Source organism: Silurus meridionalis, chromosome 3, assembly GCF_014805685.1.
Source record: "Silurus meridionalis isolate SWU-2019-XX chromosome 3, ASM1480568v1, whole genome shotgun sequence".
Classification (NCBI taxonomy): Eukaryota; Metazoa; Chordata; class Actinopteri; order Siluriformes; family Siluridae; genus Silurus; species Silurus meridionalis.
The window spans coordinates 24502204-24790561 of NC_060886.1; the positions used below are offsets into that span (position 1 = coordinate 24502204).

Genomic DNA, 288358 nt, shown 5'->3' on the forward strand with positions numbered 1-288358 from the left:
AACTGTGTGAATGAAAAGGCTCTACAATCGCACACGCATTCACACTATAGTATACACTATAAACCCTCAGTCACTCTTACCTCTTTGCAAGGTTGTGCATTGCATGTGAAAACATGGAAGAGGAGGTGATAAATGGAGGGATCAACATCTGGGCCGGATGACCCAAATATCATAGAGCGTCTCTGTGACATCTGTACCGGAGCTCTAATTCTAGATCTGACGCCGCTGTTTTCTTTAACCGAAAACAAGTCAAGAATGTTTACTGTTTCTAGTTGGTTCGCATGCTCTGAAATCGGAATGTCCTTGCGCCTCAAATTCTCTTCAGATGACTGACGAGATGATTTTAAAGCAAAGTTTTAAGGCAGGACTTAATGTTTGAGGTAACCGTGCAGTTTTGAGGGACAAAAGAAGAAAAGCTGTTCCAAAGAGGAGCCAGCAGAATGATGGAAAGGTAGAAAATGGCGTAGGTCATGATTGAATGGATGTCCCCTACATGACCTTTCTACATAAATCCCCTCTATCCTAGGTAAATGGGACAATTCCTCACCTTCTACTTTTATGTCTCTTGCACTTTTTTCTTTATGCAGTGCCTTTCTGCATACCAGCTGCTCTTCTGTCTTTTGTTTTATTGAATCACTTACAACTAATAGACAATCTGGCATCAAGATGACATGACATAAGCCATTTGATGATAGTTTTAAAAAACGGGTATTTCAGTGAAACCACAGAATTCAAAGCTGCAAGGAAACCAGGAACTATGAATAGCAAGAATTAGCTAGGTAATAAATCCAGCACACAATTTAGCTAGTCAACTAGCACCATGTTAAGGTATAGTGACACAGTGAATTGGGCCACCAATGAAACTCGATTTGTTCTTTATTGGCTTGTGGTGCTGTGCTTGACAAGAGTGAGAGAGTATGCCGACACATCCGACATTGAAAACACAGCCCGTTATGTTCCCTAGGCTTTAGCTACAGATAATTGTGGCATTGTTAGACATGATAGAGCACTATCACTATCATACATGTTTTAATCCAGGTAAAATAGATCTGTGTTGGTGTGAACACATTGGACGAAAGCACGGCTTGACCACACACATCTGCGCTTGAGTTGAACTCACCAGGTTGTTGTCTGTCTGCCCTCATAATTTGCTTTGCTTTAGTTTTGTGTGCTCTAACAAAAAAGCCTTTGTGTCTGTTAGCCTTTTATTACCGCTTTAAAAATGCCCTTCCAAGTGCATTGTTAAAATGCACCCCGGACATCTGAGAACTTGGAGGAGAAGTAAGGGACTGGCTGTAGCCAGCAGCCACTGATTTGTTAGAGCATGAAGTGATGTATGCTGATTCTGCTAGAGTTATGTTTCTGTTTTGTTTGCCTTCTCAGCACACATATTTTTTTGCTTTCTGGGATAAAATTGCATGCTTCTAGTCTTGCTAGAAACTGAAAATAGTAAACCTATGACTTCACAAATAATGCCTTTATAAATAAAAGAGCATGTCCTTTTTTTGCAAATCTGCAGTTATTAAACATGAAATCGTAGAGAAAAACAACGATAAAAAAACATGCTTGTTTTTACATCACTGAAAACTGTCCTCACGTGTCAAAGGACATTTCTGTCATGATAGTGTGTAGTTATGATAGATTACTTATTCATTGTACCATATATACACATTATAACATTGAGGGATTAGAATGATTTACATGGGTTAGGAAATACAAAAACGCACAGAAGAAAACCAGACAGGAAATAGCCCTTTAGCAAAATAAAACAGAATGAAACAGTTTAAGAAACTATATCAAAAGGCCTGCACTATCTCGAAGGCATCAGACTCTGAGTCAGTAAAGAAGACATGAGTCACAATTGAGACACATTGTTGTGTTCTTACTATACATGGGAAACTCCCAAATATATTGTGTGCTTAAATACTAATTATTGGCCCACGGATGCGTTTGTGTGGCAGATCTGCCGCACAAACTTTGATACCAGAGAGAGGAGTTTACACACAAGTACACCCAAACTTGCAACATGCAGCAATACAGAAAAATAAATCCTTAATATCTTCTGTTTTTGGACTCAACAACCTGCTTATAAGAAAAGTATGAGTGCATAGTTGTCTTATATATGCCACTCTGCATAATAGTTAAGAATAAAGGTGATAATTTTGTCAAATTTTGAGTCGTCGCCTATCAGGGGTTCAGTTTGTACTGCAAATGTGCCAGAATTGATCATGTACCTCAAATATGTGGTGAAATGTATTGAATTTAATAATGTTGCATCATTTATATATGTAATATTATGGATTCACCTATACCATCATCAGCCAAATATATAATACCATATTTGGCTTTGGGTGTATGTCCCTCGATTACATAGCAACCATTAAAACACAGGCATATTCAAGCCCATTGACTATTACAGTAGACTTATTTTATACATTTAAACAAGATGATTTTAAATGACATACACTGGCAAGCTGCATTAGTTACCTTAGCCCAATATACACTACAGACAGTGAATCATTTCCACAATGAATAAGAAAAGGTTGTTCAGTTTTTACATAAGTTGCTTCGCTTTCATAAACATTCAAATGACCTTGCTGTTTAAAATCATTCAAAAGGTACTATAGGCATGTTTAAATGCCATGGCCACTCTGGGATGGTCACTTTACTTTAACCCAGGACTCTATTCTTGAGAATATTTTTAAAGAAAACACCTGGGATAGCGTTGCACACACACACACACACACACACACACACACACACACACACACACAAACACACACACATATGCATCCTTTAACTTAGGAACAAGCCTCAGCAGTTAGTAGGCCCCTTAAAAAAACTTCCATGAGCTAGACGCTATGCAGCATTCTTCTGCCCTCCTGCCAGTCATCTCCAGCTTTTTCAGATGATAAAATGCCCAAGTTAGTCTGTCAGACAGGTTGAAACTTGGTCTGTTTTTTTTTCCCTTCATACTAAAAGCACAGCTATTCTGAGCAAAGGCCGATGAGTTTAACTCCCTCATTTGAGCACTGGCAAATGATGAAATGATCCTTCTTCTGGGATTTCATCACCTTACTTAATTGAAAGTGCATGAGGGTGCTGTAATATAGCATAAAAAACATTAGGTGTCTTAGCTGTGGGCTTTTCCGTAGGCCTGCTTTCCTGTTAGCTCTAGCGTTAAGCTGTAATGAAATAGAGGACACAAACAGTTCAGAGATCCAAACACCTTCAGTGGAGAAGTTTTAGCCAAAGCGATTAACCCACCTGGCAGAGTTTGATTTTCATTTGTCTGCCACCCTATCGTCTGACTCACATTTCCTGGAAAAACAAGCCCAGATGCATAAACATCCACTACAGCTAAAGCATTTAGTCCTTCATATCTTCCCCCTAGGAAATATATTTAAAGTGTTTTCCCAGATCCAATGGGTTTAGCGTTTTAAGATGACTAAGCAATGCAGAACAAAGAACTAAAGTGAAGGGGAAAAAAATTAGGTTTTGGCATTTATTGACTGCTTATTACCATAGATATCCAGACATGCACAAACTGTTAGCCAGGGTTTGGACAATGATGGTGTCAGGGGGTTCCCGATGAGTCAGTGGAGAACAGTATAGGAAAAAAACAGTGAAGGCAAATGACCGGATGTAAGACACAGACACTTGTGTATGCTTGAAGAAGCCAAAGAGGGAGCAGAAAGGACTTGAGCGAAAGAGAGAGCTTGTTGGTGGGCGAAAAGAGAAAGGGAGCAAAAAAGCAGCTAGACACACACAGAGTGTACAGAAGAACAGATAGAGAAGGAAAGACCTTTATTCCTTCCCTTTTTTAGTACTCTTTTCCACTCATTCAAACCAAATGCCCCCCTGCAGGGAATGAATTCCAGCCTAATTATCCTCCTTGAACAAAAGATCTGTACTAAAGAGAGAGAGAGAGAGAGAGAGAGAGAGAGAGAGAGAGAGAGAGAGAGAGAGAGAGAGAGAGAAAGAAAGAGAAAAAATTCCTATCATGTTCATTCAGGCCAGGCAGTCCACACATATGAAAGTCCACTCTTGAAAGAAATTATGAGTCCATTCCAAAGCCCCATCTTTCTCCTGTGAGGAAAACAAGCGGTGGCATTATTAGACTATGGGAAAAATATTAGATGTCTAGATAAAGTGTTCCGAAGACAGCAACCCACAGAAAAAGTCTATAATTAGATGTAATCCCTTGTTAAAACATCATGCTGCTGAGCATAAATAATCTATGGGTTTCAAAGCTGAGCCGACATTACTGGCAGTACCATGCCAGAGAAAATAAAGTCAGACAGATGTGTCTAAAGTCTGTTTAAACTATAAAGTTTAAATAAAGGCATACAGAGAAATAACTAGAAAGATTAATTAAAAAAACTGTGCCTCTTTTTTCTGCATTTTATTCCAACAGGAAATCGGTTTCAGAATGTCATCAACTCTAAAGCCCCAAATAACAACTATGGACCAGTTTGCCATATTGCACACGTCGTAAACGCACCCGTAATAGCCATAAACATCCATATAAATTAGCGCACCCCAATCTGTTGCCTATGCTTTTCAGTACTCTGCCTCCCCCTTTGTGACTCCTTTCATCCTCTGCTTCAATGTGTTAAGATGGTGCAGAGGTGAAGCAGTGCACCATTATGTGCCTCACATTCCTGACAGAGCTTGTGCTTCACTTAGGAGATGTGATGGATAGGGACCTCGTCCTCCAACCAAACAGTTTCTAAGCTTAAGAGAAGATCGCAGATGAATCAGCAGGCTGAGAGAACGACTTCAGTCTTGCTAAAAAGCAGATCTGCACAAAACAAACCTCCATTACATGACTGAGGACAAGTCCTGTAACTTGTTTTGAAGGGGCTTTTTGAACAGCAAAGAGCTTCAGGGGTAGGACATGGCAAAAAGCCTACGTTTATTTTTACTGTCTCCATGTCTAAAGTCTGACAATGAACTATTCATAATATGGTTTGAACAAACAAGCAGAATCAAAAACAGCCAGAACATAAGATGTTTTGTTAAAAAGACTTGAAAGCATGAAATCTAATTGGGGCACAACACACCCGGAAAATGCATTAAGGTATTTTGCATGTTTTTCTGCTCCATAGCCAAATGTTTAATTGGAGGAATAATGCCAGAATGCACTGCTAGATTAAGCTGGCAAACAGGCTAATGGTTCACAATAAAAGATTTGTTGAGGTTCATGTCAGGCCTCATCAAAGGGAGGATGAAAACTGACAGCTTTGGCAACCCCAATGAATCTCCAAAGGATGCTGTCAATGTTCCTATATGGATACCTATGGATACAAACTAACAGATATTTGTATGTCCAAGTCTCACCTTCAGTGAACTGCATCAGTCTGATTTTCAAGACTTGTACATAAAAACTTCAGCTGTAATTATAATGATTCTCAAAATGAACATAATTTCACCACACTGAGTATGATCTTTTTTTTCAGATTAATAATTAATTGAAAAAATAAAAAGTTTGTTAAGACTCTTTGTGAGAACATGGAAAGTGCTAAACAAATAAAACTGAATAAAATCAAATGACAGTTATATAGACGATAAAGCATTTTTGTTATTTAGTGCTTCCAGGTCAAATTAATCCTTGCAAAAAGTTTCCAATGTTTTACTGGCATCCCATCCATGTTGTATTCCTTAGGTGCCCTTTGTTTAAACAATGAGCTTTGTTGTCCATTGCAAGCATTTTGAGAATAAAGTGGCTGCTGAAGATGAATAAATGCTTTTAGAGATGTTTTACTTGTTAAAAATTCATGTTATATGCAAGTTTAGGCTTTCCCTTCCCCTCTTCCTTTTTTTTAATGAGTTTTGGCTGTCCAGCACTTCTTTCTCTATAACCAAGAAGAACGTGTAGGGGGGAAAAAAAAAAAAAGATATTTAATACTTTGGTTGAGCAAAGCCATGCATACTTTGAAATTTTACCCTTGGACTAATACTTCAAAGGCTGTCACGGCTGATTTGCATCTGATAACTGCATTACAAGCAACACTCTGTGCTTTCCCTTAAGTATAACCGAGACTACTATCTGATATCGAGAGGCATGCACAACTTTACCTGTTCTCTCTGAATTGCAGATTTTTATCAACAAAGTGTCTTTTTGAGAATTGAGAAACAGCAATGTTGGTCACAAGCATGCACCTTGTTCATTTGCATCTTCTATTACAAACATTTGTTCTTAGCGTCCTGCAAGGTGAAGCCTTCCACTGATAAAACTCCAAAAAAAACCCCAAACAAACCTTGAAGTAATATGTGAATAAATTCTCCATTTCTTCTGTTTGTTATTATAATATGATTATTTCTACAGCTCATGACGTTCACTTGCACCTCAATGATCTGTATTTGTTTCCCAATATGCCATTACAGTGTTTCTTTCTTGGATTTCTACTACATACAAGATAAAGTGTCCAGAAAAACACTTTGGAAACTTTACACATTACAGCAAACTTTTTGAAGTAAAAAAAAAAAAGCTGCTAAAAAAACTACTGCTTTTTATAGATTATACTGTTAGACTAATATGAAGGTAGATCCTATTAGCTAGAACTAGCTTACCTGAGGACATTCCACCAAAGTTTCTAGAGTAATTTTTAGAGTAATTTCATTTACATCATTTGGCAGACACCCTTATCCAGAGTGACTTACATTTAACTCATTCATACATCTGAGCAGGTTTTGGTATACAAGACTTGCACAGGGGCCCAGGAGTGGCAGCTTGATATAGCTCAGATTTAAATTTACGACCTTCGGATCCAAAGTCCAATGCCTTAAACACTAATCCACCACCTCATAAGGTGTAGAAACACAAGGAGCCTGTAATATTTTATTACTTTGTTATATACTTTATTTATTATATTATATTGGGAATATAAAATTTATGAACATAAAATAAAATACATTTAAAGAAATAAAAAAATTATTGACATCTGTTCAGTTTTATTTGCCTAAAAGTACTGACTCTTTACCAGCTAAATCAAGTTTAGTACTTATTAGTCTCTAAAAAGTACCAAAATAATTGAATATGACTAAATCTCTTGTATTTCAATTTAAAAAACTTCAGCAAAATTTAAATTGGCTGGACAAAATGACACCGCTGCAACATGAGTGTTGGTAATAATTGTACTGCCTCCAAAGTATCCTTCAAATAGTTCACAAGAAATACAATATTAACCTTATAAGCTTTGCTCACATGTGTATATACCAAAGAAAAGCAGATGATTTCCACTGGCGAAAGTCTCTCTGCAGAAACCTACAGTAAAAGGGTTTCCATTTCAAACTGTCCAAGTATAACGGCTTGGACTCCTGAAGGAAACTCTTGTGTGTGGCCTTTCCCACAGACTTTAATTTTAGCTTTGATACACAATACAGCCTTGATTGCTTACACAATAGTGTGGGAGAGATAAACAGAGATTTAGCTCTAAAAAAACCCATCCTGTCCCTTTAAATCAATATAGTATGAGCTAATGGACAGATGGCACATCTAGAAAGTGACTTCATGGTTATTAATGGTCATTTGGCTAGCCCCGAGACATGCCTGAGAACTCGGCTAAATAAGTAACCTCAGTAAATGTCCGCCTCGCTGTTTAGCACGGATCAGGTGTACTGAATGACATTCTGTAACCGGATAGCACTGTCTGTGGGTGCAGACTGGCAGGAGGAATGCATGGCAGGAATGTGGAAGACCACCAGCTACAATTGAACAGAATGGGGAAAACTTTGCAAGGAGCAACATCAGACAGGACATGACAGCAGAGACCTGACTGCTTCTTCCCCAGGGCTAGGGCCGAGAATCAGCACTCGGCATTCCCACAATAAAACTCCCGAACTCAATGCAGCTCTCACATTTTTGCTGAGCCGGTGAAGTGTTAAGTTACAAATTAGGCTGAAAAATGGCCTGTCTAAACGTTTCACCAAAATGGTAAAAACGTACTTTTTCTCTAACAGAAATATTTTTAAATACTACTCATACGTATAATACATTTATCATTACTTTGACACAAGAATAACCAGGTAGTTTTGAAGATAAATGGAAATGAAATGAGATTGGAAAACATAATAACCCCACATCACCCTAGGATATCCAAGAATAAACAAGTAAATCAGTTTTGTGCGTACACCCTCAATAGTATAATCTAAATTGCTAATACTTCACAATAAAACAAGCTATAATAGCAGTTTTAAAATTGATTTTACAATCATATTCCCCTCAATAAAAAGACATGACATGGCTGAATGTGACATCTAGGTAACAGAGCATGAGGATTAAGAAACCATTTATTATCAGTTTGCTTTTAACCTTGTATTGAACTGCCGGTGACGCATAAAAATCCTGGAAACATTCCAGCACTTCATGTCATCCACAGCCTTCAGGCTCATCCTGTGATGGCAGTTGGCAGCCTGAATGTTGTCTTTAGGCCATGCATTCTACAAGCAGAACTGGAGATGTTAAGGAAAAAACTATATCAGATCGGATTTCGAAGTTGGTTTATCTTTCCAAAAGTGCAAAAAATAAATACACAAAGAAAACAGAAATGTACAGGTACAGTGATGCTGTCAGTGTTCTGAACAGGTAATGGAATGTTCTTTTGTTTGGAAATCACAGGAAATGGGGTAAAGTTTTTTTGAGGGGGAAACAAATATGTATTCTTTTAATAAAGTCATTTAGGGAGCATCCGTTGCTCGTTGGGGCAAAAAATCTATTCTAGACTGCTGCACAATATTCTTATTCGTGCCACCTACCAGTAATGCCACCTGTACTAAATACATTAAAGTCTTCATGAAAACCTGAAATCCATAAAATGTAGAAGTAAGCAGTTTGATCAAGCAAAACGTGCTTTACATAAAACTCTTCAGTATTCTACACATCCTTATGTAAAAGTAAAGCATGTCTTTGTCTGCCAGGATCTTTTTTAAGCAGATTAAATGTTAAATCCTGGCAATTAAATGTGCATTAAAGATTAAATCACAGAAACCAGAAAAGAACAAAAGACTTGTTATTGTCCCTGCCTTGAGCAAAGAATAAAACATGATAGAGCATGTTGTTATAGGGGAAAATATCAATGGAATAGTAACACATGATGCCCTAAAGTAATTTATTTCAATGATACAATACCAAATAGCACTTAAATGTTTTTATTTATGAATGACACATGTACATACATCTACATCTAACACTTTTCTGTTAGTACTAATAACAGAAACATAATTTCTGTCATATTTTCTGCCAATGTAGGATTTTGTGTGGTGAAAGGTCTGCTTGGAAAGAAATGCTTCTTATGTGCTTATCATTAAATTAGTAAATGCTATTTAGCGGAAAAGGAGAACAATAAACAACAAGGGTGCACATTCACGGTTTGGTACATACCTTGGTTTTTAAGTCACGGTTCGTTTAATTTCGGTACAATTAGGGGCATGAAATGTAAAACATAAACTTGCTTGTCGTTTTTTTTTTTTATGAACCCAGTTTATTATTATTAATGTTTGTGAGCATCAACAGTTTACATTTTAAAAACAATTTAAAATAAAATGCCTGCTTGGTTAAATAATATATGAAATAATATTTGTATTTTATTCAAATAAAAATAAATGAATCAAATGAATGCAATATACTTTATTATATTGATTAAATTGAGTAATTAGTTAAATTGGCACAAATTTATTTTATTAAATAAAATATAATAAATAGAAAAAAAAAATATTTTATTAAATAGTTTACATACTGTATATGTTAGACCCACTTGGGTAATACAGATATATGTGTTCGTGTGTGTGTGTGTGTGTGTGTGTGTGTGTGTGTGTGTGTGTTTGTTTTACATTAAATAATTCATTTTCTTAAGATATGATCCACTTAACTGTTTTACTTATTTCAGCATACTTTAACAAATATCTTAATTCCTTTCATCCTTCAAGAAGAAATCCTTCAAGCAAACACTAAAGAATCCGCACATAAAAAAGGGTTGCATTCGGTACACGTGTGCGCCAAACAGAAAGCCCTGTACTGAATAATTTTAGCACAAACACGTACGAATACACACCTAATAAACAATAAATTTCAACATTTACAGACAATCTGCCTTATCAAATAAAAGAAAACCTCAAAAAGGACAACATATTATTAGCTAGAGCTTGTTTTCCGGTTTGACAAATGCATTTTTAAAAATCATCTAAGCTAAGCAAAATGCCAGACTGGCAATAGATTTTCATTCTAACTACAGATGCTTATTTGCAGGGAAGACTGGACAACCCTGGCCAAAGCAATCATTGCCAGGAACAAACCCTGCCATTGTCACTTTCGGAGGTTGTACTAATTACACCTAATCCCTGGCACCTGACAAGGTGGACTTGCAGAGTGGCCCCAAGAATTCCATTGCCAACTGCCAGAAACAGTTTGGACTTTTAGCTTCACTGCTGCTGCTGGCTAATGGCTTAAAGTGGATGAAGTACAAATCTAGAATGAACCTATTTACCTCATGCAAACAACTGTGATAAAGACTAAAGCAAGCAAATGCACAAAGTACCACTACAGTTTCATCCATAACATCATTATAAACATTTATGAATCTGACTGTAAACATGTATAACTGCTTCTTTTGCAAAGGGCAAATTATTTAATTTAGTCACCTTTGACAAAGACCTGAGCGAACAAATAATTGTTTACCAGAAGTTTAAATGCTATTAAGTCTATAGACAGTTAGGATTAGTTGTATACCATGCAAACAGAGTAGTCCTTTTTAAGATGCAGAAAACATTCCTGAGTGCAGTTACATCTTTTGAAATGGGAGCCCTGAATCTTACCATTCCTTACACACTCATGGACAATATGGACAGGCAGCCAGCATTCTTAGCATTCTCTTGTCAATCATCAAGTCTCCAAAAAGAAAATCTGATTTGGGGTCTATAACAAATAAAATTAAGTTCTTCTATTCAGAAAAATGTATGTAGTTACCTATAGCTAAGTATATAAACCTATTGGAGATATATTTTGATATTTATATACATTTTGTCTGGATTTCTGTCTTTGTCAACACTAAAGAGTGGGTTTGCTTTTTCAGAATAAAAGATTGAATCCAGACCAAAAATGTGATTATAAAATTGCATGATTTGCACTGAATTTCATGAACAGTCCTGCGTTACCAAAAGTCATGTCCTTTAGTCAAAGTTGTTTAAGTGGTAAGTTATGTGGTCGGGCCATTGAGTACAGCCTTTAAACCTCATTTTGTTAGTGCAAATGTAAGTAATTTATAAAAAACTGTTGAGAGAATGTAAATGTACAGAACAATAAGGTCAGTGTACAAAGGATGAAAAAGCTATGTACTTAAAAAAAAAAAATTACTAGTTACTGTGGCAAGAATGAGATTTAAATGCTGAATTACCAGTTTTAACAATATCAGTCTACTGTGATAAATTAAATGTATCTTAGTCTTGGATATAAAAAAAATACTAACTATTAAAATAATGAAATATTTACTTGTGGGAATTGGCAATGATCTATCTTCCTTGTTAATTTTATTCAGCAGTAATGCTGAGATTTTGCAAGTTCTAGTCTTAAAATGCACTGAAAAACATGAACAGCAGGTATTTAGACCTACGCTCTCTGTAATTTTGACCTCCAGTAATTATGTTCACAGATTAGAGCTATGTTTCCTGGTAAGCATAAGTCTTTTTACTTTCCCCACATCTTAAAAGGCCTAAGCTCGTACATGCATACATGCATTTCTCTTACATAGATTTGTCAGTACATATATATATATATATATATATATATATATATATATATATATATATATATATATATATATATATATATATATATAAATAAAGAGCCAAAGAGTGGGAGGCTGAAAGAGAGAGAGAGAGAGAGAGAGAGAGAGAGAGAGAGAGAGAGAGAGAAAAGAGAGAGAGAGCCCATTGAAAACCCATTGAAATGTCCAGAATGTGTGCTGTCTTTACACAGTTTAGAAAATGCAGTGAGTTCTATTAAGAGCTGTTATGCCACATGTCTGTGCAGGTACAGCAGATCTCTTACTAACTTTATGGACTCACTGTTCAAGCACTTCAATTTCCCAAAGCCACATCCCAATGTTTCCTTCTGCTTAATGCTTTCTGTTTATATCCCTAGTCTATGAATCATCACAAAAGACAAACAGACTTCTGCAAGGTCTCATGGGGTAGATAATTTAAACTCAAATGAAAGAACAGCAAGTGCTTTAGCATTTAACTTTATTTATACAGCTAGCTGGCTTTGGATAATGCTGAATGTAAGTCGAAATGCATTGCGAGTGAAAAGTGTGGTTTTGCCTTCTGTAATCTGGGTTATAAAGAATGAATAGAAGCTCGAGGAAAGTGACCAAAATCAATCATAATGCGAGGCAAGTGCTAACCAGGTCAGTGACAGGCAATACAAATATTTGTGTTATATAAATTTATGTTTAAAAAGTGACCACTGACAAATTACATCTTTGTGAGGTCACATGCAGCAAATTTGCTACTTATGTAAATGTAGACACAATGCCATTTTAAATCCCAGTTAATGAAAGAGTAGTATTCTACGTTTTATAGCTTTGGTCAACAATATTTATTGTAAATATTTTTACTGTATGTATTTAATTACAATATGTTATACAAAAAAAGTTGTGTCCATTAATTACAAAAAAAAGTAAATAGAGCTTGAGGAAAAATATACATTACATACAAGTGCGGCTAAAAAAAGCAGATAAAAAAGGTTTGTGCTGACATACATCCAGTTAGCATGCAAGGTCGTTGAGACTTAGATTGCGCATGTCATGCAAAGGTATGTGTGCTATCGCCGACATAACTGATTTAACACAGAGACTGTTGTTTAAGCACAAGTGCTCTTTTTTACAGTTGGCATCAAATTCCAAAGCACAGCCAATTTTGTGGAATTAATCCCTTCTTTGACCGTTCCAAAGATCATAATGCAGACGTTGGCATTTTCAGAGAAAAATAAATAAATAAATAAATAAATAAATAAATAAATAAATAAATAAATGTTCAAAAACACGTGAAGAAAAATGACAATGTACAGTATATAAAACCTCAAGCACATGCATGTAGCCCAGCCACTTTTCTAAATAAAATTTTTTATCTGTAATGTACAAAAGTTGTTGCATGGAGCAACAACCAAGAGTCTAATATTGGTTAGGACCATATGGACAAAGAAAGATTCCTTTCATCCAAAAAAAACAAAAAACAAAAAACAGAACCTTAATGAGTAAGCGCTAGGCTTCCCAAATAATGGGCTGTCACATTTTGTTAGAAAAAGCAGCCTAAATAAATGTGACCAAGAAACATGTGCTCTCCATCAACCGCAATGACAAGCATGATCTTATCACTAAGATTAGTCAGTAGCCCGAGCTCACAGAGTATCCAGTACAACATATCAGTCCAGCACACCTTCACATGAATACATGTTAAGAACTGTTGAAAAAGTGCAATAATGTGATTATGTGTAATTAGATTAAATACCACAAGCACTAGAAATGTTAAATGTCAATCAGTTTATAAGAAACACACATATATCCTCTTGAAAGATAGAATAAGGTGGCAACCTGCTGTTAAAAGCACTGTAACACAAAGCCAGTGTAACACAAGCAGGGCTTAGAGTGCAAATACCAAGCCAGCACTTGACTTTTTGGTATATGTGTTGGTAACTGGGAAACAAATGCATTTCAATTAGGAATTTGAATCAGGGTCCTCAATCTGTTTTTGTTCCTCTTTACCAGAAAATAAATTCCACAGACCTTGGCATGACCATTATTTAAATGTGTGCAGAGCTATGCTGTCTGTTAGCACGTTGTATTCATAGAGTTTCTACAGACAGAACAAAGTAGTTCACATTATTATTAGGCAGCCTTGGTTTTAAGGTACTGAGCTTTGGATTTAGATTATTTACAAAAACAGGATAAACCAGTTAATACCTTAAAAAACGATAAAATAATAATAACTTTGATAAATACAAAAATATATAAAGGTCTTCCTGAGAGGTCCACATTAAGAACTGCTTTATAAAACACAAATTGGTTGTAGAGCTTTACTTTAATGTTTGTCCAATTATGAATAAGTTTAAATGACTTGAGTTTTTAGTCATCATGCAATAGTTTTTCTTGTTCTGAAAGTGTGTTGTTTAAAAAATAATAATTAATAATAAAACTAAATCCCTCTTGTTTGTGTAGGTGTGTGCCAATACTTTGGCTTCAAGGCTATTTTAAAATCCTAAAACTGATCACTTCTAAGGATATAGCACGAATGTTTATTCATTCGTGTCTCGCAGGTGCGCTTTTTTATTTTTTCCTTAGTTGAGGAGATAAGCTCTTGCCTTTCTTCGGCATGTCTAAGTGTGTGGCACAGTTTCTCTGGACTTGCATCAGCAAAGTAAATAGAAGGCTCCATTCTTTGTATGCACCCTAGTTCATGGCCAAGACTTTTGCTGGTGCTGAGTTTACCCTATCTATTGTGTGGTAAATGACAAAACACACCATTCTACCAGAACACATCTGGGAGCACTACTATACAGCCAGACTCAAAGCAGGAACTGGCAAAAAATCACCTGCTGGTGTTAATGTTTGCCAAGATTCCTAATGTCATCTGAACACAGTGTAATTTGGCATCTTTCCTGCAACCAGAAAGGATCACTGGTGGACAACCGATTGTATCACTTACTATTTGTTTCATTGCCACATGCAAAAACCTGTATCTGGTCAATGCACTTTTGCATTTTGCAAGAGATAAGCTAAAAAATGTCCCCCTGGATATAAAAACCACTATGGAGACATAGGTTTACAGGCAGTCTTCCAGCTACAACCACATGCTCAAAGTGTACTTTCTGTCATGTCCAATTCTCGGCCCCAATGCCAATACTCTCAAGAGACTTGCTGCTATTGATGCTAATCTCCCTTGAGTGAGGTGGGACACCTTTTATGCCCCTGTGGTGTGCGATTTGTGAGGACATGAAACAAGAGAACTGTCTATGAAAGCCTGCTGTTGGTGAAAGGAAGATGAATGACAAGAATGTAAAGATCCTTTGAAATGACAATGCATCTTGAAGGCTCATAAGGAAACAGGATATGTCAAAATGATACATCATGTTAGTGTACAGTACAACCTACAAAAGTCCTCATTAACTAGAATCAACTGAGTTTCAACTTTGGAAACCACGACTTAAGGAATCAATGGAATATATAGTAGATACTGTATGACTTTGCCCAGTGCATGTTTGGAATGACTGCCATTTGCCCTTCCAGCTTTGTGTTATAGAAGGGCGTAATTCAAATCCCATTTTCATTCATGAGAATAAAGCAGCTGGTATAGATTTCATGGCTATGGTTGCATCCAGGCCTGCGTTCACCAGACTGTCACTTAGGCCTTTAAACGCCTCCTAAACTGGTTCAGGGGAAAAGGTGCCAGAGGGATCTAATTTCTCACATAGGGTCCAGAAACAATGCTTTGTGTTAGGCAAATCTGCACCTGGTGACCAGGGAAACCACTTTTTAGACTCCTTATACCCTTGACAAGGCTTCAGCATTTCCTGACTACTGAATGTAGAAATGGCCTGAATGCTCAAGTCCAAAAGCAAAGATAATCCTGGCACATGTCAATGTTTTCAAATAAAATAAAAGTGTCCACATTAAACATTCTGAAACAATCTGTACATACATATTGTGCTGTACATTTTAGCCTTCTGTTCACACTGAGACACTCTCTGAAATGGATATTCAAAATGGCATATTTTTATGTGACCCATTCAACCAGTGTGCCTGATATTCAGTTGGTAACTCAGTTAAAAATTAATGTCACTTGTACAACATACAGATCACAATCTTTTAAAGGGAATGGAATGTTCACTCACATTTGCTATTTGTGCATCAATTCAAAGGCCCAGAAAGGTAAATAACCCAAAGACAGGAATGACGCAGGACAAATTTTCTTTGTTTTTACACACCTCTAAAATTAAGATGGTATTTTTAATCAAAGGTTCAGAAATCATTTCATTAATTTTTTATATACATGTCAATTGGATTTAAATAAATGAAGACCCAATTAAAATGACTTTGGTACATAGAAAAAAAAAAGGAAAAGCCAAGATTTAAAATTTTTGCTTTCCAGGTGTGGAATATTTTTTTAATTTCCATAATAATCAAAGTTCATGCTGTGACTATAAAAAAACACATAGCACAGACAGCTGCGGCCCCCTACATTAACACAAGCCCCCATATGAACTTGAATTGTTTCCGCCAGCTGGGAAAACAACACGCTATGATATCTATGTAGCCATTAAGAGATTATCTTCTTTTTTAAAACCTTGTCATTATTTAGAAGGAAAGGCACACTGTCCAGCAAATGTCGCAGTACACACAAAAATTCCACAATGTCTAAGCACGCCTATTTGTGTTTGGTGCCTTTTATCTTACAGTGCATTTCCACGACACGTTATGAGTGTGCATAGTCTGGTGGCCTGTCATTTGTCAAAGTGCACTATACAGGTAAAGTGTTGGTGAGATTATAGCTAACGGGAGTAAATAAGTGAGGGTTTCTTGGTAGACAGGAAGGGCTTCAGCACAAGTGAGAGGGCCTGCTATACCCTATTAGCCTCAGTGATGGCTAGGTGCGCTCTACAGGCTATTACAAATCCCCCTTTCATGCCACTAGGGCGGTAATTATAGTTTTCCTATTGGTTTTTCAGCACTAAGCTCAAATGCTGGTCTAAGTGTATGAGAGGTGTGCATCAGATAGCGAAGAGAGACAACACAAGAGAAACACAAACAGCAGCAGTACAAGCCTTATACATGCCCTCAAATGGTAGATGACCTAAAAGAAAAATGGTGATGAAAGTACATTAACTTGTTGATATATGAACAGGTCTGAAAGTTAGCTAGGGGTCTCTAAATAATATATAGTGAGGTAATGGATACAACTGTGGACTTTATAGTAAAAACAATAAATACTGTAATACTAATTCTAATACTAATACATACATAAATACTTTGTGAGGAAAGATAGTATGCTTTTGGGTGGAGACATTTTTATAACTCTAAGTAAAAAAAAGGCTCACTATGAGTGAAAGGAAAACTCTGCTACAAAGTGCATAAGTTGAAATTTGCTGATTAGCTATTTTACTGTTAAATCCCATAATGGAAAATTACCAGTGCAAGTTCCAATTGTATTAAATAAGAGAAAAAGAATTACTGATGAAAAACATAAATAACATAGATTTTGCTATGAGCTTTTAAAAATAAAAGAAACAAGAGCTTCTTCTCTCATTTTACATGTCATACTAATAAGAAATCTGATGTAGAAGCTGAAGAAGATGGCAATAGTACAACTCAAAATACAAGTATACACATTCACAGCAGATTTGCAATGCAGTTGTGACTTGAAACTACAGGATGAGTGGTCGTCTTGAAATAGTAAGCATAAATGTTGATGCATTGGAACTTAATCTCTTCATTAGCTAACCATCCAAAAGGGGGTGATGTAGCTAGCCAAAGTGAAAATAGATCAACATGATGAAAATATTACCTCAGAATTGCATTACAATTTAAATCTTTAAGACACTAAAATAACAGCTGCATGTATTTCCAATCTCATAAACACCCAAGCAAACACTGATCTACCGGAGGTTTTACTATTCAGTTTAGGAAAGCCATTATCGCTCAGCTCAGCTTGGCCATGCCCTACACTTAACCTATTCATGTATATACCATGGTATTTATGAGTGTGGGTGTGTGAACTAGAATGTTATATGGCTGGCTTAAGTCAAAGCTGCTGCAATCTTTTTTTGAATGGTAAATATGTAAATGATATCAGAGTCGTAAATTTACACCATGAACAGGTGAGGGGAATTTAGCTCCAGGGCTAAGCTTCTGTTTCTTGACAGAGCAGAGACAAAAATCTAAATCTACACTCTACAGCTAATCGGCAACACTGTAAACAGTGTTTATCATTGATGTAAACATAATGGCAGCAATAGTGGCAGCAATATCGATAAAAAGATTGGTGATCCTTTATAATGGAAAACATGGCAAGGCTCAAAGCACAACATATATCTTCAAGCCTGACATTGAAGATTTGTAAGGCTTCTGCCCTTACTGAAGCTGTAGAAATCTTATAGACCAAGAGAGCAGCTCTGTGATCAAGTGTGCTGTTAAACACAGCTCTGTTTTATGTCCATCTCTATGTCTGCATTCCTCTCTTGGTGGTGAGGAAAGCAAGGTCACGTTTCACATCTGAGCGCATGTTCAGACGGCACCCAGCATCCATCCCTTGCCTTCAATTTCTCATTCTGTTGCATTATGTTTTCAAGTCGCTAGCAGAGCTCAATAAGATTTAACCTGCAAACAACAAGTTTAGATATATGGGAGATACAAATTGTGTCCTTTCTAATAGGGCAAATCTCTTGAAATGGAATGTCCCAAAACCACTACAATCTTATAAAAGCACATAAGTGGGTTTTGATTGAAAAATCTAAATCGTTCAAGGCTCTATCTCTAGACTAAGACCTGTCCAGTAAAGTGGCTTATCTCATTTTACTCTGAAGAGATATTGTTGTTGAAAAAAATGGACAAGGTAAAAAGAAATGCATTATGCATTCTACGTTGTAAATTCAGCAGTTCATGGCCTTGACAGAAGCCATAGATGCTACAACAAACTCACTAATATCAATATAAAATACATTGTGATAGAATAAGTAGTTCTTAGCCATGTGACAAACAAATGTGGAGAAACACTGGTGATACCAGCCGTAAGACTTCTATACAGAGAGCAAAGTCTTATTCTAAATTACTTTTAATCCGACTATCTGTATGGCACAATTGCGAGTGTGGGATAAATTTAAGCAGTGTTAAATGACATCCATCAATGTCAGAAGAACTAAAACTCACAAGGGGATTTTAATCCAAGTTAAAGCGGTGACGGGGAAAAAAGGACACACAAATCAGATTAAGATATTGTGGGATCATGATACATTTCTAGTATGTGCTATCAAATATCTACAAAGGCATTAGTTCTGCTTTACTGAACTGCTCTTAGAAACATGGACCAGGCTGTCTCCCTGACAGCAATGTAAATCCAGAACTATATCATGTCTAAGAAGCCCTAGAATCATCATTGACTGAAGCGCACACATACTCAAACACACACACACACACACACACACACACACACACACACACTTTTGCATTTAAACACAAATACAAAGGCTTTGTGCAGAGTCTTCTCCATACTGAGGCCTCTCTAATAAAGTGGCATAAATCTTGCTCATTCACCATTCAAAACGATGCCATCTTCACACCCACATAGCATCTCGACCAGTAAAAACTGTCTAAATCTCAGTCTGAAAGCAAAAGATAAACTAAAATCCACAGGTTACTGAGGGCACTGGACCTGCTAAGGCAAAATAGCTGATAAGCGTGACCCTCTTCAAGTTTTTTATGCAAGTCAACTCGGCCAATGACCTCAAGGAACTTAAAAACTTAGCCACAGGCATAAAGGCCTTGCCTTTAAACAAAGAGCGTGCCTAGACTTCTCTTGAGAGAGGGACTGGTGGTATTTCAATGTTAAAGACTTCAATATAGCATGCAGTCTTATTTACTAAAACTTTAAACCTTCAGCAGAGCGAGTTGAGACAGTCAGCAGAATTCTGGCATGTGTACTAGTCTTCAAAAGCGGGTTATCAAGTCACATCACGTTCAATACACACCCTTAAACATTTCTCCTTCAATTAATTCCCAACAGTAACTCATTTCAAAATGTGAATTCAGCATACACTAGTGGGAGAGTACTTCTCATCAAATAAAGCTGCTTAAAAACTAGAGATTCGGCCAGATTCAAAGTTGCAAAATATCCAACTGTCCTGAATATGAACAATTAGCCAGCGAGCTAACAACTGTTGAAAGTGCTCAACAGTAAGACAAAGGGAATGTGTTGTCAGGTGTTACAATGACAGGAAAATACACTACTTTACTCAGGAGGCAGATGTCTAAACAGTACCTCCTGATCCATTTGTCTCAACTTCATGTTCACAATTTACTATTAATAGCTGCTACTGAGAGGAGTTTCAGTTGACTTACATTTAGTTTGTATACATTATTTCAACAACATTTCTAGTTTTAGCTGTTCAAAAACAATCGATTCATTTTAAAGGAAAAACTACGTACAAAGATTTTTTTTTAAAGACAAAAAAATAAACTAGAAGAAACTGTGGAGATTAAAGCCCTGGACAAACCAAATGTTCTAGAAGCACTTTAATAAAATACGGTTGAAAGTATTTTTTTGGTAAATGTGAAGCTCTCAACAGGACCTTCCTGTCCTTCCGTGTTCAGGCATCCACATGGGCCAGGCAGGGGTCCTTGTTTGCTGTGATTCCTAATGCATCGTTTCATTTGTCTATTAAACGTGCCAGCAGGGTGTCCCCTTACAGCTGTTCCCCCCGGGTCTGCTCCGCTGCTTCAGGCTACACACACTCAAAAGAAAAGGGGAACTGAGTACATAACAAAAGGAATTGTCCACGAGGCCAGGGAGAATGCTGAGTTTTGGACCCTAGTGGACACGGGATAATGCTATTCTCTCACGCTGCTTTAGATCAACTGTGACAGGTTACCCTGCCCATCATTTGAAGGACCTTAAGCCTCTGAAATGTGCCTTAAGCATCCAGTTCTTTTCAAAAACTAATGAAGCAAAATAGCACCACTCTAATATTTCATGCACATTCTTAAACACCTCAAATGTATTACAGACGCCGCTGCATTTTCTCTATATTCTCTATATCTTCTTTTTTTCAGGAAAAGTCTTATGGATTTTTTTTTTTTTTTTGGTTTTGTAAATCGATGATGACCACAGAGATCACTTACAATAAAATATTTACAAAAGCGTCTCAGTTTCTGTCTTATAAATGACAGCTGTACACCTGACAGACATGCAATCTTCTAAATTAAATGCAGCTAGGCAGCTAGAGTAGTGGCTTTATAATTCACATAAAATACAACAATCCTTTTCCACTTCCCACAGTAATGAATGCTGCAATAGATATACAAACATCCAAAGTTGTACAAAACACTTTAAGATTTTAGCGACTCTTTAAGCTGATCTTAAGGAACATATCATTTGATTTCACATCATTTGATCGTTTTTTGTTTTGTTTTGTTTTTTTATACGCCGACTGACTTTTGATTACACTGAAACATGCAGCACGACATGTGGCAAGTAGAGAAATGGTTTATCGAAAATTTCTATGATGCTTTTTTGAGTTTTCAAAACGATGGGTAATAAAATGCTCCAATATATAATTAAAATAGGTTATAAGTAAAAGTAAACCCATTTTAGATCTGAATTTAGAGAGACAATTAAGAACTTCCTATCACAAGCTCTCAGTCTCTTACACAACCTTTGATTCATAGAGCTGATCGTATGGACTAATTCCATTGCAGTGAAACATTGTAGATAAACTATGTATTCTTTACACATTGGTTTCCAGGTGCATTTACAGAAAGAATCTAAACCTTGCAGCATGACATGTTTAAGGTAGAAAACAGCTAAATAAACTTTTGTATGCAATGAGTGAGGATGGAATTTAAGGGATCTATTGCACTGTTTTCACCATGATGAAAAAAAAAATCCAATGCTCAAATACATCATTCAAAAAATAAAAGTTAATGTAAGACCATTTCAGCACAAAGGAAATCCGTTAGATTTTCAATTCAGGAGAGACTATTTACAATTTCCACCATAGACTTATTTTAAGGGTGTATGCAATTAAAATGTTTCACCGTCTCCTGCATATGCACTATCATAAAAACTATCAAGATGTGCAGAAAGCGTCCACGGACAGCGCCACAGGTCCACAGCGTATTTTCTCAAAGTGGAAACCAGTGCAACAAGTGTTCTGCGAGCACCGCCTAGCGCGTGCGAGTGCCTGATGCTCGCGCTTACCTGGCCTCTGCGCCGCGGCTCGCCACACCAGCACGCACAGGAGAAGTGGCTCCAGCCACCGGATCCACCTGCAAACAAGGGTCACATATACAGCCACTGTTAGATTGCTTGATTGACCCATAAAACCCGCTATAACGAAATAATAATAAAAAAATATATATGCAACGGAATCCGACGCATACCTGTGAGCCATCCCGGGTTCAAAACGCGCACACGGAAATCCGCTTCGGTTCGTCTGCGCTCTGCGCGGCACTGTCTCCGTGTGCCGCGGATCAGCAGCTGATGCGAGCGCGTTGATGTAAAAAAAAAAAAGCAGCCACACAGAGAGAGAGAGAGAGAGAGAGAGAGAGAGAGAGAGAGGAGGAGGAGATGGTGGAGAAGGAGGTGGAGGAAAAGCACCAACGCGCAGGACCCCCTACCCACCACCGGGTCCTAAAGGGCGCGTGAGTGACAAGTCTGTACTGACCAGAACTTCAACAACCAACATTGTTTCCTGTGGGGTCTACTGATATTACTGGAACGATCTTAACACCTAGAAATACCATCGAAATAGTCCTTTTATAAAACTAAATGCAAGAATGAAACAAATAGATAACAAAGATATATTTTCCCTTTGATTGCATGAAATGCTTAAACTTTGTGGTTAAACTTTAGCAAACAGCTAAAGTAAAGTTTATACTTTCAGTAGTGATGGTTGAAGACAGTTAATAAGAAGTAAAAAAATGTTGTGAAAGCAGATACTTTAAATCTTACATCGAACATTTTGAATTATGATTTTACCTTGGTGTACAAGACCAATTTTTTTTTTAACAATATAAGATGGACATTTTTTGCTGCAACCTGCATATGTGAACGTTGATGACATGAATCTTTTATGAATCCAAGGATCCTTTATACTGAAACCTTCTCCAGGGTGTATATTGACCAGTATTAATTGGGATTGTAACATTGAACATATCTTCATACATTAATGTGTACAGTACATTTACCTTCACTTTTTAAATTTCATTATGTTACAGACTGATACTAAAATTGTTCCAATAGTTTTGTTCCTTCTCATTAACCTTACATCCAGGGTGTTTTTTATTTTTTTTTACTTTCATCTTGAACTTCTTGGAAACCCCCATCCTTCTTGGGAACTATGAAGTACCAGCTGTAGAACCCGGACTCTCTGTTGAACGAGGGACCACCTCAATGACCTGCTTGTTCAAGAGAGTTTCTACTTCTTGTTCCATAACCAAAACCTGCTCAGGCCCCATCAGACACCCCAATGAACCGGGGCAGATGAGACCCGAACTGAATTGTATAGCCTCTCTCTACAGTGCGCAGGAAACACTGAGAAACGTCCAGAAGGCATTTCCATTGTGCCTTGAAGCACTATATGTGGCAGTGTTAACAAGCCGATCCCCTGAGGGTGCTGAGGAGGGGCAGGCACAGTGTACTGAGGTGTACGTCACCCCTTCCCGGTGGAGACCCCAAAATCTTCTGACTCGTCAGGATCACTTGGCCGAAGCCATCTCATTAAAGATGACAGTCCTTAGATTCATCAGTTCCTTGGGCCTTGTCTGGAGCGTCGCTCAGGGTCACTAGTTTATAGAGCAGTGCGAGTGGCAACACTCCGTTTCTGAAACTCATGGTGCCTGGCACTCGTGCTGGGCTGGGGCTGGGGTTAGGGCTGTGCCCACCGAGCAGCCCGATAAAAGTGGCGAGGGAGGAACCGCTGGAACACTGCCGACTGTTTTTCTCCTGGAATTTTGCGACAACTGTATTTACGACACTTTACGATATTTACCACAGGGCATCCACCAGAAAGGCTCTATTCCTGTCAGACAAATCTGACAGGGTGAGCCAAAGGTGTCTCTCTGTTGAGACCAGAGCGGATATAGACTGACTGTAGGCCCTAGCATTTTTGTTTGTGGCCCTGAAAGCTAGGTATGTTGCACAACACAGCTCTCGGACCCCGTCACTGCCCGTAGGCACTCCCTCATTCAGCTTTTGCAGCCGGTTGGCCTGATAAGCCTGCAACACGGCCATGGTGTTGACCCGCTGCCGTGTAAGCCTTGCCAACCAGAGCCGAGGTAGTCGGCAGTGGCTTGGTGTTCGGTACTGTGGCCTTAAGGGGTAATGCAACACCCAGGGAGAGATAGCCAGGCAGCGTCTCTTCAACCCAGGGCATCATCCTTCAGCCCTACTACATAAGCATAGAAAGCGACGTTGGGGCTGGGAAAAAAGGCAGACCCTGGCGTGGAGGTAGTGACATGGAGGTTGCATGAAACGTACATCCAGCTTGCTCAGTGGACCTAGTTTCTCTGTCGGCTGGCCAGGCGATATAAAGCTTGGCAACAGCACAAGTCACTACCTCCAGCAGCTCCTTGAAATTAACAGGCTGTGGGGGCGTGTCCTCACTAGCGTCCATCTCCTCCCCCCTCCTAGGAAAAAGATAGGTTGAGCACAGTGCTCTTTTCACAGATGGAAAGAAACCGACGAGAGCCAACCGAGCATTCTGTGTGTATCCCAGACAAGCTACACATGGGCTGTGTGTATCACCCCATGATAAAGCAGGGGCAAGGAGAAACACAAAGCCTGAAAGTCTGCTTGCCTTTATATTTTTGCTTTTCCATTTCCTTTCTGATTTTAAACACCTTTTTATATATTTTTACCGACTTACCAATACTTACCGTGGCAAAAACAGACACACAGATTGCTTTCTGAACAAACAGAAGCTAACCTGTTGTGATAGCCATGTGCTTTTATTGCTTCCTGGTTCAATGCCGTTTTTTCCGTTGGACTGATTACACATTACACTACATGTAGACACGTGGGGGTGTTCCCAAAGCTTTCTTGACACTGCTTGAGTTCCTGAATGGGAACTCTTTATTGATGCAAAATCTGATTAGAGACTATATAGATAGTGACATAATATAGACTTTATATTTTGCTTTGGCAGAACCAGAAACTATATTGAGAAAGGACACACTTGCTCATGACTGTCTTTACTGTCTATTGTATGGGTTTACATCTACTTTACACATCAATCACCAATTAGGTCACAGAGTCCCATTTGTGGGCCCCAACAAAACCAGTATCCACATTGTGCTGGGGTTTCTTACAATCTCTCAATAGCAGCCCATGCCAAACATATTGCTAAAATAAAACTTGATTCTCAATTTATTATTATAATTTTTTTTACCATTTACCTGCAGAATAAGACATCTAGGCCAAATGTATCTGTTGTTCACAGAATCTGTAGATAAACACCAGGTAAACTTAACTATAGTATAGTACAGTATAGTATAAGCTATAGCATCTAAATAGTGTTGAAATGTTCTAATTTCCCACAGAAAGCCTTTGTGATGCATTGCATCAGTGACAAAAAACAAAACAAAAACTTGTCAACATTGTACAATCTCAAAATCTTCTAGCTCAAAAAGATTTAGTCAGCTCTAGAAACAGGACAAAGGCTTTTAAGACCAGTAGTGGACAAAGTACACAAACTATGTACTTAAGTAAAACTTTCATTTCAGTAAAAGTACAAATGTTTTTGCCTTCCAATGTACATCAGCATCGAAAGTAGTATGATTTATTATGGCTATAATGTTCTGATTATCACTTTTGTCACAAGACTCTTACTTAATCAACTCAATTTATGGGAAAAGACTCTGTTACTCTTAGCACAACAATCTATCAATAGAATAATATTAATGACTGATATTGATTTAAACTGATTGATATCTATTTAAATGATCATGAGCTCAAAACATTAATTTCATCTACATAAAAAAAGAAAAATTCACACAAATAAGGTGCTGTAGCTTGTTAGAGTCAGGAGTTTCTTCCACTTCATTTTATAATAAACACAAATCTCATAGTCTATTAAATTATGTATTAGATATCATATTTGTGCCTATGTAATATTTTATTCAAACAAGCTTACAAGAGCCATAATTGTTGATCTATGATGGCTTAGGTGAAGATCATTGTACCTAAAGATTAGAGGTGTTAAAACACTCTCACCCAGACTGTGGCTCTCATGGTTATGTCTATAAAATTAGGCTTCAATCACTGAGGAATGAAAATTATAGATAAGACCCAAGGGAGTGTGAGCCATGGTTACTCTTCAATTTTACACATATTGTTTAAATACTTACCTTTAGGCGAATGTTTTCTCACAAATGGTACACAGAAATACTTTTGGAACTTAATCCTGATGGGTATCCATTGCATTTAAGTTAATATAAAATATCTACAGTATCTCGTGGAACACAAATATCTCAAGGAACATACATATATTACATACATAATAGACGAGGTAATTACTGATTAGTTATAGTTTAGGTATATAGTAAAAATCTGAGAATACACAGGAAACCTTTTTTCTTAAATACACAGAATTATTTAGAATATTGAAAATATTAAAATGGAAAAAAAAATTATAAAAAATTGGCAACACCCTGAATAATTCAATTCAGTATTTAAGATGTTGCACAATAAATAGGTTATTATTGAAATTGAAGTCTGAGAGTTGGAGTAATTGTAATTGAAGTAAAAAGGGGATGTACCCCATTGGATAAGTAAGAATTCATGGTTTTACATGTCTCTATCTTTATTAAATATCTCTTTCTCACTGTTAGTGTATACAGGTGAACTCATAGGGAAGAGACTTTTTTAGCTAACTGCGTTTACACCGTCTTCTGCCACCATCAGGTAAAAAGGACAAATTGCATTTTCTTGGCCAAGTGGCACATACAAAGGTTCTAACAGAGAAACCACTGGCTAATTACATCTTTCTGTTGGACAGAAATTTGGCCCTGGAGCTGGACTATAAACATCTCTGATGTAAGTTGATGACAGGTGAGTACATTTTTTTACTTGTCCACTCTGAGTGCACTTTTTGCACTGCACTTTACTTTGGTTTATTCCAAGCACCTACAACTGTAAAACAGTCTGCAAATACAGATCTGTCTGAGATTATTACAAAGTTTAGGTGTTACTCCAGTAAACTAAGCATTAAAAATGTGAGAGGCATCCTCTGGCTGTTGTTGAAACATGTCGGCATCCCAAGCCGGGCACACTCTGAATACATTCCTTTGTCAAAGCAGGGGGTACATTTAGGAAGACTAAGTTCCAACTGGATTTTGGCGAATATATTTTGTCATTATGAGCTGACTATGGAACATTCTGTCAGGCAAACAAAATACACAAGCTGTCAAAGTTGCTCTTCTAAAAAAGGCGTACTGTACAGTAGGTGCCCTGGATTTATGATTACAGTTTGTCAAGTCAAGTCAAGTCAAGAGGCTTTTATTGTCATTTCTACTATACACAGTGGTACACAGTACACAGTTGAAATGAGACAATGTTCCTCCAGAACCCTGGTGCTACACTAAACAATATAGAGCTACAATAAACAACATAGAGCTACATACAAAACAGTACAGACAGACAACACAAGACAGTGTGGGACAATACACATAACACAAAATAGCACCGACCAGTAAACCTACTGTATACTCCAAATATTCAGTACTGGGAAAAGAGGACTATAAAAGACTATGAACAAGAGTATATGTAAACAAACACAATGCAGTGCAAAAACAGCAGTAGCAGCAGTCGAAAGGTACAAAAAAAACAGCATGTAAACGATATAATATGGTTAAGTATAAATAATAAATAAATGGTGGTGGAATGTATTCAGATAAGTAACAAGTGTGTGTTGAGTTCAGGTTGTACAGTTCAGTAACACTCCGGTGAGTAAGTGTGTGTGTGTGTGTGTGTGTGTGTGTGTGTGGCTTTCACTTTAGTTCTGTGTTTTGACCACTTTCCTGATGGCAGGAGGGTGAAGAGAGTGTGTGTGACGTGTGTGAGGTCGTCCACAGTGCTTTTGGCTTTGCGGCTGCAGTGTTTATTGTAAATGTCCGTGATAGAGGGGAGAGAGACTCCGAGGATGGGGGGAGAGAAATGAGCTTTCCGCAGCCTTCTCAGGAAGTAGAGATGCTGCTGGGCTTTCTTGGTGATGGAACTGGTGTTGAGTGACCAGGTGAGGTTATCCACCAGATGAACACCAAAGGAATTTGGTGCTCTTGACGATCTCCACTGAGGATCCATCGATGATCAGTGGGGAATGGCCGCTTTGTGCTCTCCCACAGTCCACAACATCTGTTTGGTTTTGTCAATGTTCAGAGACAGGTTGTTTGCACCACACCAGGCTGTTAACTGTTCCACCTCCTCTCTGTATACTGACTCGTTGTTCTTGCTGATCACACTGAGCAGTGGACTGAGGTCTCCCAGTCAGGAAGTCCAGGATCCAGTTGCAGAGGGAGGTGTTCAGGCCCAGTAGGCTCAGCTTATCGATCAGATGCTGAGGGATGATTGTGTTAAATGCTGAGCTGAAGTCTACGATCAGCATTCGTACATGCTTGTCCTTGTTGTCCAGGTGGGTGAGGGCCAGATGGAGGGTTGTGGACATGGCATTGTCCATGGAAAGGTTTGGATTATACACACACTGCATGGGGTCCAGTGAGGGTAGAAGCTGGGTCTTGAGTTGAGTGGACAAGTTAATGTATTGGCTAAGAGAAGGGCAGCTTATAAAAATCAGCAAGCAATTTATTGGCAAGTCAATAATTGCATATAAACCTACTAATTACTTATGCTTACTAATAAAAATGAATAATCTTTAGTATTTGCTTAAAAAGCTAAGCCTAATACAGAGACTGGTAAATAGGACACCAGTCCAAATGGCACACAGACCCTAGTCAGAGTTCAAACCATCGGACCCTGGAGTTGCTGAAAGTGGCACTTCCTCCTTTACGGGTTACTTAGTGTTAAATATAAAATAATATAAATAATATGCAGACACATATTACAGCATAATTTTCTATCATTTGTGGGACAAACCTATGTTCTTATTTAACTGACACAAATATGAAGGTAAAATGATTCATCTTATTCATTTGAGCAAATCTTTTTTCTCAAACTCTCTTAAAGAGATTAATTAGAGCACTCTTTGGTCCTGACTTGATGGTAATGGATACACCGTAAATGTTTTGAAAGGCTTGAAATGCTTGAGGTTTACACTGTGAACACTTAGGTCTTGATTTACGACAGGATCATTTCCAGTCTTTGTGCTTGCTTATTCATTTCAGAGTTAATTAATAATGTTTAATAATGCCTTCTTGACCTCCGTATTTTCCCTTTTTTTTTTTTACCTCTTTTCTGTTATCTCTTTGTGGCAATCGCATTACCTCACATGATGCATGGAGCCTGTGTTAGACCACAGTACATGTAACATAAACCACACTATTCTAGAAGCTGTAAAACCCATTTTATTCTAAATGCTGATAAAAGGTAATTTTATATCATTAACAATCATGTAGGATAATGTAATCTTCATTAAAACACCTTAAAGAAATGGTTTAGGTGTGGAATAATATTGATTCAGTAAGACTTGTGTAATGCAGGAATTTTGTTTCTTTTTTGTGTTCTGTGGCATGCAATGTTAATCATGACCATGCATGTACTGTAAGATGGCTGGTAACTGACCAGAAACTATTGAACATAAACTATAACATAAAACTATTTCAGAGTTTTCTTTATAAATAACTGCAGTTTCGTAGACAGCTTTTGACAGCTTAGACATTCAGGAAATATTTATGTGGCACCTCGAAGAGCACATGCAACAGGCCAAGTTCAACACAAATATGCTCTACATATTTCTATTACATTTGATTGACTTTTGTGTGGATTTGTGTTGAAATTGGTCTGCTGAAGGTTTTTGTACACTTGCCAGTAGAATGCTATATGAACATTTAAAAGCCTATTCAAACTTTCAAAACATCAAATGCCTGTAAAAGACAGTTTAGGATGTTTGCTGAGGATGAGTCGAACAAGAAGTTAAAATCTCAATTATTTTGTCCAACCACGTTTTTTTTTTAAACAAAAATAAAGGGGGTCAATTTACAAGCATTAAAACTAAATGATAAATAGATGTGGCAATTGGGTGATAAACCAGAAGCAAATCTATATATATATATATATATATATATATATATATATATATATATATATATATATATATATATATATATATATAATAAAACCAAGCCACTAGGGTTGCGCAAGCCAGTGCACTCTTAGTGCCGGTCCCAACCTCGGATAAATGGGGAGGGTTGCGTTAGGAAGGACATCCAGCGTAAAACATGTGGCAAACATGCGGATCACAAATGAGAATTTCATACCGGTTCGGTGGAAGACTGGGTTACCGACGACCGCCACAGGTACTGTTAGCCAAGAGGGTACCAGTGGAAATTGGGCTAATGCTAGCCAAAGGAGGAGAAGGAGAGGAGGAAGACGTCCTCAAAGATGGCAGAAAATGGACAAGTGTAGGAGAGTGAAGGTAAGGGTAAAGAGGTAGCTGATATGATGGAGAGGAGAAAGGTAGACATGTGTTTTTTAGGAGACCAAGTGGAAAGGGAGTAAGACCAGGAACATTGGAGGTGGGTTTAAACTGTTCTATCATTAGGGGTGATCCTAAAAGAAGAGAACAGTAAGAGTGTAGAGGAGGTAAAGAGAGATTCTGATAGGGTGATGAACATGAAGCTGGAAGTTGAAGGGGTGATAATAAATGTCATCAGTGCTTGTGCTCCACAAGTGAGTTGTGAGATGGAGGAGGAGGAAAAATTCTGGAGTTAGATGAAGTGGTAGATGGTGTACCTAGGAATGAACGATTGGTGATTGGGGCAGACATGTAGGTAAAGGGAACAGAGGTGATGAGGAGATGATGGGTAGTTATGGCTTTAAGGAGAGGAATGTAGAAGGGCAGATGGTGGTAGATTCTGCTAAAAGGATGGAAATGGCAGTGGAAAATACTTACATTTACATTTACATTTACATTTGTGGCATTTAGCAGACGCCCTTATCCAGAGCGACGTACAAAAGTGCTTTGAGTCTCTAGTAATGAATAAATCTACACTGGTACGCAAGATTACAAACTTAATATAAATATAACTCGAATTCTACAAACTTGGAAAGTGCTAATTTAGGTATTTCAGGAAGAGGTAGGTTTTCAGTCGTCGTTTGAAGATAATCAGGGACTCTGCTGTACAGACATCTAGGGGAAGTTCATTCCACCACCTCGGTGCCAGAACAGAGAAGAGCCTTGAAGTAAGAAGGAGGTACCAGTCGAGCAGTGCTGGAGGATCTCAGACAGCGTGGTGCAGTGCGAGATGTGATGAGGTCACTGAGGTAAGATGGTGCTGGTCCATGTTTGGCCTTGTAGGCAAGCATCAGTGTTTTGAATCTGATACGTGCAGCTACTGGAAGCCAGTGAAGGGAGCGCAGCAGTGGGGTGGTGTGGGAAAACTTAGGCTGATTGAACACAAGTCGTGTAGCTGCGTTTTGGATCATTTGCAGTGGACGAATAGCGTTCAGGGGAAGACCTGCCAGCAGAGAGTTGCAGTAGTCAAGTCTACGACAAATACTTCACTCAGGTGGACTATGTTCTATGTAGGAGAACCAACCTGAAGGAGATTGGAGACTGTAAGGTATTGGCAGGGGACAGTGCATGTAGACAGCATTGGATGGCAGTCTGTAGGATGGTTTTAGAGGAAAAGAAAAAGAGGAGGAAAGTGAAGAAGATTTAGATGGTGGAAACTGAAAAGGAAGACTGTAGTGTGAGATTCAGGGAAGAGGTCAGACAGGGGCTCAGTGGTGGTGAAGAGGTGCTGAATGATCGGGCAACTACTGCAGAAGTGATAAGAGCGATAGCTAGAAGTGTACTTGGTGTGACATCTGGAAATAGAAAGGAAGACAAAGAGACGCGGTGGTGGAATGAGGAAGTGCAGGAAAGCATAAGGAGAAAGAGGTTGGCAAAACAGAATTGGGATCGACAGAGTGATGAGAAAAGTAGGCAGGAGTACAAGCAGATGCGGCAGCAGGTGAAGATGGATGTGGTGAAGGCCAAGTAAAAGGCATATGATGAGCTGTATGAGAAGTTGGACACTAAGGAATAAAGGATGGAGATGGAAATGTGTTGACTAGTGAGGAGAGTGTGTTGAGAAGATGGAGAGAGTATTTTGAGCAGCTGATTAATGAGGAAAATAAGAAAGAGATGGTGTGGAGATGGTGAAGCAGGAAGTGGATAGGATTAGTAAGAAGTAAGTGAGAGCAGCGATTAGGAGGATGAAGAGTGGAAAGTCGGTTGGGCCAGATGACATACCGGGAGAAGCATGGAGATTTTTAGAAGAGATGGTAATGGAGGTTTTAACCAGGTTTAACCAGATTTTAGAAGGTGAGAGGATGCCTGAGGAATGGAGAAGGATTGTGCAGACCTGCAGTAACTACAGGGGAATAAAGTTTATCAGTCACACCATGAAGTTATGGAAAAGAGTAGTGAAAGCCAGGCTGAGAGAAGAGCTGACCATCTGTGAGCAACAGTATGGTTTCATGCTAAGAAAGAGCACCACAGATGCATTATTTGCTTTTAAAATGTTGATGGAGAAGTATTGAGAAGGTCAGAAGAAGTTGAATTGTGTGTTTGTGGATTTAGAGAAAGTGTACAACAGGGTGTCAAGAGAAGAGTTGTAAAGGAAGTATAAGAATTGTATAAGGAAGTCATGTGTGTTAGAGAAGTATGTAAGGGTGGTGCAGGATATGTATAAGGACAGTGTGACAGCAGTGTATTGTGTTGTAGGAATTACAGACTGGTTCAAGCTGGAGGTTAGACTGCATTAAGGATCGGCTCTGAGCCCTTTCCTGTTTACAGTGGTGGACAGGTTGACAGATGAGGTCAGGCAGGAGTCTCCCTGGACTATGATGTTTGCGGATGATATTGTTATTTGTGGTGAGAGTAGAGAGCAGGTTAAGAAGAGCCTGGAGAGGTGGAGGTACGTGCTGGAGAGAAAGGGAATGAAAGTCAGTAGGAGTAGGTACATGTGTGTGAATGAGAGGGAGGATAATGGAGTGGTGCGGTTGCAGGGAGCAGAGGTGGTGAAGGTGGAGGAGTTCAGGTACTTGAGGTCAACAGTGCAAAGTAATCGAGAGTGTGTTAGAGAAGTGAAGAGAAGAGTGGGAGTGGGTGTAGAAGAGTGGCAGGAGTGATTTGTGATAGTAGGGTATCTGCGAGAGTGAAAGGGAAAGTTTATAGGACTGTGGTGAGACCTGCAATGTTGTATGGATTAAAGACAGTGTCATTGAGTGAAAGACAGGAGGTGGAGCTGGAGGTAGCAGAGCTTAAGATGTCGAGATTTTTGTTGGGAGTGATGGACAGGATTAGAAATTAGTTTATAAGAGGGACAGTGCATGTAGGACGTTTTGGAGACAAGGTGAGGGAGGTGAGATTGAGATGGTTTGAACATGTGCAGAGGAGGGACTTTGGGTATATTGGTAGGAGAATGCCTAGAATGGAGCCACCAGGAGAGAGGAAAAGAGGAAGACCAAGGAGGAGGTTTATGGATGTGGTAAAGGAAGACATGTAGGTAGTTGGTTTAAAAGAGGCAGATGTAGAGGACAGGGTGGGTATGGAGACGGATGATCCGTTGTGTTGCGACCCCTAATGGCTGAAAGCTGAAAGAGGAAGAAGAAGATCAAATATATGTAAGTATGTAAGTATTTATGTTCACATTTTACACACATTTCATATATATATATATATATATATATATATATATATATATATATATATATATATATATATATATATATATATATATATACAGACAGACAGACAGACAGACAGACAGACAGACAGACAGACAGACAGATAGATAGATAGATAGATAGATAGATAGATAGATAGATAGATAGATAGAGTATTCCTCCCAGAGAGAAATTCACAATGGTTAATTATCCTGAAAAGGCATGTCAATGTTTATCAGTGTGCATCATTAAAGCACATTATCGAAACTGGCACATTATCGCCATATATAATTATCTTCTACTAAAACAAAATTGCAACATGCACAAAGCCAACACAAACAAACTTGGTATTTTAATCTAAAAGGAAGCAGGGCTCTTAAGATCAAGATTTTAACTGGGATTTTCCCAAAAGAAAGAAGTCCTACAAACCTATGTTTTTTTAGCTTTATCTGTATGGTCAGCATCCAAGTGAACTAAAGTTTATGTGTCTTGTTCTTGCATGCGGAGCTTCCTGTTGGTTGCTTCTCATCTTGTGCCATCTAAAAAAAGCACATCTGCCAAATGGACGTTTTACCAAACAAAGTCAAGTAATTCTCTTTGAGCCAGCTGATTAACAGGAGTCTTGACAAGAAAAGAAAAAACAATGTTACGGTTAAAGCTCAAATTATAGCAGGGTAAAAAACAACGAGAATTGTAAAGTAGGGCAGGACGAACACTTTTCTCTTGCACCGAACAAGAACCCAAGAAAAGTCATTGTCCAATTTTTAGTAAACATTTTATCATGGTCAAGTGGATCAGCAGCATATCCCAGGAACACTGGGCACAATGCAGGGACACACCCTTAATGGAACTATTTCTTTTAGTACCGCTTGATTTACAGCAGTGGTGATATCCCATCACCGCCGTAGATACGTAAATGCGAATAGACTTGCCTGTTGCTTACTCTTGGCACCGTTTTGAACTATGTGTAGACAGAGAGGTGAAAAATAAACAAGTGTGCAAAATATATGACTTTGTGTCTATGGAAACTGGGGGTTGTGCCAGTTTCTTTTCAAATAAACGAACAGCACAATGAACTACATCAGATGCACTATTTCTCCAGGGCCTCCCATGGATGGATTCATTTGTTTCTTTAGCTTGCAGAGGGTCCACATCCTTCAAGAAAGATACAAATAGTAAATAGGAAACAACAATCCTATATTTTATGTTATATTCACTTTGACACAAACAGTCATTTGTTTCATTCAGACATTGAGTGTGTTAGATGAACACTCTCAGAAAACAGAAAACCCTGGCACATTCCAGAAAACAGTGGTTTAAACAACATTCTTTATGGCCCCTAAGAGAGTCCACATTTCATTAATCCAACTCATTCATCATAAGAAGGAAGGAAAAATGTAAACCACTTGGCAGACTATAAGAATTGCCCCTGAACCACTGCTATTTAATACAATAAAAACAGTTTTTCTCTTGCTGAACGGTTTTCAAAAAGCCCCCCTAAGTACTTTTAGGAAACAAAGCACATTTAACGTTTTTGCTTTTGCTTAACAAGAGCTCTAATCTGTTATATTGCCTTGAAATTGTTTATATCTCCCCAAGATGATCATCTAAAAATGTGATGAATACATATTTCATGTCTCTTCATGTTTCTTGGATTGAAGCAGTAAAAAATTTATCACTTCAGGCAACTGGCTGTGCTTTAACTCTTGAGAATGACCTCATTTTAGTCAATCAAACTGTCATAATTTAAGTCCTGTTTAACACCTAAAGCACAAGTTAATTTCAGTTTAGTTGTATGTATTTACTGCTTTCAACAATAGAAATTGTCATAAAGTGGCTTTACACAAATCTGGGTCTAAAATTTAAAAGAAAATGGTAAGTGTACCCTTAAAACAAGCCAGAGATGACAGTGGTAAAGAAAAACTCTAGCACTAGAAAAGGAAAGAAAACACACTCCTTCTGGTTGATATCAAAATACTATGATAAATAATTTCTCTTCTATAACTGGATTTTATAGTCAAAAAATGTTAAATGTGTTTACAGGAACTTGAGCAATAGTCATTAAAATATGCAGAATAAAGTTGACAAAGAAATGCTGATGTTACAGAAATATTTGTTTTACATTTAAAAGGAAACTAAGAATATTTAGTTAATCCAACACACAGTGTAGATCATCAACATGATCATTGTTAGGATTAACAGAGCAAGTAATATTTGCCTCTGTCATGTTGTTACTATTGCTTTCAGTAAACAAGTAATATTCTCTATTCTCTGGCCAATAATGGCCATACCTCTCGCTTTGTCTGCAAAGCGTCCAGACCGTTGGAGTATTTTGAAATGGCATTCACTCAGCGACCATGCACGACTGCTGACTGCTATTCCCTGGTGAGGAACTCAGGGGGCAAACCACTTGATAAAATATGTTAAGTAGAAATGTCATGCGTATTTTACCTTCTTGACCATCTGTATCTCTGCATCTCTATCTCTATGGATTTAAATTGGTCAGTCAGCTTTATTCGAGGCACAAGAGGAAAGGCTGCTGCTACCGTTGGCAGAGAAGAGGCTGTTTGTTGTAAACAAATGGCCTGAAGGGCAGTCAGAATGAGTGGCAGCAGGAATGCAGCCAAGCCTGGATATCTGGGACATGCCCAGGCTGGTCAGACAGAGAGATGCACGTACAGCCTACAGTGATGACTCTTTCTCATCTTACACTATTCTTTATTACTCACTAAAAGGCCATAATTGTAAATGGCATTTATGTGTGGTAATATGCATTTATTAACTTTACATTGAAGCCTTTTAAATATGCAATATTACGACTATTTTGACTGCAGTCCAAAAAAATTTGTATTGTAACTTAAATAAACGTAAACAACAAGGCATTATAATACTACAAAATTTGGCCGCCTAGGTGACTTAATTATTCTTACTGACAGACTCTGGGTTACTAATTAAAAGGGCTGTGGTTTACTGCCAAGCTGCTACTGTTGGGCCCTTGGGCAAAGTCCTTAACCATCTCTGATCCAGGGCAGCGTACCTTGGATGAACCTGCGCTCAAAACCCGACTTCCTAGTAAGTATCTAATGAAAGGAATTTTAGTGTGTATATGACAAGTAAAAGATTCTACTCTTTTAGAGAGTGTGAGGTTTTTTTTCCAGCCAGCAGAGGGAGGAAGAGAGTAAACATGGTTAAAATAGCAGAATCCTAGTCCACTTACAATCAACACACAAAGACACAAAAATATTTTTCCCCAAGTAAGTCCTTGCCATGTGTTAGGAAACCAGCTAGGAAATAAAAGCTTTCAATGTGTCTCTTAATGTCAGGGTTGCAGCTTCTAAATTGTACAGCACAAGTAAATTGATGCTTTACACTTGACTTTTTTAATACCTTAGACCCAGACGAATATTTGTAAGGGGAATTCCGTTGAAGTCAGAGGATTGTGTGAGAAAATGAGAGTCTGTTGCATTTTGCAATTATATCATGCTTCTTACATGATCACAGAGCACCTTAATGGAAACTTCCACGGCCATGCCAAACAGTTGTATTCCTAGAGAGCTAAAAGTATCACAAAGTCGTATTGAAGGGTGTGGGCTTGACCCGACAGTTACTGTATGCCGTGTAACACCGTGTTGTTATTGTCAAGATCTCCTTGTATTTTGGAGAGCAATAATTCATTAATTAGAAATAAAAGGAAATGTAAAACAAAAACAGCATTAAAAGGTTTAAAGCCATTAGACATAACGGCAAGAATGTACCTGATGTGCATTATGACGCTAACAAGGGTTCACTGATGCTAAAGTTGAGCTGCTTGTGTACACAAACATCTTTGAAAAAGAAAGAAATACGGACATGATGCACTTGCTAATGCCATTCTGCAGCTGGGGGGCATATTGAAATTTAGAAAAAAGGGAAAGCTAATCCCTGTAAGTTTGTATAAAGCAGCTAGTACTTTTGCCAGGACTGGAGTTTAAGAGCTCAGCGTGAGATCGAGTTACTTCCAATGGCTGAAACCAGAGTAGTGAGTGTGAGACAGAGATGTGAGTCTCTAAACAGCTGAGGTTTAATGCCTCATGCTCTCATATGCATTGGCCACATGGCACGTGCACGACGGTCCCAGACTAAATTTTTAATTTTGCCATTTTAAAAAGCAAAATAAGGGCAGCAGAATGTCTTTAATCATATCCAACAAAGGTATTTATTGTATGCACGAATGTTAATCATCTCCAATGATTCAAAAATGGTGAGTTGAATGTAATCAAGCTGCCTTCAGGGTGCTGTCCTTCTCCTTAGGTTTAATTGCAACTCCTGAAGTAAGCTAAGAAATCTGCTTTGAACAAGCCATCCAATCTATATATAACCACCACAAGCAAGTGAATGGAGGGCCTAACTTATCTTCACTGCTGTCATCAGGGCTGCCAGTATTTTTAGGGGACAGCAGCAGCTGCAAAAGCATTTAACGGTCTTCCACGAACAATGACACTTGGGGTGTCACAGAGCTGAACACCACAGAGGCTGTGGGACTGTTGTAGAATACAGAAAGAGGCTGTTTCACATTGTTCAGGATACCTGCTATTATACATGTACCGGGTTGGCAAAAGCCCGACAAAATGGGCAGGTGACAGCTACAAGCAACTGTTGCTCCGAATCGGCTTTTTATCGAATCGTGGACGGATTTACCCAAAGAAAACAGAAAATACAGCCAGAAGCAAGCATCCACAGGAGCTGGTTTTTAATTTTCCCGGAACAATCAGAGGCTCGATTCACAATGTAATTCTACAATAAGACCCCTGAGTACTAAGAAGTGGAAAGTTCTGGAAGGCTGGTGAAGTAAAGCTTCAGGCGGGTCAGAGGTTAGTCTAATTAAGACAGAAACCCAAACATGAGGTTAATCCCTGTCGTTAACCTCTTGTTTGAATCTCTGAAAATACTATGTGACTGGTGATTGATGCCTGATATTTATGCGTTATTATTATTGAATTAATTAGCATATTATGATTTTTTCGTATTTTATGTATTCGTTGTGGGGATAACTAGATATGATCATATATAACATGGATAACTAGATATTATGATAATAATACAGTTTTGAACACACCGTTTAAACAGCAATAGCAAATGAATTCATAAAAGGCTGATATAGCATTTTTAAAAACTGGCAAAGATTATGAGCTGAGGTCCCATGGGTAGAAGGTTTTATCTAAACCTTAACCTTAACTACAACTATTATTGGCTCAAAATCTAATTAGTAGGTTCTTTTTTTTTCGATTTGCTATAAGAATCATCAATCTGATAAAACTTGAGAATCACTAATAAACATTTGACGATTAGATTAGTATAGAAATAGAAAATAGTTACTAGAAATAAATAGAACTACATTACTTAAGCGGCAATAGAAACTCAAGAGCTTTGGGGATATTTAAGAGCAAATACGTCATTAGGACAGTGTGTGCATGTGTCCGTTTGCTGTATTTTTTCTTCCTTTTTTTAAACAAATGACAAATGAAACTAATTTTGACAATGACATTTAAGAGCTGAATTCCATAACGAGTGTGCCAAGAAGGGTGTGATGAAGGCAGAGCATATTTTGACTTCAGCTCTCTTTCAGGCTGTGTACTGCACCTGTCTGCTGTGTGTGAGACCTGTGTTTGCATGTGCACACGTTTGTATAGGTTGTTCTTTGTGATACCTGACACATGCCTGTTTTGCAGTTCTTTATTTAGGGTTGACTATATAAAGCACTTTCCCATTGAATTACAGCACCATCTGTGCTAGATATGTGTGGTGAGCACTGTTCACCTCCAGACTGTTGGCTACATACACACAACATGCAACACACAGAGTAAATGTGTTAGAAAGTTCTGGGAGTAAATACCATAATGAAATTCAATCCTGTTCCTCAGTCACTAAATGGCACTAGTACACATATCTCGACCCACTCATGCAAGGGGAGAAAACTCACAAGTATGGCAACTTTATATAGTTGGTTTTATGGTCTATATTTTGATATACTTGTTTTCATGCTCTATATTCTCATATATTCGTGCAACAATAAATAATTATCTCTCACAAGGAAACTAATATGAAATAATAAAGGAGAAAGATGAAGCATTTTAAACAATTAACTGCTTTCTTGATTATCCATTTAAACACAGTATGAGCTAATTGCTAATGCGTGATGACTCTGGTTTTGAACACTGTTTTAACACTACGCTATCAGTCTAAGAATTTATTTGAGAATGTCTCCTGAGGCCTGATTAGTAAGCTCTTGGCTGTGGATTTAGCTTTTGAGATGTAATTATTTTTATTACATTACAGAAATTACTGCTCTGCAAACTCTAGACTGGGTTAATTGTTTGCTAATTGAATTCTAGTTTTGAATCCTGTGGCAGCAGCAAAATGAATTGTCATATATTTACTTATTCTAAAACTCATTTCCAACGTGATCTTAGTGAATTTCACAGTAGCATGAATTGCCACCGAGTTGGAAGCCTGGGAAAACCTTACTAGGCTTATTTCAATCTTCAGCTGTCTAGTGTCTGTGAGGCTTTGCCCAGTGTATTCTAGGACTGGAAGCCAATGTGGTCTTCTGCTGTTGTAACCCAGCCACCTCAAGTTCCTCCATGTATTCTGAGATGCTTTTCTGCTTATCATGATTGTAAAGAGTGATCGAGTTACTGCAGCCTTCCTGTCAGCTGAAACCAGTCTGGCCATTCTCTTCTGATATCTCTCAATGAGCTTCTACCCATAGAACTGCTATAGGATGCTTTTAAACCTGTTTTTTATCATCTCCAGAGACTCTACAATCTCTAGTCTCATTCTTTCAGAGATTACATTTCCTCCTCATTCTGACGTTATGTAAACATTAAGTGACGGATATTTTGAATTTCCAAAATCAGAGTTTTTATTTCAAGGTTTCTCAACCTGGGGTCTGCAGACCCCTTGTTGTATGTGGAATTTTAACAGGGGGTCCATGAAACTGTTGTCTCAAAAATATTTTATAAGTATTGTTTTTGTTGCAGATCTTTAAGGCATATTACATTTGAGAAAATGCCATGGATTGGCAGGTTTATAAATGAACCTATGTGCTTAGTCATGCACATTCATTACTCTTTCACTAATCCAGTTTTAGCTTGGAGTGCCCTCATTACATGATCACTGCTATTAGTGCAAGTAAAGTTTGCATTATGTCCACAATTAGTTAAATAAATAAATAATTCAGAGCAATAATCAAATTAATAATCATTTCACCAATTAATTATGGAAAAACAGTTACTGTTTGCTCCAAGACTGAAAAAAAAACCTTTTAATTCTAAGTTAAGCAATGATGGATACAATTAAATATGTAATGTCAAATGTTAATATATAAAAATTTATTGGTAAAGCATTGTGAGCATGTGTACAGCATTTTAAGTTATAACTGTATATTAATAGGCTAGGTGATCATAAGGATCAGTGAATATACTAGGAGTTTAGAACTCCTGCTTTAATTGTTTTGCATTATATAAATAATTGGCTCATAAATGTAATAAATGTACCATGTTTTAATTCAGTCACAGCTGCTACAGATATTCCGGTGAAAGCATAACTCACAGGCTGAGGTTAAGCTGGCAAGGGAAAAGAAATGGATGTGTTCGGTGGAGCACCCCGGTTCCTGGCCTACCCTCGTCCTGTGGTGGTGCAGAGCGGCACTGATGCAGTCCTTAAATGCCAGATTGCTGGAGATCCCCGACCAGCAGTCATATGGGAGAGAAACAATGAAAAAATCCATCCAGGTGGCAGATATCGTGTGTTTGAGGATGGCAATGTTTACAATCTCATCATCACTGTGGTGACAGCTGAAGACAGTGGCCAGTACATTTGCAAAGCTAAAAACAGCATAGGGGAGACATATGCTGCAGCAACACTGAAAGTAGAAGGTGAAGCTCAAGAGATGGAGCTGAGAGAAGAGAACAAGCCCCGTTTTCTCATTAAACCCCTGTCTACGCGAGTTGGCCGAGGAGATGATGCGGTTTTCTCCTGTAAGATGTGGGGAAAACCTAGGCCAGAGGTGGTGTGGGAGAAGGATGGCAAGAAGCTAAATGACATCTTTGAGAGTACACATTTTAGTGTCGGGTACCAGGATGGCGGTTGGTTTCAGCTAAAGATTTTTAAAACCCGGGCACCTGATGGCGGAGTGTACACGTGCAAAGCAAGGAATGAGTTTGGTGAAAGTCTGGCTGGAGCTGTGCTGTTGGTGGATGCTGGCCCTGGACACGAAGATGATGGAAACCGCAATGGTTACACTAATGGCCATTGGAAAGCACACCACGGAAAACAGAGAGGCAGTAGCCATGTTGTAACAAGGCTAAAAGGAGACCATCTGCCAACTTCAGCCAAAGTAAAAATGTTTGCTGTGACAGAAGGAAAGCATGCAAAATTCCGTTGCTATGTGACAGGAAAGCCCAAACCAGAAATCATATGGAGAAAAGATGGAAGAATAATTTTGTCTGGAAGGCGGTACCTTTTATATGAAGACAGAGAGGGATACTTCACACTTAAAGTACTTTACTGCAAACAGCAGGATAATGGAGTGTATGTTTGTGCTGCATCCAATACTGCAGGACAAACCTTAAGTGCAGTACATCTTTTTGTTAAAGGTATGCATATATTGTAAAAAACTTTCTTTTTTTTTTTTTTTTTAATTCTATAATCTACACAGTCTTAACTTTGTTCATAAACCAGCTGGAATACACCAGGCACTATATAGTTTTCATACAATTTAAAGGGTGTAAAAGCATTAATTACTGCTAATGAACCATCATATACAGCCATTTTGTAGTGTAGGAGATGGAATTAGTGTGACTACAGACAGCAAAATACATAGTGGCTGCTGTATTCTATCTAGACTCTTTAATTTACAATTGTTTGTTGGTTAACTAACAATGACAGTTACTATAGTTAATAAAGTAACTATTACTACTCAGTTACAGATTCTTCTCTATCTAATAAAAAAAAATGTGGAAATATGATTCTTGTAGGGGAGTTAAAAACAACTCAATTAAATTTCATTTATATCTTTATAACCTTTAAACGTTGCTCGTCTCTTAATAAACTGGTACCCTTTAATTAGTTAGTCAAATTAAAATAAATTTAACATGCCCACACCAACAGTAAAAAGAGTAAATACCTTTCTTATCTATTCTTGACAACATCAGAACCACCTGTAAGATTCAAGCAACCCCTCAATGACCTTGAAGTCTGGGAGCAGGACCTGGCCATCCTTGAATGTGAAGTACCAGAGGACTCCGTGCCCATCACATGGTATTTAGAAGATAGAAGGCTACAGCCAGGGGCCAAATATGGGATGGAGGAGTGGGGAACAAAGCGCCGACTTACAATTCGTGACATGGGAGTTGATGATGATGGGATCTACCTCTGCGAAATGCCAGATGGAGGAAGAAGCATAGCTGAGGTAACTGTCAAAGGTAAATATCTTGCAACGATTTCTAAAGTTGGATTTAAAGCAACACATGTCTCCATTGGAAAAATCAAAATCTGTAATACATTTTAGTTTTATCACCTGTTGATTTTACAGTTTTGCACCGTTTTCTTAGGTACAATCGTAAGAAAGATGCCCAGAAAAGTAGATGTTCTGGAAGGGGAAAATGCTGCATTTTGTGTGGAAGTAGAAGAGGAGGAAATGGATATTCACTGGTACAAAGATGGCACAGAGCTGAGGGAAACACATCAGACTATCCTCAAATCATTTGGGAGAACTCATATCTTGGTCTTTGTTAATACTACACCCAAGATTCTGGCACGGTCATTTTCTATGTTGGCAGATCAAAGACATCATCTCAGCTAAGGGTCAAAGGTTAGTATTCATATTTTCATAGTGAACCCTGTGTTCTCCACAATCCAATAAGAAAAAAATGTCACAATTATTTTTTTTCAACCCAGACTAAACCAGTGAAAAAAAGTACATGAATGCATCAGAGAGTTTGTGTGCTTTTGTTGTATTTAATGACAATCATAAAAGTGTAATTTTGGAGCAGATGCATGGATGTGTATTAGTTCTAGTGCATATTATAAATATCTGGTGGATTTGGCAGACTGTAATATTTTGGGTCACTACTTACTTCTCATTAGCATTATAATTTATCATCATAACTTAAATGCTCCCTTACACCACATCTTGAAGATTTGGGACTCATTGTAGCCATTGCTTTTTCCCCAAGCTAATTTTTTTCTCTGCAAGTAGTGTATCTAGCCAACCTAATAAAAAAAAAGACATTTGCTCTTTGTGATCCCATTATTGGTGATCTACCCACTACCCACTTCTATTATCTGTAGCAGCACACTAATTAGACAAAACATTTGTTGGAAATTGAAGATAACATGAGTCTGCAATCACATTTATGGTCATTTAGCATTCTATTCAGCTTCAAAACGTTATGGAGATAGCATAGAATTAGCAATACTTTTTCTTGCTTCTTCCAATAATATATGTAGGAGATCACTGTTATTGTTGATCCACCAATTTGTGTCAGATATCACTGTTTTTTGCCACCGTAATTATATAGGTGGTGGCTTTGTCATCCAGATTTCCACATATTTTAAAGGTCTGTTAGCAAGTGTGCCTTAAATAGCCAAAATGAGTAGTTTCAAAGGTTGTCTGGATTTTTCAGGTATTCGATTATTTTACTGTTGTATGCTCTTTATTCTTTTTTAGCGATTAGGCAATGTCCACCTAGCTGCCCTGTGGGGGTTCAGATAAACACAGAGCGTGCAAATGCAGCACTTCTGTCCTGGGTTCCAGCACAGGACTGTCGGAAGAATCCACCCTCAGGTTACATCTTAGAGAGACAGGAAATAGGTTCCCAGGAGTGGCTCCAGTGCCTAACCACTGACTCGGCAACCTCAGTGGAAATTCTTGGTGACAGTGTTCCATGTGAGGCTGACTACAGATTCCGCATCTGTAGTATCAACAAATATGGAAGAAGCGGATATGTGGAGTTCCCTCGAGGAGTTCATCTGGGTAACATTATGTTAAAACAATTATTGAAAAAAATTGTCAGCATATTTTTTGCATCGACTGCCAACAAATTTTTTCCTTTAAATGATTATTTCATTTCACTATTGAAGGTTCTTTGTTTTGTAAATACCTCATGTGCAAACCACATATATTACAAAAGAAAAACTGTAAAAACTGATTCTGATACTGAGATACTTATAACTTTTCTAGTTCCAGTAGCAAAAATACAAGCACCTCTACAAGATGCACTTGTGCCTGAGGGCCAAGATGCCAGTTTTTCCATTGAGCTGTCTGCCTCGGTCATAGGCACTTGGTTTTGGAACGGCAACCAAATTCAGGATGATGAACGGTTTCTCGTTAGACGGTCTCGTACACACCAATCACTTCGAATTCGAGGGGTACGAGACACTGACAATGGAGCTGAAATCACCTTTATTGCATATGGAATTCGTGATTCAGCAGCACTGTATATACAAGGTAAGCACTTGTGTGTGTTTTATGACTGCTGTTTTATGGGCTGGAATATAGAGTATTAAAAAAATGCTTATAATTGGCAAAAATTTCCTTTTCAATATGCAGCTCCATTAGTTAAATTTACTCCACTATCTGAGATGGACCGGAATAAGTTTGTAGAAGTAGGCAATCCAATAGTCCTCTACTGCGAGCTGTCAGACCCCGGAGCACCAGTCCGCTGGTATAAGAATGGAGTTGAACTGCATTCACATGAAGGTCTTCACATTCAATCAGAAGGAACAATGAGGAGAATTGTCATCCAGTCAGCTGAGTTCTTCCATTCCGGGGTTTACAGTTGTGACGCCATTGATGATGTCATCAGGTTTAATGTGGAAGTTGAAGGTAAGTAACTGAGTGTAATTATTTGGTAATCTGAGATTTTGTGTGGCTTGAAGGTATGGATTAATTGCACAAACTGACAATAAAGCTCAGCAAAACCATTAATGAAAAGATCCTTTTAATTGTACTGAAATATATATAATAATGATCAAAACATCCATAGCACCACCTGTGAGGTTCATAGCACTTCCAGATGTGGATAGAAACAAGTCCATTGAAGCTGGATGTCCAATAGTACTGCAATGTGAGCTCTCCGATCCAAGTGCCCAGGTCGTCTGGTACAAAGATGAAACAAAACTTCTCCCACAGTGTGGACTAGACTTCCAGGCTAATGGAACTAGAAGGGCACTGGTAGTCGAGAAGGCACATTTTTTTCACTCTGGGGTGTACAGATGCAAGACAAAAGGTGCTGCCATCCAGTTCAATGTGGAAATCCAAGGTGATTATTTAATGCGAAACTTTTGTAGTATTAAACATTCTGCTTAAATTGTTTTTAAATATATATATATATATATATATATATATATATATATATATATATATATATATATATATATATAAATGTTTAAAGTGTTAACATGAAATATTAGTGTGAAATGTAATGTTTAAAAAGACTTTCAAATATCTAAAGCTCCACTAGTGAGATTCACAGCTGGTCCCGAAACTGAGAGGAGAAAGTGCATTGAAGCAGGAGACACCATGGTTCTACAGTGCGAGATATCAGACTCATCTGGGCAGGTTTGCTGGTTCAAGGATGGGAAGCAAATTCTTACCCAGTCTGGTGTAGGCTTCCAATCAGAAGACTGTATAAGGAGATTAATTATAGAATCAGCAACCCCGTCTCACTCTGGTGTGTACAGGTGCACAACAAAAGATGATGTCATTGAGTTTCAAGTCGATATCAAAGGTGAATCTTCCATTTATTTTTGTTGCTCTTCATTGCTACAGTGGTGCTTGAAAGTTTGTGAGCCCTGTAGAATTTTCTAGATTTCTCCATAAATATGACCTCAAATATCATCAGATTTTCACACAAGACAAACATAGACAAAGTTAACCAATCAAATTATTATTATTATTGAGAAAACTGATCAAATATTACATATCTTTGAGTGACAAAAGCATGTGAACCTCTAGGATTAACAGTTTAGATTTTAATTTTCAATACATGGGATGACAATCAAGTGTTAGTGAGTGCCTTGTTCGATTTAAAGAACAAAGGGTAACATTTAAGCAACTGAAGCACTCTCTTACTGTATGTTGGCTAATGTTAATGTTCCTCAGTTATCTCCTGATGGTGCACTCAAATGCTGCCCATCTGAAGTTTAAAAACATTACAATTTGTGGAAAGGAAACATTGCACTACATTATAAGAACTTTATTTCATTTGTGAAACATGGTGGTGATAGTATCATGACTTGGGCCTGTTTTAATATTTCTAGTCCAGGACAGCAAAATACCAGCAAATTCTAAAGGAAAGGTCAGGACATCTGTTAATGAACTAAATCTAAAAAAAAAAATAGATCATGAAGCAAGACAATGACTACAAGCACACAAGTTGTTCTACCAAAAGATGGTTACAGAAGAACAAAGTTAATTGTTTGGCCAAGGATTGTTGGTCCTGACTTTAATGCAGTAGAAATGTTGTAGAAGGACCTGAGACAAGCAGTGTGAGGAAAGCAACCAACATCACAGAGTTGAAGCTCTTCTATACTGAGGAACAGGCAAAAATTTACTTTAAGCCATTGTGCAGGACAGAACAACAGTTAACGGTAACATTTGCTTGCAGTTATTGTTGTACAAGGAGGTCACACCGGTTTCTGAAAGCAAAGTTTTACATACTTTTGCCACTCACAGATATGTAATATTGGACAATGACAATAATTTTTTGTTTGCTGGGTTAATTTGATTTATCTTTAAGACTTGTATGTAAATATGATGATGTGTTGGGTCAAATATATGTAAAAATATAAAACATTGAAGGGTTCACAAACTTTAAAGCAACATTGTACTCCATAAAACAAAGATGTACCCTTAAAGAGAGAATTTTTTCAGTACTCACACTTAAATGTTGTTGTTTGCTTTAATATTAGTGTAAATATCTATAATTCTTTTTCATGAATTGCCATCTGCAGCTGTGCCAGTGCGGTTCTCAACTGTTTCAGAAGTTGAGAAGTGTAAATGCATTCAAGCTGGCAGCTCTTTTGAACTCTGCTGTGAGGTATCAGATCCTACAGCAGATGTTTACTGGTATAAGGATGAAACAGAGATTCTCACAGACACTGGCTGGGACATACAGGCAGAAGGCACACGGAGGATGCTGATAGTCCAATCAGCAGAGCCCAGCCACTCCGGATTGTACAGCTGCAACATGCCTGATGACTCTGTAGAGTTTACTGTGGATATTCAAGGTAATTGGTGGCTTTCTGGGAAGCATGTCCCTCCAGTAAGCCAAAGCTGCATTAATATGTAAATAGAAGCAAACTAATGGAATATGTGCCTCATAGCACTGCTTTAATGGATATGCCTCTTACATTTGCATCTTGTCTTGTGGCAGCTGTTTAAAACTACGGTTACATGTGTTGCATTCTATATTTAACTTGCTTTTTGGCAGAAGGTCTGAGAGATCACAGATTAGTCAGTCTGGGAAATACTTTCTTTAATTTTTGAAGTATTAATGTCATGTATATTCCAAAATAAGCTCCACCAGTGAAGTTCTCAGCCTTCCCAGGTGTTGTGAAGAACAGGCTGTTTGAAGCAGACTACCCTACTGAGCTACACTGTGACATCTCAGACCCACCAGCTAAGGTGTGTTGGTACGAAGATGGAGTAGAGCTCCTCTCAAAAAGTCAACCTCATATCAAAATGGAGGATACCAGGAGAAAGCTTGCTGTAAAAGTAGAGCAGCCCTCCGAGGCCGGATGGCAAGACTCTCTGAGAAGGGATGAGGTCATCCGGTTAAATGTACAAGATGAAGGTGATTTTTTGATTTTTTTGCCTCTGACAGAATGCTTTAGCGTGCCAACTAACAACTTTGTGCTCTGTATAATTTCTGTGTGTTTTCACAATAAAACATATTGTTGGCTTTTGATTAGTAGTCACCAAAACTGCATAAAGTATTTCTTTATCAATGATCGTCTTTAGCGCCACCTTTGAAACTGCTGGATGTCCCTCATGTTGAGAAGAATATAGGTACTGCGGAAAGCATCTGTATTGCACAACAATACAAAATCCTGGATGCCAATGAATATAATTACCAAACAAAAGACAAGGAAGAGATACTGTCACAAGATGGAATTGAATCCCAATCTCAAATTAAGTGTGACTTGCCTATAACAACTTTTAGCATCAATTCAACTGAGACACCAGACACTGGGATAAACCTGTCAAGGGCGCCAGATGATCACACCCAGTTTAATGCAGACAAAGGTGGTTTACCACTATTATTTGTACCCCATTCTTGACATGGAGCATTGAACTAATTAAAGCTAGAAAGCTTATTGTTTTCTTTGTGGCTTTCCTAACAGCCGAGCAGTCTCACCCTGAAGTGTACAAGGGTGAGCACTATGATGACACTGTCCAGTGCACTGTGGATATGAAAGGTGATACAACAGCTACCCCACCCTAAGCACACTTAACCCAGTGCATCTGAGCCACTAACAATAGTGGTGTGTAACCTTTCTAAGGCTGTGCCTAAAGATGTTAAATCTATGCACCTTGGTTACCCATTCTTAAAAGCACTTCCCAAACTAATCCCTGCTATTTTATCTTAATCCAACATCCAGTTGGTCTGCAAGCCTTTCTTCCCAGCTAACAATCAAGTGAAAATGTTTAGATTATATTCTTAATTAAAGTATATCAACACCAGGATAATATCCATTTGCTTCAGTCATCTTCCTTAATGCTATTTAAAACAAACATAATGTCTTGAAATGTCTATAACGCCTACATGAAACATTGAATAGATGATTTAAATGTCAAGAAATGAATGAATGAATGATGAATGAAATGAGATGCTGAAACAGGCAGAAAAATAACTTTACAGCATTAGCAAGCTTTTTTGGACTTGTTGCCTTGACCTGTGTGACTTGTTTCTAGACCACTCTGTCATATGGTCGTCTCTCTTAATTTCTCTCTTTTATGTTATAAATCTTGAAAGTAACAATCATTGAGAGCAACTGTTTAATCAGCTTCTAATTAAGAAAGTGGAAACCCACTGAAACTTTTCTCTGTGCACATCATACAACTATAGCTGAATCCTTCGCTGAAATTGCAAAGACCAGCATCGTTAAGGAAAGCTTGGATGTCACAGATGGTTCTACGTTTGAAATCTTAAAGGAAAGCCAGGAAACAACAATTCCTGAGTTGGCAAAGGTCAATAAGGAAAGCTTAAGCTTTACAGACATCCCTGAGCTCAGAAAGTGTGAGATCCTTAAGGAAAGTATGACCGTCAATGCTGTTCCTGATGTGGCTGTGACTGAGAGCACTCAAGAAAGCTTAAGCTTCACAGAGAGTTCTAATGTCTCAAAAATCAAGAGCATTGAACAAAGCTTGAGCTTCATAACAGACCCTGGTTCATCCAAGACCGAAAACACTAAAGAAAGCTTAAGCTTCACAGACAGTTCTAATGTCTCAAAAAGCGACATCTTTAAGGAAAGCTCGAGCTTCATAGCAGATCCGGAATCAGCTAAGCCTGAGAACACAAACCTTGGTTCTGATTTCGCAAAAAGCGAGATCATTAAGGGGAGCTTGAGCTTGTCATGTTATGAGTCAGAGGAGACTGAAATCAGTAAGGAAAGCTCAAGCTTCACAAAGTGTTCTGAGTTTACAAAGAGCAACATCATTCAGGAAAGCCTGAGCTTTACAGCTGTTCCTGAGTTAATGAAGGAGAACATTAAGGAAAGCAGTCTAAAACAAGTGCAGCGTACGAAATCAGACTCCACTGCTCCATTCTGCATCTATGAGGATGAAGAACTACCCCAGCCTCAATGTATTAAACAGGAAACAACTTGCAGTTTTCAAGAAGACGACAGCAGTTACTTACAAGTACAAGACATATGCACGGATGACGATGTTTTAGCATTTAAGGTGGATCGTGAAGGTGATTTAAATAGTTAGCTCCATCATTCAGCAAGTAATGATGAGAGCAATGTACATCCCATTGCCAACATTTTAAACACAATTTAATGTCATTTTTTCCCCATTCTGATTCATTAACACAATCTAAATAACTTAAAAATTGGTTAAAAACGATTACTTGCATGGCTTGCCAACATAACTCTATAAGTTATCAGGTTTCCTTATTCAGTTTATATAAAGGTACTTGATCTAAAACACTTAAACAAATTAATCCATTAAGAAATTACATTCACATCTAACTAAAACCATCTTTTCAAAAAACAAAAAACATGACCATAAACAATGACCAATGCCATGGTATTTGAAATAATCATATAAACACATACATTACATTTTTTACATTAAATATACTTAGTGAATAACTACCTTTGAGATAACAATTTTACTATCAAATGTCAGCCATTTCTTTCTTAGTAGTAATACAAATCTTTCTATATGTAACTTGACACACTCTAGTTACAAAGGTGAATATCTCAGCACCTCAAGAAATGTCCAATGAGAAAGTCTGTGAAGCAGCCTGTCTCAAAGACCTATGTGAAGTCTCTGAAAAGAAGGCCCACATATCTGCACTTGGAGATCTTTTAATAGTCCAGCAAGAAGATGGGAAAAACATGATGTCTAATCTGAGAAAGGAACAATTTGCTCAGATATCAAAGATTCCACACAAAGAGGTCCTGAGCACCGAGACCAAGAATCAATCTGTGATCCATCAAGACAAAGTAAAAGGTGACTCAAGGCTATGTGTCTAGCATACTATTAATTTGCAGAAACACATCTAACACAAATGTTCAGACATCCTTTAGTTACGAAAGAGCAAATGAATCAACATAGATATGCTTGCCATGAATGTATCATTATTTTAATACATGGCTTTATTTTTTCCCAAACTGAAGCACCAATATCTAAGCTAGTAAAATTTGCACCAATCCCTGAGTCTGGCATGACTAAGACCATTGAAAGTGGCATGCCTCTAGTGCTACAGTGTGAAATATCAAACCCAGATGCCCCAGTTTGTTGGTTTAAGGATGGAATACAACTTCAAACAAAAAATGGATTAGTGATCCAGTCAGAGGATTGCATTAGACGGCTGGTCATTCCAACTGCAGAGCTCTGCCACACAGGGATGTACAACTGTGAGGCAATGGATGATGTCATAAAATTTAAGGTGTATGTCAAAGGTGATTTGAAACCTAGTTTAATCCATGTTGAACGCACTAAAAACAATTGAATTCACTAAACATCCAATATTTGATTAATTACAAATTTTGTATTAATGATAACAGCATATATTTGTATAAAATAGGCATACTATTTAAGAAAACATTTTAATCACTCTAGTGTCACTGTATGGCCTGTTGCCATTCTTTAAATCTACAATTATGGTGGTTTTTCTAGTGACATTCCTGCACTTAAGTGACAATCTTACACTTAAAACATACCCCCAAACCAAAGCTGCTTTAATTAAAACATGCTAAATTGAACTCTTTAGAGGCACGGATGAAAGGTTCATCACTCACTCAGACTGAGAAGAATGCGATGAAAGCCAATGAAGAAGCCAATGAAAATGTTCCACACAAAGAGACAGTAAATACTTCAGCTCAGGTCTGCTTGTACAGACAAGAGCAACAACAAATTCAAGAGCGTCTTGCTGTTATGCCATCAGAAGAGATCGGATCAGAAGAGATCAAATCAACTGAGCTGTCTGACTCGGGAGTATACAGTTACGAAACAAGGGATACCAACATCCTGAGTACTGTGGATCCACCAGGTGATTCTTCAGTCATCTTTGCCATCTCAACCCATCTGATTACAATACTAACCCCTTCAGTCATGCAATGGTCACTAATAGTCATTGTGCTGACCACGTCATTTGAATAGATTCAGGGTTAAATTTCAGATTTTTGTTTTAAACATCTGACCCAGATGTTTGTTATTTATATGTGTTTTACTGCATGTGATTAACAGCAGAAAGAAAGAAGGATTATGTAAATGTGACACATAATGTAATGCCTCACATAATTCATGTAAAAACAGACATAACTAAGTAAAATTAGTTTACATGCTGCTGCACACTATGAATAGATTCACCACCATTACAACATTACAACAGACCTAGACATTTAAATATACCATAAAGCTTTTGAATTCGTAGGACCAACTAAGAACATGTAAAATTCAAGATTCCAGGAATTTGCATGTTAATTATATAGAATTTAAATATTGCCCAATACGCAAGTAGTACTAAGAATAAGAACAATTTTTGTCATTGTTGAATGTGTTTAGATTTTATTAAGCTTTCATTATTTACTCTTGCGCTACTAATATCCACATCCACATTATCATAGTCTGATTGTTCACGTTTAGATTTTATTTAGAATGTGTTTAGATTTTATTAAGCTTTCATTATTTACTCTTGCGCTACTAATATCCACATCCACATTATCATAGTCTGATTGTTCTCTTAGTTTGATTGTTGCTTGTATGTTCTTATTGGCATTTAATGCACCATCATTTTTCTTATATGACAAAATAACCATAATAAAGCAACGACTTGGTGCCATTCTTAATAATGTCTCTAGGGAAACAATACACTTAACACTAGACATGGACACCACTGACACAAATGTATCTTTCTACAATGATGCCTATAGTGCCACCAGTGACGTTCTCCACTGTCGCTGAAACCCAGAGGAACAAATCTGCTGAAGTTGGAGAGCCATTTGAATTGGAATGTGAGGTCTCAGATGCTGCCGCATGTGTATGCTGGTACAAAGATGGAAATGAGCTGTCATCTGAAGCTGGAGTTTTGCTTCAGACTGAAGGTACAATTAGAAAACTTTCTGTGCAGTCATCTGAATTATCTCACAGTGGAACTTACAACTGCAACACAGATGCTGATGCAGTTGCATTCAACGTGGATATTAAAGGTGATTTACATATTCTTTGATTCTTAACAAAATTGTTTCAAAATTAAATATTTTTCTATCATCTTAGTGATAGAATTATTTTCTTTTTATGGCACTCACAACTATGTAGCTTCGTCTACGAAGTTAAAACCACTTTCAGAAATGGAGAAGAACAGGTCCGCTGAATTAGACTCACCAACTGTTCCAAAATATGAAATCTCAGACTCCAAAAGCCAGGTTTGCTGGTATAGAGATGACACAGAACTCCTCTCAAACATTGGACTTGATACCCAAAGAGATGAAAATGTAAGGAAATTAACTGTTCAATCAACCGAACCTTCATACACTGGCCATTTCATCTGTGGCAGTCCTGATGATGCTGTATCATTCGAGATGGACAGTCAAGGTGATTTTCCAGCAATTGTTGAATGTATATAATCTAGTCTTCAAATTCCCTAATAAAGTTTGCCTGTCCTCCTACCAGACCCAGTGTCAATGGAGCTAGTAATAATTGGGAGAGGAGGAATGAACAGATTTTCCTAATACTGAAGACCATTAATTAAAATATCAATAAAACATATTTGCAAATCTGATTACAGGAATTGAAGATATCAGCTATAATATTTACATTTCTAAAGCAGCTGTTATATAAAATCATTACTTAGTCACATGACAGCAAGCCAATCGCATTTTTGTTTGTTGCATGCAACACTTCGATTGCAAAAGCTATCTTTGATTTTCAAAAGTTCTGTTCAAACCTTGCCGGGCCTGTGTCTAACCTTCTACAGTTCTTCACATCTATTAATAACAACTATTTACTAGCTATTTATTAATAACAACTAATTTATTCATTTAAAATATAAAACATGTTCTGTGACTAATATGAGTTCCTTTGGATATCTCAAATAAAAATAGTACATAAAGAAATGTTCCCATTTCATATACTTTTAATTCAATAGTAATTTTCTACACCTTAAAATTTTTTATAGCTACTCCCATAAGGTTCTCAGCCCTTACAGAGGTGGCAAGAAACAAGTTAATTGAAGCAGGCTGCCCCATTATACTTCAATGTGAAATCTCTGAGTCTTCTGCCCAAGTTTCCTGGTTTAAAGACGGAGTGCGACTCTTTCAAGAGAATGGAATTGACATCAAATCAGACGGCACCATGCGAGCACTGATCATCCAATCAGCTGAGCTCAAACACTCGGGCACATACAGTTGTGAAGCTGGCGATGATCGTATAGCATTCAAGGTGGATGTTGCAGGTGATTTTGAGTCCACATACTTTCTCAAAACCACTAACATGTCAAATAACGCTTCATCCTCTAAATGCTTATATAAAACTTTAACAAACAAATGTAAATAACCAAACACTGAAAACCATTTTAAATGTAGTTAGTGCTAAATGACAGATCCCTAAAATACATTCATGCCTATATATATATATATATATATATATATATATATATATATATATATATATATATATATATATATATATATATAATTTTTTTTTTAAAGGTAAAGGTATTTTTTATTTAAGAGGTAAAAACCATGAGAATATTTGTCACTTTCTCACTGTTAATTCTAATTGCTTGGTAAATGTACCATATATTACAGAAACACCATTTAACAAAAAAAGCCCTTTTCATAATAACATGAAGAAGAAAAGATCATATTCATATTACTGTCATTATCCCCCTCATCCATTAGTAAACTGCCACATAAAAACAAGTGGCAGAGAAAGTCTGTGTACAAATCTAGTAATCCCATTTCTTTGAATGAATAAAACACTCCTAGCTTCACCAGTGATGTTGACAGCTGTCCCTGAGAATGAGAAGACCAAGTCATTTGAAGCAGGCTCACCTATCATTCTCCAGTGTGAGATATCTGAGCCTACTGCTCCGGTCCAGTGGTACAAGGATGGGACTCAGCTCTTACCTCAATCTGGAGTTTTCTTCCAATCAGAGCACACCATGAGGACATTGGTTATCCTGTCAGCAACGTTTTCACACTATGGCGTTTACAGTTGTAATACGGCTGATGATATCAGCGAGTTTTATGTGGAAATTAAAGGTGACATCCAAAGTTTATCCGAACCACTGCCACATAACTAACAAATTCATCATTGTGTCCTGTCCAACTTTCATTGGTTGAACGCTATGGATCCATTCTACTGCTTCTGTAAATGCTAGATCATTTTTCTAAAACAGATGCATAAAGCCATTTGCAACATTTCTGCCACGTTTGCAATCTACCCATCTTCTTTGTGCTTTCTGTTTATGAAGAAGATCAAGGGGGAAAGCATGTCTATTACATTGCTCAACTGCAATTCATCCTCATTAAGCTTTATTGAATGCTAGTTCTGTCCATTTTGCTGGCTGTTAAGAGTGGGGAACATCTGCAGCACTTGATAATGCATGCAACCCATATGTATTGAAAAAGGACTCAAGAAATGAAACTGTGTAATTCTTATTCTTTATGCAGCACCTCCTGTGACATTTGCCTATATCCCTGAGGAAGAGCTCCACAGGAATGTAGTGGAACAAGAAAAACTCTTCCTTCATTGTGAGGTGTCCAGATCTGACGCCACTACACAGTGGTACAAAGACGGAGTGGAGATACAGACCAGTACCAATGTCGAAATAGAGACTGAAGGCACCATGCGAAAACTGATTATCCAATCTGTTAGAATGTCAGATGCTGGGGCATACACATGTCGTGCAGGAGGCAGTGCCTTAATATTCAAGGTTAATGTACGAGGTGGGTACCTTTAGCATATTCGACATTGAAAATAAAATGCTTCTCTGCATGTATGTTAATACATAATAGCTGGTTTAAACATTTACTAAACTACTGTTTTACTCGGAAAGTCGTTAGACTTAATAAAAAAAACAGTTCTGTTGGTGAAAACACCTTGTTGATAAGGGAGTTTAGTGAAAAATGGCTAGATTGGCTCAAGCTTTTAAGGATTGGATCAAGGTTTAGTAATTCTACATCAAACACTTTATAACTGTTGAGCAGAGAAGCACAGTTGAAGAAATAAAGTTGAAGTATTCCCATCTTCTATTGTCCAGTTTCTGTGAGTCTGTATTCAAATTAGTCTGCAAACACTATTTTTTTTTTTTTACTTTTTCCCAACAGAGCCTCCTGTAATGATTGTCTATCCCAAGGAAGATGTTCACCTTGATCGACATGTTCCAGAGGAAATTGTCCTCAGTTGCGAGCTTTCACGTCCGAATGGAAGAGTGACTTGGTTCAAGGACGGACAGAAACTTCAAGAAAATGAAAATATGAAATTAAAAATAGAAGGTCCATACAGGAGACTGAAGATTCTTCACAGCAGAGTTGAGGACTCAGGAGAGTATGTCTGTGACACTGCTGATGACTCAAAATTCTTCCATTTAAGTATAAAAGGTATATAAAATCCAAATGATATGTAAAGACGGACAATTTGTGTTGAGACCACTAAATTTTTTAACCATATGTGGTACCCCCAAACTGTTATCAGAAAGTTGAAGGCACACAATTGCCTAAGATGTCCTTGGATACAATAGCATTAAATGATCCCTTTATTCATACTAGGAGACCCAAACCTGTTCCTGCAAGACAATGCCTCTGTGCACAAAGCCAGCTCAATAAAGATATGGTTTACATTCGTTAGAGTAAAAGATCTTGACTGACGTCTAACCTTTGTGATAAATTGGGAAAGAAAAAGTCTTCAAAGTCTACCACTGATGTTCACCAAAATGTGCAAGGGTTACCTTCATGGCAGAAACTGACACCCTTCCAGCTACAGCATTTTGCACCTGCCTATGAAATATGTAGTCTTTTAAGACTCAATACATCTGATCTAAAAAATGATGTCTTTTCATATTCTAATCAATATCATTGTGACCTTCTGTTCTAAAGAAACCAGAAAGCTCTCCTGAGGTAACCAAGTAAAAATAGCTTAAACTTATTGAAGCATCCTCATTGTCCAACAGAGGAAACAACACCTGCATGGACCTCAGGCCTATAGGCTTATATACAGTATCGTAGAAACTTTGGAGTAAGAGGATTATAGATGTAAGGCAGGTTATGTTGTCAGTATACTTCCATCTCTTACATTAACTCAGTCTCTGTCCTGGCCAGTTAAATGAAACTATACAAGTTCAACTAGAACTTCAAGTAAAAAAAAATAAATAGGCAAAAATGAACGATTTTGTCAATCCTAAAGCTGCAGCAACCACATTGTCCAAAAGACATAAAATCAGCCAACTTTACAGCCATCACAATACCTACAATCTCAGCTTGCAATTCCTGATTTCTTAATCAATTCTGTTACACAAAATTCTGTACATGTTGAAGAATGGTGCCATTTTGTCATGCTACAGATTTACTCTAGATATTGTTTGTGTTTAAATATTTTCAATTCTATATAAAAAAAAATTGCATATATAGTTATTAATTGTGAATACGTAACATCACTTGTATTCTGTTACATTTCAGCCTTGTTTAAACTTGGTATAGATCTATTCCATCTAAATAACCTTTTGAATTATCTGATTGCATCAGGCACTGACCACCTAATGTGTTTTCCTACAGAACCCCCAATACGCATAGTTTCCCCAAGCCAATCCCAAATGGAACTGTGCCAGCAAATGTCAGAGAGGATGGTGCTGAGTTGTGAAATTTCCAGAGGCAATGCTTCTGTGCGCTGGTATCGAAATGGACTTGAGGTAGAAGAGAATGACAACCTGATTCTTGAGGTTGATGGTGTTTACAGAAGACTCATTATACCAGAGACAACAGTCAGTGATTCTGCAGAATATGTTTGTGACACAGCTGATGACTCTGTGACATTCTTCGTAAACATTGCAGGTGCTGAGATGTACAGAGATGTACAGAGATGTTTCGAGTACACTTCAAAACTGTCTAAAGGAAAGAATTAGAAAACTACTGTTTATGGCCAAATGTTTGTGGACACCTGACCATAATACACATATGTGGTCCTTCAAAATTGAAAGCACAAAATAGGTTGACTTTGCATTACTGACCTTGGTTTTTTCACTGGAACTGCAATACCACTGTACACTTTCAGGATAAACTGGAATGTAGCTTGTAGCTGAATATGAAAATACCAACATCCACATTGCAAAATGTAAAGCATTATCAGAAGACTACAACAGCAAATAAGGAGCTAATTCTGGAAGGGGATGTTTGAAAAGCACATATGGTGTAATGTTGCGGTGTCAACAGACTTTTGGCCATATGAAGTAGCTGCTTTTATAGACTTGTTTGTGTCATTTAAATTTTTAAATAGCTGATTCTTAAAATGATAACTTCCATTTGTGCAGAGCCCCCGGTACGATTTATTCGGCCTAGGAAGATGGCATACGAAGTTGAAAAGTTTGTTGGAGAAACCATTGTGCTTGACTGTGAGGTGTCAAGATCAAATGCAGAAGTCAGTTGGAAGAAGAATGGAGAAGAGATTTTGGAAAATATCAATATAACTATAGTTGAGGATGGCAGTACTCGGCAGTTAACAATTCATTCATTAAGGCTTGAAGACACAGGCCAATACTTGTGTGATGCCAAAGATGATGTAATGGATTTCAGTTTAAAAGTAAATGGTAAGTTTCTTGTCAAATTGACGTAGATTAGCTTGATTGATGACCATGTCCCAATAATTATTTTACTTTCCTTTGCAGAACCACCACTCAGATTTGTGCAAAAAAGTGAGATAACAGACAGACATTTTGTAGTATCAGATGCCGTTGTGCTCAAATGTGAACTGTCCAGAGCGAATGGTGTAGTCTGCTGGTACAAGGATAATAAAAGGATTGTGGGTAATGATCACTTCACATTTGAAGAAGAAGGCACCTTTAGATCTCTGATCATCTTAAATGCGGAGATCGCGGATACTGGTGAATACGTGTGTAATGTGAAGGACGAGAAGGTTGTCTTTAATGTCACAGTAGAAGGTAAATGAGAAACTGTCACCCGCTACTGCTGGTAATACATAATAAAAGCACAATACACTAACACCTAGTGTACCTTTGTGTTCTATTTAGAGGCACCGGTGTCTATCTTAGGAAACACTAGGACCCCAGAACACCACTCACTCGTGGCTGGAAACGAGCTGATCCTTGAATGTGAGGTGTCTCATGAGAACGCTGCTGTTCAGTGGCTCTGTAATGGGAGGGTATTGCAGGCAGATACCCGAATCAGTATTGAAAAGAAAGGTGCTATGAGAAAACTTGTGGTCTCCAACATTCAAGTGTCTGACTCAGGAGAATACGTATGTGATGCCATTGATGACAAAATGTACATCTTGGTGACAGTTCAAGGCAAGCTAACCATGACTTCCATTTATATGATCAACAGACTATAAGGAAATACTGTAAATGCATAATAAATCGATGAAATCTTTGAACTGAACACTTCATAAAGCAATGCTAATCTCTAAATATTATTCTGTTTAATAGAGCCACCATTCGAGTTTGTCAAAAAAGAAGAGATAAACATCGCTGCCTATGAAGAGGAAAGCGTGACATTGTGTGCTGTGGTTAACAGGGATAATGGATCTGTGCAATGGACCAAGGGGGGCAAACAAATCAGAGATCATCGTTTTTATGCCACAAGCGACGGGCATACTCACTACCTGACTATAAAGCATCTTAAAAAATCAGATGCCGGAGAATATGAGTGTGACGTGGGCACAGATAAAGCTCGTTTCAGCGTGCAAGTCAAAGGTAAATCAAGACTTTTGTGTTACTTTATCACTCAACTTGAATGTGTTGACTGTTCAGGCAACACAGTCATTGTTCTGAATCTGGAACTAATGTGTATAAATATTTAACTTAATAATCCTGCTTGTTAATGTGTCCTGTAGTAAGAAATTGTTTACAACATACAAACCATGTGCTCACAGCAATCTTCAAACGAAACGATTTTTCTTTCAGCTATGAAGATAAAATTTTCCAAGCCACTGCAAAATGCAGTAGGGCTTAAGGGTAGTAATGTTGTTTTAAGATGTGAACTCCAAACCTCCAAAGGAGATGTCCAGTGGCTGAAAAACAACCGAGAAATCACACCAAACCGACATTTTACAATCCGTGCAGATGGGCAAGAAAGAAGCCTTACAATACATAACTTAACAGACAGTGATGCAGGGGAATACACATGCGAATCAAAGGATGAGAAAACATGTGCAAATGTAGAAGTAAAGAGTAAGTACAATTTTACTAAAAGAGCTTTTCTTCATGTTTAGAAGAACCACACTGATAAAGACAACTAATTTCTTTCCTGCATAAAGGTGGAGGTGTAGCTTACTGGTTAAGGAATTGAACTTTGGACTTTTCTAAAGGATGTATATATATATTTAGTACAAACTTTTTTAAATGTTAAACTTTCGAGCCAGTCGCGGATTCTTGTGAACTATCAGATATTTCGTGAGTCACTCTGACTCAGGTTCCAAATGAAAAGTCATGAACTATCGAGGTCGTGAGTGTCAAGGTCACGAGTATCGAGGTTCCACTGTGTATATATATCCAGAGCGACTTACAACTGAAAAGGGAAGGGTTAGGGGCCTTGCTCAAGGGCCCAGCAGTGGCAGCTTGGTGGTGGTGGGATTTGAACATGTGACCTACTGATCCAGTCCAATGCCTTAACCATTGAGCTTTCACTCTTTTCTCTCTCTCTCTCTCTCTCTCTCTCTCTCTCTCTCTCATTATATATATATATATATATATATATATATATATATATATATATATATATATATATATATATATATATATATATATATATATATATATATATATATATATATATATATAATGTATTGTCTTAAGAAAATTGCCACAAATTTCCTTCACAATCGATAACATTTATTTTTACTCTTGTTCTACAATTTCTTCTTAAGCCCCTCGTGTTCTGGAGTTTATTGCTGAGTTGCACAACATAACTGTAATGGAAGGAGAAGATGCAACATTCAAGTGTGTAGTGTCCCCAGAAGATGTAAGGATAGTCTGGTGTATGAACAACTGGCCTATTACATCAAATGACCGGTTCAAAATCACAAGTAATGGACTGTGCCACATGTTGTACATCAAAAACTGCCAAGTGTCAGACAGCTGCAAGCTAACAGCAGAAGCTGAAGGAGTGATATCCAAAGCTCTGCTACGGGTTCAAGGTGAGATATCATTAGAAATTGATTACATGGTTTAACAATTAATCACTTACATTTTTCTAATGGCCAACATGTTTCAACTACTAATTTAAATAATATCTCAGTAGACAAAAAAAAAAAAATTACCTTCAAAAATGTTCTTGAATTGTCTTTGATGAAAAAGCAGGTCAAACTTTTCCATTACACTTATGAAACGTGTGAAACATGGACATTAGATGCATTCTTTAGGAGTTCAGACAACTGTTTACTGCCAAGGCAACATATTTGCAATAAATAATGACCCTTCAGACATGGTTGTTGAAAAGGTGCCTATAATGGTTTGCACTTAGCAGCTTCTCCAGTTAGAATTCCACTGATAACTGACAGAAGCAAGTGGCCATTCTCCTGTGCATAGCACTAGGAACACAAAAGGAGCACTATAGCAGGCATATTCAAAAAAAAAATTTGTACTACAGCCTACTTTTATGTTAAAGTCTGCTTTCATCATCTTTAGACAATGATGATCAATAAGAGATTGACTGTGTACAGAGAAACAGGTGCTGTTCACAAAGAAAATGGAATCGGTGGTTGCAGAAGAGTTTGGGGAGGCAACTCTTGAGGTGGAGCTGAACTTAGAATGTGGAGAAGTGCAGTGGATGAGACAAAGTGTGGTCATACACCCTGGACCTAAGTTTACCCTGAAACAAAGTGGCCGAAAGCGTATGCTCACAATCCACAAACTCGCCCTTTCTGATCGTGGGACTTACAGCTGTGAAACTCTTCATGACCGCACACAAGCTGGGCTCAGCGTGGAACGTGAGTCTGCACATGCTGCTGTCTGTTTCTCACTATGTGTTGTTATTTTTTGTTTACTGTGGTTGCTGGTGATACCGCATTGACACTGAGCCCTCATTTCTGTTGTTGTTTTCTTTATACCAAATCAATAAACTGAGCAAGAGTAATACGAGTGGTGAATCAGTGACGCTTGTTCCACGGCTTGACGGTCAGGAACAGCTGAGCGACAGATGATTCCCAAGAAGCACACTTCTGTATTGACATAAGATCAGATGGCCATAAGAATTCAATTAAGCAGTTCAAATGAAAACTGGATCAGGGGCTAGAGAAAGGTCTTCTTGTGGTTTGTCTGTTAATTCATTTGAATTGGCTAAGAAATTGTCATATTAACATAGTGTAGTTATATTCATAAACTGCAGAGAAATTGTTCTCTAGTTACAATATTGTGTCTTATTTATTTGGTGCTGCCAGTATTTATTATTGCCTACATTTAAATAGACCAATCATATTCACTGGATAGTAAATTATATTGTTGCACATAGTGTACCATAGATTTGGTGTACCACCAAAGGACACAAACTTAATATTTAAGTACCATAACATGTAGCATTTCTTTCAGTTTCCGGGATTGGCTTTCACAACCCCATAAAAACTAAGGCATCAATGTTGTCAGTGTTGTATTCTTAATATTTTTATGGTTTCATTTCACAATGTATCAGTGTTTATGTGACAAGTCAGAGTATCATGCAAGTGTTGTTTGATTTCTGTTCTGTGTCTTTCTTACTCTTTCCCCATTGAAATCCGTATAGAAAACAGTCTAAAAAAGTAACCAGTGAGTGAGGGAGCAATTCCAGCCAAAGCATTAGTTCCCTAAAATATCCTCAAATCATGTTGTGCTAAAATTAAAGATTACTTTTTCAAATATTCTGCCTTTGCAATTTTAACATTCAGCCCACAAATCAGGCTTTGCCACTCATAGCTAATTTTCAGCGAATTGATACAAACACCAGATTGAGTGCTAAATATTTTTTTCTACTTAAGGTCTTTCTACTTGTGGTAGCAAAATGTCAGTGCTTTCCCTGTCATTGGCACCTCGTATGAATTTGGATCTCTTTTCATAGCTGCTAAATATACACCCTGGCCTTCAAAATCTAGGGTGGTGTCACCAACTCTTAAAAATAAACCACTTTTTTTTTCCATGGGGAATGCCTGCCTCTTTCGGAATACTTTAAAACCCATTGGCATACTCTGGAATTTGGGAATTAATACAATGTTGGACAACGAGTCCAAGCCTGTGGACCCAAATATCATTCTGTTCTAAATACTGTTTATTCTTAATATCCTATTTTTAATTCTATCAAGAAGAATAGCCTTTAACAATGTAAATGTATTTGTGATTTCTTATTCCTGCTGTTTTCATGTGCACGCAGCACGGAAAGTTAAAATACGGAAAGAGCTGAGCGAGATTCATACGTTTGAGCGCGAGACAGCATCCTTTGAGGTGGAGCTGACACATAGCAATGTGGAAGGCATGTGGCTGAAAGATGGAAACCGACTCAAAAGCAACAACCATTGGCGCATGACTACCCATGGCAATGTGCATTGCCTGACCATAGCCAACCTGTCACTTGAGGACACGGGAACTTACATTCTCCACTGAAAATGCAAAATCATCTTCCAGACTTACAGTTAAAGGTAAACACACTGATTACAATACATGGGGTGGGGGCATAAAACAGTACTGGGTTATAACTTTCAAAAAATGTTTACATGATCCATTGTATTAGTGTACGTTTATATGATTAATATAATATAAAATTTTCAAAGCTGCAGCAGGCATACAAATTTAAAATATATTGAATCAATCAGCATTCAGCAGTATTAAAACAAAATCTGTTTTACTGTTATGACTGTTATGGGTTACTGCTGTAGAAGTACATTTTCACAGCTAAATTTAGTCAGTGCAACAGAAATACATAGGCTCAATCACTGCTTAAATTCTTCATTCAGCTCATTCAGCTAGTCTTAGTCATTAGACCTTCTAAAACATTTCAAGAACCAAATACCAAAAGAGCTGCAAAGTAAACAGGTGACAAGAAATAGTATTTGCCCACTAATTGTAACAAGACATCTCACAGCAATTAACTTATAAGGGTTGGAATTCAGTTGTGAGTAGGTCAACCGCAGTAGGGGGTAAGGCGTTGAGGCATGATGCAAGTCAACATGATGCAAGATGGTTAGATTTCAGACAGTGATGGAATTACAATGGAATGGATTAACGGCTTTCACTGCGGCTCTTCCTTCGTGTCTACTTACACATATAAAAAGACTCTGATCACATGTCCAGAGTGCAGCTACCGAAACTTTTCAAGCCTTCATCAAGCATACATTGGTAGTATGTAAGGTAATCTCTTTTATACCAAGTCACTCAATAGGGCTTATCTGTTGGAGTCTGTGAGCTGTCAGTGTGGATGACAATAGATTGAAAATGCCACTGCAACAAAGGGATCTCTGTGCATACCTGACCATTGCCAAGTTAAGTCTGGTTATATTCAGTCCATCATTATACTAGACACCGGATTAGCAATATTTGGCTCTTAAGAACTTGAAAAGAGCAATGGAGGTCAGCCTAACGCGATCTGTTTGCCACAAGCATGCCTGCACAGGTACACCAGTATATAAATAGGAAGCTTAGACTACTTTTTTAACTTCATTGAAACTTCATACCTGCTAGAAAAGGTGTGTGTGCAAAGATATACAGTAACATGGTCTGATTAAGGCATCTAACTTTTATAAAAACATTTTTTTTAGCAGACATTTCACTCACCATACACTTGGAAATGGTATGGCATTGTTGTCAGTGAAAGATATTCCACTAAAAACCATTTTCCTTTCAATTTGTACAGAAACACCAGTGTCTATTCTGAAAAAGCTGGAGGATAGCACTTTCCCAGAGGGTGCAGGAGCCACACTGGAGTGTGAGCTGTCCAAATACAATGTTAATGTCAAATGGAAAAAGGTATGAAGACTACAGTATTACCTTAACATAAAACTTTCATCACTATTTATTATAATTAAATATCTGGCTTTATTATTTTATATTATCATTATTATTATTATTATTATTATTAGTTGTGGTAGTAGCAGAAGTAGTCATTTAAGTATTTTAGATGTATTAATAAATTATGAAATCTACAATGTACTTATGTAACATTTGTTTATATACTGTATATTACACTTAATTTCCAAGATAATGTCAGTCATAGATTGGATCGATATATGTATTTTGCCTGAGGTTCAGTGGTGGTCTTGTCTAACCTAGAATGGAGAAGAGCTTAAGCCAGGGAAAAGTCATCGTATCTACTCCATGGGGAGGAAGTGCTTCCTGCAGATCATGCGATGTGAGCTTGGGGATTCGGGTTTATATGTGTGTGATGCTGGAGATGCAACCACTTCATGCTCTGTGGAAGTTTACGGTATGAAAAGAACATTTTACAAGTCATAAACTAAGAAACTGCAGCTATCTGGTGTGTCAATACTCTGTCATAAGTCTTCACCTGGGGGTTCGCGACCTCTAGAGGATCCGCGGCGGTACTGCAGGGGGTCCGCTTATTAATGTTGAACCACAAATCATTTTTGTTAAAATAAATAAAATAAAATGGGTAAAAAGTTGAAAGATCAAATATATTTTTTATATTATAATAATTACATTAAAGTTCTATTAAACTTGAATCTCATGTTCATGTACATGTATAATTGTTCACCTGACAGTAAAAATAAATGTAAAGTTCTATTAAAATTAAAGCTGAAGTTCATGTAAATGTACAACAGTCCACCTGATAGTAAAAGGAAAATGCATGAAACTGCAAATCCATTGATATAAGACAAGAGTAAACAATTTTTTTTGAAAGATTTGAAAATATGGAAATATACAGACAATGATGCATGTACAACAACATAGTTCTAATTGTCTTAATATCATTTAACTAGCGAAATATGATTGGTACTTCTAATAATATCAGTAGCTATGTTAGACACATTTTATATTCCTGCCCCTTATCTCTATAGCCTAAAGGGTTCTTTGCCTGAAAAACTTTGAAGAAACCTGCTATATACTGTAATCTTGTTTTCTGTATACGAGTACAACAGTGCCACCTGCAGGAAGAAATAGTGTTGGTGCTGTTCCGGCTTCAATTTGAGAGCAAGTGGGAGTATTTTATACCATCACCAGTCTCATCTTTCTTTACATTTCTAGCTCTCTCACATTTGCACTTACTGCCCTTAGGCCAAGAGATGGGTTTTAACGAACATGATACTCACATGCCTGCACGTTTTGTTACTTATGCTGCTTCACAAAATTTAGGATTTACTAACTGTGGTAATTCCAAAGTAGGTTATCTGTCTCTTTCTGTGTTGATCGAGCAGTATTTGTATTTAAGCGATCATCAACACATCAGTGGTGGTTGAATGCAAATGGTACAGCTCTCTTGTGCACAGTTGATATGTAGTCGGTTAAGTTTAATGAAGCTACCCATTACTACATACAATTCAAAAAATCATGAAGCTTGCACAAAAGCTAGTTAGCTAGTTCTTCATCCTCAGTTTGCTTGTCATTTGTTCATTTTTGTGCTCACATTTACTCTTAAAATGTGTACATGATTTCATTTACAATATTATCTTGGTGACTTGAGCCTGGTTTATCTTCCTGGAGGACACTGGCTGGTTCTTACATGCATTTTTGGCATCATTTTCTAAGTAAAAAAAAAAAAAAAAGATTAAAATTTGTATGTTCAGGCAATCAAATGCAACAGTTGATTCATTTCTTATTGGAACAGAGAGAGAGCTGGAAGTTTTACACACTCTAGAAGACCTGGATATTCAAGAGGACCAGAATGCTGTGTTTATGTGTGAGGTGTCTCTTGATGACATACCTGGAGAGTGGTTTAAGAATGGAGAGAAAATTAAACCTTCTAGCACCGTCAAGATCCGTCAGGAGGGTAAAAACTGCATTGATTCATCCAAAATAAATCCTGCTTTTTATTGAAATAATTAATCAGATTTACATAAGATATTCCAATACTAATTAAACTGTTCTTAAAAATATATTTTTTTTTACCCGAGAACATAAAATGCCTGTAATATGTAATCTTAAACAGGAACCAAGCACTTCCTTCTTATGTGCAACGTTAAGGAAGAGGAATCAGGAGAAATCAAGTTTGTTGCCAAGAATGTGGAGTCTATAGCTTACCTAGAGGTGGAGAGTAAGTATTTTATTCTCCTTGTAGCAGAGATAAAAATGTTTTCATCTTACCATGTCTTTTTTTCTCGCAGGAATCCCTGTGAATATTGTAAAGCCGCTGGAAGACAAAACGGCTCTGGAACACACTCGAGTCTTACTGGATTGTACTGTATCCAACCCACGCTGCAGCATTCGTTGGTATAAAGGCCGTAATGTGATCTTGCCCTCAGAACGCTTTGAGATCTGCAGTGAAGGCTGCTATCGCAAACTTGTGATTCAGGAGGTCGCACTGGAGGACACAGGCATGTACAGTGTGCAGGTCGGAGAAAACACATCCTCAGCAAGGCTCACAGTGGAAGGTGAGAGAAAGACATTGGTCAATTCACATACTCAAAGTGAAGTGCAATTTCAAAAAAAGTCTGGACACTGTGTAAAATGTAAATAAAAATAGATAAATAATAAATAAATAATAAAAAATTGCAAATCTCAAACACATTTTATTCACAATAGAAAACTTATAGAACTGGGGAATGTAAAACTGAGGAATGTACCAAAAATATATATATCATTTTCAGTTGGATAGCTGCAACACAAGTGTTAATAAATGAAACATTTGGAGAAAAATGTTTCCACTAATTATCTTAACTGACAAGTCAAAATGCGTAGGTCTTATTTATCCCTTAACATAAAATTGCAAAACAGTTGAATATGTAATCATTTACAGTACATAATATGATTAAAGTTTGAAAGAATCTGTAGAAATCTCTTTGCAGGAGAGACAAGGGTGCTAAACTGGCCTGCCTGCAGTCTAAACCTTTCACCATTTGAAAACATTTGGTGCATCATGAAATGAAAAAAATACAACAAAGGACACCCAGAACTGTTGAGCAGATAAAATCCTGTATCAGGCACATATGGGACAACATTCCTCGCCCAAAAAAAACCCAGCAACTAGTCTCCTCAGTTCAGAGATGTACAGTATACGGACAAAATGCGTAGTGTCCTAACTTTCCAGTGACCTGTTGCAGGGTCACAAGAAATTCAATTTGTTTTTCTGAAAATTGTATATATTCACATTTTAAACATTTAATGTTTTTTTTTAATGTGAATTTAATGAGTTTGAGATTTGCAAATTACATTTTGCAAACACGTATCTATCTATCTATCTATCTATCTATCTATCTATCTATCTATCTATCTATCTATCTATCTATCTATCTATCTATCTATCTATACACAGCTACATCTCAATAAATTAGAATGTCATTAAAAAGTTTATTTTAGTAATTCAATACAAAAAGTGAAATTCTATATAATATTATATAGATTCATCACACAGACTGATATATATATATATATATCAAAAAAATTGAATATTGTAAAAAAGTTTAATATTGGAGACTCGTGGTGTCACACTCTAATCAGCTAATTAACTCCAAAGGTTAATTAGAAAGGCTCTGGAAACTGCAAAGGTTTCCTGAACCTTTAAATAGTGTCTCAGTCTGGTTCAGGTTACACAATCAAGGGGGAAGACTGCTGACTTGACAGTTGCCCAGAAGACGATCATTGACACCCTGCACATGGAGGGTAAGACAAAAAAGGTCATCGCTAAAGAAGCTGCTGTTCACAGAGTGCTGTATCCAAGCACATTAATGGAAAGTTGAAAGGAACGAAAACATTTTGTAGAAAAAGTTCAAACGAAGGCCATTCAATGTTTTGGGGAAGATTCACAAAAAGTGGACTTTAGTCAGTGCTTCAAGAGCCACCACGCACAGACATATCCATGCCAAGCCACTCCTGAACCAGAGACAACGTCGGCGGTGTCTTACCTGGGCAAAGGAAAAAAGGACTGGTCTGTTGCTCATTGGGACAAAGTCGTCTTTTCAGATGAAAGGAAAGGAAATTTATCATTTCATCTGGAAATCAAGGTCCCAGAGTCTGGATGAAGAGAAGAGAGGCACAGAATCCAAGTTGCTTGAGGTCCAGTGTAATATTTGCACAGTCAGTGGTGGTTTGGGAGTCATGTCATCTGCTGGTGTTGGGCCACTGTGTTTTATCAGGTTAAGCCTCTCAGCACAGCTATATACCATGAGCATTTAGAGCACTTCATGCTTCCCTCTGCTGACCAGCATTATGGAGATGCTGATTTCATTTTCCAGCAGGATTTGACACCTGCCCACACTGACAAAAGCACAAAAAGCACCAGAACTGAACCCTATAGAGAATCTATGGTTATTGTCAAGAGGAAAATGAGAAACATGAGACCAAAAAAATGCAGATGAGCTGAATGCCACTGTCAAAGAAACCTGGGCTTTACCTCAGCAGTGCCACAGACTGACCACCTTCATGCCACGAAGAATTGAGGCAGCAATTATACTTTCCAGAAGGCAAAAAATTCATTGAAAATGTTTGAAGTATTCTAATTCTTTTTGGATGAATTGGTGGGAGCCAAAATGAAAAAATAAACGCTTGAAATATAAACTATATAATAAAAAATATCTATATAATATACAAGTTTTACTTTTTGTATTGCATTACTGAAATAAATCAACTTTTTAATGATCTAATTTATTGAGATGCACCTGTACACACACACACACACACACACACACACACACACACACACACACACAAAACTCTATGTACTTTATAAACATCCTATTCAAAATGCTGTCCCTTTTGCCGTTATAATAATCTTCACTCTCTTAAGGGGATACTTTCGACTAGATTTTGGAGTGTAGCTGTTAATTTGTTTTCATTCAGCCAAACAAGCATTAGTGAGTTCAACCAATAAAAGCGAGCCTGGAGTGCAGTCAGTGTTCCAGTTCATCCTGCAGGTGTTCAGACCGATTTAGGTCAGGTGCTCTTTATACTTTGCATACCATATGTTCATGGAGCTTGCCTTGTGAAAAAGAATAATGTCATGCTGGAGCAACTTCATGCCTTTTAGTCACATTGAATGTTCTATATAATCGTGTGCTTCCAACCTTTTGTTCAAATATGCATAACTTGTAAATCAGACAACATATGGGTGTGATGGTTGCAAAGTTTTTGCAATAGATGTAGTATGTTTAATGTCAGTGCTGCCCTCTAGTGCCAAAGTTCAAGTTTCTTAAATGTTCCGACATACATTCAGACCTATGTTATGACGCAAATTTAAACTAATTGAAGATATTTGATTGTAGAATATGGTAATAAAGCTTGTATTAAGTAAGCAAGATATACTAAATATGCCATATTTAAGTAATAAGGCCAATCACTATGATAATTGCATGTATGTATTGTGTTGATGCTTGTGGTAGTTAGTAATCACAGTACAGATAGATAGATAGATAGATAGATAGATAGATAGATAGATAGATAGATAGATAGATAGATAGATAGATAGATAGATAGATGGATGGATGGATGGATGGATGGATGGATGGATGGATGGATGGATGGATGCACTTTTTGTGAGATTTAAAAATGAGATTATAAATTAAGTTTTTAAACTGTTCAAGTTTGAGACCAGAATGATGGTAAAAACATTGTAAAATAAAGCCATTTTTTATCATTCCGAATGTTTCTGCTGGGTGCTCCAAAATTGCCCCTGTGCAAATGTTTGTAACTGTTGGACTGTGATGAACTACTTTCTCCTTGCACCTAGTTCTCCTCAAATAGGTCCAAGATCCTCCACAAACCTGCAAAAGATGAAGTGGCTATTGTAGATAAATAAATGAATGAAAGCAGCAATGCTACTAAACCTGCAATGGAAATGATACTGTGCTCACATTGTGCCTAAATGATGTTTGTGCTCTTGCTTGTGCTTCCATCAGCCCAGCCAATCCTGATAGTGCAGGAGCTTCAAGATATGGAGGTGGTCTCTCCAGAGGATGCATGTTTTGTGTGTGAGGTCTCTGTGCCTGTTTTAAAATCACCTGTATGGACTCTAAATGGAGAGGTGTTAAAACCTGGGCCCAAAGTTCTCCTGGAGAAAATGGGGACAGTGCACAAGCTTACCCTGAAGCACACGACAGAGGACATGAATGGTGTTGTGGTGTTTGATTCAGGAAAGGCCAAGAGCACAGCAAACCTGCATGTCAGAAAGTAAGTCAAGCTGAGTAGATCCTAAAGAAAAAATATAATGATAAGCACACATTAAACCATTGTATTATAAGAATTGATCTGGAAGCTCATGATCTAGAGAACACAGTAAACATTAATAGTTTGTAGAATAGTGAATATAAAGCATATGATCATACATTTTATGATTAAATATAGGCAAATTATTATAATTTTTTTTCTGAATGGCCTTAAATAAATTTGTTAAATAGAAATTGACAGTGAATGGATTTTCCTGCACTACGAAAAGCACGCTGTTTCTAATAAGTATGATTTGTATGTATGATGTAGAATAGTATCCCTCATTCCACTGATTCTGTTACAAGGTTGGCCAAGTGATTATCTGATTGGCCAAGACATTGTCTAATTCACATTCATGCAATTATCTAAACAGCCAATCATATGGCAACAACATTATGGGGAAAAAAAGGTCAAGAACTTCAGGTATTGTTCACATCAAATATCAGAATGGGAAAATGAGTGATCTTTGACTTTGATAATAGCATGGATATTAGTTCAAGATGGGCTGGTTTGAGTATTTCTCATTATAACTACTGATCTGGGATTTCCACACACAATAGTCTCTAGAGTTTGTAAAGAAATGTGTGGGGGGAAAAAAAGAAACGGAAAAAAAAAAACATTTAAGTGAATTACATTTTTAAAGGTGGAAACACCTTAATAAAAGAATATATAGGGGAAAAAAATGAACTGTTTCCATTCCAGTCTTAAGCTGCCCAGTTTGAGAGTCTGTGAACACGATAGCCTCAGAATTTTGTTCTTGGTTCACAGGATGTGGTCTTTGTTGTTAGAATTCACCATCAATGGTTTGTGTTTTTCTATTTACCACGGCCATTTTTCTCTGACCTCTAATCACCAAGCAGTTTCTTCCCCTTCTTCTATAAGCCGTTTATATACGTTCTGTATAAAAAAATAGACTGTTTCCAAGACATCAGCAGTTCTGAAATACTAAACTCATAGCAGCATCCATGCCACAATGTACGACACAAAGATACCACTTTCTTCTTCATTCCAATGTTTGATGTAAACATTAACAGAAGCTCCTAAACGGTTTCTGCAGGTACCCCCCTGGGATGGGGGAATGCATTGCTCTGCATGATTACAAATGCACATTCATAAATAAAGTACACAGAGACTGTACATAATTGAATAACTAAATATACACTAAAGTATAGCCAGGTTTATTTCATGTGTCTTCTCCCCTTTACAGATAATCCCTTCCTGATATGGACCCAGCTTTATTTTGCGATTTCTGCAATTGTAAGCAGGGAGTTTTTATTGGATCTATTATAACTAATACTACTTTTTTTTTTTTTCTCTGTTAAAAATTCTATGATCTGGATTCGTTATAGGTTGAGATTTTTTTTTCCTGCTATAATGTTCTTCAGTAGGCTTAAGTTGCAGTGATGAGAGGAATCCATCACTAATTCCTGATTTACGACTTGGACAATAAAAAAACTAAACAAAAAAAACAAAGGTCACCACCAATACCAGTGTCAATTTGATTCACACCTGGATGAATGTAATTTAGCATTAAACCACATCATCAGCTGTTGGCCAGCCAATGAAGTTGCCTTTTGTCTTTCTTTTTTTCCAAACAGAACATGCTAGTGTTTACTTGTGACTTGTTTGAGCAGTATGATGTAACAGCAGAACATAAAGAATTTAGACCTTAAAACCAGTAAATACATGGTATTATTTCGTCCATCAGGTTCAATGCACTGGTGGCGTCATCACCTGACTGGATTAATCCTATTATTAAGGCTATAGGAGAGGCATAACCAGTTAGCAGTTATCACCCTAGAGCATAGGCGTATCAAAGCTGTGTTCTGATTGGACATAATGTACAAAAAGCAAAGTCAGATTTCTCCAATAACTGATTATATGGTTGTATGCTGAGGTTCACTAATCCTGGTGCACAACCTAAAGAAGTAACCAAAGAACACTGCTAAATTTTTTTTGTTTGGGGAGTAAACTCTAAAATTGGTTGAGAAGTAATTGTTTAGATCTTTTCCATTTATGTACATTGTCCTTTGTATAAATGCCTTTTCTAAAGAAATGTTTGTGGAATGTGAATGAAAATGAGATACATGTTTACACAGGTGTCAAAAAGCACTGGGCCAAAAGGTTATCAAAGGAAGGCTGAATACTGATCACTAGTATATCGATATCATGTCAGAAATCTCGAATAAATCAATACTTTTCATCAGACTAGTAGGAAACCCATATGATCGGCGAATAGAAATGTCTTGTTGAACGGTACGACCCCGTTGCTCTATCCATGCTTTTAAAAGTTTCTTCTAGCCAGCAGTGGTCCTGTTTCTTTGCTTTACATATAACCTCCAATAAAATGATCTTTAACATGCGAGGCTTTGTGTTGTTTCGACGTTCTTGCGTTATGTCTCACTCACGAAAAAACCCCACAATCATTTTTTTCTTCTATCAGTTTCATTTATGGTATAGCTCATTCAGTACAGTAAAATACAATTAATAATTACAAAAGTTTCAAGACTAGGTTACAGCCGACTTAATTTAAACGTGGCTTTCCTATTTCCAAAAAAAAAAAAAAAAAAAAAAAAAAATCCACAAAACGAAAGAAAGGAAACAGAACATCTCTACCCATTAATGCTGAATTTGCTTTGACCTACACAAATTACCAGACATACAGAGGTGTGGGACAAATGTGGTGTTTGTTTAAATGTAGTAAAGCATGGGGACAGTACAGTATAACAAATGAAAAAGCAGATGGGTACACATGTTAAATAAATGGCTATATACATCGTGTTACTCTTGTACTTGAGCACATCAATACAGACAGACGCTTAAAACTCAAATCAGGACTTGGCTAAACGGCAGTAAATATGATTACGCTATGCTTTTGTATCTTAGCTAAACTCGACTGAATCTAGAACCCATTCCTGATTGGAGTTTCACGTTAATTTTCTGAGCTGTCAAATGTACGCTTTTGAAGAGTTGTTTTCTTAAAAAACAAAACAAACAAAAAAAAAAGTTTCAACATTAAAATAAGGGCAGAAAAGAAAAGCGTCACTGATAATTGCTGATAGGAATGGGTGGATGATTGTTTGCTTATCAGTTTTACTTGCATAGTGACTCATACAATATCATACCAAAGAACTGTAGTGATAAAGTCATAAAACACTGCATACAACTGAACTCCAGGGGGAGACATAACTTCTAAAACGTCAGCGAATCACGAGTCATACGGAAACACCTGGCTTATGTGTTAAACTCAAAGAATGTTGAAAACAGGATTGCTGATATATAATACACTTTTATAGATCAAATCGAGACAATGGATACATCTGATTTTATACAACCACTTTTGCGCCTATACCCTGTGGAGTGGATCATGTCTTTTCTACCCTGATGAGAAACCTTTCACTGATTGAGGAGGGTGGATCCTGAATCACTAGCGGTATCCTGAGACGTTTTATACACACAGGACCAGATATTCTGTCCCTCTTTTAATTAGGGCTGTGCTGCATATTCTACTGTGAGTGTACGTCGGTGCTGGTGCTGCGCTAAAAAACAAAAAACAACAAAAAAGACACTGCTATGTCTTCAATGCTGCTTATTACAATGACAATATCTTCAGGAGCTAAAAACAATCACGGACTCCTACTGAGATTTACAGTTACAAAAACTTAGCATACATTAACTACTGTTATTAAGAAACCGGGGGTTGGGAGCATAGACTTGGACACCAGCGAAACGGGTTATATTAAGCTAGGAAAATAAATAAGCGCTGTTTTAGACCAGTGAGATGGATCTATGAGATTGATGAAGCCTTTAGGAATGTACCATGTCAAATATGGGATTTAGCTTAATTTTGCCGTTGCGTCAACACTATTTGCATTCCGAGAGAACTTTTACATCCTCTACAGTAAATAAAACATTTTATATATTTTTTAAAAATGCACCTGGAGGCTTAGCCACTAGATCGTTCGTAGTCTTCTTTTCTTTGCCCTATTAAAATGTCAAATCCGCAGGTAGTACCGCTCTCTCTACTTGTATAAAAGAAAAACTGATGTAATAAATACATTAGAGTAATTTAGACGTTCAATGCGATTTTCTATAACAGTGAGCAAATACGAGGCCAAGTTTAAATACATATAATAGAAGACACCAGATGTGCTTTTCAAAAAGAAGCATTACTCAAATCTTCAGGCCAGTTTCTCTTTCGCTTTGTGCAGCACTACAACTCATTATCGTAAGTAGAGAAAATCAGCATGGCCCTACCATAATCATGCCTGTACAAATTCTAAAACAAAACAAAAAAAAAAGGACAAAACACCAATGTTACAAACAGCTGAATCATCATCATTGTCGCAATCAAGTCCTCCTACTTTTTCTTGATTATCCTGTCCGAACGCATCGTCAAACATCACAGCGTCAACACTTGCGAAAAAGTCCACCTGACCATAGTGCTAAGGTAAATTTAGAATGTCCACATTCATTGGCATTGCTAGGCAGAGAAAGCTGCATGTCCGACTCTAAGGCACCCGAGTTGGAGTTCTCGCTCCAGAAAGTGTGTCACAGTTTGAATAATAATTAAGGCGCTTTTCTAATGTGTACAAAATGCACTTTGACTGGAAAGATTGGTTTTAGAATACTTTTTTTCTTTTTAGTAATATATACTTAAATGGCTTACGGTTATGAATTTGAATCGGTCATTTGCACAGTGTAAACTGGATTCGATAAAGAGCACTTGGGGTACATAAGATTGACTTCACCTCAGTGAAGGAAATGAAAGCATGCCCTGTGTCAATTTTGTTTAAAGGTAGCCCCCTTATCCACTCTACACCCTCATCACCAAAAGTGTCCTTCCTGCTTCCCTTTCATACATACCAAGTCAAAACCAGGGAAAGGAATTAATAACCATTTACATTTGGGCTTTTTTTTTAAGGGAAAAAAATATATATAATAAGAGAAAGCATAGTATACTATGTGATTTCTGGTGATACTGCACATCCTCACTAGGTCAAAAAATGCCTTAAAAGAACAACGTTGACATTCTGGCAAGTCAACTCATGTTTCACTACGACTCCTATGTCTTATACTCCTGCCTTATACGAAGACACACTTTACACAACCTGCAGATACCAATGAGGAATTTACTAATGTAGATTATCTTCTTGAAAGCAGGAAAGGGAACTGATAGTTTGGAGCTCTTCAGTATGTACTAAAACTTTTTGTCTTTTGGAGCTTTTAATAAACAATGTGAGCATTCTCTAATTTCAGAAAACGGATGACACACGCCACACACGAGTTTCCTTCTACATAACCCTTCTTCTCCACTCAGAAGAGAAAGACACTGCAGTCTGATCGGCCTATTAATGAATGTCGCATCCCTTACACGCAACCGAAGAAAGTAGACAAAAAAAAAAAAAACGTAAGCAGAATGCTGTCACTTAACAATGCACATCTGTTTGGTGACAGCCCAGAATTTGGCTCGATCCCCACCCAGTTTTGGAATGAATCCTTAAGTTCCCTTGGCTCCTTATTAATAATGCCTGGGGAGAAATTCTGGTTCTCCGAGTTCCTCCTAGAAAGAAAAAAAAAAACGTCCGATCTTTAAAACGCCCTTGTTGCATGTCAAACCCGTGAAACGTGAGGCTACTTGCCAAAATGTTGCCACGATTCTCTAGAAAATCAGCACAATTATGTGGTCTTTGAAGGAAAAAATAAATCCTTTTTCAATGTAAAATCAGTGATAATCAGTTTAAATGGGGCTTCCCTCTACCTTACCTTTTAAAGTGAAAAAAGTTACAAAAGAAGAAATAACACATTCAAGTGTTAAAAAATTGATACATTTCTTTTTTTTTGTGTGTGTGTGTGTGTGAGAGAAAGCAGTCTTTCGCAGTTCCATCGTTCTAGCCATACCAGGTTTCCATCAACTCTGTTTCTCTGACAAACCTCCTGCGAAAATGGAATTCTGGGTAGGTGATAAAGAGGAGAGGAGCCGGCGGCTGATCCCGTGTAGAAGGGAAGTGGCGCTCCGAACCCCGCCAGCCTCCCTGGCCGCGTGGTGAAAGCTGCCCCCCGTTGATCGCGTTAGCTGCTAGTCCTCTGCTGTTTGAGCACAGCGTACACGTCGTCCACTTTACTCAGTCTCTCGAAGAACGGGATCAAATCCAACAGCTCAGTGTCGGCCATGTCATCAAACCAAGAGGCTACGGGGACCTGGAGGTATTTAAATAACAGAATAGGGTGGTGGTAAAGCTGTCAAACCATGATATGAACAAATAAATAAATATATATGCATACACGAGAAATAAACTATAAACACTAGACATACAGCATTGTCTGGGTGGAAGATGTATGATGCTGGAGAGTTATCCACGATGATGACTTTGTTGAGGTCCCTGCCCAGGCGGCTCAGGTCCTTAACATAGTTTCCACGGTGAAACACGCAGGATTCTCGAAAGAGACGGCAGCGGAAGGCACCCCACTTATCCAGCAGGTCCGACACGGGATCTGCATACTGCAAAGGACGAGCAAAAACTACATTCAATGTTTTTTTTTAAAACACAGAACACTGTTCTGGAGTGCACAAATCAGTAACTGGACTAATAGACCACACAGATTTCACTTATGGAATGAATCTGATTAACGCTAGGTACAAGAGGGGAAAAGCTCATTGCAGGCCACTATTCAAGTTCATACACTCCTATGGCATGCGTTATGTTTTATTTTTTTTTAACATTCTCTTTCCCTTCTATCTTGTCTGTCCTAATTACAGATGCTGTCTCCATTGAGAATTGCTGCACCAGTCAGTGATGTTGAGATAAGTTGTGTGTTTGTACATGAGACAGAGTTTACAAAAGCCTCTCTTTTGTATATGAACCTCATCACTGTACACCACTACTGTAGCCTGTTGTTCATACCGTTCCAACTGGTGCTGGTTAGACCGGTAGTTTGGGCACACCTCTACATTACTACCTGTAGTGTTCCTCTGTATAGACTCACTAGGGTTGTGCCACCCACTGGATTTTGGATAGACTAGGTTGTAAATAGCTGGGGAATAGTTCATTTGGCACCACTCAGAGTCCCCTTTCACTATTCACCACTGTACTGTTTGATACAGTTGCTAATTGTTTCTTTTCCATCTCCTTTTTCTACTGTATATAGTCCTGTTATGATTCTTGAAATTTGTATTATACACAGGTGAAAGTAAATAGAAATTTAACTATTACTGGGTCTTGTTTATGACCTTTTTTCCAGACACCATCATAAATACATGATGCGTTCCTTTGCCCTAGACGTTAAAAGGGGAATGTAACACATTCACACCGAGGTGATTCGGCATAGCCGAGCTGCCTAACTACATGTTCTTCGTGAGATGAACTGCAGAACCCAGAGTAAATCCACATAGATGGGGAGAACATGCAAAAATCCAACCATACAATAACCTTAACTTACATGTAGCTATATTTAACTGACAAGCATTTCATGGTGGTGTGCAAACAACAGTGCTGTACAGAATGTGTAACATATCTTGAGCACCCCATTTTTTTCTAAGTATCCTACATGGACATTTTTCTGAATACGTTTAAAATGGGGAAAAAATACACTGCAAATTTATTACATCTCAAGGTAACTACCTAGTTAACTTATAGCTGAACTGATCTACGGAAAATAAAGTCACAAGTCAGCCTCAAATCAATTTTTACACACAATGCAAAGAGAGAATGCGACAATTCATGTCCTAAAGCGCCAGAGCACTATGTGTTACATTATCAGACATTTACTCTGTCTGATTTAATGCACTTAACAAGCTCAACATTTCTCAATACTTTTGCCTAATGGACTTATCCGAAAGATTTTCAGCACAAAGCCTTTACCTTGGCTAAGCTTGCAGTGAACAGCACGCACTCAAATAATTCGCCCATCCGCTTTAGGAACTCGTCGACATGAGGTCGCTTCAGTACATACACCTGGGATCAGAAGGGAAACAGAGCATAGATTACAGTTTTGCAAAACTGAACATTATTAATGCCTGCATTTTATATCATAAATGTTTTATCACAAAATGGTCAAAGGAATATTAAACAATCTGGCACTGGATCAAATCAAGTATAGATCATAACACAAAAACTTCATGTGACATAAAAGGGTTCGATTTACAGCAGCGTCGGCCAAATGTATTTTTGAAGCTGGTGGTCTTGTTCCTGAACCAAGTGATCCTGAATAGGCTTTCCCCACATCACAAGCCTATCCTGGATTACTTGAATCGGGCCAAAGTCCGTTCTTGTCTTCCAGAATGGGGCTGGATCTGTCCGTAAAGAACCCCCCTGGGGTGTCACACCTTCAGGACTTGGACTAGTACGGTCTGGCCATAGATTAAAGTGTGCTGGGTTCTGCTGTAGACACTTGTGCCATTTCATCAGTGCACAGAAATAGCCTTCCGCTGCTCACAGCCATCAACGGAGAGAGCCATGAAGCTGTCAGGTAGCACACTGGTGCGATACACCTTACAATAACACAGTAAAGCACATGGCTAAAGCTTTCTTAACTACTGTATGATGCTAATAAAACAACAACGACAAAAAACTGTAGTAAGGACTATACATTTAACCTCGGAAAGGCACTTGTACACCTATTCGCAAGTGTATTTTTATGCAATTACTGGAATACACACAGCCTGGTAAGCTTAGTATCTTCTCATTTAATTCTATTGCTTATACCTATTATGAAGCAGCTACAGCAAACACCATCATGAATAAAGATAAGTGGATTATACCTCTACCTAGTTATCTTTATACCTCAGGTGAGTGAAGTTGCGATTTAATACACACAACCCATAATTATGGAAGGACATTCCGGACAATATTCAAAAGGAATTGCAAATTGTAATTGCGTTTTCCATATGTGGACGCATAAATTGTGACGCATAAATCTTGCATTACCTGTCAAATTGCAAATGGAAAAAAAAAAGACCATTTGCAACTGTATTTCCCATGTCCTACGAGTTATGACATGTCATATTTAAATAACAATATTAATTACCACGTTTGCTTTTTCACTTTCTCTGGGTCACGTGTGTAGCCTGCCTAAACTCAAATGGAATCGCAAGATTTCCTTGTTGGGTGTTGAACGTAAGTGACATCACTTCCAAATACAAACACGCCCAAAAATATAATCCCAAGCCTGACACTTCATTGGCCGCTTTCGGTGCAAACGTGAAAGCAGACCGTGCCAGGCTTTGGAAAATCAAACCCGACGCAGAGAAAGTGAAAAAAGCTGACGGATTTGGATATGTTTGGATAATGTCACAATTTATGCATCTGCATAGGGAAAAAACGCAATTACAAATAGAATATTCGAATATTGTCCAAAATATCCTTCCATACAAAATCCATCCATTTCCATTCAACATAATTATATTCTGATCAAGTGCATTGTTTAATGACATAATGACTGGTGCACAGATAGACAGCTTCATAAACAAAGTTGCTCATTTATCTCACTAATCACAGATAGAACACAATTACAAGGTTCATAATACATTATAATACACTTCTTGTATATTTATTTATTTGTATATAACAATACTTGTTATAATATACAGTAATCCGCTGCTTTACCGCCGTTCGAATATCGTGTCCAGGGTTTATCACGGAATTGCATTTGCCACATAACTAATTTGTTTGGCTGATTTTCCCGGGCTCTCGCGGATACCACGACAGACCAATATAACTTATAGGGAATTATTTTCAAGGCATTTTATGTTGAAATAATGAGATTCATTAATAAAAATAAAATTATTAATTATAAAAGGAATTAAAATGTTAATACAGTAAAGAATGCGGTGATGTGTATCTTAAATGCCTCTTTTTTGACATCATAGGACACTTCAACCAATAACCGAGCAGAGAAACTATGCATAGGCTACGCTACTACAGAACTGTACACTGTACATGTGCTCACTATAAATGTGATACAGTATAACGTATTTCTACTAATTTACCCAAAATTCATCTCGCTATATTCTTGCAAATGTTTTCTGTGTGTTTAAAGTGTGTGAGAGGACGATTTACGGCTTAAACAATAATAAATAAAAAAACTTACAGGGAATTGTTTTGATGGAGTTTTATGTTGAAAAACGGTTTTCGAACGTCACCATATTATATGGTTATAACGATAAACGGGGGATTACCGTTATATTGAACTCCATCTTCGCAATGCACCAAATTTATCACACTACTGAGATCTTTGATTTCTACATATTCTGGCAAAATGAATATAAGATTTGCTATTAAAGTTGTGAGACATTTTCACCCTAAATCCTTAAGAAAAAAATACGTTTTTTTTAAAAGGCATCAAAGGATTTCCCTTTATACAGAATCCACTGGTCAATGAAACTGGTACAAATAATGTGAATGATCTCACCTGGTGTACAGCCCCATCGATCTCCACCGGAATGATAAAATCAGCATTGTTCACCGGCTGTGAAAACAGCAGACCGCCCGGTTAGTTCACCACACAAATAAAGCGACAGATAGATTAGAAAGATAAAAACAGAATATATATAAAAGGATAAGACTGATAAACAAACCAAAAACAGAAGACAGCTGGATAGACATTATATATTTTTTTTCTTTCATTTTCTTAATCATTTTTTTCTAACCCATAATTAACCCTATGTGTAACAGTAAGATTTACTTATCAGCATTTTGTGTACATCATTATAAAATCATACCTCATGAAAGGCAACACTTATCTGCAGGGCATCATGGTTATACCACACTGTACTACAGTGTGTGCATGTGTGTGTGCACTCACACGCACGTGAGTTATATTTAGCTGCATTGCGGCAACACACTGTCTTCAATCATTCTGAAAAACGTGCGCCTTCAAACTCATAACCACTGAACATCCTAAATAATTCAACAGTTCACCTAATCAGGAGTACATGCTTGTGATGAGGCCACCGTGAGCTGCATTTACGGTCTGTGAAGTAACCAATCATAAGTAGGGAGCGATAAAACTGCACAGCAGAACCACAAATCAACAAGATAAATATCAGCCCGAGACGAACTTTATGCAAAACAAACATACACTCACAGAGGCGATACAGAGACCTGAAGTAAAAGAAGTGGCACTGCTGACACTCCTAACTGTCATCGGTGACGCAACATTCTACGCCGTCATTGTGAACGCCATAGTGCACAAAAAAAAAAAAAAAAAAAAAAAAGAACACGTTGCTCTGTTTTTTTGTTTTTGCATCCTCGCATACTTGCTCGCTGATGTAATGCGATTTAACGCCTTGAAAAAAAGAAAAAAAAAAACGAGGTTGTTGTTTTGTTTTCTTTTATCTCTCTCACTTAAACCTAAACAAAGGTATTACATTGCATACATATGATTTAAAACTCAGATTTTTGGGTCCTAAATGAACTGAAATCTTTCATTATTCAACCAGGTTTCAGGGAACACATACTAATTTTTGCCATCTTGTTGATATCCTTTAATACAGAGCAGACAATATCTAATATTCCACAGCATACAGCAACCTGCAAATTCGAAAAAAAATTTATATCATAAATCCAAATTTACTTAAAAGATTTTTGTTCGAGTAATACGTTGACCTTCATTCGTCTAAATAAGTGGCATGGAAATGCACTAAGTAATTACTTGACCAGAGGTGTGTCTACACGTTGGTTGGTCGCGGTAGTCTGCTGCAGGAATCGGTTGTACTGCTCGAAGTACGCATTTTCCGTCTGTCGCTCGAATCCTATTTGCACAGAGATATCCGACACCTAATTCTATGAAACTCTGTGTTAAGTCCGATGAACGGTGACGTCGAGATATCCGACACGCCATCGGATCCCGTAACCACAGTACGCACGTGCTCGTTCGAGCGTGCCATGAAGGCGTCATACTCGTGCAAAACAAGATTTCGCTTACCTTAAACGAACTGTGCACTAGCGTCTCGTCCAGATCGATCACTACGCAAATTTTTCCCGCGTCTTTAGATTTGCTCTGCGGAAGAAGCGGCTTGGCAGGCACCTGTGAACGGATTCAGGAACATATTTTGGTTTGGGAATTAAGAGTTTTCGTTAGTCTGACTATCGACAAAAGCAAATTGTACACTTTTCGTTAGCATTCTAAGCATAATGAACAAGCACATAATACAATGGCTGAAACAATTAAACCAATAATGTTAAACATTGAAAAGAAAAAAAAAAGATTTTGAGTAAATCAGCCAGGTTATGGAAGCGAGGGACCTTAAGGCGGGATATAAGGAAGCTCCTTGACGGGTTTCATTCTTCAGCCGTGATCGTGTGACTGTGTGCTGCTGGGGTGTGATTATACTTCGGCAGACCGGCTGATCCTTGATCAGAAAATGCTAAAGCCATGACGGGCTAATGACCGTAAAATTTCCCCCTAAGGGAGAAAAAGTATGGCATGCACGTATGCAGAAAACCCAGCTCCAAACAGTCACTCAAAAAAATGTCAAGAGTTCATTAGTGGGCTGAGGAAGGGGTCACTAAATCAAATCTTTCAAAGCTCCAGACTTAAATAACAAGCCACGTGGTGTGGAATAGGAGCCCTAACCCAGGATGAGGCGTCATTTATTTTTGCTGTTTGCCATTTAAAATCTTTGTTGCCATTACACATTGAAAATTCTAGTGTTGTGAAAGCCATTTTCCTCATACAACTCTGCAGGCAAAACCCATGCATTTCCATTAAAAGTGGCAAAACATGCTTTGAAATCAAAAAGAACACCAGCTGCAAAGTTGCCCTCGGCACGCACTACCTCGCTTACAGTAGCACACACGACTCTGAAGCACTGTACCTGCTCTATAGACTGCACACAGAATTCACAATCGCAGGATTCAGGATAATCCTCGTCGTCTGACTCCTCGGTGTCCTCTTCGATTTGTTCATACGCTGCGCTTTCACCGGCTAGCTTGAAAAAGTGATCTGGCTCGCTGTTCTCTGTGGTTGTACTTTGCACGGCTTGGTGTATTATTTTGTCCAGTTTTCCGATGCATCCACTTTCAGGTGGAGCACCGTCTTTTCGCTCTGTGGTTTCTGCTAATTCTAATGCGATACTACGACACCCTGGTGGCTCTGGATCTACGCAAGGATCTTCATCCGAATGCAACTCCAAGGCATTCTGCGCAATCGGTAAGTCGAGGGCGTCGTTCTGGGGATCTTCACCTGCGTTTGTTTCAGTGCATATTTCAACATTAGCTTCAACCTCTTCGGTGCAAAAACCAAATGTGTCTACATCTTCACATGTTTCTATTTTACCACAGCAAGGGCTCTGAAGTCCTTCTGTTTCATCTATAACTTCCAAGTCATTTTCTTCATCTATTTGGTCATCATCAGTCAAAGCTTCATTTTCAGCTTTGCTCTCATTTACTCCTGTCTCAAACACAAGGCGGTGTTGAACTTCCGTTTCCACGAGTCTGGAAAACTCGGTGAACTTTTCAGAGAGCTCGCTTTCCGTAATACTGTCATGTTCAGCAACCGTTTCAAGGGTTGAGATTCCTTGTTCGTGACTCTCGTTTTGAATAGAACTGGGATCTGATGCATCTTGCTTGTAAATGCTTTCATCCGCAGTCGGAAGTCCATAAATTTCACTCTCGGAGAGTTCAGGCGCAGTAATTTCCTCAGAAGATTCAACGTTTTCATTTTCATAGGAGTGGTTTTGAGTTTCTGTTGTATCTTCATCATCAAGTTCAGATCCATAATCCTCCTCATCGAGGAGTACTGCTTCTTCAAGGAAGGGCTCAATGCTTTGAACTGTTTCTAAGTGTAATCCAAAACAAAGTACCTCTGCATAGGTTTTACATAATTCTTTTTGTGACGTTTTGGGTTCAGAGCAGAATTCCTGAGCATTTTCATACTCTTCTACTTCATCTGGTGTATCTGAATCGAGGGTATCACTAAGGCCTTCACTGATGTCATATGACTCCTGTCTGTGTCTCGCAATGCATTCATCTTTCTCGTGGAAATCATCTAAAAGTTCGCCATCATCGGTTTGAAGAGAATAGATCTCCTCAGACTCTTCGATCAAACTTTTAAATGACTCCTCTGTTTCAGCACTGCCTTGGCTTTTGCCATCAATACAGTCCGAGTATTCCTCTTCACTACATTCATCTATTGATGCTCCTTTGACAACCGACTCTCCAGTTTTGCTTTCATCATATTCAAAGTCAAATGTTTCAGCCTCCATTTCACAAAATTTAAACAGTTCAGAGGACATGGCATATTTTAACTCCCCTATCCCTTTCATTTCGCACTCTTCACAAAGCACCCTGTTCTCACCAGTGGTATCCAGGTGTGCAATTACAGGTTCAGGTTCAGCATTACTGCCACAGGAGAGCAATTCATTATTTGGCTCATTTATTGCAACAGAGTGCCCCTCAAGATCCTGTTTTTCCAAGGTATTATTATGGTGATGGTCAACCGCCAGAAACTGTGAGATCCAACGAGCCTCGAAGGTTTCCATTGATCCGATAAACATCATATCGCGCTCAGTCCGCTTTCTTACCTTGTTCGTGTTAAGTTCTATAGGAAGGTTTTCTCTGGGGAGTTCAGAGGTGTGAAACACGGAGCACTGTGTTCCAAAGGCTTCGCACAATTCGAGGGGGTTTTCAAAAGATTCGCTGTGTTGGGGGTCTTCGGAATTCTGAGCAGGCTCAGAGGATTCGCAACGTTCAGGAATGTCGCATTTCTCAAAGTATTTTCCACAACTTGCACACTGTTCTAGTGCCTCAATACATTCAGTGTCATTTAAAGACATCTGGTTGTACTCTTGTGCATTATAATATTCAAAGCTCTGATTTAACTCCGAAGTCTGTTCAGCAAAGCTATCGGAAAGCTGGCTTTGTACGGAGCTCTCAGATGAGTCTAAACCAGATCCTTCAATGTTGCGAAGAGTTAACTCGCTGTCATATGTGGTTTCTATTTGTCCGGCAGGTGGTTGCTGCTCAAGGGACCCTGGGAGTCCAGCTGGCATGCTTTCTTGAGAGGCCTGGCACATTTCAGATGATTCAAAATGTGTGGTATGGCACTCGCAGGGCATGTTTTGATTGTTGAGCTCACATTGTTCGAAGGATGGGCATGGTTCATAATCCAGTTCAAACACAGCATTTTGATCGTCCTGTTCACCGTGTTGCTCATACAAATCCAAAACACTGATCTCTTCAGAACCTTCACCACTAAAGTCCTCTTCTGAATGTTGTTCGGATTTCGTTTCCTGCTCGTTAAGCATTTCGAGGTCCGATAAAACCAGCGCTTGGATTTCAGTATCAACATCTTCATAATGCATACAAAGCTCAGGCGTGGTCTGAAACAAGGTCTCTGGTTCGCGTTCTTCCGTTTCAGTTTGGTCGCTAACGTTAGACTCCGCGATGCATTCGGAGCGTTTACTGTTTTCAATCAAATGCGAAAAATCGCCGTTTATTGAAAAAGACTCACTGTGCTCCAAGTCGAATTCAGACAGACTGCTAATCTCAGAGCAATCCAGTTTGTCTTGCTTTGTTATTTCTCCACTAAGCTGTCCATTTTCAGCATAATCTCCATCAGGTGGCGTCAGTCTGGAGACATTCTGCTGCACTGTATGATCGACAGATGTTTTCCGTTCTGCAGAATTCATGCTCGATTCTGTTGCAATTTCCAAATGCTTACTTTCCTTCGTAGGGCAGTCTTGCTGTAAGACTTTTGACGGGTCAAAACAGAGTTCGGCTGGCATATTATCTTCAGTGTGTGCCCTCCTAAAAAAAGGCACACGACTCCAAGTATTTGGTGATATTGCTCTCCACAAGTGACTCGGTGTCCTTGCATAAGTTGCACAGCTCAGAAGCCATAAAACACTCCAGACATTCTGCAACAGGTTTGCTTGGTCTGTGAAGTGTGCAGAGCCCAGAGGGCAGACGTGAGTCGGCTACGTCTGCCTGTTGAAGGAAACTCTTGCGAGTTCGTAATCTTGAGCCGGCAGGCTGCCTGGGACATCAGTAGCAGTGCACATATTGACATGACATGCAGATCAGATCGACACCTCTAAGTCCTGCCTATGCTTCAGCCCGCCTTCAGGAGACCTACAGATTTATTTTAGGGGGCTTCAGAGATGTGACAAATAACTCCCAGAATATCAAATCACTATTAAAAGCTGAAGTAAGGCATAAATCTGAAACAGACCCCCCCAGCAGAGTCTTAACCACCTGATATCCTACTAGTTACAAACGGTCATGTTGTTTTCCAAGAATGGGGTTTAATTGAGTCATGGGCAGCTTTGTATTATGCCAAGACACAGGAACATGTGGGTTATGTTCTACTGCCGTTTTTGCAGATTATGAAGACTCATTCCTTCAACTTTACACAGCTTAAATGAAGTAAACTTGGTTTGTTTAGGGAGTGGAAGTAATTGTGATTTAGTCGATTCCAATACAATTGATGGCCACCAAATAAATATTTGGCCACTGAGAATAATGATGTTAACAAGTAAAAGGATATAAAACTTTCTTTCTACTTCTCCCATTAGGGGTCGCCACAGTGGATCATCCGCATGTTTGATTTGGCACGTTTTTACACTGGATGCCCTTCCTAACGCAACCCTCCCCATTTATCCGGGCTTGGGACCGGAACTAAGAGTGCCTGGGGTCGGTTCCCTGACCGGGGATCGAACCCGGGACGCAGTGGTGAGAGTGCCGCATCCTAACCACTAGACCACCAGGGGACTTAAACAAGTAAAAGGATATACAAAGCAAAAAACCCAAGGCTTCGGTTTCTTCAACGACACTTCTCATCAGGTGGCTCTTGATCATCTTAAGCACACACTTCCCCATAGCCTACAGCAAAACAATGAAAGAAGTTGAATGGTTATTGAAACCATTAGAAAATGTCTGTCCGAGCCTTACTTTTGAGATGGTTCCATTCTCTTCCACCAGGAGCGGCGCGTTGTTATTGACGGGCAGCTGATCTGTTTCGTCATGACACATGCAGCAAAAGAGACTGCGGAAAAAGCCGCGGTTGCGTGGCTTCTTTGAGTTTGACGCCGCATGCACTGGAGCACCTAGACAAAACGAAACAAAAAAAAACATGAGCATCAATTTTCGAAATAGTTTGCTCGTAAGTTGTACGACATTCGAAATGCATCATTAGCATAGAAAGTACAACATTGTAAAACACACTTCTGATGTTTAAAGTAGCATTGGAGAAACAATACAAATATTTTCCCCTAATAAATGGTTTCTCACTGAAATTAAAGAGGACACCCATCATATTTATATGGATTAAAAAAAGTTTGGAAACACCTTAAACAGGAGACACCTACAGTCAAACATGGAGGTGGAAGCTTAAAGGTTTGGGGATGTTTTGGAGCAGGGAAGGTTGGAGACTTATTCTGGGTAAAAGGAACACTGAACCAACATGTAACATTCCATACTTCAAGACCATGCAATTCTATCATGCATCATGCAGACTGGACCGCAACTAATTGGAATCCACTTCGCCACACAACAACACGTCTAAGCTCATGGAACGATCACCGCAGCTAAATCCTATTGAACTTCTCTGGGGTGAACCGGATCACGACGTTAGAAAAATAAAAACTGAAAAACACCTTTGGCAATTTTTACAAGAGGCATGGCCAAGTATTTCAGATAAATATTTGGAGAAACAAAGTGACCGATGACCAAGAGTGTGGAAAATAGTTATTAATGCTAATGCATAATTTTGTGTAAAATCTGCACATTTATCAAATCAAATTTTATTTGTCACATACATACAGAGTACGACATGCAGTGAAATGCTTTGTACGACTGTCCAACATTTAAGCATTAAAAAGGTATAGAATTAAAAAAAAAAATATATATATATATATATATATAGGAACATATATTTATATATTATGTATATTTATATATTTGTTCAATACGAGCAAATCTTCATATCATTAAAGTACCTAGTTTGTTGCAAAAATACATATGGAACATGCTTCCTAACCTTTCGAGCCTTGGTACCTTTTAAATGCACAATAATTTTACAGAAACGTAAATGGTCCCTGCTAATCAAAAACAATCTGTTTATGTAAAAATGTAGAAAAAAAAATACTTCTCAATTTCAGGCTATTCAAGCTTTTTTTTGTTGTTTATTTTTTTAAATAGTGAACAGTTGTCTTGAGACAGAAGTTATTAATTGAAAACACATGTTCACCACACCCACAGGATCCTAAACATGCAGTATTCACTCCCTGCATTCTCACAATAACAACGTATTTCATCTTAGTCACTCACTCCGGGCCAAGATTATCTTGCATACCTCGGCGCTATTTGCTAATAAGAGGAATATTTGTCAGCGAGTGAAGTAAATTAACATGGGGGTTCAGTGAATAGTGAGACATTACGAGGAATCCGTGGCGATTAGCGACCTATGTTTGGCTCTGGTGGAACAGCATGTAAGGCAGGCGAACAGTGACGAGTGCTGGCCTTTGGCAACACAAAATCTTGTCAACTGCAACCAAGATGGAAGAGGTCCTGTCAGCAGGAAAGATTAGCCTGCCGGTCAAAATTCATCCAGGCTCAGTGGCACAAGACTCACCACAAACGTGATACGCCACAACAACATGACAAAGATGGCAGATGAACAAGGCACTGTGTCGGTCTCTCTCTCTCTCTCTCTCTCTCTCTCTCTCTCTCACACACACACACACATATATATATATATATATATACACATACACACATACAGGGAGTGCAGAATTATTAGGCAAGTTGTATTTTTGAGGATTAATTTTATTTGAGGATTTAATTTGAACAACAACCATGTTCTCAATGAACACAAAAAACTCATTAATATCAAAGCTGAATATTTTTGGAAGTAGTTTTTAGTTTTAGCTATTTTAGGGGGATATCTGTGTGTGCAGGTGACTATTACTGTGCATAATTATTAGGCAACTTAACAAAAACAAATTCATACCCATTTCAATTATTTATTTTACCAGTGAAACCAATATAACATCTCAACATTCACAAATATACATTTCTGACATTCAAAACCAAACAAAACAAATCAGTGACCAATATAGCCACCTTTCTTTGCAAGGACACTCAAAAGCCTGCCATCCATGGATTCTGTCAGTGTTTTGATCTGTTCACCATCAACATTGCGTGCAGCAGCAACCACAGCCTCCCAGACACTGTTCAGAGAGGTGTACTGTTTTCCTCCTTGTAAATCGCACATTTGATGATGGACCACAGGTTCTCAATGGGGTTCAGATCAGGTGAACAAGGAGGCCATATCATTAGATTTTCTTCTTTATACCCTTTCTTGCCAGCCACGCTGTGGAGTACTTGGACGTGTGTGATGGAGCATTGTCCTGCATGAAAATCATGTTTTTCTTGAAGGATGCAGACTTCTTCCTGTACCACTGCTTGAAGAAGGTGTCTTCCAGAAACTGGCAGTAGGACTGGGAGTTCAGCTTGACTCCATCCTCAACCCGAAAAGGCCCCACAAGCTCATCTTTGATGATACCAGCCCAAACCAGTACTCCACCTCCACCTTGCTGGCGTCTGAGTCGGACTGGAGCTCTCTGCCCTTTACCAATCCAGCCACGGGCCCATCCATCTGGCCCATCAAGACTCACTCTATATATATATATATATATATATATATATATATATATATATATATATATATATATATATATATATATATATATATATATATATATTTATTTATTTATTTATATATAACCTTGTTAATCTGCCATCTTTGTCATGTTGTTGTATCTTGTGCAGGTGAGCTTAGTTGTACTCACACAATTAAGTATAATTATTATATATATATATATATATATATATATATATATATATATATATATATATATATAAATATAAAACCCTTGGACTGAATCAACCATGATGGGTCTGAGGGGTCTGAGCAAGATCTCCAATTGTGCATGGTCTCTTACCGTCTCTCTATTGAACACAACTTCTTCCAGCAAGAACCTGGCAAACCTTTTTATAGGTTAAAGCACAACACAGCAGTGTTGATCACAAATCCTGGCCACCATGAATGGACAGTAACGGTAAGACGTGTGTGAGGGAAGAGACCTGAGACAGAACGTTGTGAAGAAACTTCATGCTCCTCTCTATGTTGACTCTCCTGATGTTACATATCAGAGCTTTAATTAGCAACAGACAGGCAGCTGCTGACAGTAGTCAATGATGGCACCCCATATGTATATATAGCACACTCTGTTCAGGCCATAAACGGAGACGCGAAACAAAACTTTGTTGTGTGCGTGACCTGCCTTCGCCAAATATTTGTCTTGTGCAAATATACTTAACAACGCTGATTTTAACAAAAAGCTTAGGTTGCGCAAAATCAGTATGAATATGACCATAAATAAATGATTCGTAAAAAATAAATAATTTAACAAGCATGAAGTGGAAGATCCCTGGTGGATGTCTGTGATGTGTTTGATCCTTTATGTTAGACGCTGTTGTGGATGCTGATAATGAAGTTGGAGTGGCGCTCCACCCAGGTCAAACTGTCTCAGTGTAAACTGTACAAAGCAGACAGTTAAAGGTATCTGACCTACGACTTTTTTTAAAGTCTCTCTACTGCTAATCCATGCGGTTAGTGTCCACTAAACATCTGATCTAATGACTATGATATGTGATCCCCTTTTACAGTCTAACAACTTGTTTCACACCAGTGGCAGGGGGTAAGAGGGGTAGCGGTTTCAGTCATGGTGACACATTTTCATCCAGGTTTGCGAGTATATGGCAAAATTAAAAAATATTTTAGCTGATCAACTTTAAAATTCCTTTTTTACTATCTGCTTTATCTGTGTGCTTTAATCTGAAAAAAGAAATGTCAGCAAGTTTTTCAATCTGAATCCATCAAAATATAAAAGATAGTTTCAAATTCTATTTCGATGTTCTTATTGTTGTGGTGGTGGTGGTGGTGGTGTGTAGAACGCAGTAGGCATAGGTTATAACAAATTATGGCTACATTGACCAAAAACTAAAATTTTATTCCAAAGAAATCCCATGTAACACAAAAAATCCATTGTGTGTGTGTGTGTGTATGTGTGTATATATATATATATATATATATATATATATATATATATATATATATATATATATATATATATATAAATGATTATATATATTATTATATGATTAAAATATTTTTTCGATTAATGTATTAAATGTGCCTTAAATTAATACTTTTCAAATTTTGTATACTCTAATCAACATGGCCATGGATAAATATAGATGCTTTATGCAAATATATGCTTATTATTAGTCTAACCGTGCTTAAAATAAAGCATGGATACAAAATAAATTAACTGTTTAAAAAAAAAAAAAAACAATTACATTGAGAAAATTTGCAATGCAAAGCATTTATAATGTAAACTCAGATAATCTGTTCCACACACCAAATATTCATATAAAAATCTTTTCTTATGGTATTTTTGCACAAATTTTTGCCCCTAATGTATCTCTAACAAATAATGATTAGGACACAACATAAAGGAAAAATAAAACAAATTAGCCTGCACTTTACCTTTGAAAAGAAACGTGGCTGGCGTGAAGAAGACGAGAGGAAGGAGAGGAGGAGGAGAAGAGTTATTGCATGTAAGGAGAATCTCCTTCCATGAGAACACACGTGGTTGCAATACTACAGTAAACAGTACTTTCATGCGAATGCTAGCTGTATGACGGATACATCTGAATCAGGAAGAATATGCGGGAAGCTGCCCTGAGCTTGTGTTGTTTTAAGCAGCGAGGGGAAGAACGATCCGTCTCAGTTCATAATGCAACTTAAAATTGAAAATTTTGTTCGTCCTGCAAAGCATTCGCAAAAGCAGCCTATTTGCAATCCAAGGTGTCCACTGTATGTAAATCAAGACACCAAACGGATCTTTTGTTACGTTTTCTCACAGACGGTTTTGATTGACGGATATGTGCATCGTGGCGGATTTTGGTGCTTAAATTGAGACTTAGCGGTAAAACAAATGTTTAGTGATTAAATATCGTTTTCCGGGGGAGTTTTTGTTTATATCTGAATAAAGAAAGGACGTGGTGAATAAATGTGTGTTGTGTTGAAGGTTTTCATTTTGCCTTTTTTATATTTATATATTTGAAATAAAATGGTCAAACAAATGCGGGCTGCATTAATCGCGTGTTAATAAAATTAGTGCTGTTAAAATCTATTTGTGTTAATTAACACGTTAATTTTGACATATGACATATTGACATGATATTTCGAATGATATATATTAGAAAATGTATAAATTATTATTGAATACTAAAAGTTGCAAAACTACTAAGCAAAAAATTCTATTTTATGATAGAAATACTATACCATGTACCCCAAAAAAAACCCTGAAACCTATATCAAATGAGGTCATAATGATTCATGCCATAACAGCACAAAGAGCAGAATAGGAGCTCAAGACAATGAGAACATGTCCTAAATACAAGTTCTGCAGCTCATCTAGAACTTTATGTTCAAAAGAATCCCTCTGGAGGCCCCACAGCTCCTCTTGCTCACCATGTCTCTCCCTTCTACAGACCCTGCCTCTGGAATGCAGCCATTTTGCCGGCCCATAATCCTGTGCTGTGCAGCGAGGCCCAGCCAAACCAAAATAGGAACAGGAAGTGAAGTAAGAGCAGGCTCTGTGTGTGCAGCCTCGACTGTATCGAGTTTCGCACAACAAGGCAGGTACAGAGCAGACAAGGCTGCGAATGGCCCAGATTACCCACAATGCTAAGCACGCAAGCATTAAAATTCCACAAAAAAAAAAAAAAAAAAGGAAAACCCACAACGTCAGCGAGCGCAGCTGCAATCTGTATCATTTATTTTCGTTGACAGGCTTGCGGATAATCACAAATTTTTTCTAAATGTTACAAGATGTTTGGGTAATGCAATACAGCCCCGTCTACACCAGTCAAACATGTAGCACAAAGATGTTAGCATGGCTCAAATCAGCAGGCTTGCCTTTGTAAACACCAGGCCAGACAAAGCCTGTATAAATGGTTTTTAAATACCTACTAGGTGCTTTTTTTACGTCTTTATTTTTTTATTAAACCTAGCAACAGGTCTATAGTTATATTTGCCAGGTACATGTCAGTAAATATCATTTTTAAAACATAAAAATGCTAGCCTACATACAATCTTTCAAAAATACTTGATTCAAAAAAGAACATTTCACTAGATACTTTGCTAGAGTGTAAGTCACCTAATAATAATAATTGCTTATGTTCTCATTTTCTGAAAAATATGTTGTTTTTGTGAGCAAAAAGACACTGGGATATCATTGGAAACATCTAATATGACTAACTAAAGACCAACGGCATCCCACAAAAGTACTAGTTAGCTAACCTAAGGGGGGAAAAAAGATGAATTTCTGAGGTAAAAAAAGCCACATAATAAGGTATTTTTGATTAAATCATTAATCAGAAAACTGAAATGTGCAAAAAAGAACAAAAAAGGACGTTCAATTATAGCGTTTCCCATTCTCGTCCTCCAAAATGTGTAAAATGCAATTCAGTGTTGTTGCCTTTAAAAAATGAACAATTGAGCTTTTCCTGAATGAACTGTTCGAATTTGCTAGCCGTAAAAATACATTTCCGAATACAATTCGAATGTGCTTTTAGATCCTTCAGATTAAGCGGACAACGTGTATATGTACAACAGCATGTGACTGTATCCTAACCCAGAGTTCAAGAAATCATACCTGCAAGGCAACTGGGTTATTCAGCATATGTATTCTGCTAATCTGTTCTATTTTTTTTAGCCAAGTTAGCAAACAAAACCAGATAAAGAAGAGCTGCCTAGACATATTTAACAACACAGCATGCTGATTCCATGCTTTTTAAAGTTCCAAAAGTTCAGTGAAATCAAGCAATTCACTGCCTCATGTGGATTCTTGTGAGGGTGGAGTTTTCCCATTGATTTTTTTCTTTAAAAAGTAAATACTCACTGCACACTGTAGTACATACTTGCTTTATTAAATCATTATATAGAGCTGAGGCTATAGTTTTAGTCTAAAGGACAAACCGAACAAACTCCATTTAATTGGGCTCCATTCATAAAAACATTTATAGAACACTTATCTGAAGATTTTAATAAAAATCAATGACACAAAAGGAACAATTGTCAATGAAAAAAATGACAAAATATTGAGTTTCTGATGGTCTCCAGGTGGCACTGTCTGCAAAGTTTGACTCCCATTAAGACCCAGGAGAGCCAGTCAGTCAGAGACAAGACTATTCTTGGCCAGGCCTTTCAGCAGTCCACACTTAACTCTGCAATAACAAAAAAGAAGAACAGGTGCTTGGACCCAATGCCTAGTGGTACTGGACAATGTCTTGACACAGTTTTGAGAGGTCACACTGTAATCTTCAGGCCAGTAATCATCAGCCAGTAACACATCACCCATATTAAAACAAGTACGAGCAAGTAGCCAAAACATTTCCTAGAGTGTCTTTCAGCTCAGACCTCATAAAAGAGATTATGAAAGAGTTGTTCCAGCCCTTTCGAAGTTCTGCGTGACTGGGTGGCCGGTTCTTGATGGTCAATGCTGAAGTGAAGTCTGCTCAGTCCTGGCAGCCAGGAAAAAGAAAGGCACTGATTCTTCAGCGTGTGTCTTTCCCACTGTTATGTAACGTGGAATTCCACAGGTTTTCCATCAAGAGCTGAAAGGGTGGTCCAAAGGGTAGAAGCCAGCGCTGATGACGCAAGTTATCTGACACCGCTCTGGCCTAAAACGTTGTGTTTTTTTGGACGTGCAGTATGTGTGTGCAGGAACTTTTAATCCGAGAAGCATTTTTCTGAACACTAGGCAAAGTCGAGAACAAAGTATGCATATCCTGATACCTTGCTAGCAGACTGCCACTACTGTATTACCACACAAATGTTAATGAAATATAAAAATAAATGGTTATAAAATGGAAACATTTAAAGTATAAAATTACAAAACTATTATCTAATTAACTACCTTTAAATAATGTTATTACTGAGATACTTATTTCAATATAATTTGTGTCATATAGTTTAACGCTACTAAACACAAATAGGGACAAACACCAGCAGAAAATACAACGGTCCTTCCCGTTAGAGTGCAACAGTTCATACCTGCAAGGCAACTGGGTTATTCAGCATATGTATTCTGCTAATCTGTTCTATTTTTTAGCCAAGTTAGCAAACAAAACCAGATAAAGAAGAGCTGCCTAGACATATTTAACAACACAGCATGCTGATTCCATGCTTTTTAAAGTTCCAAAAGTTCAGTGAAATCAAGCAATTCACTGCCTCATGTGGATTCTTGTGAGGGTGGAGTTTTCCCATTGATTTTTTTCTTTAAAAAGTAAATACTCACTGCACACTGTAGTACATACTTGCTTTATTAAATCATTATATAGAGCTGAGGCTATAGTTTTAGTCTAAAGGACAAACCGAACAAACTCCATTTAATTGGGCTCCATTCATAAAAACATTTATAGAACACTTATCTGAAGATTTTAATAAAAATCAATGACACAAAAGGAACAATTGTCAATGAAAAAAATGACAAAATATTGAGTTTCTGATGGTCTCCAGGTGGCACTGTCTGCAAAGTTTGACTCCCATTAAGACCCAGGAGAGCCAGTCAGTCAGAGACAAGACTATTCTTGGCCAGGCCTTTCAGCAGTCCACACTTTACTCTGCAATAACAAAAAAGAAGAACAGGTGCTTGGACCCAATGCCTAGTGGTACTGGACAATGTCTTGACACAGTTTTGAGAGGTCACACTGTAATCTTCAGGCCAGTAATCATCAGCCAGTAACACATCACCCATATTAAAACAAGTACGAGCAAGTAGCCAAAACATTTCCTAGAGTGTCTTTCAGCTCAGACCTCATAAAAGAGATTATGAGAGTTGTTCCAGCCCTTTCGAAGTTCTGCGTGACTGGGTGGCCGGTTCTTGATGGTCAATGCTGAAGTGAAGTCTGCTCAGTCCTGGCAGCCAGGAAAAAGAAAGGCACTGATTCTTCAGCGTGTGTCTTTCCCACTGTTATGTAACGTGGAATTCCACAGGTTTTCCATCAAGAGCTGAAAGGGTGGTCCAAAGGGTAGAAGCCAGCGCTGATGACGCAAGTTATCTGACACCGCTCTGGCCTAAAACGTTGTGTTTTTTTGGACGTGCAGTATGTGTGTGCAGGAACTTTTAATCCGAGAAGCATTTTTCTGAACACTAGGCAAAGTCGAGAACAAAGTATGCATATCCTGATACCTTGCTAGCAGACTGCCACTACTGTATTACCACACAAATGTTAATGAAATATAAAAATAAATGGTTATAAAATGGAAACATTTAAAGTATAAAATTACAAAACTATTATCTAATTAACTACCTTTAAATAATGTTATTACTGAGATACTTATTTCAATATAATTTGTGTCATATAGTTTAACGCTACTAAACACAAATAGGGACAAACACCAGCAGAAAATACAACGGTCCTTCCCCGTTAGAGTGCAACAGTTCATTATAAGGGTCGGCGGCATATAAAGATCTGCTGACGATCTCCATTTTTTTTGCGTAATACTAAATAGCCAAACATTCTTCAGAACATGGCAGCAAGTACAGACATGCAGGGTTAAGAGCGATGCTGGTCTGAGATAACACACTCTGGAGGACTGAGGTATGTTTATCAGATGTTTAAAGAAAAGGAGCAGACACGGCAATGGCGATCACATGACAACAGAGAACTAAATTTCTTGGTTGTATTTTGCTATATATATTTTTTTAGAAAGGTGTAAGAGTGTCTGGTTTCCTTCATCAAAGCAGAATGGTGTGTTTTCCACAGGTGAGCTGAGGGCGTGGTTACTAATACATCAGCACAACACTTATGTAACACTCTTTTTGGGCCAGATGTGTGTGCACAACTCGGGTTCAGCTGTCCCTTGACAGATAACAAAGACAGATGAAGGGCCAATTCTGACAAGTCCAAACTCTAACAACAAATGTTTCTCTCAGTCTTCATTTATTCATCTTCCAGGCACATTTCAGCATCTGCCAAAATCCTATCCAGGCAACAAAGCTGAGCAGGTTATGGTTTTACGGCGGTGCTCAAAGGCTCGGAGCTTGGATACTGAAAAATCAGCATCGTGTGAGAGTGGATTCCATCACCTGCTAGCTTTATTAGCTATAACTCCGGTGCAAAACTTGGAAAAATTTGCCCAAATTAGCATATAGCTGCATGATCGAGCTAGCAAACGGGTTTTGACAAATTTTGTACAAAAAATCAGGTGTACTAAGTAGCAGACAGCTTTTAATAAATGATGACACGTCTGGGTTTTAAAATAAAACATTAAAGGAAACTGTTCAAATGAAACAATTAGAAAAGAAATCAGTCTTGATGAAGACGCACTGGTGCAGCCATTATTCGCTCACCACACTCATCATTGCTGGGCCATGAGAATTCATTTTTATTATCTCAAAATATTAACCATTTGTTGGAAAGATTTCTTCTACTCACTTCAGGTGGAATTGTTAGTCATTTTATAACCCACTCACGGCTTTTAAATGGAATTTCCGCTTTTCTGTCTGGAGACTTGCAGCACGTTGTTATTGTGTCAAATTGCATTTAGAAATTGGAAATGTTATCATGGATCGTTACCTCAGGAAAGCCGTAAAAAATGCGTACCGAGTTGTCTCAGGTGTGTTCGAGCAGAGAAACCATTGTCCTGTCAGGTGTTTTGAAACATAAACGTTTCAGTGGTCTTTGGGGAATATTTACTACCGACACGTATCGAACAAAACTTGCACGTCTAAGACCTTGGGAATGGTTACGATGACTTTATATGTAAATGCATTATACCATGCGCATACTCTCTCTCTTATTTAGACGCATTTACACTTATCTTGTTCTGCAACATTCGATTACGCAACCAAAGAATAGTTGTGCTAGGTATGTACAGTTCTAATAAACATACTGTTTCTAGTTACTGACACCGGGGCGGAGTCACAAAACCCCGGTCATTTTTCACGAAGGCGAAAAATATTTTGTTTAAAAAAAAAAAACATAAAAAAAAACAAGAGTTCATATCAACACACCTAAGGAAATAACAAAAAACTGCTGGTGAAAGGATGTTGGCTTTAGTTTCAACAGGATGAAAAAACGAACCCAACAGCTAAACCTTTTATTTTTTCTACATAAACACTTTACATGAAAATATTAGGCAGTACAAAAGCACACAAGATTTACTTTAGGCCTGATGCAATTCCAGCAGAAAAATAAAGACTGGAGTTAATTCCACAGAAAATGAGGCAAACACACACACACACACACACACACACACACACACAAAAGCAGCGGTCACAAAAACAACCTTAAAGGTTTGTCAGCCATCCTGTTCACCCCAGAACGGATTTGAGCCAGCATGAAACTCCCTACAGTTCACCACTCTTAAAAAATCCAAACCTATCAATCACCAGAACATACTGTACTCACACTCTACACAGCTGCTCTGAAATGCTTGCAAGGTTTTGCTGCACATTTTTAGTAAGCGTGCATTAGACTAGATTATTCTATCCACGTACAACTGTTTTCGCCAGCAAAAAAAAAAAAAAAATGTATTCATTTGGCAGATCCTCGTTTACAAAATGCGCTGCGGAATAAGCAGTTAGTGTGCGATGAAGTGCATGGGTCAAATATGAGATGTTTTTTATATAGTGATGGGAATTAAAAAAAAATGCAATAGCTTTAACAATATTCCTGTTTGTTATTACAGCTCTGTATATTCAACTAAAATCATAACCACTACACCTTTTTTGAACATACATTTTATTGTATTTGTTCTATTAAAATTAATTAAAATTGGTAAGTCCATCACAAAACACCATGCATAAAAACATTCACACAATCAAGTCACATCTAATTGGAATTTTCAAAAGCCAGTCAACCCATTGGTTTTTTGGAGGTTGGGTGGAAAATACAGAACCCAGAGGAAACCCACTCAAACCCCTGGAAGAGCACGTGAAACTCTATGCAGGCAGAAAAACCCCGAGCTAGATTAAACCAGACACTTTGGAGCTGAGGGATCACTTTGCTGCCTGTTCATTTTAAGCATGAAACAATAAAAATTATATGATATGGTAGTAAAACTTACTTTTTTATGATAGCTTTTATGCGATTTCTTATTTTTGTGATTTATTTATTCTGTGATGTTTATTTACTTAATTTAATTTACTTTATTTAATTGTTTTAGATTTATACTTATTCTATTTTTACCTCATTATAATGTTTCTATTTTTCTTATAAATTTTATTATTATTACTATTAATATATATATATATATATATATATATATATATATATATATATATATATATATATATATATATATATATAATTTTTTTATATATATAAAAAAAATTTGGTATTAATTTTTTTTTAAATCTTTATTAGATTTTTTTCCTTTTATATTCAAGAAGCGCTTTGAGATGCTACTTTTAAAGGCACTATAAAAAATATTTACGTTATTATTATTATTCTGTACAAATTACCGTTCAGATGGGGGAAAACTATAAAAGACTCATAATGTAATATAAAATTATATATCAAAATTCTAAGCATAAATCTGTGACTATCCTTCTTCTTTGTACTATCTTTTTTTGTAGTAGTAGTAGTAGAATGTTTTGAAAGCTTTTAAAATGAGCATAATACATCTTAGAAGAGCTAAGGAGAGGGAATGGTACAGAAATATCATCTTAATTACTGGAAACATTTCCACAAAAGACCATGCATCTCACAGTATACAGTTGTGTAAACCAACTATTGACAAAACAACAGTGCTCCATTAGATGATTAGATGATTTTATCTTTAAATACAAAAAAAAGGAAGGACTGGTTGTTTCACAACCAACCTGCTACTTCCAGTCAGAGTTTAAAATTGTTATAAAATCGTATGTGCGAAAATACTGCATAGATAACTGTGCAAATGTAATTTAACTCCTGCTGGTTCCTGACTTTTTAGACACCTGGTACAATGATCTTGTTATTATATGTGTATTGCCCTTCCCTATGAAAAGACACAAAAGGTTTTAGGAAACACTGAAGATGGCATATTACTAACTGAAGTCTTGTGCTAGTGAACAGAAGGTCGAATGTCAGAATTTGCCCAAGAGCTACTGCTGGGATTTGAGCAAAACATTTAACTCTCTACTGCATAGTTATGTTGTTAGACATTACTACTAAATCACGGATGAGATTTGGCTAGATTAAAATAATTATATTTACAGTTTAATATAATGAGATATATATATATATATATATATATATATATATATATATATACAGCATCCCAACTTTTTGGGGGGGAATTGGGGTGGTATATGACTTCCTCAAGAATAGGATTGGTCTACCAAGTGGTACATTCCACGTATGTGTTTATTGTTAGCTTGTATAAGGACGCAGCTGTATGAAGCTGACACTGCTGCCAAGTAGCAAAGTTTTATGTTTGTCAACTGGCATTATGCAAGATAGTACCGTATTTTCCGGACTATAAGCCGCTACTTTTCCCCACGATTTGAACACCGCGGCTTAAACAATGAAGCGGCTAATTTATGGATTTTTCCTGGGTTTTTCCCGGTTTCACAAGCTTCAAGCCAAAAAAACTAAACCCCATAACATTAGACCAATGAAATTGCCGAACGGGTTCAGGTGAACCAATTAAATTCTTTATATTAAATCAGATGCGCTCCCACTGAATCGGGCCGCACCACATCATAAATATGAAAGAGGTTCCTCTGACGTTTGACCTGCCACTCACTCAGACTGTCTACAGGAAATGCGAATCATTCGTCACGCTGAAAACAACCGGGCATGAAAAAACGCACTGAGCTGCACGGCATCGGGAGAAAAGATTCACTGATGGTGATTTTTAAACGCACGACGATGCCAAAAGATAAACTCCAGAGAGAAATTGTTGTGAAAGGAAGGAGGAAGACAGTGAACAATGAAACAATATAGCTACATTGTGTGTGTGTGTGTATATATATATATATATATATATATATATATATATATATATATATATATATATATATATATATATATATATATATACACACACACACAATGTAGCTATATTGTTTCTCCGCTCAGATTTTGAAGAGAATGCAACCAAATGTCATGAAATCATAAAAGAAAAAAATACAACAAAAAAGACCCAGGATTATTATCCTGCATCCTGTTTCAGACACGAATGAAGCGCTGTTCTTCTCCAAAAACTCCAGCAACTGGTCTCTTCAGTTCCCAAAAGTATAAACACTGTTGTTAAAACAAGAGTGGATGCTGCACAGTGGCCCTGAGGCCCTTTACCCTCAAGTTGGGCGGTATACCTAAGTTTTAGATCGCCATATTGTCCACCTGTGAGATCCCCGATACACGATTCTATCATATTGGGCCGAGGCAGTGCAATAGTTTACTCATTTGCTCATATATTGAATTATTTCTGAACGTATTTAATAATTTTTTTATCTGATTTATTTACTTTACATGTTTTAGTTATTCAATCGTTCACATTACTTACATCTCGAGAAATGATGCAGTATATCGCAGTATATCGCAGTATATCGCGAAGGAGAGGGTTTCCTTTAACGCCGTTGACATGGAAAAATATCGAGAAGTCCTTAAATGTTTGACAAACAGTGCGAGCTCCTGGGGCGCAAGTATTCCGTCAAAATTGCTATCCCAGATCTGTCCAATAAAACAAGGGAGATCATCGCAAAAGCGGCTGACTTTGTGGCTGACTGCAGACGTATGGTCAAGCTTAAATATGACCCCCTATGTGGCTCTTACAGTTCATAATATTTAAGAGGACTGGAAACTGAATGCAAAATGTTTCAAAACAACATTCATCTCAGAGGACCGCACCGCAGAGGTACCGGCAGAGGCTCAGGCGGCAGTCGTGCAGGATTGGGACATAGATCAAAATTTCCTGTATCACAACAGGGCCAGAATTGTTGTGGCCATACAAGGGCTCGAATGGCCAGGGCTAAACTGTTTTATCTCATTATTATTAATTATTATGGTAATATTTTTATTGAATAATGAAATTAAAACATTAATGCAAAAGGAGCCGGATATCGTCTTGAAATCGGCATAGGCCTCAGCTTTCGGTGATATCTCTGCCTATCGCGATACACGATCCTATCTTCTATCGGCACGACCCTACCGCACCTGCATTTTATTTCAAGCATGTTGCAGCCATCAAATTCAAAATTTCCTTCTTTATTACCTAAAAATGGTACACGTCCTTGGTTTAAACATAAGATCTGCTTTTGATATTCTATTGGGAATAAAAGTTGGGTTTATTATTGTTTTTATTGACATTTTACACAGCATCCCAACTTTTTGGGGGGGGAATTGGGGTGGTATATGACTTCCTCAAGAATAGGATTGGTCTACCAAGTGGTACATTCCACGTATGTGTTTATTGTTAGCTTGTATAAGGACGCAGCTGTATGAAGCTGACACTGCTGCCAAGTAGCAAAGTTTTATGTTTGTCAACTGGCATTATGCAAGATAGTACCGTATTTTCCGGACTATAAGCCGCTACTTTTCCCCACGATTTGAACACCGCTTAAACAATGAAGCGGCTAATTTATGGATTTTTCCTGGGTTTTCGGTTTCACAAGCTTCAAGCCAAAAAAACTAAACCCCATAACATTAGACCAATGAAATTGCCGAACGGGTTCAGGTGAACCAATTAAATTCTTTATATTAAATCAGATGCGCTCCCACTGAATCGGGCCGCACCACATCATAAATATGAAAGAGGTTCCTCTGACGTTTGACCTGCCACTCACTCAGACTGTCTACAGGAAATGCGAATCATTCGTCACGCTGAAAACAACCGGGCATGAAAAAACGCACTGAGCTGCACGGCATCGGGAGAAAAGATTCACTGATGGTGATTTTTAAACGCACGACGATGCCAAAAGATAAACTCCAGAGAGAAATTGTTGTGAAAGGAAGGAGGAAGACAGTGAACAATGACTTTCTTGGTAGGCTACTGTTTAGATACAAGCCGTGTAACACTTATTTATGTTTAAAATAAAAATCTTTGTCAAATTCAGTGGGTGCGGCTTATATTTGGGCTTATTTGTGCTTAATAGTCCGGAAATTACGGTACTCATCAACTACAGTAATCCATAATACAAAGAAAAGCAGTAAAACTTAAAACCTGTCATTGCATGAACAACATGTAGCTAGTTTCAGAAGAAACTCTTTTCCCGGATAGGGATGGAGAATATTTGCAGTTATAGCCAACCCAACCCCCCTCCCTTCCCACAACCCAAAGATTTGTGAAAACAGTAGGAAAAAGTAAACCGTTTACTAGAGGATGTTTAGGGCACTTTAAAGCATTCCAGAACACTGTTTACTTCACAGATACTAGCCTTGCGCACACGGGAGATAAGGAAAGCCTTGGATTTACACGACAATGCGATCGAGCACGTGCAAGGAAACTTCTTTTTTTGTGGTTGCATGTGGGACATCCTGCCATTTTGGGTGCCGAGCTACAGAAAGTGACAGTGCATCACATGATCACCAGCTCTTTGACCTGCAGTAAACAATTTAATGGCAGTACACTTTTAGTACACACTGACCTGTAGGGAGCACGGTCCTTCCTTCAGTACCACTGTAGCACTACAGGGCTTTGTGCCTCAATTGTTGAGGGTCCGAGAGCAAAATTCACAAAAGTTTTGTCCATTCACCGCTCATTCGTTCTCGATTCAAGCGTTGACCAATCATTCAGCTATTTTGTAAGAAGTCTCGTGTCAGAAATTCAAATATGATTAAACGATATGATATTTAGTGTGAAACTTTGACTGTCCATATTACAAAAACCCAATAATAAGGACATTGTGGCAAAATGACAAGAAAACGTATCAGTTTCGTGGCCGTTATTCTAAACTTCAATAAAATTTTATTGTTTTCATTAAAGGAATAAAACAGTCCAAGAACACGCTGTAACCGGAGGTTCTTTCGGAGTGGTACCAGTAAATTTCATACGTCTTGTTCGGCATCGTGCGACTCGATATTTTGTGCTTTATTGCTTACTTATATATTTCCTGCTAAGTTGCTAATTAACCAAACGCCACATCGTAAACAACCTCCTGCAAAACCGATGTGAAAGCTATCAAAACCGACGCTCCGAGCTATATATCAGATCCCGACTTCTCCAAATTCAGCAAACAATAAACAAACAGAGGCATTGTGCGTACTGTACAGTAAGCCAAAAGCCATCGATTTGTTTCCTGTAACGTTTCGGACCATGTGTGTTGTGAAAGAAATGCTCAACCTGGAAACCGATTCCATACAGGAGAACCAAATTTATATTTACATTAACGCCATTTGACAGACGCCCTTATCCAGAGCTCATTTATACAGCTGGGGAATTGAAGGTTAAGGGGCTTGCTCAAGGGCAGATTGGTGGTGATGGGATTTGAACCCACGACCATCTGATCAGAAGGCCAACATCTTATACACGACGCAACTACTTCCAAAACCGTGCTGGATCTACCAGGATGCCTTACCACCAAACAAGTGCATCCTTTGTCCTTGTAAGAACTTTCGTTTCAAGAGCTGACCGATAATTGGGCAGGGAAAGTTGTTTTGTATATTTTCACATCAAACTTTAAAATGCAGAAAAAAATGCAAAGTCAGTGACTTTAAAGGAGGTAAAACTCATCAGACCTTGATTGAGAGTCATCTACTAATGTCAGCCAAGAACACTGGGTACAGGCTCGCCAGAACAAAAAAAGACCATGTGACATTGCTCTAATCTATATAGCTGTATACAAAAGTATATTATATATATATATATATATATATATATATATATATATATATATATATATATACGCTCAAACAGTGGGATCCGAAATCTCAGTGGAAACCACCTACTCATTCATTCTCAGTACAGCAGTGACTCCAGTGTAAGTGTGTAAGTGTGTGTGTGTGTGTGTGTGTGTGTGTGTGTGTGTTCCAATTGTACAGGAGTAGAACACCCATTATTTTATTCCACCAATTACAAACACCCTAAGCAGTGATATTTGGAAAGTTGGAGGAATAAATGATACTTAAAGTGCCTACTAGGAGCGTGTGTGCGTGTGTGTGTGTGTGTGTGTATATGCATATGTAGGCCAAAAGTATGTGGACATCAGCTCATCACAGCGTTGTGTTTACATTTATCTTCACATTTATGATGTTCGGCAGACGCCCAGATCAACTTCGTTATTTTAATTATACAACCTAACTAAGGGCCTTGCTCAAGGGCCCAATAGTGACATCATCTGTTGGGTTGCCATGTTCAGTAGGAGCATATGATGGCCAGGTGCATACCAACTTCCGGCTATGTTCTGCTGGAATGTGTAGAATGCATATGAAGTGTGTGTGTGTGTGTGTGTGTGTGTATATGCATATGTAGGCCAAAAGTATGTGGACATCAGCTCATCACAGCCATGTGTTTACATTTATCTTCACATTTATGATGTTCGGCAGACGCCCAGATCAACTTCGTTATTTTAATTATACAACCTAACTAAGGGCCTTGCTCAAGGGCCCAATAGTGACATCATCTGTTGGGTTGCCATGTTCAGTAGGAGCATATGATGGCCAGGTGCATACCAACTTCCGGCTATGTTCTGCTGGAATGTGTAGAATGCATATGAAGTGTGTGTGTGTGTGTGTGTGTGTGTGTGTGTGTGTGTGTGTGTGTGTGTGAAAAGAAAAGTTCAGCATACAACTTGTTGATTGTGTGTATAGTTTCTGTACATGTATAAATTAAGTCTATTGATTATACATATATAGATTAATGTGTAACTGTATGCATGCATGTGTAGAAAAGGTACTGTATGTACATAAAGAGTTTTCCGGGTTCGGAAAACGTCCATTTGAACCATCACACACTTTTTTTTTTTGGTTTGGACTTTCTCACCTTTGTCCCGCAGAGGAGCGCTCGGCTCTTCATCCCGACTCACTTGCGTGATGATGGATGACGGCGCGTCCATGAAGCCCCGCAAAAATCCCGCACTTCTGCAATTTCTAAACTCCTACACACTCACAGCCGAGCAAAATTCCCCACGCTTAGCGCCCACACCAATCCTAACAGCACTTCAGGAAATGCATCATGCGCGCCGATCGCGAGGTTATTTCCTTGTTGTTGTTGTTTTGTTGTTTTTGTCTTGTAGAAACAAAGAAAAAATAATTAGAAAAAAAAGAAAATTGGGGAGAAAAAAAAGTTTCGTTTCTTAATGGCAACTTTGTTACAACATGGAGTTCAGCTCTGCTCTCAATTTCAAGATACAAACATGGAACTCAGCTGTTTCAAGGCGCCCGAGATCTTAAAGGGGCAACGGGTGGTGTAGGGCCCGCTCGGTTTTTTTTTTTTTTGCATCGTTACAACGTTTAATAGATCATCTAAATAAATAATAAATATAAAATAGAGTCAGTAGAAAAAAACTTTGTTACCAGTTAAAGCAAATACATTAACATTTTTTATGAACAAAAAATCTAGACATATTTAGCTATAATAAACGCCCCAGTAAACGCCTTCAATAAACGCCGCTTATGCAACGTACAAAACCTGGTAAATTAAATCTGTTGATTAGGTAAAATCTTCAAATTAAAACTATTTTTTTCTTTTTGTGGATAGACACAGTTACAAAATGTGTTCAAATACGTGACGAAGCTGAATGGAGCCCCTGCAGGCGTTGCCCCTTTAAGTTCAGCAAAAGTCGAGCACGCAAAACAAAGTTTAAAAGCGCTCTCGGCCTGGCTGGAAGAGAGATGCGCTTTTTCACTTCACTCCACTGTAGATTAACATTCAAACGCTAAATAAGACTCAAACACAGTCCCGGGTGCTCGCAGGAGACTGCAGTGTGAGTTGATTCGGGGGAAACTCTGAGTTTTTAACGTGTGAAAAGTTTGTTGAGAACTTTTCCGCTGGCAGGAGTTGGTGCGAGCTGGGGCGCCTTGAAACGGTCGCAGAATGAAAGAGTAGGGACGGTCGGCAAAGTCCGAGCGCTTCGTCGAGTTTACAGCAGTGTGTGTGTGTGTGTGTGTGTGTGTGTGTGTGTGTGTGTGTGTGTGTGTGTGTGTGTAAGAGAGAGAGAGAAACACGGGCCTCCTGCTGGGAAACCAACTCCTCATACACTTCTGCTTCCACACATGTAACCCACCAGATTCATACATCTCTACACATGCAGCTTTCTATTGGCTGATGAGTTTTCATCATATTTTTGGACAGTATGTGGTTATGAGACCGCATCGAAACCCACACTGATAGAATACAAAAAAATTAAAAAATCTTCAGAGGACATGCTGATGGAATACATCTCAAATAGATTATCAGGGTTGAAACAAACTCATGGAGTCCCTGCAAGCTTAAGTGAAATATTCTTCTGAATTTATAGTATATCTGCTAGTAGACTAAGATGTGCATTCAAAGTTGACCAACACACCTGTCCACCCAATTATCCATCTATTCATTGCCCATCCATCCACTTTTCCACCCATTCATCTATTCATCCATCCATCTACCTATCCATCCATCCATCCATTCATCTATCGACCTATTTATCCATTCACTCTACCATCCATCCATTTATTCATCCATCCATCTATCCATCCATCCATCCTTCTATTCATTGCCCATCCATCCACTCTTCCACCCATTCATCTATTCATCTATCTACCTATCAATCCATCCATCCATCTACCTATCCATCCATCCATTCATCTATCGACCTATTTATCCATTCACTCTACAGTCCATCCATCCATCCATCCATTCATCCATCTATTCATTGCCCATCCATCCACTCTTCCAACCATTCATCTATTCATCTATCTACCTATCAATCCATCCATCCATCCATCCATCCATCCATCCATCCATCCATCCAGCTATTCATTGCCCATCCATCCACTCGTCCACCCATTCATCTTTTCATCCATCTATCTACCTATCCATCCATCCATCCATCCATCCATCCATCCATCCATCTATCCATCCATTCATCTGTCAACCTATTTATCCATTCACTCTACCATCCATCCATCCATCAATTAATCTTTCCAACCATCTATCCATCCATCCATCCATCCACCCATCCATTCATTCATTTATTAACAACCTGTCAGTTGTATCCATGGAATAAAAACTTTGATGCAGGAACACCTTCAGTACATGTAGAGATATTTTTGAGAAAATTAGCTTAGGCATATTTGAGATTTTGTAGAACGTGAATTTCTAGATTGGAATTTGCACTTGCTAGTGTCAGCCAACTCCCGCCATCTCTGTTTGAGGTGTGCCTCCCGAGAGCTCGTTGGACATGCAGAAAAATAAAGCAGTTTTGTTCCTTTCTCACCGATTACTGAAAGCTTCTTCATTTTGGTAAATTTGTATTGTTTATGTCAACCGATAGCAAAGATAATTTCAGATTTGTTTAAATAAAATATCTTGCTACTTTAAAATTTGACATTGGATTTTAATAGTATTTACATGATAACTAACTAACCTATAGCAATTTAACAAATCTAAAGTGTAATTTATAAGTCGAAATACCTGGGAGAATTAGTTACTATTTATTAATAAGTTATTTGTTGGTTGTTTCACAATTTGAGCCACAAAAGCTCCGACATCCATTACAGAACACCAAACCTACCAGCTAATTCACCAGCTCATGTTTTTGGGATGAAACTGGATAATCCAGAGGAAGCCCACACAGCTAGCCAGGGAACATGTGCAAACTTAACAAAGGCAGTAACCCAAGCTGAACTCTGAACCTGGAGCTTTGAGAAGTGATGTGGTCATTTCCAACATGCTAAAAATAACGATGTTAAAACTTCATAAAGCATTTAAAAGTCAGCTACGTCAACAGAGAATACATATACATAGATATGTTAGCAACAATTTTTTTAGCATTATTAGCAATATGTAAAAAGTGTAAAAGCCCAAAAAATCTGCAGTGTCCCTTTTTATTATTGTGAAATCACTGATTTAACCGGTGAACCCAATTTTTCACATTAGAAAACTCTCTCATTCTGAGGGAGCTTGAACAAAATGAAGGTCAGAAAGCCCAGGAAATATACATGAAAATCTGCTGTTTTATTTATTATTGCATATGTTTAATGGTAAGAAGTCATTTTTTTGTATATTTTGCTAACTAAAAACCTGGAACATAAAACAAAAAATAGTGCTCTCAGGTTATTTTTGAAAAAAATAAAATGATGAATTATTCAATATGTATAGATCTAATTAATAACACAGTTGTTTAGAGACATCAAGATGTAATACACACCAAAGAACCTTGCAGTTTGGTGTAACAGTGTGAGTTTCTCACATAATGTCCACTCGAGCAAAGGACTGATCCGTTCCCAAGTTATTCTCCACGAACACCTCATACTTTCCTGAATCTGATGCCCGTGCACTTTTGATCGTGAGAATGGTGTCAGTGTCACCTACGTCAAAAAACACCCTAGAGGGAAATAAGCACACCAGTTGAGTTTACAACACTGAGCTATTTAGATAGATGGACTTGAAGAATACAGCTACAAGAGTAAAGAAACATCACTACCTGTCATCTTCCTCTATATCTTCTCCATCCTTGAGCCAGCCGACATCAGGGGGCGGTTCCCCACTGATCTCCGCCTTCAGCACAACAGTGGTCCCTCTCCTGCCTTTCACACTGTCTGGTCCCTTGGTCACCTTAGCTGGGACTGCATGTAAAAAGTTTTTAGTACTATTCTTCAAACAATACAGATGTGTATTGACTTCCATTCTATGGCAATTCTACACACCCTCCACTATGATGCAAGCAGAGCCGGATGTCTGACCAAAGGGGTTTTTAATGGTAACAGTGTATCTGCCCAGATCTGCTAACTCTCCATCACGCACCACTAGTGCCACAACATCAGTTTCCTCAAACACGTAGCGGTACTTAGGTCCATCTTTAAGCTCTTTGCCGTCTTTTGACCAGACGATGAAGGGGTCAGGGAAAGCACTGACTCGGCACTCCAACTTTGCGGCACTTCCTTCCACCAGGAGCACGTCTTTTAGCTCCTGCAGAAATGTTGGTGGCCCTTTCTCACGTAGCTCTTTTCTTGACCTTGAACATATATTAGAAAGGAAAAGATATTAAAATGTTCTACATGGCATTTCCTTATGAAATTGGTTTCAATTCTTGGATTCATATAAGTTGCCCCAAACGTACAATTTTATTATATTGTATACATTTAGAGATTATCTTGTATTTATAAATGATTCAAGTAGAAAAAACTTTTACTATGTTCATCAGAAACAATAATAAAAATTATTATTGTACACAATGGTCAAATTAACATCAGTGCTAACAATATTTCAGGTTGTTTGTTACCGATGGCCCCGATATGAAGCCTGGATGCGTATAGCTGCCTCTTGAACTTGAGGGTCGTTGATGTTAATTATGCACCCTGGTGGGGGTGCAGCCTTGACTTTGGACATCTGACCATTTAGACAAAAAAACAAATAAAAATCATATTGGTGGAATGACAAATTGTCTTTTAAGGCTTTCCTTTGAGAAATGGGTTTAGGGTTTAAAATGAGTAAAATGCAGACTGTAACATGAAACACTCAACTTATCATGTAATACAACATAAACCACGAGCTAATCAATTCAATTAAGTTGTATTTGTTATGTGCTTTTAAAAATGGACATTTAACCAAAGCAGCTTTACAGAGGTAATGAGGTTATATATTTTAAATTTATTTGTTATTACCTAAACGTTTTGTCCCTATAAGTTTATCTCTAATGAGCAAGCCTTCCTGAGGTAGAAAGCTTGAGAGGAACCAGACTCAAAAGTGAACCCATCTTTACAGCAACATCCAGAGGTGTTTGATTAAAATAATTACTAAAACAAAAATATATTTCAAATAATATGTGAAGAATGTAAGAATTATGACCAGATAAAACAAACAAACAAAAAATACTTACCCCAGGTTCCTGAATATCTCAGTCACGATACTCACAGACTGTAGCCCTCAACCTGGCTTTATATACACACCTCCAATGGGACAAGTCTGATCGAATGAAGTCTTAATTGTAAGAGGTCTACAGATGCCACCCAGCATTTCTCCTTCTTTAGATCTTTGCCTGGAGACTCCCAGACTTGCTGAGGTCCATTAAAGATGTTCAGCAAGTGTCCCAGAGTAGCCAGCCAGGCCTTGTATAGTGAACCAATGGCTGAAAGACCCAAGAGGCTACTCAGAATGCAGCATGGGCTGTGACTAAGAATGCATGAGTAGTAGATGTGAAACACGAGTCCTCCCGGATGAGGGCTTCTACACAGGTGGGCACCAGGAGGCTCGGTTTGAGACCATTTACATCAAGGCATTTAGATAATGGACCTCTTTGAGGAGAGTGGAAAGTCTGTCTCATGGTCTAGTTTATACCACAGCACTGTCAACAGTATGCTTGAATTCTGATTGGTCAGAATGTGTGAGATTTGTGTTAGCTGCAAAACAAGTTACTATTATATAATAATTTCTTATGTAACATATAACAATGAAGATAATCAGAGGTAAAATGATTCCTTTCAAATTTCCTACACTAGAAAATCAGAAGCCCTTAAAGTTTCTCTATAAGATAATTGCAATAACGTAAACGATAACTTGAACAAAAACATTTCTTGACATTACACAACATTAAACATGTTTATGAAGAAATAAAAACAGATGTAGGTAATTATGACTGACCATATTTTACAATGCATTTGTTTTCTTTTCTTCTCTAATTCTATTAATAGATATTCAAAACATGCAAATTATTAGCAGCAGTTGTGGCTTTGAGACACAATTATGAGTTCAACCAAAGGACCTTTGGAAAGTGGAAGCTTAATTTTGCTGACAAAAGTGACAGATATACTCTTTATTTCTGACTTTATTTCAGCAAATGTTGCATTTTCACATGTACACTTTTTTTTTCTCGATACAACCTGTAAAGCATTCAGACAATGTTCAGGTTTGTCAGTGTTTATAGTGCAATGCATTCCAAATTCTGGTTTAGTTTCACATTAAAGGGTTTCTATGTGTAATAAAAAGAAAAAAAATACATTCAAACCACCAACTAATAACAACAAACAGCTTTTTTCTTGTAGCCAGAGAGCCATTTTTGCTTCATTGTGTGTTGGATTCAAAACTTAATGAACAGGAAGAAGATTTCTAATCACCATTCTTTTAATAGAATTTCAACTACAAAAGATGAAAATAAAAGGTAGAAAAAATGAACAATTTGACCAGAAATTTGTGGGCCTTTGTGACTAAAGTTGAGTATTTTATGCAAATGCAAATACGCCAACACAGTTCTGAAGTGCAAAAATCAGCAAAACTACTCACTGCAACATGTAACAACATCCAGGATTTACTTTTTGTACCCAAACAATCTAAACCAGAGATCTTTTATTCCCTTAAAAAAATATAAAAGATGGCAGCACAGCTTGCAAGTACTTGTTCCATCATGTGAAATAGTCTAAAACTAGTGCTGCTGTGAAAACAGCACTGTAATAACATTTGCATTACTCACTAGTATAACAAGGAAACATTTGGTGGAAAAAAAAGGTTGTGTCTAATTTAAAATATTGTTTCTGTAAGATGGATGTTTAATAGATACACTCACATGAAACATTCTTTTTTTTATTTTCAGCTTTCGAGTTTCTAAATTACACATCAGCGTGTTTTTGATTATGTTAATGAATAATTTCTTTAATTATCTTTCACCGTTTTTGATATCACACACAATCATACATATTCAGGTCAAATCTGCATTAATAAAATAAGCATTAATAAAATAACTCCTCAAATTAGCCGTGTTGGTGCCATTGTAAGATGGCGTACCCTTCATTTCTAAAAAAATCTGTAAATCAAGGTTTAAAATGAAAAAATCCTAATAATCCATAATCTAATATAATCTTAACATTTTGCTGCTTTTTGTAAGCTGCCTCATTTAGGTACATTAAAAACACAATACAAAACATAATTAAAGCCCAATATTAATGTGGAAAATAAATTAAAATGTATATTCAGAAATCTGACAAATGTTGAAGAGAAGCATTTCACAAACATTTCACAACATAATGTCTTGAGAAATAATCCTATTTTACATTAAGAAATTTTCCAAATTTATCATTTAGTGTAACAGCCACTGTTTTACCTGAACAAAATTCTATATTTCTATATTTTTTTTCTCAATAAAATCTTTTATGTTATGACTAGAAAAATGCGACCATTTTCCAACAATATAAATGGACAGCATGCTAAAGATATTCAAAAGTTATAGATTTTACACTTCCAATGTCCTATTCTGTCATACTTTGTTTGGTTAAATGACTTGGTTTGTTTGGCTTATTTAATGTTTATCCATGAATTATATAGCAGCTTCATTCTTGATAGAAAAAAAAACAATTATTGATTAAATGAACCTCAAATCACATAAAGGAAACATTTTTGAAGAATAATGCCACAATACCTCTTATTGCTGCCACAGGTAGTGAATTTTTTATTATATTTATACTATGAAAGAAATATTTCAATTGATCACATGCTTGCACTCCACCATTGTACAGATCGGAAAAAAATGCGTTACAAAAAAACAAAACAATGGCCAATACACAAAAATGTCTGTGATGTGTTTTACGTTCTAGACTTCAACTGCAAAGGCATCTTCCAATACATTAAAAATAAATAAATAAATAAATAGATGACTTTCAAATCCTGGGATTTTTTATTATTTTTTTGCAAACAGTTCTAACATTATTTTTTCCTTAAAGAAAAAAAAAAAAATTTTTTGACGTCACAGTCTGCTCAAGACCCAAATCAAGAAGAGAAAAGCCTGTATTTGTTGTAGAACATCAAGTGGCACTACAGTAAATTACTGACTGAGAAAACTGAGGACTGCGGACAAAGAAAATTCCAATGTTTTTCAAAAAAAAGAGAAGAAAAACACACACACACACAAACACACACACACACACACACACACACACACACACGCACACACACACACACACACACACACACACACACACACACTACTCCGATTTAAAATAATTTAGGACACGCTTATAGATTTCCACAAGGTCTAAAATGAAAGCGGAAACATCAATATACAGCTAATGCAAGGACAAAATGTCTATATGTAATCTTACACCACAACAATGTTAAATGCTTAAATCTGATTGGTCAGGTGGTAGTGTTGATTCATTTTCTATAAGAATATTTTCTTTAAGAAAGGTTTTGCCAGAAAAGTGGCATTTTTGCAGTAACAACATACTTATGGACTGAGAAATGCTATATATAAACCGAGTTGAAAATGAAGTAGGTGATGTTTTGGAATGAGTCTCCAGTATCAGTATTTGTAACGGCAAGATGTCACGATTTTACACTTGGTAACATTTCCTTATATCCTTATTATCACATTATTCATTTCAACAGAGTGAATGAAAATGGTGAGGCTGGTTTTGCAGATATTCCACAATCTGAAATGTGATTATACATGAACAGAATGTGCCATTCTTTATTAAATAAGAAATTGATTTCGGTATTATGGTAATTGCTATTGTTACTGAAGTAATCATGTCTTAGATAACTGAAGCAGATACAGCCACTATACTAGCTTTCAAATGAATTGTGCAAAAAAATGATTTTATGTCAAATTGTAATTGTTACTGGGTTCATTTTATACATTGTGAAAGCCTATGGCAGGGATATTTCTTTTCATTATATTTTTTGTGCCACAACTTGTATCACACTTAGAAACAGCCATATTGTTTTAAAACACTATAAAATATACAGACATGTTTTCAGCCTTTCAGTCTTTCCTTTCTTTTTTTTACAATTTTTTATGAAAGACATTGGAATTGTCTTTTAAGTCTATTTTACATATATCGTGGTAAATACAATATAACAACTACCTGTAAGAAAATTATCAATCTCATAAAAACTAGCACAGAATTTTGATATACATTTTTTTTTATTATTATATTTTTCTCCACGAATGTCAAGGCCCCCGAATTATTATATTGAAACACCACAAAAGTCTACATTTACAACTGGTTTATCAAAGGATGTGGTATATGTTCATGTTTTCTTAGTCAGAAAAAGCAAGGTAACACGTAGGTGTGGGATGGTTGTTTGTGGGCAGGGCTAGGTGCAGGACAATGAACACAACAGCACTGAGCATGCTGGCCATAGCTGATAGAGCTTAATGTGTTTGAATCTACGATGTGTGCTAGTATTAGTCTGTACTGGATGTGCTTGAGTTACTTATCTCAGATCAGATAGTGGTGGTGTTCGATCCTGTTTCTGAATAGTGTTACTGAGGCTGGGCCTGATGTGTTCACACACTTTTGTGATCCAGCCAGCCAGGTCTCAGCATGGTCATAGTCCATCACCGGCCCATGCCTCTCCGTCCTCTTGTTCTGAGAGCCCCTTCCCTTGGGTAACATTGTTCCATCAAAAACAAGCCAAGCTCATTGAGTGACAGGAGTGGAGGAAATGGAGGGAGTGGAGGGTGTGGAGAATATAGTGGTGGGTGTGGTAGGTGTGGTTGGTGTGGTGGGGGTTTGGGCAGAGTAGGAGCGCAGCAGCACTTTGTGCTTGGTAGCCACATGAGCCCTGATCTGCTGCTGCTGGTTCACAAACTCTTTGAGACGCGTGGTGGTGAAGGTGAGTGTCTGCCGTCGCAGCCGCATCAGATAGGCGTCCTGCAACCACGAGTTGTTGAAGCAGTCTTTGATGGAGGGACGTGCCCTGGAATATAACACCACACACGTACACACAGATGCATGCAAATCAGTCACTACTCTGACAATGCCTAAAGGGGAATTCCTAAATCGAAAGACAGATAGATAATGTTTGGAGAAGATAAAGTACACTGTACACACCAAGGGTAGCTGCACAGGATCTTCTTAAGGAACAGAGAGGCACTTTGGGATACGTTTTGGTACAGCTTGCTGAGGTCAAACTTGGCTGCCTGGATTCTGGCCTCTGTCTCTGTTGGAGTACTCTCCGTGAATGGTAACCGTCCACTGAGCCTAAACATTATCCACAACAGCAACAAGAACTTTATGATATTTCATAAACTGTATTAATAAAACTTCAAATTAAATTCAGTCCATAATGTGACACTTGTCCAAATCATATTCAAGATACACAATGCAATGCACTTTCATATATTGACATCTCAAATGATATAGAAATGTAAAGTTTTTAACTTTCATAAGCAAAAGAATTGTTGCTGCAGAGTAGCGATCATCACTTACATGATATATGTCAGCACACCAACACTCCAGATGTCAGCTGGAGGACCCACAATGTCTCCTTTTATCATCTCGGGAGCTTTTAGAAACCAGCCGGGATTCAAAAAGAAACGCAAATTACAGAGCACAAGGATGTGCTCAATTACTTCCATAAAAAGAGCAAAAGAAACACATGCTCAAATGGTAAAGGTTACAAGGTTAGTATGAACTCCTGAAAAGGCATAAATAGAAAGAAGGCAAGCCTAGATTGTATATGATGTGAAGATTCATATGTGTAAAATTACTCTGAATGATTACTTTTGTGCAACATGACCAATGTGCTTCCTAAAATAATAAAAAGTAGGTTTTTAAATGGATTGAAGTTAAATTTCTCTTTGTGACCACAGAACTCTTTACTTACACATATACTCCAGCGTTCCTACAGGGGGGCTGAACTGCTTCAGAAAGAGTGGGTTGAACGTCTGAGCACTGCCGAAATCAATGATCTTGATCGTGTTCATGTAGGTGGCTATAATGTTTTCAGGCTTTATGTCTAAGTGCAGAATTCGTCTGCTGTGCAGGTAGTCCAGACCCTGCAGGATTTGCACAATATAGGACACCACGTCGTCTTCAGAATAACGGAACCTGAAAAGGAGTGAACATTTTTACCAAACAATGGGGCCTTGAGTACACGTGTATCTACTTTCTCTGCTCTAGAAAGAATGATTTTTGATTACATAAGAAGTGAACTGGAATTAAAGCTTTATTATAGGTTATTACTACAATTTAAGCTGCATATTTGTTTCGAAATAGTAGCTGTGAACTGAAATACATCTGGAATTGCAAGATGTTGGAATGCTCCAAGAGCTAATAGCAAGAGGAAGTAAGCAAATTTTCTGAACTAAACCAATGCCAAGGTTATTTGTCTCCCAATCAGTGAAAATCTGGAAGCCAGATGGCTTCTGACCTATCAATCAGGCTGTGGAGAAGCTCTTTGCCAGTGCAGCACTCGGAGATGAGCACGAGGTAGCGTGGTGTGACATAGGCCTCGTGGAGAGACATAATCTTGTCATGATGCAAGGCCTTGAGGATTTCATACTCCTGCAGAACACTCTGCTTGCTCTCAGGCTCATATGGAACAATTTTAGCCATAAAGAGGTTTCCTGTAGCGTTTTCTCTGCACTCTCGGATGACGCCAAAACGGCCTCTGAATGAAAGATCAAAAATCATAAAACAGTGATAAACAACTAGACTTTAACTACTTAAAAACAAACCAAACAAACAAAAACCCTCTAAATGCCACGAGGGATATATATAAAAATGAATAAACTCAAATAGATTTGTACTTATATAGTGTGCATTACCTGGCTTCTCATCCATGAAGGTATAGGGCTTCTGAGGCACACCCTGACGTAAGGCAGACTCTCCTGTCTTGCCCAATGGAGTTCTCCGCCCTGTCGGAGTAACACGTCCTGATGGAGTGACCCTCCCACTAGGGGTCACCCTGCTTGGAGTAGCACTGCCTTCTCCAACAGGGGTGAGACTCGTAACCAGCACCACAGGTGGAGGCAGGGCGGGAGAGGGAGTTTTAGGGGTGACTGAAGTCACAGGTGCTGTTGTACTTGCAGGGACATACATGGGTACTGAGGAAATGGGTTTACCAAGGTTGGATGGAGGAGAAACTAATGGGGGTGGGGACACTGGAGGGGTTATTGCCATGGGTGAAACCACATTGATAGGAGTCTGGGGTTTAGGGAGAACAACAGGAGGAGAAAGTTTGGATGTAGATGGAGTAGTTGCAGGTTTGGACACTGTGATATTAAGGGTAGTTTTGGCTTTGGTCAGGGTGGGCATGCTGGGGGCAGGTGTGCTGGAAGCAGATGTACTAGGGCTAGAAGGCTGAGGAACCTTGGGTACATTATGATTTGTGGAGGCTGACATGGGTGTTTTAGCAGGAGATAGAGTTGTTGGGGGTGGTTTGGCAGAAGGTGCAGCAGATTTGTCAGAACGTGTAGCAGGTTTCTCAGAAGGTGCAGCAGATTTGTCAGAACGTGTAGCAGGTTTCTCAGAAGGTGCAGCAGGTTTGGCAGAAGGTGCAGCAGGTTTGGCAGGTTGTGCAGCAGGTTTGGCAGGTTGTGCAGCAGAAGACTGTACTGGAGTTGTAGAAGAAGTGGGGACAGGTTTACTCCCAGCAAGCTTTATAGGAGGTACAGTCATAGTAGAGGTCACCACGGCAGGACCTGCAGATGATGGAAGAGTTTTGACGATGACTGTTCCTGTGGATTTTGGAGGTGCTGTAGAAAAAAAAACATTAAAATTTTTTTTACAAATATTTACCACATTGAATAAAGGAATTGGGTTAGTAGGGATTCTCAAACTTTTGGCAGCCATAAATATCCATATTAATATCTATACAGTCTATTTTCATCTACATAATCCAAAATATCCAAATAAAAGAATCATTATTTATACAATAATATTCTAGCTGAATGAATATTCCCAAACTTTCCAATTATGAGCATTTTAATAAAATGTTGTCATTATTTAAAAAAGAAAATACTTTTACTTTTTTAAGCTTCTCTCATACTTCAGCAGCTAATCATAAGCAGAACAGAAGCAGGTGTTACTGGAGGAAAGCAATCAGACTCATGCTGCAGCAAAATTTATTTCTGAGCTGCACATGAATCGAAACTAATACAACAACTACTGCTCTAAACACATCTCACTGGACCATTACATTGTCATCATACATATGATTCACAAAATTTCTAATTTACTTTACTATGTGTTTAAATATATAATCTTTAACTTTTCATTTTATTTTGTACATAATTGCTGTAACCCCACTATTGATCTACAGCAGAATCCTTCATATTTTATTATTTTTCACTGTTATTAATTAAATTGATTTATTTACATTATTAAATTGTATTTGCATTATTAGTATACTTTTGTCATTTACACTGATGTTGTAAATATTGCATATGAATAATCATGTCAATTAAGTACTTTGAAATTGAAATAAATACTTATTTTTTATAATTACAAAAACTTTGACAACGACAAATATCTTCTTCTTCTTCCGGCTTCTCCCATTAGGGGTCCCCACAGTGGATCATCCGTCTTTATACCCCCCTGTATTCTACATCTGCCTCTTTCAACCCAACTACCCGCATGTCTTTCCTCACCACATCCATAAACCGCCTCCTTGGCCTTCCTTTTTTACTCCTTCTTGGTGGCTCCATCCTCAGCATTCTTCTACCTGTTTTCCCCAATGTCTCTCCTCTGCACATGTCTGAACCATCTTAATCGGGCCCCCATTACCTTGTCTCCAAAACGTCATACATGTGCTGTCCCTCTAATAAACTTGTTTCTAATCCTGTCTATCCTCGTCACTCCCAATTAAAACTCAGCATCTTCAACTCTGCTACCTCCAGCTCCACTACCTGTCTTTTACTTTTTTAGTGCCACTGTCTCTAAACCATACAACATCGCAGGTCTCACCACAGTCCTATAAACTTTCCCTTTCATTCTTGCAGATACTCTTCTATCACAAATCACTCCTGTCTCTCTTCTTCACCCACTCCACCCTGCCTGCACTCTTTTCTTCACTTCTCTAACACACTCTCCATTACTTTGCACTGTTGACCCCAGGTACCTGAACTCCTCCACCTTCTCCACCTCTTCTCCCTGCAACCGCACCACTCCACTGCCCTCCCTCTCATTCACATTCTGTCTTACTTCTACTAACTTTAATTTCCCTTCTCCCCAGCACGTACCTCCACCTCTCCAGGCTCTTCTCCACTCTTACCACAAATCACAATATAATCTGCAAAAATCATAGTCCATGGAGACTCCTGTCTGACCTCGTTCGTCAACCTGTCCATCACCACTGCAAACAGGAAAGGGCTCAGAGCTGATCCTTGTTCCATCTCCACCTTGAACCAGTCTGTTGTTCCTACTGCAGACTTCACTGCTGTCACACTGTCCTTATACATGTCCTGCACCACCCTCACATACATTTTTGCTACATCTGACTTACTCATACCACAACTACTCTCCCGGCACCCTGTCCTATGCTTTCTCTAAATCCACAAACACACAATGCAACTCTTTCTGACCTTCTATACTTCTGCATTAACATCCTCAGTGCAAATATTGTGTCTGTAGTGCTCTTCCTCTGCATAAAACCATAATGTTCCTCACAGATGGTCACCTCTTCTCTCAGCCTGGCTTCCACTACTCTTTCCCATAACTTCATGGTGTGACTGATCAACTTTTATCCCATGTAGTTACTGCAGGTCTGCACATCTCCCTTATTCTTAAAGATCAGTACCAGCACACTCTTTCTCCATTCCTCAGGCATCCTCTCACTTCCAGAGTTTTGTTAAGATATCTCTTTAAAAACTACACTGGGATCTCTCCTAAACTAATGCTTCTACTGGTATGTCAATTGGTCTAACCGACCTTACACTCTTCATCCTTTTAATCTCTGCTCTTACTTCCCCTCTTTCTCTCATTTTCCTCGTTCATCAGCTTTTTAAAATACTCCCTCCATCTTCTCTAAACACTCTCCTCACTAGTCAACACATTTCCATCTACATCCTTTATTGCACTAACTTGCAGCACATCCTTCCCAGCTCGGTCCCTCTGCCTGGTCGATCAGTATAAATCTTTTTCTCCTTCCTTAGTGTCCAACTTCTTATACAGCTCCTCATATGCCTTTTCCTTTGCTTTATCCACATCCCTCTTCACCTGCTGCCGCATCTCCTTGTACTCCTGTCCACTTTTCTCATCTCTCTGTCGATCCCAATCCTGTTTCGCCAACCTCTTTCTCCTTATGCTCTTCTGCACTTCCTCATTCCACCACCACGTCTTTTTGTCTACCTTTTCATTTCCAGGTGTCACACCAAGTATCTGCCCACCCAATCACTAATCTTTCTTTAATAGGTACACCTTCTTCCACTTCATCTAACTCCAGAATTTTTCCTTCTCCTCCATCTCACAACCCCCTTGCATAGCATAAGCAGTGATGACATTTATCATCACCCCTTCAACTTCCAGCTTCATGTTCATAACCCTATCAGAAACTCTCTTCACCTCCACTACACTTTTACTGTTCTCTTCCTTCAGGATCACCCCTACATCATTTCCATCCACACCATGATAGAAAAGTTTAAACCCACCTCCAATGTTTCTGGCCATTTCTCCCTTTCCACTTGGTCTCCTAAACATACAAGTGTCTTTCTTCACTCCATCATATCAGCTACCTCTCTCCTTTTATCAGTCATAGTACCAACAATTAAAGTGTCAACTCTAACCTCCATTCTACTAATCTTCTCATTTCCCTGCTGTCCCTGTATACATCTTCCCCTCTCCTTCTCCTTCTCCGGCCAACAGTAGCCCAATTTCCACTGGTACCCTGTTGGCTAAAAATATCTGTGGCAGTCGTTGGTAACCTGGCCCTCGTCCAATCCGTTATGAATTTCTGATTCGTGATCCACATATTTGATTTGCACATGTTTTATGCTTAATGCCCTTCCTAACACAACCCTTCCCATTTATCTGGGCTTGGGACTGGCACTAAGAATGCAGTGACTTGTACAACCCTAATGGCTGGGTTATATTCAATCCTAATTATTTATTTTTAAAATAATCATTTGTAACCCTTATAGTTTTAACTAGATATATGGACACAACATTTGCAACATGTGGAATAAAGTTACATTTACCTGCAGCATCTAGAGTGACTTTCTCTGACAGATTACTGTATGGTCCCTGGCCAGCTTTATTCACACAAGCCACTCTGAACCTGTAGGTGGCGCCAGACGGAAGGTCTTTGACATTGTAGTAACAGTCGGCCACTCCAGTGGCTACAATCAGCCAGTTACTTTCACCTAGGTAGAAAGATAAGGTGATATAAAAATGTGCTTACAAAAATTATGACCTACAGTAATATTAGACAACATAATGTATTTAACTGTCTTGGAAAGTTTTTACTTTTTTGAAAAAGTTTCAATTTTTAGAGACAATCCCTAAACCTGAAGCAGAAGAAAGGAATCCAATGCAATACACAGTTTGTACTAATGGTGGCGGTAAAGATCTACTTGCCCAGAAGAGCTCAGCATCTCAAATGCTGTTCTAGCCTCTGAGAAATCGATCTCAAAAGTGTTATACACAACAGAAACTATATACATTCTGAATTTATTCTAATGTATAATACATTTTAGAATATTCTGACACACATTAAGATATACAATGATTACTGGCTGATAATATTACACCTGTTTATAAATTAGCACAAACTTTCATTGTCTCCTCCACACTGTACTGTTACCATGTAAGCATTCCTTACAACTGAATGTTTAAAGGATGCTCACCTTCTGTCTTCCGCTCCAGACAATAAGTACAAGGGGCCACGGTGTCTGATGGACGCCACACCACCAATGCTGTGTTTTGATACTTTTGAGGAACCTCTGGCGTACCAGGCTGGTTTGGCAGACCTAAACATTAAAAGTTTAATTCATATTGAATGTGACTTCCAGGAAATAGACTGATGTTTAATGTAGGAGTAAACATTATTTTAAACAGATTCTCAAAACTTACAGGCATCTACTGTAGCATTAGAGAATCTGTTTAAAATAATCTGAATTTTTCAGTGATATTTCTTAGGAACTTCTAAGTCTGATCACTTGAGAAATTCCTAAAAAAATTCAGGTTTAATTGCATTACAAAACAGATTCATGTAAAATGTCATTGGCAGTCTGGTGCAACAAAGTGTGAAATTTCAGCATAGAAATGCAAATATTCCCAAACTTATTTAATGTGACTGTTACAACTCTTAGTCCTACTTGCAAATATCGTTGCTCAGTTCATTAGTTTTAATTCAGGCTTAAAATAGAAAAGCTGTCGCCTGTTCTGTGGACAAATTTGCTTTGCACATTGATAAAAACCGGAGTAGCCTTTTCATTCAATCAAAGAGTAAGACAACATTTGTGGGAATTAGTAAAATTACTGTACGAAGCCCTATTCCAACAAATGAATGTATATTTAATAATAGAATATTAAATATTGCTCGCAGAACTTTACTATACAGTTAACGTCTTCCTCTTCTTCTGTTTTGTATCTGACCTGCAACATAATATTAAAAATATTCACCTTTCTGATTTGTTGCAAATATTACATAAGCTCACAATGAAATACTCAAGTCTCTTGAGCCTCCATCCAGGCTGAGCCTCTGACGGATTTTCTGGTTATCCTGCCATGAACATACTGTATGTACATATGCTTATATTTGCATGTACTCACGGGCTAGAGATAGTTTACAGGAGCTGCTGACAGAGGCTAATGCATTTGTGGCCACACATTCATAAAGGCCTGCGTCTTTCTTGGTGGTCTTCATAATCATCAGCAGCTGTCTCCCATCAGGGCAAGAGATGACATTCATTCTTGGGTCAATTTCCAGTATCTTTTTATCTGAACAGACACAAACGAATCCACAAACCCATTCAAGCCATACGATTATTTTTCAATTGACAACAAAATCATGTTAACTTCAATTATCTCAAAATGCCCCCCAATTGCTACTTTCTATAAATAATTTTGGATAATGTAGTAAAGTATGACTTTGCGCTGATATTTTGCGTGTGAGACAGTGTTCTAAAAATATCTCCTGTGCTCATGACAATCTCATCCCACAATCTAAATATAGGTCCATGATTCAGTTTAGGAATGCAACAAGTCATGTTACAGAGCTGGTTTCAGCTGATTCATTATTACAATTTTGGCTGGTGAAGTTTTAGCTGAACAAATTATTGCTGTTTAATTTTAATGCATGAAAAAAACTAGCAAAAACTATGAGAAAAAAGATTACATTCCTTTAAACAGTACGCATAAAAAAAAATCATATAACAACATGCATGAACTCAATGAAATTGCTTCTTTTATAAAAATAAATCAATTAAAGCTTTAATACATGTAAATCAATTATTCAAATAATGATGAAAAAAGAGCTTCAATTATCCAAATAGACTGTTTTTGATAGCATTCTATTATTCATATAGCAATTTAGTCAGGCTGCATTTTAAAATGAGCCAATTAATCATCCAATGTTAACTGACATCATTTATTTGGTTCCATACCTTTCATCCATGTGATGCGTGGATGAGGACTGCCAGCAGGCAAGCAGCTGAGAGTGACTGGATCTCCCTCAAGCAGAACATGGTCCCTCAGTTTGATATGGAATACTGGAGGGAAGTCTATGTAAATCAAACAATCATTATTCCTTCGATAGATTCGCAGCAATTTCTGCATACATAATTCATAGTGATAAGTGTGAGTTATGAGAAAAGCCTACCCAATTAGAAAAAAGTAAAAAAAAGATCCTGGTTCCTATACACTGTTTGAGATAAATTTTTATTTTGTACAACAATTTAGTAACTATTATACTGTCATAAGGCCTACCTGAGGCTGTCCGGGCGTACTGACGAGAGCGAAGTGAGCCGTTCTCTCTGGCTAAAGCAGTGGGTATGTCAGGCTGGGATATGGTCTTATCTTTTCTCCCTCTGGTTAGGCCCCATCTATCCCACCGTGACCTCCGCTCAGTCTCTACACCTTGAAGGAAATGATCTTAACTCTCAGACTCAATTCTCCAATAATTCACAATCAACTTCACAATAAACCTTACAGTATGAATTGTTATTTAACATACTTTTGACGGCTGACTCCGACTGAATGCTGGACATGGAATCCAAAGACTCAGAGGAAGCCCCGTTGCCAGCCTGGGAAGCTAACTGATTCTGTGGGATGCCCATCCTCTTCAGACTGGCTCCTTCTGAGGTAGAACGGCGCAGTATAGACAGCAAAGGAGTCTTCTTTGTTTCTGTCTTCTCCTCTTTTTCATCTTTCCTTTCCTCAGAATGGCTCCTGATCTTCATCGAGATGCCAGCCACTGTGTTGCTGATCTTTCTGCGCATGGCTAGCACAGGAGACTCATTTGGTTTTTTGGTCTCTGGCTCTGGAGGTGCTTCTGGTCCTCCATCCAGTCTCATCATCTCCACTTCTTTTTTGTCCTGTGACCCTCTCCTACCCAATGCCCAAGATAAACGACGCCTAGGGACACTGATATCTTCTTCTTTGTGCTTTTCATCATTCCGCTCAACTGAAGGGGACCTCTTCAGACGCATGGACAGTCTTCTCATGAAACCTGGATCTTTTTGTGCTTCACGGAGGTCTTGAACAGATTTGGATTTCTCCAGGTTTCTGTGTACAAACTCTAAAGGAGCACCAACTGGACCTGGACGATACATCTCTTCTGTAACCTCAGGAGCAACTGGGGATTTTTCTTCGTTCTTTTGCCTTGAAAGTAGTTTCAGCCCACGAGTTAGAGACGACTCACGTTTCTTAAACCGAGCCTCAAAGACCTCTTCAGAGGCAAGATCCTTGAATTGACCTTTGGAAGAGGATTCTGGGGTAACTTGTGTGGGAGTCTTGGGTGGACTTGGTTCCTTTGCTGATTGTTCTACTGAAGCAACTTGAGAGAAAACTGCGGGATGTTCAGTGGTTTGCTGAGTATCTGACTTCGATGATATTGCTGACAAAAGAGTTGGCTCTGAAATATGTCTGACCATGGTTGTAGCACCAGGTCCAGTTGAGTAAGTTGGTGTTGTAGATATAATTGTAGATGCAGGGATAGTTGTGGTTTGGCTTGGTTGCAGTGATGGAACTATAATGGCCTGCATGATACTTGCATATGCAGAGGTCCTGCCATCTGGCAGTACAGTTAGGACAGGGGGACTGGGGGTCATATATGTTGAGACAGCACTCTGAGGGGCCCCAACTGAAGCAACCTCAGTGGTACTAGTGGGTGTAATTATCTCAGAGGTTTTAACCAGTGATACTACTTCTTCAATTTCTTCATCCTCCATCTTATCAACAGAAAGCTCCTGTTCTATTACAGATTCTGTTAGTTCATTCTCCTCTCCTTCCTCCTCTTCCTCAATTTTTTCTACTATTACTCTTGGCACCATAACAGGTGTTGACCTACTTTGCGGGACTTTCTTTGGTTCTTGGACAGTTTCCTGTAACATGCTCAAATCTTTCTTTTGGACTACATCATCACTGGACTTTTTATCATTACCTTTTACTTTAGAAGCAATGTCTGTTTGCTCAATAGAAATTTCCTCATGCATAAGCTCCTTGACAGGTGATGGTTCTTTGTCTTCTACCTTTATATTTATCTCGTGTTTCTTTGGTTCAGGAGTAAGTGATTTTGGGGTAATGGGGCTTGAATCTGGCTTGACTGGCTCAGCAAGAACAGACATAGACACAGCTTCCTGCAGGCGACGTTCTTCAACCTGGGCTACAGGAATCTCTAAAGGTGCCCCAATTCTTCGGTGTAGGGGCATAGGCTCAGCATCACCCTGGCTGAAGGAAGCACTCTTGCGGAACACTTTGGTCTTTGGAATGTCATCTCGAGGAGAGTCACTGGACGCTGCCCGAACTAATGGAGGGTTACCTAGACGAGGTCCTCTTATAAAACACTTTTCATCACCCATGCCTAAGGTCTCCAGCAGTGGGCCGCGAAGGCCACTCATTTTGTTGTCCACAGAGCCTCCTCTAAGAAGCCTTTGTCTCATCAGCTCCAGTTTCAAGGCATAATCCTCCTGGCTCATCTGGGCTGCTCCTGGGCTTGGGCTCCTTCTTGGCAATTCCATAGACACAGACTTTTTAAGGATTCTTCTACCTTCTATAGGACTCTCCTCAGCACCCTCTTCTGGCTTGATATGAAGTTGTAGGGCACTATCTGCTGAGCTCCCTCTACGCAGTTCACCCCTACGGTGAGATCCTTCAGGTATGTCAGACTCCATACTTGAACCTCTTTTAAGGGGTATTTTTGCCTGCTCTGACCTCTTTGACACCCCACCTGATTCTTCATTAGAGGACCCATTTTCATCTTCAAGTGTTGTCCTTTTTCTTGGTCGGCCTCGCACATCAGCATCACCAGCTACATCTAATTGCTCACACTCCATGGGCTCTGGCTTTTCAGCAGTTGGTCCTGACCTTTGAAGTTTGCTATTCGTCTTGACTATTTCATCATCCCCAATAATCTCATTCAGTGACATTCTTGAGCCTGAGAACTCCATATTCATTGGCATTGGAATAAATGGCAGTTCATCAATATCTTCATCAGAGTCCGACGAAGAAGATGGTGGTGGTGAGCCTTCTTTTAAATGTCGTGGAACAGCTATGGAAATATGGCTTGAAGAGTCATCCATCAATGCAGGGATTGACCTCATGACCATTTTGGACTTGTAGCTAATAAGAGACCTCTGTAAATAGTTTATGATAGTTAGTATAACATTAAAAAGAAATATAGCATGAAAATAAAACTTCTATGTTCTTTTTTTCCTGACCTGCCATTTTCTTCTCAACAAGAATTTTTTTAGGGACTCTGTGCTGATGTTCTTTCCCTTATTTTGTACCTGAAAAAGATAAAGGGCTGTCAGAAAAAGAAATTGCATAGAATGATTCTTCATATGGGAAAGAAATGACAATAACTGCTATTAGTATATTAGCATGAGGCATTGCGGTGTATGTTGGGCTCATAAATAGTGAATGATTAGAAAAATGCATAGGATCTATTAATATTTATTATGACACAATAATATTTACTTTAATTGACCTGCTTGCTAGCGTAAATTATTTTAATTGTAATAATAAAGGGTTAATAAATGATAATAACTAAAAAAAATGATCTATATTTCCATTTAAATATACATTTGCTCTCTGTGTTTTTGTGCTTTTATTGGTAATGCAAGTTTATTTATTTTTTTATCAAAAGATTAATTCTAATTAACAAAACAGTACATATTTTCAGTAAAAATGTAAATGCAAAAAATGCAGATTATAGGTTATTCTGGCAATGGTCGCTTTTTCATTCTTCTCTCTGTTAATAGTTTTATTGTTGTTAATGCCATCCCCTTTCTACCTTGAACCATGGATGACGAAGACACTCAGAGGCATCAGGCCTCCTGTGGAGAAGAAAGAAAAGCCGCATGATGACATTAAAATGCTAAATGTTCAGTGGGTACTTTAGATAAAATTCACGAATGACTTGTACAGATAGATTTAACAGCACTTTGCACTTACAGCCTGTCAGCCACAAGTAATTTGATGACAAATCCTTTTGCTTCATGGCAGAGATCAGCAAACATACTCTCCTCGAAAGCCACATTGTAATTCCTGATGTTGAGGACTGAGGTGCGGTCATTTTCTCCCGCAAATGGAGACACGCCAGTTAGGCTAAATGAAAGAGAAAACTTTGCTTAATATTGATTTTATTTTGAAGTAAAAAGCATACAGTAAACTCAGTGGATGTAAAATATAAGATCAACAAGTTTATTCTTGAAAATATATATTTTTTAAATTAGATATGGCTCACAAAAAAGTCAACCTACCACAGATAGGTCAAGACACCAACCGACCTAAAGAAAGAAATGATGGAATTAGCATATTAAAGACATTCTTATTTGCATATGATATTTTATATTTTGAGATGTGGGCAGATGTAGATGTTTTACCAGATGTCAGTTGCCTTGGAGACTGGTGTCTGGTTAACAATCTCTGGGGCAATGAATTCTGGAGTACCATATTTGCAATACTGTGCTTCGCCAGGTGTAAACTTCACTGCGTTTCCAAAATCACAAATCCGGATCTGATCGCTTGAATGGTCCGCCATTAAGATGTTGTCAGGCTTTGAGTCAAAATACAAGTGGTCAGGATTAAGAAAAAAGAAGGAATTAACAAGAGATTATTTGTGTATGTTTTACTACTAATATAATCTAAAAGTATCAATCAGCATTGAAATAAAATATAATACAAAAAATACTTTGATAGGGAGTTGCAGAAAAAATAGAAAAATAGGAGACTTAAACAGATCCCTGTGGTAATGTGGTGGAAAGGAAGTTATATAGTTTAAAAATAATCTAATCTATCTATCTATCTATCTATCTATCTATCTATCTATCTATCTATCTATCTATCTATCTATCTATCTATCTATCTATCTATCTATCTATCTATCTATCGCAATTTCATGTGGCGGCATGAGCAACTGTGTGAAGAACTGCTAAACAGTAGATACAATAACAGACTCACCTTAATGTCTAAATGCAGAATATTATTTTGATGAAGATAGTTCATTCCCTCCAACACTTGTTTAATACTGGAGCAAATCTGTGAAATAGTAATAAAAAAGAAAAACATACAATATTAATACAAAAGATTTACAAATCCCATGCATCTTGTAGTTGTGATGGAGTTCACTTCTGGGCACACAAGTACTGGGGAGGACAGGAAGGAGCCACTCACCTCTGTGTCCATCACTGTTGATTTCTTCGTTAGTCTATCCAAAAGCTCCTCATGACATCTTTAGGTAAGTGTTAAGAGCAGATACACGTTTAGTGTGTTATTTAATGAAACTTCATTGGCTGTGATTCCAGCTAAATAAGCAACAACGATAACCAGACCTATATTACATACAGCTGCTGCAGCTGTCATGGCAGCAGGCCAAATTAATTAAAGAAAGTGAAACTACATGCCTCACTCTGCAGCCCTTAAAAGGCTTTACTGCAAATACTCAGCTTTTTTTCCACAATATATTTCAATCTGATATCTAATAGTGCTATTAAACAAACATTTCTTTTAAAATATAAATTAATAATAAACAAAAAATAGAAATCTTAAAAAATAATTAATACCTGTCCCTTTTTAAACAATACTATAGTTAAATTAACATCTTTGAAAGGTTTTTGAGACAGAAAATAGAGTAGAAAAAAAAACTGCCCTAGAGACTCCTTCCATAAATGTTACATAAGCATCTTCTACCAGAAACCTTAACAAAGTCACCAGTTATAGATTTTACTCTTTTAAATAAAAGAAAACCGCATTAAAAAAGGCTTACTATTGGCCAGAATTACTACCAGCTCCAGAAAATTAATCAAATGTATATTAATAATGTTTTCAACTTCATTTTTTTCTTTCTCTAATTCTTCATGTTATTATATTATATACAATCCTATTTCCAAATAAAAAGTGATGCTCTGTAAAATGTAACTGAAAAACATCTAATAACCCCATATTTTATTCACAATAGAACAAAGAAAACATAAAATGTTGAAACTGAGGAAATGTACCGTTTTAAGGAAAGAAAATGGCGATTTTGATTTGATGAAAATGATGAGTACAACATACAGTATTTTAGTAACAGTCTGTATATGTCCAGTTGGTGAAAGGTCTAGACTGAAAGATGCAGTATGCAATTTATCAATGACTTGCTGAAATGCAAGGCCCTACCTGAAAAGGACATTGTCCACAGACATTAATGTGAATTTGTGAATAAAATATGGTGTAATTGCCAGTTTTATTATTTAGATTTCTTGTATATTTATTATACACATTTTTATATTTGTTTTGGAAACAGAAAAGTAAAGGTATTATTTTTGTTATATTATATTATATTATATTATATTATATTATATTATATTATATTATATTACATTATATTATAGTTTGGCATGCAATTCTGACATTGTTGATATGTTCTATGTCTCTTTTAGCTACTTCTACCTATTTGAATATGAGCCTGTTGAAGTTTCTTACAGAGAAACAGTTTTCATAATATAATTTATATGCTTTAAGAATAAAACTTTTCCCACAAGAAAACACGTAAAAGGTGTTTATTTACATAAATACAAAGATTAAAAAGATGTCCTATATATATTTTTGTCATGGACTCAGTGGTTTTGTGAACAGTGTAAGAACAAATTTTACTGCATTATAGTTTCAAGGAAAGGTAATCCAGGACCTTGTTTCTATATATGAGTTTATGAGATTTTAAATATGCAAAATATGGGGTACAAGCACAAGGGTTTTAAAGCACATGAAACAAGTATTCACTTCAGAAACGTTCTTTCTCTGTAGAGTCATGAAAAGGATACATCTCAGTAACAATGATGACCGCGTTCTTCTTCTCAAAGGCATCCTGGAAGTAGACGATTCTTTCATGATCAAGTTGAGACAAGATGTTCATCTCCCTCAAGGCTGAGGCTTTTCTCTTGGCTCGAGCTGAGATGAACTTGGCTGCATACTCTCTTTTTCCTGACTTGTGGGTCACCCGCTTTACATACGAGAAGGCTCCTCTGGAATAAAGCATGTCCCAGGCGCAATTAAAATGAAACAATATAAACATACAGTCAACATTTTCTCTGGAACATATTCAAGGCTATTTTAAATAATTTGCACCTGCCCTATGAACATTTGGAAGTGAAATAAGAATCCCAGCAGCAAGTGTAATATGGCCTGTGACTTTAAAATACTACTTTAGAGGTTGTAAGTGTGTTGGGGAAGTTTCTAATAGGTTAAAAGAATATAGCAGTGATGAAAGAGAGGTGCTGAGAAAGGTGAGGTGAGAATCATATAATTTTTTTCTTGCAAATGGTCTGTTATGTCTTAGAGACGAGAATGTCTCTTTGGGAAAATGCACCAGAGAAGAGACATATCATTGGGCCAAAGAGAAGAGAGAAGATGAGAAAAGCATTTTTCACTGATGATCTATACACTGACCATCATAACGCTGTCAGACAGCAGGATGAATATGTAAATCGCTTCTGTCCCAGAGATATGACTATATTTACATTTGCAAATCAGCTCTTATCCATTTTCAAGCCAAGCTTGAAGTTTGCAGTAAACCTGCTGTTAGACTCATTTCAAAAGAGATTTTCACTTAAAATACTGCAATTATTATCATCAGTGATTCACAGTCAATTTCCATCACACTTACAATGTGAGAGAAAAGTGCTCTATTTTCTTTTTTTTTTTTAGAAAATGATTTAATTTATGCAGTTGAGCAGTTGAGGTTTAAGGGCCCAGTAGTGGGAGCTTGGCAGTGTTGGGAATCACAATCTTCTGATGTCCAACATCCTAACTACTAAGCAACCACTACCCCAACATTAACATTTCTTTAGGTTAGTTCTGTACAGGTGTATGTGGGCAATGACGTGTATGTGTATTTTCATTTTGAAAAAGCAACAAGATTTTATAGGATTAAAATAAGGCATAGAGTTTAGAACCCATATAAAATTCTTTCTCAATGTGATGCAGAACAATTAGCAGTTTAAAAGAGTTATGTTAAAAAGTTATGGTAGGCTACCATTTTGTGTGTTGGAGAAAGCACTTGATAGCCTTCGCCCTTCCTTAGTGGTTCATTTGTGCAATTATTACTGCATAGCTGACAAGTAGGTTCAGCAAGAACCAGAAAATAAAAATCGACTTGCAACTCTATACCACAAGCTACTAATTCAATAATTTACCCCCTGCCTGCTGCACTTCACACATCAACCCAAATCCATGATCTTGCTGTAGGTGGAATTAAAAAGAAAAACATTGAAAAAGAATTTACATATTTAGAGAAAATTAAGATGCTAATCAGATTTAAATAATTGAAATATGCATCACACAGGTTTCTCTCATCAAAACAGCACATGCCTGAGTCTGATAAAATATGATTAATATTTATAAAGAACATATTTTCAGTCTGTATATGTACACCTGTCTGTTTGTGGTGTGTTGTAAGATGGTTTAGCAGCAACAGCATGTGTAGCAATGTAGCAGAAAGTGTCTATTATCTTGTGCTTGTGTATATATGTGTGCGTTTGAATGCTCTACCCACAGGCAGACATGGGGATTATAATTACAGACACACAGGCTGCGACAGAGGACAGAGTGCTGAACAGAAATATGACCAAACATGCCGTCCTGCTATTACCTCGTCATAGCACTCAAGCTAAAACAAATAGCGCTCTTCCTATAATGTATAATGTTTTATCATTACATAATCTGTTACGAAACCTAAAGGCTTCAATTTATGGAGTGTTTATATTTCTAGTTAAGTGTAATAAAATCCAGGAGATCTAAAGTAAAGAATGTGGGATTCTTACTCTGAAAATTTTTGTTCAGAATCTCATCCAAAAAAAAAAAAAGAAATGTAGGGGCTTCAGTACAATTGAGGTGACAAAAGAGGGTTATCATATATCAGAGATCAGCATAAATTTCCCTTTCTTCGCTTTCGCACACTGAAATTTAATATGACCACCCACCCAAATATTCTCAGCCCCTTTGCAACGCCAATGCCTGCTTGAATGTTAAATTGCACTTGATGATTCAGAGGGACTTAGACAGATCGTCAGTAAGCTCTGACGGAGTTGATTCTCCGCGGCTGTGGTCTGGCGTCTACAGTCATTACAGAGAAATGGTGCGTGTCCAAGCGAGGCTGCAGGTGGATGACTCACCTCCCAATCTCTTTGTGCACGTCATAGTAATCAGTGAGTCGTCGCATCCTCCTCAGGATAGACTCCTCATCCTCCATCGGGTCGTCCTTCTCCTGTTTAGCTACATAATTTGCAGGCATGAATACAAGTACATGTACAAAAATATGGGCAGAGAAAAAGTCCATCGCTAACATGTTTTAGTTAAGTTAAAGATTAGATGATCAACAATAAAAAACTCTATTAAATCTATAGATTATGCACATTTTGAGTAATCAAATTTATAAAAATGGACCAGAAAGGAGGCCAACATTGAACAATGTCAGAAGCTTAAGTATCATATTGTATCTCTAGCACGACTTTATGCTCTAGTACTGCAATCAGAAATGTGAACTTTAAAAGCAAGACATACTTGCATGGACAGTAAGCTCGGCCTTGCAGGACACGGAGCCGGCGAGATTCTTAGCAGTGCAGGTGTAGACCCCAGAATCTTGTGGCTGAGTGTTGAGCACTACCAGGGAGCACTCATTATCATCGTACACAAAGGTAAAATGGCTACTCTCTGAGAGAAGGATGTCGTTCTGAAAAACAACCACAACATCTTCATTGATTCACACCCTAGAAAGGGCTTCATTTGCTACACACAAAATTGTGCAATATTTCTTTTCTTAATGCTCTCCATTAGCGACACGTAGACACACTGCGTTTGTATGCTGTAAGAAAATGTTTAGAATATTATCTGTTTTCATTCTCCATTGAAATTCTGCACATTTACCATAGCTCTACTTGTGCAGACTTCAGTTATTAACCACAGTGAGTCATATTGTAGCCTGGGGCACAAGCTGAAACATTCAGTGGTATATTTAATAGCATAAATTAGCATGCTTAAGAGTGCGTGGGGATTCTCCATAGGAAGTGGAGTGGGTGTAAGGGAGATCAGTCAGTAAAAGAAAGAGGCAAGAGAGGCAGAGAAAGAGAGTTAGCAAGAACACCAAAAGGAAGATCTGACTCTTTAAGAGCTCAGGAAATAAACGAAAGAGAAGGACAAGAATTTGTATGGATATGAAAGTGTCTTTGCTAGAGCTATATATTTAAAAAAGTCAGGGCAAGCTGTTATTATGTCTGAACAAACTGAAAAAATTGTCTGAACCACAAAGCAAGGTGAGAGTCTTCAGCATTGAGCACATAAAGAACAAAAATGATCCTGCCTGGCTTCAGGTGCAAAGCTTTATAATATATATACAGTGGAAGTAAAAAAAAGTAGCATTTCAGATCATGATTTGTAGATTATATAATGTTTTTTTTTTTGTCCTGAAGTACATCATTACATTTCTGACAAAAACCGACAAGGCAACCTTTCACATTATTAAAATTTGAGTGGTATTCTAAAAAACAAACGAACAAACAAATAGGAAAGAAAAAAAAGGCGTACCTTGTACCAGAGGATATCTGGAATAGGCTTCCCTTCAACCACCACAGCAAAGCGAGGTGTCTCACCAACACTTACATCCAGATCCTCCATAATAGACTCAAAAGTTGGAGCAACTAACAAGAGAGTATCACACAGAGCAAGGATCAGAGAGCAAACAAGGAAAAGGTCACTTGCAAAGGTCAAATCATTCAGATAATTTCGAAATAGCAGAATATGAGTAGATGCTGTGTAGTGCTTTGCCTACCTGCCATCTCTAATATGAGGAGGCAGGAATCTGTCCCAAATGGATTGCTAGCGGTGAAGCTAAGTGTTCCCACATCACTGCTCTTCACCTTACAGAGCTTTAGTGTGTGCTGGTCATCATCAGGCATGCTCATCTCAAACAGCCCAGCTCTGTTTGACAAGGTCGCTCCTCTCCTGAATAAAAACAGCAGCCAGCTTTATGTCAACTAAAATTTACTGTTAGAATAATTTTATGTTTATGTCGGTTCAGTATTCCTTTCACCATTTAACCTGCATTTAACCTACATGTATACAACAAGTTTGCATGTTATCCAACTGGAAACTTAAATGAAAGTTTGATGAAAATGAAAACCTACTTAATTGAATATAATCATGCATGCATTTGTCTCGCAAAAATGATAAAGGTTTTCAAAGAACTTCACAGATTTCACAGATACTGTATGATTACCTGCAATGTAACGAATGTGATGCATTCGTGAGAGATAACACCATTAACATGCAAAACACAAAAGCATACAAAGGTAAAAAAGCTTTAAATGCTTTAAAGTCGTTATATTTTGAAAATAAATATGCCACGTTTGCCTGAGTAATATTAATAACCCTGAACCCTGACCCACGCTATATCCTCTCAATTAAACTTTTCAGCGGAACCAATTTATTTTCCATTTGGGTTAGCCCTGAAATTACTTATTAGGAAGCTCTTTGGAAGCAGCTTTAAAGACCCAAGGCACATTTGTATAATTAAACAGATAACTCACATCTTCCAGGTCACAGCTGCATTGACGTGGTTAAGAGTGACCGTAATGCTGACTGACTGATTCTCCACCACGTATACTATATCTGGCTTGTCAATAATGACTGGGGCCTCCTTGAGATATAGACCTGGAGGAAAAAGATGCAAAAATGTCAATCATTCTAAAATATTTGACACAGCTTACTAATATGTTTGTTTGTGCTTACCTCTGTCTATGAGCTGTACTGGGTCTGTAGCTGGTGATGGTTTGCTAAAAGCTTTGCTTGTGATTGATAGGATCCTAAAGGCATAGCGGACACCCTTGGATAGTGAGGTGACAACGTAGGAGGTCTGCTTTAAGCTGGAAGCGATTATAGTCCATTGTATAGAGCCCAAGGCCTGCTGCTGGACAGCGTACATCAGAGTGCTGGGATCTGGAACAATGAACTGGATTAAAACATTTTGAAGCTTGTCTTGGTCAGTCCATTTATTATATCAAGGGATGTCACCTGGGGGACCCATGGTCCAGATGTGGATCCAGCATATTATTTAAGTATACTGAAAATAGTACAACTGTATAAACACCCAGTTAAGTCCTATATTGGTACACATGCATTCATCTAAATGATAAATTTAAAGACAGCTCATCAGACTAGTGACAGGGCAAGAGAAATTTTCTTTAAAAAAAAGGGGTTTTGCAAAACTTCATGAATTTAAAAATTGTATTTACCACTTGTTTGATTAATGAACTGATGACATGGTTAGTTTGAAAAAAAAAAAATAGAGAAGCATGCATTTTTTTTTTTTGTCTTTGTCGAATTCAAACGTAATGCATCTTATATCTTCAGAGTCCATGTCGCAGTCCAAAAGTGATTATGTGAAGCATGACTACGAAACTAAATATAACCAGTTTAATAGACCTATATATATTTTGCCTCAAACTAATAATGAATGGATAAGTATTAAAAGGTATCTGCTATTCAGGAATTTCCCCATTCAGAATCTGTTTATTGCAGAGACCATTGAAAGCAAGAACTTTTTATTTATTTTACTGGATCTTTATAAATGTTTGTTGAATGCCCCTGAACTACATGAGACACCAGTCAAAGCAGCAAATTGATACTGACAATTTAAACAAAGAACTCTGAATTTAAAACAGAGAAAGTCAAAGCCATGAACATGGGGGTGACATGAATACAAGAATGACTGACAGCTAAATTATCTTATGGGAATGTGAATTCTGAAGCAAGTTAATTGCAAAAGGCTTCCATCCAAATCTATGAAAGGCAGGATAGTGTGTGTTGAATATATTAATAAGGTAATGACAACAAAATAAATTATTAGTACACATCCATGTTAGTGTAGATTATATAGAGAATGTACCAATTGATGGGTCCAGCCTTTTGGGCTTTTTCCAGGTAAGAGTGACAGTTTTGCCGGTAATGGACTCAATTACTGGTGCTCCATCTGGAGGATCAGGAAGAACGTCTGCAAAAGAGATGAGAGGTAATCCCAGGTAGGGCACATATAAACCCAGACACGATGACTTTCCTCTTATGAAATGACAGCCTTACCTTTTATAGAGACTGAATGCAAAGAGGATCAAGCATAGAATTTGTCTGGTAGTCTGTCTCATTAAAAGATTTGGGTCTAAAATATAAGATTGGCCATTGTTCCTCTGTGACACAGTAATCAGAGGATTATGAAATCCAGGCCACAGATTGCATCTTAAATGCATTTCATTACAGTAAATAAGCCCAAGCATGTGAAATAATTATACAATGGGAAACTTTATGTTATCTACCAGGAAAAGTGCTATAGAGCTTTCACCCAGTGAAAGACACTGTTACAATACAATTTTTAATCTGTTTAAAATCATGTCGTTATGTTGATCCTATAATTAACTGTTTGCATTCAATATCCACCCACTCAATATTATAATGAAATTATATTTATAGTTAATTGTTAATAAATGAGTAATAATAATGAGTTTATATTTAAGGCTTCTTTTGTGAGAAAGTGGCCATAATAGGCTACTGGAGAAGCCCACTCTCAGATATTTTGGAAAACAAAATTAACTAAATTGTTAGAAAATATTGTGGGTGCCAACAAAAACATTAATCTGTATGGGTCCAACCACATCTTGTATTCGCTCCCTCCCAGAGAGAGAGATACAGATTTCATATCCACATACAGATACAAATGAGATTTGGAGCACTTAGAATCAGATACAGATACTGACATTGATCTACAACCATTTTATTGATTAAAAATAATGTTTTGATTTGGACTGTGCAAAATCTGGAATTTGACCACTGTATTGTATAAATATAGTATAAAAACCTTTAATGTAGGTAGAAAATAAGTAACATCTATTCTGTCAATACACTTTTCCTGAATGTTAGAGCATTGCTTATCAGTATTCCTTTCCACCCTCCAACCCAACCAGCATCCTATTGAACTAGAGCTACGTTAGACAAATTCAGGGCATATGTGGCAGACAGGGCATATACTATTAAATAAGTAATGGAATTTCTCTCACCTGTTACATACAGATGGGCATAGCATGTTGCCTTGCCAACCTTGTTGGAAATAACACTCTTGTAGACACCGCCGTGGGCATGGCAGACTGAGCGAATGACAAGACTGTGTATATCTCTGACTGCAGATAAGGGGAAAAAAAAAGAATGAAAAGTGCTTAAGAGAGATCAAGAGTGATTACAAGTGATAAATTGAAGGTGGTTTCAAAAGGGAAAAGAAGCCAGAGGGTATTAAGAAGGACATTCAAGCCAGCATGCAGAACACTGTATATTTCAACTCATGACACTCTCATTTCGACCAAGACTGCAGTCTCCGAGGTTGACTGGCACTCTGACCTCCATGCAGAACACTGAAATATTTCAAATGGCTCACACTGTGTCATCTTCCTGTCCTCAGTGCTTTCAATCTTCTTGCCATTGTGGAACCATGAAATGGTGGGATATGGCAGGCCAGCCACTTTGCACTTCAGCACCGCCTCTTTACCCTCGACAACGTCCAGGTCGTACAGTGGCTTCACAAAATCTGGCATGGTAAAACGCTCCACCTCACTCTCTAGAACCTCTGGCTCCTCGGGAATAGATGGCATCTTCTCTAATTTAGCCCTAATGGGATTTGGAGAGTGAAAGAGAGAATCAGATAGAATGTAAGAGAAAAAGCATGATGTAAATCTGCAAATATTTTATTCCAAGTCTAAACAGAAAAATATTTGTGGGTGTTCGGCATACAGTTTAAACACTATAAATAGGAATAAACACTATTTTGCATGAAGCGTAGCTGACTGTAGTAGATAAAATTTTAGTTAACAAATGTTTAGTTTTTTGAGAGCAACATTAACAAAATATTAATGCTGATCAGAAGTGGTTGTGATGGAGTGGTCACCTTTTGTGTGTATGACTGGCGAGTGTTGCTGTGTTTTGGTGGAATTTTAATGAAATTGACTACTAAAGTAATTATTTTTTATTAATTTCAGCAATTCGGGAAATGTTTTATTCTTCTTATGCAACAAATATACACATTTTTATCAGCTAATGTTTATAATAGTGCTTTTACCAGTTGCAAAACAGTGCTTGCACTATAGCAGTCTAGTCTGAGGACACTTAATCACATAAAAAGCTCCAATTTCAGTCATTGCAAAGCTGATATATGCACACAAATAAATAAATAAATAAAAAATAAAACAGATTGGCTCTAAAGTGCTTTGTATAATTAATCTTCCAATACTGCAGCTCAGCCATTTGCATATGCATTTACACAAACTCAGAAGCTCTTGCTAGGTTTGAAAAATAATTTTGATAATGCTCCTACAAACAATTTACAAATAAACCTGTTTGTATCGCATTTGACGAAAGGTTCAGTGATGAAAAGCAATGTCCCACCTGCTAATTCCAAATCATATCCCTGTTTAAACATTTAATAAGGTTAAATGAAAAGAATTTACATCTGAGATGACATCGCTGGCCTGGGTTCTTGTACGTAGAGCTCTGCAGAGCACTCTGCCTCGCCATGTGCGTTCCTTGCTACCACTGTGTAGAAGCCCTCATCATCACTGCTCACGTGGGAGATAACCAACGAATGCCGACCGCCTTCCTTCAAGATGTGAATGTCCTCACTTTCCACCAGTGGATTGTCTAGGAGAAGAAAACACACACAGATGTTCATGGTTAAGCCAGGTGTTTGACTGATTAATGACAGGTTCTCACGAGAGCAAGCCACTACCGAAGTGAGTCCATGTGATCCTAGGTGGTGGCGTTCCACTGACCTTGCAGTCAAATCGTGCATTTCGACCCTCAATCACCTCCAACATATCCAGCTGTCGGGTAAACAGTGGCTCAATAGAGGCACTGACCTTCAGCTGTGCACATGAGGTCAGTTCCTCTGTAGAAGGCAAAGAATTTTAAAAGGTATAATAATGAGATGCTATGATGAAGGGCAATGTTAAGTATTAATCATGACAAGTTTCAATTCAGAGATTAGTGCTCTGATGTAACAAAATAGATAAATATCTAAGTGAAACAACAAAAGTTAACATGCAAAAAATTCAATGCTAGAGCATCTAGATCTTAGAACTTATATAGATCTAAACAAAAGCCTATTTTTGCAGCAGGATATCAAGTCTGGAGATACTCACCTTTAGCTGTGCTAAGTTTACAGGTATATGTGCCACTGTCGTCCTCATGCACTGAGTTGAGCAGCAATTTGCACCTCTTTCCATCAAAGTGCATCTTACAGTTCAGAAGCGCTGGCTGGATAAGCTTGCCATCTGATAGCCAGTCTACGTCCACATCCTGAGGTCCAGTCACATGGCATTCAAACAGAACTGACTCTCCTGCCTTCACAATGACATCCCTGAGATGGCGCACTATAGCCAGGCCAGGTTCAACTGGAGCAGCTGTAAGAGGAGTAGAAAGGATGCAGGAGAGTTGAGTTTTTATTAATATATGGTTCATATGATAGAAGGCCTCATGCAGTGTTACCATCCCACAGCTCCATGATGAGTGTACTCTGAGTTGTCTAGTTTCTTTTCACATACCCACAAAGTTCATGTTGGTAGTTTGGATATCAACTATGCTAATTTACACTGGGAGTGCAGCACAAACAAGCAGAAATGAAAACTAAATGGTGATTGGTAGCACTTTTTCATGTGTTAATTCTGGTTGATGCAACCTAGCCAAGTATATGGGCTTAGCAAAGTCTACAGATCATTTGTCTATCAGAAGATTGTCCTTGTCAGATCAAATAGAGCTTGGCTAATAGTCAAAAAACTGTGAACTTACACAGTAGGCAAAGCAGATCTGTTCTGCAAATAGCCTCTGCTAATGACCTTGCTCTGAGATTGAAGTGCATTAGTTTTTTCAGGAAAAGAGCCCTACATATTGAAATATATTTTTTATTGGAGTAGCATACTAGTAACAATATATGTCATCACAAAGGTTTCTTACCGTATTATGTCCAAACTTTATTTAGAACAAATGTCTGGCTCCTACTGTTCACATAATTAGAAAGGTACTGACATGATAGCCATTATAGTTGTAAAGGATCTGTAGACTATCTCAGGAACATTGGGTGTGAAGCCACATTCGCAGCTCTTCACAAGTGGAAATCGTCATGTTTTTGCAAGGTGGAAAAAATCGGAAGACCCAGAGGAAACCCACACAGATATGGTAGAACAAACAAAACTCTAAAAAACTAAACTGAAGCAGATAGTAAACCCAAGTCAGGATTATTCATCTGTAGTTAGCCAACTATAGCTGTTGTACCACTTTGCTTATATTTTAATTGCTGATTTCATTCTTTGGAATACCTGGGCTTTATTCAAACACAAATATTACTATACTAAACCGAATGTGACATACATATGCCACCTTGTGGTCTTTACTATCTGGCATTCTAGTCAGTAAGTAGAATTTGGTTTGAGGTCCAGTCTTAAAAACTTCCTAAATGCTTATTGATTTGTGACTCACATATCTGTGGTTGTCTTGAGGCAAGCACAAATCACATTACTTCTGTGAACTGCTTGCAATCTCATATTTCTAACAGTGATGACTTCTAATTCCAAGAATGAAAAATCTCTGATGCTCGTGGACACACACATACAGCGAATTAATCCTTAGTTCATCTCTACCAAACGCTTTAGTCCCTTTGGTCTGTCGAGCTCTCTATTCCTCAAAACTCTTCAGCTTCCCAAGCTTTCAACATTTATACTATTACTTTTTTGTTAATACTGTCATAAAAGTAACATACAATTATTACCTTTAATGTTTATACCTTTAATTACATTATGCTAGTCATTTCATGGATCGCACGTTTTAACTTAGCATTGTATGGCTGTCTTTTATTATTTAGTCCAACATCTGCTTAATCCACTTCTTCTATGTAGGATTCCTCATAAAATTTATATAGAACATTGCAACAGTGGAAAAAGGATAGGAGTAATAAAACAAGCTTTAAAATACTATATGGAGGACCTCAAAGCCAAACCTGAAACTTAGATTTTAGAAAAAAAAAAAAAACCTGGCCCCAGAAGCACCATGCACATCATAAATACACTGTATAGCCATGGTTTAGACACATGACCATCATGCTCATATGTGGTTAAACTTCACCAAACTGTTGCTAAAACTTCGAAAGTACACAATTGTTTTGAAATGAGACTACAATTAGAATAGGATATTGACCATGCACATATAATGTCTGCTTTACTTACCACTGTACACAAAAGAGCAACAAAACCCACTCTTCTAATTTGCAACTGTACTCAAGCCAAAGGTAACTTATGTAGCAAGCTAATGCACTTTTATATAAAATCAATTGGCTCATGTTATAAAGAGCAAGTCTTGTAGTCTAAGTCATATGCAATTCTCATGGTCACTATTCGAACTGGGGAAACATAACAATCAATAAATATTAATAAAATGTTCTATAATGTCCCTGGGGTTATGGACAAATGCTCATACTTGTTTAGAAAATCTAGAAAGCATGGTATCCATGCATCTTTAATACAGCGTGTCCAGAGATTCTGAAGAACATATAAAATATATGTGTGGTGAAACCTGGGGGTAATGAAGATTTTATGATCATTATTGTAATCAACTGGCTCTGAGGGGAAAAAACACTCATTAAATTCTGCCCTTCAGTGCAGTTTTGATGAATGTATGTTTAGGAAGAGAAAAGATTCTTGACCTTACTGCACCCCAACTTAGAGCAGATTGGCTGTAATTATAGCAGACATGGTGAGAAGTAGGTCTTCCACATCCACACACAGATTCACAAACAAGTGGTCTGTAAATTGTGCTCATCCTTATGGTGCAAATCCGCAGGTGGTATCATACAGTATTCTAGAATTCATATTTTGGGACCTTGTTTATGCTTTTTGCATTTATGCAAGCAACTATTTTTCGTAGCACATATGCTACTGATGATTAGCCACACAATTTTTCAGGACTCTTGCAACAACAATTAGGATGATTAGGCTCTTTATGGAGTTTATGGAGTGTACAAGCATATATTATAAGATAAGAGCCTCACCTTTTACTTCTAATTTGCCCTCACACTGTTTGGTGCCATACTCGTTGATGATCTTGCAGGTGTACACACCAGCATCGGACTTCACTGCTGACTTTATTGTCATTTCACAGTTACCATCCTCTGTCTCCCGGACTATGTGTCGAGGACCTGTTTTAATGGTTACTCTGTCCCTCAGCCTAAAAAAAAAGATAAAGTAGGTTTACATGTTAGATTATGTTAAATTTATGTATTTGAGAGATTTAAAAAAAAAAAAAATAAAAATATATAGTACATACACATAACATTTTTGCCCATGATACTGTATATAGACATTCAGGCAAACAGATAGAAAAAAGTGATTTATTTTTCCAGAAATAAAACCAGGAATATATTAGATGCAATGAAATGTTGCATAAAAGGGATATTCTTAGTTTTATGCAGGCAGCCAGATGAAGGGACAAACACAGACTGTAGTATTTCTCAAGAAATGTTCTATGATGCACTTTTACAGATGCATTTACACTCTTTATTTATTCCTTCCTGCCTATTCAGGGATTTTTAAATAGGCTACTAAATACTATTAAATTAATAAAAAAATATTACTTGCAGGTACAAACAAACAAAATTAATTAATTAATGCAAGCAAACACTTGTAGGGCTCTTTCATAATTACAAATAAAAATAAAACCATTCCACTGTAGGCACGTTTTTACCTAATCCTAAATGTATACACATACAGACTACAAATAATACTGAAATCACTATTATAGAGATATTCAAGATATGTAAATATTACCTGTGTTTTATTGTGATCTCTTATTCTTTTTATATATATTATTAAGAATTATAAAAGACCTACATTATAGATATAAACAGCACAATAATTTAAACATTGGTTTAATGATCTAATTTAAAGTAAATGAAGTAATGGCCTTATAATGAAAAAAAAAAATATTTATTATTACAGTTTGAACAAAAGCTATTATACAACTGAGCTATTATACAATTAAAATAAAATAAAATCAAGTATTAATTAAAAAATTGTTAAAAAAATTACACATCCGTGGGCAAAGCACTTTCCTTTATAACCCCGGATTATTGATAAAAGGCTATTATGCTGTAGCTTTTTCCCCACAGATGAAGTAGCACTCTGACAATAATATTACTTATTGTGATTGAACAACAGAACCTACCAATAAAGCATTGGTTTGGGCTGGCCGGTCATCCGGACAGACATGACCACTTCTTGTCCCTCTATTACTGTCTGATCTCCTACTGTAACCTGGAAAAATGATACAATCACACTTGAATTGAGTTTTACAACCATTATATGGTTGTTAATTCAGATCTAACCTTATTTATCTGTCCAAAGCTAACAGGACCAATCACCTGAAAAGCAGGGGGCTCTTTAAAACGGGCATCTACAATCTTCCGGTGTTCAGGACCATGATAGGATGATCCTACAAAATCCATGGCCTCCTCCAGAGGACTGAGGTACTCCTCATCAGAGGTGATGGGGCTACTGATGTCCATGGGAACACCAAGGTTGCCGCGTACGTCTTGGCTAGGCTCTGAGGGTAAGACACATCAATCTCAGACAAGTCCTTATTTTAAATACATTAAAGATAAGAATAACAGGGAATTGCATTTTTATAGCCCCTATCTAACCCAAGGACACTGTACAAAAAAGAGACTAAAGAACAAAGGAAGAAAAAAGAAAGATGTGCTTTCAAAAAAGTTATGTTTCAAGTTGACTCTTGAAATTGCAAAAGAAAGTTCATGAAGGTCTTGTGGGATGATATTTCAAAGTTCGGGGGTGGGGCGGCAGTGGGGAGGGTTGTTATAGCAGTACAATATCTGATGTCATTGAATGTCAAATTTAGGGGGAAAATTTCAAAGAGATGAAACAAGATAGGATAAGAGTTATTAAAGTATAAGATGTGCGGTATGAGTAGGACTCTGGAATATTTTACATTTAAATAATAATGAATTGTGCATATTTCAGTATTTACTGAATGTACTGATCTTGATATCAGTACATGACACGTCAATTCTCAGTGCCCATCTACTGAAAATCTAACTTCCATTCCAAAGCCACTTTCAGGCAGAAAAACTTATTTAAGCCACACACATAATAGCAAAGTTTGTCTGAGGTTCTATACTGTCTCTGCGAGTCAGGACTTCAAGTCCAATCTTGGATTTGAGAGGAGAGGACTTGAATAGAAAGCAAAACATTAATAATAATATTATGTTGTGGGGCTTTAGCTCAGCATTTTTTCACCATTTTGGAGATGGAAATGGAAGATGGACGAATGAGCTGTGGTGATATTATGACTTATTTTGTGTATAACCTCATCTTATTTTAAAGTTTCTGTGAGGTTCATATATCAGGAGTTAGAAATATATTTGCAAATTATAGGTTTTCCAAAAAATGATGTTAAAATTAAATGCAATATTGAGCTTTATATTGTTGAGGTATATATATATATATATATATATATATATATATATATATATATATATATATATATATATATATATAAACTGAGTGAAGGTTAGCCATCAAGTCCAAACCCACAGAAGAACTACCTTAACACAAATTCCTAAAAAAAGTTCATGCTGGCTATTATAGAAAATGTCACAACACATGAAGCATCACATCTTGCTGTGTATATGGGGCTGCATAGCTTCAGACTGGTCAGAGTCCCCATGCCAACACCTGTTTATCACCAAAAGCACTTCAAATGAGCATGTGAGCATCATCACTGAACTGCAAAGTTATGGAAGAGCTTCTGATCAATGGAAACCAGGATGTCAGGCCTACATCTAGTTGCAGTAATCACAATTAGATTGCATTCATTAAACATATATGCACTACGTGCAAAAGTATGACAGCAACAATTTAAGATTATTCGTCCCACATTGGGGAAATTTCTCTTATTGTTGTAATTAATTAAATAAATAAATATAATATCAAGAGGAAATGGATAATAACGTATTTGATACTATAAAACAAAACAAAATGTTTTATTTGATGCAGTGATGTCTATAAACTAGTTCCTAATTTGCTGTAGCATTTTGCCTGATATACACATACAGTGGTCCCAGAAATTTGCGGGGGTTACGTTCTAAGAAAATTACAGAAAAAAACGTGAATTTTGGACACAACAGAAAATGTGTAGTAATGGCCATAAAAGCTTTATTTTTTCACTTGGATAATACAATAATGTGTATTAAAAAAAACTATGTGAAAACATAGTTTAAAATGTTATTCCTAAAGTTCCTACGCTGCGGATTCCCACGAATTTTAAGATAATACGCAACTTGCTGTTAGTTATGAGTAATGAGAACCTATGTATTTTAAACCACGAATTATCGAGGGTTGACTATACACATTAGGTTTATATTCAGGTGAACCTTAAAATTAAATGAGGTGTGCTAATTTAGTTTTAAGTTTATTACATTTATTGTAAAAAAATAAAAACACATTTTAGAACAAACCATTGGAGTATTTTGTAATGAAAATCGTGTTTATGAGTACATTGAGATAATATTTGACTAATTTAACTAAAAAAAAAAACTGTTCCAAAAGTGTGTAAAGTGGTTTGACTGCCAGAAAGCCCATGCTGGGTTGAGAGCAGATCCTGTAAGCTTGCAATGGGAATAAATAGACACCACATACAGGGTTCTGCTTACCACCTTGTGCACAGTATACATTACAGCAACCAGCATGTGATTATCACTCCTAAGAAAGAACATCTCTAAAGCACCTAAAACACTATGAGAATAATAACTTATTTTAAACAGTACAAAACCAGAAATTACAAAGGCCATGTTCATACCAAAACATTAAGAACTCTGTATTCTATCCATTTCAAATTACTGTACCTTACTTTAACATGAAACTATAGTTTTGAGAATGATCTCACACTTACCTGTGCCACTGGTGGCTAGAACAATGCAGTGTGGTGGTTAAATCACCATTTATAACAATTATTTCTTAAGAATCACATGCAGAGGTCTTTCCAAGCAGCCGTGCATACACACAAACACACTATAAATTGCAGAGCTCCTCCTGGCTCCCATTAAGGACTATTTCAGTAGAAGAGACAGCCATACCATGTCTCTCATAGCAACCATCCTATTTATACGTTACAGTATGCGGCTCAGTCCTAGCAGAGGCAGAATTTGTGATATTACAGTAAATCGATACAATTGTTTTTAAAAATAGTGAAAGGGAGATGTTTTGGGTCAATAATTCAAATATATAGTGCTTACAGATGCACCTTGTGGTGGTTCATTTAACCAAAAAATGCTTCAAGACAGACTATGAGGCCTTTATTACCAAATCGACATCAGATAATTTTATATATACAGTATAACCAAACAATATACACCCATCACACCTATAACATTAAAAACACTGACATTTGAAGTGAATAAATTAATTATCGTGTTTCAATGGCATTTATCAAGATTAGGCAGCAAGGTAACAGGCAGGACTCTAAGTTGTTGTGTTGGAAGCAGGAAAATTGTGCAAGCTTAACGATGACAAGGACCAAGTCAAGATGGCTAGACGAGTCAGTGTATCTGCAAAACGGCAAGTTTTTTATGATTGTTCCGGTATAAGTATTTAGTACCTGCCAAAGAGTTCTGGTAGGCTAATAGGTGCCCAGACCTCACTGGAGTATGTGGGTAATGAAGGCTAGCCATGTATTTTGATCCAACAGAAAAACTACTGTGGCACAAATTGCTTAAAGATTTAATGCTTGCTATGATAGAAAGGTGTCATCTTTCTGTGTATGCAAATGGATAGCTTCAGACTGGTCCGAGTGCTCATGCTGACCCCTTTCAATTATCATAAATCAGTTGAACATCTGATGAATGGGTATTTCTAGCAATTTCTGCTACAGTTTTTTTCTGTGGGATAAGACTAGATGGATAGCTTTAACTCCCCACATGCACCAATGAGGCTTGTCTAGCCTTTTTTCATCTGATTTTATGTAAATGTTCCAGCAGTCTATTATTCAAAATGGGATTGATATACAAATGACTATGACAAAGGATGAAGGATGAATTTTAATAGGCAGATGGTTGAATTGTTTTTAGCTTTGTTCAAGCAGAATGAATATGTAGATGATCATCATCACATTTCCTGAGAATTTGCAATTTTATTCTAATCCATTTACACACTCATTTTATTTTATTTGTGAATTAGTTTACCTTCAAGTGCTACCTTTTCACATAAACATGGCGACATGTATCATAAAATCTATATAATGAATTCAAGAGAAACGTCATTACTGCAGGGGATCGTTTGCAGATGTCATTTAGGTGACACATTGGAATGAAATATACTGGAAAGTGCTGTGGCAGCTTGTTTGCATCAGATGCTTTTGAACATTCAGAGTACATGAGTACTAGTGTAAGCACCAGTTGGTGTGTTTCCAATTTGTCCAGCTGCTTAAATATGTATCTAGAAGATCCACACCATCAAAACAACAAACAAAAAAGAGCACAAAAATTAATAAAGCAAATGTTTAGTTAGAATATAATTAGCCTGGGTGTGGCTATGTGATCTTCAAACAACAGTGTGCTATTTGCTAGGTTGCTATAGTAACTATTGCTACGGAGGTAAGGTTAGAGAAAGAGGGGAGAGAAGGAGGGGAATGCAAGAGACACACTCATATAAGGCTAGAAAAAGAAAGCAAAGGACTTATGTAAATTAAAAGTGTCAGTAGAAAGATTAACAGGAAAGCATTCGATCTAAATTAGAAATCAACTCCCTCCAGGGATGGTTTAGCATCAGTACTAAGATGCTAACCCAGGCCTAAAAGAACGTAGGTTGGTGAAATGACTCATTTCTTCGTTCTTTAATCCCACTGAAATAACCAGAGGTGCTAAAATTCCCCACATCACCCTCCAAAAAAATGCCTCCCCCTCAGCTGGGAATATAGAAACCAGTGAACTCAGAGGATCAGTGATGTAATGGTATGTCACCTTTCTCTGTCTTTCAAATAGTCTTTTCCATGTACACACAAGTAAAAAAGAGCAGGAAAGTAGAATGGTTGAATGAAAAAAGCCAAACATGCTTTCAAAGGCATTTTCAAAGACAGCAACTGAAAAAGCCTGAAAAAAAGGATTAAAGATGGCATGTTTCTCTATGGGTACTCAATACATATCAGTGTCAGACTTTCTAAATATATTAGTGATGAGATTTCTGTCTCTGGGCTAGTGTAAGAAAAAGTGCTTGTATTTCTGTTTTATTCCAGACAAGTAGTGCAATAATGAAGAATTTAGTTTATTATAATGTCTCTGCCTTGGCATCAGAATTCAATGTACTACACATTATACCTGACAGGCCTAAAAGACTACTTAAAAGGAAGTACTTACCTGGCTTGATAAAGAGGGTGGCACTGCAGGAAGCCTTGCCCACCTCATTTGTAGCTATTACAGTGTAGGTGCCAGCATCGCTTGGCTTTGTCAATTTGATGAGAAGAGAGTGCCGCTCTCCCTCCACTTTTACCACATGTGAGGGACTGTTGTTTATTTCCACATTGTTACGCATCCACGTCACTAGATATTAAAAGATCATACATGTAATCCTACTTGCATTTACTGACTGGTAAAGGTTTAGGCAATTTTTAGTGAATTTTGCCAATGACCTCTGATTGTATCACATTCAGTGGTTGCACATAGAATTAAATAGCCTGCAATCATGTCAGACATTTAACCTTATTTTTTGGTATGCTTCAAAAAAGTTAACAGATTGAACTTGCCTTCAGGGAGAGGATTGCCAGAGATGATGCATTTCAGCAAAACCTCAGCACCTGAGGATGCTACTGTGTCCTGAAGAGGAAACTCAAACAGTGGGGCCTCTAGAGGGTCTTCTTCCGCTGACACATAGGAGTCATCAGAAGATTCTGCAAATATACCATGAGGATAGGCAAGTTAGCACAACAGAAACATATTTTGCTTTATGTTTTTTTCATTTGTCAGGTGTTTTTTGTTTAAAGTGACATAATCATGGGTCTTTGTTCAAGGGGCAAACAATGGACTTTTGACAAGAAACAAAATTGTTTTGATCAGTAGTCCAGAGTCTAAACCATTAATCCACTATTTCCCTCAGCATGACTTCCCATCTAAATCCAACTGACTGTACATGGTTGCATTGACTAGTTGCCACCACTTGTTAAAAATCCTAATATGTATGACACTGTTTGTCATCAAATTTATTCCAGTCTAAATAGAGGGCTGTGACTGGAAAAATATATATTTTTAAGGCAGAAATACATTATCTCACTAAATGTTATGAAGACATACAATTAAGACATTTGCACACAATTGTTTTGTTACAACAAAATCATTCATGAATAAACACAAAACACCCACCTAATTCAGGAGACATTGGTCTTTGTTTACGTCCCCTTCCTCTCACTCTCTGAGGTTTTTCCTCTTTGGAAGTGCCATTCTTGCTTGTTTTATCACTGTGTGTAGGTACAGATGTTTCTGTCTCCATTGGCTCTTCTTCAACAATAATCTGTGGGATTGTAATCTTTAGTGATGGTGCTAGTGGAGTAACATCTATCTTCATCTTCTCTTCTTTAGAGGAGGTGACTGAAACCCTTGGAGGTTTAAGAGGTGGTGCTTGGACAGGACACTCTTGCACTTCACTGATTTCACTCTGAACAATAGGACTTTCAGGTCTTCTGTCCAGTTTTCTCAGAGCAATCTCTATGGGTGTTTTTTTATGTACACTTTCATCCTCTATGTGGACTGGTGTGACTTCCTGGACATAACCTACCCGCTTTATGAGTGGGCTCAGAGGTCTCGGTTCCACCTTGCGTAATGTCATCTCAAGAACATTTCTGGATGGTGATTCTGTTCTTGTTTTGCGAGGTGGGTGTTCGTCAGTCACTGAAGTGATTTCCACAATTGGAGATCTTCGAGAGTTCTCAGCAACTGGACTTGGTCCACGGATTAGTCTGGGAGACCTTTGTCCAGGTAAATCAGATGGGGACATACCTTCAGGGGGAGGCTCTTCTCTTATTTGGTGAATTGTTTTTATTGTCACAGGTGACCGTTCTTGCATACCCTGATCCTGAAACAATGATTCGTGTTGCTGAACCTGCCGTGTTTGCACCTGTTGTGATTTGTCTTTGGCTTGCTCTTTTATCCTGCTCTCTTCCTCCTGCTGAGCACGCTCCCGGTCCTGTAGTTTTTGAAGCACTTGAGGTGGGATAGGCTCTAGTTTTTTCATGGGCTGCCTGCCCCTGTGAAAAGTGGAAAGTTGTTCAGTAGAGAAGGACTTCTTCATATGTGGTTTTCCCACGAGCTTCTTGATTCGCTGGAGCTCCTCTGTGAACTTATGCTCAATGTCTTGCACTTTCTGGGAGTAGCGCGGTCTGTCCTCCAGAGAAGCAGCTCTCTGCCTGAACACAGATCTTCTCTGCTCTGCATCTGCTTTCAAAGCTTCATGGAGGTCCTCCTTGGAACTTTCTCTTGAGATCCCTAGACGACTACCTCCATCATCAGAGTCAATTGAAGAAGCCCTGTTAAATCCTGCCCAAGAGCGTCCAGAAACTGACCCTTCAGGATTGTCAATGCTTCTTCTGCGCTCTTCAAAAAGTCTCACCCTTTCGAAGATCTTGGAACTTGGCCGTGTTAGTTTAGGAGAGGGACGGGGGGTCAAGTCCTTCCGAGAGTATTCACTGACAGGGGTCTGGGGTCGAGAGTCCTGCGCACTACTCTGGGACATGCCTGAAGACTTGGGTTGCTTTATCTTCTCCTCAAACTCCCCGGGCACTGTGTCTTGGTACTCATTTGGCACAATGACTTTCTTGCGTGGGGTCAGGGGCGTTGGGGGGCCTGAACAGACGAGCATGGGAGAGGTGGATGAACTGATTATTTTAGGGGAAGGGGGAGGGAGAACTTGTGGGGGAGAATCCCTCAAAACCTCCTCGGACTGGCTCCTGAAATCGATTAACGGAAACGTTCTGTTAGACTATGGGTTAATAAGGGGAGGAGCCCAGCTATTTGGAAGAGGACAGGGGGCCAGAGAGGCATTTTGTCTTGGGAATACAATGTATGACAGGGAAATTTGCGGAGGCTTGGACATTTCAATGTCTCTGTGTTTTCCTTGTGTGTAAATATTGGGGTTTAACTTTCAAAATGCCCAAATTACATGTGGGGTAAAGAAACAAATAGGCAATCTATATCAAGTACCTAGCAATCAGATCTACTCTATTTTGTTTCTGTATAAAGTTTCAGTAAAACTTGTGAATGGAAGTTATAAAATAAAAGATAATATAAAAAAATAATAAAGATAAATATAAAGAAATAGGAATGCCTTTTACATTGGTCTTGGGGTGACAGTCAAGACCAAGTCTCACTCTGCTGAAAAGTGAGTTATCTTTCATCACAGTAGAACCAAATAAATTAATTTCAATTTAATCTACTATACACCTAAGTGTGTTGGTTTGGTAAAAGCCAAATTCAATGGAGCCTACTAGCCAATTCCTTCCAAAAACACTGGACTAAACCACAATATATGACTGGATATACACATCTGTAGGTCACATGTCACTGCTATAGCTGAGAAGGAAATGTTGCAGATTAAGTGCGAGTTAGTTAAAATAAACGATAACAATTATTAGGAAGGCTGCAATAAGGAGACTATGTAAATTTCATTTTGTGCTGGAAACCATCCAAAGTGGAAAATAATATACATATTATACACAGCACATTTATAATTGTATACACATTTGTACAAAGCACATGCCAACCTCAGTCCCCTGACTGTGCAAAAACAAACATACTGTAAATGTCAGGGTTTTTTCTCTTTTTTTTTTCTTTAACACAAGGGCTTCCTTCCCAGCCTGCAGATGTTTAGACTTACTTCTGTATGAGATATCCAGTGTACAGGACTGCATGAACATCACCCAAGCAGTGTCAAAACCATGCAAAGTAACCGTGCAAGAATTTGGGAAAATAACACTCGGATGCTCTTTAACAGCGGGTTGTGTTAGTGCACAATGAAAAATCTTGCAATTTGTAATTGCACCTTTGTTTTTTTTATAACATTTGAAGCTACAAGCCAATGGCACTATTTTTAAATGATGGAAAATGAAATAGGCAAATTACCAAGATTTGGTACTTCATTTAAAACTTTATTTCAGATATCAACTTTACAGTGTTATGATGATTATGACTATGGTTGGCGAATCTTTTGTGCTGTATTATTATCAATCGTTCAATAAGCTCCATCTTCCATATATATATATATATATATATATATATATATATATATATATATATATATATATATATATATATATATATATATCCTTTGCATTAATATTTCTAATTACAATATAAGTAAATATGTTTATATGTTTATAAGTTTGGCATAAATTACATGCGAGGAGTCATGCTAAAGCGATTCTTCAATAAAAAAAAAGCATGCAGAGAAATCAGAGAACCTAAAAGGGCCGATGGCACTTCACAAACAATATGATGCAAATTATAGCAACAACCACAAGATCATTTTATTTTTGCATCTATTGTTGTGGAATTTAAATAAAAATAGAAAATAGGCAAAATAGAAAATGTACATAGAAAATATGGGGGTCAAAGGAAAGTATGGACTAAAAGAAAATAAATCTAGATGAGGCACAGAAAAGGCAGCAATTGTAGGCAAGGGAGGTGGCAGTTAAATTAAAGCATCCAAATTATCAAATGTACGTTTTTTAATTTTATGAAAGCAATTAGATTTTTAATTTGTTTGATTCATTCTATTGAGCTGCAGTCTAATGTGATGAAAATTAAAATGCTAAAAATCTGTATCACAGACATTTCACTAATTTTACCTGATTTGAAAATGTAATGACAAATGCACCATATGCTTTCCCTTTTTCATAGGGGCTTTTTTAATATATCACATTTTAACAATTAGCTGCGGTGTTGCAAAATAGGACAATGACTAACCAACAAGGAAAGGGCACGCAATTTGTTTACAGTATGTCGGCCGGCACATTACAAAACACAGATGTGACACAGGATTATTGGCTGGTAGGCTTAAAGGCCAGGTCTGTAGCTGGATGGTAAACAGTGATTTCTCTGTGTCAGCCAAGGTCAAGTTTAGACAGTAGACAAAAACATGACCAATCTGTTGTCAATTCACTCTCTTGAACAGCCGACATGCTCCATTAAACAAACGGAGTGATGAAAAATAAGAGATATGTATATGTGTATATAACAGAAACTAAAAGATGATCATGCGACTGGAGCTAATTTGCTCAGATCTTACTAGACAATATTGCCAAAGCATTGACTGTTAATGTACTGTGATGAAATTTACATATTTACTGCAATTTCTTTTTTTATTTTGAGGGAATAAAAGATGAAATTTTGTTGGAGTTTGGCCCTGGCTCTAACATGGCTGTGACGATGGTGCTGAGAAGGAGGGACGAAATCAGAAAATCCTTTCTTTCTTTCTTTCTTTCTTTCTTTCTTTCTTTCTTTCTTTCTTTCTTTCTTTCTTTCTTTCTTTCTTTCTTTCTTTCTTTCTTTCTTTCTTTCTTTCTTTCTTTCTTTCTTTCTTTCTTTCTTTCTTTCTTCTTTCTTTCTTTCTTTTTCTATCTTTCTCTGTTTATTACTTCAGACTGATTGAGCACCCACATGAAGAATGATCCGGCCTCAAATATTCCACTTTACCACTTTCTTAGGAACACTTTCAGAATTATATAAGGGTGATATTTGCAGATAAAACCAACACAGCCTCATCGTACTTGGCTTGCATCGCTGCAATATACATTGTCATTGTTTCAGTTTACTGAACCTCCACCTGTGAATGAGTCACGTCTAATTGTAATAGGTTTGGCAGCTCATGCTGCTCTCTCGCAGTGGGCTGATCTGAACCTCATCCAAATGTAGAGAGCCTACTTTCTTTCTTTCTTTCTTCTTCTCTCTCTCTCTCTCTCTCTCTCTCTCTCTCTCTCTCTCTCTCTCTCTATATATATATATATATATATATATATATATATATATATATATATATATATATATACAGAGCAGGAAGAGAAATTAAGAGGTCACACCATGGGTTCTTGCCTATGTCACCACCCTCCTCAGCACATGCACATTTCTCCATGTTACAGCAAACATGATGCCTCCTTTGGCACTAGTACTGGGAAAGTGGGCTGTTTATTAATATTTTGCAGAGTTGTTGTTTTTATTATTATCACATTATAATTATTATTACTATTTTATTTACTGTTTATATATAATGGGCTGCTGGAATTTTGAATACTAATCGTTTGCGCTTGGGAATGATTTGTATTACAGGGGAATAGAAAAAGTCCTTCCTCTATAGAGACTGAACGTGCTACCATAGTAATCACTAGCTAAAGACACACTTTCCTCAGACCCCCACACTGGCCGGGACAGATTGGCGCGGGACGCCCGGATCAGCGGCTCGACCCCTAGGTGCCTGATGTGGGTGGCCGTTGGCTCCCGGCCGGTGCCTTGCCTGGCGGCCTGTGGCCCCGCTGCTCTTGATCCCAGGGACTGCATCTCTCTCTCCACCACCGTGTTCTCACCATGACCACTCGTACCCGATGCAACATCCATCATCCGCTCACCTGCAGAAATAATACAATGTGGGGAGGTAGGAGAAGTCATTTAAGAAGGCTTATCATGTACAAAAAAGATGTGATGCACACTACTGCATCTTGTTTCAATGTCATGATTAAATGGTGCTGAAGGTTGGATTCTGATTGGACAGTAGCTCCAGCTAAAAGGTTTATATTGTTTCTAGTAATAACTTAGACAGAAACTTTTAATTCTGCAGTCATTTAGATTCAAAGTTCAATAGAATCAGATGTGGAAAAGTTTTCATGTGGTTTTTCCATTTTTCATGTTGATTTTTTTCTTGTTTCTCAGTAACTAGACATACTGCATCTTTGTCTTATTAACCTTATAAAGCTTCATTGCTTTAGAGGTTGCAGAATTGAAAGGTCCCCTTGTCAGTGCTCAGACCATACGCCACACACAAGTCAGTTTGCATGGCAAAGCAAGCCTCTTCTGAAGCTGGCTCATAAGAAAGTTTGCTGAAAACAACCTGTTCAAGAGCATGAATTACTGGAACCATGTCCTGTGATCTGATAAACTTGTTTGGCTCAGATGTTGTCCAGCATGTGTTTCGATGCTCTGGTGAGGAGACCAAGAAAACTGTGTCTTGCCTACAGTTAAACATGGTGGTGGTAGCATCATGGTCTGGGGCTGCATGAGTGCTGGTACTGGGGAGCTGCGGTTCATTAAAGAAAACATGGATTCCACATGTACTGTGGCATTTTGAAGCAGAACTGTGCCAAATGGCAGTTTTCCAACACAATAATGACCCCAAACACACCGCCAGGATTATAACTGAGGAAGCTAAAAGTGAAGATGATGGAGTGGTTAAGTTTGTCTCCAGACCTGAACACTATTGAGCACCTGTGGGGTGGAAGGTGGAGAAGCACCATGTGTACAACATACAGCAGCTCCGTGATGTCATTATGGAGGAGTGGAAGAGGATCCCAACAACAACCTGTTCAGCTCTGGTGATTTTCCAGGAGGATTAAGGTAGTGCTAGATAACAATGCATAAACATAAATAGGATTTCTAACTTTAGCAACCTTTCCTAAAAAAGGTTCAATAAAGTTTATCTGTTTATATTTTCTTTGAGGCATCGTGCAATCACAGAACCATATATAGTCACTGTTTTGCAATATAAAGATGTACTGGGATTTTCCTTGCAAATTCCATTGAATAAGCAAATATTATACTGTTACATAATTAATTGTCGTACTTACATAAAGTGGAACTTTCCTAATTACGTCCTTTGATGCTTGCAGAATGACAATTTCAATCTGTGACTGTGATCTGTTTAAATATGGAGCAGCTGTGTAAATATTGACTGAAAAATCTTCTTTCATCACCATAGTATATTGTTAAATCGGCCTTGTGTGTCCTAATAAAATGCTCAGGATATAATTTGCAGACATTCTGTGAGAGCAATAATAAAAAAAGACAATCTTAACACCCTATAATTCTGCCTAATATAGCCACACCTGCAGGATAATCCTTTGCCTTTTATGCTTACTCCAGATAAAGGTACATTGTACCATTTAGAAAACACCATTTTAATCCAGGCTAGGCTCTGTCACTTTATGGAATCTCTGGGAAATGTATTGCTTGGATTACATGCAATTTGAGGAGAGCTTTATAAGGAGAAGACGACCAGAGACATGACATTTCCAACAAGCTTTGTGGTAGAAGCCATGCCCTCAGCAGGATTCGGTTCTTTCACAGCCTGCTTCTTTCCGGTGAGCAGATGCATGCACAAAATGGGAAGCAGTGCAAAGGGCAAACATTTTTCAGATTCACAGAGACAAAAGCCTCCCCCCACACAAATCCACCGTCCTTATGCATCAAATCAATCTGATGTGCATCACTCCATAGGAAATCTCAATGCTTGACATGTTTATTCCCTCCATATGTCTTAGCCTGCAAATTGGGGGTGTTCATTATCTAGACAGGCTTGAGAGGCGGTTTTCATAGCAGTTGGTGTTAGATAGTGAGGAGGCAATGCATCCCATCATTCAATATTGAGCTTACTGAAAGGAAGCCATTTGTAAAACTAGCAACCATAGTAGTGTGATTGTTTACAAAAAAAATTCCACCTGATTATATAATACAATCTATCAGCTTGAGTATCTAGTGTGGAATTCCATTACCTATTTTGGTTTGAGAAACATTCTTTTCTCTGTCGTTCTTTAATCTAATAAATATGTTTGTCTCCATCAGAAAGCGCCCCCAAATTTACACCCACTTCCTCTCTCCGAGGGCTTGCGGGACAGCTTTTCTCATAACATATAATGACAGCAGAAAGTGCTGCTGCCAAGATCCTGCAAAGTGACTGAACAGAATGGCAGAATAAGCTTCTTGCTTTTCGCTGCTGTCCTTGTAAACATGTACGCATTCGTTCTCTGTTGAGAATAACAGTGTCAGAATCAGCAGTATAAGGTTCTTTCAAAAATATGTTACAGTTTGCAAATAATCCGCATGCCTCTGCACATGCTGAGATTTAAGAGGTGGATGATTTGATGATGTGCCAAAATATATCTTTTGTATACTTTAGCTGATTTATAATGGAAGCTCGATATAGAACACTGAAGAATAAAACACAACAGGGTGAGCGTGTGCTGATGGAGAAAGAATCTTCCTCTTTTATAATGGCAATATGCCCCCAATTAGAGTATCAGCTTCTAGCTGCATTTATTGTTGAGGAACATATACAAATTATTCCTTTTATCATGTATGTTATAGCAGCTATAAAGCTATAAAAATGAGTTTATACTCTCTTCTTGTTTCTTTTTAAAGTTATTTTAAAATATGCAGTCTATCACTGACAATAAAGACACCTTCCATACATGATAAATAAATAAATGTTTCTATCTAAAAATCTATTATGTAAAGCTTGGCCATACATATCCCTGTGAATTAGCTGGTAATAAACCTCTATATTAGAACAAACATGTTAATATAAACCTGTGAATTGCTATTCAGCCAGTACCACTATCCGAATAAATTAACACCTCCTGACCAATCAGATTTATGAATTCAGCATCTCTTTGAGTAATACATGCATTTTATAGATGCAAATACGGATATACATATACAAATACTGTACATACAAACTAAAATGCAGTATATGGACCTGCTAGATTTGAAAATATCATGGCAATATACTTGTCACTATGACTTTCATAATAGATAGCTTAAAAGGAATATGAAAATAAAAATATCTGAACAATCAGGACAGCTAAGTCAGATATGTCAGGAAGGTATTACAAAATGTTCAGGTATATCAAATAAAGTTTCAAAATGTAATCTTTGAAAATGATATGATTTAGTAATTTGTCCCTGCTATTAATATCTTACAGTGTACTATCCAACTATTTGGGAAGAAACCTCAGCAAAATGTAACTAAATATCTTTGATTACTTTGCAATGTGTAGACAAGGTTTTAAATAAAAATGCAACATATTTTTGATACTTAGATTCTTGTGGGTGTAACTTTGCAATTTGGCTCCAGACAGGCCGGTAGCCAAGCAGCATGAATAACTCAACCTCAGGTTCTGATATAAATGTGAGACACTGTGATAAGACCTTGGATATTTTATGTTGCTTTAGGGTTTATAGGATTCTAAGGGTTAATCTACGTCTTGTGTGCAGAGCAGATCGATTGAAGCAAGCACATCCAAAACCAAGCGAGGGGAAAAAAGAATGCAATTTATCTCTCCAAAGTCATATTTTTAGAGACAACAAAGAGTGAAGTAAACAAGGATGACAAAGTGAATATAGCAGTATAGTGTAGTGTAAACAGTGAGCAGACAGCAGATCAAAGTAGATAAATGATGTTGAATTTCTCTCATTGAATCTGTACTCTATGAAAAGCTCACAATATTCAAAGCAGAAAGTCATACGTTGACTTTTTTTCTATCTGGTTCAGGTGGCTGTGCTGCTTTTCAGGCTAAGCAGTGTAAATATAATTTGTATTTATAACGACTTGCCAAGTTAAATAAAAGGTTAAAAATAAAATAAATGAAAAAAAGGTGCATGTGTGTCCATTGTGAATCGCAGAGGCAGCATGGGGTGGGCTGAGTGTGAAGAGTGGAACGTAACAATGATGTTGGTGAAAAGAGTGTAATTACCTGCAGGGAACCGTTGGGAGGTCTCATCTGGATCGCCTCTGCCTCCGTCTTTGGTCTCCATCTGAGGCTCGGCTGCTTCGTCCTCCGTGGTTTCAGAGTCTGCGGGCGACAAACAAGCCAATCACACTGAAATCTAAAACCTGGCAGGCTGAAATGATGAAAAATAGCTCCAACAAATAAAATTAACTCCACAGCTGAGGTTCTGCGAGAGATTTCTGCATCTAGTAGCTTATGTTTTCAGAGTTTTGCAAAGACAGCAGACAGCAGAAGCAGGCAATGCACAGAATCTATATCACATATACTGTGTATGTGTGTGTGTGTGTGTGTGTATGTGTCTATGTATGTATGTATGTATGTGTAGGGCTGTCAAAATGAACACGTTAATAACACGTTAACACAAATAAATTTTAACGCAATCATTTTATTAACGTGCAATTAATCCAGCGCACATTCCTGTTTGACAATTTTTATGAAAACTGTACATAAATAAATAAAAAAGAGGCAAAATTAAAAAATTCAAACCTTCAACAGAACACATATATTAATGACGTCCTTTCTTTACTCAGATATAAAAAAAATAAATAAATAAACTCTGAAACCGGAAAAATTATTTTTAATCACTGACCATTTGTTATGTGCCAAGTCTCAAATCAAGCACCAAAAACCGCCATGATAAACACATCCGGCAATTAAAACTGTCCGCGTGGAAACCTAGCAAAAGGTCTGTTTGGTGTCCTGATGATTTACGTAATTGAAAACACCTTTTTCAATGTTGAAAACAACATAATTACTTTTAAACATTTACAAGGATATTTGGTCTTCATGCTCTATGTTGAGTCTGGTTTTACTAATTAATCAACAAACATTTGCATAAAGCATCACTATTTGTCATTGGCCATGTTGATTAGAGGATAGAAATCTTTAAAAGTATTCCTGTAAGGTACATTCAAAACAGATAAAAATTGTGATTGAGTTGTAATTAAATATTTTAATCGACTCGAATGACAGCCCTTATATATATATATATATATATATATATTGCCTGAAAAAGACCTACAAAAGGATAGAAGGTTTGAACAGATACAAAGGTGAGAAAAAAAGGCATTACCATAACTCTGCTTCCTGCACGAGCGAAATACTTCGCTTCCATAGCAGCAGAGGGGAGAGGAAAACAGGAATGCACTGTTACTATAGAAACTAGTCCCACCCCCCAGTCTCTCACACACACACACACACACACACACACACACACACACACACACACATATATACAATTCCAATCCATGGTTTAAAAAAAAAGTGCTGAGCGTGCATTTATTTCCTAACAACACTGTCACTGATAGCCTTCGTGCTGACACGCAGGGGTTTGCATCAGGAAAATATTAAATATTTTAGTTTGCTTATATTGCACTGCACTTAAAAAAAGAAGAGGAATTCACCCAGTGTGAAAGTAGGAATGTTGTTCAGTTGTTCAAGGCGGAAATATCACAGAACTATAAAACTGTGACACATTCATCGTTAATCATTCCAGGCTCCTTAATGCACACATTTGTCTTGCAACTAGCAATTGCTACAAGATAGCCAATCAAACATCAAACTCATGAGGACCGACTCCAAAGGACAAGACCACTCACAACGTAGAGCTCAGATTTATTCAGTTGTCTCCTGCAGGGTTGTAAGTGTACACTGGTAGCAGCTATGAAATAAAATGCTACGGCGCTTTTATTGTCCTCTATAACTATTTAAAAGAATTTAAACATTACTATGGCATGAAAAGGAACAACGAGTCTAAAATAACGTAAATATTATGCTAAGTGCTGTTAAGGCCATTAAGAAGACAATGGAAAATTTATTTGACTATTAATAAAATAAATTATTTAATTTTCATCTTGAAAAGGAACATGCGGTTTCAGATAAAGTGCCAGTCATTGTTCAAAATGATTCACTATGCATTATTAGTCTCGGATGTGTCGGCTAAATTGAGGTATTGTTAGTTCTGACTTAATTAGAGCTCTCTCTGACAAATGCCAGAATTTTCTTTATTGCATGTCTGTCCTACATCTCCTCTCTCTCTCTCTCTCTCTCTCTCTCTCTCTCTCTCTCTTTCTCTAGTTCTCTCGCTCTTTCACGCTAGCTTTCTCACACGTACACACGCCACACAAATGCAATGAAAGAGGCGCTAACATAATAATCCCATCCCCATTACAACAAATACAACACAAATGAAAAATGATAATTCAATCCAACCAAAAAACAGATTTATTAAAATACATACAACATCAATCATATACTATGACAATTCAGAAAAAAACACGTACATGGTCAGCAAGAAGATGAAGGATGCTTGCTGAAGAAACAGTATACATGGTGATGTTTATTTTGGTGAAGTGAAAACATCATCTGAGTATCTGGATTACAGCAGGCCAGAGGTAGGAAGTAATGAAGTACAAATACTTTGTTACTGTACTTATGTAGATTTTTTTTTTGGTTTTAGAACTTCACGATTTATATTCAACCTTTGTCTTTCTCTTTTGTACTTTCTACTGCTTACATTTTCAATCTAGACTTGTTTCTTTAGTTTTAATCTATTTGGTGAAATGTCAATATTTTTTCTTCTTTTCACTGCGCCCCATTTTCAGCCCATTAACCTGTTTCCTGTCATCGCTCAGCTACCATTTCAATTCATAATTTCCTGGTTCTCAACACCACAGATGTAGGCTAGTTTATGAAGCAAACAATGAGCAGAAGGCAACAAGAAGTTTGGGGCTGACGTGGATAAAAACATGTAAACATGACTGAGAACAGAGACATTCCTGATCACCAGATCATCATCTTTTCTATGCTTGTGTTCTATATGGTGGATGTTCAGCCTGAATACTTTCATTAGGTCACAAAAATTTGTACTAATATATTAAATAGGGTTGTCGAAATTAACACGTTAATAACTGGTGAACGCAAATTCATTTTAACGGCACTAATTTTATTAACGCGCGATTAATGCAACATGTATTTCTGTTTCCCCAAAAATAATTTTAATCACCAAACATTTGTTTTGCTGATGCACCAAGTCTCAAATTAGCATCAAAATCTGCATAATGCACACAATTAACCCTCTGGGGTCGACAAACTCGTCGGCGCGTTTTGTAGCATTTATTTCTCATAACGCTAAAACAAACTTAAATTACTGTCGTTTTTGATCGTATAGATAAGAGCAATACATCATTTTAATCTGTAAAGGGTCTATTTTTTATTTGTACACACTTTTAACAACAACAAAATGTTGCATTACAAAATGTGCTTTGTAAAATAAAGAAAACAGACAGGGGCGCTCTCTGTCGTCCCTGTCATCTCTCTTCTCATGCAAATAAATAAAACAACCTGAAGTGAATACTGAAATAGCAAAAGTTCTGATTGGTTTCCTGATGATTTGTGTAATTTAACACACCATAATAAGTTTAAAACATTTACAATAATATTTTGTCTTCATGCTCAGTGTTGAGTTTGGTTTCACTAATTAATAACCATACATTTTAAAAAATCCATATTTGTCCATGCCCATGTTAATTAGGGTATTAAAAAGTATTCATTTAAGGTACATTTTAGAACAGATAATCGTGAGTTAACTCATGACGATCATTCGCTTAATCGCAATTAAATATTTTAATCGATTGACAGCCCAATTATTAACGTTACGTTACCAGCGTGACACTAAAACAGGTAGTAGTAATGGCTACTATTTTTTACTTAATTACATGTCAGAGCCCAAACTTCTTTACTTTAACTTGAGTAAAAATGTATAGTCAATTACTTTTACCTGACTATATTAAAACATAAGTATCTGTACTTCTACTTAAGTGAAGTATGTGTGTACTTTTGCCACCTCTGCAGCAGGCTATATTAACAAATGATTAAGTAGATGCTTTCCAACAATTACCAGCACAATCAGATGCAGGTAGAACTACTAAATATTTGTTCAGGCACCATGTATGACAGAAAAACCACCAAGTAAAGCAAAAGATATAATGTCTTATAATGTTTTCTTTCTGTCCAATATCAAGCACAATGATATTCTAGATGAATGCAATTATAATTTAACCTTGAGAATGATCTAAAAATAGACAGCTTTCTTTTTTTACTCCTACTGAATCAGCTTTTTATCGTGCACTTCATGACCTCCACCAGGTATCTATTTTTCGGTCCAGAAATTTGCAATTCAAAGTTTTTGTGTATGTTTTTTAGACAGCATGTCTAGTATGTGTAGCAAAAAATGCATCCTCAATCTCATGCACAAACCGGACTCTACGATCAACAACAGACTTTATGATGTGATTGTAAAATCTCTTTTTGTAATAACCTGTTATCTATAAAACCAAACACACCATGGGTAAACCGGCCAAACGTTCGATTCGAGTGTCCGGTTTTCTGAAATGAAGAGAGAAAGAAAGAGTTTTAGTGAACAAATTTTACCACATGGAATATTTCAATGTTTTAGCAAATCATGACAAACCAGATGAAAAAACAAGCACATGTGCATACACAAATACATATACATATACACATACATACAAATAGTCCCAAAGTTCTGATAAGTCGAACAAGTCGACAGTACTGTATTTTATATACTGTAAATTATGTACTGTAAATTGTAAACAAATTACAGTATGCTACCTCATACCGATCACCATTATTAAAGACTCCTAAGGAGGCTAGGCCATGTTTTCACTTACGGAATTTTTAAGTTATGATAGGGTAATCGGAACACATCTCCATCGTACATCAGGGACTAGCTGTATATAGTGCACACAATTAAGCTCCATTCAACTTACTATGTGATTCTGATGGCAACTTGCTATCTGAATGAATTTTTCAGAGTTTAGCCCAAACAGGTTTTAATGCTCATTCGATCAAACTTTTCGAACCAGATCCCCCCTGTAGATTTGTGATATATATCCTCAGTGAAATCAAATACCTTTTTGTAAAACTGCAAAACGTCTAGAGAGGTTAATATCTAAGCAAAGGACTGCATGAAGCCAGTGATAACAAGTTAGGAAAACAGGCTATGGCACCGTTGGCACCCACTGTTATGAGCTTACTTACTTACTTTGTTGTGGGTTTGTCATTGTCCTATTAGCCTAGATTTAAATATGAAAGTGGGGCAGTTGGTGACCAAGAGGCTCATAAATTGGGCTGAAATTCGGACCATCTACACCTCCACTGTCTCTTAAAATATCCAAGCTCAGACTACATTTAAACATCCTTAAGCATCCTTATTAATGTAATTTAAATAGAGAAGTAAGAGAATGGTATGGTGTCAGAAATAGTAGCTTAACTACTAAGAAAGTGTTTTTTATTGCTGGGGTGGTACCATCAAGGGTATACTTTCTGTAACTTTAATATGCATCTTTCACTTTGAAATGCCAGTATAACGCAATGTACGGTTAAAATACTGGAGCAGTTTAGGATTCTTTTCTTCAGAGAGTATAGAGTAATGGGTGCACTGACAGGATCCTAAATGGTTAAAAATAAAATTGGTTTAACTGTTTTTATCTTCTTTGGCAACATCAGATGGGATTTGTGGCATATCATTCTTCTTTTACTTTGCGCTGTGTAGTCTGCCTCTGTAACTTCTCCTGCCTAATACCAATTTTGCCTATAAATAAGGTGATACAGAGGTTGTGGCTGAAGCTCAGGGATACGGAAGCTGGGATCGGCATGCCTCCTGTCACTCCCAATTTATTAGGCATGGAGAAAGAGATGCACACTCAATGTCTGTGGCATCCGAGATTTCTTCCCTTCTCCCTAGAATACGGTTAACTAATAGCATTAGTTATGGATGGTATCTGTCACCATGGCTAAGGCTTAGAGATGGAAGAACAGTGCTAGAGGGCATTCGGAGAAAAAGGCAAGGAAAGTAAGCTTGAAATCAGGAGTCATACATCACATCACATCAAACCACCTACAGAAATTAGAGTTTGTTCTGAGCAACAGGGTGCATCATGCTGTTTTTTGGGAGTCGTGACGTCTCTAAAATATTTCTTTATAGCCTGAAATATGGCTTGTGAAGACTTCCTGATCACATTAGAATGTTTGCTTTCGTGTAAGAAGTTGAAATGACACCCATGTGCATCCAGTCTATTTAGATGAACATTTATGGCCAGTGTCTAAATAATTAATGAACAGAGTGGGATTCATAATGATATGCCACAAGGTAATTTTTCATTATCTCCCATGTTTAGCATCTTTATAAGGGTGAAAAGCCAAGTAGTTCTCGAGAGAGCAAGTAGCATGCATAATACACGAGAGGCATTCTTCTGGCGCCTCGATTAGTCCAGTCTGCGAACAAATAATGACATACCACGTAGAGTGCAAATGGCAAATAATGGTGACTCAAAATATGATGTGAAATATGTACAAATGGAGCACAGTTTTTCAGAAGATCAGAACTTGATTTATTTATTTATTTTTCAACGTTCATATTTATTTATTTATTTATTTATTTATTTATTTATTTATTTCAAACTTGGATCTTAAAATTGACCATGCAGATCCCATAGCTTTAGAAGAGATGTTTTACACTACTGGCCCTTAATTTTAATTTAGTCAGATTATTCAGTCATCTTTCATTCAACAAATAATCAAGCCGATTCATAATAAAGACCATTCTGAAGCTCATATAGTTATTAATGATGAACATTTACTCATTGATGATAACTGGCAATCACCATCATGGCTTGGTGTAAAAATGTGGTTTGGTGTAATGTGTGAAACTGAGGGTTTGTATGACGCCAGAATTGTATCTCTTATCCTTTTTTCTTGTTCCATTGTTCCAGTGTCCCAAGACCTTCGGAAAAGTCTCACTCTAACACAGAACGACGAGGTCCTGTTACATTTTCCAAGTTAACACCCATCTAGTGAGCACAGCCAAAGACAGACAGGCTTAGCTAGCTGAGAGCTGGCTGCCCAGAGAGGATCTCCAGCCTGCCATCTGTGCCATGAAGTACACAGCTATGCTTGCCTTTCTGGGTCGGATATGAGTAAACAGGTCATGCCCATTATATAGTGTTGACATCCTGACATCCAGTCACTGAGTATTAAGATGCACTAGGGAAATGAATGTGAAAACAATACAGCTTTGGCTAATACTATGCTGTAGGAATGCAGCCCAGAAAACGCATTAAACTACTGAGCTTCCATAATTGGGAAGGGAAATTTGAATAGATCTAAGAAGATCAGGGTAATATATTGAACAGGCTTTGGTTCAAATAAATAAATAAATTAATAGAAATTAACTCAAGGAATTAGTTCGTAAATCAGTGAACCATATGATGGCAGTCATATGATAGCATGCTTTTAATTTAGGTAAATATTTGAGCTACTTCAATTTCCCATACTGCATTAGCTATTTTTTTTTATTCTGTTTAGGTTTTTACATTGTGGTCTTTACATTTTTTTGCTTTTTTTTTTAATCACACGTGTCTTCACTTAAATAGGTCCTATTTTCATTTTCCGTCTGTATCGAAGAGCTAAAGGGCTAAATAACTTCCTCATTTAATAAGTCAATGTGGAAATAAAAATGATTTTAATTACATTGCATTGAATCTGTTTGAAGAGATAAATAACCTTTTCTGCAAACCTGTGATATTGTATATCTTCTTAATAGGGATGCACTGATATTGTTATCGATATTGGACTCATGCCTACATGATACTGTAATAACTTAAAAGCTGTGTGATATAAACCCAGTGTACATTGCTGTGCTAAAGAAAACACAACATGAAATGACAACAATGTATTTCAGTATAAATGACACCAATCAAACCTGATGTTAGTAACCTGATGAAGTCATTGTAGGCGGAAAGGTAATCTTGCAGCACATCCTGCTAACTGAAATGTCTACAAATAACGCTAGGTGAGTATCTTTTCCAGTATAATGTTCTTGATGTTCACACACATCATTTACATTAGACACATACTTACAGCTGTACAGTCTGAAGCTCATCCCAACTGCAACCTAGTTGATCTAGCTAGCTAGCAAGCTAGCTCATGTGATTAATATAAAACCCACTAGCTAATGTTATAAAGAATTAACCTTGTGGAGTTTGTTCAGAGAGAAACAATCAACACGTATCGATAGTATCAGTGTATCCCTATCTGTCTACATGAAATATATTGACATGTTGCATTTTATTGGCACTTTCTCTATAAATTCAATATGACTGTTATGAAAAGATCAGACCAGCAACTTGGAGATCACCCATATATTAGGATTTTGCCTAGATGCTAATAAATCTTTATGGTCTCTGATTCATTGCTAAAAAATATCATTATATATCAGAACATATTTATATAGCAGGTACATAAATAGCTCTATCCCAAGTCTTCAGTGCACAATGTCTCGTTTAAATTTGGCTTCATAAGCCCTGTAAGCCATTTCATTCTTCTCCAACCAACTTTCAGCACACATACAGCTGCCATGTGGTAAATGAGTCACTTCACACTTTGGAGTGTATGTCCCCCGCAGTCACCCAGAGTGCTTGTTCACTGTGGTTGAGCTCCAGTCATCAGCTGAAGTTAGCAATGGAGGCCAGACTCACACTCATATCACACCTTCTCCCTGCAGTTATCACACACTGTTGTTCTTTATGGATCTCTTACTGGGTCTGATTATGCAAGTAGGCTTTTTAACAGCTTATCAAGCCAAATATGTACATTTTGTTTAAATCAGAGGTGTGTGGTTTGGGGTGGGGGGGTCTAACTCATTGACATTTCTTTAAGGCCTAAATAATTTGGACCAATGGTTGTCTTTACTAAGAAAATGCTACTGGACGGTTATCAGCAAGTTGGTTTATGTCTGGTTCTTTGTAGATCCAATTTCTATGTAGAATATCTGTAGAAAGATTCTGGTCATACTTCCATAATTCAGCAGCAAAGTTAAAAAGCAATGAGGAATCTGTTTTTTGTTTGTTTTAATTGTAATCTTCATTTCCATATAATTATCAAAAGATCATTCTGGAAAATTCTGGATCTACATGACTCAGGCAAATGCATGATTTCTTTGTAATTACATGACATAGTGCACTAAGACCTCTAGTCTCTTGGTTTGATTTATCATTGAAGGTTTCTGACTCAGCTTTTTAAATATTAATACTAAACCTTTATTGAATGTTTTTATGGTTTCAGAGGTCACATGAGGCTCTTCATAGCATGTGGGTAGCTTTTGGATATCAAGTATACAGTGTATAAAATAATGATGGATATTAGATGTAGGGAAAACATGGACTGAAAAAACTTGATTATTAGGCCACAATTTTCTTTATTTTTTATTTTTTTCTAAATCTGGTCTATTGGGATCTGATTCTAGTTTTAATATTCAGGAATGCTGTTTACGTGGAAATTTTGAGAATCTTGCAACAAATTCCACAATGTGATTGCTCAGATAATATTCTAAAAATAATATTGTGCAATTTACACACAACTTGTGTGTCTATAATAGTCTAATTAACCTGCCAATCTGTAACACAAATGACTGGATCTAAAGAATGCTCTCGTTATTATCAACACTATTAACTGTGGAATGAAGAACTGCTATTTTACAAAGCTGGATTAATAACAGTGTTGTCTTTGCTATTCCCCGTCTCTACATCTCATCCTTTCTCCAACTGTCTGCCACCATCCACAGACTAAAGATCCAATTATCTCTCCTCTTTACCCACCCCCTACTCACTCTCCCTCTGCCCTCCTCTTTCCATCACACCTGCTTTCCCACTGATTTCCATTAGCCCTGAGAACCGAGGAAAAAAGGGAACGCATCACGCTTGCACATCTCACCTGCGAAATGTCGGTGTGACACATTCACGAAAAAAGATTAAAGTGTGGAAAAAAATCCCGCCTTTCAGTTCATGCTGGAGATGAAGTATCTTGGTTTGCTGTCTGTCATTTCTAGATTTGTTTCTGTGTGTTTTCTGAGCTATAGTGTGGCATGAACAGGGTTTTTTTTCACCCCTGTATTTGTAATATTGATCTAACACCAGAGCATAGAGAAGAGTGCCTTCATGGATCCTTTGATAACAGAACAAAAGAATGACTGATAATGCACTGATGGTGCACTATTCCCTGATGTAGCTGGAAAATTTTGCATTTGATCTTTGAAATAGTGAAGAGGCTAGGGATTTCCAAAATTTTATTATTATTTTTTTTTTTAAGATTTCTTTTTTGTGCAATTCTACTAGATGATTGAAAAAAAAAGAAAAACACAACAAACAATATGATATGCACCATAAGACATAATGATGTTGTTGTTGCAAGCAATTTTGCTTTATTACTCTTCGACCTGTAACAACCTACATGCTGATTTGCCATATGTTACCCCCTTTCTGTGGTGGTCCTTAAAACTGCAGAGCTTTATACAGATCCAATGGTTATATTGTTTGTAAATTATTCTCAAATAATATTAATAACTATAAAGAATTTACCAAATTATTTAATTTAACCAGGATTAACTTATGATTTTATAGCTTGCTGTTAGCCATTGTTATTATTTAGAAGCACCTCTATAGAATAAGACACACTTTTCTTTTTATGGATCATTGAACAGGGACGATCTCTAAAACGCTAAAAACCCTCATTATTCCAGCTTCCACCATGCAAAAGAAGCATAATGAATTGCGTTTTCATTGGAGTGTGATCATGCATGCACTGTCGGTTTGTTTACAGACGAAGGGTGGGGCTCATCGTTCACTATCTGATTGTGGTGTATCCCCATAAAGGGAAGTAAAACTAGGGCAAAGCTTACACAGACTACACACACCGAATGACGATCATAGCACATATGGGTTAAGCTGTGACACTGAAACACAAACAGATCGTCAGGAAGTTTAAAGGGAAAGGCATGCAGGACTGACCTGAAAACGTTTCTTGGACCAGATTTTCTTCATGGTCTGGAGTAATCCCGGTCTTCTGTTGTGTTTGGGGGACCCCGGGGTTTCTGAGACCTGGGGATTCACGGTTGAACCTGGTGCTGACCTGATCACATCTATAAAAGCATCACCGGGATCCAGTGTCGGTCTAAGACAAAGTATCACTTAGGAGAATAAACTGATTTGCTCAGTCGGCTGGAGCGAATGTCATTTGGTTCTGAGAGAAAAACATTGTATTAAAAAATAAGTGTTGCTGTTCTTTTCTCAGAACTGACGTCCTTCTTCAGCTTAAACTTGAACACGAGATCATACAAATGAACCGGACCATCTTTCAGTTTACGACGCAATTCAAACTGCAGGGAAGAAAAGATCACAGCTCGGAAAAAGGATGATGATTTAAAAAAAAAAAAAAAAAAACGATAGAAACCTTGACCGATGGCACTAGCCTGCTCTCTTCTAAAGCTCCTGAGAGATTTAGCATTCAGGAGTCCCACTCAAGCTGAGTGGTGTCTCAGCTGAAACTAAACCATCAGCACTGAGCACAGAGACGTGCAGTATAATCAACACAGAAGAGACTGCTCAGACAATAGCAGCACCAGAGAGAGAGAGAGAGAGAGAGGTTGGAGAGGGGGGAGGGATAGCATACGTGCAATCCTTCCCTGCTTTACAGTGAAAGAGAGAGAGATAAACAGAGAGAGGGAGCGAATGAGTCAGCCCTAAATAGAGCATTATAGGGAGATGCAGAGTGGCAAAGCATTTCGCCCTTCAGTCTTCATTATACCCCTCCCTTCTCTCCCATGCTTCCTTCCGAATTTTGTATCCAAGTGATGCTTTATGTGTGTGGGGTGTTTGCATGTGTGTGTGTGTGTGTGTGTGTGTGTGTGTGTGGGAGAGAGATCTGTGGCTGCCTCACCCACAGCCCGTGTTATATATTCAGGATCGGAGCCCATGAACATTCCAGCAGCCTCTAAGCAATAATCATTGTTTTGCTTAAACAGAAATCAGCAGTTTTTTTTTTTAACCAAAGCCTTAGGTCTCCTATAGATTCCTCTTTCAAGCAAAAATGAACACAACACTGAATGTGTTACTGAGCATTATAGGTTCTGTGTAGAACCCTAAAACTGATTTTTCCTGTTGGAGAGAGTTGCATGTATAAATCCTGTAAAATGCAGGGCCATTAAATATATACATAAATGTTAATTTAAGTCTATAAAGGATTATCTTTCTTAGTGGTATTGTTGATTTTTTGTTATAATCAGACAAACTGCAAAAAAAGTTTTGATGGGATTGCGATCTGGTACTTGGTAAATTGTTCAAAGAATTTAAACTTACAAATACTAGAGAAGTACGAATCTATCTAAAAATATTTGGACAAACTGGAAAGGTAAAATGAGGTCATGAATCAATGGTGACTCAGGGTATGGAGAGATGGGTTATGGATACACTTTAGTTAAATGGTTAGGGTTTGTATCAATGGGGAACCTGCAAGAGTTCTGCAATAACATCATTTGTGTGTCAGAGAATATTTAAAGCAAAAATGATTAAAACATTTTTTTAGAAAACCAAATACAGGGGTCTATTTATTCTTGCTGCTGAATGCTTATGCTATCCTTTTTTTTTTTTTTTTTTTGAAATAATGAATTATTTAACAACATATTGGGGTCTCAAATAAGACTAGTTACGTGAGTGCTTCTCTATGAGAGCGCTCCAAGCAGAACCTTTTCAGTACACACATAACATTTAATCACCCAAAGCCCGTAGTAACAGTTATTTCTACATTCACAATATACAATAAAATAAAAATTAAAGCTTAAGACATCTTCAGCTTGCCCCTGTAGAGAATCTTCTAAATTGAGTGCTTCCCAATCAGAGTGAATTCAGAGCAGAATGCCTTGGAAAAAAAAAAAAGAAATTCAGCAGCAAAGCCAAAAAAGCTACGAGGAATCTGTTTTTGTTTTCAAAAAGTGTAGATTTTGTTTCACTTAAATCCAAAAACGAGAGTTTTTTATTTGAAGAATATCAGTATGTAACTTCCTATGAAGCTCAATCCTCCTTACTTCCACTCCCACTCCAACTCACACTTTGTATATTCCCTTTATCTTGTTTCTCTATTAACTTCCCACCAGTGTTACATCCAGCCTCGGCACACATTCTCTTCTTTGCTTCATGCTAGCAAATAAGCTAAAGCTCTTTCTCATAGCAGCTTCTACATTCTTTTTACATTTGTATTCACACCTCAGACTTTGTAAAATGAAATGGTAAATGCTAGTTTTATGGAAAAAATGGTTTTTGTGACCACAAATCAAAACTATCATTTGTGCTTTTCTCACATCTACCATCTGATATGTTACTTCATTAATCTTGAAGAATTTTCTTTCAAACATCTTTATGATGTAACTAAGGAAAAGATTTTTATTAGCCATAATAAACAACGGAATTTTGATCAAACTATCTTCCAAAATGCTAAACTCGAATGTATTTGAAACTAGGTTTCAAATAGAATCAAGTACAATTTTATCTCATTATTCACTGCTTTTTGATTGTAATCGACCTTCCACATGTGCATATGATAACGCTTTCTCTTTAATTCAAATCTAAACTTATATTAATAATCATACATTTTAAAATATGAAAAGTGCTGCATCTAGTCCATAAACCAAACTGTTGTTAAACCCATTTCAATCATATTTTTCAGATATTTATTTTCAATGTAAGCATTCATTTCTTGAAAGAAGCAAAAATATCAGCCAATATCATAATAATTGCATAAACATGAAATACAATTCTACTCAAAATGAATACAGGATGTCTCAAAATAGGTTTAAAAAGCTTCTAGTTGGTTTATTATAGAAATATTGGGTAGATTAAACATAGTTTTACTTGCTAAGATGTCAGAAGTTGCTAATTAGCTTGTGTTATAGTTTAAAATACAATGTTTTTTTTCCTTTTGTACATGCGTAAATTAAGAGATTGGTCCATTTCATATATACAGATCGGACTGAACAATCCACAGCAGTACTAACATGATTAGATATTGTGGTAAGAGCGAAGAAAACATTTCGAAATCTGTGTGTCAAAATGAACAAGCCAAGGAAATACACATTCCAATTTGTATGATGAATTTTTCACAGATCTTTGGATGTACAAGATATGATTAACATAGTATTTTTCTGATGCAACACTGCTTCCATAGTGTTTAATTGTGGCCTGGATAGAACAGGTTTCCAGCACACACCTGCTGCTCTGCACCGATAATCCAGAGGAGAAAATTACAACAGAACAAGAGAGTGGGAACTCATGAGCAGAAGTTAAAACATGATAAGAGCTTTAATATTAAAATGGGGTTGTTCTGTCTTATCACAACATAACTATATGAAAAAGTGTATTCTTTGAAATAGATTTTTCGAATACCTTCCTGAAAAGATTTCTTAGAGTAAGATACTCACGCTATAAAGAATATTTAAACGTTCCTTTTAATAGCTTTGTCTGTTTGTATTTTCTTAAACAAGCAACATTTGGCACAGACATTTCACTCAGGATCAATTTCCTTATCTTATCTTATGTCTCATCTTATTTGTTGTTAGTAACCTCTTTATTCGAGTCAGCAATGAAGCAATGTGGTCCCTCACACACTCCTTCACACCTCTGGACAATTTAGAGTAGTCGTGTGAAACAAGATAAAACCAGAGAGCAAGAGTCTCATTTGGAGAACATGCACAATGCTACACAGACAGTAAGTGGAGCTCAGGATCAGATCCTCGAGCTGTGAGGCACCAACACTACATGCTGTGCCACCATATGGTTATGTTTTTGTGTTACAAATTAAAGGAAGTCAAACTTTTATTACCCTTCTCAGTTTTTCATTCAAGTCCATACTGTGACAATCTATGCATATAACATATGGAGAATTTCTTTATGACTCATCTGTAAATGTACAGTACATCTACACTTGGGCATTTTATGTGTTTACCTGTTAGTCTAAATGTGACTCCATTCTTCTGCCTGTCAAAGAACATAGAAGAGAACTCACATGGACTGCCAGGAAGGGTAATATTTAAACAACCCCTTGCATATTTCTGAACAAGGTTTACACTGTTATGAATATTGCATGAAAGAAACGAAGCTTGGTCTACTTACTACAGCATATGTTTGCCTGAGTAATAAGCAAAATGAAATCCCAGATAAACAAATAATTTATGCTTTTTAAAATTAGACTTTTCTAAACACAGACTTGGGACACTGTACAAATTGTGAATAAAAAAGGAATGCAATAATTTACAAATCTCATAAACTTATATTTTATTCACAATAGAATATAGATAACATATCACATGTTGAAAGTGAGACATTTTAAAATGTCATGACAACTATTGGCTCATTTTGGATTTCATGAGAGCTACACATTCCAAAAAGTTGGGGCAGGTAGCAATAAGAGTCTGGAAAAGTTAAATGTACACATAAGGAACAGCTGGAGGACCAATTTGCAACTTATTAGGTCAATTGGCAACATGATTGGGAATAAAAAGAGCCTTTAAGGGTGGCAGTGTCTCTCAGAAGTCAAGATGGGCAGAGGATCACCAATTTCCCCAATGCTGCAGCGAAAAATAGTGGATCAATATCAGAAAGGAGTTTCTCAGAGAACAATTGCAAAGAGTTTGAAGTTATCATCCTATACAGTGCATAATATCATCCAAAGAATCAGAGAATCTGGAACAATCTCCGTGCGTAAGGGTCAAGGCCGGAAAACCATACTGGATGCCAATGATCTTCGGCCCTTACACGACACTGCATCACATACAGGAATGCTACTGTAATGGAAATCACAACATAGGCTCAGGAATACTTCCAGAAAACATTGTCGGTGAACACAATCCACCGTGCCATTCGCCGTCACCGGCTAAAACTCTATAAGTCAAAAAAGAAGCCGTATCTAAACATGATCCAGAAGAGCAGGCGTTTTCTCTGGGCCAAGGCTCATTTTAAATAAACTGTGGCAAAGTGGAAAACTGTTCTGTGGTCAGACGAATCAAAATTGGAAGTTCTTTTTTGAAAACTGGGACGCCATGTCATCCGGACTAAAGAGGATAAGGACAATCCAAGTTGTTATCAGCGCTCAGTTCAGAAGCCTGCATCTCTGATAGTATGGGGTTGCATGAGTGCATGTGGCATGGGCAGCTTACACATTTGGAAAGGCACCATCAATGCTGAAAGGTAAATCCAAGTTCTAGAACAACATATGCTCCCATCCAGACGTCGTCTCTTTCAGAGAAGACCTTTTTTTTTAACATGACAATGCCAGACCATATACTGCATCAATTACAACATCATGGCTGCGTAGAAGAAGGTACTGAATACTGAAATGGCCAGCCTGCAGTCCAGATCTTTCACCCATAGAAAACATTTGGCGCATCATAAAGAGGAAGATGTGACAAAGAAAACCTAAGACAGTTGAGCAACTAGAAGCCTGTATTAGACAAGAATGGGACAATATTCCTATTCCTAAACAACTTGTCTCCTCAGTCCCCAGACGGTTGCAGACTGTTATAAAAAGAAGAGGGGATGCCACACAGTGGTAAACATGGCCTTGTCCCAACTTTTTTGAGATGTGTTGACGCCATGAAATTTTAAATCAACTAATTTTTCCCTTAAAATGATACATTTTCTCAGTTTAAACATTTGATATGTCATCTATGTTAAATTCTGAATAACATATTAAAATTTGAATTTTCCACATCATTGCATTCTGTTTTTATTCACAATTTGTACAGTGTCCCAACTTTTTTGGAATCGGGTTTGTATGATTCTAAAATGTATATTCGCAATTTAATTCTGTAAAGCTGCTTTGGGACAATGTCCGCAGTTAAACGTGCTATACGAATAAAATAAAATTGAATTGAATTATCTTGACGGTGAACTATTACGGTTGGGCAATACTTTATTTCTCACTCATAACATAGCAATTAAATACACAAAACCCAATTAAAGGCAGTTAGACAGCTGCATTTGTGATTTAGAATTATTATTCCTTTTCCTTTGCCTTAATGGGTTGTAGTGTTTCATATGAACATCAAACACTGCAAGCATGAAACTTGTAATGCATTCTTTCAAACCTTTCAGCTGTTTGCACTTTTATTCAACATTGTGTCCTTAAGTCTATATATCCTTTTCTTGTGGAAAATGGGATAATAATGTAAATTATCCACCATATTCATTACACCTTGGACATCTTGCAGGTGTGCCAGCAGGGCAAGATACAAAATTAAAAGCAAATCCTGCATGATCGTCAGTGATAGGCCGCATGAATCTACAGTCTGGGCTAGAAAAAAATCAGCTTCAGCCTGGCTTCTTTATACCATTCAGTGTGTAATGGCCATGGGTGGCACCCTTTCATCTAGTAGCAACAGAATCCAAAATAATCCACCTTATTTGTTGATAGCATAACGACACAGTCTCACAACATTCCTTGATATGGTCACAAACTTTAATCTGTTGATTCGTGTTCATAGACACGAATTTCCCTCTTTTTTCATGTCACTTAGCCTCCGTCTGGCACCGTATCCATAGCAGAGGAGGCAGAGGACATTTGTAATGCTGACAGAAATGCCAAAGATAATCGTTTTCCCCCCATTTTTTCAGAGAATAATGCAGAAAATACATAGTTAGGGTTAGAATAAGGGTTATACTGTAATAAATGCGTGTCTCTTATTAACGCAGTCTCCTTAATTAACTGGGAGAATATATTTACTGTATTTTGACTGGAAGGAACCATTGACGATAGTTTATAATAGCGAGTAGTTTACAGAATATAAAGCAATAAAAACAAGGATAAAATCTCCTGCTTAAATGTTGAGTAGCAGTGCTTGAAGATTAAAAATCAATAACAGGCGAGAAAAAAAAAATACAGCGTCTGTGGTATCCAGTGGCAGAAAGAAAACTTTCGCAGAGGCACCAGAAATACTTCGTATTGAAATACATTACATAGATCCCCGTCCTCAGTGACATGAAAAAAGAGGGAAATTCGTGTCTATGAACACGGATCAATAGATTACATTTCATGACTGTAGCGCGAAATGGCGTGACACTGGGCGAAATAACATGATATAGATGGACAAAACTAAAAATTGATTTTAATTCTTTTGTATTTTAAGTCCTCATAACCCATTTATACCATTTATTCTTGCTTAACTTTTCAACACAGCGTATTTGATTCTAGCTAGAAACACAGCAGACTAGAGTCAACCTAATCTGAGAAACAGAGTTTAGGAGAATTGGAACTCGCACAGTGCTATAAGGAATACAATACTGCTGGATGACCTCCCTCCTGATCCAGAGACCTTCATCTTTCTTTTTTCCCTTGACCCTCTTTTTTACCACTCTGACACAAAGAGAGAGAGAGAGAGAGAGAGAGAGAGAGAGAGAGAGAGAGAGAGAGAGAAAGGTGGGGGGTCGATTATTGGAGAAGAATGTGAAGCTTTCTTTCTGACTGATATTGATTTGGACCAGGTGCAATCATAGCCTTAAGCTCTATCTGAAAAAGTGCCAAGCAGCTGGTGATGACATTATTGGGCACCATATTCACACCTGGGAGACACAGAAAGAATGCTAAAACACCTGATCTGGGTCTCTCCAGCTAAGCCTATTGCTGAAGTTCTACAGTATGGAAGACAGTTAATGCTGATGCATATACCAATGACTCATCTGGGTTTAGATTTTTTTTACATAACGTATCTTTGCTTTCGAAGCAGTATGAATAAGTCAAAATAGCTTCGAATGAGAAAATAAAAAAATTGAAACAACACCCAGGCAAGTATAGAGCTTAACTAAAAATACAGAAAATCCAGTTTGCAGGCTTTGCATTATTATCAAGGTGGAGCTGTTGTACAAATGTGATGAAATACAATGATGAGGAAATTGGTTAAGGCAAACAAAATAAGTAAAAAAAACATTCTTATTACAATAAACACCACAAAATGCTAACTGCCTCAAGATTATGAGTCTGCTGATGAAACCAGAGAAAGAATAAGAGACATGAAGAGAAGAAGAAAAAAAAAAGAAGCCATGTTGCCATGTGACTGGCTCTGAGACCAGACTGTTTACAGGCTGACTCATTTTATCAAATGCTGGATGTACTTTCAGAGTAAACCATAAACCTTTTTCCTGGTAGCCTGGAATCTATAGCAGAAAGATGATACAATTAAACACTGAACTCATTGTACAGTAGACATGCCTTCTAGTCAAGTGGTGAGTAAGTGGTGCCCAAATCTGACACACTGGTGCTCTATGGCTCAGCGGCTTCACAGAGAATCATCCCAAGAGGATCATCCGTTGACATGCATGTGAAGCATATTGTAATCACCAAAAGAGCTCCATTTAAAAAGAACAAAAACATATAAATAATGCTTTTGACACTTCAGTGAGTAAGAATGTATGTTTTGTATGGGAGTGCTACTCAGTTTGTGTGTGTCGGTGTGCGCATATGTGTGTGAGAGACTATGGTGACTCAGTGTTGAGTCATTGGTGTATATCTGGGCACAAATGGGCTAGCAGGGCTAAGCCTGGAGATAGTTACATCAAAATGTATTTTAAAATAAAATACCAAATACCTTAACTTGAAGTGTATTAAAATAAACGACAAAATACAGCAGCCATAAACACAGCAATAAACTACTGCATTTTTGAATTTTAAAAATACTAAGAAATTTATTTGCAAACCTTTCAATAATTGGCAACCCAATTTGATCTAAGTAAACAATGTTTGATAGCAACAGCTTTTCTCTGGCCGAGAAATGCAATAAATCTGACATATGTAACCAGTTGCAGATCAAATATTCACAAAGATTTTCTTGTGATCTCCCAGATGAAGGTTAGTTTTAAAGTAACCAACAGTTTTATGTTTTACAGTTGACTCATAATTCTATCCTAATTTAGTTACTTGGTGTTTGGTAACGAAGCAGCTACTTTACATCAGCAACACCGACTCAATGACAAACAAGTCATTCATAATAAGACAACTCATAGGAACTAGTTTCTAACTAATTAATCATTTGATTGTTAATCATAAATAACATAGTATGTGACAGGCAGCCATTCATGCAATGGGATGCAAAATCATGATCCTACTAAACAGCTACTTCAATTAGGGTTCAATATTCGGCAATCAAATAATTACTCATTAATCACTGGACACCTATTTGAAAGCAGGAAACCTGTACATTTCTTACCTTCACCACCTTCTTTATATGGATCAATTTTCTGTTTTGATCTCAACAAGTCTGGGCAAACTATTTAGTAGGCACCAATCAGAGGCTGCATTTTTATGATGTTATCATGTCGACTTCTTACAAAGTATTTTACAGTATTTTAAACTACAAAAATACAAAACACTAAAGTATTTTGATACAAAATATGAAGCCATTTTCAGCAACCCTGTCAAATACAAATGACAAAATTCTAATTTATATTTGAAATGCACATTTGAAATTCATGCTACATAAATACTCATCATCATAAAAGAGCAATAAAAAATATGTATGGCCTCCACATTGCCCTCTATACCATTTGCTGTTAGAAATGACAAAATGGATTTGTTTTACTTGTGTGGAACTAACAGAATGAATCTCATCATAACTTTTATAAACAATGGTGTGAAAAAAGGGAGACTTTGGCTGATTTCTTTTTAGCCCAGACTGTAGACTCATGCAGCCTATTATGGAGACATATAAGAAATGAATACACTCTCTAGATTTCATATGCAATGAAGCTAATGTATCTAAACAATCAATACTAATTAGGTAAAGGGAACAACTTTATATTTTAAATGGCTTCAAAATAAAATAAAATAACCTAACTGCTTTCTAATAAAAAAGAACAAATCTTGATCATAGACATCAAACCCTTAAAAATAGTGCAATTACCCTAAAAAAAGTACACAATACCAATGGAAAGTTATTTAACTAGAGTAGCTGTTGTAGCTATTGTTGTGCAAGAATTATATTAGTATATCAATAGTAATACTCTGTTGATCACTTGTCAAACAGATGTGCCATACTCTCATACTGCATTATATATACATTATATCAATTACATGTTATGTCATTTGGCAGACCACCTTATGCAAAATGAATTATAATTATCTCATTTATACAACTGAGCAGTTCAAGCATTATTCAAGGAACCTGCAGTGACAGCTTGGTGGTGGTGGATTTAAACTCGCAACCTTCCAATCAGTAGTCTAAGGTCTTACAAACTGGACTACACACAATGCATAGTACTTCCATCTGTACAAATGCAAAAAAGACCTAAAACTGAGGCAATACCAATCGCTTTTTTGTAGTACCCTTCCACCAGTCACTATCATGTTGGGTGATAAATACAGAAACCACAAATTGTTTTAGTTTCTATTGCCAGATGGCTTGCCTACTATATTAGTCACTTGGCAAAGTAAACAACAATAAAGTCTCATTCAATGCAAAACATATCTTCAGTATAGTCAAATTTATACAGTTATTTTAAATTATTATTAAATTAACTTTAAACCAAGTCTTCGGATGCAGTAGCCATACAATATTTTCTTCATTTAAACTAGGAGACCAATATCTGTTCCAGCATAACAATGCCCCTCCTCACAAAGCCATACTCATAAAGACCTGGTGTACATGGTTTAAAAAGAAAATCTTGAGTGTCTGCTATAGAGCTCTGACCTTATCCTTTTTAAAAACCTCTGGGATTAACTCTACTTCTGACTGCACCCCAGGCCTCCTCACCCTACATCAGTATATGATATTACTAACACCCTTGTGAATGAATGAGCACAAATCTCCACAAACACACTCCAAAAAGTGGAACATCTTCCCAGAAGAGTGGAGGTTATTATAACATTGGATGTTCAAGAAGTACTTTTATTAGTTAGATGTCAAATGTCAGTTTCCCTTGCATCATTTAAGCAAGTAATATAAAAAGGTTTTAATTTTTTTGCATAAATATGCTTTGCACTTTTCAACAGTCTTCCAATGCTTGTAGATATTTAAGTTTTCCAGTTTTGAAGGCTTGGAAATTTGATGCTGAATATTTTTGGCAAACAATGTAGAAGCATTAATGCAAAATTGAGTAGTAGTTATCATCTGAGTAATATGCTACTAACTATTGAGGTAAAAAATTGATTATGCTAGTCATTAAAAATACTTCTCTGAATAGATACAAAAATGAATAAAAGGGAACAATAAGGTCTCTAAGGAAATACATCAGAATTATGCATTGTGATGGACCATTTTATGCTGACACTGCTACAAAAACCGACTCCGTGCTCCAAAACACAGGGCAAACTGATCAATCATTTCTAAATTATTTCTAAATTATTGCTACTAATGCAACATTATGGAAAAGTTGTTTTTTTTGGTTTAAGAACAAAAAGGCAATTAAGAAAATCTACAAAAGAATATCGATCAATATAGACAAGTAATTAGAAAGCTGGAAAATATCCAGCTGGCAAAAATGATCTACTAGCTTGTCCAGTTTGGCCTTGGTTTTGGCAGAAGTTAGCTGGGTTTTGATAGACATGGATACAGGGAATTATGGATAGCTCTGCATTTGGATTAGTGTCGGCACTGTGCTGTCCTTACATTTACAGTGCACTGGAAAATCACTATGTAAATATGCGAACCGATCTAAAGTATATATATAATATCAACAATTTGAAGTAACATCTGCCCCCTCAAACAATGAAAATAAGAAAATATACTGGATTGCCCCATAGGGAAATAAAATAAATTAATTAATTAATAAATAGCAATATAATAATACTGATGTTGGGGGAGAACACATTCAGAGAGAACACAAACCAGACTCCACTGCTGCGCTCTCGTTAGCACACAACTCCAATTTAGCTATACACCCCACACTAATCACTATAGCACTCTGACAAAAAAAAAAGAAAAAAAGAAAAAAGAGTGCTGCTTCATCATTCCTTACAGTAAGAGAGGCTGAAGAGCTAATGATGTAAAAGCACAGACGGTACTAAAGTGACTAGCAAGGAAAGCTATTCTTAATAGATCTGAGATCTGTGTGTGTGTGTGTTGTGCTGTATTCTCTAAGGATCATTTAATCATTCTGTTAAAAAATCCAAAGAAATGAAAAGATATTCACAGTTCTTGGTTCTGTGCAATAGTTGGAATCATTATCACTGAATCTAGTTTTCTGTTAGTGATGTCAATGCTGAATATTTTTTGTATTTTCTTGATAAATTGCATCTGCAGGGATTCCAAAAAGTCAGTAACCAACCAGAATTATACTTCATACAACTAATTTTATATTTATTATTCACAATATACTGTGAATAATTAAGAGTCTATAGCATAATATACTATATATATATATATAGATAGATAGATAGATAGATAGATAGATAGATAGATAGATAGATAGATAGATAGATAGATAGATAGATATAGTATATTTTTCCTTTATTACATTACAAATCTGCACAATATTGTTCAAAACATAGTTTTTAGATGATGAAGCTTTACATAATTCTTAGCCTTATTTGGAAGCTTTTTACAGAGTTATTTATCTCTCTCTCTCTCTCTCTCTCTCTCTCTCTCTCTCTCACACACACACACACACACACACACACACACACACACAAACACACAAACACAGTCATTGCAATTGCACATGTCTCTGAAGAGAGTATTCTCTTGGAAAAAATTTAATCCATTTCACTATGTTAAGGAGATGTTTAGTAGAAACCATCAGGCAAAATCCCATTAGGAAGTAAAACAGTTTCCCCCATTTTTCCTGATTTTGGCTTAAAACGATCATAAAACAAAAACAGGATGTTTACAGTCACACAGAACTCATTAGACAATGGTTTTTAATTGACAATCCCCTGTTCAGCACTTGAGATTATGGCTTTTTTGTTAGTCATTTTTAATTTTGTGCTCCAAAAACAACAAGCACTAATCCTTCTACAAGGGCTCCAGCATTGCTAACAAAATAAAATCCAACCAAGCAGAGAGAGAAAGATGGATACAGAGAAAGAGATAGAAAAAGAGAGAAAACTCTCAAAACCAAAGTGTGTATGTTAGTGGATGAGGTGAATAAATGTTTTTCTCCAATATGCTAAAAGAGTAACAAGACTAACAAGGTCCCCTGGTGGTCTAGTGGTTAGGATGCGGTGCTCTCACCGCTGCGGCCCGGGTTCGATCCCCAGCCATTAGGGTTGCACAAGCCTTAGTGCCGGTCCCAAGCCCGGATAAATGGGGAGGGTTGCGTTAGGAAGGGCATCCAGCGTAAAAACATGTGCCAAATCAAACATGCGGATGGTCCGCTGTGGCGACCCCTAATGGGAGAAGCAGAAAGAAAGTAAGAAGACTAACAGCAAGGAAGTGTCTGGTGTGACTGCTTACTTGATCATAAGCAGTTCTTCCATTTCTTTTTCTACCGAGCAAAGAAAGCGCAGTCCTCACATTCTAGGATTGTTTTGGCTCTTTAGACTAAGACAGGTCAAAGTTGGCCTAGGATATGAAAGAAAGCACTGCCAGGAGCAAATTTACATCCTACATTCTATAAACTGCAGTGACTCAGCTTTTCCACTGGGGGAAATTTTGTTCATGTTTACTCTGTCTTTTGCTTTAGCTGAAAAAATAAACCCCTGTTATTAATGTGTCATTTTCAGGTGTCTTTCATATTAGCATAGCAAAAAGGTCTAGGCTGCAGGTGTATCAACTTTACTTAATTTGACATAAAAGTATTTCTGAAAGTGTTAAACATCCAACATCACTTGGTAAACACAGCCTTTTTTGTAACACTCAGACATCCTTTTCTCCCTCCACCTTTATCAGCCCTGAGCTCCTTCTCTTTATACGCGATTCTCTCTCCTGCTTTTCCTTTCCTTTTTTGTCGATGCACTTCGACTGCTCTCTCACGTATATCTTTTTCATCATCTATACTGCGCTCGGTACCATTTCTCAACCACTTAAAAGTCATCTTCTCCTTTAATCTCCTTTGTTTTCCATCACAAAGACACACATCTAGACGTGCTGTCAGAGTCCTGCTATCAGAAAGAAACTAGTTTTATATAGTGTGGTGAAACAGTCAGAGATACTGCTTGTGAGGGACATTGTCTACCTCAAACTAGATAACAAAACAAAGTAATGGCACTTTTAGCGCCAGGAAACAGAAAGTGTTCATTTTCTTCACCGCTGGTTGAGTGCTAACAGCCACTGAACATTTAGGACATTATGCTTTTAAGCCTGAACAACCAAAACTAATGCACAAACTACAACACAGTGAAGGTCTCCAGGATCACCTGAACAATAGAGAAAAGTGCTAGGGATACACAATAATATACATACAGTTAATATTTAGGAACTTCATTTATAATTGACATCTTTTATAAACCTGCTGTTACAGATTCATCAACCAGAGCGACTTACGATTATCTTATTCATACAACTGAGCAGTCGAGGGACCATGTTTAAAGGCCCAGCAGCAGCACTGGGGTGGTACTGGGTACTGGTGGTACTGGGATTTGATCTTCTGACCTACCGAATAGAAATAATGATGAGAAAATTGAGATTCTGTTCTTTTTCGGTTGGCATCTTCTTGCATTTCCATGACTTTTTTATCAGTCTTGATGTGAAATTTGATGACAGAGAGCCGCATGGGCTTGGCAGGGACGCTGTGACACCTTAATGCAGTAAAAGTGAGCATTTAAAAAGCCTCCTTCTGTGCTGACTCTCAAACAACAGTTTTTTGGCATGCCAGATGACAAAACAGGGTAGTGATAATAACATTTTGTATAGGGATGGCAGACATTTTGTAGTTTAGTTCAAAACTGTTCCCTATCACTGAGTCATTTGTGTTTCCAGTCATGTCTATTACCTGTTCAAATATAATATCGTCTGTGCCAATACTGAACAGACATTAGGTAAATCCTAAAGTCATTTTTCAACTGGATTACTCCTGAAGCTGCTACTGCTGTCTGCTTAGACGGGCTGATTTGACCTCTGGCTGTGGTCTTTATTTCCCTTAATTTGGTCTACAAGTCTATTGATGTATATAAATCTGTGTGTTTTTAAACTCCATGATGTAAAGTTCTGCTGTTGATTCTTATCTGCCAGTGGTATCTGAGAGTGGTTCTTTGACTTACTTTTGGCTTCCTGTCAGCTCAAAACTATCTGTCCATTATCTTACCAACAAGACGTTTCTGCTTCTAGAACTGCTGCCCACTGGAATTTTTCCCCTTCTTCTCACCATTCAGTGTAAACTCCAGAGACTAATGCACAAGAAAACCCCTAGAGATCAGCAGTTCTGAAATACTCAAACCTGCCCATCTGGCAGCAGCAACCATGCCAAGTTTTCCTTAATGGTGAAGTTTTTTGGAGATAAAATTTTGTGCTATGCGGTTTTTCAACATTTTTAGTCTTTTAAACTCCAAAAAAAAAAATGAAATAGTGGTGAGTGAATGGCTGTTTATAGATTGGTAATGACTGCATGTAATATTAGGACCTAACTAGCATTGTGTACATTGCTGCAGCATTGAATATTATTCCCAAAACATTAATTATGTATTGTGATCTAATTCTTTATTAAACAAAAATGGTTATTCTGGGAACACTTAGGTACATTAGAAACAAAATGCTTCTTTTATAAGGAAATAATCTTCAGGATGGTATCTATAACTGTGCTTCTTATTGTACCGCATTGACTACTCATGTTTTACTCCTTACATAATAAATACAATAAATAATAATTAACTATAAAAATAATTTTTGTCCATAAGTGGCACTGCGATTGAACATTATGTAATTTGGATAGGTTAAATAAGGATTTATCAGCATTGGTGCCTCACTTCTTTCATAGGTAATCGACGATGCAGGATCTTTTGCAACATATGGCATTATAAAAATGTGGCTAAACATGATTTATGGTTTCATTCGAATGGCCTTCATTTAAGTAATGCACTTAAGTGGACAAATATTTTGTTTTCTATTATACTATGCTTTTTAGATTTGGCCTCAAAATGATTAGAAATTCTGGTACCTTCCTCGCAAGTCATGATACTGCAGATTGAAGACTTTTGCATATGATGAAGTAAAATACTTCATATAAAACACATTGAAGTAAAACCACTTGTTATAAGGAGGTGTCTAGTTGCATTACATCATTTTTATTAGTATCACCTTTTTTGGACCATGATATTATTTACAGTTGCATTTCTGCTTGCTGTTCAAATACTCTAAAGATGACTCTTCTCAATTTAACCCTGGGTAATGGATATTCATGGAGTTCATACATACAGATATTATATAGCATATTTTACTTAGGGTGAGCACACCCTATGTGAACATTTCAAAACTGTGTCCAAAGTGTCAATATTTTGTGTGGGCGCCCATTGTTATGTAGCACTGTATTAATCCTCCTGGTCATGGAATTCACCAGAGCTGCACAGGTTGTTGCCGGGATCCTCTTCCACTCCTCCATAATGACATTACAGTGCTGCTGGATGTTTGACACATGGCGCTTCCCACCTTCCGCATGAGGATGCCCCACAGGTGCTTAATAGGGTTCAGGTCTGGAGACAAACTTGGCCATTCCATCAACTTCACATTCAGCTTCCTCAGCAAAGCAGTTGCTATCTTGGCAGTGTATTTAAGGTCGTTTCATGGCGGAAAACTGCTGTCCTGAAGGGAAGGCATCATGTTCCCCTTCAGAATTTTACGGTACATGCTGGAATCCATGTTTCCCTCAATGAATTACAGCTCCCCAGTACCAGCAGCATTAATGCAGCCTCAGACCATAATGCTACCACCACCATGCTTGACTGTAGGCAAGACACGATGTTCTTGGTCTCCTTACAAGGGTGTCTCCACACATGCTGGACACCATCTGAGCCAAAGAAGTTTATCTTAGTCTCATCAGACCACATTACATGATTCCAGTAATTCATGCTTTTAGACAAGTTTTCTTCAGCAGGCTTTTTTTGTGACCCAGCTTCAGGAGGCTTCCTTCTGGGACGACAGCCATGCAAACAGCCTTGTTGCAGTGTGCAGCGAATGGTTTAAGCACTGACAAGTGGACCTTCCAATTCTGCATCCTCCAAAGTAATGCTGGCAGCACTTACGCTTCTCTTTTTTAAGCCCGCTTCTGCACCTGACACACAGCACGAGGACTCAGCTTCTTTCCATTTTCATTTGTGGCATTTAGCAGATGCCCTTGTCCAGAGAGATGTACAAAAGTTCTTTGATGGACCCTTGCGAGGCCTGTTCCGAGTGGAACCCATCTTGGAAAACTTCTGTATGACCCTGACCACTGTACTGTAACTCAGTTTCAGGGTTTTACCGATCTTCTTATAGCCTCAGCCATCTTTATTAAGAGCAACAATTCTAATTCTCAAATCTTCAGAGAGTCTTTACAATAAGGTGCCATGTTAAACATTCAGTGGTCAGTATGAGAGAATTGTACTCAAACCACCAAATTGCAATTGCTTTAATACAAAATACACAAATGCATATGGTCTTGTCAAGCAGACAAAAACATGAACACGATTAATAGAACATGTTGCTTTGCATTGTTAAGTAACATACAGCTGTAATTACCTAGGGTGTATTTACTTTTGTTTGCGAATTATTTACACAACAATGGCTGTTTGTTGAGTTATTATACAGAGGACCGTAAATCTGTACATCTATACAAGCTGCACATTGACTACTCTAAAATATATCGTTTGCAGAAAACAGGGTGTGTCCAATACAAGAAAAGCAAAAGGAACAAATTTTAGGTGCAGAACTCTTTATGTATGCAAAAGTCTTCCAAAAAAGTTCCAATTACCACATATATACAGGAAATACACAATTTTGATCAATTGGTCACAATTATTAAGCAAATTTACAATCGGGTGTTTTTTATAAACTTTGTAATCTGTTTCTTCTCAAATCAAACATAAAATTACTTATATATCTGGAGAGAAATTTGTCTTGATCCACTTGCTCATGCTTTTGTTCTTTTTCAAACATGACCTGCTTGAAGCTAAGTATGTAATAAAAAAAAATAAAAGTGCAACAACCAGTGGGTGTGGATGTTGCCTTGGCAACATAAGATCCAATCAAAACTATGTCTGATCTTGTGAAATTTTGAAATGAGCATGGCATATGTCAGCAACTTTATTCTAAAAAAAGAAAAAAAGAAAAGAAAAACCTCCAACCTGACTAAAAAGGGGAGATGAAATTATTAACACTTTCTGAAGTACAAGTTTAGCTTTGCTACTTTTCTAAAGCAAATGCTGGAACTATGGCTTGTTGAACAATGAAGCAGAATTATTCCAAAATGCAGTGAGTCTGAAAATGTGACAGGTACAGTTTCTTCCCAATAAATTACTCCAGAAATATAAAACGCTTAATGTCACAGCTCTAAAATGGTAAAATTCTAATAATGCTGTTCCTAAACCATTATAAACCATTGTACTTACTAAATATTGCATCACAATATGATAGACCCTAATTCAATACACTTCCAATTCAAACACAGAGCCACATACACACACACACACACACACACACACACACACACACACACACATGACAATCAAATGCAGCAAAACAACAGCCAGTTTATCAGACATCAACATTTCAAAGCTGTTCTAATATGATACAGTATCTATGTCAAAATCCACAAAGCGCTTTTTTTTACAAGGGAAAATGGCTTTGGGAACAAAGTTTCATGTGCAAGCCGGTGGAATTTAGGGAACAGATGCAGCCCCAGCTAATATAACCTACAAAAATAACACCTCGTCTGTCACACACAAAATCTTTTCCATCACCACATTTAACCACATTCTTCAGTGAGAAGAGAAACATTTTTTTCAGTGTAACAGTTACAGAGGAATGTGGTGTTATATGGGATGAAGGTGGTCTGTCTGCAGATTGTTTGTGTGTGTGTGTGTGTGTGTGTGTGTGTGTGTGTGTGTGTGTGAGACCTGTTTTCTTCACACTAGCTTAAATTAGGAATCATCTGTAGCACTTGGCTTCAGTATCGGCTCTCAGACCTCGGTACTGCACACATACACACATTGACACACACACACACACACACACACACACTGAACTAAACGGCCTGTTTACTTGTCCTCTGAACGGCAGCAGCAACTGCAAGCCCGGTTAGGGGAAGTCCCACTCTCCATGTGAGCCCACACACACACACGCAAACACACACACACAGCATAGTACAAATCCTCACAGTTCACATGGCACATGGAAACTATGACTGTATCGAGAAATTTCCAGTCTGATGGATGGATACGATGCCATTGCACAGAGATCACAGCACACCAGCCTGCAGTTTCACCCTACATCACTACACAACCAGATCACTTTAATATTTCCTGACCAGAGCTTTCATCTTACATTGATGTAGCCTTGATGTTTCATCAGCATTCGCAGCCATGTCTTCATTTCCATCTCTGCTTTAAAGCTTTCATTAGCCTCCTTTCTTTCCCCTTCCTTTTTCACTATTTCTGTGCTTATACTGTTTCAGATTCACTGCTTCATGACCACTTAATTTACAGTACAGACCAAAAGTTTGGACACACCTTCTCATTCAAAGAGTTTTTTTTATTTTCATGACTATGAAAATTGTAGAGTCACACTGAAGGCATCAAGGGCTATTTGACCAAGAAGGAGAGTGATGGGGTGCTGCGCCAGATGACCTGGCCTCCACAGTCACCGGACCTGAACCCAATCGAGATTGTTTAGGGGTGAGCTGGACCGCAGAGTGAAGGCAAAAGGGCCAACAAGTGCCAAGCATCTCTCGGGGAACTCCTTCAAGACTGTTGGAAGACCATTTCAGGTGACTACCTCTTGAAGCTCATCAAGAGAATGCCAAGAGTGTGCAAAGCAGTAATCTAAGCAAAAGGTGGCTACTTTGAAGAACCTACAATATGACATTTTTTCAGTTGTTTCACACTTTTTTGTTATGTATATAATTCCATATATAATTCCACATGTGTTAATTCATAGTTTTGATGCCTTCAGTGTGAATCTACAATTTTCATAGTCATGAAAATAAAGAAAACTCTTTGAATGAGAAGGTGTGTCCAAACTTTTGGTCTTTACTGTATATCAAGATTTCATAAAATATCAAAATACATATTAAAAACGTGTGTTGCTATAAAAGAAGATTTGAAAGTAAATACGCATGAAAGGTAAATCGCAGGCTTATATTAAATCATTTGTTCTAATAAAGTGCATGTTCTTATAATAATAATTTACACAGAGACATGTGCGAACAATGGTCAGATAATTAAGCTTAAGAATAACAGAATAGCTTTTATTTGTCACATATAAATTACAGCTTATTAAAGTACAGTACTTACAGTATAAATTAGAATTATAGTGGAATGTAATTTTGTGTTCAGATCACAGGGCTTGCCCAAGACTTGCTCAAGGGCCTAACTGCCACAGCTGACCTTCCAACTGGGAACTTACAGCTTTAACCACAGTAATAATAATAATAATAATAATAATAATAATAATAATAATAATAATTAATATCAGTTGCCAAACACCCTGTCATTGATTATCATCTCATTGCCTTTTATTCCTTTTAGACTAAACAAATAAAATCCATTTGGTCTTCGGCATTATCTTATAATACACAATTTGGTTTTTAAATCTTAAGTCCATGCCTCTTATTTGAGTCTGATATTTAAAATGGCTCCATTTAATACCACTACTCTATAATCTGTTTGTCGATTCTACAGATAATTGTTTGGCATGCACTGAGAGAAACCACATACAAAGATTTGTAGGAGGAATCAACAAATCAAGACTCCAGGGCCAAGGCAGAGAGCAAATATTTGACATCAAACATGGCTAACATTGTCTGATTGCATTAAACATCATATTCACACTGTGTAGATTTCATTTCATCAGATGCACTGAGACTATTTTACGATATAATCCAAACCATCAGATTAAATCATATTAAATTAGGCAGTGTGAATGAGGGCAGCTGTGAGTATATAAATACATCGTCCATACAGACTTATCATGTTAGTGACATCTCTGTCGTGTGCACATTCTTCGGCTTTAAGCGAGGCAAGAGCACTGCATTATGGCGCAGCTAACAAGCACAGCAAGTGTATTTCGGTACTAATAAATGAAAAGGGCATGCATTTGGGAAGCTATTCTTGTTTGAAACTGACACAACATCCTATTTCTGTCATCTTTGTTGCATAACACAGCAAAATATACTGTTACTTTTGCAGACTACATTCTGTTTAACCCTGTTTAATCTCACACCTACTGGGACGTATAGCTGGAGCCTGACCTCGACATTGGGTTATCTATTCGCTTATTTTTATTACACCATATATTCCGTTTTCACCCTCAAACTGTGCATGCACAATTTGCTCCTCCCTACCATAAAAATAGATACGTCTGTTGTTGATAAGAAATAAGATAAGACAAGGAGGAGAAAACTAACAAACACCAGTGTTCCAATCTATACATTCGATTTGAGCACCATGACATTATCGACTCCTCTTTTTTCAAAATAAAAAAATTATAATAATAAATAAATAATTCAAATAAATATGACCTTTTCAATATACAAAAACAGAGTACTGTATTTCCCAAAGCTCCAAGAATGAAATTAAAAAGTTTTAAAAAGTGGCTTGAATATAAAAACATGTGCTACTAAATAAATAAAAGGATGCTATCGAGAAAAAAAAGATAGAGAGAGAGAGAGAGAGAGAGAGAGAGAGAGAGATTCTCTAAGTTGCAGCAATGCTAAAACTCTTAAAAATGCTAAGCTCACATGAATAGTCTTAAGAAACCTTCGGGTACTCGGTGAGGGTTCACATTCATGACTAAAGAAAAACAAAACAAAATCACTCAAATTTACTCAAAGCATAAAAGTAAGTATAGACTGTCTGCCTAATTGCACACTGATTTTAGTTATTAATGATAAATTAATTTGTGAATCGTTTAACCAAGCAACATGGCTAAACATTAGTATCTTAGGCTACCATTATGGCATTGGGAAGCTGCCTATTTATAACAGTTACCGCTTATTTAAAAACCATGTACGTTTATCTTACTTACAACTGAGCAGTTGAGGGTTAAGGGTCTTGCTCAAGGGCCCATCAGTGGCATTTTGGTGGTGCTAAAATTCAAACTTAACTCAACCAACATTTGTATTCCTAATACAGCTTCATTTCTGATCTCAAAAACAATCTGAACAGCTAACTGTCAAAAAAACAAACTGTCATAATAATTAAAGTTTATGTTGTATAAAATAGATTACAGTGATGGGTATTCGGTCTCATTCTTGCTGTCGCAACTGCAAACATTAGGCGTGTAACAGTACATGTACAGGGCTTTCGGTTTGGTGCACACGTGTACCGAATACAATCCTTTTTACGTGCGGAACATAGTTAAAATCTGCGTTCCCTCAGAAATGTATTAGGTTTGTTTAGTCTCTGTCTCGGATTTTGAGTGCATTTTTTCATTATTATTAAACTTGAAAACATACACAACAATGCCAGGAGTATAAAACAGAAACTAGATTTGGTCACTGTGTCAATTCACTTTGTACCAGACATAACATTTGTTCTGTACATGCAAAAAAATGCTAAAGAATCAACAGTGCTAGCATTAGCCACTAACCAGGGGGTGGCTAGCGGCTAACACTAGCGCTATGGATTCTTTAGCTTTTTCTGTCCAGCTGTCTTTTTCTGTCCAGAAAATTCTGACAATTCCACATATCGAGGGAGTGAATGAATAAACAATGTAAGGAACAAAGATATTTATTAAAGAATGCTAAAATACACAGAACATAAATGTAAAACACACAAACACACTTGCATACACAGATGTATTACCCAAATGGGGTCTAACAAATGTAAATAATGTAATTAAATTGTTTCATTTATAACATTTTGTTTTGATTATTATTTTATTTCTTTAAATTGTAATCAATGTAATAGATTACTCAATTGAATCAATATAATAAAAAAGGGTGTTGCAATCATTTGATTTATTCTATTTTATGTATTCTATTTTATTATAAAATATTCGAAAATATTATTTTATAAATGATTTAACCTAGCAAGCATTTAAGTTAAAAATGTTTTAAAAATGTAAATTATTGATGCTCACAAATGTTAACAATAATAAACTGCATTAATTTAAAATGACAAGCAATTTTATGATTCGCATTTCTTCCCTCTAACCGTAACTTAATTCTACCGAATTGTGACGTGATGTTATAAAGTCATAGAATAATAATGCAATAGTGTGTATACTGTATATAACAGAGAGGTAATACTGTGGAGTATGTTGTTATAAAAAAGTATTAAGTGAAAATATGTTTTTTACTTATGTCACCTCAGGGAATTGCTTCCTCATCCACCAACACCTCCCCTAGCATGCTTATTGGGGATACAATTTTTAATATAAAATGTATATTCTCAATCTATTTATTTCTGTAAAGCTACTTTGCTTCTGTAAATTATATTGCTAAAAGCACTACACAAATAAAAAAATGAACTGAATACGGTATTAGTATCTAAAACATCACACACAGACACATCTGATACTATAAAGTCTGTAAACCCTTGTACCGGCAATTTCCAATTGAAAGTACATATATCCAGTGTAGTTTATATTTTATAAAATGCTTTATGTACAATATTTAAGAGTGTCAATTTGAATTTCATTCAACTTTAAAAACCTCATTATTAAGGTAATGGCATGTGAAGGTGTTCCAGATGTTCTCAATGTTCTCATCAATACATCATATATACATTTTGCAGCATTTAATACCTGTTCACCAGCATTAACATCTAAATTATTAATATGCCCTTTATAATGTCATAATGCTTCTTATAATTCCCGTATTGCTGATTCTCATACAGTAACTTCACAGTCTTCGGTATCTTAAAACCTGCAGTAGAAGAAATCTGGGAGTGATGCCAATAAATTAACCATCACTATACATCACTGCACCTGCACAATCCCAAATTACTGAAGCCGAATTCCATTTGAATCGGAGATCCCGAGTGTGTAAAAGAGCGATAGAGCAAAGAGACAGAGATAAAGAGCAAATATAAGAACAAGGCCTACCTTTCCATGTCGTGGGTTAGGGTACAAAAGCACAATCACCTTTGATATCTTTAAAAGGCCTCTTTGTGTCTTATGGCAGTTAACCTTTGAGGACAGTGTTAAGAAAACACAATGCATTTCTGCATTAGCTGCTCTCAAGCCATGTAACTATACACTTACAATGAATCTTACATGCTTAAAATCTCTTTATATATTGCTTTTTCCTCGCTTCTCTATCCCTCAGCAATGTTTCTGCTGTTTCGAACCCCCGCGCTCTCGTGATCTCACAGCAGGACATAAGTGAGTCAAATTATCTATTTCTGGGGCTACGTTCATACACTCTCGAAACGCTAGCGCACATGCTGCCTCAAAGCACACAGTAGCTGCAGCAGTACAACATGCAGGATAGTTTAAGTAGAAAGAATTACAGCTGTTCAAGAAATCTGGAGTGCTGCCATTAGTTTTCCTTATTGCTCCATTTTCATTGTTCGTGATATGCCATGACAGACATCACATAAACTTGGGTCAGATCGTTTTTTTGGAAGATCATGAGAAGTAGAAAAAAAATCATTTTACCATGATTATTTATTTATGAAAAAATGTTCAATGATCTTGGAACGATTTGAGTTCACTTTGAAAGTGCATGAATTATACATTATAAAGGAAATATTTATGTCGAAATTTCTCTTTGGGATGAGTGATTAAAAAATACCAACAAAAAAGTAAATCATTCCAATGTCACATTTAAGGTGGACAATATATGAATGCAGCTCAAACCGTTTGAAGTTGACTGGAACCAAATAGCACTCAAATCATGAAATAGCTCATTACATATAGAAAAAATCAACCTAATATAAATATGATTGCCAGAAAGTGTTGCCAATTTGGATCTTTGATCCACTAGATTTCATACACTACCTAATTCACACCTGGTCTTAAGAATGAGACACCTTTCCTGTTAACTTTGCTTTGTGTTTTTACTTCTACAATAAGCTGTACAGCGATCTTTTAATATAACGTTCTTCTCAATGTAGTTTCATATGTATCATATATATAACGTCAAGAAAGATGCTCAACAAATTTGGTGCTGTTTTAATAGATACAGGAGGCGTCAATTCACCTGCTGAGCAGCTGCTATTTTTCTCTTTTTTTTGGTTAAAAGAATGAACTTGAATATAGCTACAGGGTTTATTGCTTCGCAGTAGACTCCTAGATGGCTTTTAGTTAAGCATGGTGGACATGAATTGCTTGTTTGGCATACATGTAAAATGCCAGTGGTGCATCGCTGAAACATGGAGTAAACAAGATGCTTTTAAAGACATTATGCTCTGGAGGAAACATAATGAAAGTGCTACTATAAGCATAGTCAAGCGACTGAAATGTATCACATACTTGTACTGGCGTACAAGAAATACAACAGACAATTAAAGTCTATTACAGCTAAATTGCTCACTGAATCGTACAGTTTGTGAGAAACGGTACTTTATTTTCATTTAATTGAATTCAAAGCCTGAGCTCTTCTTCCTATTAATTATATTAACGTTACGTGTGAAGCAGGGCAGTAACTTTCAGCAGGACTCGTATATCGATTCACTGGACCACCAACTGAAGATATACTACTCCTTGCATACTTACATTTGCTCATTGACTTTCTGTCGTTTTTTGACTACAGTCAGAGCTTTTTTTTGCCAAACTTCGTTTTGAAATAAAGAGAAAAGGCTATCTTGCCTCGTATATTCCTCTGTAAGTGATCCCTGCTGAGCTTATGTTCACAGGAGGTGACTTGTCAACCCATCTCATGCATGAGAACAGGAAGAGAGTGACAGCTTAAGTGCATGTGCAATTTTATACCAGATTTTTTTTAAGCCTCAGATATGCCAGATAGCATCTGAAGCATAACAAACAATAGGACAGGATTTTCCCTGAGGAACAACTTTACAAACAAAAATAGTGAAGATTTCAGTGTCAAATTAATTTTAGGAAAGGGCCCATGTCATCAAGCTTACAAATAGTTATATTAAACATCAACAATGTTTGGGGAAAACTGCACAGTTTTGCAAAATGAACTATAAATGAAGATTTGCATTTTGACATTTAAATTAGTTATATATTTTTTTGGGGGATGTGGTTATATCATTCTATTTTTTACTGTCTAATATAAAACATTTCTTATCATTATCACAATTTGCTTGTACGTACATTCAGAGCCCTGAGGTTCTGCTCTTTTCTGGCCCCTAGTGGAATAACAGAAACTAGCTCCTTTTCCCAAAAAACTTTTCTCTTCTGTTGCAGCTCACAAAAAGGTCATAAATCAACACCAAACAAAAATAACATAAATCAGAGATTCTAATTTCACTGGTGAGGCAGAATGATAAACTTTAACCAGTCCACAGACTGTATGATGCACAAAATGCAGTACAAAATTACGATTTGCTGGTAGGACAAAAAAACATTAACCTATAAAAAAGCAATAAACCATAAGCCATAAACTTATAAAGAAATATACAAGAAATAAATAAGTAAGATAAACCAGTCAAGTTAATGGTGTCATGAATAAACTAAATACAAACCAAGCAATTAAACAGCAGCACATCTTGAACACAAACTTTTGTAACCATACAAAGAAGTCCCTGCATTGAGGGAGCTGTGAGCCATGCCGATAACATGAAATCAAACAGAAAAACCCAAATGGCTGTGTTGGAAAAAGACCTGTGACATTTGGACAAAGTGCAGACAGTCTGATTTCTAAAAACAGAGACAGTTTAACAAGACAAGAAGTAAAAGAGACATACTGTAAAAACACAAACCATCTTATTGCTAATGAAATGCCTTTATGTTTTAGAACATTCGTTTTCCCCAAAAGACATGTTTACTAATACTTTCCTCTGCAGTCCAGGCAATAAAGCTCTTTCCAAACAGTGAATTTTACTATCATGTTAGCTACAGCATATCCTGCTGTAATGCAAATGGTTTTCTTGTGATTGGGTGAAATTATATATATATAAATGCAGCAACCATTAAATATATCCAAGTTTCATTTCTTGAGGAGATATACTAAATATCTCCTCAAGAAATTAAACTTGGATATATTTTAGAGTGTCAATGTGCAGATTGTATAGAAGTACAGGTTTACTGTCCTCCAGCCCCAGACCATGATGCTTCCACCACCATGCTTGACTGTAGGAAAGATACAATTTTCTTGGTGTTCCTCACCAGGGCGTCACCACACATGCTGGACACTATCTGAGCCAAACATGTTTATCTTAGTCTCATCAGACCACAGGACATGGTTCCAGTAATTCATGCTCTTGAACAGGTTAACTTCAGTAAACTGTTTTCAGGCTTTTTTGTTAGCCAGCTTCAGAAGAGGCTTAATTTGGGACGAGGGCATGCCAAACCAACTTGTTGCAGTGTGTGGCGTAGGGTCTAAGTACTAACAAGCAGACCTTCTGCAACCTCTAAAGCAATGCTGCAGCACTCATGCATCTGTTTAATGAAGCAGCTTCTGCGCCTGATGCACAGCATGAGGACTCAACTTGACCCTTGCGAGGTCTGTTCCGAGTGGAACCAGTCTTGGAAAACCTCTGTATGACTCTGGCCACTGTACTGTAACTCAGTTTCAGGGTGTTACAGATCTCCTTATAGCTTTAGCCATCATTGTGTAGAGCAACAATTCTAATTCTTAAATCCTCAGAGAGTTCTTTACCATGAGGTGCCATGTTGAACATCCAGTGGTCAGTATGAGAGAATTTTACTCAAAGTACCAAATTTTAACTGCGTTAATACAATATACAGAAATTTGTATGGTCCTGTCAAGCAGCCAAACATGAACTTGGCTTTGCATGGTTACACAACGTACAGCTGTTATCACTTAGGGTGTACTAACATTTGTTGCCAGTTATTTAGACACTAATGGCTGTATGTTGAGTTATTTTCAGAGAACAGTAAATCTATACTGCTATATATATATATATATATATATATATATATATATATATATATATATATATATATATATATATATATATACACTTCTTTTTTCCGCTTCTCCCATTAGGGGTCGCCACAGCGGATCATCTGTCTTCATCCCTCCGTCCTCTACATCTGCCTCTTTCACACCATGCAGGTGCATGTCTTCCCTCACCACATACTTAAACCTCCTCCTTGGTCTTCCTCTTTCCTTCCCCTGGTGGCTCCATCCTCAGCATTCTCCTACCGATATAACCCATGTCCCTCCTCTGCACATGTCCAAACCATCTCAATCTTGCCTCCCTCACCACCACATGCGCTGTCCTCTTTTAAACTAATTTCTAATCCTGTCCATCGTCACTCCCAACGAAAACCTCAACATCTTCAGCTCTGCTTCCTCCAGCTCCACCTCCGCCTTTTACTCAATGCCACTGTCTCACTGTCTTTAAACATATATATATATATATATATATATACACATACATACATACATACATATATATATATATATATATATATATATATATATATATATATATATATATATATATATATATATATATATATATATATATATATATATATATATATATATATATACACTTCTTTTTTCCGCTTCTCCCATTAGGGGTCGCCACAGCGGATCATCTGTCTTCATCCTCCATCCTCTACATCTGCCTCTTTCACACCATGCAGGTGCATGTCTTCCCTCACCACATACTTAAACCTCCTCCTTGGTCTTCCTCTTTCCTTCCCCTGGTGGCTCCATCCTCAGCATTCTCCTACCGATATAACCCATGTCCCTCCTCTGCACATGTCCAAACCATCTCAATCTTGCCTCCCTCACCACCACATGCGCTGTCCCTCTTTAAACTAATTTCTAATCCTGTCCATCGTCGTCACTCCCAACGAAAACCTCAACATCTTCAGCTCTGCTTCCTCCAGCTCCACCTCCGGCCTTTTACTCAATGCCACTGTCTCACTGTCTTTAAACATATATATATATATATATATATATATATATATATATATATATATATATATATATATATATATATATATATATATATATATATATATATATATATATATATATATATATATATATATATATATATATATACATATATATATATATATATACATATATATGCATACAGTACAGACCAAAGAGATTTCTTTATTTTCATGACTATGAAAATTGTAGAGTCACACTAAAGGCATCAACGGCTATTTGACCAAGAAGGAGAGTGATGGGGTGCTGCGCCAGATGACCTGGCCTCCACAGTCACCGGACCTGAACCCAATCGAGATGGTTTAGGGGTGAGCTGGACTGCAGAGTGAAGGCAAAGGGCCAACAAGTGCCAAGCATCTCTGGGAACTCCTTCAAGACTGTTGGAAGACCATTTCAGGTCACTACCTCTTGAAGCTCATCAAGAGAATGCCAAGAGTGTGCAAAGCAGTAATCAAAGCAAAAGGTGGCTACTTTGAAGAACATAGAATATGACATTTTTCAGTTGTTTCACACTTTTTTGTTATGTATATAATTCCATATATAATTCCACATGTGTTAATTCATAGTTTTGATGCCTTCAGTGTGAATCTACAATTTTCATAGTCATGAAAATAAAGAAAACTCTTTGGATGAGAAGGTGTGTACTGTATATATATATATATATATATATATATATATATATATATATATATATATATATATATATATATATATATATATATATATATATATATCAAAGATATCTGACTTAAGGTTAAGGCATGCAGGATCAGCATCTGATTTTAACATGTTACATGTTGCTTGAAGCTGTTGCTTTAATCAATCAAAGTTTTCAAGAAAAACTGGACATGGTTAGGAAAGGTCAACCAAAACAGTTCAAAACAGTTTCTTTACTGGTCAATTTGAACAAAAACCTACAATTTGCTGTCATTTTAAATCCCCAGAGAAAGCTTCATACCCTGAAATAAATAAATGCATTTTTATGAGGTTAATATTGAGGCTCCTGCTTGAGATGTATGCAGGTGGTGCAGCTGTGGCTGCTTTGAAAGAAGACTTTTTCAATTGTGCCATTTGGGTTTCTTGCGAGATACCTGCCTGTGATGCAGCGCTCTGTCATACTGCGTTGCTTTATAATTTTGATGTTTTTTAAGGCTGTCATAATGATGGTATTAAGAGGTGGATTGATTCAGGTAGGATACCACTGAAGGACAATATATTAAATGCATATCATTTAATAATATAGATAGATTATATTTTTTTGGAAAAAATTTAATACAAGATTTTCTTTTTTTTTTTTTAAGATTCTCTACATGTAGAGATGATTCTGTATAAAAAAAACTAATATAAACAGATTTAAATGAGAGAAAAATGGACTACAGCATGTCTAACTCCTCTTTTAAAGATATAAAGACATTTATATTAAGGCAGATTATTTGGGACTTTTATGGAACCATGCACATTTCCATGTTTTTATGAAATACGTGTAAGTACACACACAGAATGGCATGGAGAAATGCTGATGTGGCTGATTTCCCAGCCTGTAAATTCGTGCAGAATCATCAGTAACAGTCATGTCAGGTGATTGCTCAGACTGAAACACGCTCTGATTTGAGCTGAACTATTTTTCTTTTCTATTCAGCCTATTTCTCTGACACATTCATAAAACATCATTAGCAGTGACTCATTAGGTGTTGCATGTGAAACCTAGACACACATGGACGAACATCACCATGTTGGATTTATTACCTTTCTTTCATCAATAGATGAATTTAAAAAGACATGTCTAATCAATGCAAAAATTACACTAGGATAAACAAAACTGTGCATTTTTATTTTATTTTTTTGTTCTGGATGAATTACAATAATAACTATTAATTCATAAGCAATCATAAATGCAGCTGCCCATCAATAAGTGTGTCTAGAAGTTTATCCACATCATTCTTATTACAAAAATTCATGATATAATGCATTGCACAACCCTTATAGTTTACATGTCAGGCTATTGAGATAAAATTTTAGCCTTCTGTCTGATAACATGACCAGCTGTCACTTAACATTGCATGCCATGAGCACTTCTGCCACAGATTTCTGATAAATATTCTCTTGGTAACAAGTTAACTAAGAAAGCAATGATTATCTGATTATCTATACAGTATTCCTCATAAATAGTTATGCATTTTTAATAATTTTATAGAACATGACACTCTGATATGGCTGAAGAAAATGGCTACCAAGAGATGTATATGATATGAATATATAAGTCCTATAGTGCGAGGTTTATGTAGTGGATAAAATAATGGCGTTTTTAACATTGAACAAAATAACTACTCATTCCTAGCTGATATACTGTATCTGAAAGCCATGATAGATATTTCTGAACCACTGCATGGTGAAATTCCCAGCAAGTGTCTAATATACATTTTATATGAGAGTTTGAATTTGCCAAGCGTCTAAGAAAGCTCTATTCCAAATTATGCCAACACACATGTACGGGCAGAGTGGTTGAATCACGAAGCCCAGACAAATCCCTTCACTATTCACCTATTCATTTAGACTGGGCATACATGGAGAAGGTCTTGTCAGACGTCCACGCCAAGGTACTATATATAGGTGTGATGTCTTTCTGTGCAACTGGAGAGTTCGTGGCCTATTACCGTCACGAAAATGTGAGACCTGGCACATTCCAGGGACAGAAATAACCTGTTAAAGGGTCAGAGGCGGTGGGGAAATCGAGCAAGAAAGAATGATGCGTGCAATATTAGATGGAATGAACGAAAAGATAAGTTGGAAATGCAAGAGTAAAACCGAGACAGGGAATAGAATAGAAGATGAGAATGATGAAATAAAGGATTGAAGGAAAGACAAATATACAGAGAGAGAGAGAGAGAGAGAGAGAGAGAGAGAGAGAGAGAGAGAGAGAGAGCCATGAGTGACAGAACAGGTGTGTGATGTTGAGGTTGCTGAGTACTGACGCAAGCCGCCCTGGCTTTTAACACAAACCCTCACGCTGCAGAGGAGGGTCTGGAACAATCCTCACCAACCATCTCTACCTTAGTAGTCTGGTCACATAAATGCACTTCCTTTGATCCACATACAACTGCTGTATATTGCAAGGCAAAGCAATGCATTGCTAAAACAAAGCAACTGATCTCATTTAGCCATGGAGAAAAACCTAACGTGTTTTCTAGGTCATTACAGGGACGTTTGTGATTTATACGATGCACATTGTTTATTTATAGTTTTGATTTGATTCTACCTCATGGTCAAATGTATACAATTTCCCAGGGGAAATGATTTAGTATAGTGGTCCTAACTTTGAATGCTCTACCCACTGCATATAAAGTGCCTATTATATTATATACACCTTTCTGGCCACAATCATCAGCTTCTTGATGGTTACAATGATGGCTCCCTCTCTACCTATAAAGAATATTCAAGCTCTATTAATGGACAGAAACATACATAGTGGTGAGAAAACTCTGTAATCATGCAAATTTGAATTCATGTTAAAAGAAAATGGTCAGTGACTTGTTCTCTGATATGCAAGTCAAATTAAATCTTTGTTAGTCTTTATTTTACCATAAAATTGACAAGCCTATTGGAGATCTAGCTTGCACTTCAACCAGAATAAGTACAAAGAATAGCTAGTTAGGAACTTAGCCAGGTAACCAACTTGATTAAGGTTATCGATACTCCATATGAGAACACAGATACATTTAATATCCTTGTCAAATATTGAGAAATGGAACAACTGAATACACTGTGACTCACGGAGACATAGCCAATCAGGAAAGAGAGTTAAACTGATTAAAAGAGTCAGACATAATACTATAATTGAAAACATTTTTAAATACTGAGGAATTTTACCCTTTACATATCAACTATTAACCACTTCATTTGTTCTCCAATTTGGTGTAAAGCTAGTTATAAATAGATATTTTTTTAGCAAGTGCTCTAACACTATCTGGTTCATGCCAAACATTTTTTCAAAGGTCGGACAACAAAAACCAAAGATTAGATAGCATAAATACAGATTTGATTTTTTCTGGTATCAGTACAAGAGATAAACACACAATTTGGGGAAACATTTTACTTTTTGTCTGGCCCTGTGCATGATGCTGTGAGATAACAGTGGATGACCTTTTCTACTTTAACTGGATTTTGAAAAATTTAGCTTACTACTGTTCATATTTTGTGCACAAATGTTGTTGGCTATGTACTGTTCATGTATGAGCACAGTTACAACATAGCATCAGCATAGGCACTGCTGCTTGACCAGTTAGTCATAGTCAGAGATCTTCTTCGGCATCTTCCATTAGGGGTCGCCACAGCGGATCATCCTTCTTCATACCCCCCTGTCCTCTACATCTGCCTCTTTCTACCCAACCACCTGCATGTCTTCCTTCACCACATCCATAAACCTCTTCCTTGGCTTTCCTCTTTTCCTCCTTCCTGGTGGCTCCATCCTCAGAATTCTCCTACCAATATACCCCATGTCCCTCCTCTGCACATGTCTAAACCATCTCAATCTCACCTCCCTCATCTTGTCCTACATGTGCTGTCCCTCTAATAAACTCGTTTCTAATCCTGTCCATCCCGTTACTCCTAATGAAAATCTTCAGCTCTGCTACCTCCAGCTCCGCCTCCTGTCTTTTACTCAATGCCACTGTCTCTAAACCATACAACATCGCAGGTCTCACCACAGTCATATAAACTTTCACTTTCACTGTTGCAGATACTCTTCTATCACAAATCACTCCTGCTTTCACTCTTCTCCACCCACTCCACCCTGCCTGCACTCTTTTCTTCACTTCTCCAACAAACTCTCTATTACTTTGCACTGTTGATCCCAGGTACCTGAACTCCTCCACCAGATACCGAGGTGATACCCAAGCTTTTCTTTTCTTGAGAGGACTTGACCTCATTTTAGTTATAGAAATATAGCTATGGCATTGATACTGACTTGCAGTATGAAGTTATTTGTTTTCTCACAACATTTTTGTAAAGAGCAAATGTGAGGAAATATATTTGGGTGGCATTCTAAATGTCATCTGTATGACAGCACAATGCAATCGGTGTTATTAGCATTTAGACATAATATTAAATGTGCATGAACTAATGAAGGGTATAGCCTACGTCGGAAAAAGTTAATCGGAAAGCATATAGTGACATATCTAAGAGAATTTACTAGAAAAGAGCATATTTGTGTTTTTGCTATCAATAATAGAAATATTTTAACATCATGAGATTATTTTAGAGTAAAACTATAATTCTTTTCTCAACAAGACACCTCATTAAGGTTTGCCCCATACTAACCTCTGGTTCTGCCTCACTTGTAAGTCAATTTGTAACCAAAAATAGTAAATATAAAGATGTAGGCGTAACCAGAGCAAAATCAAAGACAAGCCATGGACATATCATTTAGGACTGGAACTGATAGACCTGGCCCTGGAGCAACCTGTAAATCACAGTGCTTGTGACCGTGTGACAGTCAAGATAAGGGTAATAGTGATATAGAAACTCCGCCAGCAAGAAGTAGAAAAGCCAAATGTACAGCTCTCCAACCAACAAGGACAATGGCAATATAGTCAAAACAACATCCGCTGGATCATAAATAATCTGAAGCAATCCCATGTTGAAAGCTAATTTTCAACGAAACAACACAATAGTATTTAATTGCCATTTTGCTGTATTTCCTTGGGAAACAGTTAACCATTGACCTGCATTTAAAATCTGCTTCAGAGGCCCTGCAGCACTGTTTATTGATTTGCATGTTAAACCAGCAGTGGCGCATATTCACCCACCCATGGTGGCCAGTAATAAATATGCATGAGTATTTTTTTTGCATTGTGTATCTGATTATTTCAGATTAACATATTGTAACATATTGTAAATTCACATATCCTCTTCGGAACATTGAGTAGTTTGAGTCACTTTCCCAGCTGCCACAGTCACTCTCCCAGATCCACACTATAACCAAACCACCCCCGAAAAACATAACTGCTCACAGACTCATGGCAAATAGATACTGAGGATACTGGCAACTCCATTTTACTTCACTTGTGTGATCCACCATTTTGCGAAAGACCCATGTGAGAGGACAAGTTGCCCATTAGGCTAATTAGCTAATGTGCACCAAATCACGAGTGTTCTGTGCCATTACAGAGAAAATAAAAATATATCCCTTTCCTCATTCCCAGCTGAACATGTGACAATTAAACACCATCAGCCTCATTAGGCAGCCAAACGAACCCCTGTAGGGGAAACATTTGCAAGATTATTAGCTTCCATAATAAATTGAATTAGGAAAAGGAACTTAGGTAGATAAGATAAATAACACTTTTGAATTGACCAACCAGCCTAAGAGAGATGTAATGCCAGATTGCAATAAATAATAAAATTGGCATGTTAGGTTTCAAGTTTATGCCTGCTAACCTTCTCCCAGGTCCAAGACTGCAAGGACAGCGCTGCTCCTGGCTTCCCCAAGGTAATTAGTAGCAATACAGGTGTAGAGGCCTGCATCAGTTGGCTTGCAGTCTCGTATCCACAGTCCCCCATACTCCTGGTTATCCATGCTGAGCAGGTCATCATTGTGGTACCAGTAGAGAGATGGCTGTGGATCACCTGCCACAGCTACCTTCAGACGGATGTCGCAGCCGGTACCAACGGCTGCGTTCCTCATTTTTCGGATGAAGACAGGTGGTGTTTGAGTGGGATATATGGAGCTTGGGTCAGGCACCATCTGGTCAGAGTTGACTTTAGCCCGTTTAGAGGGTATCCTTGGGCTTGGAGGTGCAATTCCTCCAGATACACCTTCAGCACCCTTCTTGAGGGTCATCTGCACCTCGGCCTTTCGCATGGCTATTCGGAGTGGTGTCAAACTTTTTTTTGTAAATGAAAAGAATAGTTTATTGGAATAACAGTTTGGCTTTATGCTAAACTTAGACTTTCTGACTCACTTGAAAAGTTTCACACGTCACTTTCAGTAACTTGGAAATGCATTCCCAAAGGAAGACACTGGAAGTCCAATTAAGTCTTCGCCAATGCCAGCTTGTTGATAGTAACTCAGATTCAAAATGACTCCTTAGATATTCAAGGAACCTTGAGCAGCATGTGAAACTGCTAAAACTGTTAAACACAAAGACATTTTCAAGAAAGCCCTCTAACAAGGGATGGTTAATCAAGGAATTCAGGAATTACCTTTAAATTGCAAACACAATTTTTGGAATATGTTTTGCGCATCCTTAAACAAGTCCAATTAGAGAAGAAGAAGAAAGCATAATCTTTGGCCAATTAGACAGTCAGAGCAAGTCCATGTATTCCCGACGGTGGATATTTTTAGAACAAGTCCTACAGGATCACATTGCTTTAGAAGATTCCAGAATACTCTTTTGGAAGGTTGTGCTCCCTTTCAGCCATAGCGATGAAAGTGCTTGCTTGGTTCTGTGGAGTGGCTTTCTGAAGGCAGCTGGTTCTGCAGAGTTCACAGCCCAATATATCCCCTCCTTTACCTTTCTCAGTGATCCCTCTCTCAGCAGTAAGGCCCTAAGCCAAGGTGGCAAGGCAAAGCAGCCCACTAAGCTTTTCTCCGACAGCTGCACTCTGATAGGTCACAATTTTTAGACAGTCCACACACTTCAGCTCAACTTATTTTGCCCCTGGGCTGTCCTTCGGCTCTAGTGGCCAATTGCAAGCTCCAGGGAGTGTGACACAGTGCCTAGAATCAGTTGTGTGGGGGGGTTTGCGGGTGTTAGGAACAGCTTCATGTCAAAGATAGCTCCTGAAGTTAAAGCCAATGTTTTACTAGCAGATAGTATTCAGATAAGGTAGATAAGGCCTTTTATCTACATTGTCCACAGGAATTCTTGTTTTTATAACTGATTCCAATCTAACCTGTGGTACAGAAAAGTATATTTTTGAAATTATATGATTATACATAGAAAGAAAATAAATTACTTATTAAGGGGGAGATAGAAGATTTTATTTATATACAGCATTATTCTTAAGATAACAAAAGTCCTGTCAATATATCTTGACAGAAATAACAATGGAACAAACTGGCTAAGAATAGGCAACCATATCTCTGTTCTTGTATAACACAGACTGCCATCTGCTGGTCTCTGCCTTTAAATGCAAGTTTGCACACACAACTGAGCAGCTGTGGGTTAAAGGCTTTGCTCAAAAGCCTCAACAGTGGTGTTCTGGTTACCCTCTGGTTACCCTCTGATCCCAGGATCTCCTGATCACTAGCTCATAACCGTTAAATGCACAGAATGAGGGCATTAGTCCAACTACCTCTCATATGCTGAGTAAACACTTTCTCTGAGTGTAGAGACTATTAATAACTCACAATGCATCTGAATACATCATACAGCTACTTTTAGCAACAAAGCAATGTGCGATTCAAATGTTTTAGATTTTCAAGTCTTAGTGCTTATGTTAGTTGAAGGTTTTCCCAAACTTTTAAAATTTGGTCTCTGTTTAAAATGAGATTTTTCAGCACAGAAGGTGATTAAGATTTTTTTTTGTAAATTTCTTCCCTGACACATGCATCATTTTCAGCACCTTCAGCCATGGAGAGTATATGCTTAATTCTAAGAATGTAAATTTACCACACTCATTTAGTATATTAATTAATCTCATATTTAGAGCAATATACTGACTTACTACTACTTACTGACTTACTACTATCTTCTCTCTTAAGATTTTATTTCAGCTGTGTTGCCACAAGAAGTATCTATCCAATCAGATTTCAGCATTCACATCACATGCTTGCTGGGGTTAAAAGTATCCACCACAAGGCTTTCAGGAATAAGCAGTGCGGGCAGGTGGTCACGTAGAATACATAAGAATGAAGCTGTTGTTTTAACCAATCAGATTTGGCCATTCCAAAGGCCCTCTAGAAGGCGTCCAATATTGCGGCATTTTCATGTCCTTTGATTGTATAGTCAGAAAGAGTGCACAAGTCAGAGCTTGCGATCCACATATGTATCAAACTGCACAAGCTCAAATATATTTGTGCAGATTTTATAGCTGGTTTTATCCCCTTCCACAATGGCTGACAGAGAAGAAGAAATTAACTTGGTTGCAGACACAATTACAAAGACATTTACAAGACAGGCTTGACAAGAAAAGTAGGACATTATGAGGAAAAGTTGGCAAAACAGTTACACGTTTTCATGAACCATTCATACTTTTGTCCTGTTGAATTTTCCTGTAGAAAAAAAAAAGTCATATATCTTTAGGACATAGACAGAGTGATCCAGTAAATAATTAAAACTGGCAAGTGAAACCTAAGATCCTTAACAATATATAAAGTTAATACAAAGAAAACTCGAAAGGAATATATGGTGCTAATCTATATAGTATATAAATTTGGAAGCCTTCGTAAAATAATGGAAATATGGATGGGGCCATGACACTAAAACAAGCATTTCCACAGATCAGATAAAGAATGGGCCTCGAAGTTGAGGTATTTTTTTTTTTAGTTCTGAAGCAAAGCACAAAGATATTGTTATGCAGTGCCTTAATAGCTTGGATGTCAGTGACAAATATTTTTAAGTTGAGATTTCAGGAGACTGATATGATACATAGTACATGTATCATTTTGGTTCTCTGGTTTCCTCCCACCTCAAAGCATGCCAGTAAGTAGAGGGGCTACTCTAAAAATAAATTGCTCCTAAGTGAGATAGAGAGAGAGCATGCATGCTGTCATATGATGGACTGGCGTCCCAGCCAGGATGCATTCCTGCCCAAGGCTGTTACTATGATCAACATTTTACTAGAGGTAGCAACCACTTACAACACATCTATGTCTGATATCTGTTGCAAAATTTCCCAGCAAGAATTTAGTCTGGTATTGTGCCATCTTGTAATGGGTGAATAAGTCTATGAGCAAGCTTTAAGCATCCTCCTCAGCTGCTTTGGGATCATTTGAGAACCAAATTTCTGCCACTATGTTATCATTTTATATGTGTTTCCATTTTGAATTTCTTCTTGGCTACACAGTAGTGCAAATCCACATGGTCTTCTGACATTGTAGTCATCGGTCAGCTCAAACAAGTCTTGTTGTTCTTTGTTGACTTCTCTCTTCAATGATGTGTTTATATCCACATAACTGCTTCTAAATTGCTTGTGTTTTTCTTGTTGCAACATTCTGTGTAAACCCTAGAGATTGTTATGTGTTAAAATCTCAAGAGAGAATCATAATTGCATGAGTGGGAAGGTGCACAGTGTTTGTGATTGTATTATAGACCAGTGGCAGGCTGTGCATTTCACACCCAGGCCTCCGGGGGTGTCCTACCTTAATCATCCACCTCTTACCATCAATATTAGACAGAAATGCAGTATAATAGAGCTCTGCATCACAACAGGTATCTTACACCACATTAATAAATGGCATTACTGAAGCAAGTAAATATAAAGCCACAGCTGCATTACCTGCATACATCATCTCAAGCAGAAGCATCAATATTAACTTCATAAAATTAGTTTTTTTAGGGCATTTTCTGTGCATTTTTTCCCATGCATTACAGTACTCTTGGGCATTTGAAATTGTTTTAGGGCAAATTCTACAGGAAAAAAAACTAATGAACTTTACACAGGCTTTAATGAAAGACAGTGTCTGTTACACGGCTTGTATCTAAACAGTAGCCTACCAAGAAAGTCATTGTTCACTGTCTTCCTCCTTCCTTTCACAACAATTTCTCTCAAGAGTTTATCTTTTGTCATCGTTGTGCCAAAAACAATCACCATCGGTGAAGCTTTTCTCCCGATGCCGTGCAGCTCAGAACACAGGAGAAGTGTGTTTTTCATGTCCGGTTGTTTTCAGCGTTACAAATAATTCGCTTTTCCTGTAGACAGTCCAAGTGAGCAGCAGGTCAAACGTCAGAGGAACCTCATCCATATTTATGATGTGGTGCGGCCTGATTCAATGGAAGCGCTATTTATTATAAAGTGTTTCATTGGTTCACCTGAACCCGTTCGGCAATTTCATTGGTCTAATATTATGGGGCTAAGTTTTTTGGCTTAAAGTTTGTGAAACCAGGAAATACCCAGGAAAAATCCATATATTAGCCGCTTCATTGTTTAAGCCGCAGGGTTCAAAACGTGGGAAAAAAGTAGCGGCTTATCGTCCGGAAAATATGGTATATTCCTTCTTTAGCCATTGTTAAATGAACAAACAACTATTAAATTCACATGAATATATCAAAGCTTGTGCATTTTGCTACTGGTTCGTTAGATGGCCCCAGTGTTGCAATTGGATTGGGTAAAGCAACAGCTTTATGCTACAGATGCCTCGTGGCAGATTTTGACCCTGGCAACATGTGATGTGATAGTTAAAATATGATTAGCTTGAAATAATTTTAATAATTTAAAATATTAACTTACACTGCAGGAAGCAGTGCAAGCAAAGAGAAATGCTATGAAATTAAGAGACTAGACTATTGAGAATAATTGAATACATATTAATGGAAAAATATATATATTATGTAAATCAGTGATTCTGATAGTGTTTAGGCCAGCAGAAAAGGCCTTTTTGGCCCTGACAGCCCGCCACTGCTATATACAGTACGTAGATATAATACAATTTGAAGTGGGTGTAAACAACCAAGTTACGAAACATTTCGACCACCGAGGCAATTTTAAGAAAAGATTTCTGATTAAGTAAGCTCATGACAATGTCGGATTCACTAAAAAAAAAGACTGATATGGATCCGTTGCAATCCAAATGTCATGCCAAATCTGAGTCCCCCACCCCCTCGCTTTCTCCGATACCAAAGCTGGGATGCAGCAGGGCCTGTTGTCATAGAAACTGTATTATTCTCAGGCCAAGAATGAAAGATATTAGGATGTTTTGAAGCCTGACAGAGAGAAAGAGGGAGAGAAAGAAAGTGAGTGGGAGGAGAAGAGGAGAGAAACTACAAGACTTCACAATACACATCAGTTCATACGTTGGAAGAGCGGTTTGACATCCACACAGAAGACCTGCACACCATAGATTGATGAAATGAGTACATGGACATGTTGCTCAACATGGAGCATGAGAGGAATGGTGGAAGCAGTGCTGATAAAGGTAATTAGTTGCACTTACAGCTTGAGCTGCACAGAAATCCTTTCTGCCAGAGTGCCTCTGCAGTTGGAGCCAAATGTCAAGATGCTGCCCTCTGCTGGACTGAGCTCCACACTACACCTCTATGTCACCATAACATCAGGCAGAAATGTACGATATTAGATTAAATTTACAATCGATGACTGTGTGCATTCAGAGCAGTGCTGCCAGGTTGGACTGGAGCCTCCTATAATTGGGCTATTTTTAAGCAAACAAGGCTGCTTCTCTCCAAACCCACACAAAACAACGATCCTCAGAGCCTAGATATGCTCTAATTGAGCAGAGAGAAATAAAACTCTCAACTTTTACTCAGATTTAAGATGGGAAGGAAAAAAAACCCACTGTTTACATAAGCTGTAATTTTACTCTCTATGCAGGGAAGCAAATTATTTTATTGCATTTCTAAAAATGCATCAAAATCTTTATACCACAATTTACAAGGATCTCTGGAAAGCCATCAATGCACATACCCCATACTCAGATTTTGTTTGGCTGATGTAAAAGAACACTACACTTTTTCAGACTGCTGTACTACATTAGAGATTCGCAGCAGTCTGACTCTCCCATTATCAATACAACATTTTGATGAGAAACTCGTGCCGCTCTGGATAGAAATAGATGTTGTGGCACTGCATACGCTTATTAACGTTTAGATAAATGGACATATTCCAGATTAGCTGTTGATATTTGGCATTCGACATTTTGTGGCCTTGTTACCTAGAATGAGCTGGACATCCCACTGATGTACACACTAAAAAAATGAGTATGCTGTATAAAATTAAAGAGAATTCAATCATCCGAAAACAACAACATGCAAACAATGAACAAATATTACATGAAATAGCAGAAACGTTTTCGTTTCGTATATTATTTATTTCTATATGCTTGTTTTTGCTTACTTTTTTGGGCAATTTGTGACAGGATAATAAAATAAAATAAATTACAAAAAACCCCTTTCATTTGACAAATTCTCAAGTACATATATTTAGGAAAAAGGCTGTAAAATGTCAAGTAATCAGGACAAAATTTCCAGCATGCTTTACAAATATTTAATTTATTTAAAGTCCAAATGTCAGGTTTAATGTTTTGGTTGCACTATATTATTTTGTCTGGTGTAAATAAATATGCACCCCAGACTGGTAGAATACATATGCATAATGTTGTCAAGAATAATATTACACATGTGATCACTATAATTTTTTTTCCTGAATCTGATTTATTATTAATTACACACTCTTTAAACGTTAATAAAGAGTTGGTGTTATTTGTAGACGGTCCCTAAACTCTTATTTGGGGATCCTTATACAAATAAACGCATTTATATTAAATAAAAATAATAATAATAATTAAACCAGTCGTATGGAGTGCACATTATAAAGTTAATATTAGGTTTGAAATGTGATTTATATCAGATTAATCACATTAGATCATTCAACACAGATTATTAGTGGTGAGTTTGATACTCATACTCAATGACACCCATTCATGAATCATTAGTAGAAGAATTATCCTAGTTATCAATACAGGCGTATGTGCCATGTCTTAATGTAATATTAGTATTTTATTTATTTATTTTGAAAGGCATCAGCGTCTGTAGACCTCAAAGGCTCAGGCGCGTGACAGGAAAACGCGCGAGCTGTTTTGTAACTCCGTTACAGTCAGGAAATAAAGGTGAGCGGATAAAATCAACAATACAATGTTTGTTTACAATGTTGTTGTCTTTTGAAAATACTTTGATAAAATCTGATTTATGCGAGCAGGTCGTCGAGAGCGTTAGCGTTAGCTCTCAAGCTAGTTGACTAGCATGCTAATTTAAATTAGCCTGTCTGAACTGAGTGAAGCTGTGTAAGTGTCATGGACTCTACTTTTCACGTCATTATTCAGTACATTTTTAGCATTCAGGTCATTGGAAAAAAAAAATACAATTTAATATTCACTTCTACTTTAATAGTCTACAGTATTGCAGATGTGTTTATTTCACTTTTTTGAGTATAGAGCTTGTTCATATCTTTCTCAGAATTGTTTTCACTTTTTAAAGAATGTATACAATACACTGAAAACTGAAATGTGTGGAATAATGAAGTGTGTGGAATAATGAAGTGTGTGGAATAATGAAATGTGTAGAATACTGAAATGTGGAACACTGAAATTTGTGGAATTCTGAAATGTGTCAAATACTGAAATGTGTTGAATACCGAAGTGTGTAGAACACTAAAGTGTGGAATACTGAAATGTGTGGAATATTGAAGTGTGTGGAATACTGAAGTGTGTAGAATAGTAAAGTGTGGAACACTGAAGTGTGGAATACTAGATTGTGTAGACTACTGAAGTGTGTGGAACACTGACGTGTGGAATACTGATGTGTGTGGAATACTGAAGTGTGGAATACTGATGTGTGTGGAATACTGAAGTGTGTAAAATAGTAAAGTGTGGAATACTGAAGTGTGGAATACTAGATTGTGTAGACTACTGAAGTGTTTGGAACACTGAAGTGTGGAATACTGATGTGTGTGGAATACTGAAGTGTGGAATACTGATGTGTGTGGAATACTGAAGTGTGGAATACTGATGCATGTTGAATACTGATGTGTGTGGAATACTGAAGTGTGTAGAACATTGAAGTGTGGAATACTGAAGTGTGTAGAACATTGAAGTGTGGAATACTGAAGTGTGGAATACTGATGTGTGTGGAATACTGAAGTGTTTGGAAAACTGAAATGTGTGGAATACTGAAATGTGTTGAAAACTGAAATGTGTGAAATACTGAAATGTGTAAAATACTAAAGTGTGTGGAATACTGAAGTGTGTAGAATACTGAAATGTGTTGAATACCGAAGTGTGTAGAATACTGAAATGTGTTGAATACCGAAGTGTGTAGAATACTGAAATGTGTGGAATACTGAAGTGTGTAGAATACTGAAGTGTGTAGAATATTAAAATGCGTAAAATACTGAAATGTTTGAAATACTAAAATGTGTTGAATACTGAAGTGTGGACAACTGAAATGTGTGAAATACTGAAGTGTGTGGAATACTGAAGTGTGTAGAATACTGAAATGTGTAGAATAATGAAGTGTGGAAAACTATAGTGTGGAATACGAAAGTGTGTAGACTACTGAAGTGTGTGGAACATTGAAGTGTGGAACACTGAAGTGTGGAATACTGAAATGTGTAGAATAATGAAATGTGTAGAATACCGAAGTGTGGAATACTAAAGTGTGTAGAATACTGAAGTGTGTAGAATACTGAAATGTGTAGAATACTGAAGTGTGTGGAATACTAAAATGTGTGGAATACTGAAGTGTGTAGACTATTAAAGTGTGTAGAATACTGAAGTGTGTAGAATACTGAAATGTGTGGAATATTGAAGTGTGTAGAATACTGAAATGTTTGGAATACTGAAATGTGTTGAATACCAAAGTGTGGAAAACTGAAATGTGTGAAATACTGAGGTGTGTAGAATACTGAAATGTGTAGAATAGTAAAGTGTGGAATACTAAAGTGTGTAGACTACTGAAGTGTGTGAAACATTGAAGTGTGGAATACTGAAGTGTGGAATACTGATGTGTGTGTGAAATACTGAAGTGTGGAATACTGATGCGTGTGGAATACTGAAGTGTGTAGAACATTGAAGTGTGGAATACTGAAGTTTGGAATACTGATGTGTGTGGAATACTGAAGTGTTGTGGAAAACTGAAGTGTGTGGAATACTGAAATGTGTGGAATATTGAAGTGTGTAGAATGCTGAAGTGTGTAGACTACTGAAGTGTGTAGAACATTTAAGTGTGGAATACTGAAGTGTGGAATACTGATGTATGTGGAATACTGAAGTGTGTGGAATATTGAAGTGTGTAAACTACTGAAGTGTGTGGAATACTAAAGTGTGTAGACTACTGAAGTGTGTGGAACATTGAAGTGTGGAATACTGAAGTTTGGAATACTGATGTGTGTGTGGAATACTGAAGTGTGGAATACTGATGCGTGTGGAATACTGAAGTGTGTAGAACATTGAAGTGTGGAATACTGAAGTTTGGAATACTTAAGTGTGTGGAATACTGAAGTGTGTGAAGTACTACATTTTGTGGAATACTGAAGTGTGCAGAATACTGAAGTGTGCGGAATACTGAATACCTAATTGTGAAGAGTGCAGAATGTTCCTATGTACTGTTATATTCTAATGCTATGGTGCTCTGGTGTTGAAGATGCATTGTGTGGAAGAATATGCTTCTCTCCACATTCCAGAGGAACAGCAGAATGAGTGAGTGTTTAAAACATTCTGGTTTATTTATAAAATCACTGAAGGAAACCGAGTCCTCTCTCTTGTAACACCATGCTCCTTATTTGCTGCTCAGGGTTTTAGACACGGGTGCAGACAAAGCTGAGCTCCTGCACTCTAACCACTGCCTGAGGACGTTATACACAGACATGCAAAAAGCCGTCGAAATGGCAGAGGACAACAACGTGCTTCTCAGGACTGAGAACAACGACCTAAAGAACCAAATCAAAAGGTAGCAGACTTCTCAGATCTTCAGCCTGTAGCAGCATACTCTTACACATCGTCTCTCCAGGGTTAAAAAAGAAACAGCTCATCAGGTTAACAAGAAATTACAATGAAGAGTATCCTCCCCTGAAGATGTCGCAAAACTTAAAGTTACAGGTTTACTTCTGACGACTACAACGCGCAGACACTGGAGACTCCTTTCATATATTTCACATAAACATCTACTTATGGAAACTTAAGTTTTAATAAATCAGGTTATTATTAGTTATGCAATCGCTGTACACCTCCCTGTGAACGAGTTGTTACTGTAGAAGCGATCGCATAAATATTACTGTCAGCACCATCAGACCAATCACAATCCGGAACTCGTCAGTGTTACGGTGAGATGGTCAGGTTCTTAAAAAGTTCAGTCATTGTACAGTTTAACAGTAAAGAAAACGTACAAACTGTATAAACGTTCCTGTCCACTTCCTGTTAGTAAATACCGTGCAAATGTGTGTTTGTGAAGCTCGAGGCAGTCGATTCAGAACCTTCAGCTCCTTGTGAATGAACTGGAAGACATTCGAGCTGCGAAGGCAGAGAAAGATCAGATCTGTGGTGAGATCCAGGCCAGCCGGAAACAACTCGTGCGTGCAGAGGGCAGATTTGAACTTGTTAATATCTCACTTCATCTACACAACAAATCATAGTCTATTGTTGTGAACTTGTGACAGGCAAAAGAAAACGAAACACTCAGACAGCAGATAGACGAACTTTCTAGCGAGGTATGTGAGGGCCAGAGCAGCTTCTTGTCTCTCTTTTCAGTTTTACTGACTTGAATTTATGATTCCTTTGTTTATGGTGTCTTTCATTACAGGCGTCAAGTTTTCTTCTGAAAAGCCAGCAACAGGACGAGGAGATCACCAACCTCAGCTCTGTCCTGAGATCATTACAGGTGATATATTTTATGTATACAGGGTTTTAAACAAAACCTGTCCAGCTTTGCATTCTGATTAGCTTGAAGCTCTTTTATTGTTTTGGTAGTAGCAGGAATTCTATAACAGCAACACACACATAATTACATGAGTCGAATCAGTTCATATGTTTTATGCTTCAGCAACAGCTGGAGGAGCAGAGGCTTGATCTGGAACACAAAGAAGAACTCATACATCAGGTAACTGTTTCATTTATAACAATTGAAACTAATACAATTACTTATGAAGAAATCAGTCGCTAAAAGCTGCAAATACATGACTATAAAACCAAAATTCAAATAAGATGCGATGAGGAGACAGATGTAAGCAAGAAAATCTACCCAAAGATTTGTGTTGTGGTGTCCATCAGAGATACACAACTCACTCAATATGTATACACAAACATATATACATATAAACCCAGCCACACCAAGCTGCCACACCTGGGTGCCTTATCTCCATCTGCAAGAATATATTAATAATGAAACTGTGATGTTCAAAAGGGTGAAGTTTGAATGCATTTAATATATTGGTATGTAAGTTTTATGTTTTATAAACTAAGACTGAAATAGAATAAGGTTATTGTGTAGAATAATCTTTTCTTTTTTTTTGTATTTAGAAGGATTTCATCATTGAGCAGCTCAAAGACAACATGTCAGAATACATTACCATTAACCAGGTACACTTATCTCATATCATTTATGACATTAGGGGGTCTTTAGACTCGGCTAAATATTTTTCTTTATTATCCAGGACATGAAGGAGAAGCTGAAGGATTTGGAGGACCAGTTGGCTTTGGCTTTAGTGTTAGGCATTTTCTTTACTTTAGAATGATTCTGCATTACATACAAGACAGTAGAGTAAATCCACTTTTCATTCATTCATTCTTTTATTCATTTATTCATTTATTACTCAGTAGCGGTGAAGGGAGCTTTATGAACGTGGACACAGACACACCGCTGAGTCCTGAACACTCAGTGTCACTCGGGGAAGAACTCGGAATTCTGTTTGCAGATCAGGTAGTACTCATGTCCAGCACTTTATTAATAAACAGTTTTAAAAAACAAAAAAACACTGATTATGTGTTCATGTTTGCGTAAACTGGTGATAACTTATTTTATAGGCATTTCAGAACATTAAATGTAACAATGTAGGGATTAAAAGTATGCCCTTTTTTTTTTTTTTTTTAAACATGCTTTGTTATAAGAGGACTGAACAGTTGAAGATGTACAGTTATATAAAAACAGTAATGTTCATTGAGGTAACTGTAACTCCTGTACCAGCATTAAGGCTGAAACGATTTCTCGAGTGATTCGAATACAAAAAAATCATCTAGGCAAATTATTTGCCTCGATGCTTCGTTTAGTCCATTTAACTACACACGGAGCATTGTGTTTCACCGCGGACCATTATTACTGACGCACCACCGCTAAAGTCTGCAGCGGTCCGAACAGGTAAGCGCCGGCGGTTGCATTTACGAGAAATGAAGTCGAAATTGCGAGAATAAAGTCAGAAATGCAAAAAAAAAAAAGAATTGTGGGAGAAAGGTCAGAAATGCGAAAAAAAAAAAAGAATTGTGGGAGAAAGGTCAGAAATGCGAAAAAAAAACTCAGAAAAAGTCCGAATTAGGCAAACTTTTTTATTATGTGGCAGAAACAGGCTTTCATAAGATTCAGACCAAAGAAAAGTTTGGGATAATTTCAAAATGATAAATATTGAAATATTCAAAAATGTATTTTTATTTATGATTAATTATTTATGTATTTGTATTTGCATTTTGATATGGCAAGTAATATGACAATTCATCTTTTAAAAGGAATATTCTTGTATACAATTTCTGTCTATGTCTATGAACTAGATGATCCCTGAGCAGGAGCAGATAGAAGAGGAGAAAAACACAGATACTCAGGAGGAACAAGCAGCACTTTATGTATCCAAAAGGTGAGTTTTTTTTATGTTTATTTTGATATTATTATGTAATATTTTTTTCTTACTATTAATTCTGGTTTTATGTGTTAAAGTGTGACACACAGCTGTTCGGAGAGCATAAAGAGAGGAGCGTGTGCCACCGTGGTGCTCTGCTTCAGCATGCTGGGTGTGTTTGGAGCGCTGACTCCAACCCTGTCCACAGACGTATTGGACACCATCCGTCACCTGATCGAGCCGTACTGCCGGTTACATCACACCGGACTTCCCCCTGTATAAACACACACTCCTCTCCGCTGGAACAGACTCGATTTATTGGTATGATTGATAACTTACGATTGTTCATAATTAGAGCTATTCTGCGCGTTCATATTATTATTATTTTGCATTTTGCACCAGCCTCGTCATTTTCATACATTTCAATATAATGTAGAGGAGCATAAAAGTGTCACACTTCAAAATGTCTTTTCATATTGAAACATTTTGGGTTTAAAGTGCGGTCCAAATTTCAGAAACCAGTATAATATCAATACCCATCGTTCTTGAAAGAGGCGTCCACATACATTTGGAAATTCAGTGTGTGTATATATATATATATATATATATATTTGATGATTCATTTTCTTCTAATTAACGACTTTTTATGCTTCAAATAAGATATTTATATAATATTCTAATGTATTTTCAAATGTATTGAGTTATGCAAATGTTGCATATAGTAAACATACATAAAAATGTATTGAATGTTTTGCTTAGTATAAGTATATAAAACCCAAATTCAGGGTATTCGTGTATGAAAGCGTATTAAAAATGCAAAAACCACACAGCGAGTTTAACAATCTTTCATTTTATAAAGCTTATAGTAGCTGCTTGTTGACGAGTGTGTGTGTGTGTGTGTGTGTGTGTGTGTGTGTGTGTGGAGGATTTCTCCTTGAACACATTCACTCATGCTGGTTTTTTCATTCTGTAAAAAAAAAAGGCATTCGAGTTCGTAAGGTGAAGCAATTTGTGCTTAAAAAAATCTATAATATATAATCCATTATTTAGAAAATTCTTGTTTTAAAAAATATACAGACATTTTGTTCAGTTGTGCAGATATAAACATATAGAATATATAATGAATTTAATTTTGTACAATAATTAAATGAAATTAAATCACGTTCAAAAACAATTACTGTAATTTCCGGACTATTAAGCGCACCCAAATATAAGCCGCACTGAATTTGACAAAAGATTTTTATTTTAAACATAAATAAGCCGCACCTGACTATAAGCTGCAGGTGTCCACACTGAAACTAATGAACTTTACACAGGCTTTAATGAAAGACAGTGTCTGTTACACGGCTTGTATCTAAACAGTAGCCTACCAAGAAAGTCATTGTTCACTGTCTTCCTCCTTCCTTTCACAACTATTTCTCGAGAGTTTATCTTTTGGCATCGTCGTGCTTTTAAAAATCACCATCGGTGAAGCTTTTCTCCCGATGCCGTGCAGCTCAGAACACAGGTAAAGTGCGTTTTTTTCATGCCCGGTTGTTTTCAGCGTGACGAATGATTCGCATTTCCTGTAGACAGTCCGAGTGAGCAGCAGGTCAAACGTCAGAGGAACATCATCCATATTTATGATGTGGTGCGGCCCGATTCAGTGGGAGCGCATCTGATTTAATATAAAGAGTTTCATTGGTTCACCTGAACCCGTTCCGCAATTTCATTGGTCTAATGTTTTTTGGCTTGAAGTTTGTGAAACCGGGAAAAACCCAGGAAAAATCCATGAATTAGCCGCTTCATTGTTTAAGCCGCAGGGTTTAAAACGTGGGAAAAAAATAGCCGCTTATAGTCAGAAAAATACGGTAAGTTACTGTTGTAATAGACACATGCTATAAAAAGAGAACGAAACGAAGAAACGCAGCAACTTATCTTGATTAAAAAAAGAAAAAAAAATGCGCATTGGTGTACAGGTGCATAAACATTCGCTGAAAAGCACAACAGTGAGTAAAAATGTGATCGTTTACTGCCGCTGTTATTTGCCGCTTTTAGATCTATTGTTCGTTCGCACCGTTTTAATTGAATCCATCACGACGCTCGCGAGCCACGAGTTTACACAATAGCACTTCATTACATTACACCATTTTCACATGATGAGGATTCCACAGTTATTACTCACAGTGCTGATGTTTCTCCTTCATCCCTGACACCAGTGTGTTTTTTCACGTGCTCGTGCTTTTATAAAACACAAGCTCAACTGTGCATCGTTCACAGCATTCGAATATAAAATGCTTCGGGACGCACACTTTTCCTGCTGTCGGTTGACCCTCTACTTTTTCCTGCTACCAACTAATCGGTAACGGCATTCGTTGACAAAAGTAGTTGTTGCAGCTCGAATACAGATGCAGGTGAGAGGAACTGGGATGCAGTTCTTAGTGTTTATATTCATACCAAAGATTGTATGTAGGGTTTGAGATCAGAGCTCTATAACAGACCACTCAAGATCTTCCTTTCCGACCCATGTAAAGCACATCTGGCACAGGGTTTGTGTTTTCAGCACATCCAAACACATCATATACAATTGAGTGAACAGTTTGGAGATGAATCACATATGGCAGGAAAGCCAGGTGTCTCAATACTTTTGTCTATGTAGTGTTTATTCAGTGTTTTGTGAAATGTTTAAGTTTTCATGTTTATTACTACACGCCAGGAGCACACGTGTTTATCAAGAGTCGTTCAAAAATCTAAACACTTTGATCACGGTTGCGTTTGTATTGGTTCGGTTAGAGCCTCATTAAAAAACCCTGTACACAAGCCACTGGCTTGAACAGTTGAGTTTGTATGAAGCCACAGAAAGGGGCATGGATCATTTCAGAGCAAGTATATAACTTAGTGTACACGTGCCAGGACTCATACTTGATAAACTGCACTCTGCACATGTTATAAAGGATAACAATAGTGTCGGCTTTGTTCGGTTGTGAAGTCGATACAACTTTTTACTGTTTACCGGCATTTCAAAAAGAAAGCTGCTCATCTGAAAGGCTGAGCAGCTCGAAGACAAGTGGGTGGTCCTACATCCTACACCTTTTACCCACTTTTAACAGAGTATTAGGATGGATTGGAGATCGTTTCAAAGCGATGCATGACAAGAGGGAGATTTTTTTCTAATTAGGATAGTAAATGTTCGTCATGTGTAAATGTAAAAAGAAAATTCTAATAATAAATAAAAAGCTGTCCCAGTCACACAGGGTTACACACACACACACACACACACACACACACACACACACACACACACACACACACACACACACACACACTATACTGTATATCTAAAAAACTAAATAAAGCTCAAAGACAGAAATCTGTTACAGCACAAGATTTATTGACCAATATACAGAGCCATATTTTCCTGCATCAGCAGACTGATATGAACATCTCACTTTTACTCTTTTTTGTTTGTTTGTTTTTTTTTTGTACAGTTTTATTTACAAGGTTTTAAAATAATCTTTCCATTTACATCAATGGTACAGTATTTCGCTTCGGAAATTGCTTTTACAGCTTTCGGGTGAAACTGGTTTTGTACGGCGTAACCTCTCATTCTATAAGACAAACAGTGCCTCTGCTTCACCACGCCTCCTAAAGATCTCATGCATGGCTCATGGTAAAGAAATCTGCAAGTTCAACAAGGTCCAGCTGACTTTTTATTTCTTAATTTGTAGGTATTTTCACACACACACACACACACACACACACACACACACACACACACACACACACACACACACACAATTACCTCTTACTTTAGACCTGATCTAAAACCATGAGATCATTCGCTTAAAACAGCAGCAATTCGATGCGGTTCCTCGCTGAAGGACCTGAGGAGGAACTTGCACAGCCAGTCCAGCTAAAAACCTACCAGCAACCCAGAGATTTGATCCAACAAAAGACGAAAGAAAAACTCCAATCGACCTTGAATTGCATAGAATTGTATCAGTTCGAACTAAAACGAGTGGAAAGACCAACTGTTCAGAGTAAAGAAGAAGGAAGAAGACCTGAAGATCACCACAGGGAGATCTGTTCCTGTACAGATGATTTGGATTGTAAGGTGTGTGTGGAATAGTTGTCGGGTAGTCTGTAGTAGGATTTAGCATTCACTTTCGTTCAGTTTTCACGAGCACACATCTCAAGCACACACACACACACACACACACATATATATATATATACACACACATACACAGCTATTGTCAGCCACTGACAACACTAAAGTCTGGATAAAGTGCATCAGATGAAAAGAAAGGCTTACACACGTCACATGCAATCCGATCACGCAGAGGGCGGATTAAACACACACACACGTCTCTCTGGTAGAGGTCTGTTCTGAGTAAAAACAGGAGAAGGGACACTACTACAGTAGCCATATTATAACCAAAAAGATACGTCAGCACAATTGTCTCTACTTCAAAGTTCAATGTCTGAATTTAGAATCATGGGGAAAAAAACAAAAACAAACGATCATTCAAAAGAACTCGATGACAGGAAGTAGAATAACTAAAACTACATATAAAATGGCCAGAATCTCTCCAACTCAGGCAGGAGGCGTGGCCTAATGCTTAAAGGCAGAATTGGATGCTCGAACTCTCAGAGAATATGTGTGTGTTTTCTTTGTGAAGGTGTGTATGTATAAACGTTTGCTCAGTAGTCTCCACAATCAAAACAGGCTCCTCCTGAGCGATTCTTGAGTCTGGCTCAAGAGGAAAAAAAGCCCAAAACTGAAAGCTTGTCAAATGAGATTTGAACTCGTGACCTTCAGCACACTATCCCAAAGCCATGGCACTGATGGAGCACATTTGGGGGAAAAGTGAACATTCGCTTTTTTTAATCCAAACTAACTTTTGAAATGAAAGACAAATGAATGGACAATCTGACAGCTTTCAGGAAAAAAAAAACTACACGCTGTAGAATCATCAGATATCTTTTGTACCTTTCATACACGGCACGTACAGCGGCGCTCCTTAAGCTCTAATTACCCTCCATTTCAAGGTACATTAAGAAACACTCAGCACTTCAGAAGAGGATAAAAATAATAGATACAAAGGATCAAAAGGTACCAACCTAATGACAAGTACAGTTTAGTGCCCCCCCCAAAAAAAAGTGTTCACTCTATTCCACTTAATGAAGAAAAATTTGGGCAGGAGCAGTGAAACGCACCGCAATGTACAGTACAGAGAGACGCGAATACCTCCGATTAGAACAAACTGTACAGCAAACACACAGAACAGCCAGTAGTCCTCTACGCCACAGAGAGGAGGTTAAGACGGTTTATAGTGAAACATTACAGCAGGTTTTAGATCGCAACCCTGATGCACTTCCCGAAGAGTCATTTTGACCGTACTGCATGTAGGAAGAGTAGAGTTCGACAAATCAGGGCTGTAGAGTAAAATCTCAAATCTTAACTGTTTCCCAGAAACACTCTCTCACACACACACACACACACACACACACACACACACACAAATAAAAACCAAACCAACAGGAATAACCTAAGTCTGTAGATCCACAGCAAATACATGCCATAATTAGATACACTACGAATTCTCAGGATGGGTGACTTCATAGATAAGAGATTTAGAAGACATTGTTATACACTTGATCCAAATACACTATGTTTTTTTTGTTTCTATTGTACATGTCTGAACTAAGACCACTATTTAAGACATGGACAGTGAAAGCAGTCCCACTCGGGAGGCTGTTGGCACAAGATGTGGGATGAAGGGATGTAATGCGGATTCACTGGTAGAAGTCTTGGTCTTCTCCCCACTGACTAATCCCACCTGCTATTTCAACAAGTTAACCAATTCCCTCTCATTAGTTGACCGATCCCAAACGACCCTGCAAACTTGAAGACTAATCTCACTCACTCGCACAGAAAGTGCGAAATCCCTCCTGTGCCCACTGAAAAACCGACTAATCGAACTCATTACGTTTGAGCAATCCTGTCTAACTCCTGGAGAACTTCTCACTAACCCTGCCTCTTCCCACAGCAGTCCCTTTTGCCTTCGGGGAAACTTTCGCTCCCACAGAAACCCCCAATTCCTGCAGAACGTCCGATCGACCCCACGTCCTCCCACAAGTCGAAATCTGATCTTGCACTGATTTTTGAATGTAAATATACATTCATGCATATACATAAGTTATTTGGCTCTCTTTCACAATAAAAAATGCGACTTTTTGTTTTCCTTTGGGTTCCGTCCCACTCGCTGGCTCGATGTACACTAAGCGCCATGACGGATGAAAAAGTCAGCGTTCGCATGAACCAGATTTGCAGTGATCGCTATTATTATTATTATTATTATTATTATTAAAGAAAAAGAAAAAACTCAAAAACACACGCAGAAAGAAATGACACCTACACACATGATTATCCTGCAAAAACAAAATGCCACCAGGTTTGACCACTAGATGGAGCTTCTGGTTACACGGTGCGTGGAACCAGAAGCACCATCTAGTGGTCAGATCTGGTATCACGTGAGTACGCCTGTACGAAAACAGGCCTTGAATGAAATGGTGATGGACAGGAGAACCACGACTCAACACACAGGAATAAATCCTCAGTCATTTTCTGGGAGTTTTCAGCGTGTAGTCCAGTGTTTGAAAGGCTGATGGAAAGAAGACGAGGTAGAACTAATAACTCCAGGAACCCTGTTTGATTGCATCACACCAACACAAGACGCACACACACACACGCACGCACACACACTCCAAGACTTCTGAGGATAATACAGGATTATTACAGCTCGTGTTTGACACCAGCACATCAGAATCATGCTTCTTAAGCTTTAAACCTCTGGGAGAGAAACAATGCGCTCGTACGGCAATAGTCCTCGCTCAGGACACAGGGACACATTAAAATATCGTTCCACACAGCGTTTTCTTTTCTTTTTTTTTTCCTGCTTGGGATCAGCGGATACACAGCAACAAGAACGACGAAGTCGACAACATTCTTAAACATCTTGGCCCCAGTATGTGAAACAGACAACTCTAACACGCCCAAATCAACAAAATACATAGTTGTTTGAATATACAGATCGATTTGAAGAAAAGAAAAAAAAAAACCTCAATCGATGCAAATCATATACTAATAAAACAATTCTTTTTTTTTTTTAAAGCAAAATCAAGGTCGAAGGTAATTTGATTGTTTATAGATAGAACACGTTTAACATTATAAATAGAACCGTCTTTGGGACGGAAAATAAAAATGAAAAGAACTAGCTATCTGTAAGAACTTTCATAATAATAATAATAATAATAATAATAATAATAATAATAATAATAATATTAATAATAAAAGAAAAGACCTTGATAGAAATTGCACAGGACCCAAGAGTTCAGCAGGAATGCATACTGAGACACTGCAATGATTGCTTCGTGTCAAAAACGAACAACCTAAGATTTATTGCTTACTCTTTTTTTTTTTTCTTTTTTCTTTCTTTCTTTTTTAATATAGACTAATCTCTGAAGTCCCATAACAATAAATAAGAATAATCATAAAAATATGCCTGATCTCTTCTGGCTAGAGCCAATTAAAATCTCCACTGCCTCGGAAGTGGTCCGATCTCTCGAAGCCGAACATTTTCATTAAACGGACTTTAATTGGGAAAAAAAAAGAAGAAAAAAAAAAAAGGACTGGCCGGTATTTCCCCAGGAATCACTGGGCTTTTTACGTCATACTACTCTGAGAGAAACGAAAAATTGCTGTGTCGTTTCTGTTTCTGAGTTCATGAGGCAGTATGTTCTAAGTAACTTTGATCTCAAACATCTGGCCAGCTGTTGATCAAGCTGCCACGCAGTGGAGATGGCGGCTTACGCCTGGTCAGCGTAGATCGGGCGGTACACATCCGAATCCAAAACATCAGTCTGTTAGAAGTGGAATGCTTAATTTGGTCTGAGGAATATACGAGAGAGAGAGAGAGAGAGAAAGAGAGAGAGAGAGAGAGAGAGAAGGAAGAATAGATTTCCATCATAGATTTTTTTCTTTCTTAAAAAACATTTCTTACAAACCTTTGTCGATACTTTTTTTATATTATCTATAGTCAGTCTTCACCCTGTCCATATTTTTACTGCTGTTTCGGTTTTGCGGCAATTCAGATTTCCATCAAACTTGTCCAAAAAAAATAAAAAATACTAAAGAAAGATAAACAGACCCACCCCAGAGATCAGGGTTCTGGTTTGGAAGAAAAAAAAAAATGGACATCGAGAAACAGGAAGCAGACGAGGTGATTGGGATGCAGGTGTGTGAGCTCTACACCTGTGATATGATCTGCATGTTGAAGCTGGGTGAGCGAGACTGCTTGGTCAGAGGAGCTCCAGGAGACAGCAGATCCTTCCTCCTTCAGGCCGCACCAGATGTTCTTCTTTCAGACTGAGGCTGGAAAGGCGGTGCACTCCTCCTCCTCCTCCGGAGCAGAGTCCTCCGTCTGTTCCTCCTTTCTCCTGCTCTCCGCTCACGCCGGCGCTCATGCTGCAGGTCCGGCTCAGGCTTTGCGTCTTCTTCATTGGGGAAAGTTCGATGGTGTCCAGTGTGATGGCGGGTGGAGGAGACGGAGCTCTCTGTGGGTGCTGCGGCTCTTTATGCTTCTCAGCCGAGATCTCCTTCTCTCTCTCTTTTTCTCGGTGTGTGCGACTTGAGCTGCTCTTCTTGGAGCTCTTTTGCGTGCTGGTCCGCACTCCTCCGCTCCCCGACGCTCGGCCTGTGCTCGGCTGGCTGCTGTTGGACGCTCCGGAGGAGAACCCTTCATCGGGGTCGTTCAGGTTGAAGGATTCTTCACCTCCACTCATGCCGTCAGTGTCTGAGAGGGAGGAGAGGAAATGAAAGGAAGAGGGGAGGGGGGTAATAAAAACATTGTCAGTTGAGATTAAGAAGGAGAAAAACCTTGAAAGGAATGGAAAGGAAGGAAGCAAGAAGAGTTCGGGAAAGAACAAACCACAGAATTGGCAAGAAAACGAAAAAAATGAAGAAAGGAAGGAGAGAATCGATGATTGGAAATGGGAAGGTCTAGAAAGCCATTCAGGAAGGAAAGAATGAGGAATGAAGGAATTCAAGGAAGGAAAAGAATGGAAGAAAGTAACACAAATGACGAAGGAAGGAAGGAAGGAAAGACAAGCTTGCATGCTCCATTCAAAAAGTACCAATGAGGAGCTATGATATAGAATGCTGTACATACTGCTCATGAATGTGTCTGCACTCATCTGCTGGATTTAATTAGAATTACAAATAAACAAGCGACGACCGACTCTTCCTCTCATTATTAGTCAGGAATTATGAGTCACTGTCCTTCTGGAACTCAAGTCATGGAAAAAGCTTACCAATAAAACGCTAAGATTCCAATCATTCAAAATGTCTGTTTTAATATAGAAAAGAGCAGAAACTGGACTCGAAATGCCCTGATTTCAAAAACGCCAGGAAGCGGTGCAGAAGAACAACATTCATGCTTTTTTCCATGAACCGTTCAGCGTCAAGTCCTACTGCAATTGCGCCCTCTGCCCTATAACATTAACCATGACATTTTCATCACATAAGACACGAGCTGATTAAAGGAACGGGTACAGTATAAAATCAGAATGTAAACCAAAGGGGAAAAACCATTGACAAGAAATCAGGATGTACCAGAATGATGGACATCTAGAGAGCTAGGACGAGACAAGAAAACGGAACGGACATGATATGAAGTAAAAAAACAAAAAAAAAAAAAAAAAAGAAAGAAAGATGCATGCATGCGGGATCGAGAAGATGAAAAATGGCAGACGGGGACAAAACAAAAAAACATGCATGTGTTGAAGCCACCAGCACGCACGCTCTCCTGTTGCTCTCGCAAAGAAAAAAAAAAAAAAAGCTAACGTGGGTTGTTGCTGATCAGGTTTTCGTTTGTGAGGAAGATGTTTGAACGAGTCTCTGATGTTACGTTTTCTCAGTAAACCCCTAACGGTTTATACAGAAACGAATCTTTGCCCCATTTCGACCTCCAGCATCTTGTCCACGGTCGTCCTTCACAAATTCTATTTCAATCTTATTTAAAAACAGATTTATTCTTCATGGCATCTGAGTCCTTGGAAAGTTCCCATCATCTGGATATCGATAGGTTACTTAACGTAACCCCGGTTCTTTGATAACAGAGTGAGGTGTTTCACTATGGGAATCGCTTTGGGCGTGACCAACTACGGAAGCTCTAATGACACCACGTCTGTCTTGACAGACAGGTCGACCTGAGATCAGGCTCCGCCCCACCTTTATCCCTCAGGTCGACCCTTCTAACATCATTGCAGCGAGATTTCTTCCGTCCCGTGCAAGGAGGAAGTGCTGGTGAAACACCTCACTCTGTTATCAAAGAACCGGGTTACGTTAAGTAACCTATCGTTCTTTTTCTAACTTCGCCGGTGTTTCACTATGGGAGATATAGACTGCTCCCGGATTGCACAGGTCAATCACATAGGCTCAGAACGCCTGGCACTCAGCACTGCGTGTGCCAAGGATGACTCAGACACATCTAGTCTATAAAACCGCACAAAGGTGTGCGGTGTGGCCCAGCCAGCTGCCGCACAAATATCCTGAACAGAGACACCCTTAAGCAGGGCCCATGATGTCGCCATCCTCTAGTAGAGTGGGCCTCAGACCCGTGGGAGCCTGAGAACCACAGCATTCATACGCTATAGATATGGCCTCCACAATCCAGCGGGACAGCCGCTGACTCGACAACGGCTTCCCTTTGTGAGGGGTAGCCCAAGACACAAACAGCTGGTCCGATTTTCTGAAACCCGCTGTTCTCTTGACATACGTATGGAGGCCCGCACCGGGCACAAGGAACTCAAGCCATCCTCCTCCTGAGGTGGGTGAAAAGCCGAAAGTTCCGTGAACGGGACATCTATAAGAAGAATCCACCACCTTAGGCACGAACGCCGGGTTAGGCGAAGGAAACCTTCGTGAGCCCAGGGGCGAACTGTAGACAGGACGGACTGACAGATAGGGCTTGCAGCTCGCTCACACGCTTAGCAGTCACTAGAGCCACAAGCAGCACCGTCTTAAGAGAAAGAAATTTCAGCCCTATGCCATCCACTGGCTCAAGGGGTGATGAGAAAGGGCTTCCAAAACCAAGGACAGGTCCCACTGAGGCACTAACCACCGAGACACCGGCCTTATACGGCGTGCACCTTTCATAAACCGGCTAATCAAAGGGTGCCGACCCGCAGGTTCGTTATTAAACCCGACGTGACATGCAGAAATAGCCGCCAGATACACTTTCAAAGTAGAAAAGCTCCCTTTATCCAGCAAATCCTGGAGAAAACACAAAATGTCTCCCACAGAACACTGAAAGAGACAATGTGACCGCGCCACACCACTCCTCAAAAACTCGCCATTTATTGTCATAAAGCGTGCGAGTAGACGAGGCCCTGGCACTCTGGATAGTGTGTATAACCGATTGGGGCAAACCAGCCACACTCAAGTTCCACCTCTCACGGGCCAGGCCCAGAGAGCAATTCTGTCCGGGTGCGGATGATAAATCTCCCCGCCCGCCTGGGACAGAAGGTCCCTCCGTGGAGGGAGTGGCCAAGGCTGATCCGACAGTAGCTGAACTATTTCTGCGATCCAGTGCCTGGAAGCCCAACGTGGAGCTATCAGAATCAGTGACAAGCTGAGTTCTCTGACCCTGGCCAGGGTGGGGGAAATCAAGCTCAGTGGAGGGAACGCGTAGAGAAGAACGTTTGGCCACGGGTGGGCTAACGCATCCACACCCAACGGTGCATCTTCGTCCCTTAGAGAAAAGAACAGAGGACACTGAGCGTTTTCTCGCGAGGCGTAGAGATCTACGGCGGCCCGGCCGTATCTCTGCCATATCTGCTCCACCACCTGAGTGTGCAGTTTCCATTCCCCGTACAGAGGGTTTCCCTGGACAATAGATCTGCACCCTGTTCCATACGCCTGGAACATGAGTCGCCCTGATGGACAAAAACCTTGTGTCGCACCACATTATCAGTTTCCTCGCCAACTGATGCAGCTGGAGGGAGCGCACACCTCCTGCCGGTTGATGTACGCGACCACTGTGGAATTGTCTGTTTTCACCAACACATGTCGGTCCTTTATAAAAGGCAGAAAGTGCTTCAGTGCCAGAAATACTGCCAACAACTCCAAGTAGTTTATATGTCTCGGGATCAGCTGTGGTGGCCACACGCCGTTCACAGCTCTGCCCATAAGGGTCGCACCCCAGCCCTTCAAAGACGCGTCCGTCGTCATAGTAACTCGCGACGACACCGCCCCCAAGGGAATCCCCGACCGAAGAGTCGCGGGGCATCCCCATTGGCGGAGCGCTAAGACGCACGAATGTGTTATTTTTACCGGCCGATTGAGATGACGTCGGGGACATAAGCGCAACCGCGCAACCCATCTCTGAAAATCTCTCATCATGAGAAGTCCCAGACGCACCACAGAAATCACTGAGGCCATTAAACCCAGCATTCGTAGGCACACTCGAACGGGACCATAGACCCAGCCCGAAACGGAGCGACACTGAATGAGAGATGCGATTCTCCTCTCTGTCAGCGTGACTCGATAAGAGAGGGAATTTATACTGAGTCCCAGATATTCCGCGCACCGCGCGGGATACAAGCGGCTCTTTTCCCTGTTTATTTTGAAACCCAAGCTGCAGAGATGAGTGACTACGCCTCCGCATCTCTGACCGCTTGCTCTCTTGACGAGGAGCATATCAGATAATCGTCTATATAAGACAAAATCCGAATGCCGCTGTTTCTCAACGGCAAAAGAGCCGCCCACACACTTGCTGAAAGTTCTCGGAGCGAGAGACAGTCCGAACGGAATGGTTTGAAACTCGTAGGCAGTGCTTCTGTGCGCAAACCTCAAATATTTTCTGTGTGACGGTAAACGCCTATGTGAAAATACGCGTCTGACAGATCGATCGTCACAAACCAATCGCTTGGACGGATCGACCGACAGAGTGCTTTGTGTGTCAACATTCTGAATGAATATTTTCTCAGGTGTCTGTTTAACACACGCAAATCCAAGATCGGACGGAGAGATGCGCTCCCTCTCTTCGGGATCACAAAGTACCGAGTAAAACCCTGACGGCTTTCCGCCTCGGAACAACTCTGATTGCCCTTTTGCTCAAAAGGGAGTCGATCTCGGTCGTTAGGACGCGAGCCGACTCCCCTTCGGCCACCGAGATCAACACACCGTTGAATCTGGGCGGTTTCATTGCGAATTGAAGCCTGTATCCCCGTGAAACCGTGTTTAAAACCCACGAAGGAACCGCGCATGCGCGCCAATTGACGAGGTGCGCAGAAAGGGAACCTGCGCGCACACAACTCTGGTCGCGCATTGATGACGTCACAACCGTCGCCGCGCAGGGCTTCGCCGACAGAGCGAGCGCGCCCTCCAGTGGTAAAACTGGGGGGGTGCACGCCGGGATCTCGGGATTTTCGCACACTATCGCCCTCGGCTGATCGCCTGGATGCGAAAGTGCCACATTTATTGTGTTTTGTATTGTAGAACACATCGCCCTCAGCCCGTGGCTTGGATGCGATGATGTCATCTTTATTGCGCAATCGTCCGAACTGACGTGCGAGGGAACAAATGTGGGGAGTGCTTGGTGACACTGAACATTTCCCCTTAAGCCTCGAACTCGAGGAAAAACTAGAGAGGAAGCCCTTACGGAACTTAGAACCGGGCCGTGTTCTCCTCTCCTTTTCTTCGCCAGCGGAGAAAGGAGGACAAGAGAACATTCGCGTGTTAGGTCGCACGCTTCTTCTTCCGCTCCTCGGGGTGGGGCGGACGGTTTTTAGCTTTCCCCACGGTCCCGATCCATCCGATCTCGGACGTTGACCAGCTTGCTGTCCGCCGAGAGTCGATCTTGAGCTCTTAGCGTGTATCGGTCTTCCTCGCAGCCGCTGCTGCGGCAAAACCCGTCGCGCTGGCTGAGGGGCGTGCTCTGAGACAGCTTACGAGGCAAACAGAGGTTGAATGCTTCGTCCTCCTGTTTCCTGAGAGTGCTGGTTTCTCTCATCTTCTAGAGCAGGACCGAACAGACCTTTAGCGGGTCGTAGGCAGCATCCATGACGCCCGCTTGTGTGTCACCCAAGCCTGACAGGTTGAGCCACAACGCCTCTCACCTGACACAGTTAAACCCATCACGCGGCCGCAGCCCTGAACTGCGCCTCGTGAAGAGCGGAGAATTAGGTCGCTCACCACACAGATCTCGTCCCAAAGTACCGGGTTCGGTACTCCGTGTCGAGCTGTCGTCCCATCTCCTCTAAAATCTCCGCCTGGTACGCGGACAGCAAAGTCACCGCGTTTAACGAGCACACTGACTGCGCTGCGTGTTGTACACCCTCTGATGGATGGACGCCGTCAATCTCTCGATTTTCCCAGGCAGCGCAATTTGAGAGGAGGCAGATATGGAACGCCGATTCGGATGGAGGTGATAAGCCACTGAAGGCTCCACGGCTGGGGGTCCGCCAACCCCAGCTCTTCCATCCCTTGAATCTCCAGCTTGAGCACCCTTTTGCGGGAAGCTTGCTTTTGAAGGGGCTAGACCAGTAGCGAGACATTTCCTTCATGCAAGCTGGCACGGCGGGCAGGAGCTGTCTAGCGGCGGGTTGAGCAGGCGGCAGCCTTTTCCCGTCGTAAAGGTCTCTCACCGCTCCCTCCGCGTCCTGGGCCGTGGGCCAAGCTAGTCCTAGCTTCGCCGCGGCTCGTTTGCATACCTCGTGCAGGTTACCTTCGGCCTGTGAGGTTGCATCGCCCGCGCTCTGGGGTCTCGACTGTTGGGCCGGGAAGGGACCACTGTCGCCCCTCATCCTCGCCCTCCATATCCAAGTCGAGGAGGTCTGAGTTCGCGTCTGCGTCCTCGTCGCACGGTCGCTCCTCATCCTCCGCGAGGAGGTTATCAAACAGAGGCGGCATGACCGCGATTCGCCTCCATCAGGTCCGCCCAGCTCGTGGAAGCTCGCGGCTGATGTTCAACGACCGTAGACCTCGCGGCGGCGCCGGACAGACACGGGTCCTGTTGGTTAGCCACCGCTACTCTCAGCCGTCTCTCCAGATGTCTCACCGGCAGCGACGCGCAGTGAGCGCATGCTTGAGGGTCCGCGAGCGACGTTTGAGCGTGCTTCGGGCCCATGCACGTGATGCACATCGGGTGAGGGTCCCTGCCCGAGATGGTCGCCCACATGATGATGGACACGGGCGGGATACAACCTCCTGATCTTCGACTCATTCCCTTTGGTGGGGGGGATGATCGTAGACATGGCTGAGTACGGTAAAATTAGACTCGTCACAACACGTTAGCCTGCTGATGGTCGCAGGGTAGTTAGCCCTCCGAAGGCTTCGCCGACGCCGCTAAGCCTGCAATAGCTTGACGCTATTACGTCCCTACCGTGTAACTTACTACCCAGCAGGTGGAATAGGAATAGCTCGCCTCGACGCGGACGCTATTCCGTGATGTCGCTCAGCACGATTCCGTACGACTGACCTCGCGTTCGGTGGCGGAATCCAATGACGGCCCGCACGATGAACAGTTAAGCGAAACCAGCCGAGAACAGGAAGTGCTGAGAGAGCTAGTGTAGTCCCTCACGGGAAGAAAGCGCGAATGATGTTAGAAGGGGTCGACCTGAGGGATAAAGGTGGGGCGGAGCCTGATCTCAGGTCGACCTGTCTGTCAAGACAGACGTGGTGTCATTAGAGCTTCCGTAGTTGGTCACGCCCAAAGCGATTCCCATAGTGAAACACCGAGCGAAGTTAGAAAAAGAACTGTCCGTTACATTGACAGTTGAGTTTTTGCTGTCCGTCTCATCGTCATCCCGCTGCTTCACCCTTCATTGACTGACGCTCACTAACTGGGTCGATATTAAAACGTTTTGAATGCACACATTTATGAAACAAATGTACCAAAAATATGGAATTTATATTGGAATTTACTAGTAAAAAAAAAAATCTGAGTGGTGCTTAATGGTGCAAATTATGCATTTATTTGATCTTATTTTCAAATTTTTACTGCAAAGTGCACGAAGCGGTTCGATTTGCTGTGTCAAGTGTTCGGATACGTCACACGTCTATGTTTACCTGTGGGGGGCGGGGCCACAATGTCAGGTGTTGTATCGAGTGCAATTGCCGTAAAAGTTATAATAGGAATAAGAAAATATATCGGATTGAAGTGTCACAGAAAAACAGTTAAATGTTGTTCAATAGGATTAACTCCGCTTTGCATCCAGGTGTAACAGAATGCTTTTTTTATGTTTTGTTTTTTATCTATACTACGAGTGCAGTTGAATGGGGAAATCTGATTGGTTATAAGTGCATCGTTTTTGTTTGGCAGCAGCGTGAATTCTAGTCGCTTCAGTGTAATGCTGATTTTGAGTGTTCGGCTCGTGAGTAGTGGACAAGGAGGATAAACGGTGCTGGAGCTGAGCGTGGACTTTCACATGGGTTCAATTCTCTGCAGGTTTAACAGGCTACCTGCTGCGTGCGCATGCTTGGAGACAAGGCAGGACAGCTGGATGTGCACTAACTGAGCTTGCTCTCAAAACGTATTCCTCTCATCACTTGCGCCGATTTAAACCTGACTCAAACCTCAGCTGCAGCCTATCAATAAATGTCAAAAATAATTATATATAAAAAAACAATATATTTGATATATTCATTAGGTCTGAATATAAATTTTTCTTCGCTTGGTCATACAATTCTTTTTTCCCCCTCCCTATTTTTCTCATTGTATTCCAACACAAGGGTGATCCATTTACTTTTTAATGAGTGATATTTAGAAATAGTGAAAAACGTACACAACGGGAAATTATACGTATTCAAAAAAATATATAATCCAAAGCTCGATGATCATGAATTTTTACATGAAAAGGTTACTTGGGTGTCTTCTATTAAACACTGGGCCATAAGTCTTAAGTTTAAAAAGCTGTAACTTAATAGAAGGAGAGGCCACTTGGACCCTCGTCTTTGACGGACTTCTACCGGCAGAGCAAAGTGTAAATATTGTTGTTATATAACAGCCATTAGCAGCAGAACTCTACCTCATTGAGCATGCTCAGTCAGTGTAGCATAGAGACAGCTAAGGTCAAATGTTTTTTAGTAGAATGCCAGGATATATCATGCATGTTCATCTATCCCCAGTTTACCCAAACCACGCTGCAGTGGTGGAATGAAGAGATTTGGTAATGTGTAGTTCCAAGCAAAGCTGGTTTTGGAAGCTCTGCTACCCAAAAACGGCAAGAACATTATTGGAGCAAATGGGAAAAAGTTCCCTTGCTTCGGTGGTCAGCTCCACCCTCACCCGCCCCTGGACCGCCTACCCTCAAGTGTGATTGCATGTATGCCCCTCCCTCCTCGTATGGGATTGGCTGCCATCTCCATGGAAGCGTGGAGACCCGAATGGATGGAGAGGTTGAACTCGGCCTCGGTTGAGAAGTCAAAACAATCTGTGATTCAACACAACAGGGTGGAAACATGCTCCTTAGTGCTGCTTTTGTTTAAAAGCGTTAGATGGAGGAACATCTGTTCGCTGTCACTACTGAGTACAATAGTGACAACACAAACAGCCATAAAAACAGAACAAAAAAAACAAAAAAAAGTGTCAATCAAAATGATGCCTTTGACAAGTGAAAGATTATAGCTTTAAAAAAATAAAAAAGAATAGAATCAAATCAATTTTAAATAAAAGAGGAGGTTATGAAGAACATCGTGGCTGTCATACCTTCTCTCTTCCAGCGAAGCCTGCGAATCGAGGCTGCAGTAATGGCCGAGCGAGAGATCCTCCTGACCGTAGGAGTCACCTCCACCTGCAGTACCTTTTTTCCTTGGGAACCATTCGGAGCACTGTCTGGCAAGGAGTTCTTCATTGCGTTCCCCAACTAATGAAGCAGGAAGGGGTACAACTAATGATATAGGAAAGCATTCTCCTCCTGGTAATGTCATATATTTTCTTTCTTTTTGCCACTAATAATTGTGTATGAAATGTTCATCAATTTCTATTTTCCTTCCTTTGTAATTTTGTCATTTCCATTAGCCTTAGGCAATGCTGGTTTCTCTGAGTGATTGATGATCAAGAAATGCATAAAAAAACAACAAAAATTAAGAACATAAAACTTTTAGCTTAAAGAGTGTATTATTATAATACACTGTGATCAGGAACTGCTTACTGGCAGCGGCAATAATGCGGATTTCCATGTTGTTTAATGGTCACGTACCTACGGCCACATTGCGGCATATCACGCAGACCTACTTTTCTGTCGTTGCAAATACGGGAATTTGTGTGCACTGCTGTGAGTTCTCACCAGTAAAGGCTCTGAATAGAGTTCCAGCTGGGCTCTGTATAAAATATCATCCAGCACCTCTCTCCCCAGGTCCCATTCTCCGTTATAACTGCAAGACAGAAACACACACACACACACACACACACACACACACACACACACACACACACACACACACAGGGTGGTGAGACATGCCAAATTTACAACCAGTGATAGCTGATAGCTAAAACTGCAAGTCTGACATCATATCATATCAGATCATATCAGGTGGAAGATCGGTGGTTAAGGCGTTGGACCAAACACCTGTTAGCACTTATGTTATAGCAGCTACGGACTATATTTCCCTAACCAGCTTTTCTTTTTTTTGTGTGTGAACTTGTCCTTTCCATTAACAGAAAACTCAAGTTTGACTCGAGTCTGACAAAGAGCTAAAGATTTTCATATTATATATCATACATCACATATGATACGATATAATATAATATGATATAAACTTCAACACGGTGCAATTCTGTCTGACACAAGAAACAAGACAATGACCTGAAGCGTATGTCTGAGCTTTGTTATTTAGGGAGCCTGCCCATTCACTGCTCTGGGATGAACTGGATCACAGGGTCAGACATAAAGATCGAACTAGTAAAGAACACCTTTTAATAAGAAGCTGAATGTTTGGAGAAAAGAACTGCCCGGATGCCGAGAGTGTGTAAAACAGTTAATCGTGTTGAGGGAGGATTTTTGAAATCAATGAAAATCAAGTTTAAAGTATCTGTAAAGTTAGAGATTTGTTTGGTCAAAGTAACTCTTGATGCCATGAAATTCCCAAGTGTGTTGCATATAAACAAAAGGAACATGTATATGCATCTGTCATCCAGCCACTGTACATCATATCGTATATCTCAAGTCATATATCTTTATATCAGTCATTACTCGTCTTACAGGAAATCAAGCAACGTTTGAATCGTGCTCTTATCGGTCAGCGTTTTGCGGGTGGTTGGACATTTTTGTTTTGAGAGGCGTTTTCTTGACAGAGGTGTGCGCTGAGAATGCCTCATCACTCTATATAAACAATTCTTTCTACTGATAGACAAGTAAAATGATATATTTCAGGTAATAATATTGCATGTGAATATTAGGTGCAGCTACAGTATGTGTGTATTGCATAATTACTAGGGCTGTCAATCGATTTAAACCATTAATCGCGATTAATCGCACGATGGTCATGAGTTAACGCGTGATTAATCGCAACTTGATTGCGTGTTTTTTTTTTCCTGTTCTCAATCTACCTTAAATTAACACTTTCTGAGTGTTCAATAGATTGAGATCGCAAAACTCCGGACTTCTAGTAGTTCCTAGAATAGGAAATTCCACTAAAGGTGGTAGAACATTCCCACATTTAGCTCCTAAACTTTGGAACAGTCTTCTTGACAGTGTTTGGGGCTCAGACACACTCTCCCAATTTAAGTGCAGATTAAAGACGCATCTCATATGTCTAGACATAACACACATCACATCATAACCTTGTGCTCCAGTACATCTGATCACATGCACATTATCAACTTGTGCTGTTAATATCATGAACAGCAGCTACGCTAATTTCTTTCCACTGCTTCTCTTTCTCTTTGCCGACCTCGCAAACATCCCGAACCATCTAGAGACGTACCCATGCCAACTGGATCTCACTTCATGTATAGTTGGCACATTGGACCTCTTCAAATTTTTGCTCAGAAGCTCCTGGTTCCACAAAGTCAAATGACTGTGTAAGACTGTAGAAAGGACATTACTCATAATCTCACACTCTGGGATTCATGTTAGTTCTCAGCTCTGGTGTTTTGTATTGTTTAAAGATCTATAATCACACTCTTGATATCACTCAAATGAGGATGGGTTTGGTTTTCCTTTCGAGTCTGGTTCCTCTCAAGGTTTCTTCCTCTTTTATCTAGGGAGTTTTTCCTTTCCACAGTTGCCCCAGGCTGCTCTTCAGGGATAAATACACAGAAGTCCTCTAATGCTACTTTGAGTCAATGTCCATTGTGAAAAGCGCTATAGAAATAAACTCCAACTTGAACTAATCAACATGGTCATGGACAAATGTGGACGCTTTATGCAAATGCATGTTTATTATTAGTGAAACCAAACTCAACATAGAGCATGAACACAAAATATCCTTGTAAAAGTTTTCAAGTAATTATGCTGTTTTAAATTACATAAATCATCAGTACACCATACCGAACTTTTGCTATGTTTCCACACGGACGGTTAATGAGGTGATACCGGAGAAACTGTACTATTTCTAATTTTCATACGGATTACATAATCAGAGAATATTTGTATTTGATGTGAATTAAATTAAAATAAATTCTAAAATGCATTTAAAAGTAAACATTTCGAGCTTTCTATTCGTATATTTATGTCTGTAAGGCAAATATTCGCTGAGAGTCGGGTTGTTTTATTTATGTGTCTGTGAAGAGAGATGACAGAGATGCTAGAGAGCGCCCCCTGTCTGTTTTCTTTATTTTACAAAAGCACAGCCTTTTGTTGTTATTATGTGGGAAAAAAAATGCCACAAAACGCACCGGTGCGTTTGTCGACCCCAGAGGGTTCATCGTGCGCATCATGGCGGATTTTGGTGCTGATTTGAGACTTGGCACATCAGTAAAAACAAATGTTGAGTGATTTAACAAAAAAAAAAACATTTTCTGTGGAGTTTTTTTTTTACATCTGAGTAAAGAAAGAACATTGTGACGTGTGTTGCGTTGTGACGTGTGTTGCGTGAAAGTTTTAATTTCGCCACTTTTATATTCATTTATTAATATTTGTTATAAAAATGGTCAAACAGAAACGCACGTTGCATTAAACCGCGTTAAAATTAATTTTGCGTTAGCGCGTTATTAACGCGTTCATTTCGACAGCCCTAATAATTACACAAATTAGGTTTCTTATGTCAGTAAAACGAATTAATGTCTAGCTCAGCTGGGACTTCTGGGTTGTAATGAAGCCATGTGCTAAAGCAGATTGTCCTTGTTCCGTTTCCTTTCCTGATACAGAGCAGTAGGGAATGCCAGCTGTTGTAATCAGGTAGATGTATGTTTGCTCAGTGAAACTCAGAGATGCTTATTCATGCTTCATCTACAGCCAACAAACTGAACAAACACAGAGCAGAGAAGAGAAACTGGAAGGAGCTGAAATCTCACTGATCGATGTTAGATTAACTCTCATGTACACGAGGCAGAACAGCGTTTATTCTCTTTTATGCTAACAATGTAGACGCATACGTGACTGCTGGTTTGGTCTCTTCCTGCCACACCTCAGCTTCCTGTTGTGGGAAAGTGGGACATGACTTGCAAGGGGGGGCTCTTTTGTCCTGTATTATCCATCCATCTATTTATCCAATCTATCCAATCCATTCCAACCATTCAAGTTAAGTGTAATTATGAGTTATGTGCTTTACATAATACTAATATAATGACATGTTTCCCACATCAGGTATGGGAAAAACATGACATAAAACATGCTGTTTCTGGTGCACTGTGATATTACCAGAGTGATTTCGATTCAATACCAATTCGAGCGTCATGCTTTACTCCTTTTAAACCAAAGAAATTTGCCACTGCTGTAAGTTTTATGCAATAAAAAAAGAATATAAAAAATCGATTATTTCCGTAAATAGACAATAATGCAGCTTGGCATTTTAATGAGAAACCATAATTAGAAACTGGGACAATGGGATAATTGTGCGGTTTTGCTCATCAAGGTTAGACAGTGGCTTCTGACAAATATCGATCTGCTCTGACTTCCTGCACTCCCCCTGTCTATTCTCTTTATATCACAGCACAGCAATCAGAGCAGGGACTCCATTATCATCTCTAACATGTTTAGCAGCCGTCGCATCCAGATTAAATGAAATCGACTGCTCCTCTGGCTAATGGAATGAAAGTGGTGCTAACTGAGGCTTCTTGACAACAGGACAGACCTCTGGAAAAAAAGGCGTGTCGCAGCCACATATGACGTATGATAATCCTGGTTTTAAAAAAAAAAGGAAAAATTATAAAAAAAGAAAAAAAAAATTAAAGCCACTCACTGGTGCCCCCTTTATTCAATAACACAGTCTGGGACGTCAATTTGAAACCGCCCGCTTCTCATTCAACTCGAATTCAATTACCTTTTTTTCTTTATAACCAGATACACATATTAGATATCAGTCACTTTATACAGAGCGCACACAGAATGCAACACACTTCCACAACAAGGCATGCAAAAAGGCCCGTTTTCCTCAAATGCTGTAGCAGGAGGGTTTAGAAATCGGTAAATATCTCATTCAAATGCAAAATCCACTGTACTTATCATTCCGTGAATCGCACACTTACATGGCATGATAGACGGCAGTGAGCATCTGCACAATGAACTCAGGGTCCAGCACCACGCGGTTACACGCTTCCCGCCAGGTCTTCTGCTGCTGCCGTGGGAACCCGCACACACACAGCCTAAAACGTACGCAGCATTGTTAGCACACACATTTATAAAACATACTGTACCATCTGGCAAACCAGGAACTGTGATACATCTGAGAGAAGGACATCAAATATCCATTTATATGGATATGTGTATAGATTTGAATGGGAACGATTCACAATAATCACGTTGGGACTACAGACGTGCGTTGGGACTGAGTGAGTGAGACGTCGAACGTAAAAGCTCAGCAGAAGAACTGGCATTGCTGTGGGCATGGAATTTAGCTTTGATTCGTTTCGATAAGCTTCTGCAATGTCACAACATTTATTCCCAGTTGCAGCAATTTTTCACCGAGATCTGGTATTGAAGATAGGAGAGACAAACGGAAAGGTTTCCCCAGCACATCCCAAAGATTCTCAATAGGGTTAAGGTCTGGTCTCTGTGATGGGAAATCCATATGTAAAAATGATGTCTCATCTTGGAATATGCCTGTGCCATCAGGGAAGAAAAAAAATCCATTGATGGAATATCCGGTCCTTCAGTATTCAGCAACCCCAGATCATAGCACTGCCCCCACAGGCTTGTACAGTAGGCACTGTTATGTTAAGAGCATCACATCATCCAACTCTCTTCTTACCCTGATGCGCCCATCACTCACAGTAAATCTGGACTCATCAGACCACATGACCACCTTCTATTGCTCCAGAGTTCAATCTTTATGCTCCCTAGCAAATTGTAACCTTTTCCCCTGATTAGCCTCACTGATAAGTGGTTTTCTTTTCTTAACAGCTACACACATTTTTAATCCCAATCCCTTGAGTTCCCCTTTGCATTGTGCCTGTGGAAATACTCTTGCTTTCATTATTAAACATAGCTGTGGGTTCTACTGTTGTTTTTTTCCGATTTGATTTCACCAAAGGTTTAAGTGATGGCCAATCACGATTGTTCAGGATTTTTTTCCGACCACATTTCTTCCTTGGAGATGAGGTTGCCCTTTATACTTTCAATTGGCCAGTTCTTAACCCAATTTTAATCGTTTCAGCGATCTCCTTAGATGATTTCTTTGCTTGATGCATGCCATTAATTTGACCCTTATGAAACAGAATAACATCCTTTCCATGACCACAGGATGTGTCTTCCGACATTGTTTAAGAAATGAGAAGCTGCTCACTGCATCCGTTAGGGTTAAATAACTTGTTGCCAGCTGAAACATGATCATTCATTCAGTAATTATCCATTATTCGGCTCTTACCTATTTGCTTAGTTAAATCAATGTGTTGACTTTTTATTTGGATGGGCAGTTTGGATGGGCAGTGTATATATTCGTTGGGAGGTGGTTTTTCGGCTCAGCTAACTTTGCTGTGCACGACTGCATGGGTAACACTGGCAAAACTATCGTCATTTCATCATTCGACATGGTAATCTGAAGCCCCAAAAATACAGTAATCCCCCGCTTTACCGCGGTTCGAATCTTGTGCCGAATTGCATTTGCCACATAACTAATTTGTTTGGCTGATTTTCCCCAAAAAACATACAGGGAATTGTTTTCATGGCGTTTTATGTTGAAATAATGAGATTTATTAATAAAAATACAATTATTCATTATAAAAGAAAGTAAAATGTTAATACAGTACAGTAATGAATTCGGTGATGTGTATCTTTAACGCCTCTTTTTTGACATCATAGAACACTTCAACCAATAAACGCCAAAGAAACGACGCATAGGCATACGCTACTACAGAACTGTACACTGTACCGTACATGTGCTCACTATAAATGTGACACAATGTACTGTATTTCTACCAATTTACCAAAAATTCATATCGCTATATTCTTGCAAGTTTTCTGTGAGTGTTTGAAGCGTGTGGGAGGACGATTAACGGTTTCAACGATCGAAAATACGAGTCACCATCCACTTCATTAAAAACACATACAGACCTGCACAATTCATGCAGGGATTTTATCAGCCAATCACATGGCAGCAGTGCAATATAAAAGAAGTTGTTCCCTTAGATGTCGAATGATGGCACGTAAAAACTGTCCTATAAATAAGAATCAATTCGTACTCCCTGTCCATGTTGATTCCCTCCTCACCAAGAAACATTCAACTAGTATAAGACTTGTGCATTTTTGGCTCAGTGTGTGTACGTGTATGTACGAGTCCCTTCGGAAGACAGCTAAGGCCTAGACTAAAAATAGCACGTGCGTTACCTGTTTTGTGCGGTGAAGCTGTGTCTCTTGTTTTCTTTACTACATGGCTAATATTTAATGATGTGGAGGTCTGAGTGTCAGACAGGAATGCTGAACACGTACATGAGCGATAGGAATGCACTTTTCAGGTCAAGTGCAGAAAATCAGAAGCTGACAGAGAAAATATCTTCAGACTCAAACAGCCTGCTGAGGCCTAATAAGACACTCCATCACAGCTGTCACAAAAGTTTCTAGCCCTCTCTGAATGTGCGCGTGTGTGTGTGTTGGTGTGTGTATGCATGGTGGGGCTTTCAATACACATTTCACCATGTTTTTTCAAAACAAAATGTTTTACAATTACAAAAACCTGAAATATCACATGCACATAAGTATTCAGACCTTTTACTCAGTACTTAGTTGATGTGCCTTTTGGCAACGGTTACAGCCTCGAGTCATTTTGGGTAAGAGGCAACCTGATTTGTGCACCTGGATTTTCTGCCATTCTTCATGGCAATGCCTTCCCCAGATCCGAGCCCTGCAACAATCCTGTGTCATGGCTTGGTTTTTGCTCCGACGCATGTCAGTTGTGGAGCCTTCTATAGAGAGGTGAGTGTCTTTCCAAATCAATAAACTTTTCCACAGGTAGACTCCAGTCTCTCAGCAACGAAGAAGAGAATTTGGAAGCACCTGAGATCATTTTCAAGTGTTGTTGCAAAAGGGTCTGAATGTTTATGTACATGTGATATTTTGGGGTTTTTGTATATTTTTTTTTATTGACATTACTAGAATTCTGGTTTCACTTTCTTTATTATGTTGTACTGAGTTAAATTAAAATAAATTTAAATAGGCACTTATTATAGTGCTTATAAATAGTTGGCGAGATCCTGGGGGTGTAACGGTACATGTATTCAGACCGAAATTTTTCAATACAGGGCTTTCAGCAATCATTTTTACGTGCGGAACATCCAAGTTAAAATCCGAGTTCCCTCAGGAACGTATTAAGTGGCGAACCCCAATTTTCTTTCGTCTCTGCTTTTCACTCGGAGTGCATTTTTATTATTGTTATTAAACTTAAAAGAAGATGAAGAATCCATAGCGCTAGTGTTAACCGCTAACCAGGACTTGACTAGCAGCTAATGCTAGCACTATGGATTCTTCAGTGTTTTATGACCCGCTTCAAATATTTCTATTAAAAGGAGAAAATCCTAATAATTCCACATATCCAGGAATGAATAAAGGATGGAAGGAATGAAGGCATTTGTTAAATGTATGTTCATTAAAACATATCTTTTCAATAAATTCAATGTAAAACACACACACACACACACACACACACACACACACACACACACACACACACACACACACACACACACACACTTTCACATCTGTATTAACCAAATTGGGTCTAAAAAATGTAAACTATTAAATTTTTTTTTTCCATTTATTTCATTATATTTAAAACTATTTAATTTGTGCCAATGTAATCAAAATAATAGTCTTTTGCATTAATTTGATTATTTACATTTCATTACTGTAGGCGTTTTATTTAAAATTGTTTTAAAAATGTAAACTGTTCACAAAGGTTAATAATATTATATAAATATAAATTAATAATAAACTGAGTTAATAAAAAACGACAAGCAATTTTATGTTTTGCATGATTTGTAACATAAAATGGAAAGACAAAATAAACAAGGATAATTAATTAAAAAGATAAAGGTTTTAAACAATATAAAGAAAACATTTTTATAGAAGATTAAAAAATAAAATAAAATTAAAAGGATAAAAGTTAAGAATAAAAAGAATAAAACAGAAGGGAGGAATAAAATAAAAAAATGATAAAAGTTAAAATTGTAAAGAGTAAAAACAGAATAGAGCAATAAAATAAAAACAAATAAAAAGGATCGAAGTTACAAATATAAAGAATACAATTTCAAAGTATAAAAGTTCAAATTTAAAGATTAAAACCAGAATAGAATGGGGGAAAAAAATCAAGATCAAAGGTAAAACAACAGAATATAACATTTTTTATAAAAAAGACAGCAACAACAAAAACAAAAGTTTGTATACGAGTGTGTGCAATCCAGACTCTTAAACCTTGTGTATGTCCGTGAGAAAGGCATAACGGTATCAATGCTTACCGTGAGCTCATGCGACACACAGCCTGGTATGACGAGGAAGGCATGTACACTACGGCTGAGTTGTAGCACAACATGAGGAAACACAGCACTTCGAACCTGAGAACGTAGAGAAACAGTGATCAGCTCACAGCAGGACTGGAAAACAAGAGTGCTTACACACTTCCTGTTGTAGCAAAGAGTTTGCCAGTGTAATCCAATTTGATCAACCAATAAGTGATCAATGGTGGACAAAGTACGTTGTTCCTGTACATGAGGAAAATTCTTGGTCTTGAATGTACTTTTGTATAGAAGTATTGCTCTAAAGTATATCGACAAAAGTATTGGGACACCTGCCATATGTGCTTCTCAGAGGTGGGAAGTAACGAAGTACAAATACTTTGTTACTGTACTTAAGTAGATTTTTCGATTTATATTACAGCCAACTTTTGACTTTCATTCAATACATTTTTCCACAAATATCTGTACTTTCCACTTTCGAAACAGACTTGTTTCTTTAGTTTCAATTGGTTTGGTGAAATGTCGGTATTTTTCTACTCACTGTGCGCCGTTTTCAGCCTGTTTACCGTCATTGCACGTTTTTTTTTTTTCTCAAATCTACCACTGGTGTATGATTTCCTGGCTCTCACACACCACAGATGTAGGCTAGTTTATGAAGCTAACAACCAGCAAAGCAGAAAGCAACAAGAAGTATGGGGTTAAAGTGGATGAGACAGAGGGAGTCAGTGATGAAAACATGACTGAGATCAGAAACATTCCTGATCACCTGATCATCATCATCATCTTTACTCTGCTTGTGTTCCATATGGCGGATGTTCAGCCTGGATACATTCATTAGGTAACACAATTTGAAATGAGCTTTGTATTAATATATTAATATGACGTGAGGTCCGGTTACTATCGTCACTTCAAAACAGGTGGTAATAATGACTCCTTTTTACTTAATTACCTGTCAGAGCCCAAACTTCTTTACTTTGATTTGAATGAAAGAATGTAGCCAGTACTTCAACTTCTTTCCCAAAACTTTACCACAAATTTGGGGGCGCACAATTGAACAAGATGTCTTTGGAGGTGGTAGTGATTAGATTTTTCATTTACTTAAACTAGGAGACCCAAACCTGTTCCAGCACGACAATGTACCTGTGCTCAAAGCCAACTCCATGAGGATCTGCCTTACATGGATTGGATCTTAAGTGGCCTGCTATAGACCTCTGTCCACACCCCTACTGAACACCTTTGGGATGAATTGGAACACTGACTGCTCCTCCTCACTCTAAATTAGTACCTTACTACTAAAACCCCCGTGGCTGAATCTGCACATGAAAACTCCTAAATCTTGCCTCTTCTTACCAGAAGAGTGGAGGTTATTTTAATGAATTAAAAGGTTACTTTATGAATCTTATGGTCAGGTGTCTACAAACTTCTGTCCGTAGTGTTTGACAAATATGTTTTGAATAATTGATTTAATTCGGTGTTGCAGTCTCCTACACATCAGGCCTTTTTAAAGAGAGAATTTTCTATAGTTATAGACACACTGTGAGAGTACCCTTACGCCACACACTCTCCCAACAGAGTTTATGTATTAGTTTTTGAACCTGAAATGCAATGGATTAAGAGTTCTCTGATTTGAAAACAACGAAATGTATAATTTCTTATCTTATATTTGTGGTGCGTTTTTTTCTATTTGGTACTCTTGACCAACCTCGATGTAAAATAACCAATCAAACATCAGCTCATAATCTATTACTTGCTTCATCCAACATTCTGGCTTCACTCCGAGGGGTTCATATACTGTACATCACTAAAGCAACAAGAGAGTGACAGTAAATGGGAACCCATACATGTCCTCTTCAAACAATATCATGCCATGCACAAAATCTTCAGGCAATCACTGCAGAACAATTCCCACCCCGCCATGCTCCATCATGCTCCACCCTGCAGCATGTTCTACTAGACTGTGAGTGAGCTCTGGACAGTTAGCTATAGTTTTTAATCATATTATTAATGGTTTGAGCAAATGGCTCAAGAGTAAACATTTCTTAAATGCAGAGCGCTTCACTTTTACAAATATTATGTTACAGCCGTATTCCAAAATGGATCGAATTCGTTATGGTCCTCAAAATTCTTCAATCAATACCCCATAATGCCAACGTGAAAGAAGTGTTTTAAATCTTTGCAATTTATATATATATATATATATATATATATATATATATATATATATATATATATATATATATATATATATATATATTATAAAAAAAAAAATCACATGTACAAAAATATTCACAGCCTTCTCTGAATACTTTGTTGAAGCAGCGTTGGCACCAATTACATTAAGTCGTTTTGAGTTTAATGCTACGAGCACAGCACATCATTTTTGGGCAGTTTCTCCAATTCTTCTTTACAGAAACTCTCCAGCTTCATCAGGTTGGATAGGGAGCGTCGGTGCACAGCCATTTTCAGATCTCTCCAGAGAAGTTCAATCAGTTTCAACTCGGGACTCTGGCTGGGCCACTCAAGGACATTCACATGTCGTCCCGTAGCCACTTCTTTGTTATCTGGGCTGTGTGCTTAGGGTCGTTCTCTGGTTGAAAGATGAACCGTCTCCCCAGTCTGAGGTCCAGAGAATTGTGTCCCTTCTTCCCCGATCACACAGTTTGGCTGGGCCGTCCTACTCTAGGAAGAGTCCTGGTGGTTCCAAACTTTATCCATTTACAGATAATGAAGGCCATGTGCTCATTTGGACCTTTGAAGCTGCAAAATATTTTCAGTAACCTTCCCCAGATCTGTGCCTCAATACAATCTTGTCTCTGAGGTCTACAGACAATTCCTTGGACTTCATGGCTTGGTTTGTGCTCTGACATGCACTGTTAACTGTGGGACCTTATATTGACAGGTGTGTGCTTTTCCAAATTATGTCCAATCAACTGAATTTACCAGTGATGGTAACATCTTATAGATGATCAGTGGAAACAGGATGCACCTGAGCTCAATTTCGAGTGTCATGGCAAAGGCTGTGAATACTTGTGTACATTTGATTTTTTCTTTTTCTTTGTAATAAATTTCCGAAGATTTCAAACAAACTTCTTTCACATTGTCATTGTTTGTAGAAATTTGTGGAAAATAATGAATCTAATCTATATTTGAATAAGGTTGTAACATAAAATGTGAAAAAAGTGAACCGCTGTAAATTCTTTCCAGGATGCACTGTAGTGAGCATTGTGAGATTTTGAAGACTGCGATTAAACAAAGTGAAAAACGAATGTGAAATCGTTCTCTTTGTTTGTACGTGCTCACGTTTCTCCTTTTTCTGCTTTCAATATTATATCAAAAGAAGAATGAAGGAATCGCAATTCACATTTTGTTTTCCATTTGCGAATAAAAACAAAAACAAATGAATGCAATGTACACTGATCATAAATTATTGCTAAGTTTGTATGATGCAATCAGAAAGTCTCACATCTCCAAGACCACTGTATAAAGAATATGCAAAGAAATGGGCTGAATTGAACGAAATGTTTATTACTCTGTGTAAAAAGTCTGACTCAATCAGTGGCACTTTGTTCCTTTAAGTACAGGTGTATAATGGAGTGTTCTGTTTTCTTTGCGACTAGATGAATCGGCTGTCAATGGAGGGGATTAAACACAGGACATCAAGAATACAGAGATCAGATTAATGCTCTATTCAGTGATGAATAGATCAGTAATAAATATAGAGTTAATGGGGCAGAGCTCACAGACTAGTTTTCATTGCATAAACACGGAAATACGATGCACATGCTGAGGCGGGCAGCCCGACCCTGCAATGAAAACAATATCTGAAAATAATAATGTGGTTATAAAAAAATATATAAGCACACAGCATGCAAACAAAAACAAGGTGACAAACAAACAAGGCTGCAAGCAATTAAACAAAAACAAATAAGGCAGCAAGCAAACAAGCAAGACAGCGAACCGAGATATAAACATGAAAACAAACAAGCAAGAAAACAGACAAAGCAGGGAACAAACAAGCAAAGAAAAAAAAGGTAGGAAGCAAACAAACGAGGCAGAAAACATGCATACAACCAAATAAAGAAGGAAACAAACAAGTAAACAAACAGGGCAGAAAGTATACATACAATCAACTAAGGCAGGAAGCAAACAAACATGGAAACAAACAAACAGGCAAAAAAATACAATGCTGCAAACATATTTGCCATTAACAAAAATGGCAAAAAAAAACAAAATTAGGCAGCAAACAAACAAGCAAGCAAGAAAACAAGAAAAAATAAAATGAAGACAACCAATAAGGCAGCAAGCAAACAAACAAGGGAGCAAATATGCGTACAAACGGATAAAGCAGCAAACAACTTAACAAGTGCGTAAACTCCAAATACATTTATTAATGGAACTGGCTCCTTATGCTTATTAATAAATAACAAATATATCTGATTCATTTACATGTTGAAACACGGCCTTCTCCATCATCTCGAGTCAATTTATTTATTTAAGGGCCATGTACGAGTCTTGTGGGGGAAAAAAAGTGCATTTTCGTTAGTGGACACATGTCTGGTAGCTGGTACTTTCTGTAAGTGGGATCACCTTCGGGTCCAGGTGTGTGCACATTCTTGAAATCGAGAAATATAAGCGAGCTGCTGTACTGTTCAATCGGTGGTTTCGTGAAGTCGCCTCTTGTTGTCGAAACAAGGATGTAGAATTCAGGAAAACAAGAATTAAAAATATCTATCTATAAATATATATATATTAAATCCCCGCAACTACATCAGGGTGGGATTCATTTATGACCACAGAGGTGGGGGTAAAAAATAAAAAATAAAAATAAAAACTAATTAAATTCGGCCTAAACTAAAAATAGCAACGTGCTGCTGATTAACCTGCGATTATGCTCACGCTTGTGCTGACAGGAAAAGAGGGACTCGAGTCTTTCAAATCATGTGACTGTAATTAGATTTTAGCAAGTGTGTGTGTGTGTGTGTGTGTGTGTGTGTGTGTGTGTGTGTGTGTGTGTGTGTGTTGGGGGCATAAGGAACCATGCGTATGCATGAAATAACGTCTCAGATCGATGTGTGATATTTATGAGAGTCAGGCTCTCTCTCTCTCTCTCTCTCGCTCTCTCTCTCTCGCTCTCTCTCGCTCTGTGTAAGTGTGTGTGTGTGATTGTCCCTATGGACGCGAGGAGGGACAGGACTAAAAATAGCACAGACATGTTACCTGTTTTGTGCGGTAAAGGTCTCCCTTTGAGGGTGGAGGCCGCTGTAAACCACTCGGATTAGATCGTGCTGACTTAGAGCTCCCTCTGTCAGAGCCATGGAACCCAGACTGGAGGGCTGAAGGGGGGCAAATTTATACAAATACAATAAAGAGACAGAAATACATTCCAGAAATTAAATATATAGCTTAACAACAGTCTATGAACATGCCTTAAACATGACGCTATTCATGGCCAAGGAAATGTTAAAAAATATTTCTCTATAGCACTCAAAAAAAAAAAAATGCGAGTCACAACAGAACACATATACATACTGTACTACTATATGGACAAATGTATTAAGAGACCTGAATCTTCCAGTCATATGTGCTTCCTCCCCAAACTCTTTCCACAAGCTTGAAGGCACGGATTGTTCACTTGAACACTTGAACTAGGAGACCAACCTCTTCCAGAATGCCAATGTGCACAAAGCCAAATTCATGAAGATGTGCTTTACATGGGTTGGAGTGGAAGATCTTGAGTGGTCTGCTATAGAGCTCTGATCTGAACCCTACTGAACACCTTTGGGATTCAATGTGAACGCTGACTGCACCCCAGACCCTCACTTTACTAACACCCTGGTGAACACAAATTTTTCACCATCAAACTCCGAAACCCAGTGAAACATCTTCCCGTTATTATAAGTGCAGTTGAGATGAGGAGTTTGCTGTGTGACACAAAGTCTTTACTGCCCTGAAACTACTATTGTGTTTATGCGAATAAAAGAACAATCAGATGCACTTTCTCTTACATATACATACACCCACACATTCTCTCTTACTCTCACACACACGCACACACGCGCGCAAACTTCTCTTGCGGTAACCTTGTGTGGCAGTGCTGAGATTGAGGGATCTCATGCTTGTAATTACTTGCAGTGAATTAGTCACACAGAGCTCGTGTGGAAGCGGGAGCAGGCTGCTGCGTCAGTGACTGCTGCCTCGCTGCAGGGCCGATCTAAAGCTGGGAGAAGGTGCTGAATGTGTTTTTTCTTTTAACAAAACCGCAAGAGCCGAGAGAAGTGTGCTGATCATGCCCTGGGTAAAAACTCAAGGTTCCCTGTGTCAAATACATGACAATTTTTTTTTTACAGTGTTTGTAATGATTAACAATAAGTTAATCAACAAGATCAATAAGACGTCCTATGTAATTGAGGGCCCCCAATTCTGAAGTAAAAGTTCAAACACATATTGCTATAAAAGTTTCATATATATATATATATATATATATATATATATATATATATATATATATATATATATATATATATATATATATATATTACACACACATACATACACACACACCTGGAAAAGAAAAAAAAAAAAAGAGACCGAGCTGGGAAGGATGTGCTGCAAGTTAGAGCAATAAAGGATGGAGATGGAAATGTGTTGAATAGTGAGGAGAGTGTGTTGAGAAGATGGAGGGAGTATTTTGAGCAGCTGATAAATGATGACATGCTGGTAGAAGCATGGAGCCTTATTTGCTTTGAGAATGTTGATGGAGAAGTATAGAGAAGGTCAGAAGGAGTTGCATTGTGTGTTTGTGGATTTAGAGAAAGCGTATGACAGAGTGCCGAGAGAGGAGTTGTGGTACTGTATGAGGAAGTCAGGTGTGTCAGAGAAGTATGTGAGGGTGGTGCAGGACATGTATGAGGACAGTGTGACAGCAGTGAAGTGTGCAGTAGGAACGACAGACTAGTTGAAGGTGACGTTTGGACTGTATCAAGGATCGACTCTGAGCCCTTTCCTGTTTGCAGGTTGACGGACGAGGTCAGACAAGAGTTTTCATGGACTCTGATGATATTGTGATTTGTGGTGAGAGTAGGGAGCGGGTGGAGAAGAACCTGGAGAGGTGAAGATACACGCTGGAGAGAAGGGGAATGAAAGTCATTAGGAGTAAGACAGAGTGCATTTGTGTGAATGAGAGGGAAGGCAGTGTAGTGGTGCGGTTGCAGTTGCGGAAAAGAGGCAGAAAAGGTGGAGTAGTTCAGGTACCTGCAGTCAACGTGCAAAGTAATGGAGAGTGTGTTAGAGAAGTGAAGAAAAGAGTGCAGGCAGGGTGGAGTGGGTGTAGAAGAGTGGGCAGGAGTGATTTGTGATAGTAGGGTATCTGCGAGAGTGAAAGGGAAAGTTTATAGGACTGTGGTGAGACCTGCGATTTTGTTTGGTTTAGAGACAGTGGCATTGAGTAAAAGACAGGAGGCGGAGCTGGAGGTAGCAGAGCTGAAGATGTTGAGATTTTCATTGGGAGTGACGACGATGGACTGGATTAGAAACGAGTTTATTAGAGGGACCGTGCATGTAGGACGTTTTTTTTTTTTTTCTTTTTTTTTGAGAGAGAGGCCGATTGAGATGGTTTGGAAATGTAAAAAGGAGGGACATGGGTTTTTGCGGCAAAGCAAATAAAAAACAAGCAAAAAGACAAGAAAATCAAAACAAAGAACAGACTTCACTCTTAGCTTCATTTAATCCTAACTAAACTAAAAAACAAAGAAAACTGCATGGTGAGTTTTGTGCAACTCATGGTGCGATTTCTGGTCACTGCGCGGCATCTTCGCACTTAATGCACCGTTTCTGACACGTCTGAAAAGCACAGGCACTTCTTCGGAACAGCAGGAGCTCCGATAAGCCATTGCTGAACGCCCACACACACTCTTTCGCATCCATGCTGACTGAACGTGGCTGACTGAACGTGACTGACTCATGTGGAGCGCTCAGCCTGCTGCTATGAAAGCTGTGGATAGCAAGCGTGTGAATGCGTTCCTGCGTCTTAACCCACTTTTGCTCGTTCTCACGCGCGAGAACTTCATTAGTCCGAGTGAGAGGCTGGGAATCAAGCAGCATACATACACATGCACCGAAAGAGACACGCACGTCCTTACCTCGTGATATATAGACGGTTTCGACAGTGAAGGAATGGTGAAGGACAACAACTTGCTGTTTCCCTCTTTGTCTACAATCTCCTGCAACATAAAAGAGAAGTAGTTTGGGACAGTGGCTTCAATTGTAATGAATAGATTTACATTCAAGAACTATAATGAAAGGATATACGGTGGAGTTTGGAGTCTGGCTCCTCTCAAGGTTTCTTCCTCCAAACCATCTACGGCTGGCTCATTAAGGATTAGGGACCAACTAATGACGCTGAAAGATATTCCTAATCTATTCATTTCTGTAAAGCTGCTTTGGGTCGATGTCCATTGTTAAATGTGCTAAACCAATCAAACTGAATTGAATCGAAGACGTTTTTTTTTTACTCCAAGATACATTGTATGGACAAAAGTATTGGGACACCGGACTTTTCCAGCCATATGTGCTTCTTTCCCAAACTGTTACCACAAAGTCGGAGGCACACAATTGTAGACGATTTCTTCCGATGTACTAGAATGACATTTTTTCTTCACTTGAAACCTGCTCCAGCATGACAATACCCTGGACAAATGCGTTACATGGTTTAAAGGGGAAGATCTTAAGAGGCCTGTTATAAAGCTCTAACCTCAACCCTATTGAGCACCTTTAGGATGAACTGGAATGCTGACAGCAACCCAAACTTCCTCATCTCACCTACATCAGTACCTGCCTTCACTAACACTCTTGTGGATGATTGAGCACAAATATTCACAAGCGCAATCCAACATTTACTGGAACATCATCCTAGAAAATTATAACAGCTTCTTTTGGCTTCTCCCATTAGGAGTCGCCACAGTGGATCATCCGTCTCCATACTACTCTGTCCTCTACATCTGCCTCCTTCAAACCTCCTCCTTGGTCTTCCTCTTTTCCTCCTTTCTGGTGGCTCCATCCTCTGCATTCTCCTACCGATATACCCCATGTGCCTCCTCTGCACATGTCCAAACCATCTCAATCTCGCTGTCCTTCTAAAAAAACTCGTTTCTAATCCTGTCCATTATTGTTACTCCTAATGAAAACATCAACATCTTCAGCTCTGCTACCTCCAGCTCCACCTCCTGTCTTTTACTCAATGCCACTGTCTCTAAACCATACAACATCGCAGGTCTCACCACAGTCCTATAAACTTTCCCTTTCACTCTTGCAGATACTCTTCTATCACAAATCACTCCTGCTACTCTTCTCCACCCACTCCACCCTGCCTGCACTCTTTTCTTCACTTCACTAACACACTCTCCATTACTTTGCACTGTTGACCCCAGGTACCTGAACTCCTCCACCTTCTCCTCCTCTTCTCCTGCAACCGCACCACTCCACTGCCCTCCCTCTCATTCACACACGTACTCTTCTCTCCAGCACGCACTCCACCTCTCCAGCCTCTTTTCAACCTGCTCCCTACTCTCACCACAAAAAACAATACCATCCGCAAACATCATAGTCCATGGAGACTCCTGTCTGACCTCGTCCGTCAACCTGTCAATCACTACTGCAAACAGGAAAGGGTTTAGAGCCGATCCTTGATGCAGTTCCATCTCCACCTTGAACCTGTCGTTCCTCTGTCGTTCCTACTGCAGAAGGTTATTATAACAGCTAATAGGGACTAAAAGTAGAATGGGGTGTTCAAAAAGCACATATGAATCATATGGTCAGGTGTCCACAAACTGATTGTACTGGCTGAACTGTACAATCTTAAATCGAATTAATCTGCCAAGGTGTTTGGATTTTTATACAGCACGGTGTATCTAGATGTGATTATGTAATTATGGAACAGTGCTATCTGGCTAATATAATCAAAGGAATCTCCATTGTCGATGCTGAACATTTCCTAAAACTACAATAAGGACACACACACACACACACACGCTTAAGACATAATTCTGTCAAACGCATCATATGACCGCTTGGGTGACTCATTGAACAAAGGCACACGCACACGCACACCACACGCTTCATATTCTCCCATCATGACTCATGTATGTCCTTGAATGCTGCCTCACACTGTTAGGATGCTAATAATAATAAAAAAAATCCTCCGGTGATACTACAGCGCTCTGAAATCTCTTACACCTCACCTGCAGCACACACGTACACAAAACAATACGATAAGTCTCGGTTTACAGCTGTGACACGTCTAGCGATCATTATGAGTTACGGGTACACAGAGATGGCTATCGATCGGCCCGGAATGATCCAACGCAGCCATTTGGAACACGGCAGGAGAGTTTACACCCCTGCAGAGTGTGGGCAGGAGTACAAACCCCCTCACTTTCACACAAACAAACAGCACGGTGTTTTTTTATTTTTTTATTATTACAGTAATACAGTTCAACAGAACCTGTATTGTTTTACTATGATTGATACTATCAAGATAAAAGCAAGCGGACTTCAATTTCGGGACCGTTTACACTACACTCGATTCAGACTAAAATGGATGAAATTTATTAAAAAAAAAAAAAAAAAGATCTTTATATCTTATAATTTAAGGTGTCCAAGTCGATCTGGAACCACGATATGGTCATTCTGCTCTCCAGAACGATTATTTGAACATTTAATCCTGTCAGTTCAAACTAATCTGGCTGATCTCCAAAGACCTAAACAGAGAATGTTGCTTGAAAATGGTAGAAAATCATCAGTTTCTGTAATACTCTTTAGTGGCTGAATTAATCTCATCGCTGAAACCATGCCTTAGTCTTCGATGATGGAAATCAAACCCAAATCCATCTATATTTTTACGCTGCTGTCTTCCAACTTTCTCAGCTGACAATCCAACTATGGTTTTACCTTCGATCCTTGACACAATCTACGTATCCATATTCTGACCTCCATGCATCAATCACCTCCTTCACCATTCCATTCATCCCTCATCCACCCCTTATCCATTCCTACCCACCAGGTTGTAGATGCCCAGCAGCAGAGCCTCGATGCAGCCGTTGATCTGGCGCTCCCTGCTGGCCGTGAATCGCAGGTAAACCCACACCAGCTCGGGCAGGAACTGCAAGGTGAAGCGGCGCAGACGGGCATCAGAGTTCCGGTACAGTTCGAAAAGCTGATTGCACACTGGCTCCAGAAGCTGCATACAAGAAAACACCACACACACAAACCTGGTTCATGCTGGAGCTACGCAGAAAGGGGATCTGCACTGATTGATTGAATATACGAGGTTACCAGAACTGCGCCTAACCATAACCCACCAGTACCAAATTTGAATCGCTTAATGTTGAGACATTTCAAATAACATTCAAATAATATTCATACAGCATGCATATTTATCCAAAGTACCACACAGCTCAGAAAGACCTCACAACTTTCCAGCATTGTGGGCATTCCAGGAAGTCCATTAACCGCCAGGAAAAGAGGTCTGTTGAAACTCTGAGAGAACTAGTGTAAGTGATGACTGCCTTCTGTGTTTAAGAGATATAGTGGTTTTCAGTTGTTCATGCTTAGTGCTAATACAGGGTTGTGAGTTGAACTTCCCAAGACCAACCACTGAGTCGCTCTCACCTCACTGTTGGGGTCCTGAATGATTTTGTAGAGGGCCGGAACCAGATTCTTCTTCCGATAGAGAGAGTTTGCATAGCTGGAAAACTGAGACTCGGGTAATGTCTGGAAAAAAAAAAAAAAAAAAAAAAAAAGATTAATAGTCAAGATTTGGAATGAGGCAGGGGGAAAAACTAGTAGCTCTGATAATATATTTATTGGTCATGGTTTCTAGTCAGAAGCAGAAAGAGCAGTTGGACCGAAAGTGAGAACGCTTTCGGCTGCTCCCATTAGGAGTCGCCACAGTGGATCATCCGTCTCCATACTACTCTGTCCTCTACATCTGCCTCCTTCAAACCTCCTCCTTGGTCTTCCTCTTTTCCTCCTTTCTGGTGGCTCCATCCTCTGCATTCTCCTACCGATATACCCCATGTGCCTCCTCTGCACATGTCCAAACCATCTCAATCTCGCTGTCCTTCTAAAAACTCGTTTCTAATCCTGTCCATTATTGTTACTCCTAATGAAAACATCAACATCTTCAGCTCTGCTACCTCCAGCTCCACCTCCTGTCTTTTACTCAATGCCACTGTCTCTAAACCATACAACATCGCAGGTCTCACCACAGTCCTATAAACTTTCCCTTTCACTCTTGCAGATACTCTTCTATCACAAATCACTCCTGCTACTCTTCTCCACCCACTCCACCCTGCCTGCACTCTTTCTTCACTTCACTAACACACTCTCCATTACTTTGCACTGTTGACCCCAGGTACCTGAACTCCTCCACCTTCTCCTCCTCTTCTCCCTGCAACCGCACCACTCCACTGCCCTCCCTCTCATTCACACACGTACTCTTCTCTCCAGCACGTACCTCCACCTCTCCAGCCTCTTTTCAACCTGCTCCCTACTCTCACCACAAAAAACAATACCATCCGCAAACATCATAGTCCATGGAGACTCCTGTCTGACCTCGTCCGTCAACCTGTCAATCACTACTGCAAACAGGAAAGGGTTTAGAGCCGATCCTTGATGCAGTTCCATCTCCACCTTGAACCTGTCGTTCCTCTGTCGTTCCTACTGCAGAAGGTTATTATAACAGCTAATAGGGACTAAAAGTAGAATGGGGTGTTCAAAAAGCACATATGAATCATATGGTCAGGTGTCCACAAACTGATTGTACTGGCTGAACTGTACAATCTTAAATCGAATTAATCTGCCAAGGTGTTTGGATTTTTATACAGCACGGTGTATCTAGATGTGATTATGTAATTATGGAACAGTGCTATCTGGCTAATATAATCAAAGGAATCTCCATTGTCGATGCTGAACATTTCCTAAAACTACAATAAGGACACACACACACACACGCTTAAGACATAATTCAGTCAAACGCATCATATGACCGCTTGGGTGACTCATTGAACAAAGGCACACGCACACGCACACCACACGCTTCATATTCTCCCATCATGACTCATGTATGTCCTTGAATGCTGCCTCACACTGTTAGGATGCTAATAATAATAAAAAAATCCTCCGGTGATACTACAGCGCTCTGAAATCTCTTACACCTCACCTGCAGCACACACGTACACACAAAACAATACGATAAGTCTCGGTTTACAGCTGTGACACGTCTAGCGATCATTATGAGTTACGGGTACACAGAGATGGCTATCGATCGGCCCGGAATGATCCAACGCAGCCATTTGCAACACGGCAGGAGAGTTTACACCCCTGCAGAGTGTGGGCAGGAGTACAAACCCCCTCACTTTCACACAAACAAACAGCACGGTGTTTTTTAATTTTTTTATTATTACGGTAATACAGTTCAACAGAACCTGTATTGTTTTACTATGATTGATACTATCAAGATAAAAGCAAGCGGACTTCAATTTCGGGACCGTTTACACTACACTCGATTCAGACTAAAATGGATGAAATTTATTAAAAAAAAAAAAAAAAAGATCTTTATATTTTATAATTTAAGGTGTCCAAGTCGATCTGGAACCACGATGTGGTCATTCTGCTCTCCAGAACGATTATTTGAACATTTAATCCTGTCAGTTTAAACTAATCTGGCTGATCTCCAAAGAACTAAACAGAGAATGTTGCTTGAAAATGGTAGAAAATCATCAGTTTCTGTAATACTCTTTAGTGGCTGAATTAATCTCATCGCTGAAACCATGCCTTAGTCTTCGATGATGGAAATCAAACCCAAATCCATCTATATTTTTACGCTGCTGTCTTCCAACTTTCTCAGCCGACAATCCAACTATGGTTTTACCTTCGATCCTTGACAATCTACGTATCCATATTCTGACCTCCATGCATCAATCACCTCCTTCACCATTCCATTCATCCCTCATCCACCCCTTATCCATTCCTACCCACCAGGTTGTAGATGCCCAGCAGCAGAGCCTCGATGCAGCCGTTGATCTGGCGCTCCCTGCTGGCCGTGAATCGCAGGTAAACCCACACCAGCTCGGGCAGGAACTGCAAGGTGAAGCGGCGCAGACGGGCATCAGAGTTCCGGTACAGTTCGAAAAGCTGATTGCACACTGGCTCCAGAAGCTGCATACAAGAAAACACCACACACACAAACCTGGTTCATGCTGGAGCTACGCAGAAAGGGGATCTGCACTGATTGATTGAATATACGAGGTTACCAGAACTGCGCCTAACCATAACCCACCAGTACCAAATTTGAATCGCTTAATGTTGAGACATTTCAAATAACATTCAAATAATATTCATACAGCATGCATATTTATCCAAAGTACCACACAGCTCAGAAAGACCTCACAACTTTCCAGCATTGTGGGCATTCCAGGAAGTCCATTAACCGCCAGGAAAAGAGGTCTGTTGAAACTCTGAGAGAACTAGTGTAAGTGATGACTGCCTTCTGTGTTTAAGAGATATAGTGGTTTTCAGTTGTTCATGCTTAGTGCTAATACAGGGTTGTGAGTTGAACTTCCCCAAGACCAACCACTGAGTCGTCTCTCACCTCACTGTTGGGGTCCTGAATGATTTTGTAGAGGGCCGGAACCAGATTCTTCTTCCGATAGAGAGAGTTTGCATAGCTGGAAAACTGAGACTCGGGTAATGTCTGGAAAAAAATGAAAAAAAAAAAAAAAAAAAGATTAATAGTCAAGATTTGGAATGAGGCAGGGGGGAAAAACTAGTAGCTCTGATAATATATTTATTGGTCATGGTTTCTAGTCAGAAGCAGAAAGAGCAGTTGGACCGAAAGTGAGAACGCTTTCGGCTGCTCGAGGCGATGGCTGTTTCATCCCGGCTTCGGCAGATGACCGGCGTACACACGCTTTCAGTTACCACCTGCTTTTCCTAGACTATTCAGCTCTGTTCTCTCCTTCTCTCTCTTCCTCTGTGCATGTGTGCATGCTTCAACAGTGTAAGCACTTGGCGCCTCCATTCTATTCATCTATCACAATGACAAGATGGTAAAAGCAGAATTTGTTCTGTCGATGCACCAAATACTGATCCTGATTTCTTAAACCTTACACCACCAGCTGATGAAGAAAATAAGTAAGGGAGCATCCACAGCATGATGTGGAGGTGAAGAACCTCCCGATGAGAAATGGCGTGCATTAATATCAATGGATTTTCTCTCCTGTCGGCTTTTGACAGCAGTGTCCAGCGTGAATCGCTTTTTATATACACACACACACACACACACACACACACACACACACGAGTTATTAGATGTATAATTCTACCCACACCACATTTTACACAGGAAAAGTGGCATATAATGCCACTTATTTAAATGAATTATTAGAAAAAGGAATGAGAGAGAGAGAGAAAGGGAGAGAAAGGGAGGAAGCGAGAGGGAGGTAAACTACATGTACGTGAATTACCTACGTCTTAGTTGCTACGGTTACAATTGTTCGTAAGGCAGCCTGTTAATTACAAACGGTGATTGGACGCATTCGAATTAAATTAGCTTTTTTGACGTACACCTTCGAGCCAATCGAAATCGAGTATTCAGACAGGCCATGGTATAAAAGAATAACAAAAGGAATAAAGCACTCGGGGGGCAGGGGGCGGGGGGCCTCTGCTACAAGAAGAGAATGAACATTATTGCAACAATGAATGAGTTAATACTGATTATTTATTCGTAACAGGACATTATTGATACTGACAATTTCATATTAATTAAAGAAGGAATTTTATCAGTGTATGGTTACATGTGAGGACGTTAAATGTAAAAAATAAATAAAAAAAATAAAAATAAAACAAGTTCCTGTCTGGCCTTTGTCATGATAGTGAAAAAACGCAGCATGGATGTGTAAAATAAATGAAAAGAGGAGTGGAACTGCTTTGGGGTAATGCATTTACATTCATTCATCCATTCATTTACATTTGTGGCATACAACTGAGCAGGTGAGGGTTAAGGGCCTTGCTCAAGGGCCAAGCATTGGCAGCTTGGTGGTCGTGGGATTTGAACTCATGACCTTCTGATTGGAAGTCCAACCTCTTAGAATTAAATGTACTATATATATATATATATATATATATATATATATATATATATATATATATATATATATATATATATAACATAACACTGGCCAAATTAAATATTGCAGAATGGTATTACACTGTTTTAGGAACAAATGGCTTTTTTTATACAACATATTGTTCACCTTGAACCTTGAGTGGATTGAAATAAAGTGAAGGATGAAGCAGAGAGCTAAAGAAGAATGACTCACCTTGAATTCTGAAAGCCATTCCTCCACTACTCTCCCCTCCCCCAGCATCCTAGAAAGAGAGAGAGACAAAAAGAGAGAGAATATTAATGAGAAGGATGATTTTGTTTTGCTGAAAGCTTTGGCTTTGACCTTTTCCTGTTAGACGGGTGACTCCAGTGTGTCTCAGGTAGCTTCTGTCAAAAACAGGCAGTTTGGCTGTAGGACCACCTGCGCAAAAAGGTTTCACCCGGATGTTGTTCGAAAAACGGCCAACAAAATGATAGTATGAAATCATTAGAAAGAACTAAGTGTGAGATGGGAAAAGAAAAGCATTATTGGATGAACGAGTGCTCCATTCAAGACCACTTAAATCACCAAATTCCAGATTCCGAATTGCTTGCCGCTTCCAGAATGTCAGCTCGTGGTTGCGAAATGTACTTTTCACTCAGAAACACATCGGAACTACCGCAGATAACACATAATTTGCGATTTCCAGTTTGTGGTGTTGAATATAAAAGTAATAAAGAAATGTTGGTGCATGAGTATCTCAGTGCTTAGAGACTCGGTGCTGAAATACCATCTAATAAAATGCTACAATTTACTGTAAAACAAACAAACAAACAAGCAAACAAAAAAACTAATATCGTAAAAGAAAAAAAAAATTTACATTTCTGCTAAAATATTGCTCATTATTGAATGCCTTGATCGATTATTGAGAAAACGTGCATGACGACAAAGTCCCAATAATGGCTGCAAGAGCTTGTGAACACATTTCACTTGGTTGAAAATTGGAAAGCAGATAACGATCTGCCCGTTGTCAAGAAATGCGCTGCACTTTTTCCATACTCTTCAATAGGTTTAATATGCATGTTAAACGGATATGGTAACTAAATATTGCTGTTATTGTAAATATTGAAGATTTTTCATTGGATCCTCCACGTCATTTATTTTGGGCGACCGCTTTCGAAGTAACCCGGAGCGTATTCTTGTGAAATGTTTTCTGTTGAATTTCCGCAGCCGCCGTCACTGTCTTTCCATCTCAAAGTCCAGCCATAACAAGAGAGCGAGGAGACGGAGTCCCGATTCTGAGATCTACAAGACTTTCAAAAGAGAACGAATGCGGGTGATCGGCTTTCACCTGGTCGTGTCCTGAGAAGCAAAAACGAGAGCTGTCGGTACAGGAATCGCACAGATCTCAGCTTTCAAATCTAAGACACTCCTACGCCTTAGGGTACTGTTAGGAAGTTTTTTCTATCCGACTCGAAGGACCAAATGTTAGGAAGTTTTCCCATAAGGACCATATAAAGATTTTCACTATCTGGTGTGCGCTGATCAGGGGATTGTACTCGCCCCAGCGTGTCAGTAAAAACACGGTACAGGATTCAGAACCCTCAACTTTACTGGGTATAGAATAGATCATATATGAGGTGATTCTTACTGTCTTCTGTTAGCTGCTGTTCGGTAGGTTGCGTGATGCAGAATGCATGCTGAAAGGCCACTGCTGAATGACCAGTGCTGAGTAATAGATTGCACGATATCGAATGGCCACCGGCCAATGACGACTGCTGCTCAGTGTTCTGGCCTTTTATACTCTTGATGGAGGATGGTTCATTGTGATGTCATAGGTAGCTTGTCATTGCTTGGTAAACTGTATGTCTGCCTCTAGTGGTAAAGCGTGGAAATACAACTGAATAGGAATCCTTTCATACAGGTACGTTCAAACATGCAGTGGATTTTTATCGTTCTGAGTCGCCTGTAGCATGAAGGATTTCCTGCTTTATCAACGACTAGAATTCCGCAAACCAGGACAAGGATCGGATAAAATTTTTTTCTTTTTTTTTCTTTTTCCATTTCGTTGCATCACTGGAAACGCAAACGACTAGTTATGGCTGATGCCGACCTAGTCTCGCGGCTCTCTCTAAAAAGTAGTCTGTGTGAACGTAGCCTTATAGTCTTCTCCACCCTACTGTGGTGCTCACTGCTCTCTCAGTTCATCTGGCAAAAAAAAAAAAAAAAAAAGTTGCAATACTGCACATCTGGGAGGGAATTGCTTGTGTTTGTGTGTCGCTTAGGCTCGACTGATACGTGGGAATATAGTGTATACCGTTGAGATCTTGACGTCACCTGCAACAGCAGCAGGTCATAAATAGTTATAGCCTTTAAGCGCTGCCTGTAAACACGAGGCAGAGCTATAAAACTAAGTGTGGCCACTTTCAGATGGTGTTTCTCTTATCGCTAGCACCAGACAGGGAAAGGCAACCATGCATGTGTACAACGCCACCCCATGAGAAGTCAGACCTGGTGCTCCATGACTATGTTCGGTCCAGACATCTTCTATGAATGAACCTACACATACATACATACACCATACATGGGACAGAGTCTGGGATCAGGTTACACAGAGGGGGATCTGATATCAGCATAAGAGAATAGGACATACATGTTGATCAAGACTCGCGCTATATTACTGTTAAACCGCTGGTCCATGATATCGTTATAGATATAGACAAGATAGATATAGTTCTAGAAGTTTATGCCGCACTTATATAATGTTAACAGCTTCTTATTGTGGTCGGACTTTTCTGCCATCTGTTTTCGATGCTGCTCGATGTCGTGCTGCCACACATTTCATTTTCACTTCATATCTAACCTGTATCTTTCATTTAAATTTCTTATATTGCATTTGACTTTAATCTTTACTGCGAGCAACTGCAACACAACAGTTTCACTAGTGGATCGATACACATCAGTAGTGTATAAAGTAGTGATAGAAATGAAAATCGCCCATCCAACTTAAAACTTTCGGCTTCTCCCATTAGGGGTCATCACAGCGGCTCATCCGTATTCATGATCCGCATGTTTGATTTGGCACATGTTTAATGCTGGATGCCCTTCCTAACGCAACCCTCCCCATTTATCCGGGCTTGGGACCGGCACTAAGAGTGCACTGGCTTGTGCAACCCTAACCACTAGACCACCAGGGAACCTAATATCTCCCATCCAACTACCTCCACTAAAACTAGTGTTGTGTCTAAGGCCACTTCTGATAAGTTTTATGCACAATTTTTCTCTCGGTTTTTTGGAAAGGAAAAACTGCGGACGCAGAGCGTTTTCAGACCAAAACGCCAGTTTTGAATCGGGATCAGTGTAGATGTAGCCTCAGATTGCTTTCATATGTACGATCTGAGACTGCAATTAACGGTCATCTTATTACAATTTCCGTTTTATTTGATGCAAGGTCGCAGTTTTACACTTGAGATGCAGTTTATGACGACAGTCGCGATGATGGCCGTAGAAACAAAGCTTGTGAATATATTTCACTTGAAATCGCTACTCAGAAAGCTGCTTGACGATCCTTTCAAGAACATCTTGTGATGTTTTGAAAAGGAAAAAAAAAAAAACACTGTGAAGAAATGCAAACTCACCCATCCAACTAGAGAGATAATGACCTTCTGAACAAGTTACACAGGTTTAAGCACAGACTTACATTTTACATTTACGCAATTTGGCAGACACGCTTATCTTACTGACAATCATCTTACTTGTACAACTGAACAGTTGAGAGGTGTGGGCCTTGCTCAGGGGTCCTCCCGTGGCAGCTTGCTGGGATTTTAAATCATGACCTTCCAATCAGACGTCCAGTGTCTTAATCGCTAAGCTTCCTCCTACATAGTCTCTAAAGATTGTAGCTCGTCACTGTAAAGGGTCATGACACTACAAGAAAGATCAACGACCTTCTTGCTTTCTATAACAAACTATATATATATATATATATATATATATATATATATATATATATATATATATATATATATATATATATATAAAATGACTGATCACATCAGTCTCCTGTTTTCTGACTTATACACACGGTATGATGGAGGTTTTCTGCAATGACCATATAACCAGTCATTTTTCAATGTCTTTTACAATATCTGCCAGAAGACCTAGAGGGGACACTTGGTAGTTTTCTATGAGTGGGAGGAAACGTGCAATCTCCAGGTTCACATATGCGGAAGATCCAGGGTCATATATGCAGAAGCGGTTGTATAGCCTATCACAGCTCATGTGTGCCTTATGCTTTTCTGTGATGCGGCATGAGCAGAAACTGGTAGTGGTCAGGGGTGAGGTGAGAGGAAACCGCTGGGCATTGGGTGGGAATGCATACAAATATTTAGCATTCAAATATAGGTTTCTTTCATTCTCTAAAGCTCTAAAGCACGATCACATTTACTTGATCACAGTTTCCTAAAAACCCAAAAGCCTGTTTTCCTAAAAGCCAAAAATCAACCTATTGTTCAACAAGTGAGTTTAATGCCTAATACAGCTAATTCAGTGACCACTAATAAGAAACATGATGCTGGTTCTTATTTTTCTAAAGTTGTTCCAACTGGAATTCAATCTTCTCATCTCAACTTTAGCCAGCGGGCCCTACTCTATCAGGCATCTCTATCAGGATTTAAAATGAAACTAAACAATACACTAAACCTATCCGAAGAACACCACTGAGGGCAGCCATTTTTTTCCTTTTTTTCCATTTTCCTTTTTTTAAACCACCAGATAATGGATCAAATGGAAATCAATCAAACCTCAAAGCTCTGACAAAAGCAGGGTAGGGCATGGAAATAGCTCACTGATTTAAATATCTGGAAATGTGAGAGGTGGCAGTGGGTGGTGGTGCAGGAATCAGACCGGGGCGGTTGTTGTATGAAATGTGGGATACATGCTGAATATACTGTGTATATATATATATATGTATATGTATAAATATATTTGTTGATGTGGTGAACAGAGAAAGGATCTATTTGCTGGAGTTGACAGACGAAAGCGCAGCTGTGATGCACCTCCCTGAATGCAAATGAGGTCTTCTCATCGGAACGCAGAAGCCGTGCTGACGATCCGAGGCCTGCGTGCCTTCGCTTTGATTACAATCTGGTTCGTTTCACTTCTCCCAAAAATCCTGCTGTCACTTTCGCTCGTCTGATGTCTCCATTAATTAGTTAGGTGCTCATTTAATGACATGAAGTACACAGGCCTCATGCAAACCGCCATTCAGAGCCAACATTGTCTGCAGCATTTTTATTGCTACAATTAGCTAGTTCCAGTGCGCTACTTTGTATCGTACTACTGATCCAGTTATCCGTTTGTGGTCATGTGACACTATCATTAACAATCGGAAGCATTTTAACTTTTTTTGCGAGGTCAAAATTTAATTAAATGGAAATAAGTAAATATTATAAACTAATAATAATAATAGTCTGTAAAAAAATTTTTTTAATTACTTTGCACTTTGTGTTGAGAAGAAAAAACAATTGATTGTCAGCTCATCAGGTGTTAATTTCTTACAATAATTTCCCGGACCAAATGACAAATACAGCAAAATGAAGAAAGACTTCACCTGCCCTTTTACTGAATGTTAAAGAAGTATAAGTATACATAAGAGGATAATATTTACTAAGGCCTATTAACATGTGGTTCAATTCTGGATCACCTGAGTCACAAGCCTGTAAATGCCTTTTCTTCTAATGTCATTATTTCTATTTGATATTTTGTCGTTTCTGGCTAGTAGAGCATTTATGCATTCAGTCATGATCACAAATGTTAACCGGCTACCTTGTTTCAAACAAACTTTTACAGAGGCAGACACGTCTGTACACGTCGGACTTCCAATATTCAGGAAACTGATCCAGGACTCTGCTGCATGGTGTGACTTCAACCACCTGCACCTCAGCACCACCAAGACCGGGGAGATGGTGAAGGACTACAGGAGGCCCAAGCGTCTTCTGGAGCCTGTGACTATTAACGGTGGTCACACACACACACACACACACACACACACACACACACACACACACACACACACACACACACACACACACACACACACACATTAACACTCCGGTTTGCACAGGACTTCTTACGTTTGAACATAAGTTTATTACTCTTAGTTTTAGTTGTATTTACTGCATGCCTTATTGCTTAAGTTTGTGGATACTCCTGGAATGCGTAAATATCCCCTTTGGGATGAACAAAAGTATCTATCTATTCATTTGTCTGTCTGCCTGTCTATCTATGTTCTTTCCCCACTATGTATCAGTATTAAATCAACAGTAATCTGTCCATCCATTATACACTCATCCCTCAATCACCTGATATACACATTCATTAACAAATGGCAATAAAAATGTAGCATTAAATCATATTCAAACAACTTACTCATCCATCCATCCTCCTTCTATCCATTCATCAATCCAACCTAAACCAATCAATCCATCAATCATCCATCACTTGATGTAGCATTTTCATAATTAATGACAATAAATAAACGTCAAACCCATCCATCCATCCATCCATCCATCCATCCCCCATTCATCATCTATTCACCCAACCTTTTATCAATGAATCCATTAATCACCTGATATTGCATGCCAATTAAATGGCAATTATTATCAATCCATCTATCCGATTATCAACAGCGTAATATAGCAGGTCCCGAATAAATGTCATAAGCCTTCAATGAAAAAAGCCTAGAGACACAATCTATTCTTTTTTTTTTATTCTGCAACACCAACTCATATTTCCCAGTGATCTTTCCATCAAGAATTATTACAAATCATTTGGGGCTTGCCCAACAGCATCTACATACATGGCTTAGTGACCCATAGGCCCGAAAAAGAAAATAAAAAAAAAAATAAAAAGAGATTTCTCTCACTAAACACTTGCATGCAAACTAACCCTATTGCTAGACCCTCTCCCATGATTTCATCTTCACAGAGAGACGGATGAAACGATGCATGAAAGCATTATAACGAAGGATGGAAAAAGCATCAAGCGCAGGAAGTAGACAAGACGCAAGCAGACTGGAATGAAAGGTCATGCAGTAGTACGAGTAAGAAGTAGGTATTGCTAGCAAGATAATACAGGAGGGTCCAGACTGCACATATATTTTACGAGCTATAAACGAAAGAATGTTACCCGAAATAACTGTACTGTATGCGTGCGTGTGAGAGAGATTAGGGTTATTAGAACTGTGTGTGAAATGATAGAGGACGTGCCAGAAACATGAGGCGAAACCGAATGCTCATCCCCTGATGAACCTAGAAACGCCCTGGTTGATATATAAAGGTATATATGTTTATATAAATGATATATGGTTCACAGTGGTGTGAAAAAGTGATGATTTCTTTTTTTTTTGCATGCTTGTCACGCTTTAATGTTTCAGATTATCAAACTCATTTAAATATTACTAAAAGTTAACACAAGTGAACACAACATGCAGTTTTTAAATAAAGGTTTTTATTATTAAGGGAAAACAAAATCCAAAACTACGTGGCCCTGTGTATCATTGTCCTGCTGCAGAACCCAGATTCGCTTCAGCTTGAGGTCAGGAACAGATGGCCGGACATTCTACTTCAGGATTTTTTGGTAAACAGCAGAATTCATGATTCTATTTATTACAGCAAGTCTTCCAGGTCCTGAAGCAGCAAAACAGCCCCAGACCATCACACTACCACCACCATATTTTACTTTTGGTGTGATGTTATTTTTCTTGAAATGCGGTGTTACTTTTACGCCAGACGTAATGGGACACACACCTTCCAAAAAGTTCAACCTTTGAACTGAATTTGTTTAGATCTCAGCACGATGTCCAGCTTTTGAGGATCTTTTGCTCTACTTCACTTTGTCAGGCAGGTCCTATTGAAAAGATTTCTTAATTGTAAACAGGTGTGGCAGTAATCAGGCCTGGGTGTGGCTGGAGAAATTCAACTCAGGTGTGATAAACCACAGTTTTAACAGGGGGGCAAACACTTTTTCACACGGAGCCATGTAGTTTTGGATTTAGTTTTCCCTCAATAATATAAAATAAAATAAGAAATCAGGACAACACTGTATAAAAGGGGGTAACAGTTGCACATGCTGCACCTGACTAAAGCCTGTAACTTCCATTTCCAATCTCTAACCAGGAATTAAAACAGAAATGCAGCTTGGAAATTCCTTCTCGGAAAGTCATGGGTTCAATATATGAGGCTGTGTGGTTAGATCCTTTAGATACTTCAGTGGACCTTCGGCCTAATGACGTCATTCCTGCTTCCGTGTTCCATCCAATACCCCTGAAATATTTGAACGATTTTTGGTCTGAGTTCTGAAGGTCTTCTATATTAAAGACAAGAGTCTCGTCCATTACCTCGCTCTCTCTCCTGAAACTCAGATCGTCTCTGCGTGAAGAGCTCGGACCTCCATGTAGCCGGACATCTGCTGCTCTCCCACTGCTCACCTGCAACAGATGAAGGTAGAGGATGATTCAGGGTCAGGCGAAGTACAGAGCGCCTGTTCAGTCACAACTCTACCAGTGATCCAAAGAATTCAGACCCGAGTCCTTAGCCCTGTGTTTTCTGTTTCTGTGATTGTTGTTGTATGTAGCATCAGGGTTCAGGAGGAACTATTACTACTATTACTACTGCGTCAGCTATATATGGTTGAAATGACAATAAAAGCTTCTCGACTTGACTTCAAAATAGGAGTGTGGTACGGCATAAACAAAATGGAGCAAGTGCACGTTTGAAACCTAACAGCCGTTTCAGATTTACACGGATCGGCCACGTGACGTGTTGATGCAACACTCGGCACCTGTCGAAATGAGGAAGCGTGTACACCCAGTGCTTTCGGGCCGTGACGCTGTTCACTTCTCCTAATCTAAACTCTCTGAATGGAAACGCAGTCGCTTTGATTCCATTTGATTTCAACTGAAACGAAATCGCAGCGGTCGTACGGTAATACTTTAAGACATGTGCAATGTAGCGTGATGTATAACTTTGCTACATACACTACAGGGGCAAAAGTATATGGACACAATTTTTCTCCCAATACAGCTACTACAAATTTTGAGATGCACAGTAATATAAAGTGTTTTAGGATGATGTACCATAAATGTTTTCTTTACTTGAACTAGGACACCCAAACCTGTTCCAGCATTACGGTGCTCCTGTGCATAAAGTCAGCTCCATGACCTCCAAAGTTCACATGGATAAGAGCTGAAGATCTTGAGTGGCCTGCTATACAGCTCTGGCCTCAACCTGAACACATTTGGGAGGAATTAAATGCTAACTGCACCCCAGGCCTCCTCACCTACAGTACATCAGTACCTGATATTACTAATGCTATAGTGGCTGAATGAGCACAAATCTCCACTAGGTTTTGGAGCACACTCCAAAACCTAGTGGAACATCTTGCCAAAAGAGTGGAGGTTACTTTAACAGCAAATGGGGACTAAATGTGGAATGAGATGCACATATGTTCAGGTGTCCTCAAACTTGTCCATATAGTGTCAGATAACAACACAATGGAAGGGTGGGCAATATGATAAAAACATTTCTGCAGTGTGTATCATGATCTATAGCTTTACCAATAAACTGCCATTAATACAGTAGTACAGCATTAAAAAAAATTATAAATAGATAGCTAGACAGACAGACAGACAGAAATATTAACAAATGTAAAAAAAGATAAATCCTTAAAAAAACAAAACACTGTAATAAGGAAGAAACCTTCAAAAATTTCAAGTATGAAGTACAAAATTAAAAATCGGCTCCTTTCAGTCGGGTTATAATTCTAAATAAATAATTGTAAATATCTTCTAATTTTGGCGTCTCCCATTAGGGGTCGCCACAGCGGATCATCTGTCTTCATATCCCCCTGTCCTCTACATCTGCCTCCTTCAACCTGCATGTCTTCCTTCACCACATCCATAAACCTCCTCCTTGGTCTTCCTCTTTTCCCCCTTCCTGGTGGCTCCATCCTCTGCATTCTCCTACCGATGTACCCCATGTCCCTCCTCTGCACAAACCATCTCAATCTCGCCTCCCTCACCTTGTCTCAAAAAGGTCCTACATGCGCTGTCCCTCTAATAAACGAATTTCTAATCCTGTCCAGCCTCGTCACTCCCAACGAAAACCTCAACATCTTCAGTTCTGCTACCTCCAGCGCCACCTCCTGTCTTTTACTCAATGCCACTGTCTCTAAACCATACAACATCGCAGGTCTCACCACAGTCCTATAAATAAAAAATAAATAAAAAAATACATGTAATTATATTGGTATTTAATTTTCAACAAATTCCTTAATTAACAATAATCGTAAAATATTTTATTCTTTAAATAAAACAGTTGTGCCACTAAATTTATAACATATAGCATTGCCCAGCTCTACTTGTCACTTGTCCAATGTATACCTAAGCAAACATGCACTGTGTGTGTGTTCATATGCATACATTTCTAATAGATTTATATCCTTTTTGTAATCTTCATTCTATAAAATCTATTTACAGTCAATCGTTTGTACAAAGACAAACTGCCTCAGTGTAAGCCTCAAGAAAGTAAATACCAGTGCACTGACTGCTGCGGTATACGATGTTTGCCAACACAAATCTGTTAGAAAACACGGCTGTATATATTTTGGCACAGGCTGTAATTACCCCACCCACAACACCATGGGGGGCAAACCATAATAAACCAGGGAGGTACAATAGGAGGGAGTTACAAAGTTTTAGAGGGTTGAATGTAGAAGATATTTTTACTGCTTGTGTCTATAATCTGTTGTGTTACAGTACCACACACACACACACACACACACACACACACACAAATATTTACAAGTTACAAATACAAGGTCACGGCACCTGCGCACGGTTTGCTGTTGCTGGAGGAAAACCGCCGCGAACTAGTCGTCAAAATATTGTATACAGTATTCCGTTTATTTAGATTTTTTTAGTATATTTTATTGTTTATTTGCTAGTATTTATAGCTCTTGCATCATTAGGAAATATACGTAGTCAATAACGTACACAGTAACAACTTACGAAGAAATTCATTCGTTATTCATTTGTAATGTGGGAAGCGTCTGTATACATAAAATTGTAGCCTTGTTTTGAGCGCTATGCTTAAACATCTAGCTAGCTATGTTATTATGTAATCAGCCAATCACACGGCAGCAAAGAGTTGCATTCAAATGATCCATCAAATATCAGAATGATTATGAAGTGTGTTCCAGGTGACTATAGGTGTTGGTGGATGAGTTCCAGGAGCAGAAGACCACATTCATGGTTCTTAGACACAGACTCAGCAAAACTGAGGACTCATTCAAAAACACATGACCTTAGTGAGGTAATTGCATCATTTCTGCATATAGGTAGATGAGCGATCGTGCCATGAAACCTGAATTAATTTAATATCCATGTGGAGCTACGGTATGTGGCAGGTTGCAACAAGAATACTACGCCACCACCGCCCCCCACTGTAATGACTTTTGTTTGTGAAAAAACTCAGGGTCTGAGCCGGGTTAAAAAATGGCGCCTCACCCTTACGACCCCGCGCCACGACATCACGTCCTCTTGCCTAATCTTCTGGATGGGAATGCAAAGCGATCAATAATAATATAAAGGCCAATCCGGTGGTCTGATGCTCGGTCTGTGCTTAAAACACCTCCGATCGAACCAGCCGATCGCGTCTCAGTGCCGATGAATGAGTGAAAGATGATACTATAAGCTCGATTAGCGAATCTGAAAGACAGTCCTGTATCCCTCGTTGCACTTTATGGCTTCGGGCCTGTAATTTTCATTTCGGAAACATCACGGTCGTCTCAAATGACTCATGCACTTGCTTTCACCCCTCCCGCAAGAAGGAGACTAGCGCTTGCGCTGGGGCGGCCGAAACCCAAAGCGGGAGAAATGTACAAATCTGGCACTGCTGTCTAATAAAAAGAGAAAAGAGTTTTGCCTAATGGATTCTTGGCAGATGTTTCCAAAGCACTGCGGGCGCATTAATCTAGAGCCTGCAGTGATGTGGTCGAGCTACAATACATTTCAAAGGGGACTATCTTTTGGCTGGGGAAAAAAAAAAAAAAAAAAAAAAAAGACACTTGGCTTAGTGTTATGGTGCGGTACAAAATCCAGTTAAACAAATAAAAGAAATTGTACATTGAAATAAAATAAAGAAAAGAAAATTAATTGGGAATGCAGTACAGTAACATCGATGCTCTTGTGATAAGCTTAGATCAGGTTTTCTGACCTGATATCCACTATATGGATGAAAGTGTGCTTTTCTCTCCTTTCTTCTGGAAAGGTGTTCCACTAGATTGTTTTGAGTGTGGTAGAGATTTGTGCACATTTAAGTTGATGATGTAGGTGAGGTGAGGAAGCATGGGGTCAGGATTCAGTGCTCTAATTCATTGCAAATGTGTTCAATAGGGTTGAGGTTAAATCTCTATAGCAGGAGATCTTCCAATCAACCCATGTACACCATATCTTCATGGAGCTGGCTTTGTGCGCATGGGCGTTGTCATGCTGGAGAAGGTTCGGATCACAACCAGACGTTTCGTGTATACAATTTGGGGCTGAACCACAGATGGCCCAATACTTGAGACACAATACAATTTACTGGTACTGCTTTCTAAGCTGCTGACACCACATTTTCCTATGGACGTCTAAATCGGACCATTCGAGTCCATTTACACTTTTTCCCAATGTTCCTAGACTTAATAAGGTACATATTATAAGTATCTTGTATCTCTCTTGATATATTTAACTGTAAAAGCAAAAAAAGTGAAATCAAAGCTTTGCTTTATATTTTGTAGTATCTGGGGGGGAGGGGAAAAAAAATAAAAATAAATCATGCACTTTTATTTTGAAAAATCTCTCATGAATCCACCTACCACCAAACAGATTGGACATCAGCTGATGTGTGTAGTGCGGCAGGTGAATGAATCCTGAATAAAAAAAAAAAATCAAATAAATAAAATAAATAAAAAACATTGCGCTATACTTATCGCAATGAGTTTGTATTATTTCTCGCTTCTTACCATGAAACAGAAATCACGGATATAAAATCTGCTCGTCCCAGATAATTCTAGCATTGCACATAATCAGAAGATAAAAAAAAAATCATAAAAAATGTCAAGCCAATCAGAGGGTTCTAGTATCCCATGCTAGGTGATTTCTTTGACATGAAAAAAAATCCTATTAACCATCGACCGCTAATCGGATCCATTTAAAGTAGAATAATACAGTGGAAAAAAAGAAACAGGAAATGTTAGTCAGAGGGTCGAATATGCTGTATAAGCAGTGAGATACTGTTGGAGAGAAGAACGTTAATGGCGTCGGTGAAAAATCTTTCACCAGAGCCACTGTAACAAAGCCACAACATTGACCAAGGCAGATAGTGCCAAGGAATCCCCCCGAACACAGATAACGAAAACCCAACAGCACGCTTTCCATTCGAGTCAAGGGCAGTTAAATGACTCATGATGTTACACCACTTCATCTTCCTAATACATTAAAGGGTGTAGCCAACACAATAGGGCTCAAATACCAAACTGGAAACAATTGCGACTCATTCATAGCATGGCATAGTGTGTTCTGAAGAACATGTGTGTGTGAATTCACAAAGAACCGCCAAGAAGAAGACTGGTGTAAATAAAAACAAAAAGGTACCAATCATCACGTGAAGCCTGTTGGTTTGACCCTCCTCCACACCGCTCAGTTACACCCCTGCCGCCACAATGTGGTTAAAATGTTGGACATCAAACACGAAAGTTCAAATCCCACCTCCGCCAAGCTGCCAATGCTGGGCCCTCGAACGAGGCCCCTTAAAACTCAACTCCTCAGCTGTATAAATACAAAACACTGTCAATGTGTATATTTGTAATATTGACATCAAGTTACTGCAATTTTAGAAATCGCTTAAAAACGTTTATTCGAATAGGACAAACACATTTGATTCAACTTTGCCATTTCAACTGAATGGAATATAGAAATGAAGACAAATATGACTAGCTATTTAATAAAAACATTTAAAAAAAAAAACTAAATGTAGGGTCTAAAATTGTTTCAAAGGCTTCTACTTTACACCGAGTAAATGACCTTCCCCCCGCTTCATCACATGGTAAGATGCCTGGTTTAGCTTACGTACAAGAATGAACTTGTCATGCTTTTCGTTCCTTCCATTTCAAGTCTCTAAACTAAACATGGACGGCTTTTGCTGAAACGTCAAAAGGGCTGTCTCTGATCGAGGACCTTTCGGTCCATTTCGTGTTGCCATTTCAAAAAGATCCCCGTTTTAATAAACGGAAAATAAAGGACAATAAAACCGCTGAATAAATAAATGAGGTATTGTGTACGGATGTAGTAACCCACCCAGGTTTGTACTTTCCACACTCGAACACAAAAGCAGCTCGATCGACGCCGGACTCATTGTTGGTTATTTGTGGTTATGGCTAAGCACAAATAAGGCGGAGAACAAAAGGACCACCCTTCGACAGCTTCTTTCCTCTGGAAGTCGCAGCGCTGGGACACATGCAACAGCTTCCTGTTTATCACGGGACATAATGCGGCTCCGTAATCACTGGCCAAACACAGGTGAACGAAAGTTATGACAGAGCAGCAATGCGTAGGTGACTGATGACTGAGTCCTGTTGAACGATTTAGGTAGTCACGGGCTGGAAGCACCGTGATGAGCGTCTGAACCCCGGGTCAAGGACATTTTGAAAGGGGTTTTCCTTCAAACAAATCATCTTCCAAAGCTTCAGCATTCACACTAATACAGAGGTCAATTAATAGATCTCTGACAGGCTACAGTTTCTGTGCAACTCCTGTAGCTACACTGCATTCTGACGTTTGTGGCCAATAAACATTTTGTTTATTAAATCACTGCTTAATAACACACAGGCGTTAGTGTCGGAACAGAAAAAGCCGGCGGAACGAAAGAATTTTGGGTGCTTATGAAACAGAATGGTGGGACGTCTCTACCCATATGGACCAGAAATAAAATGTTTTGTTTTTTTATATACCTTCCCTATTTGTAACTGGGTGTTTCCTCTACAGTTTTAGAAACATTTCTGCAAATAGTATTTGTACTTAATGTGTATCAACTGCATCGACTCCAGAATCGAGTGGCAAATCACAGTGGGAATCAGAGAGGGAGATCAAGGGTGCTAGAACAGAGGAGATCAGAGGAAATCAAAGTGGGAGATCAGAGTGGGAGATCAGAGGAAACCAGAGTGGGAGAACAGAGGAAATCAAAATGAGAGAACAGAAAATCGTAGTGGGAGATCTGAGTGGGAGATCAGAGGAAATCAAAGTGGGAGATCTGAGTGGGAATCAGAGTAGGGAAACAAATGAAATCTGAGTGGGGAAACAGAGTGAGAAATCAGAGTGGGGGATCAGAGTGGGGGATCAGAGTGGGAAAACAAAGGAAATCCGAGTGGGAGAACAGAGTGAGTGAACAGAGTGAGAAATATGAGTGGGAGAACAAGGGAAATCCGAGTGGGAGAACAGAGTGGGGATCAGAGTGGGGATCAGAGTGGGGGAACAAGGAAAACCTGAGTGGGAGAACAGAGTGAGAGAACAGAATGAGAAATCCGAGTGGGAGAACAAGGGAAATCCGAGTGGGAGAACAGAGTGGGGGATCAGAGTGGGGGAACAAGGGAAATCTGAGTGGGAGAACAGAGTGGGGGATCAGATTGGGGAAACAAGAGAAATCTGAGTGGAAGAACAGAATGGGAGAACAAGGGAAATACGAGTGGGAGAACAGAATCGAGCTCATAAACAGAATTCAAATTGTATCAAGATAAAAGATAAAATACTGGATATAAGAAGCACGAGATGATGCACAAAAGCCACGTCATGAACCATATTCTGACACAGGCTTCATGAGACGATACAAATGAAAAGTTATCTACTAAATAATAGTTTCCAGTGAATATTTTGCTTGGTTTAGGATACAGACACACATTATATATATATATAAAAAAAAAAAAGAAAAAAAAAGGGTTATTACATATCTTTATTAAACAGTGTAGTAATACAGGTGGGTCTGGATAAATCGCATGCATGGGACGGGACAACGTTGATGTGAGGAAAGGTTTCCACTAGCGTTCAGACTACAGCATATACAACACCTCCATTCCATTAAAGCAATGGTGTTCTGCCTCAGGGCGACTTCACGTTGGTATGAAATGACGCGAGAGAGTTTGCCTAATTGAAAGATGTTTCAATTGTCAATAAAGAAACCAATTTAAAGTCTACAGTTGCTGCTTGTAAAGAGGAAGAGCGAGATTCAGACAAGCCTCTTTAAAGCCAGGAACGGATGTTTAAAGGAGATCTATAAACCAGATGTGGTGACGTCTCCACCTCTGTATAGCTGTGTGTATACTGCATTGCCCCAGTTGACATGACCTGATCTAAATAGTACATGTAGGGTTTTGAACCATTTTGGATTGCATGGTTAGTTACTGAGACCACACACACACACACACACACACACACACACACACACACACACACAGATCAACATTAGCAGGACTCGTAATCATTAAAAATTTGAAATGCCTGTGCACAAATACGGGCGTGACCTTAATGCATGGCTTATGACCCCAGTGTGAGGCGTTCACTAGTTCACTAGACTTTCACACACTCATTTGAGGACATCTGAGAGGGGGCAATGCATCTGCCAGCATACTTCATGGAGTTGAGGAGGGGGGGATTTCTACAGGAAACCCTGAGATCATGTGAAACCCAAATATTAGATCAAACCCTGGAGATATAAGCCAGCAGCAATTCCCTTCCTTCATCAAGAGATGGTCAATTCTCTTCACTATCGATTTTCAACTTTTTTAAAATCTTTTTTGTTGTATTTATTTCCATAAATGTTTAATGTTAAATGTTATTTTTTTATTATTATTATTAAAAAATATAAAAACACTCCTGGATCTGATTCATGTGACTTAATTGAAGTGAGTGGGGATTTGAATAGAGAAACAAATAATTCATTTTATTTCTACAGCATTTTTAAACAATAAACATGGCCTTAAACCAGCTCTACAGAGATACATAGGTTAAGGTTTGTTGTTTTTTTTTTTTTATGTATACGTTTGTTCCTTATCGTTTTAAAACGTATCACTGATGAACAATGGTCAATGTGGCAAAGAAAAAATGAAATGAAAGAAATGAGGAAGGAACCTTGAGAGAAACCAGACAACAAGCAACAAGCAAAAGATGATCTATTGTACTTTACAGCCATAAGGGACTAAAAGTATACTTAAAAAAACTGCACCATCAGCACTTTTACAGCAGTTAAAAATCCATAATTTATAAAAACACATCACACTGAGCAGATCATTTTAAAAGAAAGAAAAAAATCATGATTTCTATTGAACCTTGATAGCTATTGCCTCATACCTCTAAAATTACGCACGACGTGGTTCCGATTCATTTAGAGAGGCGAGTGTGACTTCATCAAGTGCAGCAAACGGGTGTTAATAGATAATAAAAAAAAAATAAAAAAATACCAGGCTCTAGATGCTGCTACCTATGCAAGTCTAAAAACTAAAAACTAGTGCTTATAATGAATTTTACATGGAAATGAAATGCAAGGAGTTACACAAGTTAAGACGATGAAATAACATGAAATTCCATCTCACGCCTAATGATGTTTTATTACTGATAGTAAGCGGAAAACATCTCCGCCTTCTCTGCTTCAACCGGGTTTACACACGCCATATATACAGAATCCTTTTGCCCACTCACCACCAAAATCCTAAAATAGAAAACCCACACAGGAAGTCTCCACCCACTGACTCCGACTGGAAGACAGAGGTAATTGACGTTGCTGGATTTGAGGCTTGAGCGCACACACAAATGAGTTCGTCGTAATAATCGAACGTGCTAAACGGATCTCATTTGTGCTTTTGTTTTGTTTTTTTGTTAGTTTCTCTCTTTTATTTTTTTCCCTTTTTCAATTTGCACAAAGCAATCAGTAAAAGCTCTATTGAACTGGCACCAAATATTCCCCACAGGACCGCCTCATGGAAAAGCACGATCCATAACGATTCGCTTAAAATTCAATTCAACCTCATTACTAGGACCTGGTGTATCTGAACCAGAGGTGGAGTCTGTGGTACGCAGAGATGAGCAGGAAAAGAGAAAAAAGCTTTTCGTGTAAGCTTATGTGATAAAGAATGGATTTTAGATTTCTGTATCCACGAGTAGATTCCTAATATTGGGGATGAGCATCTGATGCTGGTGGACTAGTGGTTAAAAGAGGGAGTTACAACAATAATAACAATAACAATACAGTGGAACCCGCTTATCTTGACCTCGGTTAACTCGACAACCCTATTAAGTCGACGTTTTTGAAGTGGAACCGCCAAATTCTCGCTTTGTCTTAGCATTTTTTAATCGGTTATGTCGACTTTTTTATGTCGCCGAACCCTGATATCTCGAGCACAAGGGGGGAAAAATTTGCCATTTAACGTCGGTTATCTCGGTGCAGCCACAGAAAAACTCGCGGAAGTGGCGGAAAAATCAAGCCTTACAGCTGCTACAGGTGTTGTATTGTATACTGGTGAATCTCTGCTGTTAGTTAGTGCACATATGCATTTTGTTGTTAAATGTTATGCGATGAACGGAGGCGAAAGCCGCACTTGGCGGCGCGGAACGTGGGATGAGCAGCAAAAGCATAGAATGAACACCGGCAGGATCGGGGGAATCCGCGATGCGCTTTGGGAAGAAAAGAGCAGCCGTTGAGAGAGTGCCGGTGGGAAGGCACGTACCGGGATACGCTAAATCCCTAATAATAAAGATGATGCTAAATGAGCACCATATGTGCACGATTGAAGCCGGGAGCTTCAGAGAAAGCGGCCGAGAAAGCACCTGACACGCTGAAGAGGGCGCCGAAGGGGGCGTGGCAGGTGGATTCATGACAGATAAACATGTACTGTATGTATTTTTATAGCATGCCTTCATCAAACAAATCGCGGCAACGCTGTTGTGTAAAAAACCCTCCAAAAACACGTGCATGCACATTCTCATTTAATAACGCACATCATGTACATAAAGAAATTTCAAGCACGTTAATATATTGCCGCCATATTGATTTTCGTTTATCTCGATCATCGGTTATCTCAATGCTTTTTGGCCACCCCCTAGGACATCGACATAACCGGGTTCCACTGTATTATTATTATTATTATTATTATTATTATTATTAACAATACCCCGAATGTAAACACCTAAAATACTACATATTTGAATTAAGCAATGTCTTCAATAATAGGAGAATTTTAAGTGAAAAAGAAGTGAATAATACAAGAAATAAATCAATTCAATGCATCAATGAATGAATAATAAATACTAAATAAATAAAAGGTTGAAGGTTGACGTTCACATCTGTCCAAGTGGAAGGACAAATGTATCCTGCATTCCCTACGTTTTCACTTCTGTGAAAATTTTTTTTCCTGCAAATCTCCCTTTAAAAAAAAAGTAATGTTGAAAATCGGGTCCGGTTTTCCGGCCTCACGCTGCCACGACTCGGGCCTGAGAACGTTTCAAGGTCGGCCTCTGCGTCTACCATCCAGTGAGCCATTAATTATTGAACTCCCGGCAGGTCACAGGCTCTAGTAAATCTCTCTCTTTCTCTCCCTCTATCTCTCCACTCTCACTCTCTCGCTCGGTGTCAATTCCATTCCTCTTCTCTCTGCTGATTTCAGTGTGTGTGTGTGTGTGTGTGTGTGTGTGTGTGTCATGGCAGAAATAACCCTGCTGAATGGCACTGATGGAGGCCGAGTCCAGATGTTGCTACGGGACAAGCAGGAGAAGACAGTTTGTTGTGCATTAGGCGGTTAGGAGAGTGTCAGCTGTACGTTGTCATGGTGAATGCAGGATTGCTTGTACACACTACCTAGTGCCCTACATGTACTGAACCTCCGACCTTCCGATCAGTAACCCAGTGCCTTAACCACTGAGCTTCCACTTCCCCTTCCCACAGTCACCACCCTGAAGTGGATTCTTTTCCTATAACACGGCCCAGGAGTGTTTTACTCCTCTTGCACTCCACAGCAGTCATCGTTTATTCGCTAACATACAGTTAGAATCCTGTAACTATTAGGAACAGGTTCCTGAAACTGCAAATACACTATACACTGTATACATCTATGGCAAAAGGTGAATGTCTCAATTAGGCACAATGAGACCTTGTTAAGAACAGGATCACTACATGAGCTTTGCGAGTATGTAAGAAATTACAGAATTAAATATCCAAACAAACAAGCCTAACACAACCTTGAACACAATCACTGGGACATTACGGTTACCAGTAACAGCCTGGGTAGCGTATATACAGCATGGCTATTATTAGACATAGGTTTTATGGTTCCTGGTTATTTAGGAAGCCACAAGGTTTTCTATTCTCATGCTTTTCTCACGCAGTTCAACTTGGTGATTTCAAGCTAATACCGTACCTCTGACCACTACACAATGCACCTAAACTGGAGACTCCTTCCAAACCTGACATTTCCGACAAAATCGATAGTCATGCAATGGACAATTCGTTTGAACACCACACGTCGCTGCAGATCGAGTTCGATTCGCCATTTCTTTCCTTTTCTGAGCTTCTGCTAGACACATTCTGGCCAATCGGAATGAAGAATTTAACAGCGCCATGGTAGAAGGGTTAGAAGGTGAAGGTTAGCTGCTCACTGGCATCGAATTGGGGCGACATTCATTCATTTGAAGTACCGAGATACTTCGAACGCCGTACTCCAAAATCAGACCCCATTTCATTATAGCGAACCTGATGCGTGGCAAAAGCGCTCTCTTGTGTACATGTTAAAAATGATTTATAGATCAATAAATCCCTGCTAAGAAAAACAAAAAAAAATTGCTTCTGCAATTCCTGTAGGAGCATGAGTACGAGCACGAGCATGCTCGGCCTCTTATATAGTTGACGACGGGTCAATGATCCAATCAGAAAAAAAAAAAAACAGCTTAGAGAAAGAGAAAGAGAGAGAGAGAGAGAGAGAGAGAGAGAGAGAGATAGATTCTCTCCTTCCTCAGTTTCCTCTGCTGCAACCGAATACCACAGCCCCATTCTTGCTCACAGACACAACAAGGAACAGGATCTGTACCATAGATTACCATAGTGTGTAACGCAGCTCAAAAGCCCCCCCCACAAATACACACACACACACACACACACACACACACACACACACACACACACAGTACAATTTAGGATTATTCCATTACAGTCCCCAGTGACTGAGCTGTTATCATCTCTAGGCCTAGAGTAATGAGGCAGGGGAAGATCATGGCTATATTTGGCTCTTTCCCACTTTCTCTTTCTCTCTCGCAAGCCACATTCTTCTTCTTCAGCAGACACAACACCTGTGCACGCTAACGCTTTAAATAAAACCGATAAATCCCGACATCATCAAAATCCCGACATCATCTGTCTGACTCAACACAATGTCTAATAAAAGAAAGCTCGCAATTCATTTTCAATCCGTTCGGACCGATCCGAATGTGCTCATCAGTATTCTCTCCGTAGTTTCACCGATTAATCGGATAAGTAGTACTTTTTCTTCGTACAAGAGCAACACTAAATAAGAGAAAAAAAAATTAGACGGGTCTCTTAAAATGAACAAGTCGTTTGTTTCCTTTTTTAGAAAAATTTACATTTTCGCTAAAAATTGCATACAAGAATATCTGTGAAAACTAAACCCGTTTAGTGCGTTTAACTGCCATATTAAAACAAAATGCAAATACAATCTAGCAAATTTATATATAAAAATCAATTCCAAATGACTTTAAACACGGTAAATGCGCTGCACGCTGTTTTCTTTGCGTTTCAGTTTGAAACGACCCCAAACTTTTTCATTCTGCGGTGTTTAGCGGGTGGTGCGTCGGTAATAACGGTCCGTGGGGAAACAAGTTGCGTCATTTGTAGTTAAATAGATGAAACTATTTGTATTTTTTTTGTATTTGAATTCCTCGAGGGATCCGCGGAGTAGGAGATCCGAATCGCTAAATGGCTGAATTCTCGGCGAGGTTTACCTCTGAATGCTGCTAAAGCAAGTGATCATATAATCTAAAGGATGTTCCGCTAAACACCTCAAAAAAGGTGTGAAGGTGTTTATGGATAAATGAAACCTCCTAAACGTTAACTATGTACATACAGGAAGCCCCTCAAGCTCTCCCTAAAAGAGCATGAAATCTACCTGTTGTATTAAGAAGAGCTAAGTAGCATAGACACAACAGTAAAAACCTGCCGCATCAGCATTTTCATTCGCATCCATAAACAGCCGATCGGTTTTCACCATTGGTGGAATGAACCTTTATAACGGTACAGAGGGAGATGGAGAGAGGGAAAGAGTGAGAAAATGGAAGGGAGAGGTGCTGACTCTGTATGTCTTTCTCCTTCCTCTGCAGAAAACCGGAGCAGGAAGTGCTGAACCCCACAAACTTTCAAAGCTCCACGAACAATGGAGCACCTTGAACTGCAGAAGATGGTCAAAAAAAAAAAAAAAAAAACAACACACAAATCCTAAAAGGGCCAGAGAAAAATGCTGAACCTGGGGAAAAAGAAAGGCCTGCCGATGGCTGCAAGCGCTGAAACCTCAGATCCTGAGATATACACAAGATAAAAGAGCGTTTCCTCAATTACATTACTACACGCTACAGCTTTCCGACTCGGTGCCTGGATCAGGAGACGCTAAACGGTCTCGAGGGAATCTAACATAAAAAAAAAAAAAACACAATATCAGAATGACACAATATAGTGAAGTAAATAAACAAAAGAGCAGGAGAAAGAGGAAATGTTTAGTTGCTAAAGGGTCTTGTGTAAGGTTTCGTGACTTAACCTGAAGACTACCAAGTCGGTGACTGAATAAATCTGGGATTAGTCAAGAGAAGCGAACTGGTCTGGTGCTAATTTAGAGGGTTCACAACAACACGGTTCAAACGCTGAAGCGATCGAGACTCTTGGCACTTACACCCACTTATTAATGTGGTAGCAGCAGCACAGTAGGCAGAATCATAATGATACAATCATCCAGACCAAACATAATACCCGGAAAAAAAAAAAAAAAAAAAAAGGGTCCCTCATGAGATTTTCAGACAAAACACTCCTTAAAATGGTGCAGCAAACAAAAAACATCCAATAAGCGCAAGTTGTCTGGGAATTATGCATTAATGAAAGAGAGATTAAAGGATAGCATTCAGACTGATGTAAGCTGACAAGAACTTGACAGCAATGCCTCAGAATGCATGGTGGTGGATGGGATACAGCGGCAAAAGATCGCATCATGATTTACTCCGGTCAGTTTTTGGAGACTCACAAAAGGTGGACTGCTGAGTATTTGAGAGAAGAAAAAAAAAAAGTTACCTGGTGTTTTTTCTAAACTTTTAATATCCTGCTGTGGTTA

At 38.3% G+C, this 288358-nt stretch overlaps 7 protein-coding genes across 18 annotated transcripts in view; 2 read left to right on the forward strand and 5 right to left on the reverse strand.

Moving 5' to 3' along the window:
- The window catches only part of col18a1a (collagen type XVIII alpha 1 chain a), a 72881-nt gene extending 50573 nt beyond the window's left edge, over window positions 1-22308 (reverse strand). Inside the window, exons 1-2 of the mRNA XM_046844738.1 lie at window positions 22146-22308; window positions 21964-22031 (exon numbers count right to left, since the gene is read on the reverse strand). Of these exons, the coding sequence (XP_046700694.1) occupies window positions 21964-22031; window positions 22146-22156 (79 nt within the window). The 5' untranslated portion in view covers window positions 22157-22308. The remainder of the gene's footprint in view (window positions 1-21963; window positions 22032-22145) is intronic.
- A 15750-nt stretch (window positions 22309-38058) lies between these two features.
- LOC124381761 (obscurin-like protein 1) lies at window positions 38059-73375 on the forward strand. Its single transcript, XM_046843616.1, is given in 39 exon segments — window positions 38059-38441; window positions 41142-42227; window positions 42786-43055; window positions 43185-43373; window positions 43376-43444; window positions 44303-44608; window positions 44816-45082; window positions 45185-45460; window positions 45621-45896; window positions 46089-46364; window positions 47590-47865; window positions 48156-48431; window positions 48599-48883; window positions 48982-49056; window positions 51050-51319; window positions 51487-51771; window positions 52083-52361; window positions 53245-53520; window positions 53630-53905; window positions 54489-54764; window positions 55987-56262; window positions 56644-56916; window positions 58087-58362; window positions 58839-59114; window positions 59193-59465; window positions 59556-59831; window positions 59970-60236; window positions 60447-60713; window positions 61409-61678; window positions 62204-62470; window positions 63880-64090; window positions 64092-64144; window positions 65356-65468; window positions 65772-65925; window positions 67285-67446; window positions 67606-67710; window positions 67781-68047; window positions 71507-71777; window positions 73021-73375. Coding segments are annotated over 38 exon segments (9579 nt in total). The 5' UTR covers window positions 38059-38441; window positions 41142-41212; the 3' UTR covers window positions 73025-73375.
- Window positions 73376-74247: 872 nt separating this feature from the next.
- On the reverse strand, window positions 74248-108197 carry ctdsp1 (CTD (carboxy-terminal domain, RNA polymerase II, polypeptide A) small phosphatase 1). Its single transcript, XM_046843630.1, has 7 exons — window positions 107802-108197; window positions 88706-88860; window positions 83739-83840; window positions 82224-82280; window positions 79676-79768; window positions 78130-78315; window positions 74248-78014 (listed from the first exon to the last, which is right to left on the reverse strand). Exons 1-7 carry the CDS (start codon window positions 107872-107874, stop codon window positions 77886-77888), a joined length of 795 nt encoding a protein of 264 aa, XP_046699586.1. The 5' UTR covers window positions 107875-108197; the 3' UTR covers window positions 74248-77885.
- Window positions 108198-111168: 2971 nt separating this feature from the next.
- On the reverse strand, window positions 111169-113229 carry LOC124383236 (SPEG neighbor protein-like). Its single transcript, XM_046845707.1, has 5 exons — window positions 112840-113229; window positions 112243-112349; window positions 111668-111975; window positions 111445-111586; window positions 111169-111345 (listed from the first exon to the last, which is right to left on the reverse strand). The coding sequence occupies exons 2-5, from the start codon at window positions 112347-112349 to the stop codon at window positions 111207-111209; spliced, it is 696 nt and encodes a 231-aa protein (XP_046701663.1). The 5' UTR covers window positions 112840-113229; the 3' UTR covers window positions 111169-111206.
- Window positions 113230-113766: 537 nt separating this feature from the next.
- On the reverse strand, window positions 113767-209628 carry LOC124381683 (striated muscle preferentially expressed protein kinase-like). 9 transcript variants are annotated; one of them, XM_046843577.1, is made up of 41 exons: window positions 208609-209628; window positions 162173-162271; window positions 157945-158056; window positions 152808-154387; window positions 152195-152338; window positions 151809-151991; window positions 146805-146986; window positions 146609-146697; window positions 145437-145612; window positions 142540-142800; window positions 142128-142286; window positions 141850-142039; window positions 140784-141013; window positions 140413-140532; window positions 139254-139358; window positions 138098-138304; window positions 137896-138019; window positions 137139-137311; window positions 136895-137007; window positions 135875-136043; window positions 135487-135586; window positions 133138-133338; window positions 131510-131567; window positions 131297-131374; window positions 130720-130892; window positions 130597-130623; window positions 130289-130441; window positions 130128-130170; window positions 129553-129621; window positions 126849-129468; window positions 126602-126751; window positions 126280-126396; window positions 125447-125614; window positions 124519-124641; window positions 123871-124035; window positions 119503-120432; window positions 119106-119343; window positions 118560-118783; window positions 118163-118238; window positions 117785-117934; window positions 113767-117650 (listed from the first exon to the last, which is right to left on the reverse strand). In XM_046843577.1, exons 1-41 carry the CDS (start codon window positions 209030-209032, stop codon window positions 117371-117373), a joined length of 10983 nt encoding a protein of 3660 aa, XP_046699533.1. In that variant the 5' UTR covers window positions 209033-209628; the 3' UTR covers window positions 113767-117370. The 9 variants fall into 9 exon arrangements, with proteins under 9 accessions (XP_046699533.1, XP_046699478.1, XP_046699495.1 ...); XM_046843522.1 differs by lacking the exons at window positions 113767-117650; window positions 117785-117934; window positions 118163-118238; window positions 208609-209628 and adding exons at window positions 163281-163310; window positions 166552-166594; window positions 173074-173809 and having other exon boundaries at window positions 118642-118783; window positions 119106-119345; XM_046843539.1 differs by lacking the exons at window positions 113767-117650; window positions 117785-117934; window positions 118163-118238; window positions 208609-209628 and adding exons at window positions 163281-163315; window positions 166552-166594; window positions 173074-173809 and having other exon boundaries at window positions 118642-118783; window positions 119106-119345.
- A 6028-nt stretch (window positions 209629-215656) lies between these two features.
- LOC124383074 (synaptonemal complex protein 1-like) lies at window positions 215657-222488 on the forward strand. Of its 3 annotated transcripts, XM_046845443.1 has the most exons (13): window positions 215659-215735; window positions 215867-215956; window positions 218487-218542; window positions 218637-218792; window positions 219294-219411; window positions 219499-219549; window positions 219642-219719; window positions 219882-219938; window positions 220358-220417; window positions 220492-220544; window positions 220655-220757; window positions 221597-221679; window positions 221760-222488. In XM_046845443.1, exons 3-13 carry the CDS (start codon window positions 218487-218489, stop codon window positions 221941-221943), a joined length of 999 nt encoding a protein of 332 aa, XP_046701399.1. In that variant the 5' UTR covers window positions 215659-215735; window positions 215867-215956; the 3' UTR covers window positions 221944-222488. The 3 variants fall into 3 exon arrangements, with proteins under 3 accessions (XP_046701398.1, XP_046701399.1, XP_046701400.1); XM_046845442.1 differs by having other exon boundaries at window positions 215657-215956; XM_046845444.1 differs by lacking the exons at window positions 215659-215735; window positions 215867-215956 and adding an exon at window positions 216000-216130.
- Window positions 222489-225010: 2522 nt separating this feature from the next.
- On the reverse strand, window positions 225011-270853 carry LOC124381175 (protein FAM126B-like). Of its 2 annotated transcripts, XM_046842594.1 has the most exons (12): window positions 270722-270853; window positions 265130-265178; window positions 263401-263502; window positions 262788-262967; window positions 256892-256972; window positions 253971-254086; window positions 248757-248852; window positions 244338-244454; window positions 239995-240082; window positions 239415-239571; window positions 239014-239139; window positions 225011-230498 (listed from the first exon to the last, which is right to left on the reverse strand). In XM_046842594.1, exons 2-12 carry the CDS (start codon window positions 265175-265177, stop codon window positions 230005-230007), a joined length of 1605 nt encoding a protein of 534 aa, XP_046698550.1. In that variant the 5' UTR covers window position 265178; window positions 270722-270853; the 3' UTR covers window positions 225011-230004. The 2 variants fall into 2 exon arrangements, with proteins under 2 accessions (XP_046698550.1, XP_046698557.1); XM_046842601.1 differs by lacking the exon at window positions 239014-239139.
- Between the last annotated feature and the right edge of the window lie 17505 nt (window positions 270854-288358).

What these genes read in the sequence shown, in the direction of transcription:
- ctdsp1 (XM_046843630.1), bottom strand. Translation starts at nt 107,874, where the DNA reads ATGGACGCGCCGTCATCCATCATCACGCAAGTGAGTCGGGATGAAGAG. An exon ending in CGCTCCTCTGCGGGACAAAG is followed by an intron (nt 88,861 to 107,801) that starts GTGAGAAAGTCC and finishes CGTTTTGTCTAG; the next exon opens with GTGCTCCAGTGCATGCGGCG. An exon ending in AGAATGGAACCATCTCAAAA is followed by an intron (nt 83,841 to 88,705) that starts GTAAGGCTCGGA and finishes ATCCGTTCACAG; the next exon opens with GTGCCTGCCAAGCCGCTTCT.
- LOC124383236 (XM_046845707.1), bottom strand. Translation starts at nt 112,349, where the DNA reads ATGTCCAAAGTCAAGGCTGCACCCCCACCAGGGTGCATAATTAACATC. An exon ending in GCTTCATATCGGGGCCATCG is followed by an intron (nt 111,976 to 112,242) that starts GTAACAAACAAC and finishes TATATGTTCAAG; the next exon opens with GTCAAGAAAAGAGCTACGTG. An exon ending in TGCTTGCATCATAGTGGAGG is followed by an intron (nt 111,587 to 111,667) that starts GTGTGTAGAATT and finishes TTTTACATGCAG; the next exon opens with TCCCAGCTAAGGTGACCAAG.
- LOC124381683 (XM_046843577.1), bottom strand. Translation starts at nt 209,032, where the DNA reads ATGCGAAAGGCCGAGGTGCAGATGACCCTCAAGAAGGGTGCTGAAGGT. An exon ending in ACCAATGTCTCCTGAATTAG is followed by an intron (nt 152,339 to 152,807) that starts GTGGGTGTTTTG and finishes GTATATTTGCAG; the next exon opens with AATCTTCTGATGACTCCTAT. An exon ending in GATCACATGGACTCACTTCG is followed by an intron (nt 142,040 to 142,127) that starts GTAGTGGCTTGC and finishes TTCTTCTCCTAG; the next exon opens with ACAATCCACTGGTGGAAAGT.
- LOC124383074 (XM_046845442.1), top strand. Translation starts at nt 218,487, where the DNA reads ATGCATTGTGTGGAAGAATATGCTTCTCTCCACATTCCAGAGGAACAG. An exon ending in AAGAAGAACTCATACATCAG is followed by an intron (nt 219,939 to 220,357) that starts GTAACTGTTTCA and finishes TTTTGTATTTAG; the next exon opens with AAGGATTTCATCATTGAGCA. An exon ending in AATACATTACCATTAACCAG is followed by an intron (nt 220,418 to 220,491) that starts GTACACTTATCT and finishes TTTATTATCCAG; the next exon opens with GACATGAAGGAGAAGCTGAA.
- LOC124381175 (XM_046842594.1), bottom strand. Translation starts at nt 265,177, where the DNA reads ATGCTGGGGGAGGGGAGAGTAGTGGAGGAATGGCTTTCAGAATTCAAG. An exon ending in AACCGTCTATATATCACGAG is followed by an intron (nt 254,087 to 256,891) that starts GTAAGGACGTGC and finishes GCCCCCCTTCAG; the next exon opens with CCCTCCAGTCTGGGTTCCAT. An exon ending in ACTGCCGTCTATCATGCCAT is followed by an intron (nt 240,083 to 244,337) that starts GTAAGTGTGCGA and finishes TCTGTCTTGCAG; the next exon opens with TTATAACGGAGAATGGGACC.